General features: G+C 42.0%; 1 protein-coding gene and 2 long non-coding RNA genes across 5 annotated transcripts; 1 reads left to right on the top strand and 2 right to left on the bottom strand.

The window, feature by feature from the left end:
• Positions 1-73,031: 73,031 nt before the first annotated feature.
• Positions 73,032-74,848, bottom strand: LOC138105417 (uncharacterized). The gene is made up of 2 exons (XR_011148460.1): positions 74,528-74,848; positions 73,032-74,050 (listed from the first exon to the last, which is right to left on the bottom strand). It is a non-coding gene; the product is annotated as an uncharacterized lncRNA (long non-coding RNA).
• SAMD12 (sterile alpha motif domain containing 12) lies at positions 74,106-261,437 on the top strand. 2 transcript variants are annotated; one of them, XM_069005374.1, is made up of 5 exons: positions 74,106-74,458; positions 92,172-92,347; positions 120,116-120,245; positions 160,349-160,489; positions 252,303-261,437. In XM_069005374.1, exons 1-5 carry the CDS (start codon positions 74,446-74,448, stop codon positions 252,323-252,325), a joined length of 483 nt encoding a protein of 160 aa, XP_068861475.1. In that variant the 5' UTR covers positions 74,106-74,445; the 3' UTR covers positions 252,326-261,437. The 2 variants fall into 2 exon arrangements, with proteins under 2 accessions (XP_068861475.1, XP_068861474.1); XM_069005373.1 differs by lacking the exon at positions 74,106-74,458 and adding an exon at positions 77,995-78,036.
• LOC138106003 (uncharacterized) lies at positions 177,624-185,916 on the bottom strand. 2 transcript variants are annotated; one of them, XR_011148860.1, is made up of 3 exons: positions 185,749-185,916; positions 178,357-178,429; positions 177,624-178,118 (listed from the first exon to the last, which is right to left on the bottom strand). It is a non-coding gene; the product is annotated as an uncharacterized lncRNA (long non-coding RNA). The 2 variants fall into 2 exon arrangements; XR_011148859.1 differs by having other exon boundaries at positions 185,756-185,916.
• Positions 261,438-288,358: the final 26,921 nt, after the last annotated feature.

The raw sequence follows: 288,358 nt of genomic DNA, 5'->3' as shown, positions 1-288,358 counted from the left end.
ATAGGAATCAATGCAGTGGATACAGAGGCTGATCTAAAACCATATGATAAAGACATTTGAATTCCTGCTGTCAATACTTTAATGGAAAGTCGTACTTTAAGTTTTGCTAACCAGGAAACAGGCAGCGCTACATATCTCTTTAAATGCCATAGCTGCTAAATTTCTGCATGAAGTCCCCTTTCTATTTTTAGCTGTGAAAAGGTACTCTGGCCTTTATGCATACATGGATGCCTTGCATCGTTGTCCAGAGACTACAACAGTAAACATCACTTTCTGCTGAGAAGAAAAAAGCTAGAGCATCAGCAGTCTCTCACTTCAGGTTTTAAATTTAAAAATGACTGCATGGTATTATTAAAAAGGATATTAAAAGCACCTGAAAAATAGCAGTGGCTTCTTCAAGAGAAATGAACATCATGGTTTAACTGCTGCGCATTCTGTTAAGTATGGCTCTCAGCTGTTCCCCCGTAGTTTTCTGTCAGAACCTGGCCATAAATCCATCTCAAAAGGTCTGTCCTTCTGGTTACTATAAACACTGATGCAAGACTGGTCAGCTTGCTGTTTTGCTCCCTCTCTCACTGCAAAGGAATCTGAAATGTGCAGTAGATTTTGCACTTGAACAACTCCTCCCATCTAGACCACTGCTCTGAGTGGGACCTACTAGAGGCTGGGAGTCTTAGATCTCTCTGTTCCTGGCTCTGAGCTGGTTAAACACAAACAAAATTCATCAGAGTTCAACTTTTTCTAAATATTTTGGGGCAACATAATTTGGGCCATATTAACTGAATCATCTGCCATGGTATTTTCCCCTCCTACTGAACTACAATTCAGTTATTCTTATGTGTTAATTAATAATCCTTCAAGAGCCAAAGCATTAGTACATCATTTATTCCTTGCTGCCAGGAAAATTATACAAGGGACTTCGTATTCATTGCTCTGTTGCCAGTAGAACTGTACTCAGAAAACAAAAAATCAGGGAAAGACAGACTGCCCATTCTGTAAAAGCATTGAAGGCACACATCAGACTTTTCTTATTGTGTCCTTGAACAAAAACACACAGCCTTGAGGGTCAAATGGGAGACTTCAGCAAACAAATCTCATATAAACTGCCAATTCATTTGAAAAAAAGTCCTTCCTATGGCACTATTCTTTCTTATCTGATATTGGAGCTTTATAACTGCTGTGTTCCTTTAACCACAAGCCTCATTAATGAGGACTACTCAGCAATGCCTACATCTCAGCTTTGAGATAATGTCTCCAGCTGTGATTTAAGAAGGACCTCCTGCAAAGATAAACAAAGTGAAGCTTTCTCAGCAGTTTCTGTTCCAGTCTGGTGGAGAGGACATAACTCAGTGCCTATGACACTGCTCCTCTGCTGCAAGCACTTCTCTGATGCATCAGCTGAGCTGAGTGTGCAGCATCCAGGGTGGTCAGAAGGCTTGCCTTCATACACAGGCCATGGACCTAACATTTAAGTCACTTCCTTTAATTGTTCTTATCTAAACATTCTCCAATAGTGGTTGGCTGTTTTCTTATATCAGTCTAAAGGACCTGTTTGTTTTTTTGTACATCTCTTCTGTCCACGTGTCACTGCAAAATTAATCAAATGGAAAACTTGCGTAAACATTTATTAAAATGTTCATTCTCATTCAGCAAAGCTATCTATTTATCAAAGTAATCTGTTTTCTCATGTGGAGTGATCTTATCTGTCCACATGAGGAACGCTGAGAGATAATGAAACATAATTAATGTAGAGGTTTATGAATTCACTATATAAAATTCTTGCCTGTCAGTGAAGAATAGCTCATTTTCATCCTAAGATGTGTATTTCTCCCTATCTCCAGATAAGGCACAAAGATAGTATTTGTTTTGAGAAGGTTTTACATCTATGTCCAAGTGACAACTTGAATATATAAATATAAGGGTCATTCCTCAAGAAAACAGTTTCTCCTTCAAGACTATGTAGTATTTGGAAAGCACCCAAGTAAGATCTTCATAAAACTGTCTGATTTTCTGGTGGTTTTGTCCTCAAACAAAACAGATGTGCTCAGGTTTTGCTGCCCTCCTCCAGTGCAGGCACAAGTACTGTGGTAGAGAAAAAAAAAATCTGCTAACCAAGCCTTTGATATAGAAAAACCACATGGAGTTGAGTCATAAACTGTGGACACAAGACAACTAATTATGGGTTGTGTTAGGCATGGGGAACAGGTTAACTGCTACATAATTACAATTGAGATGGCTGTAGACACAGTCAAGGAAATCCAGTTAATAGAAAGAAGTAAATGAAAATGCATTAGTATCTACAAAGGAAAACAAGTCCTGTCTGTTTTCTTTAGCTTCTTCAGTGATTTTAGTGTTCGCAATGCTTTATTGCTGCTTAAACCTTATACTTATGAAGTCTAAACAGAGGTTTATATTTCGCATTCTGCTATTTTTCATGTGAATGGCAGGGAAGGAGTGAGTAAAGATTTCTTTAATAAGTGCCCTACACTGCCAGTTGAGTGAAAACTCCAGAGACGAGTGACACAATACAAACTGGGAATCTGTGAAATGGAAAATCCTTTGAAATAGATCATCATCTGGTGAAAAGGAGATGGGTGGTCATACCAAAAATGTTGGTAGTCAAAGGGCTGTGGGAAAAGGAGGGGCACTGGGAGTGGGATGCATTGGAGGATGCCGTGGGCAGCAGGGCCTGTGGCTGCCCTGGGGCCTGTGGCTGCCCTGGGCCCTGCTGTCCCAGCAGCCCTGCCAGAGCTAGGCCAGAGCTGTCTGCTCCAAGGCCACCACTTGTGGAGAAAAACCTTCTTCTGATTACACCAAAGGAGTGAGGAAAGAGGTGAGCATCCAGACAGGCTGCTTCTAGGAGGTTTCCCTGAAGGCCTGACTCAGACTAGTTTGAAGGCTTCCCCATTTCCTCCTAGTTTGGTGGAAACTTTTATCCTGATTCCTTGAACTCGCCCTCTGAAAGTACACACCATTTCTGAGTATACACCTATATATAGCCTCCTTCTGCAACGACACCTCACAGTAACAGTCTGTTTCCTGTTGACTTCAGCTAAATGTGGCATTGAAGTCTGAGGCTGAGGGGTCTCTACCTGAGTGAGTAGGCAGGCAGCCAAATGGACATCCAGTCTGCACTGGATGTCACAACTTGCGCAGCGGAGTTGCAGGCAAACACTGTGGCTCTCTGGGTTTCTCTGTTTGCCACGACGTTTACACTTTTGGTGCCACTGCGGGGATGCCGTGGGTAAGCCCAGGTGGTGCAGTGCATGACAGCAGCACAGGGTATCCCTCTGCCACACCAGGCATTTCCTTCCAGCTCTGTGGCTGGGAACACACTCTTGTGCAAGAGACCCAGGTGTGGTCCTGTGTCAGGGTCCCTCCCCCCCCTCGCCGTGTAGCCCTGGGAGAGGGGCCCCGGGGGGGAGGCACGGGGTTTCCCTGCCCCTGGTCAGCCTCGTTCCCCATTGGTTGGTTTGTGTTCCCCTGCGCGGGCAAGGACCCTCGGGTCCCGGGATTGAGCAGTTCCTTGGCAGAGCTCCGGCCATGTGGCTGGAGAAATAAACATCTCTGAAACATCTATCAAGAATCAGTCCCTGTATATTTCTTTTCCATGGGCCTCCTTGTTTGATACGTGTGTTACAGTATCCGCACTGTAACAGTCCTGGTCTTTCAGGCAGTTGTCCTGGTTTTTGATCTGCAGCTGTAAAGGCACAGGTCTCCTCTTCAGATAATCAAGGAGGATGTCACCATGTCCTTGAGCTTTTCCATAAAGATTTCTGGCAGTGTCTGGGTCCTATATGTACAGAAGAAGGTTTTTCTGTTTAAAGTACATTGACAACAATGTATTTACACAAGTAATCATGTGGGAAATTTCCAATGTGTACAAATCATTTAGCATCTCACAAGCCTCTGTAGTTTTTATTACTGAAAACAACTTAGTCATCTGCAGACTTTAATTAGCTGGCGGCCTGCTTCCTCCTGCAGGTCATCCATGCCTGAGATACCCCCAGTCCCAGAAACAATCCCTGGCTTTATACCTCGATTAATTTCTTTTCTGAGGCAAGGAACAGACTTCCACTGTGTCACCACTTCCAAGTTTCTTGCCAAGGGTTTCTTGCCCTATGGTTACTTAAAGTACAGCCATTTGTACTGTGGATATTTGGAGTGTCTATTGAAAAATTATGAGGGGTCTTTTTTGAACACTAAATTGTGTTTTCCAGATCAACTTTTCTGCAACTTGCCTTCAGGCTGTACTATTCCAGTCACTGACAAACTGCTGTTTCTCCCCTCACCAAACCTATGATTTAGAAAGACAGAAGCACTTCTGATTCCCCTCCACACAAAGAAACGTCATATTTCAAGAACTCAAGCATGAGTTATGAGCTTGTGGAGTTTTGCAGCCGCTGCATATTAGAAATAACAACTAATTACAAAACTGCAAAGCAAAACATAATTACTAAGGAAGAGTATTTAAATGTCACCATAGTTTATTTTGACAGATGAGCCTGTCTTGAAAATAAGGGATTTCCCAGAGGAGAAGTATAAATTCTCAGGTTATTTTTTGATCTAAAGGCAATTTCTACACTTTTCTTTTTATCACCTCCTTTAAAAGGAATCATGATGCAGAGAGGCACAGGGTTAAGGGTGGAATGAACATTAAAGCCTCTTTTCACTGCAACAAGACACTGAAACCTATGAATTTTTTTGCTGTTCCTCCTGGCAGTAGTGTGATAGGATTTAAAGCAAATTTGGACCCTGATGGATGACAACTGCAGCTCCAAGAGAAAAAATAGAGATTATTTCAGAAAGCCTTTATATATCACCAAGCAAGGACCACATACATCAGGGTTCAGGGGTCCATTTCCAGATATTCTGACTAAGAGGAAAAAAAAAAAAAAGGTAAAAAAAAAAGAAAACAGGAAAGCCAGCACTGTGGGGTACCTGGGAGATGTTAGATTACCCAGGCTACTTGCTGCACACGAAGGTGAAGGCATCAACTTAGCTTTGCGATGTCTGTAGTCATTTCTATAGCTGAAGTACATGCTTTTGTGTGTGTCTATCTGATGCTGGCTGGGTAAGTTGTTCAAGTTTTTGTGAAAGGCAGGTGATCACTCCCAGCTGTGTGCCATGCCCCTAACTTCAATGGTCTTCTAGGGAAAGATCTTGAATGACACCCAACCATAAACACACAGCTTTTATTTAATTGTTTTAGGGACCTGAGGTAGTTTACAGGCCGTTCAATGTCTTGATTGAACTACTACGTCATAGCACTAAAGTCAGATGATTTAGATATCCATCCTTAAACACCCACCAAAACTGAGCTAAGTATCTGTCACTCCTAGATTTATGCCACAGACTAGCTCTCCCAAGACAGTTCACAGAAGTTAAGCTGGTAGTTTCATGCATGCTTCACAAATCCTCTTATATGTGCTGCTCAAGTTTAGTAAGAATACTTCTGACACTGTCTAAGCATTGTCCTTCCCTCTCTCTCCCTTTCCTTTTTTTTTTAACTTTCAAGTTTGTCTCATTTTACAGTCTTATTTTGGTTGCCGGCACCCATTTCCTTCATGTTCAATTTAGGTATGGGCCACTTTCCCAGAACTAAAATGAAGGCATGAGTAAGGAAAATGGTATGCAGAGTATGAGCACTGGTGAGGAGTAGATGCTCTCCATTACTACAAGTGAAGCCTTTATTATCCCTATGACACACCAGTTCAGAGCTACCATTAAGGCAGCTTTATTTTGGCACAGGAGGAAATAATCAGTCAGTTCTTGAATTGAGTTTCAACTTTATAGACTAACACAGGGAGTAAAAAAATTGCCTCTCCATTTGGGCCAGACACATGGAAGGACCATTTACCTGGGTAGTATAGGTCTCTCACAGAGCATTATTTAACCTCTAGGCCTCCTCCAAAACATCTGGAAATTTGTGGGATTGTTTTCAGCTGGGTTTTTTGCCTTAATGCCAATGTGCCCATTTTACTTGTATGGAGCTACATCACATGATATTCACCTCTGTTGCCTCAAAGAGCTAATCACCTGGACTCCAAGGCCACAGAGGCAGAGAAGCAACCGCCCATATTTCACACGACTGGATGGAGAAGAGAGAACCTGGCATGTATAAAAAGTAGCATTGGTTCTGCATCCCACAAGCATCTTCCTCTGGTGATTTGTTTTCTCTGTGCGATATTTTTATTTTTCTTACCATTAACCACATCACTGGGTCCAACATGTGCCTGATGGCCATTTCTATAAAGTACAGTAGTGGCAAATGTTGGAATTATATCAATGAAACTAAACTGTGCAATTTCTAAGGAAGCTGAAAAGTATGTGCATGCAAGTGCTTAGGGGCTGAACTGCTTTGTCATCCCATCACACAGCAATATGTATCACATTGAAATTCAAAAACAAGGAGTGAGCATGCATTTTTAAAAAATTTAAATTAAACCTAATTCTTTTTCCAAGCCCATTTGCTTATTTACTAAAACAAATGGGTAAAACTATCATCAGGAAAACACTGTTATATGACAATTGCCTGAAGTGTATTCTTACCACTGGATCATAATTCCCTTTCTTTCCATTCCTTAAAAGTTCATTCAGTTCTAACTTCTACAGTAATGTTTATCTAGGGTACCTAATTATATAGTGCAACCTGCATCTGGAGTACTGGTTCAAGGTTATTATAGTTCTCCACAGACATAACAAAAATATTATTTTAAACTTATCCATTGAGGAAAAATGGCTGCATTTTACCACTGATAGAAGAATATGAATGTAAAATAAAATCATTGGTACTTTAGAAACATAACAGGGTTGTCTATTCAGATTAATTTTCTCCTTGAAACTTGCTGTCACAGAAGTATCTCCTTTTTGTTTCTGCTGCAGACATAAGATCTGTCACACTAAAGTTAAACTAAATAAATTAGATGTATAAAATGATGGATTATAGTGATAGGCAAATAAGAAAGGTGAATTTTTTGAATGCTTGTCAGTACATGTTCCTTGTTGGGTAGATTAGATAAGATTAATGAAATATGAATAGTGGAGTAGAATAATAATTTGATAGTTTCTCAGTACTCCATATCTGAAAAAGAAGCTTCCACTTCATCTATATCATACTGATTATATGCAGAGCACCATTACTTTTACTACAAAGAAGAAAACTTTCTTTGGCAGCAGTCGAAGGAAAGTGGGTAGATAAAACAAACTCTTTAATTCATATGTCTTTACTCATAGGTTTCCCGTCAAGCATGGTTTCTTCTTTATTTAGAATCAATACTAAGTAAGGAAAGGATAAATATATAAATCGCAAAACTCTTTCTGTGGGTGTTTTGGTAGCCAAAGTAAATTGCCTGAGGTTTGGAGAGACCATGGGCTTGTTCTGTATTTGCTCTAAAATTCAGAAGTGATCCTTAGAATGAGGGCCACAAGCCCTGCCGGGAGCACTGGCCATGTTTACAACATGCAGCATTCCTGACAGATCCCTTGCTCACTCCCATAGCATTCATGGCTCTGTGGAAAGGGTGAGCTCTCACACACAGCCAAAAATGGGAAGTCACGAGCCTTTAGCTGGAGCCCAGTTATGGTTTCTGCCATGCCAAGCATGTGTAAGGCAAGAACACTATAGGGCCTTCTCCTAAGGGATTTACAGTGTGGAAGTCTGATCTTGCTAACTCAAGTAGCTATTCAAGTGCAAAGGTAAAAATAGTGCTTTAAAGTCAGCAATGACTTTAGATAAAGAATGTGATTAAAATCCTTTTACTGAGAGTGGACTGAATTAATTGTAGTCATACCACCCCTACCCCCAAAAAATATTTCATTGTTACCAGGCACGTCACTTCTATTTTGTCCATGTCAGTGCCCTTATGGGAAATGGATGCAGTAAAATGCCCAGATGATGATGTGATAGAGTTGTGAAAGTTCACATTTTTGGCATATCCTAAGATCTCCAGAAAAAGTTAAGCAAGAACTACAGAAACTCTAATTTTTAAAATAATGCTTCTGGTTAGTTGCTCAGGTAAGGCAGTCTTCAGATAATGAAGTCAGTTGGGAGAAATCATAAGTTTATTAAAGGTATGATTTAATGCTACTTGTAAGCTTCTGGGACTTTATATGTGTGCCAATATTTTTTACTCCTCTTAATGATGAGAAAGAGCCTTCACTTTTATCTGGGTAAAAATAGTATCAATATTAGAATAAGTTTGGGACTGTGATAATTGATACTTCTAGGTATTTGAAGTGAAGTAAGTTAAAAAAAATAAGGAAGTATGAAATACCTGTGTATGGCATAGGAACTTCTCCCTTCCTTTAAAATCAGGCATGTTCACTCAACCATTCAGCTAGATAAGCCTAGACAAGTCACTGCAGAAAACTCCTTCATATTTCATAAAAGGTTTCAACACATGAGAGGTTAAATATCACTTCAAAACATCTGAGTGTAGCCACCTAACTGGGTCTGACTGTTGCTTAGTAAAAATTGTCAAAAATGGATCAATGTCCTAAAGAATGATTGCTTGCATTATGTTAATGTACAGTTTGGTCAACCGACCAACTTTCCTTCTTTCCTTCTTTCCTTCTTTCCTTCTTTCCTTCTTTCCTTCTTTCCTTCTTTCCTTCTTTCCTTCCTTCCTTCCTTCCTTCCTTCCTTCCTTCCTTCCTTCCTTCCTTCCTTCCTCTGCCCATTCTGAAAATGGCAAGAAAGTCACCTGAACACTCAGGATGACCATGAGGCTTTATTGGCTCAGCTCCAAAGGAAATTAAATTACTTTGAGGAATTTTCAAATTTTGCATAAAATGATCTGGATGACAACCTGTGTGTTTAGATGTGGAACACATGAAAATTACTGTCACAGTAGATGTGGAAGGTCAAATGATGAGACAATGCACTCCTTGTGCTTGTTTCTAACAATGGCAAAAACAGGAAGGAAGTGATGACATAAAGGGGACTATCTGGGATTACAGGCTGCCTGCACTGGTGCAGTGTTTTTGTTGCATGTCTATCCATAACTAAAAACATAGCTAAACTTTTCATAAGGCTGGTCCTTATGCATGTACAAAAGGTTCAAATAAACATACTTCTGGAATCATTGGGTTTCAGGGGGACTAACACTGAATTCACAAAATAATTTCTTCACGAGAAAAAATGCTGGTGTAAGAATGGAGATGACATGAAAGCAGTGTTGGGGTAGCTGGGACAGAGGTGTGAGTGGCACAGATCTTAGGTGACAAATATTCAAGAATTTGATTGCAAGATGTTGAAAGAAGGTTGCAAAAAATCTCAGCCAAGATTTCTTATGGAACAAATACAAGAAAAAAATTCATCATTACAGAGTGGAAATTCTGGAAGACAGTGGCAACACTTCCAATCTTGTTTTCATTGTTTATTTTAAGCTTTAGAAATATACTAAGAAAAGTATTTGCTCTCTACACTACAGCTCGCAGTATCCAGAATAGGGCAAACAAAAAGTATGATGATGTTTTAGGTCTAAAACAATACTAACAGTGGTCTCTTCTTTGACATTTAAGACCCCACCTGAACAGTATAGGACTTAAAAGCCCCACAGGCCATAGGAACAAAAAGAAAGAGAAAAGTAGAAAGCATTGCAGCAGCAAGACTGGCAGGCAAAGGGAAGGTGGGGCCGTGGGTCTCTTCAAGCCTGGGACAGAGTAAGTGGATTTCTTGGAGCTGAGGAGGCGCCTTATTAGAAATGCCAGGAAAGGAAGGAAGTTTTACAGCCCAGACACAGGGTACGGCTAGTGGACACAGGCCAGACTGGAGCAGGTAGGATGCGGGAGCTAGGGACAAATTTGTCAGTGCAAATGAATACATGAAAGAAAACACTTCAGGCTGTCAGTCAAAAAAAGGTGGGAGAATTTCACCCCTGCCAAATAAATAATTGGAGACTTTGCAGTGAGATCACTATTTATCTAGAGGCTGCAGAAGAACCTTATCCAAGCAGGGCTCTTTCAGCCTGGGACTCCATCCACAGAAAGATCACCACAGAGTTGAGTGGTGAAAGCAAACAGCAGCCAAACTGAGGCCAGACAGGTCCAAATTTGATAAAATTGCTCAAATCCAGATATACCCCACATTTTTCCAGACTTCCAACAAAGCTGTTACAGACACAATTGTGAGAACTGGCCAACTGCTGCTATGACATGAAACTCCTGCTGAGCCCAAGTTAAAGGAAAATAGCAATTAAAATTTTTTTAAATCCTTTCTCCTACTTACGGTACAGAAATAAGGGAAAGCTGAAGTAATCAATCCAATGCAGTACAGTATCAAGAATTCCTGTTATTCTAAGTGAAAGCTCAATTCATACACTGAATTAACCATCAGTATTTTCTAAATCATAAAGAAAATGGTTTTCGTATGAGATTTTCCTTTAAAAATAAATGTTCGCATGGCAGCAAAATACTCCTAAGTACACTAGGAAGTCTAAACAGAATCGCTTATTGTCTGAGATCCCAGAGCTCTTCCAGGCCTCCCCCCCCACGCCAGGAGAGTGCAATAGATGAGACTCTTCTCTGAGTGTTGCACTTCACTATCTATCTGGCTGATTTTAGAGTGCATTCCTTATTGTCTTTTTCACACCTACAGTCAGAAGCTCCTGAAGACCACCAATGAATTCCTCTGAAAACAAAGCTAAAAGAAAAAGAGGAAAGGGATGAAACACCTGCCTTTTGTTTTCAGGGTTTCTCTATTTCAAATAATATCAAAATATGTGAGAATCATTGGTTCCAAAGAAGAAGTAATGTAAATGATGAATTTTGTTCTACTTCAAGGTAGGAGACAATAGGATTACTGTGGAAAAATTGTCCCAGTTCCTTGTTTTCTTTTGAGTACCACTAGCAAAAAATAAAAACATATTGGAATTTGTTTTTCCAATTTCAGATGCTTGAGAAGCTTTCACTCAGCAAACTCAACACAAATGATAAAGCATGTGGATACACTGGCAACCTGTTTGGGTTTTAATGAGCATCATGTATATTTTTACTGGGGAGAAAGAAGTTCCTGTGTTTTTTTTCCAATATACCATTGCTTTAGTGGGAGTCAAATGTGAAATGAAACCATCATGTTAACCAAGAGGATACCAAGATGATAGTGTTCTTCGGTTGTTCCCAGCACTAATACCCACTTGAAAGCAGTAAGGAGACTTTATTTCCTTTCGGGGGGTTTATTTTAGCATTTGAAATATGGTAGATAGCATAATTGGATTTTAAATATCTGATCCAAATTTATTTCAGGGGACTGAGTCAAAACAAATACAAATTCAAGTTTGTCTAGTGCATCTAAAAATTGGCAGCACACACATTTCAGGACCTCACCAATTACAACACTTCACTTATTTCTGAAATAGTTGGCTGCATATTATTTCTATCTAAAACCTGGTCCCACACTTTCAGGCTTAGTTGTGGATTCATAAGTGTTTGTTCTATTATTCAATCATATTATAAAATGAACCACATTTTCCAATAGCTACTTCATGTTCCCTATTTCATTTTTAATTGCGGCGTTTCTTCAAACATCAGCTCTCCCACAGGATTTCGGTTTTGGACCACTTTTGCAAGCCACTAAAAATGATGAATTCTTGAAGTTTGCAATCTGAGCTCTCTTTAAGCCCACATACCAAATTCTTATCCAAAACTATGTCAAAGAAGCCAAAACCAACCATCCCACTTCCTAGGTCTAAGTTGCATAACAAAAAGGTCTGAACCCTTCCATAAAATAACATAGGTTCCCTGGCCTACTGCATTTTTAACAAATAGAGACTTATCTCAATGTCCATGGGGCATTGTCTTGCACCATGTAAACACGGGCCTTTTGTCCATTGCATCTGGTTTTTACTCTTGCATTTTAAATCACCTGATTTTCTGTGAACTGATGACATTATTTGTCTCACTCAATACTAGAAAAAAGATTTTTTGATGACTGACAGGGTAGTTTTCATCAGCTAAACCATCTTTTAATTTTTATTTTAATTTTTGAGTGTCCAAAACTGTCCAGATGCTGCTGGTTCTTCTCTCATAACCATATGCACTCTTGAGGACCCTTCTCTGCCCTGTGTCGCAACATCTAAGACATCCCACGCTCTCTCAGAGAAGTACATGGGTCTTTCAGTGTGGTCCAAAAGAATTAACAGAAAAATCTCAGGCCAGTAATTCAGCTTTCTGAGGAAAAAGAAAGATCATTATTACAAAGTCCACATGTGAAGAGAAGAATCAATCATCATTTTCTGGTGGAATGAAAAAACAAATGCTGGTGAGGATGAGGTTGCTGCCATATGACTTATGGTGGCTGGGATCCAAGCAATCACCACATCTCAAGCGGGTTAAAAAGGACAGGCACCTCAGCTACATATCCTATCACCACCGTTTGTAACTTCTTCTCTCACCATCAAAAATATAAAATTCTAATTTTTCTTCTCTTATATGTTGCAAAACACTTTGAGTGGAATTAGTTCTTTTACTTAAGTTCTCCTGAAAGGTTTTCATTCTGGGACCAAAGTAATGAGTTTGTCACTGGGTTGCATTTGAAAATTGACTCCAGGCTAAGATGCAAAGCCAGTCTCACGTGCTGCAGGAGACACAGCAGACAGAGATATGAGATAAGGAGCTGCAGCCTCTTCCAGTTGTCACCAACCACTGCTGGTCGAGAGTCCTGTAACTCATTGAGCAGCAAGTAGGGGCATGTAGGGAGCACTGACGTGGTGGCAGTGCCACCCACCTTCAGTGTCTTTGAGCCTACTGTGCGGCATTTTTCTGGCTCCAGGTTCCTGCCATTATTCCTCCTGTAACATGCATGGAACCCATGTTTTGGTGGCATCCCCTGCATCCAGGCTGGGGAGTCCTTGTGAACACTGGGGAGATTTGCTGAAGCTCTGATAGCCATCTACCCTGGTCCATATGGCAAAGCAAAAGCAAGCTCAGTTTTTGCTGAGCAAACTGAGTTTGCAGTTCATGTTTCCATACAGCACTTGAAACCCTTAGTCTGCATCCCCACCACTTCCCTACATTAGGGAAATCTAAATTTCCCTTCTGTCACACAAAGCTCACAAAGCTTATCTCCCTACAGCATGGATCACTCCTGCTTCTTTTAGGCCATGAATCCTCAGATCTTTCAGGAAGGTCAGTCAGAGCAAGATGAGACTGAGTTTTGCTTTCACATCCAGTAACAGGCCAGATGCATTTCTTCCTACACTGTAATGAAGAATGTTAATGGAAAAGCCTGGGCTAGATCTTTCTTTTTCCCGTTCAAAAATATCTCTTTTGGGATCCGTAGTCCACAAACAGCAGGTGAATAAATGTGTCTATAATGCATGAATTAATCATCTCAGAATATTGAAAAAAAATCTATGTCCATTAATCTCAGAAGCAAGCTGATCCATTTGCATGGCTCCCTCAGCCAGGAATCTGTAGAGTCCCTTGACTTGGAAGGGTCATGGGAAAAGTTTGTAAATGGAAGAAATACAAAGGAAAAGCCAGAAGACTTCTGAGTATAGAGAAACACAGTTAAGGGCGGACCTCACTCTAGTTCAGCAGTTAGTTCATAAGCCTTTCATATACAGCTCCTTTCAAGCCTCAGCAGCCTTCACAATCTTCAGTATATTTATGATTCTACATCAGAGGAGTATTATACCAACCCCCTTTTGGGTGGCCAAAATGTTGATGATTGTTACAGGTTTGCATCTGGCAGAAAAAGTCATGTGTACCTTGACATGGCCATAAAAATTGGTTCTGGACCGAGTTTCTCCTGGAGAGTCCAGGTATGCAGCTCCAATATGCTGAATGCTGTATTTCACCATGCTACAAGAGTCAGTTATGCTCTCTCAAGGAGGAGGGCTGGCATAAATTCTGCCAAGTCTTCTGGCTGCCTTCCCTACTCAGTTCCTCCTGTCTGGCATGAGTGGTGAGATCTCAGCCAGGGCTTACGTTCATCAAAGTGGTGTATCACTCATCATCCATGTCAGAAATGACAGTGATGTAGGAACTGAAAGTCATCAGAAAATTGGATGCACCAAAGCCAATATTCCTTCCTAACCTTTCATACAAATGTCTTCATACAAAAGCTAAGCCAGAAACAATGGGCTGTAAGTTAATTGGGGAATACAAATTATACAGGTCCCAGTTAATCTCTCCCAGAAGAAAGACTGGAGCTGCAGACCATTATCACAGGTACTTTCCTAAGATTTCCTTAAGTTTACAGACAGTCACAGTAATTCTATGTGAGCTTCCAAACACAGGTACAATGCCACACGCTATAATGCACAGTATGAACTAGTGCTCAGTAAGATTGTTCTACCATGGAGTGCATCAGGCACAGCATCTGGGCTGTGTCCAGCTGGGCAAGGGGTGCAATTGTCCTGCTCTGCTCTGCCCTGCCCTGCTCTGCTCTGCACTGGGGCAGCGAGTCCTGGGTGCAGTTTTGGGCACCACATTATTAAAAAGACTTTAAACTATTAGAGAGATCCTGAGAAGGGCCATGAGGATGGTGAAGCACTGCAAGGGGAAGCCTTATCAGCGGCAGCTGAGGTCACTTTGTTCAGCCTGGAGAACAGGAGACTGAGGGGAAACCTCACTGTGATCTTCAACATCCTCACCAGGTGAAGGTCAAGTACTGATGTCTTCACTCTTGTGACCAGTGACAGGACCCAAGGGAATGGCAGGAAGTTGTATCAGAGGGAGGTTTAAGTTAAATGTTAGGAGAACTTTTTTCATCCAGAGAGTGGTTGAGCACTGGAATGGGCTCCCCAGGCAAGTGGTCACAGCATCGAGCCTGCCAGACTTTAAGAAGTTAATTCTTGGGGCGTTCTGTGCAGGTCCAGGAGCTGAACTCAATGATCCTAATGGGTCCCTTCCAACTTAGCATATTCTATGATTCTTTGCTTATTCACCCTTTAATTATCTACAGTGCAAAGCTCCTTATGACTTCTAAGTATACATCTATATCTGGTTGAGTGTGTAGGAAGTGAAAGCAGGAAAGTGAATTCCAAATAGAGCCATTCTGCATGCAGCTACACAGAAGCACATTAAATCAAGATTACAGTTGATATCTGTAATTTTGATGCTTCTTAGCATCTAATAGGCTGTCATGTGGCAAGCTTTCTTTATATGAAGGTGGGGAGGAGTGTTGTTTGTAATTTTTAAGGTTCTTTGAAAAGCCAGAAAAATCCTCTCCTCAATTCCTCTATGCGGAATCATATTGACAGCATGGAGGGATCATTGGCAGGGCTGAAATTCCTACCCAGAGAAAGTAAGACCAGACAATCACCTTCTGGGTCCGTCAGCTTTCTAAGGGAGCATGAGATGCAGTCTGAAAGTGAACTGCACAGATACTTTTAACATGGCGACAGAGCAAGTCTCAGCAACTGGGTGTAATTTCAAGTCTTCATGGTCACAGATCATGTGCGCCAATTTACAAGGCTTTCCTTTCTCGTTTTTCTTTTCTCCCTTGACACATTCATGACCTTTTTTGCTTTATTACCTCTAATCCTTTCTTATCACAAAGCTTCTTTTTCCTGTCTGTCTGCATGGGAAGTCCCACACTCAAACATTATTCAGTGTAACAACCAAATTTACTGTTCCCATCCACAGTCTCTCCTGTTTCTTCTTTTTCTGCCAATTTCATTATTCTTTTCTTCCTTATACATGATCCTGGCTCTACACCCAGCCTCTCCAAATCAGTTCTGTATCTAGTGAGTCTGCTTTCCACCCACTTTTTTCATCACCTGGGGTCCTTGTTTCAATCTTTCCTTTCCTCCAACTAGTTCTCACAAACTACCGTTCCTAATCCTCTCCTTAGGCTGCTCAGTCATCTCTCCCTAAGTCTCTCTTCATTCAGACTGACTTCTCATCTGCTCTGCTTTCTTTTGTAACTGCCTCTTCATTCATAGTGTCTAAAGGTGACCTATGTCCTTGCACTCATCCTTGTTTATGGCTTTTCAGGTGGCCAGCAGAAGTTTCTTCATCCCTGTCTTTGTTCTGTTCTGATCTTGTCAGTCTTACCAGCTTTTCATATAGGCCATTCTTTCTTACTGATTTTAGGTTATGGTCTCCTTCCTTATCCAACAAGTTTATCCTTTTATTTTCTTTTTGAAAAAACCCACCAGCTCCCATGTTTTTCCAACTTAAGCTCTTGGTCCTCTCTGGACATATATCTGAGATCTTGGTCTTTTCTTGCCTGGATGGAAGAGAGACGGTTTCTTGCTCTCTGTGGACCTGGCAGCGTGTGGGCACAGAAGGCACCAGTCACAAGCCATCCTGCTGTAATTTTTAAAAGCATCTGCAAGGAAATCCTGGGTTGGTAAAAATGCAGAGGGCATAAATTACTCAGTGGAGATAATGCAATTGGCCTGCAAAAGGTAGCACATGCTCAGGACAGACAGAAATTTTGAGGAATTTATCTGCCAAACTCTACCATATTACTACAGAATAGGGTTTAAAACTCAGCCAAATACAGGCAAATGCTTATGTGTCTGGCACCAGGAGGTCTCCAGCCTGCCAACCTCCAAGTCAAAGCATGAAGTAGCTAGCATTTCCAAAAAAGAATTCTTACAACCAATTCATTAACATTGGCAAAACAATGTCTTTTTTTCATAATCTTTTTTTCTGGGAAATAGCATAACCATTTTTGCTGAAACTTTCCAAAAAAAATCTAAACATAGGCAGACACCCAGCATAAAAATTCACAAAGTTATAAATAACCAGAATAGGAATTTATAATTAAAAGCATTGAACAAATTTCCAGTACTGGGTAGCATAGTATTAATAACAACCATTTTTACTACTGTAGCCCCCAAAATGCTGCTCAGGGACCACAGCTCCACTGTGTAAAATGCATGCAAACATGGAACAGGGATATGTCTGCAATATTGTGTTTCCAAAGAGTTTATAACCCAAATTTTAGACAACAGAACTCATATAGATCCAGAGACATGGGGAGTGCAGGAAAACAACATGAAAATCCTATTCAGTGTGACTGGCAAATCATCCCAAGGTACCATCAATCTATATATTGTCCCACTTTTCACGGGTATTTTGAAAAATAAGAGCTTTTAAGGAAAGTGAAGCTTGATCAGAGGACAATGAGGTAGTTAAGCAGATACTTACAGAGGCGTGGGCTCAGGATAGGAAAAAGCATGGAGGAATTTAAATTAAAGTAATCGGTCATGCCGTGAACCTGTGGGCCAGTGACATCCAGCCGTGAGAAAGGGCCAGAAAGTAGAGGGACACTGGACTGGAAAACAAGTCAGTCAAGGATGGCACCCAAGGAGTCATCTTAATTATTGGGATTTCCACATGTGAGCATCCCTGTTAGTAGAGGGGACTGTACGACTAAAGGACCACTATTTCTCTTTCCTTCCACTTTCTTGTGAGGGAATGGTCTGCTTCACTCTTGTGTGCATTGGAAGGATCCTGAAGATCCTATTTCTTTGTCCCACAAGAGAGATTGGTTGGAGGTAAAACAAAGCCCATCTATAGCTCTAATTAAAGTGGGAGTTTGTGGGAGAGAAGTGACCTTATCAGCTTGACTCCGAAGCCTGAAACTCTCCACCATACTAAGCGATCCTGTTCAGCGAGGCTGTCGCGGAACGCGGGGACTCTGGGCTCTCAGCGCGGCCGTTCGCGGCGAGGGCCGGAGTCGGGGCGCCGGGTGCTTGCCCGGCAGAGACGCCGCGTCGGGTCCCGTTGCGAGCGGCCGCGGCCCTCGGGCCAGCGGGAGCAGCCCGGACACCGGCAGGCAGTGATGGGGGAGCCGAGGGGAGCGCGGTGAGGATCCTGCGGGACCGGACCGAGGGAGCGCGGTGAGGATCCTGAGGGACGGGACCGAGGGGAGGGCGGTGAGGATCCTGAGGGACAGGAGCGCGGCTGGGTGGGAACGCGCGGCGCGAACGCCATCTGCTGGGCGGGGGGCGGTGCGCGGGGGCTCTGCGCTGCCACCGCCCTGTAACATGTGCCAGACCCCTCCTGCCACCGCCCTGTAACATGTGCCAGATCCCTCCTGCCACCGCCCGACACCGCCCTGTAACTTGTGCCCAACACCGCCCGCCACAATCTGTAGCTGGCCTTCCACCAGCACCCACCACGCCTGCCATTGCCCCATGCCTGCCGCAGTGTGTGTGGGCAGTAGGTCTATCCCACCCAGTTGTGAGGCTGGCTGGCCGTGACTGGCATGGTCTGTGGGTGACAGGGCAGCGGGCATCGCTCTCGCTGTGCACAAAGAACGGGAATGGCACATCATCCAGAAGGGCAAGGGCCGCGGAGATCTCACCTTGAGCATGATGCCAGCACAGCCAGGATCCAAACATCCAGCTTCCCAACTCCAGTCCCTGAGAGGTTCTGAGACAAATGGATGCTGAAGAAGAGGGCCATGAGCCTTTCCTGCTGCAAGCCAGCCTGATCCCTCTGTCAGTGCCCTCAGGATGAGCTCAGTGTCACCTTCATACCTACTGGTGTGCCAGGGGTTTGTGCTACTCAGCTCCTGGCTCTTGTTACATCTTGCAGGTGACTTTAAATTGATTTCAGGGCTCTGCCTGCAAACCTTCAGCATCTTTAGCTCCAGTAATTTAGACTTGACCAAGACATCTATAGTGAATGCTGCAGTGAGCCTGTCCCTGTGGAAAGAATCCATTGCTCTCTGATGGGTCTATCAGCTTTGGCAAGAAAAGGAGTTCTTCCAAACACCTAAGTCTCCTTTCCAGAAGCAGTGAGAGGGCTCATCGTCCCAAAGCAGTCCTTCAGCAATCCTTGAACATATATCCTGCTGAGAACATGCATCCTGCTAGCCCCACCAAGCTGTTTCTGGGGGGCATAAATATTCCCTCCTGCAGTAATCAGCATCTGGGACCCGAGTGGCTGGCCAAGGTGAAAGTGCATCATTGGAGAGGATGGAGCAAAATGAGATGATCTCAGCTGTTTGTTCACATTGGAAAACTGTTGGAGAAATAATATTACCACTTCATTGCCAGTGGCCTGGTGTGACCTGCTTTGCTGCAAATGCTTGTCTTTGTTTCACACTTTCAGCTCGTTTCTACCACATATTTATAAAGTTTCAGTAGAAAAAGATTCCAATAACTTTCTGGTGGACTTTGCCATTATTTTCATGCTGAGTTCTCCCAGAAAAAGATGCCCTTCAAGATAGATCAAGAAGTGAAGAATCCATAACTTCCCTTGGCAATTTGAACCAAAGACTAATCACCCTCTCAGTTAAATTTTAATTACTAATTTCTGATTTGCATTTCTCTGGCTTTATCTGCAGTTCTGCCTTCCCCCCCTCACCCCTCTATTTTTACTAGTTGGAAAAAACTCAATCCTATATTTTCTCTGGTTTTGGGGGGGGGGGGGGGGGGGGGGGTTATTAGCTAAACTGGCTAAGCCTATTACAGCTACCATTGTAAGTAACATCTCTAGAGCTTTGGCAATTTTTATTCTTTCTCCTCCAATTCTTTAATATCCACTCTGAAATGTGAAGTGTTGATTTGTATAAATATTCTGCAGTTTCAGTCCAATCAGGAAGACCATGGACAGAGGAAAATCCCAAGACCCATGGCTCTTGTGTTGACATATCTAGACACATCTATGACCATATTGGCTCTTTTATTAAGGATTCACAGCGGAAGCTTATGCTTCTCTCTTCTGCTTTCCAGCATTCTTGCTGGTTTTTCTGCAACCACTGACTACTTTTTTATTTCTTGACACACTACTTTCACTTGATTTTAATAAAAGTCAATTGATTTGAAAAGGCATGGCTTAAGAAATTTTGGTGGTGTCATAGGTTGTTGTTGTTGTTCTATAAACATTACTTTTTACCATAAGACTGACCCCATTTGATGGTAATTTGCAGTGACAGCTACTTTATGAGCTTTGTAGTGGTAATACGTGGAGTCAATATGTGCGCATTCAGGTAGGCGTGAGCATATTTTCTGTCCTCATTGTCAGAGGCTGAGGCACAGAAGTGGTCTAACAATTTATGGCATTATGGTCTTTGATGAGTAGCTGTGTGCATGCCCTTAGACCATGACAAACATGAGATAAAGCCTCAGAAGACATGCACATCATTTTACATGTATACTTCTAAACCACTGGGAATTCATCTTGCGATTCCTTGATCTGTGAGAAGTCACCTATTTATCTGAGTCCTGGGTTCAGGATGGGGTCTCAGAAGTTCTTCTATTAGCACATCCCCAGGCCTATATTTTCTCTGGAAACACTAGTGTGAAATAACCAAATAGTACAGTAGTTATAAAAAAATACAGAGAAAATTTATTTAAAAAGAAGATTTGAAAAACATCCACATCTGCATTCCAAAATAAGTTAATTGCTTACATTTGTCTCTTCAGACATTTTTTTATCAGATCTGCCCATAATTTCTGTCATCTCAGCAGAGGCAGTATCTGTGTTGTGGCCAGGGATCTCCCTCTTCAGATCTATGAAGAAAGAAAAAAGCAAAAATCAATTCAGCATCACTATCCACAAAGGTTCCTTCTGCTTTTCCTGACAGTTTTCTCCAGCTATTTACACATAACATTTCTGAAAAAGTTTAACTATTTTCAAGAGGGATACCTAAAACTGCCTTATGCCAGCAGAGGAGATTGACTTTATTGGAATAATGGTGCAGACTCCTGGATTTGTGCTCTTTTAACTAGGTTGATTTCAGACTAAATTAAAGTTGCACCAAATAATAAAAATTAAAAAAAAAAAAAAAAGCTGGCAAGTGCTAAAATATCCCACTGAGATTTTAAAGACTCTTACCAATGATTAACTACTTTCTTAAAACCACTTAACTGCTCACTTCTGAAACCTTACCATTCAGATCCTTCTCCATACAGAAGACAAGTACTCAAACCTCCACCTGCAATCCTCTTTTATTAATGTTCCTTGAAGCACCTCTTGGAAAATACATGAATGGTGGTTTCAGACCATTTGTAATGATCTTGCTCTTCATCAGAGTTCCTGGATGCATCCTTCCACCATACTTTGAGATAAAAGTGTGTCGCAAATCACTTGTAAATAAAACAAGACAGCAGAGGTGAAACTGAGAGCTTAAGGCAAAAGACAGAAACTGGTGCTCACCTTGGTGGGACATTCCTCCCCAGTAACAGAAATTAAAGCTGGCACTTTTTCTGTTTTCCTCTGCTTTTTGTTTTGTTTTAAATAAAGTAGCCATTTTTGCTACAGCTAACACAGTAAGGGGTTAGGGTTGGCAGAGTATGAACACTATGACTAACTGCTTGCTCTCAGTCTGCCCATTTTCAACCTCAGTAATGCAGTTTAAACTGCCTATGCTCTGGGTCCTATCAGTAATACCTCTACCTTCAGTGGATCTGCACACCTGGAAATATGGAAGTGGGAAACTTTTCAAATGGATGTAAAAAGATTGAAACCAAAAGGTTATTCTTCTCTTTCAAAACACGTCGTTCTGAAATCTTACACGGAAGGCATTATCCAAATGGTAAACAGGGTGAATTAACCTAGACTTTGTCCTTGAAGAAAACCAGATCAATTATTTATTGTTAGGAATAGAATTTCTTTCATTTGTCCAGCTGCTTGGCGGTTTTGTCAACTTTGCTACATTCAGCCCAAGGCTATGGGCATAGGTAGAGTGTAAGGGCAGCAATGCACTGCTTGATTCTGTTGAGTGTACTCTGACCTCCTAACTAGGTACAAGGAGACTCTCTACAGCTACTTGTAAGGCCAGTTTTGAAGATAAAAACCCTACTCTACTTAGGAAAGTAAAAAACCAGCTGCTAATCTCTGTGTCTCCTCAACATTGGTGCAATCAACTAATTTCTTCATTGCTGAGAACATTTTAATATTGTCCTGTAGGGAGAAGGATATTTCCGCTTTACATCCTTGTTGCACTCTTCCTCAAGAAATAATTCATCTGTCTCTTCCTTCTCTTCCCCTTTCTTCCCTTTTGAGTGTGCTGAGGTGGTCCATCAAGTTTATAGTGACACTATATTTATAGTGATACTATAAATAGTAGTGTTCACGGAACCTTTCTAATTGCCTTAATCCTGGTGCCCAGGACTCTCTGTATGCACATAGCACTACATTGACCCAAAGAGTTTAGTCTAAACTGCATCTTTCAACATTTTTTGATAAAAAAGACCACAAGCTATTGTGGACCATGCCTGGAGCTGACAGGGGTGACTTTGGAGAGTAACTCCTACCAGGGCAAGGAGTGATCTGGGAGGAAGAAGCCATCTTGATCCTGAATACTCTGCATTTTTGACTACTTGGAAGCATTAAGCAATCTGACAGCTTGCCCATAATTAAAGGATTTACTAAGATAGCTCTGTGATAGAGTGACTGCAATGCTGAGATGCAGCAGCACTTTTTCTTTCTGCTGTCATTTATATTAACTCCCAGAGGAAAATCAGTTGTGCTAATTAGGACTTGTAAGTCTAAATGCCAATATGTAACTGCAAGGTACAGAGGGAAAAGCCCTTCAGGAACGATTTCTTTCCTGTACAGAAGAACACGCGGCAAAACATTTATGCAAAAGGTTAGTCCAAAGCCAGTGGAAAGGCAGGAAACAACCATTTAAAAAATGTATTTGGTAACATTTATCTGTTGCAGAATGAATTTTGGACATTGCCTCTTCTTGAATAAGCATTTGTTATTTGTTCACTTCAAAATATCCTGCAGTACATCTGAGTCTGTGTTGTTCATATCAATAGAGAAGGGAAAGCGAAAGAGGAAGGTAAAAGACATCTTGATTAATTCTAATGCTCAAGGTTAGACATTCAAGAACACAGATATTTGCTTTTTTTAATCTCCCTGAACTCTTACCTTTCCATGCAACTGAGATATAAACTAAATTACTTAAGAATAGTAAGATAAAAATAACTTCTAGTAAACTGCATTTTCATTAAGTGCTTGGTCAGATATTGATGTTTAAACAACTGTAGAAAGAAAATCAATAATGAATGCAGCAGTTTGGAGGAAAGTCTTTAAAAATAGCATTTCTTTTAATGTCCATAGAAAAGGAAAAAAAAGTCAGTGATATTATTACCTGTCCAAAATAGCCAACCTATAGCTAATTTCTTTTGTTTGATTAAATATGATCTTGCACAACTTATTTTTACTTTATTTGCTATGACATAGCTTTAAATCAGTATTTATAGAGTGTGACAGCCAAGAATTGGAGGTACTGATTAAAACCAGCAGCAACTAAGGCCCAGGAAACAGGGTGAACTATAAAGTGCACAGACCCCCCCGCACAATCTGTACAGCACAATATTATCCTACAGACCCGAAAAATAACTGAGACCTGCAGATTATTTGCAACAGTTTAATGCAAAGACTCATGCAACTAGAACAAATGTTTCTTTAGTGCGATGAAAATTGGGATATAGGTTTCTTGAAACACACCTGACATCCATGAGTCTGTTCCTCATGTCCACCCTTCATTGCCCACTTAATCCAGGCTCTCACCTGTGTTGGTCTTAGCCATTAATTTTCTCCAGTCAAGCATACAAAACCTACTGACCCCATCTGTTGGGGCCCTACCCCCTGCCGTGGGGTCCTGGGAGAGGGGCCCTGGAGGGAAGACGCAGGGTTTCCCTGCCCCTGCTCAGCCTCGTTCCCCATTGGTTGTTTTGTGTTCCCCTGTGTCTCGGTTTTGAAAGACAGGTGTCTGCTAAGGAAGGCAGAAGCCTCCCTTGAAGTGGCAGATATAACCCCTTTCCCTCTGAGTTATTATAAATTTGAAATCAAGGGTCTTTAGGCAAAGATGTGGGAAATAGGAATAACAGTTCTTTACTATATATATGTATAGATATATAACCAGTCAAACAAAACAACAACAACTATGGCAGTAACAGCAAACACAAACCCAGTCCCGGCCTTCTCGGCTGTCAGGCCCTTTCCCCTCGGGTGCAGTTCCGCTCGCAGCCGGCAGGGATCGCTGGCGGCTCCCGGTGAGCAGGGCAGGTGCGATGGTTCCCCCGCGGCTGCAGGGGGCGCTCCGGAGCGAGCTCGGGGAGCACGCGGCTCTGGTGCCCTGGGATCCCGGGGAAGGATAGAACAAAAGCTTCACAAACTGCTGGGCAGCCGATCCCGGACTCTCGGGAACAGCAGGCTGGAACGGCAGGCTGGAGCGGCAGGCACAAACACAAATCCTGGGTGGCAGATGCGATGTATCCAAAAGGGGAACCCCCCGGAGGTCCGGGCAGGCAGGGTGAGCACGGCTACAACGCAGCAAAGGCTCGAAGCAGCAGCAGGGCAGGGCAGCCACAGCCCAGCCTCCAGCAGGACAGGGAAAGCAGCTTTAGGATCCCGGTGTTGTTTCCAGCAGAAAGAAAAAACGGCCGAAAACAGGAACCAGCAGCTCCTTTCTCCGTGGCTTCTCTCTCAGGGCGCTGAGAGCAAACTGAACTCACATCCAGATGAAAACAAAAGCCTGTCCAGGCCCTTTTGTTTTCTCTTAAGTACGGCCATTTGTCCCCTAGCAACATGCATATGGGAAAAAATTCCTTTAACAGGAAAAAAAACTAGGACTAAACTAAAAACTCCAACACCCTGCACGGGCAAGTACCCTCGGGTCCCGTGATTGAGCAGTTCCTCGGCAGAGCCCCGGCCATGCGGCTGGAGAAATAAACATCTCTGAAACATCTATCAAAAATCAGTCCATATATATTTCTTTTCCATGGGCCGCCTTGTTTGATACGCGTGTTGCAGTATCTGCACTGTAACAAATGGTGGTAATGTGGGCAGAAAGATCCCTGATCCCTAAGCGACTGGTTTGTGAGTAAACTCTAGAAACTCTGGATTTCTCTTCTTGTTTTTGTTTTGCTATTCCATATCTAAACTATGGAGGAACCGTGGAAAGACTCTTGGCTCTCAGAGCTGCGTATGGACATTTATCTTAAACTTGAAAAGATTCTTGAACAACGATTTGTAAATTTTAGCTTAATTCAAGCTCAAAAGGAACTGAAACATTTCCTTGCATGGTTGTTTAAGAACTTTTTCTACGTTTCTTGGGATTTAATTCTTACCAAAGACTTTTGGAAGACCGTTTGGACCCAGTTAATTTCTGAGTCAAAATATATGCCGATGGAAGAATATTTTCGTGAATATTATTTAATTACCGAGACTGTTGAACAATGTCAGCTGTGTCTTGGCGAAGGGAAGCGTGCCTCAGAGTCCATGCGAACCAGGCCACGTGGACTGAGCCCTCTGTGAGCAGCAGCAAGGCAGTTCCCGCGCACGGGTGGAGCGGCACAATCTGCAGTGTCGGCACTGGAGCGAGGCGCGGAGGGAGCCCAGCTGGCCCTGCGCAGTGCGTGGTGGAGCGAGCCCCGTGAACGCCCAACCGAGAGGGGCGGCGGGCGGGCGGCGGCTGGCGGCAGTGGAGTGGAGCTGCGCCTAGCCGAAACGTGCGTTGGAGCAGCGCCGCTCGGAGGGCATGGAGCAGCCGCAATGCAGGTGCCCAGCCGAGACATTGGAGTTGGCGAGGCGGCAGCCACGACAAACACACAAGCACGTGATAGGAGAAGTTGTAGTAACGAAAATCACAGGAACTGTGAAATGGTACAATGTAAAAAACAACTATGGATTTATAACACGAGATGATATAGGGGAAGATTTATTCATCCATAGAACTGCCATTGAAAGGAATAATCCTAAAAATTACCTGCAGAGTGTAGGAGATGGGGAAGCTGTAGAATTTGATATAGTGCAAGGAAAGAAGGGTTTACAAGCAGCAAATGTTACTGGACCTGGAGGTATTCCAGTCAAATGCAGCCGTTATGCACAAAATTATAAACAATATCCATCCCAGCAGCTTCCCTACCCACAGCCTACTTTCCCCTTTTACCCTATACCCAGTATGAACCCTTTCCTAAGTTTACCCCATCCCCAGTTTATTCCTAATCCATTTTTCACCCCATGGCTTCCCTATACAATTCCCCTTCCCTACAACTTCTCTCCGATGCCGAGGGGGGGATGAAAAGGGGGAGGGATGAAATTAAACCCTCTCCTGCCTCAGTTTCCCCATAAAGCATGCTCGGAGAGTCCTGTCTCCCTTCTGTCAGCCTTAAGATGTTCCAGAAAATCTGTTTGGACATTTAAAGACTCAGGAGGGTGGGTGGCTTGTTTCGTTTTGAAGCTGTCCTCGTTATCTCATGTTTATCCAGTTGTTTTCAGTGTAAAGTTTAAATCTCTTTTTGTTAAAAATAAACAGGTGAAATGTTGGGGCCCTCCCTCCCCCCCCGCCATGTGGTGCTGGGAGAGGGGCCCCGGGGGGGAGGCACAGGGTTTCCCTGCCCCTGGTCAGCCTCGTTCCCCATTGGTTGGTTTGTGTTCCCCTGCGCAGGCAAGGACCCTCGGGTCCTAGGATTGAGCAGTTCCTCGGCAGAGCTCCGGCCATGCGGCTGGAGAAATAAACATCTCTGAAACATCTATCAATAATCGGTCCATATATATTTCTTTTCCACGGGCCTTCTTGTTTGATACGTGTGTTACAGTATCCACACTGTAACACCCATATCTTGGATATGCTTTAACTCAAGATGGATTTAACACAGGGAAGACCCCGGTAATATCGTTATAGAGACTGGGAAAGTCCTAGTGTGTCTCAACAGATAACACACTTGGACACGCAAGGAATGCAAAACCATGCAGGTTATAGTAACGCACATTGTACTTTGTTGTCCGTCCTAATCTGGGTTAACCTAGATTCTCAAAGCGAGGTATCTGTCATACAAGCAAGGGCTAATACTATTTCTCATCTTCTGCCTGAAAATCATGCATTGTGAAACACTGCAAGAAAGGACTGTTAGGGGATTTGATTCTCAAGAAAAATACATATTTGAAGTCTGTATATATTTGTAGCTGTGACTTAACAAACCTGTAACTTGCCAGATAAAAGTTTGTAATAACAATTTGGTCCCTAGCAGAGTGGTAACTTCCAGTTGAAACTATTTAGTAACAAATATTTTCTTGGCAAAATCAAAGCATTTTATGGTAAAAATAACAACTTCATGAAAAAATAGAATTTTTTTTCTACTGAGCAAAAATGAAAATGAAATATTTGGTTTCAGGTTTGCTTAGATAAAATTGTTTTGTTAACCAACAGCATGTTCCAGTGTCCATGCTCAGGACTCACAGCTGCCGATGTGCAGGCAGCAGTTCTGGTCATGGGTGCCAGAACTCTGTCCCAGAGCAGAAGGGAGGTGTTTAATTCCAGAGGAAGCACAGTGTTGGACTTGATGTTCTTATTGTTGTTCCTGTTGTCTAGCTTGTGGTCTCTCCACCTCCCTCCTCCTCTATCCCAAGCTGTCAATCCTGTTCTGGGATTTTGGGCTCTTCCCAACCCAAGTGCCCAAGCAACGCCCTTGGGTTTCTGAATTCCTCCCAGTGAATGGGTCTTGCCTTGCCAGTTTGCGTCCAAATCCCCTGATCTTTCCATCCTGTTTACTTACCCGAGGTTTTAATCTAACATTTTTTCTCTTGCTCAATTTCCTGCTTGCACTTCTCCTCTTTCTTTGGCTGGTGCTCCAGTCAGTGCCTTCTGGGCATAGTTATTTCCTCATTCTATTGACTAATCCTTCAGCCATCTTTGTGCCATTGGAGACCTTCATCCCTTGTATGCACATGCTTTCTTCCAGGTCATCACTATGCACTGGAGGCAGTCTAACTGGCTATACTGATCCTTGGTAACAGAAGCTGGGATTCAGTCTGTCAGAACTTACAGGACAGAGGACTCTTAAAGAGAGAGCTGACAACAGGAAAGACTGGAAAACAAAATATCTTTTGAAAATACAGAGGAGAAAAATGAAAAAAACAGTAGTTAAAGAATAATCAGCTTCAAACTGACTTTGAAACCATGGCACGAAAATCTAAAGCAAAAAATATAATATAGCTTTAGCCTTCCAACTTCCAAAATGACAAGATGCTTTCTACTGGGGGGCCAGTTGGTCTTTAGGATGTACACCCCTTTAATCAGCTTGAGAGACCCCATCTCAGGAAGACATTAGAGATTTCTGAAGGTCTTTCTGGGCTCACATAAAGTCACTGTTGCCAAAATAGTATCTCACATATACAACTACTGCCAGCACAAGAATTTTCAGCCTGCAGCAAATGTGTAAAATTTAATCTAGTTTAACCCTCTGCACTGAGGCTGACCTAATTCCAGTGGCTATGCATTTGTGGTGGGTTAAAATGCACACACAGCTGCTGTGATGAGGATTACATGGAGTGCATCACCCCATGATAAGCCATTTCCATGGATGTGTTTCAGGGAGTCTACAGGCACCTTGTCCAGGCCTTCTAGACTCAATGGGAATTTTTTCCTTCATGTGACTGGTCCTCAGGATCAATCCTACAATGACAAAAGAGGCCACTTCTTGTCTAATTATCCCCTTGCCAAAATACTTAATATCTTCTTATTACAAATGTGAAATCGCTGGGATGGGAGACTGCTTCCAGTGCTAAGGCGATTGATATCACTAAATGACTTCTGGACTCTGCAACTGCTCTGCAAGCACTGCGCTGTCGATACAGGTCAATAACAGACTTATCACAAAATAAATAAATTATATGTGCCTGTGGTAAGATGCAGCTCCACAGTAGAGTGGAGCAAGTAATTACAGAGGAAAACAATTTCTCCTTCAGATGGTTTTTAAGACCACGAAGGATAAGTCAAATCTGGCACTCCTGATTTAGCAGAAATCTGGTGGACCTCAGTAGAGGAGAAATATTATCCCTCCTGCCTCTGGGTTTGTGGTAGAATTTTAACAAGGAGTTCCTAAGAGACCCCTCAAAGCACATCACTGCATGTAATTCATTAGCTCAGTTGCACCTGAGGTCTTGGGTTTTCTGGACAGGTTGTGCTTCTGCAAAGTGACTATAAAAAATAGAGACCAGGCTCAAGCACAAATCTCCAGAGGAAGTCCAGATGGATATTGTAAAAACGCAATCAAAAAGAGCCTCTGGCCTTGATGATTTGTAGACTGATTTTAATAAGAATTATCAGAGCATTTTCTCTCCCAAATTGTGAGAGGATTTTTCAGTACTAAAATAACAATCTGTCACTCAACTAAAATTTGTTTATGACACAAACCACAGGGATCTTGGATGGTGAAGGATAGAAAGTGTCACTGACAACCCAATTTGTCAATTTTATTCTTTGGTTTGGTTTATCCTCTTATCTTTTCTCTAACATTTTTAAAATATCTGACTAAATATTACAACAGTTGTGGGAAGGTTAGAGGAAGAATAAATTTAACTAGATTTGAGGAAGTCAGGGTCTGAGAAATTAACACTTCAGTCGCGGTTGGCCAAAGATACAATTTCAAAAATCTTAGCAGGTGCAAAGTGTAGCTACTTGGGGAGGTGGTAAAATGTCTTTGTTGCAATATTACCGCATCTGAACACTTCCTAATTAACATACAGGTAACATTTGGAGGATGTCAAGCAACGAGTGTTGGCATATCTTCTGAGAAAAAGTTGCTCAAGAGACTATTTTCTAATGTTTGTGCACACTGTGGTCAGCAAGAAACACTCTTAACCAAAAGAAAAGGATTAAAAATTAATGTCTTATCTTTCACAATGTATAATTAAACTGTGACACTCATTTTTACAAAATATTGAGGTCAAGAGTTTAGCAGCATTGAAAGAAAGATTATATCTTACAAGGATAATACTAAATCAAATGGGGCGGAAAAAAATTCAGGTAATACACAACCTCCCTGCTGCAGGCACAGACATCTTCTAATTAATGATAAGACAAATACTCCTCTCGGTAGGTTATCCTGTAAGTGTTCACCACTGATACTCCTGATGCCCTCTCCCCCTGCCAAGAACAAACTCCCTGAGATAATGACCATGCCAGCAAACCACCACTGCATGCCCAGGTCCCCACATACTTGAAAGGACTTCACTTAAAGAAGGGCCCACCAAAATTATTGTGACTTTAAGAGAAGAACACTATCTCAAGCATGACCAGGAAATTATCTCCACTTCTTGTATGGCCTGTTTTGTCTGAAAAATTGACAATTTATTCTAAAAGGGAGCAAACTAGATGGGTAGCCGCTAGTAGGGGATGGGATAAACAGTGTAAGGGATCTTGCCTGTATAAGGAGGCTAGCACAGAATGAGAGACAGAGTACTCATGTCTCTGAAGTGTTAATTGATGCACACACAGAGACAAATTGTTCTTTAGCTTCTTCCATTGTCACTCGTAAGAAATTTGAGGTCATCAGAAAAGGTTTCTGCTCCAGACTGTCATAAAACATTCTTTCTATGGGAAGAAAAATTAAAGCAATTATCTGTGAAATTTTATATACAGAAAGTATTGTGTAAAGGTGGACTCCAGCAAAGAACGGCACAGGAAGGAGAGAATAGTAACAATACATAAAATTGTGCTTTTGTTAAAAGCATCTTCTTCTGAAAACCAAAATAGCTGACCAAAACATAATTTACTCAGGCATAAAAAAATGAAACAAAATTTAAAATGGAAAATTCCAGTGAAATATTTCCTTTAGCTCTGTGCACAGTTATGCTCCCAGGTAGGGAGACTAGTGATGAAAACTACAAACAAAAGAACATGCTGAGCAGGAGGCATCGAGTCAGCCTCTGAGATCTGGTCTCATTTGTTACTGTTGATCCATTGACTCCTCACTTGAATACAACTCCTCCCCGATGGCCAGGATCCTATTGTGCCTCTAATTTACTTGGACTCCAGTTTCATATTTCCCCTATGATAACAGCATTATAACAAATCCCAGGGATTGCAGTTTTAGCATGAGGCTCACTGTGGAGCTGCCTTGGAGATGAAATTGTGACAAGTACCACAGGAAGCTTCATTGAAAGATGAGACACTCCATGTGAGAATAAAAGCAAGACCAGCAGCTACAGCTCCAAGGAGGACATCCAGTGGGCCACAATGTATTATATTTGAGGATGTTAAATTGGTTGCTAAGTGGGTTAAGAGAGAAATTCCCCTCTCCCTTCAGCACGGCAGAGGTGGAAGAATGAAGCAGCTGCTTACCAAAGACTGCTTTTTTCTGAAGCTTTCAGCACTGCCCATGAGGAAGGTGGGGGGCAGGGAGTGTGGACTTGCTGCAGCATTCAGTGCCATCCAGTCCCAAGTTCAGAGGAAACATGTCTGTCTCTTCAGGATGTGCAGGTTTTAGGTCACATCCACCAGCTCCAGGCAGATACCTCAGATGCTTCACTGAAGACCCCTTAACCCTGATGTTCAGGCACCTAGACTAAGCCCTGAGCTCCACTGACTGAAATAGGAGCTCAGACACCTAAATTTAGATGAAAATGTCACTGTCTAGAGATGCAACTGGAACCTGTAATGTGTTATCTGTGGCTGAGTATTGACTGCTCTGTGATTAAAGGAACTATGATGGTAACATAGTAAGTCCTTGCAAACCAGAGTGCAGGATCTCAAATACCCTCACATTTTTGTGAAGAGGAACTGCAAATATTTGGTCTGTAAATGAGGTTCTGGAAAAAGAAATTACAGTGCTGCTAAATATATCCTTTGAATCTTATCCTGTGAATCTCAGAAGACCTGAGTTGGCATTGTTTTCGCAGTCAGAATTTGTAGGGTATGCCCAGCCTCTGCCCTGGAGGGACATCTGCTGAGATAAGAAGATTGAGCAATTTCCCAGCAGGACAGCCCCCCCCCCCCCCACCCAAAGGCAGCTACTTTGCAGTTACAGCGAGAAGACAAACCTAGAATCCTCTGGGAGACCCTATGCAGATCTTTTGTAGCCCATTGTCCCTTACCCTCTGATACCCACCCCCTGTACCCCTATAAAGCCCCCTGCCCATGCGAGGGCAGAGAGTTGCTCATCCCTAGCTCCCCTTCGCCAGAGTATGGATAATAAAGCTACCTCGTGTGGAACAGCTACATGAGCCTCTCGTCTCTCCCCCTGGTCTGGCCTGGAGGCTGCCCTGCAGAGCTGAGCTGAAATCACAAGCTGATAATCACTAAAGAGCTGACAGCTTCTGCACGGGCCCTCCTGCCAGCAGCTGAGGGAAGACACCGGACCTCGGGAAGATGATCCTCCACGGGACTATCTCTCCGGACTGGTCACAGCTTGCTCGGTCAGAGCTGATGTGACCCCACACCAGCTGTCATAAGAATTTCCTCTGCTGTTCATGGGATGATGGACTGTGGCTGCGAGCACCATTGTGGGCAGAGTGGGAAGGAGAGGTGAGCTCTTCCCATAGGCATGGAGCAAACCCAGTGAGCATGACATTCCATCCATGCAATGATCTAGGCCTCCATGCCCCCTTTGGTCAAGGAGAATCTGCTCTCACCTTGCCATGCTGCAGAGCCAAGTTTTTTCTGCATCCTCTTCACCATTTACTGGAGCACAAGGAATTGGATTACGTTAACCTCTGTTCTCATACAAGGGAGGAGGAAACACTCGCTTCCTTCTTCCTGGCTGCACAGGTCCAATGACATCCTCACCCTGGGGTGCTGTCCTGACTTGAGTAAAGCCTGAATAAGCCCAGACAGATCTGACTCAAACTACTACTACTTAAAACAACTTTTTTTTAAAGGGTTAATAAGCAGTTTGAAAATCCCATATCAAAGACATAAGGCTATACATGTGGAATAATGCAGAATATTTCATTTTCAGATGGATTTGCTCCATTCTATTTAAATTCTGTGACCTTCAGGGAATCAAGTTAGTTCTACCTTTTAGCTTATAAATTTTGTGTTTGGTATTCAAGGTTAACTTCTTGCTTGATTAGACACAGGCAAACGCTTGCAGCTGCAGTACCACAGTGGAAATCTAGCCCTATACTGTATTTAGTCAGAAATGTCAAGAACCTAGTAGTTATCTACAAAGAACTCATTTTGTCTTCCATTAGCGGCATTCAAGTAAATATGGTACTGTTTTGTTTTCATGTTGCACAACATAAAAATGTCATAAAGTGGAACATATGAGATGACTTGAAGATGACCATCCTTATTTACACAGGGAGTACCATTCCGTTGTTAATTCATTATCACTATCATCACAGAAACAGCAAATGAGAGTTCAAGCAATTTGGAAAAATATTTGCCTGCTAAAGGAGCCATGCAAACCGTCCTGGTAACACTGTAAATGGATGCTAAAAATTCCAGAATGTTGAACAAAGTAAAATTCATATTATGTGGCACACAAGAACAAAAGAATATGAACCAAATACACAGGAGAAAGGTTCAAAAAAACCATCAGTGTTGTGTTTGCCCCTGATTAGTTGCTTAAGATGAACTGGTGCTGGCAGAAGCTGGTCTGTTCAGACAGCTGCCTGTGCCAGTGTCTGCACAGTCTTGCAGGGACATGGTACATGCCCTTTGGCCACCTAATAACTGCCATGGTTTGTGAGACGTCTTTTTCAAATGGAGTGTCAGACACAAGTCTGCACCTCCCAAAATTATGAGGGGCTCCAGCTGCAACCTGCTGTACCTGAAGATGGCTGCTCCCAGGGGCTTCCAAAGCTGAAGGCAATCTCAAGTCCAGCTTAAGAAAGTATATACTCAAGACTGTTTTCAGGCTGCTTCAGATCTTGTTTGCCTTGGTAGCAGACTGTGACAGGGCTCTCCTCTTCAGGATGGGGCCATTGCTGTGTTTGCTGATGTGCAGTGACATGAAGCCAGGCCAGAAGATACAGGTGAAGGTGTCAGGCCAGGCACCGAGTGCCACCCATGGGCAGACAGGGCAGCCCTTGAAGGGGCTCTAGTATGGCCCTGGGAGGTATCATTAGCTTGCCCCAGAGACCCAAGGCCTTGCCTGTGAATTGGCCTCCATTGTACAGACATGTCCACATTTCCAGGGAAATATCGCTGTTATGCAGCTGTTTCATGCTCCCAGTTCCAGTGCAAGCATCAGCTTCAAGTCAGACCTTTGCCTTATAATGTTTGGTTTACAAATATTACTGACTTTATATTTGAGTGAAGAGAGACAAATTTAGTTTGCAGTCAAAGTAAACACCTTTGAAATGACCTTAGCTAGTACACGGCTGTTATGCATCAGTTTGAAATGAGCTTGACAAGAGAATACACATTGGCTGCTTCTTTTGATGCACAGTTCAAGTGCAGACTTGAGAGCTTGTTGACTGGAAACACTCAGATATGGATCAGGGAAAGAATGCTTTCACATGCAGCTTCCTCCTCCACCTTTTCTTTACTTCCTTTAATATGATTTCCAGATATTTCCCCAAGACATTGGCAATAGGAGCTGCTATGTGACAAAGAAACTCTATTTAGGGTGTTTACAGATTATTCTAGACATACATTCAAAAGATTTGTTGATGCTACAGGAACACTACTATTTTTTTCACTTACTAAGTCAGGATTCAACCAGCTTTTTCATTTTTAGGAGTTGCCAGTGCAAACTGGAATAAAGAAATATAATTTAATGCCTTGGTATTTGAAGAGATCTGATCTTTAGGCACTGCTACTAAGGTATACAGTGTGCTGAAATTTCAGCAAGATAGACAAAGAGTACTCTTTGTAGGGAAGGTCCTAAAATTGCCAGCAAAATTACAACAGCCCTCATAGCTATTTGTGTGGGAGTGCAAGGAATCTTCAGACTAACTTCTTTTCTTGAGGAAGATAAGGAAGGAAAGTGTCATCTAGAACTCCAGTGTGGTCTGGCTGTCCAGAAAATATCTGTAGCTCAAAATTGTCTGCAAGTGGCAGGGGACCAAATAATATGCTTTTGATACCAGATCTGAGACTGTCCTGTGCCCATTGGAGGTGATCATCAGTGGGGTTGGGTAGGCTGTGGGCTCTGAGATGTGAAGTACATGGCTCTCCTAAGACTTGTTCTGCCACTGTCTGTGGACATGCCTTGTGTAACCTTCTCTTTGTGCTACTTTGTACAACAATCTCTTCCCTTCCCATCTCTAAAGATATGAGTATCTCTCAACTGTGGTGATTGAGGGATTTCTCCCCATTCTGGGGACTGAAGGTCTGCTAGATCAGACCCACCCTTGCAAGAGCCCAAGGAGCACAGGCTGATCCAGAGCAGGTTGTAGTGCAAATGTAACCTGGATATGTTGTACCCTGGAAAAGGTTTAGCACAGGTGACTTAGTGTAGCTTCTGGGCTACTGTAACCAGCACTGGCCTCTTCACAATGCCCAGGAAAGGTAAACCTGCCTATATTATATCACTGTGCTGTTCTTGGTGGTGGGGTCAGCTTGTGCTCTTCTGACAGCTGACAGCATGAACAGGGCCCTGACTGGGAGGGAGTGTTTGGACAAACTCCTGTAGGGTTGGCTGGGCCTCATGGCACTACATTTGCTGAGAAAAACATACAGTCCTGCTGCTGAATTGCAACAGGAATTAGTCTTCTGGAGCACCGTGAAGATCCAGAGGAAGAAATACACCAAAACCCCATGTGATGTGGAGGCTCCTCCCACTGGGCCATACTTATCATTCCCTGTTGAAACACCGTCTCCCCATCATGGAGGGTTGGCTTCTCCTCTGGGCAGCTGTCATGTGCAAAGAACAGCCCCTTCCTCCTGCCTGCCCATGACTCCCCTCTGGAAGCAGTATCATACACAGTAGTTTGCAAAAAAATAAATAATTCTTTCATTGTAATCTATGACAACTGTGTTGAACATGACAGTATTGCAGGTAAAGCAAACCAGCAGCTTCCTTTCTTAGAGCTGTCTTAAATGATGGACAGGTGTTTTTAACCAGCATCAGCACAAGCTCATGCCACCATTCAAAACTGAAGGACACTGAAAATATGAACATGTGTGTTGGTGATCTTGAAGAAGAAATGTCTGAAGTAAAGTGAGGACTAGGATTAAAAAAACTCAAAGTGATACAGTACAGATAAGGAAATCCAGGCACAGAGTCAGGGTTAAATGCTTGGGTTCCTGAAAAGCCTAAAGAAGGACCAAGATTTGGGCCTAAAAGCAAGCAAAAAAGGAGAACAAGAGATGCTATGTCATTTAATCCTTTTGGGAAAAGAAGCAGGGTTCTAAGATCAACAGATAAAATTTGCCAATGAGAATATTTCATGGCTTTGCCTAATCCATGGACCACAAGTTTTTGGAGCATTGGCTTGCAGTTGGTGGCCTATCATGTACATTTCCTGGATGGCCCAATCTACTGATTTTGTGCCTGGGAGCTCAACTGCATCTTGTTTAAAACATGACACGCAGCTCTTAGATCCAAGTGATTACTGGCTGATTCATATAAATGTTAATATTAATACAGAGGCGAGGGCTTTCCTTTCCCCCACAGAAGACTGCAAAATAAATCATAGATGCTAATGTTGATGTCTTGGAAATGAAAGCTAAAGTAAACTGTCAATGAGACTTGCGTAAATGGCTCCAATAATTTTGTCTTGAAGAGAACTCAAACTCTTAGCATCAGCCAGCTGGCATGTTCAAAGTCTATAAATATTAAAAGTTTTCTTTGGCAAGAATACCAAAATATTACTGGTATCTCTGGCATGTAATTAAAATAAAAATTAAGTCAACTGTAAATGTTAACAAACCTTAAATAGTCCTGATACCAACTAAATGGAGAGCTTCATTATGCCAGGCTGACATGGCCTCAAGTAGTGCTTGAACAATAAGGACTGTGTTGGGTGATTCCTGCTGGGTGCATGAAGTGTTTAACGAGGGTTTTCTTAGACAACTGGGTACCTTTCCTTTGATGTGGCTGATTCTGCATCCCCCTCCCCTCTGGCTCCTTCTGCAGCAAGCCCCAGGATGGACTGCTGCATAGCCTAGTTAGGTTTTCCTCTGCCTGGTCCTTGATGTTTGAGACATCCTGAGCCTTTATCACAAGACTAAAAAGCATATATGCCCTTCAGAGAAGGTCAACCCAGCAGCACAGGTGCTGAATGCTGATGCTGTGGATGCACTGAAGATTTCTGGATGTGCAGTGGCCCTTGAGGGACATGTCCAGCCTGTTGTGTGAGCACTTTGTGCAACTGCTTCATGCACAGGAAGAGACCCAGACATTCAGGGAAGAATTTCTGCACAACTGGAAATCTGTACAAATAGAGCAGTTGCCAAATTATGTACGGAGAAGATTTGCGGAAGATGATTCTGGAGGAGGCTGACTATCCAGTAGCCTTATCTGTTCCTGATTCCCGGAAAACATGTCTCCAGCAGCCAAGTAAGGGTGTTCTGCCTGTTACCTTTGCTTGTATTAATGAAGCCTGGTACGTTTGCAAAGATGGCAGTTCGTCCATTAATGCACAGGTCATTCCTCTAGTCTGAGGCTAAGAACAAGCTGCAAAACACTGCTTGGTGGTTGCTTCCCAAAGACCCCTGGCAATGGGAAGGAAAAAGAAGAAAATCTGATGGCTGCTGGCAGTCTGGGCTGTGATGTGTATTTCTTTATCAGCCCCAAATCTGTCTGAACTGCATGAACAAGGATTTGAGTCCATGCTAAGGCACTGTGTGTTCCCAGGTTCCTCATCCTTCTCCTCCCCTCAACCCTCCAGAAGGGTAAAAGGGAGAAAACTTGTGGGTTGAGATAAAGACAGTTCAATTTGGTAAAGCCAAAGCCATGTGCAGAAGCAAAGAAATACTAGGAAGTGATTCACCACTTCCCATGGACACACAGGTGTTCAGCCATCCTTAGGAAAGCAGGTCTCCATCATGTGTAATGGTGACTTTGGAAGACAAACACCACTACTCCAAACATCTTTCCCTCCCTCCTTCTTCCCCCAGCTTTAAATGCTGAGTAGGATGCTATATGATTTGGAATGTCCCTTGGGTCAGTTGGGATCAGCTGTCTGGGCTGTGTCCCCTCCCAACTCCTTCTGCCCCCTCAGCCTCCTCACTGATGGGGTGGAATGAGAGGCAGAAAAGGCCTAATGCTGTGTAAGCCCTGCTCAGCAGTGACAAAAACATCCCTGAACTATCAACACTGTTTTCAGCACAAATCCAAAGCACAGCCTCATACCAGCTACTATGAAGAAAATCAACTCTATCCCTGCTAAAACCAGAACAGTCTGCAACTGAGAACCATCAAACTAATAAAAGCATGAAGATGCCCCTCTGCTAGTAAGCCCAGAGACTGTGGCACTGTGGCTCACTGCATATGCTCCAACACACGAGCAGCTATATCTGTGCAGTGACATGGCAAACCCAGCAGAGCTCTCCATGGCACAGCCCTTAGCCTGGGAAGACCAAGATGTGCAGGATTTGTAATTTAATTTTTACAGCTCTGTGGTATAGAATGATGAATCTAGCAGAAACTGCAATATTGTATTGTTGAAAAATCAAAAAAATAATGCCCATGAAGCAGAAAGAATACATTGTCAGGCACAATTATTTTTGGATAAAAAGCAATAGGAGTTGGTGTAAGAAGTAGACTTTCATTTTTCCTGTCTTTTCAAGTATCAACTTGGCAAAGGGTTAGGTATACATAGTGCAGTATTCCGTGGTTATGTAGAAGGACAACCTGAGCAGCATGGCATTCTATTTTTCAAGGCTATCTAATGAAAGAGGCCAAAAATGTGCCTAGATTATTTTTCTGCAAGTAAGTAATGTGGAAGATAATAAAATATTTATGTTATATAACTGGAACCCTCTGATCATGCTTTATTTTTGGAAATGTTAAATAAAAAAATAGCATTTACTAACTTAATGGGAAATGCAATGTGGGTTTAGCAGAAGCCATGAAAAGAGCAGCAGACTGAGGTATCAAGTGGAGTGCTCTGGGGTTCTATTGCATTGTACTTGCTGCAAGCCCCTGTCACATGGAGGATTATGTGCTTACCACATTTGTCAGGAGAGCAGTTTTTCTCTACTTCCCCACACAAATGTGTGTCTCATGTATGCTTCTAAGGCTTTTAACTGAAACAGGGTGTGTTTCCACCCTGAATTACCAGTAAGTAGTTAATACTCTGCCAGGGAGCAATACAAGAGAGGAGAACAGCTCCGAGCATATTGGTGATGCCCACACTTTCCAAATAGTGTTGGAGTCTGGTTTTGCTGAACTATTGCAAATGAGGAGGTTCAGGATCACCTGCTGGTGGTGATGTTGAAGTGCTTGTCTCTCCCACTGTTAACCCTCTGAGTGCAAAATAGGTTTTGAAATGTTCTCTGATAACACCACATCATCACAGGCATACTTGGCCTTTTCCAAAATGATGCAAAAATACCACAGAAAGATAAATACAATGTTCCTGACATACTGCCTGGATATTTCATTGCCTCATTGCTACACACCAATGTTATAGTACACCATGCCATTACCTACATCCTGACAGGGTATTATCCCAGGTAAGGGCTCAGGTATCCTGCTGATAAATTTGATAAGTGAACAGATGCAGAAAAAAAATTAAAAATAATAAAAAAAAAAAGGAAGAAAGGACCAGTGAGTGGAGAAAAGGTTGGCAGAGAGCCTGAGCCTCAAAATTGCAACTCTGTTGGTGATCAGGTGAGGGAGAATAAACTTACACACACAGGCCTGTGTCATGTTACTGACCTTATTTATTCAATTACCAGTACTGAAATCAGTCTAATTATTTATTACAAAAAGGCATGCAAGACTCAATGGTTTTTTAGCACTGGCAGGATTTTTTTCACCCCTACTTTAGCAGCTGTTTGTCTGAGGGCTGCTTGCACCGGCCTGTGACTGGCCACACTGGCACTGGTCAATGGGAAACCCAGATTTTGCATCTTCTCTGGCCAAATCTGTCATGCTGGGTACTGATAGCCAGGCTGTGCAGAGCTGCTTTTAGGAACAAAATTGGATAATGGTGAATAGACAGAGACTGATGGTGACTGCTAAAGATTTATATTAGGTTTTTTCCCCATTCATCTGTGGAAATGTGTTCCCTAAAGCTGGGGGAAACAATGTGGTTCCTTCCACAGCTCCTGTATTACAATTCAAAGTAGGGGGAAGATGAGTGGTTGGGACAGGAGGTTTTTATAGAGCCTTACATAGTTTGTGCTCACTGTCATCTGGAGAAGGTGCTGTTGATTTTCTGCTTATTCTCTGAGATCTCTGAGAAGGAAAAATGTCTGCTGTAACCCAGTGTTACATAAGCAACACAATACAGAGTAAACACCAGCTTGGATCAGGACAGTACTAGGTTTTGAGTCCATGAGGAGCAGTAAGCTTAGTTATCAGTATCTGCAAAATATTATAAGAGATGAAACGCAGAAAATTCTGCTCCTGGCTGTAGGCAGATGGAGGGTGTGTGGCAGTACAGAGACAGGATGAGGATAAGCCATCAACCACTCCACTGATGGGAGTCATCACCCCACAAACCCTCACTTCTGTGCAGTCACTTACTGCACTCTCTGAGGCAATGTCCCATGTAAATGTTTCACAGGCTGGTGGAGCCAAAACCCCCAAATATTTGACCAGCACAGGGGTACAGGGAGGAATGGAAAATTCTTACTAACATATCAGGATGCCACAAATCATGCAACTATTGAAAAGTTGGGGGGCAAGCTGCAAAAGTGATTAGTAGCATAGAGAGTAGGAGCATATTTAACTTCGATTCAGCTTTCCATATAGTACAAAGGCTTCTACGCATCTGTGTGGCCATGGATATGTTGTTTCCTAATAAAGATATGAGTATTCGAAGAAAGATTAAGGAAACGTATGATGACAAGATCCTACTTTACATCTGCTACTACAATTCTGGGCAGGTAAGGAGAGAAGAGAGAGCCCCACTCTATCCAAATACATAGTGCACCATGTGAAGGAAACACATACTTAAACGGCAGAAAAGAGACAGCTTGAAAAATTCCTAAACAGCCAAATTTACTTCTAAAATTTCCAAACAATGCAAAATCAGAAAAGCCTGATGTTCAGCAAAGGCATGCTCTGTCCTGTTGCAGTGCATGTGGCAGTGGCCACTGCAGCAGACCATTCAGAGGACTGGTGGACAGGCCTCCAGAACACAGAGATCGGATTCTCACCCCGTGGTTACAGCGAGTTCCCACATTCGTAGTGGTTCTTAGTTTACATGTTTTAAGTTTATTGGTTCAGGAGTTCTCCACCCAGTTTTATGTATAAGTTCATGTTTATGTATTTCCCCTAGTTACTTATGTATTAGTTCTGGAAAGTTCTCCCTTCTTTGATGCCCCATTGGTCTACTCATATAATTCCCTCCCTTAAGCTATCCCCATTGGTTATTCCCCTGTTATCTCCTCCTCCTCAGTCGATCTCCATTGGTTGTTTCCCTTTGTTCCACCTGCATATAAAATGCGCTCTCCCCTTTTTCCTGGTCTTTGTCCCTGGACCCTTCACGGATAATAAACCAGTGGAACCTACACAGAGACCCCTCTCTTGTCCTTTGCCTCTGCCGATGCTTTTACACCACTTTTGTTTGGGGCTCGCTCCTTGCTGCAGCTGACAGCTTTCCCTGCTTGCTGCAGCCAGCCCCTGCCTGTTGCAGCTGACAGCTTTCCCTCCTTGCTGAAGCTGACCCTTGCCTGCAGCAGCAGAAGCCAAGGATGTATGTAGCTGGACACTGTGCTGCCTCAGGCAGCCTCAACAGTGTCACTGTCCTTTCCCCAGCCTTCTGCCCATTCCCAGTATTTTCCATTTAAGACCATTCACATCCCAGTTGAGCCAGGGCTGTGTGCCTGTATCAGCAGTGTGCGAGTGTATGGCTTGAGCTTTACACAATTAAAAGTTTAAGAGGCTTGTGATACAGAAGGCAAGTTCCTAAATCAAATAAAAATACTCTCTATTTGCTTCAGATTCTACAATAATTTGTTCCAAATTTCCTGCTCTCCATTGGTCCAATTTACACAAACTCACAGTAATTAGCTGCAGAGCTTCTTTTAAATTCACAAAAGCAATCATTCTCTGTGATAGCTCGATGCTATGCCCAACTCCCTCTGAATAGACTTTAATGACACAGTAACCATGGTTACAATATATAAAATATGCAGCCATGAAATGGGGAAATGTAATGGTGTAATATAATTTTCTCTGGAAAATAAAGGGGTTTGGCATATTTGCATTAATTAGGACATCGCATTAAGTATTTCATGTTTGCATTCTTTATGAAAATAAAAGTTGTAACAGACAAAGTGATTTTTGAATTCTATTCAGTGGCATACAGTACCATTGGGAAAGCATTTTCCCTGATAAAATGGGACATTTTAATTGGACATCTCTAAGTGCCATTCTGGTAAATTGAAGTTATAGCATGTTGGAAACAAGCCGAGAGATCCACTGCAACTGGAGCAGCCATATGTCACAGAGCTCAGGCTTTTAATCTGAGTGGCCACTGGGAGGAAGCAGCTAAACCCCTTGCCTGCACAGCTCAGCAGGTAATAGGGGAAATCCATGGAGAAGCACAGCAAACCAACGCTGGCTGCATTGTTTTTCAGGCATTTTGCTTTCCTGATGCTATTTGTTATTACATCTTCTTAACTCGTATAAAACAATCTATAGCACACAAATTAAACCTGCTGCTAAATGATACCCTGAATATTTTGTGAAAGCTGCAGCCCCCTCCATCAGTTTCATATATCACACCACTCCCTTGCACGGGGTTGAGGATCCTGAGATCTCTCTTCTTCTGACAATATGTCTCTCTGTAGCAGACTTCATTGTACTGATGGGCTGGAATATGATCTACAGCATTTCATCCCTCCAACTTACACCTTCAACGTCTCTACTTTGGTGGTTTATTAGGAAGAGGGGGAAGGATGGCCATCTCAAGGCAAAGGGAAAGGCAAAACACAGCCCTGCTCTAACTTTTGCTCTAGCCATATTTAATGCCAACATATCCATGAAAAAAGCAACAGGCTGGGTTGGGTGCATCCTCCATCTCTAGTTTGGAATTGCAGAGATAATTTGAACCAATTTAGCTAGTTAGTAGTGACTGAAACGCAAAAACTTACTTCCAAAGTAGATGCTACCTGTTGCTCTGTCCTCTCCAGGGGACAACTTCAGAGTAGTCCTGACAAGCCCATCTACTTAATTGTATTTACAGCAGTGATGCCATAACGAGTGGCCAGTAGCCTTGAAGTGACAGCTTTTATGAATACAAAGGCAGTTACTTTATTTTCTCTTGAAGCATTCATCAAATGACGTTAGATGAGAAATGTATTTATATAATCTGGTCTCTTCATGACAAACTGATGTGCAAGAGAAAAGATTAAATTAATTGAAAATCATTGATTATGAACAGGTCATTTATCTCTAGCCTCAAGCAAACCACCTCCTTATGAGCTAGGCATGGAAAGATGCTCTGAGTTCAGCCTGTACCTCTTGTTCTCCCAGCTGGAGCCTAGTGAAGGAATCACAAAAGAAGAAAGATTAACCTTAGAAAATACAAAAGGATGAAAGGTTGGTGAAAATCCTTCAGTTCCATTTAGGTCAGGCTGGCATTCAGCAACTACTCCTGTCCAATTAGGCAACTGGAACAAATCTGCTTTTTGTCCCCATATCTTGTGCAACCTTGTTGCGGAAACAGAAGTGGATGATAACATTTTTATTTCAGTTTCAAAATACAGATATAATAAGATTCCATTTAGGGAAATGAGGCTAGGTTTCTTTATTTTTATGCTAGCATATTATGCTTTTTTGTTTGTCTTTGAATACGTTTTTTCCCCATCATCCAGATTGACATGTATATGTTCTTTATAATCTTGGACTCAATTTCTGAGATATATATTTTGTTGGTGCAAAAGGGACAAAAAGAGCAGGACTCCTTTCTGAATCTTCTGCATGTTAAAATATTTATGAAATAGTCATAGGATGGTTTGGGTTGGAAGGAACCTTAAATATTACCTACTTCCAGCATTCCTGGCATGGGCAGGTGTACCTTCCACTAGACCAGGTTACTCAGAGCCCCACACAGTCTGGCCTTGAACATTTCCAGGGATGGGGCATCCACCACTTCTCTGGAAAACTTGTTCCAGTGTCTCACCACCCTCACAGGAAAGAATTTCTTCTTTATTTCCAAACTAAATCTATCCTCTTTCAGTTTAAAGCTATTCCCCTTGTTTGATCACTACATGTGATCACTATATAAAAAGTCCCTCTCCAGGTTTCTTGTTGCCCCTTGCTGTACTGGAAGCACTGGAAGCACTGGAAGCTGCTGTAAGTTCTCCCAGAATCTTCTCTTCTAGAGGCTGAACAGCCCCAATTCTATGAGCCTGCCTTCACAGGAGGGGTGCTCCAGCCCTTTGATCATCCATGAAGCCTTCCTCTGGACTTAATCCAACAGGCACAAGTCCTCCTTATGTTGGGGGCCCTGTAATTGGATGAGTACTCCAGGTGAGGACTCACCAGAGTGGAGTGGAGGTGCAGAATCCCCTCCCTAGTCCTGCTGGTCACGCTGCTTTTGATGCAGCCCAGGACACAGTTGGCTTTCTAGGCTGCAAGTGCACATCATGATGAACTTCTCATTCACCAACATCCCCAAGTCCTTCTCTTCAGGGCTGCTCTCAATCCATTCTCTTCCCAGCCTGTATTTGTGATTGGGATTGCCCTGACCCAGGTGCAGGACCTTGCACTTGGTCTTGTTGAACTTCATGAGGTTCACACAGGCCCACCTCTCAAGCCTGTCCAGGTGCCTCTGGATTTCTCCTCACAGCACAGAGCATCTCCCTCAGGTATTTGCAAAGCACTTGTCACTATGGGAACAAAATTAAACATCAGAAAAGCAAAGGAAAACCTATTTTCTGCTCTATTTTATGCTTCCAAAGAAAAAGAAGGACCAAGTAGAGCACCAGCTCCAAACTTCAGTCTAGGTTTGAGCTCATTTCTAGCAGAAAGCACTAAGGACAACCACCTTCCTTTCTCCCTTTCTTTAATGAACATAACATCACCAAAGAAATCAAAGGGCATTATTTGAGAAAGTAATGACTATGTCCTGGTCCACCTAGTGTCATTCTGACAAAAAGCATGGTAAAATCCTAGTCTTTATTGAGTCAATGCAAAAATTAGCATTGATTTCAATATATTTATTTTCACGTGAAGCGCATTTACAACATTCTCTTCAACACTGAGACTTGACGTAAGTACTTCATGTCTACTGGCCATCCAGACAGAACTGTTAGTCAGAGGACCAGAACTCATGATGGTCAGGATTTCACAGCCCTTCTGAAGTCTCAGTGACATACTGATGTGTTACAGTGGGGATTCTGTAACACGATGTATCAGACAAGGAGTCCTGTGGAAAAGAAATATATATGGACTGGTTCTTGATAGATGTTTCAGAGATGTTTATTTCTCCAGCCGCGTGGCCGGGGCTCTGCTGAGGAGCTGAGGCAATCCCGGGACCCGAGGGTCCTTGCCCGCGCAGGGGAACGCAAAACAACCAATGGGGAACGAGGCTGACCAGGGGCCAGGGAAACCCCGTGCCCCTCTCCCAGGGCTCCATGGCAGGGGGGACGAACCCCAACACTGATGTTGGTTCCTGCTCTGTCAATATTGTGCCCACCTGTCCTGGTTCAGCTCTGCATCTCACAAAGAGCGGTGGCAAAAGCACCTCCCACCCCTCTCTTTCCCAGAAGCACAGCACTGACATGCCCTGCTCACTGTACAACTTGTCCTCAAACCATTCCAATGTTCTCAATAATTCAAACCTACTAAAAATAGGTGTTATTTGAAAGAGTAATTACACACTACTACTATTCTTCGAAACTGAGTAAGTATATCAAATTATAGAAAAAAAGGGCAGAGATATAGAACTGTGAGCCCCTTCTTAGTTTTTACTGCTATGTTTTTGAGCTATACATTTCCACACGCACTAGGTTCTGTACCCCATAGCAACTCACGGTATCATATGGTATTGTGGTTTCTTCTCCAGTCCCACTTCCATGCAAAAATGTCAGCCAGACACATCTCGGAAGCTGGCTGTTTAAAGACTAATACGCATTGTTTGATATTATTAATGTATGATACTTGTGTTTTATGGTAAAACCCAGTGCTGACCTCATCCAGGAACATTTCCTGATTAAGGGCTGCCCCCCAGGAATTGACCCATGGCATTACTGAAGAGACCCAGAGATGATCAGCTGATGGAGTATACATCACATCCAGACCTGCAGTGGTGTTTAAGTTCTCCCTCCTCCCCAGCCCATGCTGAACTGTATTTACGCTTTTTTTTTTTGTTTTTTTTTTTTTTTTTTTTTTAAATAACTCTGCTGGTAGATCTTTTTCAGTTGCTTGGAATGAAGAAAGTCCTTGCTTAAAATTGCTGCATTGCAACATTGCTACTCCCAGCTATTAAACATCCCACGGCACGAAACGCCGAGTCCACACAGGCTTACCTTAGCAAGTGTTCCAGTCAAGCACAACATGAGTCATCTTCTGAGCTTCAGCTGGATGACTTGTGAGGAATTTGCAGGTGTGTGTGTTTGTTTGGATTACAAGGAGACTATTTCAAGTGGAGACAGAATGTTTCATTCCTGCTCCTCAGTCTCATACACACATTATATTTGTCACTCCTGTCAACAAACATTTGTAAACTAAAAATAATGAGTTAAATATATGCACTTTATTACACTACTCTGGAAGCTATTTCTGCTTTCAACTTGAATTTCAGCTCTTGGCTGTCTCCTTTCTTTCAGAGACAGCCCTCTCACTGTTCCATTGGAAAGAAAGATCTGTTCCTCTCCCCATACCCATTCTCAGTTTACTCACCCTTACTTTCAAACTTTATATTCAGAGAAGAGCAACATCTTCTGAAAGTCCACGTATTTTGTAGTCAGCCTTGGGAATACTGGCTTGAATCACTTTTTGGGGCAAATTTGCGAGACCTCGTTTTCCACCAGTGGAAGTTACATGCAAGCAAATGACAGCCTAACCAGGACCCTGTCAGGTTAACCAAACATGGTCATCCTTTCCAGCACAGGCTTTCTGTTTGCTCTGAGTCAATTTTGCTGGATTGCTCAGACTCCTGAAATAATTGTCTCATTAGGTATACAGGATACAATTTGTAAACTGCATTCTGTCATCTCAAGAATAAATTATCCCCAAACAGCTACTGAACAGTGAGTGAGAACATAGTCTGGCATATCTATTTTGCATGATTCTTGGAACAAGCAATATCTATATGTAATCATTGCCATTCAGGTGGTAAGGTCAAGGTCAAATCCTTTGCATTGCCTAATCTCTTCCAAAGGCTGTGCAAAAGGGGTGGGATCATTATCCAGCATCACCTAACAATGCATCCAAATATTTTTATGAAAATCAGATGAGAACTGATTATTTACAAGATCTCCCCAGTGGTCTTTCACAGATGCATGTGAGACAGGTAAAAAGAGAGGTAAAATAGACAAAGTAGGAAAATTGTCTATAGAAAACAAGGCAAAATTAGGAAGAAAAAAAAGAGAACTATGTCAGTGTTAACTAAGGATTCAAAATGGGCTAAATATGTAAAAATTCAAGCAAAAAAAAAGAAGAGAACAAGCACAGGATACGAAGATCATAAATTAATCTCAGATCATCTGAGACTGTTATCAAGATAGCTGTCTTCTCTTCAGCAGATGTACCAAGAATTTCACTTCTGAAATTGACTGCAATTTAATTGTACTTCAAGCATACAACAGTGTCACAAGTGGAAATAGACTATACAATTATTTTCATTTTTCTTAATTAAAGCAAAATTGCATTCAATTTATACCCCGTTTTCTTTTCTGTAACACTTAAAGACAAAGATAGCCAAAATAATGGGACCTTTTGGTTTTTCATTGCATCTTCCCCCCTCAAAGAAGGTAATTTGCCCCTAGGTGGTTTAAGTGTTTCATTAATTAGGAATCCCAGATGTAAAAGAAAATCTTCATTAACAAAACAGAATGAGAATGAAGGAATTTAGTGATGATTCTCCTGAAATGGACAGTGTCAGCAAGTGGTTCATAGGCTGTAGCAGAGGTGCTGCATCTTTGATAAATGAGCAGCTGTGCAATCTCAGGCATCATACAGTAATGTACCATTTTGCTCTGAGGCACTGGTTCCACCTATCCAATTTTCTTAATGGTTCTGATAAGCCATTAAGACCTTCCCCCCAATGCCCACTCATCAAAAAATGTCACTGAGCTCCGATCAGACACTACAACACAGCATGGGAAGATGTGTGGGCATACTCTGCTCTTCTCTCGTGGTGCCTAAGGTAGCTGCACTCTGATTCTGTGACTTGTCACCAGCTCAGTGTATATGTCACTATTGGGAGGAAAGAGTTAAAACCAGAAGATTTGGCAAAGAGGATGGAATAGCTTCTCTCAAACTGACCTTGCAGCTAGGAATGCCAAGAATGTCAGTGTGGGAAAACTCTATGTATTATGGCCACTATTGTTCTTCCTGTACCGGTTTCGAGAGGTGGAACTCCTGTGTGGAGGTAACTCTCAGAGATATGCTTGAGCTTCCTGCTGGGAGAGAGAGAGGGAATGATCCTAAAGGCACAGCCTTGTGATGAACTGTGTGTGTGAGAAGCCCTTCGAAGCAGGCAGTGCTCCCCCCACAGCTCCACTGTGCACTAGGATGAACTCAGCCTAAAGGAGCCCATGTCCCCATGTGTCTCTGCTGTCCAAATTGTTAGCCAGGTAATGAAAAAACCAATCTTTGCATCTCAGCTGAGGTTTGGTGGTCACCCTGGTTACCTGTATGGTTACACTGGCACCGCATGCTCATTAAAATAGTGTCAAGATGTTTTCACTTGTTTACTCTCTCAAGGGAAAACAATTTTAATTTCTTGTTTCTTTTTGATTTAACTTGTTTTCTCAACAATTTTTTTTTTTTGTTAGGACAGGTCAATTTGGGACAGCACTAATGGGTTCTTGATTCTAGCTAGACCACTGCTATTGAAGAAAGTGTTTCTTTTTTTTTTTTTTTTTTTGGTAAGGCACATAAAATTAAGGCTAAAATCATACTTAGATGCTAATACAGTTTCCTGATCCTGTAACTGGATATGCAATGACAAACCAGAAGGCTAAGATGAAGCTCGCGCTACTTCGAGGGATGTACACATTGCAAAGCCATGGTCAAAGTGTTCTGAATCTTACAAGTGCTGCCAACAAGAGCAATGTGCAGCTCCAGAGATGCTTGTGTGATGCTCTTCACTACAGCTCACACCCCAAAAGCCAAACTGCTGTTCTTGAATCTCTGCCATGGAGCTACTAGGGGTAATGACAAGACAAATTTTCCCTTTGGCTAATATCTTTCCACCTTCCTGAGATATTTCTGATCAAGGAGGGTATGTAGGAGGAAGAGGAGAAAGCTCAGGAAATATTTTTGTACAAAGCAACACTACAAAAACACTTGCAGAAGATAATTTTTTTCAGCAGAAGACACATAATCTAGAAATAATAATTTGCAATGCAGACTGGGCACATAGTTATGCAGAAAGAAAGAAAATTTTGCAAGTGAAAGGAATGAAACTCTACTATGGGATTAATGGAAAACTCCAAGAAGATATCAACTCTGCAAGAGGTGGTAAACACTTAGCATGCTGAAAAGCATTCCTGTATTATTTTAAAGGAGCAGCAAAAAATACTGAAAAAAATATGCAAAGGGAATTGAAGATTAACTTTGACATGTAATATTCATAGCCAGAGAAAATAGCTATTATTATTTATGTAGGAAAGATAGACAATATAGGATTCTTGTGGACATCTAGCAATTTATATAATAACGAGAACTAATTTCAATCTTTTTCTAATCATAGACAAAATAATCTCAAATATTTCTAATACTCAGATGAAAAATAGTGAGCAAACAACAGAATAACCTAACTCACACATATACACCTCCTTCTGTATGCTAGTCTCCAAGGGCTGAAAAGGTTTTGGTTTGTGACCCAGCACTCCAGCTGTATTTGGAGTTGCCCCTGGAGACAGCCTGAGCAGCTTGGGGTCACCCTAGGCCACCCCAGGCTGAGCAGTTCATCCTGCCAGTCTCCTCTTAGGCACTGTGGAGCCAGCAGGTTGGAGATCAGTGCTGGAGGGGCAAGGTTCAGCCAAGGAGTCCAGCTCACAGAGAGGCAGCACAAAGATGTCTAGAATTTAGATCCCTGGGTCATTGTGTTTTAATGTCCACACTCTTTTTTTTCTTTTTTTTTCTTTTCTTAAGAGTTTGGAGTTGAAAATTGATACTTGGCTGAAGACATTTGCATTATTCTTTTTTTAATTTGTTTTTGGTTTTGTTTTTGTTTTTGTAACACCAGTATTTTCATTTGGAGAAAAATCTTTACCTGGTGAGCTCTAATTAAATATGAAAGTTGGTTTATTTGAATGAGTAACAGTTGCAGGAATTAAGGAGTGTTGCAGATGATCACCCCATGAGGCAGCTTCAGGAATCCCAACTGCTCAGGATGATGTCGTTTTAGGATAGTGCTAATCCTGTGATCAACAGTTCCAACCTTTTTACAATTTTCATGCTTCTAAAAATCAATATGTTCCTTGAGGGACATTGTTTCCTTGAGGGAGACATGCCAGGTATGTGGCTGAGATGCTGGAACGTGCCGGTGTTTTGCATCTGGGTGACAGGACATGATGCACAGTTCAGCACTCAGGTAGGCAAAGGGTGTCAAAGGTGAAAAATGGAGGGCTGGATGAACTGCTGTTGGAAAGCTGAGTTGTACTTGAAATTGTGCTTCCCACTCTTCCATGGAAATATTCAGTGACAAGCATGGTTTGGACAAGCAGAAGGAGTACAAAATGTGGAGAGATCCGAGAGCTATCAATATTAAATATGTCTTCTGTATATCAGGAATTGAAATGAACTGACACTGCTCACGGGGAGGAAATAAATCACCATTTCTATCTTTGGGGTTTTATTAAATGTAGTTTAAGCCCACAATGAAAACTACTGAACACCAGAAATGAAGGTTGGCAAAGGCACAGTTCATGGGTAAAGACCCTCCCATGCTGGCCTTTTGGTGAGCTGCTGAGAGTAAAGTCCTTCTGAAAATAAGTCACTTTTTTTGGTGCTTGAAATAAAGTTTTCCTTTCAAATCTTCATTTTACGCCTAAGTTTGTGAGAGATGAGAGTATGGTTAAACATCCTTCCCTCGTAAAGACACTCTGACAACATGTGAGAAGGGTTTAGGCAATTTTTTAATAGATTGGAATCTATATCACAAAAACCACAAAAAAAGTTGCTAATTTTATTTGCTTAGAGCTACATGACTATGAAATAAAATGGCTCCTCCGACTGAAACCATCTGTTACTAGAGAAGGCCATACATCCTGAAATGAAAAAACGAAAAAACAACTGTGTGCAAATGAATAAGGAATAGAGTTTATAAGACTTATAGAGAAATTCTGATAGAAAATGCATGGTATTTTATAATAAAAATCATAGATGATAGCATTTTATGCCAAATAAAAAACAACATTTATGTTAAAGCCTGAGAAAGCAATGACTTAGTAAGTCCTTTTGTCATATGTGCTACAAAGTTAAATTAAACACTGACTATGTACAACAAACTAAAACAGGCTTATAGCAGCATCAGGGCTAGAAAAGTTCTCTAAAAATAGTGACATTTTGATTGTAAAATGACAACAATGCAAGGCTATGTTTAATCCAGAATATCTTTGGGAAAATCTCTATGGTAAAGGAAGCACTACAAATATAGGATAAGGGATTTCTTATGAAAAGGGTTCTTTAAACAGCAGTATCAACTATATTATTTACAAAACAAAAAGTGAAATAACTAATAATGCAAATTGTATAAAATTCTTGAATTTGCCAATGTCAGTTGATTGGAAACTGCTAGCAGCAAAGGTCAGAACAGGTTAGAATAGTGATTTCTTTAATAAATGGTCGATGAAAGACCAGGAAGCAGTGGTTATTTGGACTCTATTTCAGTGGGTGTGAAGCTCTTGCAGAAAAAGTGTCTGTAAAAATAGCTATCAATAGGTTGAGTTCTTCATGTTAAATTGCAATATGAACACATGCAAATCCATAACTGAATCAGAGAATTAGGGCTTCCAATGGAAAAAAAAAAACCAAAACCACCTTAGACCATAAGATGTAATAAAATTCAGGATGCAGGAAATTCCTATTTCATACCATTCAAAGAACAGGGATGTGAAATGGAAAGTCCAGTAGAAGGCACTTGATGAAAACGTTGTCTGAAAGGTTGCAAATGCAGTATGTATCTTCAGAGAAGGAGGAAAATATGATTCCGAGCAACACCAGGCCTTTCAGTGTAACTTTTACTGTGCAAAATTCTAGAACAGATTTTGGAGGAATGAGTAAGTAAGAGCAGATAGGCAATACAAAGTAGACTAAATTGCAGCACGGTTTTGTTAAAGATAAGTCAAGACAGAATAATCTTTTTTTTCTTTTAATGTCAAATTGGTGAGTTGCTACACAGAGGTATGCAGCAGATACAATCTAAATAGGTTTAAGTTAGGTGTTTCTTACAACACTTTACAGGAAATTTTGAGGATACAAGGGATTAATGTGAAATGGATAAAGAGCTGTTTAAGGAAAAAAAATTGCCCTAAATCATATTTTGGAAAGAGTTATTAGGCTGATGGTGGTTACTACCTCAATGATCAGTATTGGGATCTATGCTCTTCATGTATTAGTGGCCAAGGAGACAGAATCAAATTATTTGCTAATGGAATTTACAGATGACAAAAAGTTGGGAGATACCATGAACAGCAAGAAAGTAGAGAGTCACACAAGAAAACCTTTCTGTAGAAGACACTGAAAAACTTCGGAATATAGTGTTCTATTCTCACCTATATTGAAGAAAAACAAAGCAAAACAAAACTAAATTGGAATAAGAACACAGAAGGCTTTGGAAGATGGAGTTTTCATTTTATAAGGAAAAATGAAAAGATTAGGGTTTATTTATCTTAGGCAAATAGAAGTTTGAAGGGGATTGACAATTCTTTATATTCGGGGGAAATTGTTAAAAGGGGAGAAGAACTGCATACGTGAATTAAAAAAGCTGCTCTAAGATCAAATGCTATAAAACAATCATGACTATTATTAGCCTAGAAATTTAGAAGATGACTTTTAAACATCCCAAGAATTAAATTCAGGAGGAGTTTTCAAAAAAAATAGGTGGTGAGAACCAGAGTCTGAATTTATTTTGAGATGGAACCTGGCAAAGTAATGGAACTGCTGTTTGGCAACCTAATATGCCTCACTGAAAACTGAAGTCTTTGAGATATATATATATATATATATATATATATATATATTTATTTATTTATACTAATATATATATTAGTCTTTGGTACTTTTATTTTATTTTAGGATCTTCAAGAAACTGAAAGATGTCTTGCTGCTTGTTTGCATCATATTTACACTGCATGTACATGACATACATGCTATTCTATATTTAAAGTTATTTAAATTTAGATTTAGATTTATTCATATTTAGATTTATTTATGAGGATCATTCTTAGAGGAAGAAAAGAAAATGTTGTTTTTCTTGATAAATATAATCCAATTTCTGCAGTGGAATGAATGAAGGAGATTATTTCATGTTTTCATGAAACTCTGGATGTTGAACAACCTAAGAGAATGTAAATGGAAAACTGTGGTAGTTCTAGTGCCGTTAAATTCTTAGGTGATTGATTGGTATATCCCGTTTCAATCCTCAAATCCATACTTCTGCAACTGGACAGATGTTCAGTCAGTAGTAAGGGAATGGGTAGGTGGGTTAATCACCTTTGTTGCCCTCTGCTGGACTTGCTCCAAGAGCTCCATTTGTTTCGAGTCCTGAGGAGACCAGAACTGGACACAGCTCTCCAGATGTGCCTCACCAGGGCTGAGCAGAGGGGCAGGACCACCTCCCCTGACTGGCTGGCAATGCTCATCCTGATGCATCCCAGGATATCACTGACTTTCTTGGCCACAAGGCTCATGGACAGCTGGTTGTCCACGAGGACCCCCAGGTCCTTCTCTGCAGAGCTGCTTTCCAGCAGATCAGCCTTTGGGCTCTACTGGTGCCTGGGGTTATTCCTCCCCAGGAGCAGCACCTTGCAGTTGTGTTTGTTGAATTTCAGACAGTTCTTCTCCTCAGCCTGTCAAGGTCCTTCTGAAGGGTTCACAGCACTCTGAGGTATTGGCCACTCCTCCCAGCTTTGTGTCATCAGTGAACTTGCTGAGGAAGCCTCTGCCCCTTCATCCAAGTCATTGATAAGTAAGTTAAATGATACTAGGCCCAGTACTGAACTTTGGGGGACACCACTAGCGAGAGGCCTCCAAGTAGACCCTGCGCCACTGATTACAACTGAAACAAAGTAAAATATTATAATAATGATAATGATAATAATAATACCAATAGTAACTATACTACTACTAATAGTAATTGTGATTAAAAGGAGATGGAGATAGGGAGAGAAACCCCAAGAAATATAAGTGATGCACAATATGGTTGCTCACTCCTCCCCCCACCTGATGCCCAGCCTGTTCCCCAGCAGCAACTGGCCCCTTCCAGGTAACTCCTCCAGTTTATATACTGGGCAAGATGTTCTGAGATATGGAATATCCCTTTGGCCAGTTTGGGTCAGCAGTTCTGGCCATGCTCCCTCCCAGCTTCTGGTGCAGCTCCTCACAGGCAGTGCATGTGACACTGAGAAGTCCTTGACTCAGGGTAAGCACCGCTTAGCAACAACCAAAACATCAGTGTGTTTTCAACATTATTCTCATATTGAATCCAAAACACAGCACTGTACCAGCTACTACAAAAAAATGGTATCTATCCAGCTGGGACCAGGACAGCCTGCCACACTGGGCATTTTCCACTCTGTATTTTCAGATAGACTCCAGTTGTTCTTTGTCCCCAAAACTGTAATCACCAATGCTCTTAGCATAAAACCCACAGCCATATGCCAGATGGGTGTGGTGAGATGGGTACCATTTAGGCTAGCTGCATGCCAAGTCTCTTCACAGCTTTAATTATTACTGTAGGCTATATCCATGCAGATATTTGCTGATATGATTAGTGAGACAAACAATAATAGAAAGGTTAACAAAACTGGTCATGATGCTCATGGAATTATTATTGAGGTGGACAATTGAGAGGACAGATGTCCCAGTCCTACTTATCTTAGAAATTGTTAACATGTGTTGGCAGTATTTCAGGACCAACCAGCTGGACAAAATTCAGTATCTTTGCCCTCCTATCATATTTTATTCTCCTAAATATTTGTTCCAGTAAATGAATGATGGGCTTTACAAACACCTATTTTATAGAATAGGTCATCTTCTGCCCACAGGAGACGGAGGTGAACTTTGTGTTTCCCTAGAAGCCCATGCAGATTTTTGCTGGAGAATTCAGGAGCATAGAGTTTCTCTGAATCTTACATTCCTTTTATCAGCAGGAGGTCATATGCTCTGCCAATCCCATATTCATGTAAATCCAAAAGCCTAAAGGGGGAGATTTACAGAGAACTCTGTGAAAGCAAGTTTGCAATACTTGCCTGGCTCTGTATGTTATTAGCTTCTGCAGGAAATGGGCCAATCCAGCTCATAGTTACAGCAGTATTAAACTAAATAATGGACTTAATAACATAGTAAAATATATTCAGAGCCCTATGATGCAAAATATATTAGATTATTTCAAAGCCAGGACAATCTGAGTCCCCGGAGAAAACCAAATGTAATTAAAATTATTTCTACTCCAAAAATTCACTCCTCATTACAAATGTCACCATGGAGTATTCCCAATGTAATTTTTATTCAGAGTTAGAGACAGACATATTAGCCTTCCTGAAAACTGTGTTATCTTAAATAAAATAGTGTATGCCTTGCCTTGAGTGAAAGATGAATGGGAAGTAGATGCTAGATAGTGTCAGATGACTTTCAGTCTTCACATTACATGATCTTGGCAGGAAAATATAGTATTTGCTGATGTGGAGATGAGAGACAATCTCATGTGTCTTCAGAGTGCAATTATATGGTATTTAAGGAAGGTATTAAACATATGTGGAAAACTGTGTGTAGGAAAAAAGGGAATCTAGTCATAAAAGTGATGTCTGCTAATTAAAATCCTCAGGTTACTTACCTAACTGAGAATACTTTATTATGTGGAATCAGGGCCAGAAGCAGCAGGTCATTTTATTTTCTTAATTTAAATGTTGAGAGAAAATGAGAATTAATTGAAGAGATTCATAGGGACTGGGAATATAAAACATATGCTTTTCATTATAATAACAAAAGAGAGTTTGCTGAAGAAGAAATGTGTGTGTACCTTTTACTTGGACAGGGTATTTACACAGCAGTAGGTAGAAGCACCATATGAAAATATAGCTTTACAAACACTTGCTCCTCAGCAAATAGTACGTTGAAAATTCTTCCTCTGGATGACAGGAACAAGATCATGATTTCTCTAAAAAGAGACTAGAAAAGGAGATGTTGATACAGCAGAGAAGAGCTACAAGGCAATAATTACAAAATAGTTGATACAACTATAATTGAAATAGTTTAAAATACTTTGCCTGTGGGAACTCTGAATAAGCTTGAGATAGACAGATGGTTGTCTCTAAAAAACAAAACAAAAAAGCCAATCCTGTCATTTCTAGATAAGGCCAGCAGGCTTAGATTTTTGATGCATAGCTGAAAAAGTGAACTATATCCAAATGTACTAAAAATACAGTATATTGATGCAGAGTGATGTCACAGAGTGATGGCAACTCACTGAAGAACTGGCAACAATCCAGCAGCAAATGTAAATATAGACATTAGCAAAAAGATTTGGCAGAGGTCAGATGGGATTTCTATTTTCCTGTTCCCCAGCCAATCTTGTCCTGTCAACCACCTCTTTCAAATTCTGCATTTCCTGACCATTGTCATTTCCCTGCTAAGTAATGAGTAAGCACTCTCTTCTCCCACCTGTACAATTTTTCAATGAAACCCACAGAATTGCTTCCCCTTTTCCACTTCTCCCTCATTCTTCAGGGAGCAAGATGAAAAGACACTCCCATCACCCCTACTGGCAAATGACTCTCACAGTTACTGCAGCCCAATAAGCACTTTGTGGTTCTACACTCCCAGTATTTCCATCCTCTTCTCCTTTTTGGAGGAAGAGTGTGAATGTGAAAGAACAGCAAATGAAAGCCCTCCAGTGTGGTTAGAATCAGCTACCTTCACTAACAAGCAGCATCCTTCAGATCAAAATGATGGAAATAAATGTTGTCTAGGCTCATTCAGCTTCTTACAGAGAGCCAGATATCCTCTTGCAGGAGGATCAAAGCCTATGTTATTTTGTGTTTTACTGTAGCCTTCTAATAGCTGCCACTGGACATATAAATTAGATAATCTAGGAAGAGAAGATGGCCCAGCAGTTCCAGTTCTATATGGTGGGAAATATTCATCTACCAAAAAAAGATGCAGATGGTGTTTCCCTGCTGTGAAGGGCGTTGATCAGGCACCCCTGGGCAGCAGGGGAAGGAAGGCTGCCCGGTCTCTGTGTGCTTATTGTTAGACTCTTTCTGTCATGCAATTGCTGTGACCATGTTGCATCAGTACTTTTATGCATTTAGAAGAAGCACTGTAAAACCTGGATTTACCTTCAGTTAAGATGCCCAATGATTCAGAAAAAAGAACATCAGTGCACCATTTCTCCAAAGTCTGAGAAATTATTGAATTCACAAACATTTGAAAAATAGATACTTACAATACATAACATTAATTGTTCAACAGAGAAAAAGACACATTCTCCTTATGCATTAAGCTGGAATGCAGCTGAGAGGTTTCAAGCCCTTTTGTTGGTGATAAATGTGATATGGTATTGGGGCTGTTAGAGAACCTGCTGCTTCATGCATTGCTGCTTTTATGGCAAGTGATCACAGGTGAGCTTGCAAATGTAGCACATGAAACACTGAAAGACCTGCTTGTAGAAGACCATCTAAACTTTGCTGCAGAGAGCTCATACTGCCTGCACAAGATGTGATATGAAAGAAGAGTATAGGCATTGCCATCCAGACCAAAGTGACAACAGCAGCACTGAGCAGGTGATTCATGGCTCACACTGTTCAAGCTGTAGGAGCAGCACCTTGACGGCTGACAGCATGGCCAAGGGAAAATCACAATACTGCAGACACAACCCCCAAGCTCTGGGAAAAACAGAGGCACAGCAGGAAGCAGAGTGCTGCCAGCATCTCAGAAAATCTTCTTTATATGACTTCACATTCTTGTGAAGAAAATTTGATGGGAAAATTTGATGCAAAAAACCGGTACTGACATGCTTGGGGAACACACATCAGTTAATGTCTGGCATAAGGACAGAAGCAACCTCAAATGCAATGAAGATGCAACACCATGTCAGTGTTTCTATTGTGTGATTAGGCAGTCTATTTAAGTCTATATCAAGAAGTCTATTTAACTAACACTGGATGTTGATTATTTACTTCCTGCAACATGAAACTGTTTACTTGGAGTATTTAAGACTAGCCCAGTTTATGTGTAGTTTGTTACCTGAAGATGAAATTCCTGAGCATGGTGGTTTGCATGCAGATGTGCCGGTAAGTGTGATTTGTGTAACTGCTGAATTCTCTACTAGAAAAGCACATAGGTCTAGGACTACCAAAATAAATATGCAAATATGTTATGAGGATTGCACTTCTTTACCATGAGATGTTAATCAGTGCAGAGTTCAGTTATTTATTATGAGAGTCACAGATGAAGGAAATTCTGCTGAAGGATTTGTTCACAGGGGTAAAATTTAGCATAATCAGATCCCATGGGACAGAAGTTACTTTAACAATCATTTACAGCAAGAGATGATCAATCAGAGAAACTTATGTTTTAGGAGAAATTGAGTCTTGTGAATGACAAATATCTTCAATGACAACAAAGTCATAGAGCACCAGATGAGGCTTCTGTGACCAACAGGGTTTGGGTCTGTAGAGCTAGCAGGGATGGGAGGAGTATTTGGGAAACTCTATGGTACAAAAATATATTTTGGATTGAATGAGTAACACCAAGACATAATGGTGTGAATGGCAAAGGACTCCAGATGCTGCTGGTTCACCATAACACTCCCACAAGCATCAGACAGAACCCAGGGATTTGAGACACAGTGGAAGGGTAACACCAGGAAAAGGAGTAGGAACTGGAAAATGTCTATATAACAATTTAAACTGTATATAACCATCATCATCATTACTATTATTACTATTATCACCATTATCACTATTGACAATTCCTTTCCTTTCATATTCATAAAATATGAATATTTTAATAGTTCTTTCTTTTTCAGTAATATTTAAATGTGGTCTGATAGTGATTGCTAAATGAATTATTAAGATTTCTATGGTAAAAACATAAATTCCTGACTTTACATAAAAGATGTGTTTCCTCTTTGTCCATAGACAAAGCTTTAAATTTAACTAATTGCACAGCCTTTTGGGACAATTGTTTGAATACTTCTCAGAAATGGTGTCCATGTTTTTCATTAAATTGTCCAAAATCCAGTGTTCCTTGGATCCAGTGTCCCTTCCCTTCCCTTCCCTTCCCTTCCCTTCCCTTCCCTTCCCTTCCCTTCCCTTCCCTTCCCTTCCCTTCCCTTCCCTTCCCTTCCCTTCCCTTCCCTTCCCTTCCCTTCCCTTCCCTTCCCTTCCCTTCCCTTCCCTTCCCTTCCCTTCCCTTCCCTTCCCTTCCCTTCCCTTCCCTTCCCTTCCCCTCCTCTTTCTCTCTTCTCCTTCTCCCCTTTTCCCCTTTTCCTTTTTTTAAATTTACTCAGAAGGAATACAGAAGAACAAGCAGTAGAGGAACCAATCATTTTATCCTGCACCAGCTCAGCATTACAGAGTTGAACTTTGCCAGATAACACTTCAGATGGAGAGAGTCACCTTTTCTAAGGAATGTAATTTTTCCAGCAGGACAAGAATCTAATCTTGGCATTACGAACAAATAGTTTGTAGGTATCAAAGTTTAAAACTGCCAGAAAAATGACAGGCAAACTGTTTTTCAGGCTTATTTCATGCATGTTGTTGAAGAAACTTTGTCCTTGCCTCTGCTTGAGGTGTAAATCAGAACCACTTCAGAGAATTTCAAGCCCGTTCTGGGCAGACCCACAGAAATAGTGAAATCCCGGATCATAGATAGCACAACACTTACCTTATTTCATTTTGTGCTACTGCAGCTCTGATACCTCAGACTACAAAGTCAGAGCTCTGCTTACTATAGTCCTACTATACTTGATGCAAGAACACTTAATAAAACCAATAGAGAGTATATTGCTCTTCAAAGACTCATGTACATAAAAATAGAGCCCTCAAGCCATAGATGCAAACAGCATACAGATTATTTCCTTCTGTGAACAACAGAGGGATTCAAATTAACAGAGATAAAAAATGCCTAATGATCAGTGAGATAACTTAAATTTACAGGCATAAATTCAGATCTTCACTGATGTAAAAAGCCCATCAGAAACTAAACACAGGACAGATGTTTCACCCATCTTTATTTTCACTAGGTGTCTGGACAATGAAAGCTAATTGTTGTCAGTACTGGAATTGTTAGTGCAACTATTTGAAAGAGAGTCCTTATCACATCTGATTCCACAGAAGTTAAGTGGCTTTCTGGCAATAAGATGGCCTAACAACCCCAAGCACTTTAATTTAAGATTGCAAATGGATTTGCCCCGAATGCAGTTGTGCAGTGTACATTACTCACTATCTTGTTATTTCATTAAATTGACACACAGAATATGTACAATTGGCTCATACTAAAAGCTCAACTCATTTTCAGAAGAAAAACCTGACAGTGGCGTGTGTATTGGATGTTCCAGTTTGAATTAATATTAAATATTTAATTACTTACAGAGTTCTTAAGATGCCAACAGTGACCAATATGCCCCTCTTATGAATGTTCATCAAGGCATGGTTGACATGGGCCTGTGAGCTGATGCACCACTTAACTGCTGCTCTCCTCTCCTCCCCTCCGGGTAGGAAGTGACTAGAAATGGCTTTAAGGTCACAAGACACACCTGCTACTATTGCTCACTTTTCTTCCTGCTATTTTCAGCCTGGAAGAAAATCTCAAAGAATCAACATCTGACCAAGGATCACAATTCACCATCTTAGGATGTGAATTTCTTCTTAAGGAAGAAAAGCACAATGCAGGGCCACCATTGGAAACTTACCTTCAGGAAACCAGAGAACCTGAAAATATCAGTAGAATTTTGAAAGAAATTATTTGCAGGAAAGCAGGAAGGTCTTCACTGGAGACTTTCTATAAAGCCTTTTATGGCATAATAGTAAGAGGCATGTTAAGATGTGGCTTGCCCATTTTTGAAAGACCCCAGTCAGTAAAAGATTCCTTGCTTCCGACATGGGTGAACTCACCATGGGGCTAAAGGTCACAAAAAGGCAGCACTGGTAGCTCTTTTGGCAGCCTTATTAAAGGCATGGCTTGTACAACAAAAGGGTAGTTTTAATTTTGTGGAAGATACCATTTATTTCCTCATTGGTGAGAGTTGCAGAACTTTTCTCACACCGTATTGCTGTGTACTGCATTGCCTTTCTGATACGGCATCATCGGATAAGAAGAGATGTGTAAAACAGGTGACCAGCAAGCATCACCCATGTTGTGGTAGGAATCTTGCATCTACATTTTGCAGCTAATAGGTATTTAACACTAAGGGCTTTTTAGTGTAGTTCTGGTATATGCAGAGGTAAAATATAGAATAAAGGCCTTAAAACTTAAATTATGAAGACTTAAAAATTCACTTGGAGTACTAACCACAGCAGCAACAGAGGAGCGGTTCAGAGCAAAAAGGAAAAATGAAGCAGTCTTATGAAAAAAACTGAAGGAGGCAGATGGCAATTAGGTGTCAGTAAGTTCTCATTAAAAGCAGATGGTTTCCAGACTCAGATAAAATAAAACTCTTTGAAAACATCTTTTGGAGTAGAAGAAAGAAAAAAGAAACATTAAACCCCTTACATGGCTGTTGTGTATTACAATATATTTTCTTTTCACTCTTACTTGGGAAAAAAGTGAAAAAGTTATATGTGGAATCTGTAGTCCTGTCACATAACTCAGATTTCTGCTGCTATAGGCTTGCAAAACAGATGTGTTCAAACTAGTAGAAAAAAGGGAATAAAGTGGAAAAATAAAAGCATAACTAAGAGGTTGTTCTTTGCTTTCTTCCTGTGTGTTAAAAATAAGGAAGTCATTACAACTGACATTTCTAAAAATAATCTGCAGTAGCAATCTTGGAGAGAATACACAGATTTCTCACCTGTAACACAAAGTTAAAGACTCCTTTTGTCTGTTATCCTGGACAAATAATGCTGTGAAAGCTATTAAACTCAGAGCATGGCTGCTTAGTGCCCTCAAAAATCACACAAGTAATCTAACACCAGCTCAGGCTACTATTCCTTCAGCTGCATGAGTTGAACCAAGAGCATCCACATGGCTGACTGCAGTTTCTTCCTGGTCTACACACGAAATGTGTTCATCAAGGCTGAGCATGGGTCCGAACTGTGTCCCTGTGCACTGTGACCTCCAGCAGGTCTGGCTGCAGCCCCACACACTCTGGGGATGCGGGTGGCCTCCAGCTCCTCTGTGGTATGTGCTGGGAGGAGCAGAGGGTGGCTGGCTGGAGGATACCAGCACCTTCTGAAGGCTACCAGCAGTTTCTAAAGGCTACCATCACCTTCCACACAGCATTGAGGAGGAGAGAACTGAGCAGTTCCCAGCTCTCTGTTATTCCTGGCAGGCATTTCTGTGCAGCTGGGACAACAGTAAGTACAGAACTTCTGGGCATAGCTTCCACCCCAGGGCCCAAGTCACACAGCTTCTGCTGCTCAGTAGGAAGCTGGACTGTGATGGAAAAGTCTACCACAAGGATTGTCATAGATGTCACAGAAAGAATCTCAAAGGACACCAAACACTTGTGTTTAGACAGCTGAATTGATGCTGGAACCTCTACACACCACAGTCTCAACCACCACTTGCATTTCTGGGCTTACTGCATATTTCAGAGCTTCTCCATTGCAATGTGTCAGAGAAAGGCACTTGGGGACACCTTCACTGATTTTGGTACAGCTGCATGATATCTGCAAGGGCACTGAAGTAACATACTCAGCCTGCAATGCTGCTTGGCACCGCTGCCTTCCATGATCTCCCCTCTCCTCCCTTTCCCTGTCCTCTCCCCCAAGGCTTTTCAGCAGCTCACACAAAGCCACTTGCCAAGATGGGCACAAAATAACTTACAACTTATTTTGTGCTTATCTTTAGGATGGCAAAATCCAACTTTACAGTAGAATGGAGTTTTGCAGTTACCATAAAATGCTGGGCCAAGGAAGCAAAATGTCAGGGGATTGCAGGAGGTTTCACAGTCATACAGATGGAAATGGAAGAACCTCATATTCTCTCACTAACAACACTGAAGGAACTTCCTCCCCTGTCCCCATACAGACCATGTTCACCGCCACATAACTCAGGGGACAGAGAGAGACAGCAGGTATCTTTAGCCATGGGGAATCTTGAAAAGAGGCCAGAGAGCTGGAGGGACAGCTCCAAAGGGCCTTGGTGAGCTGGACTTGTTGCTTCTGCTGTTGGGTGATAATGGGAAAGGTGCACTTCCTCCCCCAGAAACCAACATCTCTCACATCCCAATTCCTGCTCAGACAGCATCAGTGCCTAAAATGGTCACATGGCTATGCGCTGTTCCCCAAGCCAGTCTTTTAGCCTGCTAGAACAGGAAAGTAAGTATCACAGGGTGTTGCAAACGAAATCGATGACTTAGGTGAGACATTGCAGGCAACCGATACGATTGATATAAGCAAGATCCGTTTATTAGCAATACAAAGGCACTTATATAGAGTATTGAATACAAGCTTATCAGTTCTTTAATTAGTTGAAACTTATAAAAGCACATTCTGACCTCTACATAATTGGGTTAAATAAAAGACTACATTTGGCAAGCTTCTTATTATTTATGTTTTGTCTTGAGAGATCAAAGATCTTCCTCCCTTCTTAGGGATAGTCCATCTTATCAGCACAGCTGCACCTTCTCAAAAACTCCCTTCTGGTTCCCAGCCTGGTTTCTCACACAGGCCTTTTTACTTGTACAGTTGGATTATTGATCCAATAATTCTATCAATGAGCCATGTCCCTGCTCCTCTAGCCATTCTCCAAAAACAGGGCATTGTTTGGGTTATTTACATCACCCCAGCGGTCTGTGACCTATCCTTGGCACTGACAGCAAGACCCACGCACAGGCAATTCAGCCAGTGTGAACAGAGATTTTTTTCTCCTGAGGTGCGCTTAGATTCTCTAACCTGTGCTCGATATTGTGGGAAGAGATGGAATAAAGTTGAATTACAAGCTGTAAAACCTGCCTGCAGAGGCACATGGCAGCACAAAGGAGCACATGGTGGCACACAGAGGCTTGTCTCCACCGGGCCCGGGGGGGAGGAGGTGTCACACGGCAGAGCCCTGCAGAGAGGAGCCTGCCGGGGGCTGACGGACGGGTGAACAGCGAGTGACTACCCCAGAGAAGGAAGTGTGCTGCTGATGTGGCAACACGGGATAGGTCACGTAGTAAGAATTACCATATAAGCAAATACGGTGCCTTAGAAAAGTGTATAAAACCAGCTGATTGCTTTGAATAGGCGGTTCGGATTCCGTGCTGGTCTGGGTCTGTGCCTCAACCGTGGACAAGATACTGCAGCTGAATCCTCCTCTTGCTTCTATACCAACATAATCTACATCAACTTCATCTACTTTCCTCAGATGATGCTTTGTGGGTTTGAGAAAGTAGGAATTGAGGATTTGGCACTCCCAAAGCTTGTCTTCATTTGCAATCATTAGTTTAACTTAATACACCTGAATGATTTCATTTGTACTTAGCCCAGCTTTAGGGAGCACTGGCATTCAGGAAACACTGCTCCAGCTACTGGAGTGATTTGATTAGCAGTGCTGAGTGATTAGATTAGCAGAGTGGCTGGACAGACTGTTAATTACTTACTGTCATTCCAGCTGATGTATCCCCACTGCACCCGCAGCTCCAGCTATGCATTTGCATACACAAAACCTGTGCATGCTTGTACTTGGTGGTTTGTAATTCACAGCCTTGCCTGCAGCCAGTGCTTCTGGTCCCTCAGCTTACATGTCAGAGGTCCATACCAGCTGCAAACTCCATTGTTAGCCTGTACTGGGGTCATTGCATGGTGCTGAAAATGTCAGCGAGAGAAACTATTGGTTCTTTGTCATCACTCCAGCAGAGACCTATTTCAGATTCTCTGGGTAATGCTGTTTCTGGAGTGATGTTTCTTAGCATGCAAAAGCTTCCTAGGAAATAACCCTAGTTTTAAGTCTGGGGATCCAGAGAAGTATGTGCTCACATTGTATTTGTGACCATTTCTGTTCAAGGGGAAATGAAAATAAAGTGAGTAGGAAGTGAAAGTAAGATTTCTCTCTGTGAACCTAGTCCCCTGTGAGTTACATGTTTAAGGTCATTGATCACCTGGGCTGCTGAAGACAAGCAGCTTCAAAAAATGCTGCTTTTCCTCCCTTTGGTGACTTCTAGGAAATGCAGCTTTATTGAGTGCTTGATGCTTTGGTAGATAAAAGTTCAGTGAGACGAATCCTACCCTTCCTGCTCTCTGCCAAGAGGAAGCAGACCTATGCTGGTGCTCCTCTGCCAAAAAATAGCAGACATTATGTTTCCCCATATGGAGCAGCGCTCTGGATTATTGTGGAATTCCCTTTCTATTAAAAAGACAACCAAAATAGCCTGTTCAGAAAAAACTGAAAGATTTTTAGGAATGTGGAAGAGGTGTTTTTTCCAGGATGCCAGAGACAATTTAATGTTCTGCTAGATTGTTATCAATTCCCTTGTCCCTCCAGGTAGTAAAAGCATGTAATGTACAAAGGGAAAACATTAATGCTGTACAAATGATCTCAAAATATGAAACTGATAAGGAAAAGTAGCATAAGAGAGGATAGGGCTGTGATGTTTTGCATTGCTCCTAGGAGTTAATTTTTGCAAAGTAAAAGGATAAAATCCTGCAATACTGGACCTACACCTCCTCTGCACTGGGAATTTTACTATATGAGGTGTGAGGCAATAAAAAATCAGGGCCATAATATCCTACTGAGCTTCTGAGTCATCTTACTGCACTGAAGTAAAAGCACTTTAGAAAATACCAGCCATCTGTGATGTTAAATGCAATTATGTGATTTGCCTTAATAAATGCTCACAAATCACTGCCAGCCACTTCAATTTTTCAACACTGTTCTGAGTCATTCAGAAGCAGGTAAAGGTCATCATGCTAAGACCTTATCAACTCTCATCATTATCAAGTTGTTATTTTCTGCAACAACACAACTGCTTCCCTCCAAATCCAGCACATAAAAGAACTTTAAAGGGGATGTATTTTTTTTTTTAGCTCTGTCCTGGTTTCAGCTTAAACCACGACAGCTCTGACATTCAGAGGATCACACTAGGTGTATTACGTTGAAGTCAACACAGTATTGGTTATTACTTGTAGCTTCTTCCTAATGGCATCAAGGTAAGTGACAAACATTACTGTTGTTAAAGGTCAGATCCCAAGCTCTGTATATCAGATTCCTCGTGACTGGAGTTTCTGTACACCAGGAATTATCCAGATATGTCCCTTTTCCATTTGCACAGTAATTCTGCCCAAGTGTGAATGGGGCACTGTGATTGTACAAATTATGTGTTCTGGTTGTAAGTGCACTATGCTCAGGATGTGGCAGCCCCACTGGGCATACACAGATCATGTTCTAGGCAGGCTCTGTACAGATGCACAAGTCCCACAAGGCACAGGTTCATGTATTTCTTGCCAGGGAGCCCCAGAACAGCTATGATAGTACTACCTAAAGCTTTATTTCTCTTAAGTTATTTACACCTGTAACAAAAGCTACAAGTATGAATTTAAAATCTATGTTGCATAAGTGGAAACGTTTGCAGCTGCCTGCCCATCAGGAAAAGCTGCATGTATGTTACCCAAGTCTGAGCACACTGAGTACAAATATCAGTGCACACACTAGCCAGTGTCTAACATGTGAATGTAGCAGGAATGATTTAAATGCTCAGCCAGTAAAAAACAGTATAGTAGCTCCACTTCAAACCTGGTCCAGGTTCCTCCAAACAGCACAGAAGAAAATTGCTATAACCAGCAGGAGACACTGTCCAAGCATGCAGAGATGGTGTTAGGAATGCCAAAGCCCACCCGGGGATGTATCTGCATAAAGCACAACAAGAAGAGCTCTACATCTTTGTCAACAGGAAGACTGGGGAAAAATATGGGCCTGCTGCTGAATGGGAAACAGGCTGTAGTGACAAAGTACATCAAAAAAGCCAATGTACTCAATGCCTTCTTCACTTCATCTTTACTTGTAGGACCAGCCTTCAGGAATCGCAGGCCCCTGGGAGCAGTGACAAAGTCTGGCACAAGGAAGCCAAGCCCTTGGGTGGATGAGGACTAGGTCAGGGAACATTTAAACACACTGAATAGATATAAAGTCACAGGGCTTGATGGTTTGCACCTGAAAAGTGCTGAGGGATGACTCAATTATCTTTGAAAGCTCATTGCAATTGGGGAAGATTCCTGATGACTAGAACAGAGCAAATCTGGACAACTACAGGTCAGTCAGCCATGCCTTGATCCCTGTGAAGGTGACAGAGCAACTAATCTGGGAAACCATTTCCTGTATTCAGGATAGGAATGCCACTGTACTGGAATCCACGGTCAAAAATGGATTTGCACTGGGGAAATCAAGCTTGACTTGACATGCCTGACCCGACAGCCTCCCATGATGAAATGACTGGCTTTCAATTCTGTGTCCAATAACACTGTCTTAGAAAACTGATAAAGTACAGGCTAGGTAAGTGGTTGGGGAGCTGGATCAAAACTGGCTGATATGTTGAACTCAGAGAATTGTGATCAGCAGCATGAAGTCCATTTGGAAGCCAAACATTACTGGTCTACTGTGCAGGCCAGTGGGCCTGCTGAACAAGAAACAAAAGGAGTCCTATGGTGGGACAAGTCCTAGGTTCCTTTCAAGGTTAGGGTGAGAAAAGAAGCTTCTCCCAGGATGCCTTCTGTTGCTACATTAATGTACCCCAGTTCTGCTTCCCTGGTTGGCTCTGTTTGCTGTCCCACCCCTTGTTACCTTATGGGCCCTCAGAGTTTCCCTGCTGGTTCCCTTACCCTGGCCTTGCCTTTATACCACCCCTTGCCCTCAGATCATTGGTCCCTGATGCTCTCTCCACTCCACTATGTAACCCTGGACCCCCCATTGTTCTCGGGCTACTTCTCTGGAACCTTGCACGAGTGTGGTTGCAGTAAATCTCTCACATAGAACCCCATGTGAAGACCCTTCCTGCTCCTTCATCGTTGGACTGTTTTGCCAGCTATCCGGTGTGTGTGTGTGTGTGTGTGTGTGTACGTGTGTGTGTGAGTGTGGTGGCTGCACCGAGCAGCTCTCCTGGAGATGCCTTTTGGAAAGGTCAGGGCACTGTACCATCCAAAACCACAGCAACAGTCTACTCCAGGGGTTGGTACTGGGGCCAATACCCTTCCGTCATTAATGAACTGGGATGATGGAACAGTGTACACCTTCACCAAGTTTGTTGATAATCTCAAACTGGAAGGAGTGGCTGATGCACAGGATGGTTATGCTGCCATTCAGAGGAGCCTGGACATGCTGGAGTGTGTCCATTGAGGGCCATGAAGATGATTAAGCAGTACCATCTTCAGGAGTATCTCTTATTCAAGAAGAGGCTGAGAGAGATGGGCCTGTTCAGATCATAGAAGGGGGGCATCTCATCAATGTGTATAGATACCCGATGGTGGGGAATAAAGAACGTGGAGACAGATTCTTCTCAGCAGTGTCTCAGAAACAAGGTAGTGGCCACAAACTGAAATACAGAACATTCCATTTAAATGAAAAAAGAAACTAAGGAGAGATCAAAAACTGGAGCAAGTTGCCCAGAAGGGCTGTGCAGTATCCACCCTTGGCAATATTGAAACCAATAAACAGACATGACCCTGAGCAACTTGCTCTAGTTGCCCCTGCTCCAAGCACAGGTTTAGATAGGATGATCCCTAGAGCTGCCTTACACCCCCAATGGCTCTGTAATTCAGTGCTTGCAGGTTACTGACAGCACTGAATTGTTCCAGTCCACATCAAGTTGCCATTCAACAAACAACAGCATTAGTCAGGATTGTTTAAACAAGTTACTCAACTGTTTGCTAACTCGTCACATGGACCTGCTATAGTTTAAATACACATCCTCTATTAGGTATGGTTCTTCCATTTTTTATGAGGAATGCTTATGTGTTAGGGCTCAGTGAGTCACACTCTCCAACCATGAGCAAGGAGGGCACTCAATATGTAACTTTTCTCTGCAGGAAAGGGACATAAACAAATTTCAGGCAAGCACAAATACTATTCGCTGCTCTCAGATCTCCAGGACAAACTAACTCATCTGAGGCTATCACTGAAACAGCCAAATTCTGCATCAGTGACACTACCCTCACTTGTTCCCACCTCACACCACCCAACTCCTTGTGCTACCACACTGTTTGGACAGTCACCAGTGAATGAGAGTAGGTAACTGAGGGATGTAACACTCAATGGGCTTTGTGCCAGGTTTCAGAAGAAAGGAAGGCTGTTTGAGGTTAATGATAGCAGGAAGGTAATCCACCACTTTAGACAGAAGTGCTAGTCCAGGGCAGCTGAAGGCATTCATGAGATCACAAGATGATGCAGAGTAAAAGGAACCACAAGAGGTCTGTAGCCCAGTCTCCTGCTCCAAGCAGGATCAGGTGCAAGATCTGAGCAGGTTGCTCAGAGCTTCATGCCAGTGGGGGCTTGGGAATCACCAAGGATGATGGCTGCAAAACTTCTCTGAGCACCAACCTGCTCCTATAAATGGCTGCCCACTAGGTGAGAAAGGGTTTCCTTATAAACAGCCTGAACCTCTCTTTTTTTCAGTCTATGCCCAGTTTCTTCCAGCTTCCCCCCATACACGAGTGGAAAAGCCTGACTCAAAAAGCTCCATGCAAGGCAGTCAAAGCTGTGGTCTCTGCCTGCAGCCCTACTGCTGATTTTGGACTGTATTGCTGGGTGAGTTGTCACAAACTTGCTTTGGGAGGAAAATCTGTGGCATATTTCCACATTTGTATAAAAATTATCTATAGTTCACCACAAAGCAATGAATGGAATAACCCATCAAAACATTTGATGATGGCAAAAGTCAGTACCATTTTTTGTGCATAAAACATAGGTGTTACTGGAAAGTGGAATTGACCTCCCACTTAGAACAGGAGTGACATTTGTATGTAGTGCTATCTGCCTCAGACATGTACAGATCATGTTAACCCACCCACTTTCCTTCCCTGATCTTCTATCAAGTAAAGTAAAACACAAAAAATTCTATGAATCTTCTAGGTATTTTAACACTCACACGCCATCTCTTTCCTCAAAATTGAGAGCAGAGAACATGGTTCTTTAAGAATATTTTAATTTATTTAAAAAAATAAATAAATAACTAAAAAAACCCCAAAATTAGAGAAAACACCAGAAAATGCTACAGTAATGATAAAATACACCTGGCAGACATCTTGTGGTTGTTTCTGAGTCTCCTACAAATCCCTAAATGCACTTTCTGTAGTATTACGGATTATCACACAAAATATTTTTGACAATTAGGAAATGTAGGCATGTAAGATAAACAATACTCAAAGTGTATTTCAGCAACTGTATAAACAAAATAATATTAATTATGTAATTAGACTATTACACTAGAAAAACCTGAATTTCATTGCCTTAGTGACACTGTTAAAATCTTATTACATATATTTAAACATATTTATCTATATTTTCCTTGCCTAATAGCTCTTCTGAACTCATTCTCAGACCCCAGAAAACTCCTTCTGAACATTGGTGCTTACACTGCGACACACACCCTACCTTCGGTCATTTTGTGGTAGTAAGCCTGGATCCACACTAGCATAAGAATCTGTTTCCATGGATCAGAGCATGGGACTTATACTGAAACAAAAAAAGCAGCAATGCACCATGCATTTTCTCCCTGTGCCTTTCAGGTATTTGCATGAGTCTCAGGTTTCTTAGGAAATGCCACTTCCTGGAAAAAAAAAGAGAATGCAGAGAAACTCCACACCCTCCTCCTCTCACTCCAGATCTGGCACCCACTATTCCTCAGGCTGTTTTTCCAGCCATGTGGCTGACTCTAACAGAGGGAGGGAAATTGGAAGGGAATTCTCTACTCACTGCTTCCACACCTGAATTTTCACCTACCTCCTACACTGTAGCGTCCACAAAATTTCTGCCGAAACATCCTTGTTTTTCATTAGCAAACAAGTGCAGCTCCTGGCCCAGGCCATGTGCTAAGAGTGGGCCCAAACCATCATACAGCCCTTCCCTTTTCCAGCCCTCCATACTGGCAGAGGCACTGAAGTGGAAAACCCCACTTCTTCCCCATCAGTATCAAATCTGTATAGTCTTACATATGTTCCTCCCAAACCTTTTCCCAAACTAAATGTTACCTTTGAAATACATATTCTTTCCCAGGAATGTAGGAGTCCAGATAATGAAATTTTAGGCAGATGGTGTGGTCCTGTTTCTGTCATACTTGAGTTTGACGACAAACCATCACAGTTTAGGCCCACTCAGCAAAGCAAATCACAGACAAAAATGTTCAGACACAGCTGTGCCACTGTGCGATCACTGCCAGAGACACGTGGTGCCTGACTTGAGGTCAACGATTTTCAGATGTTTCCTCAGCTGTCCCTGAAAACTGCTCCTGTGCGTGTGTTTGGGCACCCAAAATAAAATAATCATGTTTGAAAACCTTGGGTCACAATGATATGGCAGAAGTACCTTGCTAACAAGATCATTAGATGAAGATAAGTGAGAATGTCACTGTTTTACAGAAAAGACTTAGGAACACAAGCGGTTGCTTAAAGCTTAATGACTGTTGAATTTCTATAAGGTGAAAGGGGAATAAAAAGAGAAACATGATGATGGATTACAGTGTAGTGAAGTATGCAAGTCTAACATCTTGTTTAGACTTCAGAACTCTTGCAATAGAGCAATACTGTTAATGGACATTCATCAACTGTACTTTCATCTGATGTTAGCTGGCAGAAGTTCTATTCAGAAATAATTCAAATGGTTAAGGAGCCTCTGGTCAGTATTGCCTTTTCATCTGGTGACCTAGGGCAAAGTACACAGCAAACTCACTGTGGCTGTGACAAACCAAGTCTGTTTAAAAGGAATTTGCTACACTTTTAAGAGAAAGTTTAGAAGAAATCTCTCCGAAGAAAGGCAAGGTAAAATGAGAAGCAAGAAAGCAAGGCAGAGAAAGCAAGAAATAGCTCTTTCTTAGCAGAGAAAGATGGTCTTTTTTCTACACTATAATTTAGCAGGGTGTTTTAAGAAAGTTAGCTCACTTTCACCTGATGCTTCTGAAAGCTCTTCTCAAAACAGATTGTACTTTACCATAGATTAATTGAATCAATTCACACAACCTCTTGAATCAATTCACAGCCTTTTTTCTCTAATCAGCAACATACATTAAATTACAATTTGTCTAGTTTTGACCAGAATTTGTTAAGTTTCTGATGGGTTTAGATACTGTTGAATATTAGGTTTCACTAGCTATTAGGTATCACACACTACACCTTTTAACATCTGTCACACCCTATTTGCTATCTAGTCACAGCCATAATTTTGCTGTTCTTCAGCAGGCATGAAGTTGTAATTAAAAACTACAGGGCTGTTTAAAGGGCTTAGTAAAATTGTACTCACTGGGGATGTCCTCAGGGTCCAGAGCTGAAATGTAGTTACCAGTCAGAAATTCAGCATACTAATGGGGATTAGCTCTCCATGTCCATGCCATTTCAACTCTGAGCCTTGATTTATTCCCTCTATGGCTCCCGCCTCATTTCAAAGAAAGCACTGCTTCACATATGCATTAGTCAGGTAATTACTCCAACATGTCTCCAAATGTTGTCACAGTCAAATAAATTATTAATATTTGAATACATAAGCTTAATACAAAATGTCATCAAAATCACAGAAGCTTATTATGTATTGAAGGCTGTATGTGTGTATTACATATATTTGAAAACTGTGATATCTAAGATCATCCTATCTGCTCGACAGAAAGCATGTGAAGATCAGTCCATTCTGCCAGCATGTGGGATCAGGTGTGTAAGTGTATTGCACTTGGGAGTACCAGCATATCCTCTCAATTTTTTTACTTATAATGCACTCTGCATATGCCTACCACTTTGCAAACACATGAACGATAAGGCTGCTGCTCCAGGAAACTTGTATCTTGACTCATGTACAACAAAAAGGCTAATAGTTCAAGTGCTTATGAGAGCAAACAAGTCAGCTCTTCAGGGCAAAGTTGTTTATTAGAAAGCTTAAGGAAAGAGTTGGGCTTCAAAACATTCCTTATTGGCTCTGAGTTTCCTTTCTAAAATAAATAATGACAACCCAATTTTTAATTACTTTAGACATTTCAAAGGTGTCACAAGTCCTGGGATTTATGAAGACTGTATTCACTTTGTATTCACATTGTATGTTCTTTGCACTCTAATTTAAAGGTTTTTTTGCAAAAATTTGTCACAAATAACACTTATTAGCCACAATGGCCACTGCTAACAAACAAAAAGAACATGTGGCAAAGTTTTCATGCCCTATCTGGGTTTGCCCTTGTATATTCAGTCCCTTTGCTGTTGTCCTCTTGATTTTAATAATGACATAACTTTGATTAGTGGAGTAATTCATAGACTCTTTCTGGGTAGTTAATATTTGCTGGTACACTCAAAATTAAAAAATGGCTACTTTTGAAGTGGAAAAAAAAATTCCAAACCTTTCTGATATCTCAAAATAAAACTGAAAAGTGTACAAGTCCACAGCTGTTTTCCAGGACAGATCTCGAGGGTGCCAATGGCTCCACTACTGTGTCCCTAATCTCCTTCGTTTTCTGGATTTGTTGTAGGACATGACAATGTGGGATAGGATGGAGAATGGACAAAAACTGAGGGCCTCACTCCGGGGTGAGGTGCTGAGTGTGCCTTTTTCTTTCGTTGCGGACAAACTCCTCCGGCCGGCCAGGGCGTGCAGCGGGGTGGGACGGGGACGGGCTTATCCTGGAGCCGTCAGCCTGGATGTCTGAGATGACTGAAATCCTGGAGAGAAACATCCCAGCGCTGTGAAATGAAGCTTCTTGGGGCAGGGTGCCCGCACAGTCCCTCTCCCACACAAACGCCTCGTGGGGGTCCCCAGCCCGGCCGCCTCTCACAGCCCACGGCCCGCCCCCGTGCTGCTGTCCCTGCCCTGAGGGGACACGCGGAGGCGCCCCGGGGCCCCGCCGGCGGCAGGCAACGCCGGTGCCTGGCCGGGCGCCCGTTTCCCGGGACTACGTTTCCCAGGGATCCGCGGCGCGGCCCCGCCCGCTGTCAGCGAGCGCTGCAGGTTGATCGCCGCGGCTGCAGATGAGCGGAGCCCGCGCGGGCGGGGGGGCGGCCGGGGCAGCGCCGCCGGGGCCGGGTCGGCGGCCGGCGCACTATGCGAGGCCGGGAGGATGGCGGTGGAAGGTAAGGGCGTCGCGTCCCCTGCCCGCCGCCCCCGGGGTCCCTCCCCTGTCTCCTCCCCCGGGCACTCACCTGCGCCGTGGCGGAGCTACCCGGCTCGGCCCGGTGGGAGAGCAGTGCCCGCCGGCGGGGCCACTCTGCCGCCCACTGCCCCGGCCTCGCCCGCGGAGTACCCGCCGACCCCGCGCCCCTCGGCCCCGCCGCCCGCAGCGCCGCGGCTGCCCCGGACCAGGTGCTGTGGGGCCGGGCCGCGGCTGCCGACCCCGCCCGCGGGGGGGTAGGCGGCAGGGGCTGCCCGGCGGCTTCTGTCGGCAACTTCCCGGCGGGCCCGGAGGTGCCGCCTCTCCCGGCAAGGGCGGCCGACCTGCGCCGCCTCCCTCCGGCGCGGCCCCGGCGGCCGCGCTCAGCCCCGGGCGCCTCCCCCGCCCCGCCGCCCGTCGGTTTCCCGCGGGCGCCGAGGCGCCGCCGTCCCTCGCTGCTGCCCAGATCCCTGAAGTGCCCCGAGGCCGCGATGCCCACGTAGCTCCAGCAGCCCCCGGCCGTCCCCCGCATGGGCGCAGAGCTGTGCTCGGCCCCTCCTTCCCTGAGAAGGATGGAGAAGCCGAAGGGCCGAGATGCTCAGCTCCTGGGCAGCTGGGAGCTGTGAGGTGTTCATAAGGTGCCCAGTTCCTGGGGAAGTACCCCGGTAACTGAGGCGATAGCTACCAAGACAGGTGGATGCTTTGCTAGGTCTTCCAGTTAGTGCTGGGCTCCTTTTAGCCGTCTGACATTGGCTGTGTTCCCTTTCCATTGGGTCTTTTGGGAAGTTGGAGGAGCGAGGTGTATGGGAAATGGCAAATCCGCTTTACTGTTCTCTGCTTTCAAAATTTACTTGGTTTTCTAGGGCTTTAGAGTGAGGCAGTGACAGTCCTGGGGTTTGTGCCTCATCTTGCTGGTTTTGGTGCCCTTGGGAAAATTAAAGAATCCTGTGTAAACCAGCCATCTGACCCCTTCTGCTGTGCTTAATTTAGTGTATGTTGGTATTTTTGTGTGTTCATTTTGAGACTACGATGAATTTTGTTTCTCAGTTATGTCGAAATCTACAGTTCTACCAGAGACGCTTTATTGCTGAAAATCATGCTGATGCTGTCTTTTGCTAAGTACCTAAAGAGAACAGCACAAATGATAGTCCAGCAAAAACTTAGGCTTCCTGGAGGCAGCGGGGAGCTAAACATCCCTGGAAAACAGATTCCTATGCAAATTCAAATAAAGGTAAACAAGACCACTATGTCTCAAAAGGTGTCTGTCAACATCCCAAGTTGTTCCTCCTAAGCGTAAGCCTCTCCATGAGGCAAACATTTCTTACGCACAGGCTGCTTTGCCAAATGGCAGTTTTGAAGACTGGAATGATACAAAGAAGGAAGGTCCTGAATAAAAGCATTACTTCTTTGGTGGCAAAAGCATAGTGACATGAACTGGGCATGCGTGCCCAGTAGTGGGTAAGTAAGTAAATGAAATGGACTGCCATGCACCAGATGGTTCATATGCCAGCAGCAACCCCTGTTTCAGTGTGCTCACTAATGTCATCCTCTTTTATTTACTTGAAGTCCTTCTCAGTCTGTTTGCTAGATCTTTTCAGGTCTGTAATAATTCCTGTCTTATCTGCAGTGCCCTCCATCTGAGAATCTCTAAAAGCTTTGTAAATATTAATGAAGGAAAGCTCTGCTAAAGCTTTGGGAAGCAGTGCCTTTCCCTTCTCCTGAGGTGCAATTTTTCTCTTTTAACTCCTTCTTCCCATTTCTTTCCCCCAGGATGCATCCTGCTGTGGTGTCTCAGAATAGGCATTCTTATCTCTGTGTTCTGCATTCCTCCCATTTTGTTTTTTTCTCCCTCAGCTTTCTTGCCTTTGCATAATTCTGTTACCCTCACACTAACACAGCAGTATGACTATTTCAGCACAAGTAGCCATGTGGCCATAACTACTTTGTGTGTATGTAGTGCATCCACATTTCAGGCCTTTTATTATCCATCATTTACTGTTGGAACCATGTTTCTTTGTGTGACTGTGCTTAAAAGTTTGCTTTTCCCTTGGCATCTTCTGCCATATTGGAGCCCTGAGTGTGAGCTGTGTTCTGTTCTTGAACTGTGACTTTTGGCAACGAACATGTGGCATTACAGCTTCTCTTTGGAAAGCTGAGAGGTTACTTGTTCCTCATGATTCCGATGACCACAGTGTACAGACCCTGCTTTAGTTGAAAGTAAGGTTGCCATTGAATTTTTTAAATAGATAGTTTTGTAGAAAAATGTCCTGGACTCAGGAAGAACAGTTGGGATTTTTTTGTTTTCTGTTTGTTTGATTTGTTAGTTTTCTTTGGAAAAATGCTTTCCTGGTTTGCAGCTTGGGATCTTGAGAGCATAAACCTGCTGTACATCAGTTCTGGAAGCTTGGTAATAAGGTTTAAGGTGAGGTTGTCTGGCCTTCCAGTCTCTGCAGTAGTCAGCTGGGAGCTTGGCTAGGATGGGCTTCCTGGGCTTTCTTTTACAGAGTGAAGTGAGGCTTTTGAATGGTTGGGCCAACTGGCTTCTTGCACAGACTTGCAAGTGGCTGGCTCTGGGATGCAACTGGCAGGGAGTGGAAAGGTCCCTGGGGCACAAGAGAGAGCACGGGGAGTTCCTGACTTGGGCCAACATCCGATGCCCCACCAGCTCCACCAGGGCTATTGTTTTATGGAAGCTGCCTGTTTGTCAGCTTCAGCCACAAACTCAGAGTCTTTCTTTTGTTTTTCCTTTCAGAAATGCTCCGTGTGGCTAAGGTGAAAATATTTTGTAGCTTATACTTTTTGGAGAATCTTTGAAAAGTTTGTTCATTTTATGTAACAAATTTCTGAAATCTTCCTCAAATCTGATTATTTTAAAGCTGTCTTAGCATGGTGTTTAGCTATGGCAACAAATGTCCATTGGTTTACTTAAGGAAAATATTCATACATTTTTACTGGGATAGCTGACAGTGGTAGACTTTCAAATATGAAGTGGGAATTTGGAGAATACTACAGTTCTTTGCCATTTATATATTATACATACTCTAGTCTCCCAAAAGAGATTCTGTGGTCAGGGAGGTCCTTTGGGCTGTATAGTACCAGTCCTTCCAGACTGATGAAAGGATTGGTATGTGTATTAGGAAAGTGAGTTTGCACTCCTTAATATGAGCCCATCGAGATGGGAGCACTGCCAAGGTAAGTCTATTTTTAGACTCAACAGTTTTGACAATGTTCCTTTAAGTGTTTTTTCTCCTTCTAGTAAGAATGAAAGAACTAGGTCAGAGCCAGTAGAAAAAGGCTTTTGATCTCTGCAACAGTGTTCTCAAATTTTTTTTTTTCAGCTTGCTCTTGTGCAGCAGAGGTAAAGGGGAAGAGAGAGAAATGGTGATTTCCTTACCTCCCAGTGTTTATTGCACAGGAGAGACTGACAGCACCCACCAGATGATGTCTGCATACAGGTGATCCCACACAGTTCTGTTGGATCCCCTGCAGCTCTGATCTGTGGTGTCTTTCAGATTCCTGTGCAAAGAAAAAGTGCTAATGATATCATGGATTTCTTTCATGGTAAGCGTTTAATGAAGTTTGGTCTAACACCTTTCTTGTATAGGGTTTGGAAAGTGCCACATACATTTGTTGCAGGTCTCCTCCTGGAAGTTTATGTAAATTTCCAGTCTCCTGTGGCTCTTCTGTGGTGGGCTCATGCTATTGAGACCCTGGGTCTTCCTATGGGATATTTTTTACTAAGAAGTGGAGCCTTGCTGGCATAAAATGACAACGACTGGCCTTACCCCTTGGTAATCCTTAAAGAGACTAAGACTCGAAGGAGGTTAGGGCATTCTGTGGAGTGGCATCCAGGTTAACTGCTGCAGGACTGAAGTTATTTGCAGCTTGTAACCAGCTTGTATCAGAGTGATCCTGTGAATTTCAGCTATGTGATGTACCTTGGTTGAACGCCTTCAGTGCCTAGCAACTCCATGGATATTGAATGCTGCCATGTGTTTTTTCAGGGACTCGAGATACGATGAGCTCATAGATGTGCTATGCTAACTCTGCCAAGAATGTTAAAGCGAGTTCAGGATCATCCAGAGGACAGCTTTGAAGCAGCTTTCAGTGTAGGTACCTATCATGCTGTTCCAGGGTGTGCCCAAAAGTACAACTCTTCTGACAGGTATTCAGTTATTCAACTTTGTCTTACTCCTACATGCACTTCAAGCTCAGACTGGATATGTCTTCATATCTAAGTCTCCATGGAACGTGATCCAATAGATGGTCTTTCAGCACACTTACTTTCCTATGGACCAGAGAAGTAACAAACCCTGTGATTCAAAAATAGGACATGCTTCCATCAGTGTTTTTGGTTTCTTCACTGATTTCTAACCACTTCTTAGCTTGAGGGATTCAGACATGTGGCTTGGAAATAGCTGCCAGTTGGAAGCAGGACTGAGACACACATCTCAATTCAGCTCTCCAGTTGAAACAATCACATTGGGCCATAGCAGAGGCGATTGGTAAGACCAATGCTGGAGGTGCATTGGACAGTGGGGCATAAGGTTTGAACATCAGCCTTTGGTCTTGTGTTCTGTATGTTACTTTCTGACCATTTATTGTAAAAATGCATCAGCATTTATGGAATTCCAGACCAGAACATAGATCTTTTCTTACCCACGTTCATGTGGCAGCCTTCTTGTTGGTCTGTAACATCTACACCCTTATTTCTTGCTCAGCAACAGCACAACCTCCTGCCCGCCCCCACAGTGTGCATACAGCCTGGTGGTTGTGTGTGCCTCTCTGCTTTGAGCTACTGCTTAGAGCTTTCCAATCTATGTTGCTACATTTGAAAGGGAGACTGTGAGCTGAAGTTCAGCAGTTACATTCAATTGTGGGAATTGGAGATCCCAAAATGAAGCTAAAACAAAGGTCACTGCAATGGAGTGTCTTTGGGTGTACTCAGATTGAGTGGAGGGTGGATATTATGGAAGTTATGTGATCATTTTACCCTTCTTGCTTTTACAAATGAACGTATACTAGGCAGGAATCAAGGTACCAAGTATAGACTTGGTGTGACACTGTGTTTCCCTTGGATGAAATTTGGTTGTAGGATAAGAGTGTTTCTGGAAACTCAGAAGTACTTTCAGGTCAACTAGTTTAGGTACAGTTCCTTGAGTGTTTGACCTTACCCTTTAAAATACTTGGAAGACTTAGAAGCTCAAGGAGGGCATTGATTAATATAAATTTACTCGTTCAGCACGATTGAATCCCATCATAAGGTTAAAACTTGTCAGGTGGTGGTAATATATGGGCAAAAGGAAGGAGTCATGCTTTGAAAGTTCATGTACTTTCTGCACCAAGAAGGGAATGTAAGTGAGCAAATGACAAGATTTAGACTTTGGATGCATTTCCTAATGTACTACTGGAAAGTACTGACAAAATCTGTAGTGACATTGTAAGATCTCATGTTTACTGCTTAAATGGAAATTATAAATTAGAACTGTTCTTGAGGGATTTTGGAGGGTTTTTTTGTTCTTCTGTTATGTCCAAGCATGGCAGGTGACATCCAAGGAGGTTGTGTAGCTTTGTTCCTCTTGTTTACAGCTGAGTGTATGAGGTTCAGGGCAAGCTGCGTAGAGCCAGTCTCTAGTGCTTCCCAGTATTGCTGTGTCACAAGGGCTATGGCAGGAGAACAGCAGTGACAGGCTCAGAGCAAGGCACTGTAGCTGGATGGTGTCAGAATTGCAGACTGGTACTGGTTGTTGAGCTGATAACCATGGAGAGGTTTCTGTCCAAAACATCTTCTGTGCAGGCTTGGTGGTGGATGCAGAACTAGGTGTCTGTGGAGCACTATAAGTTTTTGGTTTGCCCATTTGTCTCTGAAAGTAATACAGCTAGTTTGCAGAGGTAGTAGAGCTGTAAAAAGGCTACTTTTCAGTTCACTAAGTATTGAGTCTGTGGGTCTGTTAGGATACTGTGGCTGGTTCTGGAGCCAATTTTCTCTGTTGTCCTGGCTGAGACAGCTTTACTCTCTTGTGCCCTGTTTTGTCTCTTCACTGTCTCTCCTTTTGTCCAGACTGTGTGATCTCTAATGCAATGCCCCTTTCTGTGATCAAGAGATACTCAGTTTAAAACTGAGCAATCCTGTTGTGGGTTATTTCTCATGGAAGCTTTTGCCTTTGAATGGATACAGGTATTTATCCTTGCAGATTAACACTTGAACAGCTCAGCCCTCAATTATCTCTCAAAACATGCAGAGAATGCAGAGGGTGTAGTCCTGGAAGGTGCCAAAGGCAAAGGTGGAGAAAAGGGCTAAAAAATTGTGTAATTTTGAAGTCTTCTGAAACTATCTGGTTGGTGCTGGTCAAAATAGCAAACAAGATTTCAAGAACTATGAGGAGAACTCAGAAAAAGGCAAGGAAGATCTTTGTTTCCGTGTCATTGCATATTGCTCTTGTATTGTCAATGCTCCCTGCAGCTTTTGCTTGTCACACCCCAAAAGAAGGAGAGGACTAGAAGGAATACAGAAAAGAACAGTCAGTTGGTCAGAGATGTGGTCTCTGAAGGCAGGTTACAGATATTATCATTTTTTAGCTTGGAAAAGAGATGGGCAGGTTACAAAGATTCTGATTCTTCAGCTTGGAAGAGATGACCATGGAGAGAATCCTTAGGCCTTGATTAATAGTTTGGAGAAGGTGGAAAGAGGAACTAGGTCACAAGGCAGAAGGATGAAGCTGTAGGGTTTTGTGCTTTAAATTAAAAAAAGGAAATAGTTTTTCATATAACACAGAGTTCTCCAGGTGCACTTTTAACTTTGCAGGTCATTCCTAAGGTGCCAAGGAAGGATCAATTCATGTACGCCCTGCTCTCATGCTATTTTCTCAAGCAGTGGCATAAAGAGCTAGACTTCTAGTCTGACCCAGCCTGGTGACTTTTATGACAAAGTCTAGCTCATCTGTGTGTCCAGAACAATTCCACTCACCACAAGAACTTGATTTGCATCGAGTAGCTGAGAGGGAAATTTGGCCAGGACAACCCAGAAACAGAGAGGAGATGGGGAATTAGGCACTGAGCCTTAAAAATGTTAACAGGCAGGGTCGTGATGCATAAGATATGTAGCTTTCATTTTCCTAGTATATAAGAACTGATACTGCTCTGTAAGAGGAACTCTGCTTTGTCTGGTCAATGGGATTTGGGGGAAGGAGGGGTCCAGCATTAGGCTGCAGCTGTAGAAATGCCATCCTAGAAAGTACTGATTCTCCACAGCAGGTAGGGTTGGAAACACCTGTACTAACTTCTATAAATGAGGCAAAGTATGGTCTGAGAGAGACCTTCAGGAAAAGCTGAAGCAGATTAGATCTACAGATCTCAGCCATAGTAGCTTCTGCCTTGGGTAGGTTTTTTGTTCCCTCACCTTTGCATAGGGTCCTCCTTCTCTCTCCAGAAGTGTCCTGTTGCAAAAGGACTACAGAAAGAGTGAGGGAGTTGCTGTGAATAGCTGCATGTTCTCTGTGCAGTATCAGCTAAACTTGGCATTAAAGAGCAGGTTCATTACTTGAAACAATAAGAATTCACCCTAGTTTGTGCTCCTCCTGGATGAAGCAAGGAGGGGTGCAGGGGACTGAACTTGGGCTGAAGTGAACTCTGCATTCAATTACATGATCTAATATGCTTGCAGGGAGTATGTGATTGACAAAAAAAACGGTATGAGGAAGACACTCAGTGAGGATTTTAGCTGGTCTTTAGTGCAGCCCTATCCATCTCTGTATAATGTGGAACTTTGCTAGCTCCTATTCTTCAGCTGAACAATCAAGTTACTATTTTCCTCCATTCCCCACTCATATGCTCTCTGCCCTATCTTTGTGGCTTTTCTTTTTAAATTTTATTTTCTTCCCCCAGAGGGGATTTTGGTTGATTTGATTTGCTTCTCTGCAAATAACCTAGTAAAAGCAAGAAAGAGACTTTTAATAATGCTGTTTCATAAACATAAAGAAAGAGAATTGTAATGTGCGTCAATAGAAGCTTTCTCTCAGATTGTCCTCTGCGTGCTCTCAGCTGATGGTTCATTGCTACACAAATCATCTGGGGTACTAGAGCGAGTAGGATACAGTGGTATGAGTAAGCAGTAGGAGGTGAAGAATTTTACTGGGGGAAGGAAAGAAGGTGTTTCCAGGCTCTTCAGTTAAGTGTACCAGGGAAGGGATAGCCTTGAACAGTGATAAGGGAGGTAACTTTTAGGCAGTTGAGGGAAAGCCAGGACTGAAAACAGAAGTCAACTGCCAGATTGCAAACTAGTTATGCTAGTGAGAATGAATAAAGATATTTTCATTTGCATTTTGATTACTGTGCATCATTCATGGTACAAGAAATAAAGCCTGGATCTACAGCTGAATTGCAGCCATTTCTGTGCCACATGTTCAGCAGACACCAGCTTTCATGAGTAGGGCAAAGGCAGAGATCTGTGATGCATGTGTGGGTCAATGCACCTCTGATGCTATAAGACTTAACCTCTGTGTGTCTGAGCTGTTCTGTGTGTGCTGGATAGGTACTTCAGTGTTTAAAAAAAGTTTTTGATTTAATGTTGGCTGATTATAGAATTGAATAGTAGTACTGTTAGGACTTGAGAAAGAGTCATTCTCAAATAAAATTTGTGGTGAAGCATGACTAGCCAACTTTCTAAGCAGTGACTACAAGACAAGTTTCTTCCAAGATCAGTGGAACTAATGAAGACTTGTTGCATACCCAGGTGTTTTATTACTCTTTTTTATCTCTCCATATTCTCTCTGAAATTCTTAGGGCAACGGTGGTACCTAGTTTGGAGTTTGCCTAAGTAGGTTGGTAACTGACAATTGTAATTTAAGGTGAATACTTTTCCTTGTGAGGGAATTATTTTAGGTCTCTTCCTCTCTATCTACCAATTGGTTTTCTTTGCTTTTTGTACTTCTTATCTCTTGTAGCACCCTCTTTGCCTGCAACTTTGTGCATCTCACAATCTTGAAATCCAGAGTTCTTCACTATTCAAGAGAATCTCTGTAGATGCTTGCACAAGCAGGTGCTTATTGACTTAATAGTTTGCAAAACAAATGAGCAACTATTTTGTACTTTAATCCATTGCTTAAATTATTTTCTCGAGTGCATGTGATGCATGTTACTTACTGCCCTTTATTACTTTGTTCACTAAGATCCATTTTGCTCTAAGTTAATTGCATAGCTCACTTGGTCCCCTTATGTCTATTCTCCTCTTCATCTATACCTGTACAGGATTTGTGGTAGCCTGGCCTTATTTATTCACTGAATGGGTTCTTGTTTCAATGACCCTATGTTGCTAGTGTGAATTCAAGAGCTGCTTGTATCAAGTGTACCTTTATTGAAAAGGAATGAGAAAGTGCTTCAGAAATAATTTGGCTGTCCAGTCACTGTGTCTGCTTTTTACCATGAAATCCTGTTGCTGTTATAAAGGTTGAACTTGCATTGCTGAGACTCCAAGGTCTATCAGCATAGGGATGACATGCAGTCTGTCTCCTGAAGAGCAGGTGTAAAAGAAACTTTTTACAGAATTTGCTAAAGTCTGTGAAATAAGAGATGTCAAGTGGATATTGCCATACATAAAATAAATAGTTTCTAGTAGGAAAATTGTAAAAAATGCATAAGGAAATTTTTTAGCTGAAGAAACTTAATTACATACATATCCTGGTGTGATGAGGGTCTTCGAAGGCAAACTCAACCCATACAAGAAGAGAATTTCTTTTTCTGGGCATAGTGTTTCTGTTCTGTAGAGAACTAAGGGGTCTTTTCTCTCTACACTCAAGATTTGTTTGGCCTTCTAACCAAATTATGAGTTTAGTTTGATTCCAGATACTAAATTGCTAAGTGATTCATTCTGGTTTCTTGATATATTTCTGATGCTGTACAAGATTTTATACCATCTTATAGCTGAAGTTTGTTTGAGAGATGTATGTGAAGTGCAGTAGCTTGTCTCAGAAAACATACTTTTTCTGTGTTTTTCTTTGGCTTTAGTTTTGGTTATTTTTTCATTGTTTCTGGAGAGAGCGAATGGCTTATAGTAGTATTTGGCTTGATACCATGAGATGACTACCCCATTGCCTAGCTAGAGATGTTCAGGGATAGTTGCCTCAGGAATGCTGTTACCTTAAATTTTCTTGTTGATAATAGTTCTAAAGGGATAAAAAAGGCAAAAAGCCCCACAAGTCACAGTTAGAAACTAAAATGAAGGCTCCTCCTCTGAACCCTTTATCTCCTTCTGCCTCTATCCACTTCCTACACCTGTCTCTGCTTTGCTCTGTCCTTCCTGCTGTCTTGAACTGGTTCAATGTCCACTTCCTTGCTGCTGAGCTGTCACTTCTCTTGCCCTTCAAGATACCGCCCACGCTTGGGCATGTCCCACTGCATTAACAAAGACTTGACTGTAAAATTCTTGTAAGAAGCCTGGTTTTTTGTTAAACTGATTAATTAATGATTAGTAGTCATGATAACGAGAAGCTAGAAAGACAAGCAACTCTCTGGAGGGACCTGCAGGTACAGGTGTGTGTCTGTGTCTGCCAGGCCTTGCTGCCTGTGTCTATCTGAGCTTTGTACTCAAAGCTACAGGTACAGCTCATCAGTAGCAGCAGTTCACAGGGCACTCCTCAGCTCAGTACTGGCCTGCCTTTTGGCACAGCATGTTTGTAATTGCATAATGCAGCTTTTTGATGCTGACCAACAGAAGCAGATAGCTAGACACCAGTATTACTTCAGTTAAGTGCTTTGGGATTTCAGCCTTACAGGAACTTGTGATAAATTCATGTTATTTGTACTGAAGTAGAAAAGGTCCTGACTGATTTGCTGGGCGTCTTTGCTCTGTGTGAATGCTGCTGATTTGGTGGCCATTAGACAGACAAGTTTGAGGAACAGAGCGGGCAAAATCTTGGAAATTACTAGCTCAGCAGGTTGCCAGCAATATTTACTAGGTTGCAACATAAGCAGCAGATTGTATTCATGTGAAACTTGGGACTGCATTTTCAGCTGGTCCAACATGATGTGTTGGGGGAGCTGTGCAAATTTACATTGGGTGGAGAGAGGACTGTATGGAGAAGTAGGTCTTCTAGGCAAAAGCTAGACTGTTTCTCAAAACTAGAAGCTGATTGATGAGGCAGATAGACCATCCATAGGAGTTATAGAAACTCATTACTGTGGAAGACAGACAAAGTAGTCAAAATACTCCTAAGTTTTATAGTACAAATTAAAGCCATCCTTATTTGCTGTTTTAAATCTTGTTTTTTACTAGTGTAGAAGTGGTACTAACTGCTCAGGTCAGACATCTTTGAAATAATCCCATGTTTCCTAGGGATATGCAGAGCTACTAATGAAGTATAAGCTTCTTGAAATACAGGAAGGGCTTTGCAGTGCAGATCCGTCTTGCTCATTTGGTCAGTGTGAGGAGGCATCTCAATCTGAAAAAGACTTCAGTATTCTCAGTGTGACTGTCTCCTCTCTAAACAATGCAGGTAAAGCAGATTGTGAGTAAAGGCAAGCAAAAAGCCTCAGGGATGCTGTCTGACTATTCTGGATTGAAATGCAGCATCTGGAAGTGTATAGAACTCTCATTAAAAATGCTGACTGCAAAATTTATTGTTGTTGGAGGTTTGATTTGCTTTTGACAAAGAAATGGGCAGAGATGGAAGGAAGAAGTCCAGTGAGAGCTGCTGTCCAAAGGTCTTTCGCCCTGGAAATACCTGTTAAATCTTTGTGACTACTGAGATGACTGAAAAGAGATATTTAGACCCTTTTTGTAAGGTTCCTGCTATGTCCAACCTGAGTCTGTTAGTGTTCAAGCTCTATGGATGAACTTTTGTCTGTCCTTTTCAACAGTGTGGCATTTTATGGTGGGAGTAGCAGGTGGATTGTATGGATTTACCTCTTAGCATTGTGCAGCTAAATCTGTGGAATGAATATGTAAAATGGAGCTTGCAAGTTTGCCAGTATTTGATACATGAAAGTTTTGTAAGGATTGTTAGCAGTTGGGTGGGTATCTCCTGTGCCTGCTTTTTGTGTCTGAATAGCAAAAGCGAGCATATGACTATGATGCATGCAGAACAGGGCACATGAGTAAGAAGATGCTATTTTTACTCGATCACTTTTTAGAATAGAACAATTGTTATTGCATGTAACTCAAGTACTTGCCAAATATGCTTTAATATAGCCTTAATTGATCTGCTTAAAATATTAAGCAGCCAGCAGTATTCCCACTGAAGCACATAGTTATGAAATGTTTGACACAGTAGGCAGGGAGTGCACAGAGGTAGTGAGTGATCATAGATTTATCTGCTAAGCCTTGAGCCTACAGATGGAGAGACAAAGACTTCCCATCTGCCCATGCAAAAATTTGGATATATCAAGGCTGTGTTTTGAAGAGTGCCTTCAGGCTTTTTTCCAGACAGGATTCACAGAGTACCCTCTAGGAAAAGACAAGGCTTGCCCCAGATGCCAGGAACTTAGGATGGCTATTGGTAACTTCTGTGTACCATCAAGCATGCTCAGACAAGCTGTCTCTTGGCTGCTTGCCATCTGGGAGGCAGGCATGCATGGCAGGAAGGTGGTGCCGGGGAGGGGGGGCAGAGCATTCTTTTTGCCCTGCAAGCTCTCCTGTCCAACTGCATGTGCACTCTGTAAGGCTCTGTGTGGGCATGGAACTGGCTCACATGTATCAGCCAGCTTCTGCAGGGCAACAAATTATCTTGCTCCGTATACACGGAAAGGACTTGCATTTGTGTTCCACAGTATGTAAAAAGTACACTGTGCATTGCATTAATTTCCCTAGTTTTTAGGACAGATATGGGGTCATTTTTCCATTTTGGGTGCTCCACTTACTATTTTTCTCACAGAGCTTTTCACTCTTGTAACCTGGCAGATCTCAGCAGCCTTTTCTTTAAGTTCTGGAAAAGAGGATATTTTCCATTAGATTCCTCTCTACGATTAGGTTAGGAGTACAAGAGTACTCAAGTACCTTTGTTTTAAATAATAGTTTGTTTCATAAATGTAATCTGTGGATCTATGTTATTGTCAGCCAGCGCCATTCATTATGTGCTTGTTGTGCAGTCAGAGCTCTACAGAACACCCACCCTCCTTCCACAAAAGGAAACAAGTTCCCACCACAGAAAACTTTCAATACAAGTTGAACGACAATTGTTAGAGGACCATGAAGAGAGACATGACATTAATCAACTGAGGTGGGGTTTTCAGCAGGGAAGGTGAATACAGGTGATCTGAAACTGGATGAATAGTTGTATTACCAAGACATGGATGATACATGAATATTGAGATTGTATGGAAGACTGTTGGAAGAGGTTCTGTTTCAAAGTTTAATGATACTGCTGGTATTGGATACTATGAGCTGATTTGGAGGGTGTTTGTTGTCTTGATGTACTGTTAAAATTTGGGACTGATGAGGTGGATGTCGTTTGGTAGAATGAAGAGGTGCTGAGGGAGTAGGGATATTGTCAAAGGAGTAGTGTGGGAAAATGGTCTGAATGCAGAGGGCAGGATGAGCTAGCATTAGCCAATACCCGGGCAAGGAGGAGTAATGGTCTGGACAATATTTTAGCCAGAAACTACTTTGTCTGTAGGAAGATTTTTTTCCAGATGAATGCCATTAAGTCCTAAAAGAGATTTAAGATATGTCAGCTAAGAGAGTTCGGAGCACTTGGGCTGTGGTAAAGTTAGCGATTTGTCATTATTTTCTAAGAGCTGTTTAGGCACAGTTCTATGGGATGCTAGCCCTGGGTGCTGTCAGTCCCCCAAGCCCCATTAGGTTTGATAGTTGATCCGGAGTTTAGAGCTGACCTTATCTAGCTAAAATTATATAAGGTATGGATTTAAGATGAGAATAAATTATCGACCAAACATTGACCTCTTTCACTGCCTTTAACAAATCTTGAAAGGGAACAATTTTGGTTTGTATTGACATTTAAAAGAAGGCAGGAGCTCCACCTCTGTTCACCACGAAGATGGGTCTAGGTATTCTGTGAGTAACAGGAAGTAACAGTCCCATGCAAGCAAATATTCCTTACTCCTCTTCTCTGTGTAGCTGAGGGTTGGAGGTAGCACTAGAAGAAAATAATAGAGCTGGCTACCTGAAGACGTGTCATGACAAAGAAAGATAAGCTTTGCCAAATGACTGAGATTCTTATTCTCCTTAGGAAATAAATACCCCTAGAAAATAAAAAAGCTGTCTCTCCCCACTTCTCCCCCTCCCCCCCAACATTAACAACTCTCGAAGAGTCCCCTGAGGCAGCCTGTGTTTCTTTTAACCACTTACCTGTTTTCAATTAAAAGGTAGTGGGCATCTGTGCAATTGCTAGCAACCTCTTCCATTTTTTCCTCTTTTCTAACCTGAAGGAGCCCAGTAAAAAGCATTGCTGAAAAAGCACTAGCATTCATTACTCTTGAATGCATGATGGGCTAAGGGTCAAGCAGCATCTTGCCAAGTGACTTATTTCATTTTTAAGCCATCCAGGTGCTTATAAATTTATAAAACCATTGAAGTTGGAAAAGAGCTTTAAAATCAAGTCCTACCCTTAACCCAGCACTGTCAAGTCCACCACTGTGTCCCCAAGTTCCATGTCTACATGTTTTTTAAAGACTTTCAGGGATGGTGACTCCACCACTTCCCTGGGCAGCCTGTTTCAATGCCTCACAACCCTTTCCATAAAGAAATTTTTCCTAATATCCAATCTAAACTTCCCCTAGCACAACTTGATGACTTTTCCTCTTGCCCTATTGTTACCTGGAAGAAGACAGACCCCCACCTGGCTACAGCCTCCTTTCAGGGAGTTGTAGGGAGTGATAAGCCCTCCCCTGAGCTTCCTTTTCTCCAGGTTAAACACCCCCATCTCCCTCAGCTGCTCCACATCAGACTTGTGCTCCAGACCCTTCACCAGCTCTGTTGCCCTTCTCTGGACACGCTCAAGCACCTCAGTGTCCTTTTTGTAGTGAGGGGCCCAGAACTGGACAAAGTACTCAAGCTATGGCCTCAGCAGTGCCAAGTAGAGGGGGACAATCACTGGCCTTGTCCTGCTGACCACAATTTCTGATACAGGCCAGGATGCTGTTAGCCTTCTTGGCCACCTGGGCACATGCTGGCTCATGTTCAGTTGCTGTCAACCTCCAGGTCCTTTTCTAAGGGCAGCTTTCCAGCCACTGTTCCCCAGCCTGGAGCACTGCATGGAGTTGTTGTGACTCAAGTGCAGGACCCAGCACCTGGTGTTATTGAACCTCATGCCACTGGCCTTGGCCCATCACTCCAGACTGTCCAGATTCCTCTGTAGAGCCCTCCTACCTTCCAGCAGATCAATACTCCCAACTGACTTGGTGTCATCTGCAAACTTTCTGGGGGTACCCTTGATCCCCTCTCCCAGACTGTTGATACTAAATAGAATTCGCCCTGGGGAAAACCACTTGTGACCAGTCACCAGCTGGATATAACTCCATTTGCCACCACTCTCTGGGCCTGGCCACTCAGCCAGGTTTTTACCTGGCTGTACACCAATCCAAGCCACAAAAAGCCATTTCTCCAGGAGAATGTTGTGGGAGACAGGCTTTACTAAAGTCCAGGCAGATGACATACACAGCCTTTCCCTCATCCACCAGATGTGTCATGGGTTATACACAGAAGGAGATAAGGTTACTCATCATGCTGCCATGTTATCAAAACCTGTATCATTTCCTCCCTCTAATGCATGGTAAATTAGTGCCATAACCAACAAGGATCTCCTTGTTCATCCCATGCAACCCTTCTCCCTAATCTCTATTGCTTGGGGACACTGGGAGGGGAGGAGTTGCAATTCACAGGAAACTTGCTGCTGGCAGTGTTCTTCCAGGCAGTTTTAAGTCCCACTGTGCTATGTAATTTCTCTTTGGTGAGCACTGGAACTGGGCTGACAGCCAAAAACTGCCTCTTTCTGGATGTTGCTGTAGTGTGTTAAGGTTTCAAAGGTGTCTCCAGGAGTCTTCCTATTCAGCTAGGCAAGATCCTTGCAGAAGACAGTTGGAAGTATTTTTATGGATCACATTTAGTATCAAATGTCTTTTCACTGCTGATCAGCCCTTGCTGGAGCAGGGTGTGCTGGGAGTACTTTTACAGGCTGGTTAAGATACATATACATTTTTTGTAAAGGAGGGAATTAATTTGGTTACTAACAGAATGGTTTTCATTTTCCTTGGGCTGTGAAAATAGTCAGTCTTACTGGATAACGTCTGTCTTTTTTGTGGTCTGGAGGATAGGCAAAGAAGTTGTTAGTAGTTGTTTCTTTCAGGTAGGTAAATGTGATCTAGAGGAGCTAGATAACAGTAGGTGGATATAATCTCGGAGAGAGAATTTTTTGGTGTCTTGGGGCACACTGATGTAAATAGAAACCACAGAATCAAATTGGTTTTTAAGTTTCCATAGGAGGTATTCCTGTCCCTGGCTTGCACATGTAGGTATTGTAGTGGTTGCAGAGATCACTTATCTTTTACAGATCCCAAAGGAAAAAGGTCAACATTTTGGCCTCTGCTTTACTTCTGTACCAAGGAATTGCTGTAACTTAGGCTCAGAGTTTTCAATTAAGACTCTAGGATTTAAGGTGAACAGATTTTTGAAAGGTGCTATAGTTAAAGAACCCTTTGCTTTCACTGCAGCTTGAGCCAGTTTCCTGTGAGAGGCTTTCAAGGGCTGATCTGTAGCTGGTAGAAACTGGCAGTTCTGATTTCTTCCCCAGCTCCCCACCCTTTGCTTCTAAGCCAAGCAAGAGTAAAAGGGCAGCTTTTATTTTAGATGTACATTGTTTCTACTCAGATCTATCAAACATTGCATCACAGTATCTGAGTAAAGTTCTTTTGCACACAGGGCAAGTTGGGACCATTAAATTACCAGTAGTGCTAAAAGTAGCCCAGTTATGCAGGAACATAAGTGCAAAAGTCAGATAGTTGCATAAAGGGGAAGTTGCCTCAGGATTCACACATTTATAAAATCACTACTATCTATGTGAGTGCTGGAACTGTGAAAATTTGGGCAGAAAACAAGCTACTGCCATAGTTCTAAATGGGCATTTCTGTTGTATCGTTTGCATTTGGTTTTTTTTTTTCCTCTGGATGCTTTCCTTACTCTGCTGTCACTAGTCTGCACCTCATTATATACTCCCAGGGAGTACATTTCTCTTGCTTGTTAGGATGGTGTAGGTGGTAACTTGGAGTGGTACAAAGGACTGAAGGATAGATAATCAGCTGGATAAGTCATTACTCTGTGCAGAGACTGACTTGCTGATTTTTTGTGCACGGCTTATTTATCCCACATTCTTTAAGACCTAGAATGTTGTAGGAATTGAAAATGTAGTAGAAAACCCTTAACTAGTTTGCCTAGAAAGGAAAAAAGGTATGGTTGAATGATGAATACTTAGTAAAAGCTCTAAGTTGAGGGTCTTGGATGCTGCAGTGACTCCAGCAGAGCACAGTTCGACACGGTAGCCTGCACAAAATAAATTTATACAGTGCTGCGTTCCTCTCATTTTCTTTCTTAAATATCTCACCTTGAATCCGCATCAAGGTACAGATGGTTCATTTGCTTTGGTCTGACATAGCTCTGGTTACCACATGGCACTTCTCAGTAGTTCGTGCTAAATGTTTAAAACATTGGGTTCTTCTTTCCTAAAGCAGTGTTTCTCATATTTTTTTCCCAGCTATCCATTGCAATCTGAATCCAAATGGTATTGATCCCCCAGTCCCCACAGAAGGCATTAATCTGCAACTTGAAGGTGAAGGAGTTGAATCACCTGCGGTAAAGAACACTAGTACTCCAAAAGGGCCTGAGTCCAAAGAGTCACCCAAGAGACAAGTGGAGCCAGAAATATCTAAGGTAGGTGCAATTGCCTTCTTATTTATTTTGGTGAGCCTTTAAGAATCCAGGCTTCCTGAAGTCCTGGCTTCTCTTAAAAAGCATTTCTTATAAAGGTGTAAAAATATCAGTCTGAGGAGGTGGATGTTACAGAAGCAAGGTACTGCTATGGAGTTGTAGCACACACACATCTTGGATATTGCACTATTCTATTTTTCTCTAAATGAAGATAATTAAAATAATGGAATCTCTCTTTTTCAGGCACTATGGAAACTCTTTTTCCAAATGACTTGGGTAACAAGCAGAATGGGTATAAATGTTTTTCTTGAGGGTTTTTTTTGTTTGCTTGGGGCAGGTAAAGAAGGAGGAAAGTTCTATGGATATATGAATATGTGGATTTTTATATGGGTGACTGATTTTAATAAACTGTTGACTAATTTTAGGTAAAATAGCAGGCCAGTTCTTCTGTGTCTGATACAACAGTGAACAAACATAGTTCAGAGATGAGTTTCTGAAAACAAATGTAGTGTCTGTTCTTACTCATAAGCTTCTACTTCTTTTGTGAGTGCAACAGACATGACTACCAAGTGCAAGTGAATGTGTGTACTCCAGATACTTTGGTATAGGACAGTAATTTGTCATATTAGATACATTTTTCACTAGAATCACAGACTATTCTGAGTTGGAAGGGACCCCACAAGGATCAGCAAGTCCAACTCCTAAGTGAATGGCCCATATGGGGATTGAACCCACAACCTTGGCGTTCCTAGCATAAGGCTCTAACCAGGGAAGCTGGTCTCAGGGTCAAAGGAAAGATAAGGGAATGTTATAAAATAACTGGGAATTCTTTAAAATTCTTTAAAATTAAAATTATTTAAAAGCCTTCTCAGTCTTTTTGATTCTTAAAGGCCTAAAATGAGGAGTTTGGGGGTAAGTTGTGCAGGAGAATTGAGTTTTTACTGAATCTGACACTTGGGGAATTATTAAAGCAAATAAAATGAGTGTCTTTTTTTTTTTTTTCAGGTTCAAAAAGGCAATAGAAATTATTTCAATGACTGAACAAATAGGAGTATTTCCTACTGCCAGTAGTACAGTAAATCCAACAAATAACAGACATTTGGTTGTGATGTATTTCACTTTTAGAATAAAATAGCATTACATGTTTTGAGCAGTAGCCTTGACAATAAAGGCTTGGTATGAATTCTCCATTCTGATTTTTATCTAAAATACCTAGTTTAAAATTAATACAATTTAACTCATTCTGACTTAATGTATCAAAATAGATCCTCCATTACAGGCTTGCAGCAATTAAAAAACCCCTGCTACTTGCAATCTGGTGGTTTGGTGGTCAATTATCAAGCACCTTGCTGATTTCTCATGAACCCTTGGGGAACAGGTTTGTGCTTACTGCTTTGAAACATCCATTTGGTAACAAGACTACCAGATTTTGGATGCGTTTTGAGACAAAGCTCAGCCAATAAGGCGTTTGCCCAGCTTTTCACAAAGGCAAGCTAACCCTGCTCATGTTTCAACATCACCAAATGAAAATCTGCCCCATATTGAAAGCTGAGGAGGTGTGTTAAACTTGGAGCAGGTCTTACAAGCTTGGGAGTGAAGAAGCTAAATGGTGCAATAGGGCTCCCAACTGAGAATGGGCTCATGTGTAGTTGACATGGAATACAGTCAGATCAAACTTGTCTTTGCTTGCAGAAGACTTATCCTAATGAAAAATCAGAGTGAAATACATCAGTGATTTAATGTAAGGGAGCCTGTTTTCACTGTCTTGAGCTGTAATTTTTGGACTGATGAATATAAAACAGGCTGTCCTTGCTGGTGATAGCTGGGGAAGAGGGGAAGCTCTCAAAGTACTGAAATCAACTATTGGTTTTCCATATCTGATTGCAGTAACTTTATTTAGAAAACTGGGCACGCTTCAGGTTTACAAACAAACAAACAAACTGAATTTTTGCTTAATGGTATAAGCTTAGCATAATAGTAGCAAGCAAATGGAATGGAATATTTTTCTGAATGTATTGCTGCCTTGTTAGTAACTTTGTCTTTTATGTGTGTATTAATTTAGTGATGTTTTTCATCTGGATTTATATGTTACAGCCTGAGGTGGCCTGTCTTTTCTGGCTTGCTCTGCCTTAAATTTAAAAATTGCTTTGCTTTATCCTCTAAAATGTGAATATGGAGTTGGATTTTAACTTGTGTAGCTTTAAGAGTTGAATTAAGCTGTCACTAGGAAACTTCATCCATGCAGTCATGTATGTACAGTGGAAAGATGAGCAGGAATACAAGGAAGTATTGTAAATAAAACATCGTGAGCAGAGCCATTTGTTTTATATTTCCATTGCACAGTTGTTTTTAAAAGGATTTCTTTGTAATCCTATATATTCAAATAATATTAACACATACCTCCTATTCACACTAGTGAGACCTGTGTTGCACAAAGCAATGCAATGTATTGAGTATTATTTAAGATGCCTCCTAGGCTCTCGTTCCTGCTTTCAGCTTTCTAATTTTTCATTGAGACCACTTCCAGCACTTTAAACATCTGGTTTTGCTGTCCAAAGAAACAAACAAAATCTTCTTTCTAATGAAGTGTGTCCTTCTTTTTCTGTCCTCAGATATGGGATTAAGGAACAGTAGTAACTCATGGATTACAACCAGATTTAAAGTTCCTTTTTATGCAGCTACTGTAACATAAATATGGGAGTACAAGTATTTGTATATTTGGGATGCAGACAACAGAAGGTGTAGCTTCAGTGAAGGATCACTTATAAATAAGTTCCTGATGAATATGGAATCTAGTATTTGTAGGCTGACTGAGGTAGAATTATAATGGAAAATGGAACAATTATTTTAGTCTCCCTCAGCTGGTTCCCTAAGGAACCACCTTGTTACAAATATGTGCAAGTCCAAAAATGGCCAAGATTATTCATAGCTAAACTGATGTGCATAATCCAGTCAGACTCTGATAATGTACAGGATATAATACAAATTAAGGAAAATATATGAAGTGTAAAAATGCTTCATTTTTTATTTATGTATATCAATATACACATTTTCTTGATCAGTAATTGATTTTTCAGCATTCATAGTATATAAAAACAATTCAGGTGGTTGAGTGGTCACTTACAGAGCAGAAGAATTCACTGGAGAAAGCAAGGGTGGTTTTTAATATACATTTTAAAAATATAAATTATTTCTTTAACCACCTATATTTAACCACTATTATGTGTGTTTTCTGGAATTCTTGTCTTTTTCATTGAAATGCTACTTCTGCCTCTTATGTCTGATCTGTTTGGTTTTAATATCATAGTCACAGAGTAGAGTTCTGTTAAAAACAAACTAACAAAAGTTTTGCTATACTTTTGGAGTCCTTTACTTCTCAGTATAGACTTTAACAGAAGGCAGCTTTTCTAAGGAGGTTCAGAAAATGATCTCTTACAGCAGAATTGGCTTTTATGAAGGCCTCCCACATGTTGCACTCACAAAGCCTTGTTAATGGTGAGAGTGAGACCCAAATCTGGGCTGTCGCTCATTAGGAGGTTATTTATTCAGGGAGTTTTGATCCCTAAGTAAGGTGTGCATATCTGGTGACACATTTTGTCTCATTATGTGGCAGCAGCAATAGCAAATAATAAAGGCTTTTTTATGGCAACCACTGACTGCTGTTAGGCTTTTTATGCTGTGTTAGCGATTGCAGGGGTTTTTTTATCTGACTAGAGACAAATTAACAGTCCTTTAAAATGTTCATGAAAACTATGAAAAGAAACTGGTAAAAGAAGTGAGAAGCTTTTATGTTGTCTTCTGTTGATAAATGCTACATAGTCGCCAGTAGACTATGTTTTGTTGCTGTGTAGCTCCTTAGTTCTTTTGGTTGCTTTTGCTCTCTTAAAAAACTAGTTTTTTCAAAATTATATTGAACAACACTGAAGGGCTGACTGAACTCAGTACCAACAGGATAAAAAGTTATCTCAGCTTACTGGGCCCAGTTCAGGACTGACTGGGGTGGAAACAGCTCCTCTGGCTTCCCTGGAAGGGATCTGCTCAATCGGAATGTATTTGGGAGGGGTGGGGTGTGTCAAGTGTGTGGTGAAAAGTCCAAGCAGAAGAGTAAGGCTTTTGAGTAATAAGGGTGTTACAGGATTCTTAGAAATACTAAAATTTTGTCAGTTATTTAAGTAAAAAAATGTCCCAGTACTGTTCTCTAACAAGAGACTAGGAAAAGTAATTTTCTAGAAGAATTCTCCAGTTTTGTAATCAGTGGCTTCTGCTTCACAATGTTTATCCTGTCTGGTCAAGCTTATCAGATGGGTTGGATGAGAAAGACAGTATTAGACCAGACTGGGTGAGGTTCTAAGCAGTCTGATCCCATGGCAGGGGATTGGAACTAGATGATCATTATGGTCCCTTCCAGCCCAAACCATTCTATCTCCCCCCCGCCCCTTTTTTTTTTTTTTAACTTTTTGCATTTGAGAAACACCAATGCCCACTGAACCGGGACAATGAGGTTTTGCCATTTTGTGTTGTCTTCCTATTATCTTCCTCTTGTGAGACTTCTGGTGGCCACAGGACCTCAGGATATGGCAAAAGAAGCCCAGATTGGACTGACTGAAGTTAAGAAACATTTTTCTGTTGAAGTGAAGGTTCAACAAAACCCCGGCTGGTCTGTTCCACTCCTCCAGATATTGCTTTAAAATTTTTAAATTGTGTATCAGTATCAGGGTGTTTGAATTGCAGATCTCAGTGTGTTTCTGAGTGAGGTGCTGACCTTGGATGGGGAAATGTTACTTTACTGATAGATAGTTTGCTTTTCTTAGCTTACTTTTGTGGAGAAGTAGTTAACAGATTACCAGGGTCCACATCAGATCAACACAATGAAAGTCAATAGATACGGTGTGAATGTGATTTTTTTTTTCCCCTCTCCCTACTCTGACGGCAATAGTGACAAAACACCACTTACTGCATTGGGTCATCTTTATGACTAACAAAATTGGGCACAGAATCTCAGTGTACAGTACGTCTGAAGTGGGTTTAAAAATATTTGGTAAATGTTACTATCACATAGCTGAAATAATTACACTTCAGGGCAATCTGCCTTTCTAGTGTCTCATCCTGTGATTATTAGTAGTACAGAGTAATTAGTGTGCCTACTTCTATCTTCATTTTCAATAGACTTTTTCATGTGTTGCATAGTTAGAAGTATCCATGTAAATTGGGGGCTGGAATGTTTGATGCGTATGCATCCCTTCCTCTCTCAGCCTGTCATTCACGATTGTGACCTCTGGCTGAAGCTTGAAGTTTCAGAACCGTGCAGTGAACAAACCTCTTATCTGTGACACAGCAGTGCTGGGTGACTTTTTGCATTTCACTGAGAGTGATGTTTCTTTTATCATTCTGCGATTCCACTGGAGTGAATGTAGTGCTGAAGTAACCCTACCTGTAGGGCAAAATATAGCTGCTTAGTTCAGAATCCACACTCTCACAAGCAAGAAAAACAAGAAACATCTCTCTCTGTTGGGGTCCTGTAAGCCAGCTTACCACAGGAGGACAAATGTCTGATTCAAAATCCAAGTGTATTCTTGTTGTAGCATGATTTTTGCCATTGTTGTGTCATCCATTCTTGGTATAAATAGTTCAATATGGAGGCCCACATTTTTACAGCAAGGTTTCTCCATTCAGCATGAAAGATCTGGCTTGTCCTGTTCACTCTGTTCACAATGACTGCCTGCCTGGGGATTCTGAAAAATGTCATCTGCCCTGATGGCAGCCATTCGGAAGTGGGAGATCTTGACAAGTTAGTGTGTTGTGCTCTGTTCAGGACAGTGAGGGAATGGAAGGGCAGGTGGGAAGGACCATTATTTGTGTCCTTCTCCTTTGCCCCTCATCTCAAAGTTGGGATTATTTTCTCCCCACAGGAAATCAAAATAATGAGCTCAGACTAATTCTTAGCTCTTCAGGTGGTATAAGTAGAACAGGTGAAGTTTATTCACAAAGACACTATTGATTGACTTTCCAAACTAAGGGCCTTTATGAAGTTCACCTGTACAAGCATTCTCTATTTATGACTTCAGTCCATCAGGTGATATTAGGAAGAAGAATTTCTGTTGGGCTTTTTACAGCTGGACTTTTTAACAGTTGGACTGTGACTTTCAGAAAAAAATAAGGATGAAAACATTTTCAGTAGTTGCATGCACACAAGTGCTTGCATGTGGAGGACATTGAGGTGTTGGCCCCTGGGAAGTGGTGCAGTCTGTGACCCTGAGGTGTGCTCGGGGCTGCACAAATGCACAGCAATGAGGGGGCTTCTGTTGCAGGGAGCCAGTCCTTGTATAGGGCTGCCTTGAGCAGATGGTTACAAAGAGGCAGCTGAGGGAGCATAAGGAGGGAAGTGTAGTCTGGTCTGGCTTCTGTTGTCCTGTGAAAATTATCAATGGGAAATTTGTGTTCTTTCCCATTACACTAGTGTGAAAAGGAGCAGCAATTGCAGTACATATTAGCAAACATAAGCAGTAAAAAGCTGTGGTCGTACTCTAGTAATAAGTGGGATGGCTAATACTGTAGAAACAGACACCTTATTTAAAAGAACTTCACTTCGGGGAAAAAGAAATGTAGATAAAAGGATGGAGCAGCTTTTAGAGGAAAAAGCAATTCAGTACAGCATGTGGATGCATAATGTACTTACAGTGCCAGTTCTGCTGCTTGCCTCATTGTGAAGCTGTTTCACAAAGCTGTCTAAACCCTTTGCTTCCACTTTGAAGCTACTTTAAGGGCTTCAAAATTAAAGCAGTATTTTAATGACACAGCTGCCTTGTTGGGGACAGAAAAATACAGAATTCCCTGGTCAAGAAAATAATAGCATTATGATTAGAGGGATTACAAAATGTACTATGGAACAGATTTAGCCTTTAAAATGGAAAATGCTCCATTGTTGACAGCGCAGGTCTGGAAAAGGTGTATTTCACCTGAGTTATAACAGTTTATTAATCTGCCTCGTGTTTGCTGGACACTTCTGAACAAAACTGATTGGCAGTTGCTGTAGTCGTTATAAATCACAAAACAGTTTGTTTTAGAAGGGACCATAAAGATGCTCTCATTCCAGCCACCCTGCCATGGGCAGGGATACTTTTCACTAGACCAAGTTGCTCAGAGCTCCATCCAGCCTGGCCTTGAACACTTACGGGGGTGGGGCACCCACAGCTTCTCAGGGCAACCTGTTCCAGTGCCTCAATCCTTCCACAGTAAAGAATTTTTTTCTAATATCTAATCTAAATCTCTTGTCTTTCAGTTTGAAGCCATTCCCCCTTGTCCTGTCACTATATGTCCATGTAAAAAGTCTCCTCCATCTTCCTTGTAGGCTCCTTTCAGGTACTGGAAGGCTGCAATTAGGTCACCCAGAGCCTTCTCTAATTCAGGCTGTACAATCCCAAATCTCTCAGCCTTTCCTCACAGGAGAGGTATTCCATCCCTCTAATCATCTTGGTGACCTCCTCTGGACTCACTTCAACAGGTCCATGTCCTTCTGTGCTGGCGACCCCAGAGCTGGATGTAGCACTGCAGGTGGGCCTCACCAGAGTGGAGTGGCAGAATCACCTCCACCTTTCTCTACAAGTGGGAATTTTTGTCCTTTCCATTTTGAAAAATAACATAATTGTGGAGCACTGGGAGAAGTGTCACAGTCACAAAAAGAGTGTGGGACTGTAGTAGCCTTGATAATGTGTGAAAGGAGTTTCTTGCATTATCAGCATTAGGAAGAGAAGGAATTTTATTCAAAGAGTCGGGAAAAGGGTGGCCTGGGGCAGTGAGGTCTGTCTTTCCCTGAGTTCCGTGCGTAGAGTTCAGTTTGCTGATGAAGGCAACTTAAATTGCATGTCTTTGTCTAAGCTAGGTATGTAAACTCCTCTTACATTTGGTGGAGTCTAGTCAGCATGCACAGAGGAGCACAGAGAGGAATCAGGCTTGGTCTGAAGTGAGCACCCCTCACTTGAAGCTGTCTACATTTTGGGGATTGTTTTGACACTTTGAGTTTAGGGTTTGGATCTCAAACTTGATTCTTTCCTCTACCTTACTGGCTAACCAGCCTCTGCGTTTGGTATTGAAATGGTTATCCATGTCTGATGGAGTTGAAACCTTGCGTTAGGAGACTGTGTTTCAGAAGCTGCATTTACCTCAAAAATCATACTTGGAACAATTAGGATAGACTACTCTCATATATATATGGTTATGTTCAAAGTGATATTCTGACAAGCAAATACTGTGTGATCTGGAAAAAAAGTCTTATCTTTTGGATTAAAAGCAAATTATTGGAGTATGTGTGTTTTATTTTTAGCCATTCTGTTTAATTGGTCTTGGACTTTTAGAAGCCTGTTGCTCCTCTCTAGAAGTGAAGCTCTTGCTCTCTGGCTCAGTTTACCCAAATATAGATGAATGTTGATAACTAGGACCAGTTAAAACTATTGTTTCAGTAGAAATCTGAGATCTGGAATAAATTTGCTAACAAAATTTTGTCTTTTGCATGTGTATGTATGTGTAATTGATTGGCCAGGTCAGGCTGTCTGAGACTAATAAATGCAGCAATATGTTTACTGCCTGTTCCCATTCCTCTCCATGGAACAGATTCTTAATCTGTTTTCCATGGTGGGTAGTGGTAGAGGCTTGCATTGGTGCTTTGTCTTTTTCATGCTTCTGGTTTTGATTGGAACTATTTGGTGGATGGAGACTGATGTAAACTGCTGTTTTGCTCTGAGGGGCCTCTAGGCACTGCAGAAATGCCAACAATAATGACCTCTGATATCAGGGAGGATTTTCAGTATTCTTTCATTTCATACTTTGCAAATACCAGTTCTTTTTAGCTGTTTCTGAATGTGGACTTCAGTCAGAAGTGTTTTGGTTTTATCTCTATTCTACAGTCAACTGCAGATTATTGTGTTGCTGATGTGCCACTGCAGGGAGCAGGGAAACAACTCCCAAATGTTAAAGCATGCATTTTCTGTGATGCTGTGTATCATCCGTGGGGCAAGCAGAAGATAAGGCAAATGTTGTGTACAATGAGAGACAATTCTTCCCTTTCCCTCTTTAGTTTTTTGGACCAACTAATTTGTAAGTAGCATGGGGTTTCCTTGGCTGTGATGCCATTAAGTGAAACTTTGATATAGTGATTCAGCCTGGGGATGGCTTTAAGTGCCTGTATCCTACTTCTGGTACTTCTGTGCATCTAGTTATGTTGATGGTGTGCTTTTATATTGTCATTACCCGCTCTGGGAATTTGAAGAGTTAGTTCAAAACTGAGAATGATGTCCAAGTATGGCAGATTCTTTAACTGAAAAAAGCATTGCAAGTGTGCAGTGAGGGCAGATGGAGTGAGGAAGCAGTACAACAGCATGTTTCTTTGAGTTTGGGAGGTGCTAATGTGCAGCTGAGGCCTTTGGCACTTGTGTTGAGGCAACTTTCCTATCTGACCATCCGGGTGCCACTGGAGTGGGAATCACACTCACACCACTTGAGCTGGGACCACAGCCCCTTCACAGCCGCACCCCCCACACTGAGATGGTTAGACAAGGTTTCTTTACTGGCTCGACCCTGACTTTCCCATAGCAGAGTCTCAGACATCCGGATCCTTAAAATAATTTAATCGTGTTGCAATAACAAAATAATAATTTGAGCTGTTGCCTCTTAGGAAGGACCCCGAACAAAGCAAACCCTGGGTTTTTTATCCTTATGGTCTAAGTGCTGGAAAGTCTGGGGTCTTCCTGCTGAGTCACTGGCTCCTGCTGTGTCTCTGAGTCACCTGGCTGGTGCCACAGGTCCCTGGGCCCTTTGCTGTACAAAGGGTCAGTGCCAGTTCTCAGCCTCTTGCCTCAGGCTCCTGCCACCCAGAGCTCAATCTGCTCAGAGCTGCATCTGCTCACTGAGCTACCTGCACTGAATGTATTCCTGAACACTTGGAAAAAACAAATACTGTTGGTGATAGTGGCATGAAACATGACAAGTAAATTCCCTTTTAGAGATTAGGGAATGTGAATCCAATTCTATCAACAAATCAACAGTTTAAGAAGAGAAAAGAGATTACCTTTTAGGCTATTTACTTACTTTAGCTTTTGAACTGTCTCTCATTCTGTTTGTGCAAAGTTGTGATGTTTTCCTATTCTCTGAATATTCCAGCTGCCATCTTCAGTCTGCCGTCCCTGTCAGACCCTACAGACTGACACACAGCCATCTTCTTCCTGCCAGTTCAGTCTCCACTTTACCTGCCAAGGTAAAGCTGATTTTGTCACCCCTAGAGCCTAGATGAGGAGTGTCTTTTCTCCGCTACACTCCTGTGGAGAGCAAAGAGTTCACTTGAGTCAGGGTTAGCTACAACAGTTAAGACCAATGTATTATTCAATCTTGCTTTGCAAACTGTTGCCTGAAATGGGAGATGCTGATCCTCATCCCTGTGGTGCAGTGCTACTGAACCCCACCATCTATGCCTGATTCAGAATGAATAACCAGCAGAATCTGCTTAGGGCTTCCCACCAGTCTGACTGTGAGTGTGCAGTGGGAGAAGCTCAGCATGGGTTTCAGGAGGCAGCTGTGCCCATCTCAAGTCCCTCAGCAGCTCACAGACGTGACCCTTTTTGGAACCTCAAGAGCTGCAACAGTAGAAGCAGCGAGAGTGTACAGCCCTGGCTGCTGGGGAGAGGGGCAGCTCTTTGGGTTACAGGAAGCTGTTATATTGGCTGTTTTTGCTGATCTAAACATTGCATTTCCTGCTCACACAACTGCTAGCAGTCACTAAATGGTATGCATCAATTCTTCCATCTCCCTTACCTCCTAGTTCCTTACCCAGAGATCACAGTTATTACTGGTAGGGAATGTTGCCAGAAGATATACATGGTAGAATGACTATTTCTAATTCTGCCAATGTGTAGGAATTAATGTTGTGATGATGCATCAAGCTGCACTTTTGGGGTTAAATGTGTCTTTGACATGTATATCTAAAAATAGAAAACCTTCAGCACCGAACAAGGTAGAGTTACTGCATATCTTGAGGCCTTTTTCTATCTTTAACATAGAAAATCTCATAAGTGGGTATAATGTTCTGCCAGTTTTCCTTTTTTCTCTGATGTCTCTAAGTGCATCCATCAACTACTGATGACTTTACTGACCTAGACACTCTCTACTTTTTTTTCCCTTTCTTTCCTTGCTTTAAACAAAAGCATGACAATAGAGTCTGTACCTAATGGTTTTAGAACTGCTATTAATCCATCTTTCATTCAAGGCTGATTGCTTTCAATCTTAGCAGTATGCTTTAGATTGTGAAAGATGTTGTGAATGTATTTTCTTTATTAAAGGGTAGATGTGACTGAACTTCAGCACACCTATGCTGAAAATACACTCTTTTATCTAAATAAAGCTTTTGATAGGTTTGAAGATGTATTTTTAAATAATCAATATTCTTATTGAGTAAATAGAAAAGCTTTTTCTGGAGGTAAAGGCTATCACAATAGTATGTTCTCCTTCAGATGTAAGACTGTCTCAAACTTACTTCTCTTTTAGTAAGAATTTTTGCATTTTTTTTAGGTTTTGTCCTGAAGAGCGAATAGCTTAATTGTCAACATTTCAGCATTAGGTGGTAATGTGTGAAGTTGATGGGGAAAACTGAGATTGTTATTCAGTGTACTAAGCTTTCTTGAAGCCTTAATTGTTGACTGTAGAATAAGAATTTGAAGTGCTTGTTAAGGTTCATGCTTATTTAACTGTCACCATGGATTTCTTTTTCTGTAGGGAAGGCTACTTTGTGGCTTGCAAACTGTAGTTAATTGTCCATGGTGACTGGTAGCAGATTATTTTGGAAAAGTTTTTTTCCTGAATAATTACCAGCTTTGCTTTTCCTAGCCACTGTTTCATATTCCCTTACTCTCTGTTGAAGGTCTTAGTTTCTAAAGAGTATTTTTTAGGGGGAGAAAAAAATAAAGAACAGTGCCAAATAAAATGCTTACATCAGGTAAGTGTTCAGCATGTTGATTAAACTGGCAAATTCAGATGAAATTCAATTAGTTGCATGTGTCCATTTTATGTACTGTGCCTGCTGCCTTTTGCTGGGAAGAAAACAGTGTAAGATACTACCTTTCTGTTTGGCTTTGGTTTTTTTTTGTTTTGGTTTGGGTTTTTTCCTGTTGACCTTTTATTCCCTGCTCTGATTTCCAGATTCCAAAGGACACAAGAATGCTGATATAAGCCAAAAAGAAGTATAATTGGAAAGGAAGTTGTCTTAGCTTTTCATTCAAAAAAGAATACTGTACTGTGTAGTCATGTGAGCAGGGCTGACATTTGGGGGACAAAAGCCCACACCAGAGTGCATGCTAACATTGTGCTCTATGATATTTTGTGCAAAATGTAAGTGATTTCTAAAACCACAAAATAAACTGAACAGATGAAATTGAATTTGAAAATTAAGCTAGCTTCTCTATGCGAGGCACAGTGATGACAAATAAAACTGGGTCATTGTTGATGAAATTCTTATTTAACTCTTTTCTGCATGTTCATCGTCTTCTTCCTCTCAGACCCCTCTCCCATGGTTTGGTTTTTGTTCTGGATTTGTGGATTGTTGTGTTGTCTTGTTCATATCTTCCTGGGTTTTTTTTTTGTTTGTTTGTTTTTTTTTTTAACAAACCTGCTTCCCTTCAGGATCTTACAAAGAATTCTACAAGACTGGAGAGGAGACAGGATGCAATGGAAGTGGGTCCTAGCTGAACTAAGCTGATGATGGAGCACTGCATTTAGTGCTGTAGCACATTTCAGTCCCCAACCCCTACTTGCTCTCATTTTATTGAGTTGGTAGCTCAGCTCTAACTTCAGTGAGTTGATCAGTTTGTCATCCACCTGAATTACCTCACTTTGGCTTTTATTAGCAATAGAGTACTCTGTACTCGTGGATTGAGAGCAACCAGTGAGAACTGTCCCCTTTGGCAACATTTCCTTGTTAATTTGGCTTATTTTAATCACTTTGCCATGCTGGCAGTAGTTATGGAGAGTACTGCTTTGCTGCTTTTGCTGCTGAGAGGAAACTCTGTGGAAGTGCAATCTAAATAGGGCTAGTGGGTGACTGAATCAGATTGGGAGGAGGAACAGGGAATATCAATCTAAGAGTAGTAATGTTAATAATCAAATGTATTTTGATTTTACACCATATCACCATCTTTACCAAATGCTTCAGTTTTTCCTAATGCAGAAGAGATGAGAATTGGATGATCTTACAGTGAAACGTTGCAAGTATTTTTTATTCAGAGAAATGTAGCACCCCTGTGCATCCAGTGTTACAATATAATGGAAAACAGTGAAATTATCCATCTCATACACTTCAATATATGATTGAGCTCAAGGTATGAAAAGAAAAAGCCAAGGAAAGCATAGTCTGCCTGCAGGGATAGTGGGTGCTCAGTGGAGATCGGACAAGGTAGCAGGTTATGTGCAGCAAGAGGGAATTTGACTGCAGAGGATGAAATATAGTGTAAAGGAAGAATAATTTCTAGGACAAGTGTGACTATCCCACTGTATAAATCTTAGAATTGAGGAAGAGGTAAAAACAGGAAATTGTTGCTGCTGCATGCAAATACATAAGAAGAATAAAGCTGCCGTGCTGACATAAGCAAGTAGGACTATGAAACAAAGCAGAACTTGAAACTATCGTACCTATTAGAAAGTTCCTGTCATAGTTTTGTTAATTGTTATTAATCTGCCACATATATAAGCAGATTGACTGCAGCCTCTCCCTTAGCAAAGCTCCTATCAGTTGTTTTTCTTTTAATCTTGGTCCGAATAGATTGACGAGGATTATTGTGTAAGAACAGTAAATTGAGTTTCATTGACCTTTGGAATCAGCATGAAATATAAGAATGTAAGTGATGAGCTTGAGGTCTTTTATTGAATATTTCTTCTCTACTTTCACTTTTGAAATTAATTATCACAGGTGGCTTTTATGATTATTAGTGAAAGTCTTTAAGACCAGTGAATTTTGTTAGAAAAGTTATTCTGAATTTGTTAGAAAAGTTATTCTGATTTCCTGTTTTTATTCCCTTGAAGCATATATATATAAAGGATTTAGCTCTTACAGTGTTGTAACGCAAATCTTACATGGTAAGTAATTGTGATAGTGCTAACAAGTACTTTCAAATGTGTCAGAGTACTTCAGAGCATCTTTACTGTGTATTATGCCTATGTTTAGAAGTGATCAAGATGTTAGATAACATTCCTAGAGATTATTTCTGATAATACTAGCCAAGAGAATTTGTGGATATTGATAATATTTTCTTGTCTGTCAAGAAACAGCCTTTTTTTTTGTGCATCTGCTAACAATTTTGTGTAGAAAAGTAATAAAATGTTACAGTCCTGTGTTCAAATACATAAAACAGCAGCAGGATAAAAATGAGGAAGAAACCTCAATCTCCATGTCATCTTTTCCATGACAACATGGAAGGATATTTCGTTACATGAAGTAAGCCTTCAAAGGAGGTGATTGCTTCTCATCTAGGGACAGTTCAAAAGGTTTTCACTTAAGTGGAAAACCCTTGTTGACTAAGGAGGTTTTGGAGATGTCTTCATAAACAGCTGGTAATAACATGTTAATTTATAATTGTAAGGTGGTGGTATAGCAGCTGTGTACAAGATGTGATCATCTCCATGTGGGATGAGTCAGTCACAAAGTGAAATGGGAAAGAAATGGGAAGGTGGAAGGGTTGACTGTGCTACTGTATCTTGGAGCAGTTGGGCTCTGGTGATCCACAAGCAGGAGAACAGCCTAAATGTAATAGATGAGACAGGGCAGGTGAGAAAGCAAATGTGAAAAGTACTACACACTTCTTAGAGAAAGCTGCATTCCTTGAAAGCTGGGGCTGTCAAAGTGCTGCCTGTCAGTAGATGGTGCTCTTAATATCAGATACTTACTCATGCTGCCCGTGTTTGGTCGTGTTTTCATGTAAAAGGTCTGGTAACATTCTTTAACAGTACATTTCTCTGAATTCTGATGTCTGGGAGATTAGAAAATGGAGTCTTTTGAGGGACTGCCAAAACAAACAAAATGGTTCCTTTGAAACATCCTCCATCCTTGAATTTTTTCAATGACTTTTGCTTGTGTTTGTGTATTGTTTTGAATTCGGACAAATTCAGAAGCTTCCAGCATAAAACCCTTGAACAAACATTGTGGGTTGTAGAATATATAGCAGACTAATTTGATTTGGCAAATGACCTGTAAAAAACTGCAATAATGTCGTCTAAAATAAAATTGCAAAGCAGATTTGTCAAGTCATTTGCAATTTTTAAGTTTTCTTTTGCACATTAACTTTGTAGTTTTACCTGCTGTTTCTGGATAGACAGGATAAGTTTATTTCTAAATGTAATGCTTCTTAGAAAGGACTTAAATGGATCAGTGCAACTGTGAGTTTTACCTGGAGTCATTTATGCATCAGTAATTGGATGGATATAAAAACCTGCATAAAAATGAAGATTTCCTTATTAATGTGATTGGAGTATTATTGGACCTGTCTTCATATTTTATTATTCAAAAAATATGCCATCTGAAGGAGAAGATGTTAAATGTGTTAATTGTTTAAAAATATCATTTGCCAGAGGCTGCTGTTGAGACAAAAGCCCTGATCTGGGCAGCAGAACAGCATGGCAGACCTAATGGGGAATTTGAGATGTTTAAAGTTACGTGTGTCTTTATGTGGTGGTCTTACAGAATATCAGCTACTTAGCCAAGAGTTAAATTTTGGCTTGTGAGATGAATTTGCCCCTGGAGTGCATCTTGAGAACTGCCTGCTGTTCACTGTCTGAGCTACTGGTCTTTCTGCAAACAGAAACTGAAGGATGAGCATGAATTTTTCATGTAATCTTAAACTGCAATCAGATGGTCCAGGAAAGAGAAGGGAACTGAGCTTCTTTCAGAAATCTAATTAAAATACTTCCAGTTCTTATTCAGGGCCAGTTTGTTTTCACCAGCCCTTAATTTAGTTATCCCTTTACAGATTTCTCTCCAGAAAAGATATATATTGTATGCACTCAACACATTACAGCAGATGAATATTGTTCCTTGTTGGGTTCCCCCCCGCCCACTGCCATGTAGCCCTGGGAGAGGGGTCCTGTGGAGGAGACACGGGGTTTCCCTGCTCCTGGGCAGCCTCGTTCCCCATTGGTTGTTTCGTGTTCCCCTGCGCGGTCAAGGACCCTCGGGTCCCGTGATTGAGCAGTTCCTCGGCAGAGCTCCGGCCATGCGGCTGGAGAAATAAACATCTCTGAAACATCTATCAAGAATCGGTCCATGTATATTTCTTTTCCATGGTCCTCCTTGTCTGATACATCGTGTTGCAGTATCTGCACTGTAACAGTTCCTTACTATGCTTAATTTACCTTCTTTTAGCCCTTCTCTCACATTCATCTCCTTATGACATAAGTTCCTTATACTGAGGCCAGGTGGGCGTAATATTTTTATTGAAAACCTCACATTTCTGTGTTGTCACATCCCACAGCTGCCTTCTCCAGGAAGATGGTGCTGGGACATTCTGGGATTATTTGGGCTTTATTTTTTAATGATACCTGGAACTGAAGATGCAGCTCTTCACTGGAATTCCTGCCCTGCTTAGCCTCCCTGTAGTGCCTGCTGGATGTTCCTGGGAAACTCCCGTTTTCCCATGTGTGCTGGTTTTAATACAGCAAGAAATCAAACTCCAAGTGAGCCATTCCTTATCCAGTAAAAGAGGGGCAAAAAAGGAGAGGCTGTGGGTCTCTTATAACAATTTGCTAAAACCCCAAAGCAATGGAGTAAGACATGCACAAGAATAACAGTATTAATAGCAAAAGGGCCTGGCCTTAATGGATCTCAGTGTGGGGGATAAAAGGGCATTGTAATGCTTAAGTTCTTTTTATGGATATAGGACTTCATAAAGATAATAAGTGAATACAGGAGTTCGCTTATTAGGGAGAGAAGACTAGTTTCTCAAAAGTAATTAGCATTAAATTACATTGACATCAGAAGTGCTCTGCTTGTTTTGAAAAATAAGTGATTGATCTGTCTTCTAGATAATTTATGTGAGAAATCTATTATGACCTTCTATACACAGGCATTGCAATGCTCTTGCATGAATCAGATGGTTGTGCCAATCTGACTCTTCTATCAATATCTGCCTTTTTTTTCTCCTGCTTTTGCTGGAAGGCATGTCTTATTGGGGAAGCAAGAGATTGACCTGTCAGGTTAGGCTCAGACCTTTTCTTATTCATACTTATGTACTATAAAGTTGTTCTCCTCAAAATGTGTTTGGCTTAAGAAAACACAGTTAAGAGTCAACTGGCAAAGATAGCTAGAAAACTTTGATTGCTGCTGGGGGATAAAATGCCTTGGCTGCTGCACCTGCCTTCTGCATATGAATGAGCCTATCCATAAAGACTGAAAGTTGGCATGGAAAGGTTGTGCTACTCCTTACAGTGCAAGCACCTTACAATTGGCACATCTGCTGGAAACAAAGGTGCCAAAAATGTGACTCACTTGGAAGGAGTAACCCTTGTAAGAAAGCAGCTTGTCATTTAATAGGGATTAAGATCCTCTCTGGATGTTGGATGTACATTTGTACAAGGTTGTTCTTGTACAAATGTACTATTGTTGAGTCACTACTTGCTAAGTAACAGTTTTTATAACTCTTCTCATATAGAAATGCTTCACTGTTTGTGTGTTTAAGATGAAAAAATGAACCTTCCACCTGATACACTGCAGCTATTAAAAAATACACAGCAAGTACTCAAACCCCAGTGCTGAGTATCTTCTCAACAGAATACTGTAATTATAAATGGAAGAAGTGAGGTGTGGTCTGTGCTGCACAGATTTATTATACATGGGCAATTCCATTAGTAAATCCCCAAGATAAATAATAAAAATTGCCAGTATCATTAATGATGACTCCCCAGAGAAAGGTAATACCGCCTCGGCAAAAGCAGTATTATGACATTGATGTGTATTTCTTTAAAAAGCATGTCACCAAAAACCACCTAACCCCCACTGACACTCTAAAGTACATGTTTCTGAGGTAAGGCTTAGCCTGTACTTGAACAATCTTTTGATTAGAATACCCTGAACAATTAGAAGCACAGGAATACTTGTTCTGCTACCAGTATTACCTGAAATCTCTGGAAAGACTAGGGTACTTCTCTGTACAACCTCTTTTTTTTTCCCCATTAAAGACCTAGTTGTATTGTAGTTGAATCCCTAGTAAAGAAAATTAATTTTTATAAGCTTTAGAAAATTCTGCTATTAATCTACATATCATAATTTTTACTTGCCACATTTCAGTTCATAGCCATGTTAATATGGATAATGTGAATATGAAGCAAGTACATTTAAAACTGTCAGGCTCCTGTCTAGTTGTTCTCGTTTCAGGGCAGCTTATTTTGTGATTTGTACTGCTAACAATTGGTAATTGAGCTGTACTTGAAAGAATACAGTTAAGTGACTGAAGAACTGTAGATAAGGTATAATCAGATACATGTCCTTATGAGTCAGATGCAATCTCATGATTTGCAAAACAAATACAGGCTGACCAGCATCCTTTTACTCTTTTTTACTGAATTTGCAAGTGTAAATCCAAGACTTTGTTCTGTCCTTCAGATCTCTACATCTTTAGCTCTTGGTTTTAGCTGCTTATTTTTCTCTAAGTAAAGGGCAACAAGATTTTAATGTATTATTTCTAATTTTGTGCAAATTGAACATTTTTCCAGTTTAGTTTGGCGAGTGGATTTTGTTGCTCTACAGGCTGTATTTTTAGGTAATAAATTCTTCTGTGTGATCATTGTTAAATAAGTATGTGAGAAATTCCAAGAAAATCAGTGTACCTACTTATATACCTGTTTTGTATTTATTTTAATGGAATTCCTGATAAGCAGTCTTGGTTTAGTTCAACTGTAGATGTTGCTGCCTAAGCTGTAACTTGCAGAGATGCCGAAATTGGTTTAAAAAATAAGAAGTGGGGATGGAGACTCATTTGTAATTTTCAGTTTTGTAGTACAGGTAGGTTTGGGGTGTGGTTATTTCTTTTAATTTTTATTTTCATCTAGACATGGAGAAAATATTTTTTACAAATACTGAACTTCCTCAGAATTGGAATTTCAGCTGCTGTAACAGTATTTCTGAGTTCAGGAGAATCTGTTAAGAAACAGGGAGCTACATTTCATCACCATCTTAGTTATTACATATTCCTGTTTGCTTTCCTGTATGTACCTGAATGGATATGAACTAACAGCTTCACCAAGGTGGGGCACTCTCCTGTGGCTACTCTGTGTCTGAGCAGAATATTCTGTGATGAAAACTTATGCCATGAATCTTCTTCACAGTGGGTGCAGTACTTAGCCCTTGAGACAGGGTAAAAAACGAGCTAACCTGCAAGTTGGATGTGCCATGTTGAGGATGAATGTCTCAAATTTTTATTGTTGCTGAGGTGGATGGTTAAGTGCAGTAAACGTGTGCTAGTAGTAAAGCTTAGTTAATTACTTGTAAATTACTGTTAATCCAGCACCATTAATTAAAATTCATTCTGTTTCTTCTTTGGCTGAAGAGTGGTAGCAAGCAGGATAGAGAAGGGCAAGGAGGAACCTTTTCATAGCTGGACAAGGCAGGTTAGTAGGGCACGTGCTGTGTAAGCAGAAATTGTTCTCCAGATCTATGCAGGATACAGAGTAGGTTTCTCTTTGTAAAACAAGAAGGATTTGTATTTACTTGTGAAGACAGTAATCTGTGATATAAGACAGTGGTGGTCAGAGACAGATTTGGACAGGTTTGAATTGTCTCTGGTAGAGAAGGGGAATCTCAGCCAAATCAATAAAGAAATATCAAACACCTGACATACCTTGTGAGGTAGCCACTCTCACCTCAATAGAGCAGCTCTTCCTCTCTGTGTTTTCTCAGCAAATATCCAAAAGCAAATATTTAATTTTTGGACTGGAAGGAATCCATTGCGGTGAGTGAAATGGATCTTAAATTTGGCAAGATTAAAAATACAGTTTCTTTACATGAAGTGGATTTTAAAACATTAAATGTTTTGATTTGGATTTGGAGGTCAAAACCTAAAATTGATGGTGTTCCTGGTCCTACTTGTGATTTTATTGTTGGCCTGTGTGTCCCAGTTGTGGCTTTCAGGATTTTTGATAGCAATTAGAATGATGTTAGGCAAGGCTCTTGACAATTCTGAGGAGTGCTCTGTATTCTCCTTTTTCATTCTGACATTTCAGTTCTTCACAGTTTGCTGATAGTGCCACTGCCATTTATATCAACACCTGCATCTGCCAGTCATGATTCTTGCTTTCAGAGTGGGATATTTCATGGAACGAGAGAACTCTCATGGGAGACATGTCACCGTATTTATCTTTGCTTGTTGTTTGGTTCTGTCTTTATCCTGATCAGGATAAATTTCACATGAATCTCATCATATTTTATAATTTGTTTCTTCTCCCCTCCTACCCCCCCTTGCAGTCTGTTTGTAACACACCTGTTTGTGGCACTGGTACAGAAGGTGCTGGATTGGGTCAGTCCTGGTGTTGCTTGAAGGCCAGGTAAAGCCTCTATCTTTGTTGAGTCTTTGAACAAGTGGTGGTGCTACACTGATTTGGGACCCTGGGGTAGAAGTTTTTGCTTATGCAGATCTGCCTTTAAACACTGCCAGAACATTGCCTTGGCAGGGACAGCCCTTTATAGTCCACTGGAGGCAACGAAAAGCAACCGGTGACTGACTTGGACCTCGGTGGTGTGAAAAGATGAAGAGACTCAGGGAGAGACAGGAGGCAGTGAACGTCTGCTGCTAATGTAGGAGGGAGGCCCTGTAGCAGGAGCATTTGTTTCTCTCCTTTTCCTCCAGGAAGAGGAAGGATAGGAACAGAAAATCTACTTAACAGGAATTTTTTCACTTCTCTCATACCTCCCATGACTTCCCTGTCAGTCTCCAGTCTTTGCCCTACCTGGTCCTTTCTGAAGAGGGCTGTCTTAGTCCTGTTCACTGAGTGCTCAGAGCCCTGAGCTGGTGCTGCCTCAGTGTCCTCATCTTCTTCTCCAACTTCCTTCTTTCCCCTCCAATGCCCAAAGACTGTCCCCATCTGTTCAGTGGCTCGATTTCTGATCCAATTCAAGTTTTAAACATTCAATCTTTCATCAGCAATCTTTTTAACATTCAGTCTTACAAAAGATAAGCTGTCTTACAGTATTTTCCTTGTTTGTTTTGTAATAAATACATTTTCTTTGGTTTGTTGTTTCATCTTTTCTTAGTATTAAAATTCTCAACAGCACAGATGGGAACCCAATACAATGGAGGTTCCAATGTTTTTATGGCATGTCTCCTTATTACTGTAAATTTCTTCTGTCTTTGCTGGAAAAATCTATAAGTATAAACTATCTAACTACCTGAGAAAATTTATTTATAACCAAAAATGTGCCCTTTCCAGATTTTTCAATATCTTAAGATAACACATTCACAAGTCTGGTTATTTTTTTTTTTCCAGAACACGAAGCCACATTTTTGTTAGCCATTGATTCTGATTTCTGTATAAGCAGTTTAATGTTGGAGAAGTAATTTGGAATATATGAGAGATTCTTATTTTCTCAGCTTTAGAAATATAACTCAAGCATGTTTTTAAAAAATCATCTTTTGAAATTCTTACTTGGCTTTGCTGCTCCTCCTGCTTCTTGTCATAAAATGATGAAGATGATGCTGTTAGTCTTGTTTCCAGAGCAGCCTGAAAGATTTCATAACTTAGATGGTTCATTGGAGCTGTGTAGTTAAGTTCCCTGCTTTATGTATCTGTGTCAGATACACATAAAATTTTATTTTTCTAATTTTAAAATATATCATTGACCATTTATAGTTTGCTTGCAGAAGGCATTGTTTTGCTTTAAGAAATATTTCATTCTCAATTTGATGTATGAAACAATCCCATTTCTTTCTTTCCAGTCTCTTTCTCTGAGCACAGACATGTCAATGGTTTTCTGACCCATTTTAATGTTTCCTGCCCCAGCTGACTCTCTCTTATTCTTCGTGACAGCCACCCTGACTGCTCTCTCTCTGTCCCTGCTAGGTGGCAATGACCTTACTGCTTCTTTTCTTTGCTCTTCTCATATTGCCCCTTGCAACCATGAGCCCCCTTTTCCCTTAAACTGCCTATCTGGGTTAACATAATGGTTCCACATTGAGTAGTTGTACCCACCTCTACTCCATTAGAAGATTTCTTTGTGTCTGAAGCACAGCTGGAAGAAGCCACACTGCTGGTCTAATAAATGGTGTAGCTTCTCCCTGTAGCCCCTTGCCTTGCTTGTGTTCAGTCCTGTTTTCAGCTAGAATAGACTTGGTTTTCTTCTTAGTCACTGGCACAGTGCTATATTTTGGATTCAGTAAGAGGATAATATTGGTAACACATGGATGTTTTGGTTGTTGCTAAGCTGTGCTTGCCCTGCATCAAGGACTTTTCAGTGTCTCATGCTTCGCCTATGAGAAGCTGTACCAGAGCTGGGAGGGAGCATGGCCAGGACATGACCTGAACTGACCAAAGGGATATTCCATACTATAGGATGTCACTTTTAGTATGAAAACTCAGGTGGGTGTTGGCCAGTGTGCTGGTTTTGTTTGGGGTAGAATTAATTTTTGTCACAGTGGCTAGTACAGGGCTATGTTTTGGATTTGTGCTGAACACAAAGTTGGTAATACAGAGATGTTTTTGTTATTGCTGAGCAGGGCTTGCACAGAGCCAAGGCCTTTTCTGCTTTTCATACCACCACACTGGTGAGGAAATTGGGGCTGCCTGGGAGGCTGAGAGGAGACACAGCCAGGACAGGTGACCCAAACTGACCTAAGGGAAATTCCAGACCATATGACATCATGGTCAGGATATAAAGTGGGGGGAAGAAGGGACCAAGGAGGATGTTTGGAGTGATGGTGTTTGTCTTCCCAAGTCACTGTTACATGTGATGGGGCCCTGCTCTCCTGGAGATGACTGAACACCTGCCTGCCCATGGGAAGCAGTGAATTAATTCCTTGTTTTGTTTTGCTTGTGTGGCTTTTGCTTTCCCTATTAAACTGTCTTTATCTCAACCCATGAGTGTTCTGGCTTTTACCCTTCTATTCTCTCCCTGACCCCGCTAGCAGGAAAGGGAGGGAGCGGCTGCCTGGGGCTTGGCTGCTGGCTGGGGTTAAAGCACAACAGCCAGAAGGGACCAATGCTGGGGATGGGCTGGATATCGCTGAGCAAGTGGTGAGCAATTGTATTGGGCATCACTTGTTCTACTGGGGGTTTATTTCTTTCTCCTCTTCCTTTAAATTGCTATTATTATTATTATCATCATCATTATGATCATTGTTACTATTAACATTAGTATTACTATATTTTGCTTTGTTTCACTTACTAAACTCTTCTTATAATCAGCTCATGAGTTTAACTTTTTTATCTGATTCTTCTCCCCATCCCACTGGGGGAGCAAGTGAGTGAGCAGCTGTGTGGTATTTACTTGCTGGCAGAATCTAAACCGTAACAGTTCTTTGACCAGCGCAGCTGTAATAAAATTGGTTTTGCTTTGTCTTTTTCTAGTTAAACTGAAAACCCCAGAGCAGAGTCTCTGAAGATGTATATTGGAGCAGAATCTGCCTTAATGCTTTCAGCAGTGCCTTTTTTATCCATCTGTTTCATACAAGAAACTGTAGGGCCTGACTTTGGGTAAATTTGAATGTAAATATGCATTGACTATGCATGTATGTCAGGATCAGTATGTTGGCAAACCAGATGTTACAAATAGTATGAGACAGCCTTCTTCTGGGAAACCTGCAGCCCTGTTTGACTGAGCACCCTCATCTCCACAATCCCTGGATTTTGTAATCTGAGCAGGTTTGTAAATACACAAAATGTTAAGAGTTGAACAAGCACTTTTGAATAGCTTGTGTCAAAGTATGTAATGTAGTTTAAATGATGAGATTGAGTCCTTCATCACTCAAAAATACAGAAGCCCTTTCTTTCTGGAGTAAAATATGATAAATAAAACCAAAGAAATTCTGGTGAATAAATTGACGTTCAAAGTTGGCAGGCTTGGTAAATTGCACCTGGAAGGCTGAAGAGATAACTTGTCCATCATTGTATAGGAAGAGCAGGGCTTGGTTGCTAATGCTATTCTGAACACTGAAATACACTCTCTAGTAATGCACAGGCTGTAAGTTTGATTTGTTTATTTATTTATTCTTGAGTTGGTGATGTTGAGTACTATGTTCTCTGTACCATGGAACAAAGCATGAAATTTTGTCATGTAGTAAATATGTTTGTTTTTTCTTCTTCTTGGGAGTCATTTTATATTTTGAGATATACCTAGCAAAAACTGGAGTTGGGCAATTTAGAAGAAAAAGGTTCAGTTTTCACAAAATCCTGAAGAAACAGGTTTTCCTTCACTTTTATTCTCATTAGATCTGTATCTGGCACAAGAGTTGGCATAACATTTGGCAAGATTAAGACTATTAAAGAGTTGCCAGCAAAGGGTGATCTTAGGATGAGTTTATGTCAGGAGAATTAAAAGAAAGGCCAGAACAAAGGTATTTTTTAATGCATTCTTTTATTTTAATCAGTTGGGCTATTCTTTGACTAAGCTGATAAACAAATGAAGTAAAACATAGTTTTTTCACCTGTCTAGGTAGTTTATAGGTAGTTAATGGCAGGGGTGTCTTTTAGTAGGTATGTTTATGGTAAAGTTAATTTTTTTTTGTTTACTGGAAGGTTTTTTGTATGAGATCTTGCCTTCAGAGCAGGGAAGAAACTAAGAAATGAATTTTGTGGGAGGGAAGTATATTTTTAAGAGCCTTTCATTTGGAGCATCTGGTTAGAAAATATTTTGGGTATGATGTTCCAAAAATGAAAGCAAAGACATACTTTTATAGCCATTGCTTTAAACCCCCTTTATTCCTCTAACTCATGAAGTCCTCATGAATTAGAAAACTAAACCTAACATTTGAAGTTGACAATGTAAAAATGTCCTCTTTGGACTGCAATTATAAGTTTAAATGTTTCTATCAGAATTCCAAACATTGGACAGTAAGAAGTCAGCATGTATGTTTGCTATGCAGTGATCTTGTATATTGCATGGCATAAAAGCTCCATTTGAAACCGTCTTTCAATTCTGTAGGCACAGAGGGATGTGTTAAATTTGCACTGTAATTGTTAATAAACTTGTACTTCAGATACGTAACATGATGGTGCTTAAACCTTTTAAGAGGACAATAGTTGCTGAACTGAAAAGAGCAGCCTCTTGGTTTAAGCAAACATTGGCACTACTTGTGTACTTTCAGCTAGGAATAAATAGATTGTAAGTCTGTAGCTAGCTGTATATATCTGTATACAAATATTTTGTCATTTAAATATTTTTGTGATGTACAAGAAAAACCATTAACTGTTTTTCAAGGCCTGACAGACTTTTCTCTAGTCTTCAAAAATTCCAATGCAATAAAAAACCCCTTTAAATTTAATTAGTAACACATATAAAGATAGACAGTGAAGTCTTGAGCCTGTTGTTCAAGGGATTTCTGCAGAATCAGAGAGACTTCTTGTGTCGTGGATATTTTCACATGTTTATTTCTTTGATGTAATTTGAGAAGGACACGCATTTATATATGCATGTAACAAAAAATCATCTAGCTGATACCATAGTATTGGACTCTTCATTGAAATTCAGTTTTTTCTTTGACTCAAAATAGCAGTAACAAGAAGGGCAGAGAAGTTCAAAGAGGGCCCTTTGATCTTTTGAGTTGCATGAGGAACTGGGAGTTACAGGGCACTTGCTCTCCCTACAGAGGTTGCCCTTTCTCCAGACCTGTGCTGGATCCTGTGTGTGTAGAAGAGGGATGAGCTGCTGAGAAGGGGGGTAGTGGTAGGGCAAGTGCTGCACTGGGTTTTGTGCACCCTCAACACCTCTGCAAGTTCCTTTTTCTATGGAGACCAAGTCTGTCAGTCAAGCTTCTGTATCTTGATGGGAAGCAGCAAAGATTAGCCTGATTTTTTGTGGTGGTTTTGTGCATTATTGTGATACCTGTAAATATGGATGATGCCTATTAGTGTGTTTGAAACAGGATTCATGTTTCTGATGAGTGTATTTTTATTCAACTCAAAAAAGGCTGAGCTAGGGGATGTGCATTGTATTATATATTTGGCCATAATTTTCCTGTTTATTTAACTTCTGCAAGGCAATATAAAAGAGGTAGGGACAACTGGACATGAGAAATTTAAGACACATATGCCTGCTGGATTTTTAGGTCTGCCATATTCCCTGGCCCTAACTTACTATCTTTTCATGACATACTTTATGGACTTAATAGGACATGCAAAGCACGAGCTTAAAACTGCTTTGGTCTTTAGGGCTTCTAGTAATGACAAATTTCAAAGTAACTTTGTAAAGATCTGTCTGACAAAAGGCATCTGAGTAAGTACTGGGGTAAACCCTGGCTAGTGACATTGAGGGAGTCTGCCATGAGTCCTAATGGAGAAGAAGGGTTGAAACATTCCCCTTCACCTCAAATTTGTGCAGAGAAACTTCTTTTGAAACTTTTACACCACCAGGGAGCTGGAGGACAGTATTCTGCATGCATAGCATTGAAACAGACACTTGGATTTTATTCCTTAGATTAATTCTTTGGCAAAATATGAAGTAAGTGTATACACTGATGTTCACACCCACTTACATCAGCAGTGTCCAGTGTGAAACATTTACTGTTGGTAATAACCGCCCATATGTTTAAAGTTTCCTTAGTCTTCTGGGCAGACTGTGTTGCAAAAAAAAGATTAAATCACTTTCAATATTTTTTTTGTTTTGTTTTTTTGCCTACTTTTACAAGAGGTTTTAAATCCCTGCAGTTCAGGTAGCTTAGAACTCAGCATTCTTATACTATTTTAAAAAGTGTATATGCAAGGGTGAATGGTTTGATTAAATTAAATGTAACTATACATACAATAACACAATCAATTTATGAGTATTTATTTTTAAACTGCTAATCTACTATAAAACTGAATTCTAAGGAAAGTATTGAACAGTATTCTTTTTAAAAATGATTTTTCATTTATAAAGGATCAACTGTTTTAAGTGAGAGTCCTACTTATTTCATGTAAAGGTGATTGTAGGAAAGTTTAAAGGTGAAAAGGAAGCAGAAAAACTATAGCTGCTTGTAAACATCATTCAAATTAGGAATTTTGTCAGCTGAAATGGTTGGTATGAATCAATATCACCAGCTCTGCATCCATTGGTGTGTAGTCTCCTTTTCCTACGCAAAACCAGTCTTCAGGCTTGTTGGCACTAAAGGCCTTTGTTCCAAGATCTTTTGTAATTGTAGTTGAGGACCATGCCTGGCCTGGGAGTACTCCTGGTCTTCCGTGATTATATCCAAACTGGGACACAAATGTATTCTCTCTCTCATGAGTTTGAAGTCTTCCAAGCGTGCATCTGTTACCCTTTGTCTGTAGTCAGTTGGTCACTCTTAAAACGAATTACTCAAGTGCAGTATGGTTCTGTGATGCAGGGAATATGCATACCATTGAGGGAAAATAATGTTAAAGAACCTTTCACTGTGTGTGATTCCTGTGTGATATATTTGAACAGTGGGGTATGTGTATGTAATGTGCTGGCTATTACTGGACATCTGTCAGAGCAGCTCCTGTTTTGCATTTAGTATTTTAATATCATATCTAGATGTCACGGATTAGTATTTCTGAAATTTGTGTGCAGACTAAACATCATTTCTGTTCTTCATTCTGCGTTCCTAGTCTGGGACTGTGAAGCTGACCAAGCCTGTGGCATTATGGACCCAGCAGGATGTCTGCAAATGGCTGAAGAAACATTGCCCTAATCAGTATCAAATCTACAGTGAGTCATTCAAACAACATGACATAACTGGTAAAGTATGCACTATCAGAAATATTTTACTTACTTAAAATGTGGCGAATTGTTTTACTTTGCTGTTAATAGACTGTGACTGTGCACTGAGGGCTTTTTGTTGATTGTATGACTAGAGAGTTGCAAGGTTTAGAGCAGAGGGACTATTTCAGCTTTCATGGGATGTGGTAAGTGATCACCTCATTTCTTTACAAGACGATTTCAGATAGTTCAAGGTCAATATAAAAAGGAAAGAACCTAGTCTGTATGTACATAAAGGCCTCAGCCTGTTCATTCCAAATAAAAAAACCCAAAACCGAACCAATTAAGAAACAGCCTATGAGGAAAATGTAATTTATGTAAATTTTCTTTTTCATTGAGGTGTTTGACCTTGAATTCATATTCTTTTTTTGTGCCTCTCCCCACTCTTCTTTTTTTTTTTTTTTTTAAATATTAGTGTCCTTAACATGTAGGATGGGAAGTGATCCCAACTGAGCCCCTCCCTTAGCCTGAAGCGGGATCAGTACAGAGAGTTCATTTCTGATGGATGTTTGTCTAACTTTATTCTGGAAAACTTGCAATGTAGCAGATTTTTGCATCTCTCTATTCCAGTATTTTATGGTTCTTAAAGTTGGTATTTTCCTAGGATCAATCTAAACTATTATTTCCAGCCAACCAAACTGGTTTCTGTCCCAAATGTGGCTTGAGTACAACCAACCACTCTTTCTTACAGTCTTTCCTTAACTGTGTAGGGTGCTTCTCAGTTGCACATACTTTCCTTGCCTCGTCTAAAAAATATTTCTTTGTTCTATCATGGTTACTCCCCAAATACACACAGAACCTCCAAACCTTCAAATCTGGGTCTCTTTTCTTAAAAGAATATATTGAAAGCAAAATGGTATTGTTTTCTTATTTACTTTAGAAGTTGATATTGAGTCTGTTGATCTGTGTGACTTGTTAACTCCTACTCAGTTTGCTGTAGTTGTCTTTTGGCTGATCACTTTGAATTGACATGAGTTTAGCAAATATAACTTGGGAGTTAAATAGCATTTTTGCTCATATACCAAACAGTAATTAATCTGTAAAAAGTTTAATATGGAACACTGATTTGTTCTCTGCAGTGGTGGTTTACAAAACTGGAAATTGGCATTCAGCCATCTAAAGTTAAGCAGGGATTTGAGTTTCAGTCTTAACAATAATGTGTTGTTAACTAATGTGTGTTTCAGTCAGTATCTGATCATGTACACGAGTACTTGTGTTGCTTCCAATTTTACCTTCATTTCTCTTGCTATTTTCTTTCTGATAATACATGAATGATTCCAAACATGGCAAATTACCCATATTTGTTTACTATGTAGCCATGAGTACATGTACACACGTGAGAGGTGGTTTGTATTGGTTTGATAAGTGTTAAGGCTTAGTACATAACCATTGTGCCCATTTCCTCTCAGTCACCATCTGCTGAATGCAGTCTGTAGGAATGTAGCCTGTGTCTCCACCCATGTGTACAGTGCTGACTGCATCCAGAGCACTACCAGAAGAAAATGAAGCTATTTTAAAATATTTTCTAGTACTACTTTACTATATTCTCCTTTTAGAATTAAGGCACTGTGAGATGAAGTTGAAAGGAAGACATTTTCATTTCAACATAAACACAGATGGAAACCTTGTAGTTTCATTGCCGATGTGCAAAACGTTGAACTTTATAGACCTCTATGAAAAAGAAGAATCGAGATCAATCTTTCTTACTTTACACAAAAGAGGTATAGGGAAAATATTGGTATGAGTGTTAGAAAGTAAATCTGCAGGAAAGAAAAGAACTTCAGCAAATACCAAAGAAGAAAGACAATCAATGTCTGTACAGATTTTATAAAAGTATATTGTGATAATATTGCAAGTGGAATTATTAACTCAGGAAGATATTTTCCAGTGCTGTTGGTCCCCATGACGCTGGTTATTTGAAATCTAATACAGGGAGAGAACAGTGGATTTGTGGCTCAGAAAAAGTACAGCATGGAAGGAGAAGGGAAACTAGTGTGAAGATGAAGCCAGAGTAGTGTATCTATTCCCAGATATGGCTGTGGAAAACAGATGTGATTGTTGAAAATTTCTCAGGAATGAATGTGAATTTACAGGCTTTTTTGACATGGAAAAATATGATGGAAAACATCTTAAAGAAGCTTGTTCAGCTGGGAAGGCCAAGGCTCTTGCACCCCAGACAGACTGACTGGCTGGGAAGCAGCACCGGTGGAGAGGATCTTGATAGTCAGGAAGATGAAATGAGCCAGTGTTGTGCCTTTTAGCAAAGAATGCTGGCACTGTTAACAGGAACATAGTAACCTGATCAAGATCAGTCATTATTTCCTTTACTCTGTACCTCTTAGACTACAGTTGTTAGATCTGCAGTGCAAGTTAAGGTGAGGGCCACAAAGATGCTAAGGGCTGGAGCTCTTGTCCTGTGACCAGTGGATTGAAGGAGCTGGGCATGTTCAGTCTGGGGAAGAGCAGCTTGTTGGGGTGGGGTGAGGGCACTAGCAGCAGCCCCCACTATGCAGAAGGAGGTCATCAAAAAGATGGAACCTGACCCTTTGCAGTGGTGTATGAGAGACACGAGGCTGACGCCGAATATAAGGAGAAACTTTTTTCCCCAATGAGGACTTTTGAGCATTGGAATGGGTTGCTCAGTTTCTGTTCTGGGAAGGTTTCAAGCCCCAGATAGATAAAACCTTGAGAAACATGATCTGATTTCATAGCTGACCTTATTTTAAGCAAGAGGTTGGGCTGGAAGTCTTCTGGGGTCCCTTCCAATCAAATTCTTCTGTGGTCCTACGATTTGCTGAGTACTTACTGAATACCTCAGAACCAGCCAGTGAAATGCATTTTGCAGCCAGTAAAGGAAATTAAATATGGAAAAGTCTAATAAGAAACTGGGAGATTTTTTAATACGTAAAATTCTTGGATTTAGGGAGTGGAGCATGTGGTTGACTTATTCAGCAACAGGTGAGAAGTGTTTTTAAGGTGTTGGACTGTCGTGGTTTGACGCTGGTTAGGCACCAAGCTCCACTAAGTCTATTTATTTACTTCTCTCTGCTATAGTTAAGCAGAGAAGGGGAAATTAAAACTTCTTTTTCATATGGTGAAATAAGGATTATTGAGGAAACAGAGAAACTTCAAGGCAAAGCAGGTCCACACTTGAACAGCTACAGTATAAAGAAGATTTACTGCTAACAGAATTAAAAGTAAAAAGAAATAATAAGAAATTAAAGCAAACTCTGAAAACACTTTCCTCTTCCAGTACCTCCTTTTTTCTACCAACCTGCACAAGGGAAAACAAACATGGAGTTTGGTCAGTGTTTCATTTCTTAAGAATCTTTGTGTTTAAGGAAAAGAGTTTCTTCTGCTGTGCTGTGGGATTCTTCACAAAGCAACAGTCCACCCGAATCTGCTGCAGTGAAAAAAAAATATCCCTCCCGTGAATCTTACAGTCTTCCCACACTGTCATCATGGGTCATAATAGCCATAGGGTTTTTAGTCTTTTAAGGATGAGCTATTCCAACCTGAAAGCAAAGGCTCTCTTCTTCAATCTTTAAAAGCCTTTCACAACATTTATGGGCTCTGGCATTGAGCACTTTTTCACGAGCTGCGTGTGGATTTCTGCATCTCCCCATGTACCTCATCTTATAAATTATAGGGAAAACAAATTACTGCATTGTCCAAGTCCTCACCACAGCTTGCAAGGAGAATTTCAGCTCCAGGCACTGGAAGTGCCTACATTCTCCTTCCCTTCCCCCACACTGACCTTGGCGCCGCCATGTTGGCTTCATCTCACATTATCTCACTTTTCCTTTCTCTCTGACCTGGAAGAAAGTTAGTGCCTGTTAAGTTGTGGCTAAGAAGTTGATCTTGTCTCTTGTCTGGGCTCCGTGCTGAGGAAAACTCGCCATGTCTCTTGTTGTCGGCTGCATGATGTTTTTGCTCGGTTCGACGTGAGTCGTGCCAGCTGCGGGGAGGCCCCGCCAGCCCTGCCGCCCCTCAGATCTATCTTGGCCGGCTCAGTTGGAGGTTTTCGGCCGTAGGGCTGCTCCCGGCTCCAGGCTGTCTTTCCCGGCGGCTCGGCCCCATGCTGCTCTGCCCGGGGGGGACGGGGGGGGCCTCCCTCACCGCCCCTCAGCAGGAAGCGGGAACAAAAAGAAACTTCCTGAGCTTGCGCTTCCTTTAAATATGTAAACTGAAGAGGCGGTACCAGCTTTTTCCCTGGCCTAGCAACCTGTCCATCAAACTAAGTTTAAACTACCACATGGACCCAGAGACGGAACGGAAAGAACTGGAAGGAGTAATACTGAGCAAGATCTAAGGGCACCTGACAGGAATTAGCAGTGATGGGAAAAATAAGAAAATGAAGGAACAAAAATTACAGTGGCCTGTACCACAAAGAAGGAAATGCCATGGTAGGGTCATGTTACTGGGGGCTCTACAACGGGTGTTGGTGTTTACACCAGTAGGAGACATAAAAAGTTGTATTGACCTGCCAGTTTTTCCCACTCCATTTATACTGGTGTATTCCTGGAGATAAACCTGAGAAATAGACCTTGCTCTGTGTGCATTTATGGCTTTGAATTTACTGGGCAGCAATACTTTCAGATGACTGGGGAGTTCTAGAGAGATGAGTTCTTTGATGGCCTTATTCTGTACCATTAAAGCAAATGAAGATTTTTCCAATGTCTCAGCATTAGCAGGAACAAGACTGGGCAAAGAATGACTAAGGAATAACCATTTTGGGGCAAATGGTCCATTGACAAAGTAATACAGCAGATGTCTAAGTAATTATTTATGGATGTATGATTTAGAGGGAGGAAGAGAGGCAGGAAGGCAGGCAGAAAGGTGGGAAGGCGGGAAGGAAGGAAAGTGGGAAGGAGGGAAGGCAGGCAGGAAGAAAGGAAGGAAACCCTGGTTCATGTTTTGTTTTTACATCATGTTCCCCAGTGTGCTAGTGCATGTCTTCAGAGCAAGAGGTTTTAATGCTATGATCATTAAACAAACCTCATTCTGTCAAAGTAATACCCAAGAGGTACCTTGGTCCAATTGAAGGAATTTGATAGGAGGTACTTGAAAGGACTCAAGCTTTTTTAAATTAAACTTTTAAGAAGGAAAGGAACAGGACTCAAGAAAACCTCATTTTAGTTTTAGAAGGGACCAGAACTTCTGAATATTCATTAAATACCAAACGGCACCTTGGGAAATGAAATATGAACTGCTACTGAAAACCTGCTGCAAATAGTCTTAAAATCTGACTAATTCTATATATTCTAAAGATGCTTGCATTAAATAAGCTTTATTGACATATTTTTCTGAAATTCATACAAAGTCATGCTTTTAAAATCAGCATTGAATAATTTTTTTCACTTCAGTAATGTATTTGTAAATGTTAGGGTTTGTCATATCCGCTGAAATGCTCAAGTTATTTAGCATATTGGTGAAGGGATAGTCTCATGGTTTAAGATACTACACTGGAATTTCGAGATACCTTGTCTCTGTTTCAGTTTATTCTGGAAATACACTGGAAGTTTACTTTGGAAGCACAGTGAATCCTCAGGGTCTAAGTTTCTCTCTCTCTACACAGAGAAAGGTTTTTTTTTTTTTAAATCGAAGTGTTGCGAGATATCTTTCCAATTTTTAGAACATACATAATTTAATTCTGCCCTTTGTTTCATGGACCTCAGGTGAGTTTTGTGGTGGCTTGGGGATGAAAGGTATGTGGTGGAGTGCAGAGTCCTGTGTTTCATTCCTGGCTCCAGGGCAGGAAGGGTGACCAAAACCACAGGTGAGTTTATTCACTGTGGTGAGATCTCCTGAACATGTTCATCCTTTGCCATATATTTTGGTTGATGTACAACAGAGATAAAGATTCCAGTGTTGTTAAATGTGTTGTAATGTCATACATGAAATCCCTAATTGTGCTTGGTCTTTGCATATTAAGTGCCTAAATTAATTAATTCTGAGTTACATATTTTTAAATTGAATGTTAAAATTAACCCATCAGCCCAGGTACAAAAATCAAGTTCTATTATTAGTGTTTTCAATTGTTCAAAGTAGTTTATTTGCACCATTCCCAGTTAAAAATTCCCCAGTTAAAAATCCCCAACTTATGCTCCCTTTTCAAACTTTAAACCACCTGTACACCATAAGAGTTATCTTTCCTCTGTTCATTATCTACTTTTACAAGTGTTTTAAGAGGTATTAGATGTATTTTAATATTTTTTTAAGGGTTTTTACTTTGCACTTTAGTCCAAGGACTAATTCCAAAACCCCAGTTCTAACAGCCAGCAGCTATTTTTAGCCCCATAGCCGTTACCCTGCAGGCAAGCTCCATGGCAACCTGAATTTTAATGATGGCATGTTACCGCCCTTATTTCAACTGATACCACCCCTCTGACAACGATGAGCCATTGGTGGACGGAGATGATCTCTCAAAGGGAAAGCACCAATCACTTTAAACTGAAGGGGCGGGCTGTGGGCAGACTGGGGCGGAGCAAAGGCACTATAAAACAATGAGACAGGTCTCAGAGAGGAGGAGTCCTCTGCAGGCTAGCTGTGGTGGACATCAGTGCTGGACATTAAAAGCCTCACTCCTATTAAGGAGCCTTTAGTAATTTTTTTCCTGACTTTTGGACCAGCTAAAAGTCAGCCCAGCACTGCAAGTCCTTTTCTCTACCTGAGGTCCAGTGCTGTCTCAGCCAGAAGATCTCAGATCCCTGCACTCCTGGGGCATACCATCTACTGAGCCAAAGGATCCCAAATTTTTATATTTTTCTAATTTCTGTAATTTTTCAGTTTTTCTGTTTTCAATAAATTAATTTTTTTATTTAACTAAGAGTTGTCTCTTTTCTCACATGTAATATGTGTATAAAAGATACTGTTTGAGTGAGCCGAGCCTTCCTGTTAACAGGTCTGTTTCATTTGGAACAACTTTTGCCCGCTTCCTGCGCCTTCCCTTGGCAAGTGATTCCAACGTTATCTTTCATCCTTCCATTATTGATGAGTATTACACTGACTCAAAATATTTTTTTGTGCCAGTGACATAACACACCTAATGTGAGGCCTGATGCAAGAAGCAAAATGAGGTTTTCTGTAAAGTAGCTTTTGTAGCTGTTCCCCAACTGCTTCCTGACACCTGTCCCTCAAGAGTCTTCTCACAAATCGTACTGTAGTTACATTAGAGAAGACTACATAAACCGGCACCTTTTTTTAGATTATTTTATTGGACATTGTTTTATTGTCCCTTATAAACTGGTCACAGCCTACCCTCTAGGTTGTTACTGGTAGAGGCATGTTTGTGGTCAGGTGTAGGATTGAGATCAAGCAAAGAAGGTCCTGGGTCAGGGCAACGTGTTGTAGGAAAAGTATTTAAGCCTCCTTTAAAACATTGTTTAAGTTTTGATTACCACATTTTTCTTTGCTTGGTCCCAAACTGTAGCAGGTTTTGAGCATTCTTCAGCACTGTCATATATCTCAAGAAAGCACCTTCACTGTGTCGAAGTGGAGGGTATTTCCAATAAAGTATTAGTTACCTTCCTTGTTTTGCACATGACAGTGCTCTTCAGCACAATAGATGTCTTCTGCCAAGCAGTTTTAGTCTGATAGTGGAGAGCAACTTTCATCTCCAGCCATCTCTGCGAAGCCATTCTCTTCTCCATGGTGCAAAGCTTAAACCAGCCTTACCCTCAGTCCTTATTTATGCCATTTTTCCATGCTCTTTCTGTGAGATCTTAACAGCAGTGTTGGTTGGTGGGCTGTCAAATCAATCCTGACTACATCCATCTGCAGTTTAAAAAATAAAATCACTGCTTTGCCCTTTTATTCTGCTGTCTGGGTAAGGTCAGGCCTATTTGCAGCATTCTTTGTGGAGCTGTGATGCTTGTATTGGAAGATATGAGGGACTGAAGAGTTTTCTCTGTTTCATACTTGGCTCCTCTCAAATTTTTAACATGTGGAACACATCAAAGAGTGATGGGTGTCGGGATAGGGCTTCTGTTTGCATAATATGTGGCAACTGTTCTTTTTGCATGGAAAATAGTATCAGAAATATATTAATGTAGCCCTGTGTTTATATAGTGTAGAATTGAAAAAAGTTGGAAAAGTAGAAATCTTTTTTCAATATTCAGCCTCCTACTGACATAGAAAATCTTGTGTGAAAGTAATGTTCTCTCATGTCTCAGCAATGGTTTCTAGGTCTGTCTTTTCAGTCAGATGATAGCTCATAAAATACATGGCAAAATTCCACATCATGAGACAAAGCTGTAATGGCTGCTGAGAGATCTGGTGTGACCAGGAGGCTCATCTGCAGTCGAGAAGGAGACAGTGAGGCATTCGAACACTTCGTGGGAGTTGTGACTTCAGTATTAATATGGTTGATTCTTTTCACATAAATTGTCTTTTCTGTGATAAATAATCTGTGGAGTTCGTCAATTAGTAATGAAACAGATATTTTTTCTCCTCTGTGCGCAAACCAGTGGGGAGTGTTTGGTGCTCTTATTTGTTACATAAAATTCTGTGTGGAAGAAGTGCTAATATAATCCATTCTGTTTGGTAGAAAAGGGAACTTGATAAAGGGCAGTTGACGCATTTTTGGCCTTGCTTGTCAATGATGTTAAATTCCATGTCTACTAAATTCACAATGAAGTTTCCATGCTCCTAATCTATTATTAGCTGTGAGATCTGCTGTGCAAGTAGCTGATGAACATTTTGCACAGTTTCCTGTCTTAGTGGATATTTTTTGGGTCAGGCAGCTTTTCCTTGGTACGCTTCTCCACTTTACCTGGGAAGATCTCTCATGGTCTCAGTAAAAATTGCTCTACAGCATACTCAGAAGTGAATAGCACTCTAGCTGCCTCTTTTTCTTTCCTTCAGTATTCAGTAGAGCCGTGGTAGCCAGATTTGCTGTAGCTGTTACTCCTGCCTGATGTAGAACACAGAATCCAAATAATCTTTGAACTGAAAAGTGTAATTGCAGTCCTTTAGCTTCAGATCTGAAGTTCCTCGTCAACTTAGCATAGATGAGTTCTGTACTCTTAGAGTATGAGTATTTAGGGGAGACAAGAAAAAGGTACATTGCTCTTCATTTGAAGCAGTGTTTAATTGTTCCTTGGTACTTACTCTTCATATGCTGTCAGATGTTGGGGAATTAATGTTTCATAATTATACATGCAATGATAATTGGATTATTCCTTCCCTCTAACACAAGGGTTTTTTCATTTTTAATTTAATCTTGTTATATTTATTTAAGTAATTTTTTTCTTAACTAGAGATCATATCATGTTTTACTGTTCTCCTTGGAAAGAGCTTTGTTGTACAGTCCTTGTAAACCTGATCCACTGTATTCTCTACAGAACACTGATTCACATCAATATCGTGTACAATGCACTGGCAGAAACTCTCACCATGGCAGCCAGTTTCAAAATAAATTTCTGTTCCTTACTCAGAAGAGATCTAAAAATGTGAATTAGGGTAAGATATGGAAAACTGTATCAAATGTCTTAGCAAAGCCTTTTTCAGGAATTCTCAATCCATATTGTAAAGCTTTGATATTTCCTGTTTTGCTGATAAGGCTGCACAGTGTATCTACAAGAAGAACTGAGCACTGATTGTGACCCACTGACAGAGCCAAAAAGCTTAAGAACTACTGATGCAGCCTTTGGGTGCTTACCTGTCTATCTTAGGTAAATCAGGCATCCACCTTCAGCAGGATTTGTAAAACCAAGGGTAAGAGTGTGAATTACTGAAGTAGTAAGTGGAGAGGAAAGGTTTGCCTCCAAACAGATGAATTTAGTGGACTTCATATAGCCAAGAGAAGATGTTATGAAAACACCTCTTTTATGTTCACCCCATTTCCTTTATCCACCTTTTGTTTTGTGACCTTTCTCGTGTTCTTGATGAAGCCTGCTTTTATCAACTATTTTGTCTTTAGCTGCTTTACAGGAGTATTGATTATTAAATGTTCTAACATTTTGGTCAGTATCAAAGCTCTACCCTCTCATTGTATTTCTTAGGATGATCTTTTTCTACACATTTTTGGATCTATCGCTGTTAGTGATTACATGATTGCTTTACCATGTTCCTTGGTCAATAAAGGCTGTGAGAGAGCCCTTTATCCAGAAGCTGGGCAAGGTGAAACTCTGTTGTTATTTGCAAGACCTCCAAGGAATAGCCTGAAGCCATGGAATGCAGCATTCTTAACTCTGATGGCACTTCTTTATTTCCCTTTCTTTAATGTCCCCGCTTGATTTATACTGATGAACAACTTCAAGATGGCGCATAATGGTCTGGAGTCTTTCCACTCAAAGGATGGGTCCTTAGCTTAGAACTGGCCACTGAATATTTAGACCTTTGCACGAATTGTGTTGATTCCAAGTGTTGTGCCCTGACTGAAGTCTAATTATGCTGTTATTCTGTGTTTCTTTTTAAAAACTCCTGCTTGTGTTTGTGGAGTCTGGAAATCATTTTTCCAGCTTGGTTAAACTGATGGTTAGAGCTGCTGTGCTCTCATTTCCCATCAAGTCAGGCTTCTCTGCAACACTTCAGAAGTTTTGGATCCTATTCTGGTGTACCAGGAAAAGAAATGGGAGATATTGCAGAGTTTCATTTCAGGTAACTTTTGCTATTGTCTGGGAAGAAATATTTTTTGCCTTTGCTGTGCAACTATGATGTCAATTTTATGGCTCAGTTGTAGGTAAGGAAAACTTAGATGAGGAAAACTAGAGTGATTAAGTGGAGGAGTTGTTAGAGGACCATACAGTTCTTCATTTTGAAAAAGCGAATTAATTTGCTGCTTAGTGGGTGTGTGTTTGTGATATCAGTGAGCAGCTAGAGCTGATTATTTTTATTTCAGCTTGTTACTTACTAGCATGTGCTATTCATGATACAGGCATTTAGTTGTAGTGTAATCTTATAATTATTTGGCAGTGTTCCTCAGTCTAATAACACACATCCAACTTCATGGTGAAACGCAGAAGGAAGCTCCTGATATCTGAACCTGGATGAAGCCATGGCTGAGAGTTTGACTTGTATTTTGAACAACAGGAAGAATTTCTTCTCTGAAAGAGGGTGGTCGGGAGTCGGAACAAGGTGCCCAGGGAGGTGGCGGAGTCCCCATCCCCAGAAACGTTCAAGAAATGTCTGGACATGACATTTAGTGCTGTGGTTTAGTTGACATGGTGGTGTTTGGTCAAAGACTGGACTTGATCTTGGAAGTCTTTTCCAGCCTTAATGGTTCTATGAATTCTTTCTAAGTGTGTATTTAATCTCTCTCCAGCTGGTCTGCAGTATCCTGTGTTCCTTCTCTCACCTCTGACTTGCTGTTGCCTCCAGATGCCCTCCACCAATTATGCTGGGATTCCAGCTTCTTCATGGCCTCTGGTTTTTAATATATATGTGGACAACGACTCCACTCTTACACCAGGTCTCTGACAACTGGATTAATCACATCTGTCGCCGCCCTGTGTTCTCAGCTGTATTCTGGTTCCTCTGCCGGGACTCGAGGCACAGCCCACGGGAATTGGGCTGGCTTCTGCAGCCACCCCCTCCCGAATTCCCCCGCTGCGGCCGGGCAAACAGCCACCTGCAGCCTTCAGGACTTCTCTGCAATACTTCAGCACTTCAGCGGCTCCGGGCTGGTGTTTGGACAGACCTGGGGATGCCCTTGGGAAAGCTGCGGGTTTCGCTTCTTCCCTTGCGCAGCCCGCGAGCCGCCCGGCCCCGCGGGTGCAGCCCCGCGCGCCGCCTGCAGGGGGCGCCGCCGCACCGGGAACGTGCGGGAGCTGCGATCCCGGAGGAATCCCGGCGTTCGTGCAGCCCCGCGCAGTCGTGACCGCTGCGCTCGGGAGGGCCGTCCTCACCCGAAGCCTCCCCGCTCTGCTAATGAGCTTGTCAGCGCCTCGTCTGTCCTGTCACTCTTTGTTTCTGGTTTTGGAAATGCCAGCCCAGCTAGCTGAGCCTTTTGCAGAGAGCAAAGAGACCGGGGGAGAAAGGATTTCTCCCTTCTCTACCTCCCCCATATTACAATAAAAATAAAATCCAAAGCTGCCTTTTTTTTTTTTTGCTTTTTTTTTCGTTTTGGTTGCTGAAGTGCTAAAGCAGCTGCCCTCTACTAGTCAGGGTTTGCCAAAGGAATAGCTTACACTAAAAGGAAGAGCCTGTCGGTGCTTGTGGAAATTGTTTGATTTGATATAGTTAATTGAACAGGTTGAAAGTCTGACAGTGTCCAGGGCAGTGCACCTGACCCCGAGCTTCATCCTTGTTATAGCAGAATGCGCATTGCGGGGAGGCCACAAATACCTGGCTTTTCAGCAAACGTGTAAGGACCTAGCTCCAGAATTTTCCTGTAGATTCTGTGGAAGGAGCTTTCAAAATGAAAAAAAAAAAAAAAACAAAAATGGCTGGATTCTGTCCAAGCCCTTATTGCATTCAGGAATTGATTTTCATCCCTTCACCCAGCAAGGATCTGCACACCCTGAGAAGTTTTTTTCTGGTTGCTCAGATCCTAGTGGTGACCAGCACTGAACTAATGCAGAAGAAGGCTTCCTGTCCTTCTCTGTGCATCCAGACAAATGCTTTATTCTCAGAAAGAGGAATCAACTGCGAGAAACTTGTATCTTTTAATTGATTCTGTTATCTGTGAACCGAAACCCCACACTTACAGATGTGAGTCTACTGACACAAAACCTCAGGACTGGTCTGAAGCGTGTGCATATGGATTTATCCATAAACTTTTTAAACAAGGTGGACTGAAGACGTGACTCCTTAAAAGAAACCAGAACAGAATACAGTCTTCTCCTGAGGTTTCATGAATGTTACTGAGCCCCAAAGTACTTATTAGAGGCAATTTCTTGTTATATAGCAATCAACACTAAGTGTTTGGCTTCAGATAAAACTTGGGGGACTCCTATTCTTATGGTTTCTTGTTAACTACAGCTACTATGTACCTTAATGCGATATATGAGTGCTTATATTTGATAGCTATGTTGCTGCTGAAAATCAGGTGCTCTGTTCTTCAGTGGCTGCAGTCTGCTGTGGAACTCAGTCTTTCTTTAGTCTTGATTTTAGTCTTTTAACCCTGCAGAAAAGGATAGGGAAAAAAAAACACAAGCAAACCCAAATAAAAAACCAAAAAACACAAAGAAAACAAAAAATCATGTCAAAACATGAGCTGTCCCATAGTTGTTAGAATCTCAAGAGCCTGCAACCCATTGGGCTGTGCAGACCTTACCCTGTTCCCAGTATTTCTGCTTGAAGCATGAGGAATTCCTGCCTGCCAGGCTGGTAAGAGAAGCCTCCAAGTTCCACAGACAGAAGTGTTGCTTCTTAATCACTGAATAAAAAACCCAAATGCTCTCCCAAGGGGAATTTGAGGTTTTGTTCTGTTTTGTGAAATGCCGAACAATGATGCCCTTGAGGAAATGTGTATCTTTTGTCAGTGTGCCATGTGTTTGAGACAAGCTGTCAATGTAATCCCAGTCCTGTCAGCCATACTGACAGGGCACTTGCATTGCACAGGGCCTGGTGACATTGTGCTGTGATTACAGGGAGGTCTTTTACTGAAATGTTTGATCCCCTAAACAAGTTTATGTGTATAAATAAACCCAAGTCACTTTCTCTGCATATTCTTTTGGGTGCAGGGAATTGCTGACTTGAGATGATGTACCTGTTTGCAGGTCACAATCACCAGACTATGTAACTGTTTTGGTTAGAAATGTCCTTTTGAAACCATCTAGTCCACCCCCTTGCTTAAGCAGGTTCAACTAGAACAGGTTGTCCAGAAGTGTGTCTAGTTGGGTTTTGAATGTCGGCACAGTGGTTTTATTTAATCAAGGTTTTCCTCAACTATAACTTTGAAGGTATACTTTTTAATGTTTGTTTTGCATGGGTTATGTAGTTTTTATGTTACAGTACTTCTTGATCTAAATATAACATCTCAGAACCTGAAGATGGATTAATAATGTTATTCAAAAAACAGTGCCAAATGTGCAATGATCCCAAATGGCCTGTAAGGAAATGTTTGTTGAATGTTCCAATTTTTTGTTGCTGTTTTTAAGTATAAACACTGTCTGGAGAAATGCCAGGAATGTGACAATCTGTTACTAACATATCAAACCTATGAAGTACTGCAGTCCAATCCACTGTCAAGCTCTAGTTGAATTGCCATGCAAAATTGCTTGTGTCCATTGGTTTATGGATGCTCTGCGCATACAGATAAAGCTTGTCATATATTGGCTTATCAAATACAAACAAAAGACAGCTTGATTGTGATGAATGTCACCTGTAACCATTATCCTAGGCTAATCTACTGCTGAATTTGCCGTTCACAGATGTGTGCAGTCCTTTTTTATGTCACATTAAGCCATATGCAGACTCACATCATAGCGACTCATTCCAAGTCTATCTCACGGAGAACTCTTCTTTCTGTTAATAAATGATGGTCTGCGATTTTTTTATTACTCTCAACACAAGGAGCTACAGACCTGTTAGCCTCTCACCAATTCTGCTAAAAGAATGGAACAGTTAATTTGGGCTTCTGTCAACAAAGAATTGCATTGTATAGGTAATACCAGTTATCTTGATGCTCAGCCTGTCAAACTAACCTGGTACATTTTTCTTTCTTTCTTTTTTTTTTTACCATTGGCAAGGGTACAAGTTTAGTATTTAACAGCTAGCATGCAGAATACAGTACCTTTTTTAGCCCCGAAAGAGTACAGCTTAGGATCACATGATATCTTAATTAAACATGGCCTTTTAATTCCGTATGCTGCATGCTGGAATGAGGCTGGTTCATTGACAGATGCCTGCACGCAGTAGGGAGACACTAATGAAAAGGGCCTTTATTGGTGTCCCCTGGTTTAGCTGGTTGTGCAGTGTCGTTCAGCCTTTCTGTGTTGGTTGCCTAAGTGTAGCAGCTGATGTGGTAGCAAACAGTCAGCAGGGTGGGTTAATGGTACAGGTGTGGTATAAATAATCCAGCTAAATTGTTCTGAGAAAATTTGTTTTATTGAGCCAAATGTAGTGCAGTATATGAGAAACCCCTTCATCCCACAGGTACAGCCTCTTCTCCCTTGGAAAGCAGACTGTCAAGGAAGATGAGTTGGGAGTTAGTGTAGGTAGACACATTACATGTACTCTAAATGAAAAGCTAATGGGACTAATGTAATCTCTTGTTATAAAAGTTGAATTGAATAGCAGGGATTGTTGTAATGTACACAGGTCAGGCTGCTTAAATCTACAAGGATGCTGTGTCCAGTTGTGATGTTTTAATTCTAAGAGTAGAAGTAGATAGAAAGCAGAGCACAGCCTTTTCCCAAGCCTGGAAGATGAGCCTTGTGTTGTCATGTTACAGGAGATGAAGCTGCTGAAAGGAAGGTTGATAGGTGACTTGATAACTGGATATAGGGATTTAGCAGGACAACAGTGTGCGTTCAAAAGCTGAAATTGGAAGCTTGAGTGATTGCGTAATCGGAAAATGAATCCTGGCTTTGCAGGTCATTTAGCAGTGGAAGTACTTACTAGGAAAAAGGGTAGACTGACAAATTCGCGTTTTCAAAAGGTGAGAAAGGTGGGTGGAAAAACACATGGTAAGCATGTGTACGTGCAGTACCCAGGCTGCATGGTCACAGTGGTCCTTCAGCAGAAGTATCTGCAGTCTCTAGATTTCAGTACACGCTGCAACTTCATTGTGTGAATTTGTGTTTGCAGTTTTACTTTTCTGCTTCTTGAGGGTCTATGCCTTTAGAAGCAAACACCCCTCAGAAGCTCATGTGAGCCTTGAATTAGGCAAGTTAGCAAAACTACATGGAAAACAATCTACCAATTTTTCTTCCTGTGCTCACACAGGAAAAAACACATGTTTTTTCCTACTTGTTCAATCAGTAGGTCAGACTAGGTCTAGGGTAAAACTTCTGATACACAGGCATTCACACTTCAGGCTGAATGTGAGCAGTCCCGCATACTACTAGATATAGCCCTGTTGTAACCATCACATTTGGAGTAAGTACCTGAACTTAGGAAACTATGGGGTATTTTCCTGGCAGCTCTCTCCTATCGTTTGAATCTCTTATATTTTCCTGTGTTTGATCAGAGAGCAAGCTAGGCTAGATACACATAGTATGGAAAATCTAAATCTGAGATTTGAAGTTCTTGTCTGTCTTCTCTTTGAATTCTCCTGTGACGTGCATTTTGCAAATGTACCAAATGTGATGTGCAAAGTGATGTCTGTAAACAATCTATTACATATTTCTTACGAGCCCAGTTGAATGCTGATGCATGCTCACATATCTGCCATTCCTTTAATTCTGTTCTTAGTCATCATTTCTGTACAAGATTCCCCACATAGCCTGTTAATACCATCTGTTTTCCAGGTCTGTGTACCCATTCTTCTTAGAGCAGATAAACATTTGCTGCTGAAGCTGCATGTGATACTCTTTTGCTGGAACAGGTACCAGAACCTGCAGTCTAGTAGGAGACTCTGACTTCTTGAGCTGTTGCCTGGGAATTTCTTGACATGTATCACTTCAGAAGTGGCTCTTGCACTGTCCTAAAAATGATAATGAAAAATAACTATTGCAGACTGTTTCTTCTGAAAGCACAACCCTTCGAGTGTGTCTTCTGATCAGAAATGTGTGGCCATCAACTAATGTAGCCTGGATCAGATCAATAGGATTTTAGCCATGGAACTATCTTTGGCCTCCATATGCTACATACAGTATTGCCATAAGGTTTGCTGATCTAAGTGTGTTGCTGGGATGGGACTTAGAGCTGCAAAGTGCAGACATCAAATCAATCTGACAGAAAGCAAGGTTCACACTGGCTATGTTTGTTACAGTTTTAGGCAAGAGTATATTCTAGTTGGGCAAATGCCCTTGCTTTTTTTCTGGCTTTATGGCTTCTTTGGGTTTAAATAGACTACATAATCTCAGGGTTTGAGATTTTGCAAAAACTGTTGAGGGATTCAGATTGTGAAGTTCAGGTGTTCTCTGATGTCCATTCAGAAAAGTTGTTCAATGACTAGTCTTCCGGGAGATTTTACTTTCGGTGTGAATTTTCTTTGACAAAAGCAGAAACAGTTACCTACTCAGGTCAGAGAATATTGTCTGTAAAACTGTACAAGATTTCTTTCTTTTTTTTTTTTTCTGTTATAAAGCTAAATCTTGAACTACTGCATAAATGGTTGAAACTGAATCATCTGAGTCTTAATTTCCTGGGCCTTGTAATTTTTACATCTGCACTGCTGCAGCATAGCACAGCTTTGCCTGAGCACAGCTCTCAGGCTAGTGAAGGATCACATGGAGTATTCATGAGCAGTCTTCTCTCTGGGCTGTGAGCGAGGTGGAGCTTTGAGGCAATGGTCTGTGATACTGCAGTGGAGGAATACATTCTTCAATTCATGTGCACCTGCAGACTGCAACTTCAACTGAAAATGTTGAACTGCATTGATTCCCACATTGCTTATCATCAGAGCTAATTCAGTGGAGCTGTCCCTGACTGCTTACAGTGATTAGAGATGTAGGTGATGGTTTCTAATCTTCTACAGGGACCAGTCACTGGAGGACAATGTGGGCTTTATTTTGCCAGTGAATTTTGCAGCAACTGGCTGACAGTAGAGGAAGTATCTTCTGTTTCAGGTACTGATTAATGTCCATTCAAAGCACTGCAAATTCAGGACCTAACTGGGACCTTCCAGCATTTTTGTGTCCTAGACTTAGCCTCTTTTTTCTTCTGTTTTGAGACTTTTTGTCCTTCTGTTGAACAATCTTCCTTTCCAGTAGTGGAAACCTTTAGAAGTGCAGGAGTGACAGTTCTCTCATTGTATCCAGCTCCACAAAGGCTCTACCTGGCTTGGATGACTCTGTCCCTAACCTGGGGTTGGAGCATGCACAGTCTCTTGCAATGGCTCTTTGAGTGGGTCTGTTGAGTGGTTGCAGACTGAAATGCTTTGAAGGTTCTAACACGAACAAGTTTACATTGATCTTCATGAAGATAGTATGTTGGCACAAAGGCTTACTATCAAGTTGTGCTTTCCAGTTAGAAACTGTGCGATATTTTTCTTCTTCCCAACAGTTATTTAATTCTTTTAACTGAACTGCAAGTATTTTCCCTGACCTTGTATTGAAAATCACTGAAATTTTGGTAACAATAATTAGGCCTAAAAAATCAGTCTGGTTCAAAATAACTAACATGGAAATTTTCAGCCCCAGTGGTTGAGATCCAGCAACACTTGATGATTATGAAAGGTGTCAAGCAGCTATAATTATAGTCATTGACACTTGTGCTGTTTGTGTGTACCAAAACATGTATTTGGTCTCTTTTGTAAGGAATATATGTAATGGCTCATTGTTATGAGTCTCTGTATTTGGCTGCGTTGCGCGTTTCTGTCTGTAAAGGGAATGTGTGTTTAGAGGAACTGATGCTATTCCACTGTTGTGGATCAAGTATCTACTTTTATGGAAGCTTTAATTTTCTTCTCATATTGGTTTATTTAACAATGAATTTTTCAAACTAGAAATACACTATCATTCCTTACATAGAAAATAATTAGCAATAGGTTTTATTTCTTATGCAAAATATGTTGTATATGCAGTTTCTGTGTGTAATGATTTTCATGGATTCTCTCTCAAAGCTAAGTATAGATGGTTTTCAAATCTATTCTAGTTGCATCTTTAAAGCAGTGACCTAGCTGTAGTTATGAGTGTGCTATATCAGGCTGAAGATGCATCTAGCCTAGAATCCTGTCTTTGTCCAAAGGTAATGCTTAGGAAGGAGTGTGGATACAGGAAGAGCATAATTCCTCCTAATACCTTCCTGCCTTCCAACAGTTTGGTGTTCACAGTCTTATGCACGGTGTAGCATAACTCGTGTGTTTGAGCAGCCTCTGTTTGAACACATATCCCAAATCTCTGTGGTAATATGTATGAGTAAAGGACATGGAACCTGAAAGCTGACATTTTCTGATTTCTGAGATCTGAGAAGTGCAGCTTTAACATTGACTTTGCATGTGCTGGTGGTGGCGTGTTTTGTACTAGAAGAAAAGAATATTTAAAGATGCAGGGGAGTAATAAGATTATTAAAAAAACCTCAAAACACGAAAACAAACAAAAACCCACGAGGCTGATGAATTACAAAACTGTGTGTCCCTTGAGATTGTTATTTTTTTGCTATTTCGTTAGTATTTTAGTTAAAAAATTTATTTTCTGGATTAGTTGATGGCACAAATACTCTTTTGTCCAGAAAATGCCCTGAATGAGCAGAAAATGCAACCAGAATGCTCTTGAGAGTCTCTTTCACTTTTCATACACAATCCAAGTTGGTGGTGCTTGATTCATACAATAGTTTTGGTTATGTAAGAGTCCCTTAAAGGTCGTCCCATAAAGATCCCGAAAGTCCAGCCCCCCCTGACTTGGCCAGGGACACCTTCAAATAGATCAGGTTGCTCGAAGCCCTGTCCAGCCTTGACCTTGAATGTTTCCAGAAATGTGACATATTCAGTGTCTCTGGGCTACCTGTTCCACTCTTTCACCACCCTCACTGAAAAAATGTCTTCCTTATATCTAGTCTGAATCTATTCCAGGTTAAAAACCAGGCCTTACTAAAAAGTTTGACCCTGTCTTTCTTACAGGCCTCCTTTAAGTACTGAAAGGCAGCAATAAGGTCTCTCTGGAGCCTTCTCTTCTACAGGCTGAACAACCACAGATTGAGATATTTCTGTCAACATTGATGGAAGTTAGCTTTGAAGAACTTGCAGTATTTACTTACAAATCCCTACTGCTGCAATCCAGTTCTGACCTTCAGAGACACCACTTCTGAAGAGCTCACAGAGCCTTTTTATTTTGTTGAATTTGATGAATGATGCCTGGCTTTCATTTCCCTGACAGACTGTTTATTTTCACCAGGTGTGCTTCAGGGCTGACTCTCTGTTTGTTTGTTTTTCTCATTTATTAGAGAGATCGTTCGTTGTCAGTAAAATAACAATTACAGTATCTGAGCATTTATTGCTTGTTCTGGAATGCCAGATGTTAGAATACATCCTACAGAAAAAAGATGGAAACTTTATCTCTTTTTAGTCATAGTAGTCTTGAACACATAAGGCAAAGTAGAATATGGTTTTTTACATTCCATCTGAGTGAATCCTTCAGTAGTAAGCAACTATTTGCATACTCTTTATGTAAGCAACCTCTAGTTAAACAGCATCCACTAAATCTTGTGCAGTCTATTGCTGACTTGCAAGAATTGCTGGGAACTGTTACACCAATATGATCATCCATCTGGCAGAAAAACACTGTAAACTGCAGTGCCATTAACAATTTTGTATAGCAGAAGCTTTGATGTGCTGGATCCATTCTGTACCTCAGTGAATTACCCACAGTAGAAGAATAGTATAAACAATTGTAGTCTGAAACACTCTCTTGTACAAACCTGTAGTTATAATTGGTAGTAAGAGACTGTGGGAAGCAGTACCTTTTGATAGAATCTCTCAAAAATATATCAAAATGATTAAACAGATTTCCCAAAGAATTTGAGGACTTGCTAATTCTAGACTGATACGTGATTTTTAAAAAACAAGCATGCGGCTTGCTGGTTTTCAATACCTAATGGCTTTCTGGAGTGCAGAAAAGTGAAGTTGCCAAATTTGACCTTGGACCAAAATCATAGCTGGAATATGGAACTTGTTTCATTTTATGTAAACCACAGTGACGAGTCATGTAATTGTCCTCTGTAGGAGGTTATTGAGAAGTCCTTAAACTGATTACAACTGCAGTGGCCCAACATGGATAACAAATGAGTTTAACTCAACTTCAAATTGTTTTGCACTAACAAGCCCTGTGACTAAACTTTATGTGTCATCTGGTTGTCAAACCACATTGGAAGTGGATTAACTTAGATGTGGGTTGGATTTGCCCTCCACAAAGTAGGGGTGGATGCCCCTATGTCCTCTTTAAATTCTTGCAAGCATACTAAGTGTTCTAAGTAGTTCCCTGTAACTCATACAGCCAGTAATGCAGTAGCTCAGTACAGACTGATGTGTTCTCTCCTGTTCCAGGGGCATCCAGGCAGGATTTCAATCTCCAGTTTTAAATGTTAGTGTGCAACTGTGACCATCCCATGCAATTCAGGTTGGTGGGGAGATCATACCTTTGTCCTGATGGGTCCCCAGTCATGCCTCAGGCAACTGTATTGTGGTCATGTACTGGAAATGTTCGGTGTAATTGACCCCTGGAGAGGGGAGCTTTGTCTTTGCCAGGTGTCATGCAGAAGTTTAACAGAGCTGTAAAGTCAGGAGTCAGGCAGGTTCTGAGCAAGGAGGCAGCCAGGGCTCTCTGCCTTTGTATAATGGAGTAGCTGTGGTCACACTATATTTACTATTGCCTGTCAACAATACAATGAGGGGTGTGATGCTGTAACTTAAAAATCTTCTACATCTCTTGTTAGAGGTGCCATATTGCTTTCAAACCTTGTGGTGATGTGAATAATCTCTTATCCAAAACCATGTGCTGCTGAAGCTTGTGGAGTCACAGAAATCTTTAGTGAGCCCAAGTTAGAACAAGAAAAACCTGGACTGTAGCTCTCTACCTCAACCAATAATGTTTCCAATTCCTTTAAGTATTTAACACTATGTTAGAAAGAGAAGATAATGGAAGGAGAAATTATGTACTTACAGCCTTCCTGCCACACCACCGCTGGACTGAATGTAGCATTTAGAGGTGATGCAAATTCTTTATTCTTCTTTTAGGGTGACAAAAAAGCTCAGAAAAGTTATACTTGTCTTTCCACTGTTCGGGTTTTTACCACAATCCAAAAATAATAATAAAGGATAAAAAATAACATTATCACCTGATTGAAAGATTCTTAAGACAGGCACTGGAGACAGCTCATTTTTTTCATTGTAGAATCAGTGAGAGAAGATAGAAATGTAACTGACAGAGCCGTCTTAAGCAAACGCTGTTCTAGCTTTGGACAGCCTTAGGACTCTGCAATAAAAATGCTTTAATGTGAACACCTATTGTGGTTTTACTATTAAAAATAATAAAAAGTATCCTGACATGTCATTGTATTTGTCATTTGATGGTTTTATACTCCTCTCTTTCTGTTTTGAGGCACAACTGTCGTAATATCCAAGCAGGCCCCATAACAAATAGAGAACAAGAATTATGTGAAAATAACTTTGTACATAGCGGTTAAAACTGAAGCTGTACAGAATGAATGAGACTGTGAATGCCTCAGTTATGAGTAACACTTTGTATGAGTTCACACTCAGGTAGGTAAGTGTTGTCCTGGTTTTGGCTGGGATAAAGTTTGTTTTCTTTTTAGTCACTGGTACATTGCTGTGCTTTGGTTTCAGCATTAGGTTAATGTTGTAACACACTGGTATTTTGGTTGTTGCCTAGCAATGCTTGCCCCAGGTCAAGGACTTTCAAGTGTGTCAAGCTCTGTCCCTGAGGATCTGCACAAGAAGATGGGAGGGAGCATGGCCAGAGCAGCCATGAACTGGCTATAGGGATATTCCATACCATAAAACATCATGCCCAGTATACAAACATGGGAAATTGGCCAGGAGGGGTCAGTGGCTGCTAGGGAATGAGGTGGGTGTTGGTTTGTGCGTGGTGAGCAACTGTACTGAGCATCACCTGTTTTCCTGGGTTTTATTTTTTTCCCGTTACAATTATTATCAGTAGTAGTAGTATATTTTGCTATCATCATTATTATTATATTTTACTTTATTTCAAGTATTAAACTGTTCTTGTCTCAACCTGCAAGGCTTTTTCCTTCCCTCATTCTCGCCATCCCACGGCTGTGTGGTGCTGAGCTGCCAGCTGGGGTTAAACCACAACAGTGTATATGGAGCAACATTTTACTTTATCACACAAGAAAAATTTCTTATCTAAGAACATGGATTTCCCATTAACCCCTCCTGGATTTGAAATAGGAGTCCCTCTCTCTCTTTTTAAAATCACTTCATTTCATAGTGGTGGTTTCTTGTAACTGAGATGATCTGATACTGCATGTTGAAGTGCAGGTCTCTCTTGCTTTCAGAAAACTCTTGATTACATTGTAGAAGTCAGTCATAGCAAGAAACATTTCTATGTTAAGAGCCTGGTTATCTGCTCTCTAAAAAAGCCATTTTCCCTGATTGTTCTGGGACTTCTTAAGGCAGACTTGAATTCTCTTTTCTGGACAAGGGTTCAGTGAAGGGTTTTGCAAACTTGGGGAGTGCATTGAATGCCTGGCAGTCCCAAAATGCTGCAAGTTCAGACTCATCTCAGGAGATGCTCCTCTCTCTGTAGATGTAAATGTTCTTGTCAGCATGTCTGTGGGTGTAAGTCAGGACCTTTCTAAAGTCCCGGCATTGTGGTACTTTTTAACCTCTTTCATCACTTCTCCAGGTAAACTTTTTGCAGTGGTTAAGAGTGGTGCTTTAAAGCTTGATGAAAATATCTGTAGTGAATCTAAAAACTTAGAGTGGGAGGTGGCAGTGTTTCTTTTTAATAGCTTTGTACCATTCAGGAACACTGACAGAACAAACCATTAGGAGCTGTCTTTGTGTTGACCACTTTTGTGACAGCAGAGTAGTTTTCTTGTCTCTTACAGCAGTCCTGTAGCAACTTCTGCTGCTACCCAGCCACTCTGTAGCAGCAGGAGGCTCTTGGCTAGCGAAGAGGAGGTGCTTTCCAGTACTGGGGAAGTTACTCTGACAAAGGTGTTTGTCTGCGGAGTTGTGGGAATGTGATTTACTTCGATCACATAGTGTTTATCCCAAGTCTGGAACGATATCCCATTAGTTACTGTGCTTGGGTAGAGACCAAAACCTGGTGCCTATCTCTAGAAGTAACAGCTTTTTATCAGTCTTCCTTTCTCAGATCTTTTATTGCCCTTGCTGTAAAACTGTTCCTGTGGAGACTGTGCCAGTGGTCTAATTGTGCTTGCGGGTGGGAGGAGACCAATAGCATTTTTTCCATGTGTCCTGACAGTGCTTGAGAAACAGTAGTGGCTTAGAGGTCAGGATTGCAGAAGACATTAAAGGTGTTCCAAGAATTACAAGTGAACTGACACAGACATATCCTACAACTATAATTAATGGTCGCTGTGAATCAGGCAGAATATATGTGTAAAAATCCTTGACGGCTGTTCTGACTAGTGCAATGTGATATGCAGCATGTTGCCCTTCAGAAGTAATCCAAAATTGGACTTGACATTACTGCTTTTTGGGCTCTTTTTCACACATTGTCTCTTCCAGGACTTCGCAGAAGCACCATTTCTTGGAGAAATGTGTTGCTTTCCTCAAACACAGTATCCCAGTGATTTACACCTCTTCTCTTTCTCCTTCTCATTTCCTGTATTTGAAAATGTTGGAACAACTTTCTCACAAGTAAGACCTGAGACATGGCCTAAAGCCAGCAGAATCCTTAAAATGCCTAGAAGTGAAACTTAAATCTACATAGAATTGCCATGGTCATTAAAAACTTAACCAGACATCTCTTTCCCATTGCTTTTCATCATTTTCACTGTTGAGAGAACCAAGTCATTTTGAAGTGTAGAACAGGTAAGAAACAGCAGAGAAAATCCTTTCCAGCTTCTCTGGCTTGTGCCAATGGACACATAGAATTCATGAGGAAGGAAATAATTTTGTCTCTCCTCTGACTGATTTCTGAGAAACCAGCTTATGCTTTTACTTTTCAGAAAGAGTGAATGAATTCTGGAAGTCTTCTTGTCTCTTAAGATTGAACAAACCCTTATGCAGCAGATGTACTATGTTAGTAGAGCTGGTTGGGTTTTGCCAAGAGAACTTCTGGCTCCATAATGTTGCTGTGTTGATGTCAGTGATGTTTCCTCAAACATCATTTGACACTGAGGCTAGTTAGTAAGGAGTTATGACAACTTGTGCCCATGCTGCTAGGGGTTCTTACTCCAAAGGACAGGGTGACTGTGTTCATGCCATCTGTGGGAAATAGCCCCCAGTCTCTGCTCATTCCTGAAGTATACCTGGAAGTTTCAGAGGAACTCTTGAGTGGCCCAGGCCAGTATCATCTCATGAAATCTCAGGGGTGATTTGATAGTACAACTGAGTTACAGCAACTGGACCTTGGTGGCACTGGTTAATTTAATGGAATGGACAGCAGTAGAGAATGGATGTTCTTGGAACCAGATGCAGTCCTCTTTTCAGAATGTGTGACATCAGGTGAGCTTCAAAGGGCTGAAAAATCCCTCATTACAAGCCTAATAGCCACCATCCTTCTGCCTTTCTAACCTTGCTACTTACAGCATTTTCTTTAGAGAAATCAAATGTCTGGATGCTGCAGCTGCTGAGAGATACTGCAGGTGGTGTACACTTGTATCTAAACAATTTTGAGGGAGGTTCCATGTAGGTAGAACCTGCTCCTTGGTTTACGCATTTCAATTGAATACATCCATATACAAATTATGTAAGACTCTTGTATTCAGTACCTGCTAGTTGTGACCTTGCCTGAAGTTTAGGCAGCCTGATTTGTAGCTCTGTACCTTCATGGAATAGAATCATAGTCACTGTGGTTAGAAGGCACCTCTGGAGGTTATCTTGTCCAACTGCCTGCTCAAAGCAGGGGCCTCTAGAGCAGATTGTCCAGGGCTGTGTCCTGCCTCCTGTGTCCTTGGAGTTGTATCTCCAAGAATAGAAACTCAGCAGCTTTTCTGAACATTTGTTCCAGTGTTCGAGCACACTCAAAAAAAGTTCTCTACATTTAAATGGAATTTCCTGTGTTTCAGTTTGTGGCCATTGTCTCTTTATTCCTTATGTCAGGTGTTTACACATGTTGGAAAGCTCCCCTTGAGCCTTCTCTTCTCCTGGCTGAGCAATATCAATTCTCTCAGCCTTTCCTTAACTTACAGATGCCCCAATCTATTAATCATCTTTGTGGTCCTTTGTTGGACTTGCTCCAGTATGTCTGTGTCTCTCTTGTACTGGGGATTTCAGAACAGGACACAGTATTCTAGATGTGGCCTCACCCTCACCAGGGTCAAGTAGAAGCAAAGGATCACCTCCTCTGACCTGCTGGAAATGCTATGTCCTCCTGCAGCCCAGGAAGCTGCTGACGTTCTTTGCTGAAAGGGCGCATAGCTGACTTACATTCAGCTTGATATTCACCAGGATCCTAAGTCTTTTCTTGCTCACTGAATAACAAAAATGTTTCTTACACCGTTAGGAATAGATCTTATGTGATCTCATCCTTACTGTTTAAGTAGGACATGGCTGCTGAGAGCAGATACAAGGTCTTGAGGCCATGACTGGGAGTGCCCATGTCTTGCTGTGTGTTGCAGAAAGAATCTTGGCTTGCCCATCTTCAAAGACCATCAGAAAATTGCTTGGGAGCAGACTGGAAATAACTTGATTTAGATCAGCTTCTTATGCAACTGTGCTGCAGAATTTGTAATTGATACTTCAATCTATAGACAGCTGTGATCCTACTTACCATCCAGCTGATTTAATTCAGGGGTATTGACAGGAATTCATACTGTCAGTGCTCACATATGGCTTAACCAGGGAAGCTTTGCAGTGTGAGAAAACTGGAAAAAAGAATTTGTTCCAGTGGGAAGAAAACAGAAAAAAAATTGTGAGGAAAACCAAGCAAAATGTGTATGACAAAGATGACTCAAAGGAGAACATTACAAAAAAGTATAAGTGAATTGAGGGAAGAGTATTTACATATCTGGATATTTGATTTAGAATTTAAATCTGGAAGATGAAGTAAATAATTTTTGAGTATCTGTTGTCTCTTTTTTTTGGTTTGTACTGCTGCTATTCAGCTCTTGCTATGTGAACATTGTTACTTGCTGGAGTTTCATAGGACATGTGTCTACAACCCAGGAAAGAGAGTTAAGCCCAAATATTTATTTATCACATAGAAACAAGAAATTGTGTTTTGTGTATAACCAAAATCACATTTGAAACTAACCCTAAAATGATTTGGCCTTTGTGTTGAAGACTAAGTGCAAGGTAATGAATGGAGAGGAAGATAAACACTTTAGTACTTGACTGAGGATTCAATTTGTGGCTCAGTGCTAGTACTCAGAAAACATTCTCTAGACTCTTGTGGTTTAGAAAAGTTTTGCCAGGCTGAAAATGTTTTTCTTCTCTGTCTTCTTTGTATGTGTGTGTGTATAAACCAGTGGAAAAATGATTTTGCATATTTGTGTCTGAGCTCTGATATGAGTGAAAGCATCTTCATTCAACCTGTCAGAATAGTCCCTCTTTGCATCAGTGAAGTGTCTCACCTTGCACTTAACCACTGTGTCACTGGTTCCTAATGCATATTCTGTGGGTAAAAGCACTGTGCTTCAACAGTGACATCTGCCCTTTGGGTCTGCTTAGTGGGTTAGTCTGCAGTATTACTGCAGGAAATTTCCATGATGATAGTTTCCAGTCTTCTCCTCTATATAAATTACTACAGGCAAATTGTCGATAAGGGTTATAATACGTTCACTAGCCACAGTTGTTGCTTTTTCTCTAATCTGATTTTATTGGTTGATTAGTGTTTGTTCAACTCAGTGCCTCTTTAAAGAAAGACTTAAGGGTGGATCATGTCGTGCATTCAAATGTGTCCTCTCCATATACTCTTTCTTAAAAAGAAGGTGTAACTGAAGATTCATACATAATACAGTGATTTAATGTTTGCTGTTCTCTTTGAAAGGAAAAATTTAGTTTATAGTAGAAAGAAAACCCACTGAAGCTATCAGACAGACAATGTAATATAAAGCAAAAAATCACCCCGTATTACCTGAGGTTTGGGAGTTTACTGATACTTTTTTTGATTTATATAAATTTCCTTTTCTTCCTTTTACTCTGTCACACACTTTTTTCCCAAGGCCTCTTTGAATGTTAGATCTCATGCAGAGATAAAGAGCCCTCCAGTACTGCTGCCTCCCTCTTGTGCAGACCCCAATAACCTCAGCTCCTCTGAGCAGTCTCTTCCAAAACCTCCATTTCAAAACCATAAGGACCTGAGAATCACCCATTTCACTGCTAGGTGGCTCTGATTGTGAATTAGCCTCATCATTTAATGAGTGTCTCATTTTAATTAGTTTGATTTACCTTGCAGCACTTCTTTCTTGTTTTGCCCCTTCCTGCTAAATCAAATCACATTGGAAATGGCAGAATTATTCTGCCATTTTAAAATGTTGGTGAGATTCCTCTCACAAGCAGCTCCAAGTATTGCTGTAGTCACTGGAAGCCATCCACTGACCTTAGGCTCAGCTGTAGCTAAAATTAGCCAGCTCTGGTTTTGTCAATTAGTTGCTAAATTACAAGCTTTTTGAGAATGAGAGAGTATTTTGTCCCAAGCTCTTTTTTAGACATCTGCTGCTGAACAGCCAGAGTGAGTGACACACACAGATCCCATTATGCCTAACTCTGGACCTAGGTGTGATGCTCTGGATTGAAAAGTGGACTCCTAAATTATCATCCAGAATAGTCCCTTGTGTGGTTTCTGAAAAAGCCTGGAGGCACCTGAACATCCTATTTCCCTTTTTATTTTAGCCATGATTTACCTCAGTGCCTGCAGTCAATTCTTTATGCATGCCCAAAATGGTCCCAATGTGAGCAGAAAAGCAGAAAGGAAAATAAGTCTGGTTTCCCCTTCAGGCTGATGGCTTTCAAATCCTGCCTCCAAACTATCCACCTGGGCAGTTGGCCCTTTCCCTAGCATGTAGGAAAGGGAGGGCTGGAGTGGGTTCTCTGTGTCTGGTCTTGGAAAGAGGCTGGAAGTTGACAGAGGTTGGAGCCCTTGCACCCTGCATACAGATTCCCAAGTGTATCACAGCAAGGTCAGTGCAGCCTCAGCTTGGCAGAACTGGGGGCCAGCCCCCTGGCCTGGAGCAGGAACTGGGCCTCAGCACATTCCACTGGTAGTTTGAAGATGACCTGTCTCCCTCTTTTTGGAAGAGCTCTCTTGCTCCTAGCTATAGCAGTTATTTTTATAAAAAAGGTCACACAACATTTTCCTGCACTTTGTAGTGGAAAATGAGCTTTTATTTTTGCTTGGGAGAATGAGACCCAAAGCTAGAGCCAGGGGCTGGGCTGCATGTTCCATCTGGGCCACAGTGCTAGGCTGCTCCCTCTGGTAAAGTTCCTGCACATCAGTGTTGCATCATTATCATTAATATTATTGTTATTGTTGAGCAAAATATTTGTGGTACAGAGGACAGAATAAAAAAAATAAGGTCTGGATTATGTTATAGGGATGAGTTGCATACAATAAATTGTTGCTTAGGTATCTGTTTTTTTTCTGATCCAAAATGACTGTTGTCTCACAGTGTTCTACAGGTCAAGTGTAACTATTAAATAAGAGGAATAAACCAGCAGAATAAAATCCTTATGTCCTGATTCTCCTCACAGCTACTGTAATAAAGGCTGGAAGAAATGCAAAGGAGTTCTGCAAAGTTTGGTGTACTACTGAGCCAGCAATGCAGCAACAGATTAGTGCCTGTGTCTGCAAGACTGTGCATATAATTGAGTAGAGTTAACTTCTACAACAGGAAAATTATCTTTCTCTTGGTTATAAAATGGGCAGCATAGACAGTAAGTTCAAGGCCCATCAGAGGTGGTGTGTGCAGCTTGACAGGTGCCAGGCTTCTAATTAAAAGCCCACAAAGAGAAATGCTAGAGCAAAACGTGCATCTGGATAGATGTGGCTGGTTCCTTCTTCAGGTGAGGAGAGTCGAAGCAGTCTACAGTGCTTAACCTATGAGCACGTTGCTTTTAATTTTCCATTTTTATTAGTATGAATTATTAACCTCATGAATATTAACACAAAACCTTTCTCAATTTAATTTTTTATTAAAAAAATGAAGGATGAAGCTGGTATGGGTGTGGAAGAAAGCATCACTGAAAGCTGCTTGGAGATAATGTGGAACAGGAGGGAGTTAGCGATACAGACTGGGAAGTGGTTTAATACTGTATGTACCTCAGCATTGGGATATGAAAACTTATTTTAATATTTAATAAAATTTTTATTTTTCTCTTCTTCTTTTAAACAAAGCAGTGATTTGAAAATCTTATTAGAAAATGTAAGTTCTCAAATTCTGGTGTGCTGGAGCTTTGATGGCCCACAGACCTTCCGCAATGCAGTACAGTAAGCTATCTGTGCACATTATATCGGTCCTCCTTGCTTCCCACGGGTTTGGCATTAAAAGAAACTCAGAAAATGAATTAAACATGCTTCGAATACTTCTTCTTTGTGTAGGTTTTTGCCTAAATGCTGTATGGCAGTTAGAGTAATGAGGAGGAAGAGGGAATGGCTTTCCCCAGCAGATGAGTCAGATGGCCCCCAAGATCTCCTTCCAAGGCGTGACTGTGGTGGGTTGATCTTCACTTGACACCGGGTGTCCCCCAAGCCTCTCTATCACTCCTCTCCTCAGCAAGGCGGGGGAAGCAAGTAAGATGGAAAAAACCTCGTAGGCTGAGATACAGGCAGTTTACTAAAATGTGATGCTCAAGCAGAGGAAAAACTCCTAAGATTTTATTCTCTACTTCCCATTAGGAAGTGATGTCTGGCCACTTCCTGGGAAGCAGGACTTCAGCACATGTAGTGGTTTCTCTGGGAGGCTAACATTGTAAAATAATGAATGTCCTCCCTTCCTCTTCCTATTTGTTAGCTTTTATATCTGAGTATATTTCATGTGGTATGGAATATCACTTTGCTCAGTTTGTGTCAGCTGTCCTGGCTATGTCCTCTCCCAAGATTTTGCACATCCCGAGCCTGCTGGTGTGGGGGCAAATGTTGGAAAGGCAGCCTGGATGCTGTGGGGGCACTGCTCAGCAGTAGCCAAAACCTGTGTGTTCTCAGTGGCTTCCCAGCTACTGCTACAAAGCACAGGCTCTGAGGGCTGCTGAGGAGAAAATGAGCTCTGCCTCAGCCAGACCTAGTGCTTGAAAACAATGGAAGATTTTGCTTATAAATGGATTGTCTTCAGTGTGATTTCAGGGATTTCCCAGTTCCACTTGGGTTGGTCACTTCAAGAATGAGTCTTGGGGTCTTTTGGTATGCGTGTTTGCGTGGTTATTTTTCTTGTGGTAATAAATGATCCCTTTTTTCTGCAAGAAATACGATTTTTGTTAAGGTCCACCATTAGGAGTTACAGAAAAGGTTCTTGTTTTAGTTTGCTTTCAAGACTTCAGTCAATTCTAATGCTTTCTAAATTGTCTTTCCCTTTCCAAATCTGTTCTGTGTAGAAGCTGTGCATTATAATATATGAATGTATGTTTACTCTTCAATAAATTAACAAGACTCTTGCCAGTATGATCTAATGTGATTTTTTTTTTCAAATTAATAAAGAAATGGGATATATAATGCATAATGTGTTGCACAGGGAGCAACATTATATTAACTAGAAATTGAAGAACAGCATGTCCTGCTAATGGTGAACAAAATCAAGGGTGTTGACAGATTCACTCACTCCATCACGAGCAGGAAAGAACTTGAGGATGTTTATTTGAATACGGGGACCATAAATCTAGCACACAGGTACCAACAAACAATAGTCCTGGGGTTTTTTCTTAAAAAATATGATGTGCAATATAATAAAAGCTCATTATTACATGTCTGTATTATCTTTATATATAGCTGTAGATAATATATAATTTTGTATGTCCAGGAAGTAGGTTGGCAGATGTATGGACAACAAACAACGTGGATTTATAGACTGCCTGCTAAAGGATTACATTTATCCTTAATTTACTTTGTGGATCCTATTGTGTCCTTCCTGAGAGCACTAAAAATGGTTGTCTCACATTTTACAGTACGCTTGAAAAGTGCTGTAATATGATTTGTGCCTGAATTTATATTTCAGAAGGGAATTCAAGTTATCACTATTTCCTCCTATTAAAATCATCCGGTGCTGAACATGTTCATCTGAAAAACAGGACCATCTAACAGTCTTTTACTCAAGACTTGCAAGAAATCAATATAGTTCCCATCAGTACAGTAAATTACCAACTGAACCCCTTCCAGTAATCATGATACACAGTCTCTCATTAACCCCTTCCCTTCTCTGTATTGAGATTTGTATTCTAATATTGTCTTAGAATAAAACTATTTTTGAATGTATCTGTAAATCATTAGACACTAGAGTAATTAATTCAAAATTTTATAACTAGGGCTCTTATGTGTCTGTAGCGAGTCTGTTTCATACCTTTATTGATGATCTGGACAAAAGGATTGAGGACATTCTCACTAAGTTTGCAGTCAGCACCAAGCTGGGTGGGAGTGTTGATCTGCTGGAGGACAGGAAGGCTCTATAAAGAGATCTGGACGGGCTGGATTGATGGTCCAAGCCCAAGTGTATGGTTCAAGAAGGTGAAGTGCCAGGTCCTGCACGTGGGTCACAACAACCCTACCAGCGAAGGTTTATATTGGATATTAGGAAAAATTTCTTCCCAAAAAGGTTTCTCAAGCACTGGAATAGGCTGCCTAGGGAAGTAGTGGAGTCACCATCCCTGGAGGTATTTAAAAGACACGTGTCTTTGTCTTTTAGGGCATGGTTTAGTGCTGGGTTAACGGTTGATCTGAGAGGTCTTTTCCAGCCTAAACGATTCTATAAGGATGCGTGGTGCTCCCACACAAAGTATGCAGTTGAGTACTTCATTGGAAATGTGTGGGTAAGTCAAGGAGCAGGAATTGCTTGCTTTATTTGTGGGTGGAGTTGGGAGTCAGGAGAATTTCACTTCTGGAGAGGGATTTTTGTCTTCAGCATTAATCTTCAAGGTACCTGGACTCTTTTGAGTTACTTGGCTAGAAGTATCTACCAGGGACAAATAAGCATAATTTTAAATTGCAGTTCCTAAATGGAATATTCCAGATCCATGCTCTGTTAACTCACTATCTTTCAGTATTTTTACATGACTGCACCATTACTGCAGGTTTTTTGGTTTTGTTCAGTAGAATAAATCCAACGTGGTTGTGACTGAGCTGTTGGACATGCTTGAGCCTGTGTAAAGGGCATAGGAGCCTCAAAGATAGTGGCCTGGGGAGAAGCAGCTGGGAGTAGCTAGCTGGGAGGCATCCTTGCGAAGAGCCAAGGAAAACTGAGTGTCAGAAAGATATCTCCTAACTTGAAATTTCAGAGACCATTGTTGAACAGGAGAGAAACATAGCTCAAAGGACTGTATCAGAATTAAGAGAATAGAAAATGACAGTGGTATATGATGGAATATAGAGGAAGTTGCGCAAGGCAGCACTCAGGTGAGAGGAAGTTACACCAAACTAAATAATCTGAGTTAAATAGCTTCACAGATGCAACACTGACATCTTAATAAGTTTGTCAGAAATAAATTTAGAAACAAAGCTATGTTTTGTTTGTTACTAGTTTTATATTTGATAATGCAGCTAAGTTAAAGATTCTGTTGAGTTACTTTTCTTTCATATTCTGTTCATGCTTGTGGTTCAGAAGTGTGGAGGAAGAACAGGATGGTGCAAGAAAACTGTGACCTGAGAGGGGTTTTATGGAAATAAGCTTGTTTTACTGTAGATTTATTGGCAGAAGTAAAATTGGTCATGGCTTCCTCTTTTCAGAACTGTAAGCAGACATGATATTGAGACAAGGGATACAGATAGTATTCAGAAAGTGTCTTTGTTTACATAGCTGCTGTTTTGGGTTTGATCAGACATTTATTGACCAGTAGGACAGTGTTTTCTTTGAGCAACTGTATTATAGAGCAGGTCTCATCCAGATCCAGCAAATAATGAATGAGAAAGAGACAGAGAATTGTCTTTGATGGTGCTAACAAATAAAAGCCTATCCAAAGCTAATTTGATACAAGAGCAGATTGATACATGAGCCTTCCTATGCTTCCACTGGAGATATACTGGAGTACTGGAGTCATAGCCTTCTTCCATTCATGTTTTTTACCAGAAGGTAATTCCTGTGGCCTCATGGAGGTTTACTGCTTTTGTTATGTTGGGGTTTTAAGAGGTCTAGTTTTTTTTCTGTTAAAGGAATTTTCGCCCATTCTGTTACTAAGATACAAATCGCTGGGTGCTTAAGAGAAGACAAAAGACCTGGCTACTCTTCTGTTTAACCTGGTTGTGGGGTCAGTTTGCTCTCGGGGTTCTCGGAGAGAAAAGCTGCTGGTTGTTTTCGGCCGTTTTTCTTTCTGCGGAAAAAGATCCCAGGACCTCGGCCCACCTTCCCTGCCCTGCTGGAGGCTGGGCTGTGGCCGCCCTGCCCTGCTGTTGCTTTGAGACTTCGCTGCGTTGTAGCCGTGCTCGCCCTGCCTGCCCAGACCTCTGGGGGGTTCCCCGCTTGGATACATCGCGTCTGCCATCCGGGATTTGTGCTCGTCCCTGCCGCTCCAGCCTGCTGTTCCTGAGGGTCCGGCCGGACACCGGGATCGGCTGCCCAGGGGTTTGTGAAGCTCCTTTGTTCCATCCTTCCCCAGGATCCCAGGGCACCAAAGCAGCCGCGTGCTCCCCGAGCTCGCTCCGGAGCGCCCCCTGCAGCCGCGGGGGAACCATCGCACCTGCCCTGCTCACCGGGAGCCGCCAGCGCCCCTGCCGGCTGCGAGCGGAACTGCACCCGAGGGGAAAGGGCCCGGCAGCCGAGAAGGCTGGGACTGGGTTTGGGATTGTTTGCTGCTACTGCCATAGTTACTGTTGTTTGTTTGACTGGTTATATATATAATAATAAAGAACTGTTATTCCTATTTTCCACATCTTTGCCTAAAACCCTTGATTTCAAAATTATAATAACTTGGAGGGAAAGGGGTCACATCTGCCATTCCAAGGGAGGCTCCTTCCTTCCTTAGCAGACACCTGTCTTTCAAACCAAGACATGTTAACAGGATGAGAAAGCAAAAGAACGCTGGCTCAGATGTTGGAGAACTTCCTCTGTTGGAGATGTTTAATATCCTTAAAGGTTTTGCTCCTCCTGGTCCCTATCATTTGGGACTGTTGTTCCTTCTTCTTTATTTCTTTACCAGTATCCCTTGTGTTTCCTGTCTGTTTAAGCTGGTCCCCAGCTGAGATTTGTTCGTTGCATCAGAAGTACCAGGCACGTGCCAATAGCAATTTTGAGAGCTAATCTCCTTTGCCAAGGCTGGTAGCTGCCCTTATGCTAGCAGGTAGATCAATAAGGTGTTTGCTGCCATGGTGAGTGTGATAAAAAATGAATCCATTTTTACTTTTAAAGCAAGTAATTCTTACCTGATTAGTGACATATTAGATATCTGAAGGGGGACAAAGAGGATGGTAATGCAAGCTGCAGTTTACCAAGAGTCTGCATTAGTCTTAGGGCTAAAATGATTAGTAAGACAAATCAGATCTAAATGCTTTTGCAAGAAAAGCTGTAGATTTGCCACAAAGCATTGTTGACAAAGTGGCGGATGTGTCTGGTTGACTAGTGATGAGACAGGCATGAGAAGGAGAGACGGGCTCTTAAATTCTCATGGGAAAAGCAGAAAATGTAGGACTGTAGAAGATCTGATCGATTATCCAGAAAAGCATCATGAACTCATACCAAGTTTGCTCTGAAAACTGGATTGATTTCTGGTTTGTGCTGTTTCTTTTAAAAGATATCTGTGAACTCAGCATCCTCAATTTTATTCATATCCATTTGTTCTCTTTTCAAATCAGTTCCCTAGTTTAATAGTTCTTCTCTTTTCCCAGTGTTCATCTCCCTCCACTGCCATCATAGGGCCATTCTCATTCTGTAGGTGACTGTTCTTTTTCTCGCCTCCTCTCATAATTTTGCCATTCCTCACTATGAAATCATACCTTCCTTCTGCCTGTTCTTGTTTGCATTCTTTCTTGAGTATATGATGAGTGTTTTATACCTGTTTCTCACCAGCACCTGAACAATGATATTTATGTCTGTGTCTCTGTCATGGAAATTTCTTACGTGATGTGTCCAAGGAGGCTTGTTTTTAAGCACTGAAGTCAAGAGAAGTGAACAATCAGCCTGTATAAGCAAGAGGAAAGCTGTGACCAGACTATTTCAAGTAAACACAAAAGCACCACGTTTGAGAAACTAGATAAACACACTATAATCCATTAACTAAGAATAAAACGGCTTTTGCAGCATTTAAGTATAAACTTGATAAATTTTTCATCTTGCATAATCTAGGGGCTTAGTGAATCTCATTTTCATGTTTTTTCAGGTTTTGCTGGTAAGTAAACTGAACATCTTGTCTTGATAATCAGGTATACCTTTTATATTGTACTCAGAAGACAAGGTCACCTCTCTTGGCCATATTTCACACCATCATTTGTTCCCACTAGTGGTTTATCATTTTCATCAGCTTTAAATTACTCATATTTTTCTTCAGGGTTTTGTGTCATATCAGCCTCTTACTAGCTATCTGCTCATTTCCCTGGATTTCTTCAGTTCTTTGTACCCGTTTAATAAGCCCTTTCTCACCTGTCCATTTGCCTGTGTCACAAGTGTTCTTTCAAGGCTTCTTGCGAGGTATCCCTCCATGTCTCTGAACTTGCAGTGGGGGAAAGAGCAGTAGGATACACCAGTGCAGGGAGGTCTGAGCATTTCTGATTAGGTAGAGCAGTCTGTGCTGCTTTCCTTGCTCAAGGGCCAATGCCAGCCTCATTGGACCAATGCTTATACTCATGCTAATGTTCTGTGGCATGCAGTGTTTCTCCCTCCATTCAAATGTTCATCTAATCCCAGCTTGATCAAATGAGATCTGCAGCAGCTAAGTCATATTAAAAAGAATTAGGCCATCAATCTATTATTAAACTGGAAAGTGGTTTGTATTTTGTGTTTGCCCTCAGGGTGTCTCAGAACATTCCACTGCTGATCTGCCCTGAGTATGAGAGGGCTGGGGTTTAGGTGTTAAAAGATGTGTACACATACTGAGGGAGTTGTGGAGTTTTGTTTAAAACATTTGATTTCCAGCCTTGCAACTAGCTTGAGCCAAGGCCTAGGTGTTTGTCACTGGGACCTTTATGGTTCTGTTGGGTTAGGTGCTTTTGGAAAAAATGTCCTGTTCTCTTCTAGGCAGGTAGCTCCTACATCTAAGAGGTAGTGCCTGTTCTGTAGTGTTGGGAAATTTTCCTGCAGTGGTAGTTAAGTTCATTCTACTTGTGTCTTAGCAAAGATCAGTGTATGCTTTTAGAAAATGTTGCTTTTGTCACATTCTGCTTTTGATAATATATCTGCACTCTCTGAAAATTAAAAATCTACCCCCAATTTTTACTGTATAGCTGGTCTCTGTTTAAACCATGTTGCTTGATAAAATGACCACCTTTTGTGTATTCTTATTAATTTCCTTTGTTAAGCTTATCTTTTTTAAAGAAAATAGATCTTTAGATTGAGATCGTTCATGCAAGTTATTTCACAGAACAGAGAATGTTGGAAGGCACCTCTGGCAATTATCTACTCAAAGCAGGGACAGTACAGCTCAGGACCTTGTCAAGCAGGTTTTGAATGCTTCCAAAGAGAGAGACTCCACAAATTCTCTGGACAGTTGGTTTCGATGTTCAATAACACAGAGCTCTTAGCACGAAATGATTACTCTTTCAGATATGCATAATACAGGAAGCAAGACAGGGAAGTATCCAAAATCATTAGCTGATTGTCAGATCTTGGCCTTAGTGACTAATTGGCTTTAGTGACTGGTCCAGACACTAAAAATATAATTTCGAAGGCATGATTAGTATCAGAATGAAAATTATTCCAGTTCTGTCTTGGATGTTGTTGTTTTAAGTGTCGAAGGGGAAGAAGGTGTGGGGAGGATTGAATTTTCATATTCAGGTCACTTACTGCATTCTTGAAATGCTGCATTTGGATGTTTGCTTTCTCACCTCATCACTGCCTCAGCATGTCACTTTGGATTTGGTGCAAGAAAGAGTTAATTTAAGGCAACTTGTGCAAGCTGCTATAGATAGTATGAGTCAATAGCATCATGCTTGGAGCCTAAGCCACAAAGGAACTGACATGCCAAGAGCTGAAAAGAGACATCTCTGTTTTGTGCACACTCAACTTCCAAAAGCAGTGGCTGGGGTAGAAAAACTGAGTATGAGCTAAAGAGTTGCCCGGAGGAAGGAAAGAGTAATGACTATATCCATGGCCAAAAAGAGGTGGAGGCCACTGGATGAGATGCATGGCCTCTGTCTGTCTTTCAGATTACTGTTGCCGACTGCCTGCCCTAAGATGACACATGTGTTGGCACTCTTTAAACTGGTGTCTTGTATTTTTATTTGCTTTCAGTTGCTAATTTGACAGTACAGACCATACTCTTGAACTGTTGTACGTCCTTTATAAATTGCTTTAAGATGTTTTAGTGTGATAAGACAATATAAAAATTGAAGTCATTATTGCTGCCTTTATCACCAGGGGAATTGGACAGCTGGCATTGATCTGCAAGAGACTTAATTTCCATAGTTTGTTATTGCATTAACCCTTAGAATTCTTCTTGTTTGCGATTTCAAAGAAAGGTTTCCTAATCAAAGGTCATCGTCTGTATCATGTAGTGTTTGAGAGACACAGAAGGGCAGAAAATCTATTAATGCTGTCATTTTTGTCTGATCAATAACATTAGGCTTTATTAGTAGTAATATCCCAGTATTTTACATTGCATCATATCAAGATCCTATGGAACTTCTTGTGAGTGAAATCTAGCGGTTTGTGAAAGGCATGATGCTATCTCCTTGGTTTGGGGCAGATATTCTGTGCCCCTTTAAATTTTTGGCATTTATCTTAATTTTTTAAATTAAAATAATTTAAAAAATTCTGTACTCCTTGCTATTTTGTAAGGAAGAGATGAAATAAGGGCCTTACTTTGCTGTTTTGAGTAACACTTTCTGATGAGCTAAATTGTACCATTCATCCAAAAGCCACAGTAATGGTAGCACAGAGGTTGCTGTGTTGCAGAGGGAATGACTTGCTCTTTGCTATCTTCTTCTGGTTTCATAATAGGGCCTGAGAAGTCAAAGAAGGGATTTTTAACAATTAAAAACTAGAGGAGGTAAAAAGTTGAAGCTGTTTAAAAAAGTGAACCAAACATGCAATTTTCAAGGAAGTATCAATGCAGCTCCAGTTTGATTTGTTGGTATTGGCCAGGGCACCTTTAGATAGCAAATGTGTGTAGTAGGAATCAAGTCAGTAGAGGGCTGCAAGACATTCCGCCCTGTATTCCCTCACACCAGTGGTGAAGACCAAAGAAAGTAAGTTTTGGTTTTCTTCCTAGGGTAAAATTCTGCTTGATGCCTTGGTTCTCTGCTCAGTCCAAATACTTCCGTAGTGTTTGCTCAGCTAGTGTACAGCCTTGCTCCTGTTTATTTATAGCACAGCCATGCCCAAAAGATGGAGTCAGAGTTCCACTAGCAAAATTGGTAGAATGTAGATTGTTTGATTTTTTTAACATCTACAATCTGCCTGGGACTGCGTTTCAACATTAATGTAATACTAAAGATAAGTCACAAACTGGGAGTGAATGCCTGCAAAGACCGTAGGCTCCTTATACTTGGGCATATGTCTTTTTATAGTCGGACAAAATATTTTTCAGGAATGATTTAGATATAATTGATAGAAATCTCTGGGGATTTTTTTCCAATTTTGCTGTGATAGTTTGCTATTGAGAGGGATTTGGAAGGCTGAATCATGAAGTACAGCACCATCCTGGGAAATGATGCTGCTAAACTATAGACATGTCTGAATTGCAACAATATTCATCCTTGTTATATCTTAAATTGATTTTATTTGTAAAACCCATGGTCACTGGTTTTCACTCTTTCCTTGACATGATGTTTGCAAATAGGTGAGAGTCTATTTAGGTACCTATGTCAGCTATAGACTAGGTGTTATCCCACCCATGGGAGACCCACTGGAACTAAAGCATAGTAATTGGTTGTCTAAAATGGCACAAGATACCTATTTTACATGCCTGTATCTCTCACAAAGTACCAAAATAATACGGAAAAAGAATAGAAAAGGGAGGAGTGGCACATAAATCTCTAACAGTATGGGAGTATCTAACTGATGGAACAATATCCTTTCAGAATGAGGTATTTCAGGGCCGAGAATTTTTTCTGTAGCAAATTATCATGTCAGGCTGAGCCTATTGCACTAATGGAAATCCTTGGGTGATTTTTCTTTTTGGCTTTTGCACTCAGGCCGTGCTTTGCTGAGACTTACTGACAAAAAGCTTGAACGAATGGGCATTGCCCAGGAAAGCCTGCGACAGCACATTCTGCAGCAAGTCCTTCAGCTGAAGGTGAGAGAAGAAGTCCGAAACCTCCAGCTGCTTACACAAGGTATGAAAAATAATTTTGGTATGGACAGTTACTGAGATCAGATAGGAGAAGTTTGCCTGAGGGCATAAAAGGTGACTTGATGTTCTTCTACAAGAAATGGTGCGTGAAAATGTCTCATAGATTCCACATGCTCTCCAAGGGGGGGAGAAAAGGTAAAATAATGCATAAATAAATAGAGATGTTTAGCTGCCTGTTTTGTGTGATGAATAGGCTCCATCTACAATTTGATGGTAGTCTTTCTTAACTGTCTGCTTACTAAGATGAAAATAATTACGTATAAAAGGCACAGGTGGAGGACTTACTGTCTTTAAAAGCATTGTACGTTTTGCATTAATTGTTTACTTTCAGTGTTAGGTAAAAGTAATTTCTGTAACCTGTTTTATGGTAAGAGATGTCAGTGGAAAATTACCTGTTAGACTGTTTTTTTGCAGATGGCTGATTCCTTCTTCATGTTGCAATAATTTTATTGACTTGAATAGAGTTGTTTCTAATTTTTGCTGCTAAGAAAATACAAAACTGGACTCAATATGAAGTCTAGATTAGAAGACAGAGAAGAAAGAATAACAAGAAAGGTTATATATTTTTCCCAAATGAGGTTGGGATTTTTTATGATGACTTCTGTTGCTAGCTCTCTAGTAATGGCTGTGGTAACACAGAAGAAAAGCAGTCATTGTGGCAATACTGTAAAGGAACATTTAGACATCTTCTACTATGTATCTGCAATACTTTCTCAGTGTTAAATGTTGTTTGGTAGTCCAGTGGGATAGCATAAACCACATACTTCTGTGGTGTTTTTGTTCAGTGCTTGTTATGTATCACACTGTATGAAAAAGATAGAGTTCTTCAGTACATGCAGTGTATTTTTAACAAAATGTCCTTCACACATTACACTGTGTTCCTAATTAAGCCTTGCTCACTGCGTTTGGGGAAAAGCCCTGATTAGTTGAGTAAGGTACATTTTATCTGGAAGAGCTGATGTCTCAACTGAATTGTTTCTTCAGGTTTGGTGTCTTGTGGATTGTGCTGAGGAGTTGTAGGGTTTCTTTGTTTTGCCATGAGCTGTAAATACAAGCTCACCTCATCTTGTGTCATGTCAAAGGTAGTGCATGTGCTGAAGCATAAATATCTTCCCCAGATGTTTAGAACTCTTTCCCTTTGTCCATTCATCCATTATTCCTACATCCTTTTCTTCAGTGTTGGCCAGGTTCTCTCTTCCACTAGATCTGGAATGTTACTTGAGAGTTTGATGGACTGCTAAGTTCTGGTCATCCACCATCACTGTTTCAGGCCTGCTTATGAAAGTTGGCATTTGTTTGATATGGGACAATGAAGATCCATTAGCTATAAATTTGGATCACTTGATCAGTGCAGTCCAGATAGATTCCTGCATAAACTGTATTTGGCATTGAGAGCTCTGTATTTCCTGGCTTCTTTATTGTTTCTGTCTGGTTCCCCTCTGGACACATCAACTGGTGTATGACTTATGCTCAGTCAGGCAGCAGTGACTGCCATTTCAAGGAATTCAGGGCAGCATCCTTTGAGATCTATTCCTTGCCCATGCAGTTGAGGATACAAGTTTGGACTTTGGTATGAGAATGAATAAGCACATGCTGGACTGTGAAGGACAGATTAGCACTAGATGCATGGATGTGTGTTTAATGTAGTCTCTCCCTGCCATGTAGAGGGTTCTTATTTACTCTGATCCCTGTAGTGTGTCAGACCATGACAATCCTGTAAAGGCAAGACATCATGTGCTTCGTGAAAGGCAGCGCAAGCTTGACGAAAAGCTGGAGGTCTGCAGCTCTGGCTGTCTTCCCCCACAGTGGTGTTGGCCATTGTACTGCACTTCAGAGTCACTCCAATATATCCTTGGGGAAGTGGCTCAATCTGGGAATTCCTGTCAAAAGAATTTATTCCTCTCCTTGCTGGGGTCTGTTACAGTGTAAACACGTGAGCCAATACCCACAGCTGGTAGTAGAGTGGGTCAGTTCAGAGAAACAAAACACGCTGCATTCAAAGCTATGGTTTTCAGGGCTGGGTGGCCACTGGTGTGACCACCAGCCACAAGAACTTGTGGTTGCCCTGTGTTCCAGAGCTCAGCTGGGAATGGCTGTGTGGAGCAAGAAGCTCTGTCCTTGTGGGGAAGAAAACAGTGGCACTAATCCAAACTCATATCAGTAAAACAATACACATACCATTTTAATAAACAAATCCGTGAATGAACTTGATGGCCTGTAAAACCTCCTGTCTGAAAGCCGGCAATCTTCATGTGCTATTGGTCCACCAAGGATAGTATGAAAGCAGGCATTTCCCATGTGAATGAAAACAGAGTGCTTAAGCAGACTCTTTCTTTTAAAAAGCTAGAGGAACCAAAACTGTGTTTACTTTCATCTTCTTAAAGAGAGCTGAAGTTATGGGCAGAACAACAGTTTATAAGAACATTCCCTTGTGCAGCAAAGCTGTGTTAATTGTCCCAGGGTGAGGGGACAGTGAGTGACAGGAAGACAGCACTACTCCTGTCCCGTATAACCTCATTTACACCAAGCTTGAGTGTGTGTCTGTTGCAAGTCCTTGTTTGGAAATACTAAGGTTAGGATATTATTTCTCAACTACAGTACAACTTGTAAAGCTCTTTGTATGTCAATTGTTCTCCAAAACTGGTTCTGTCCTCTTTCCCAGTTTCTCCAAACTGTGTCCACTCATATTCTTATTATGATTCATATGTTCCTGATCCAGGTTGTTACTGGAATAGCTTTCTGTAACTGGTTTTTGTTTTGGAGAACATTTGGAGAACATTTTTTCTGTGAAAAACAGTTTCTGCCTTTTGGAAATTCCACTTGCAAAGTCCAGGTCAATAGCTATTGCTGTGCTGTGCCTTGCTGTCCTCCAAAAAGAGGAGGAAAAAAAGCCCTTTGTCTCTCAGTGCACTGCTCAAGAGATTGTTAGGTGAAAGAAGCTGTTAAAACCCATTTCTGAATTAATGTAGCACACAAGCTGGGTTGCAAGCAATGAGGTCCTAATTCAGAACCCATTGATGTCAGCAAAAAGACTTCCACTGACTTTAGTTCATACCCCAGTTGAAGCTGGATTGAACAGGGAAAGTTTTAAAAAAGCATTATATAATACTTACCAGATATTTTAAGTGGCTTTGTGTTCTGTTGTCTGCAGAGAAAGTTAACCTCATTTAAAAAACTCAATAGCATTCTTTTCTACTCCTGTCTCAGAAAATTACTTAAAACCATTTCGTTCTTCTTCATTCAAGACACACCATCCAGTCTCTTAAAGCCAGAATAGTATGTGACTGTATAATTGAAGTCTTGTCTTGAGTTTTAGGAAGACTTTTCTTTGGAGCAAGAACCGCCTAATTGAGGCTATTATTGGCAGACACGCTATTCCTGCCTCCACTAGGATAGAAGGGCACAGGCCCAGCTACTGATCTGTGCTTTTTCCCCAGATTTAGTGATGTTGAGGAACTAATTTGATAAAATATCTTCCAGTGTCTCTTGGGGAGAGCTGCACACTGTTGGAAACACCATTATTATACTGTTATCACTGTAAGCCTGAGTTGAAAGATCGTTTTTTTAAAAAAAGCCTTACATAACTACACAGAGAAGGAAGAAGTTATTCTGAGATTTTTCAATGTGAGTCCAGCTTTGAGCTAGCTTAGAAGAGACTGTTCTCAAAGTGGTAGAACAGTTCTGTGTGTGTTTCTGAGCAAAGTATCCACAGACAGCAATCTACTCATAGAGCTGAGCTTGAGAAGCATTTTTGGATTTGGATTAAATGACACTTGCATTTAAGATGATGTTAGGCACCCTTCTAAGTTCCTCTGTGAGTTTCATATAGGGCAAATTACTACTTGAATATACTGCCAGGACAGTATTTCTCCTCCTAGCAAAACATGTTAGAATAAAGCTTTGTGCTTTATTGAAAATCATCTCAGCAGTTGATAGCTGTTGAAATTTCTTCACTAAGTTTTCTGCTCATCCTGCACCGATGCTCAGTTGCTGAAATACATATATGTCCAATGACAGTCACAGCAAGACCGATTCCCTCCCATATCCAACATAATCCCATTCAAAACCTGTTACTGTACCCTAGCACTGTATTCTTTCAGGAGGGGAATTAGATGGCCTTCAAAGTTGCATCTCATCTTCATCTAAATGTAGGAGTGATACATCCTAACAATAAAGAAATCAGGCAAAAAATGCCATAAGGCCTGCATGGATGGATGAGGAGCTCCTGGGCAAACTCAAACACAAAAAGTAAGCCTTACAGAGAGTGGAAGCAAGGACAGGTAGCCTGGGAGAAATGCAGAGAAAGTGAGAAGCAGGAATTAGGTTAGGAAAGCTAAAGCTCTGATAAAATTAAAGCTGGCCAGAGACATCAACAGGAACAGGAAAATCTTCTACAGGTACGTCAATGATAAAAGGAAGACTGGGGAGAATGTGAGTCTTCTCAGGAAGAAAATGGGAGATATGGTTCCCAGGACATGGAGAAAGGTAGTCAACAAATTATTTGCCTCAGTTTTCACTGGCAAGTTCTCCAGCCACAGAAGGCAAAGGTAGGGACTGGGAGAATGAAGAACCAGCTTGAGAGCTCAGGATCAAGTACATCTAAGGAACCTGAAGGTGCACAAGTCTGTGGGACCTGGTGAGGTGTATCCGCAGGTCCCGAGGGACAGATGAAGTGGCTAAGCCACTCTCCATCATATTTGAGAAGCTGTGGTAGTCTGGTCAAGTTCCCAGTGATGGGAACCCTAATTATGTAAAAGGGAAAAAAGGAGGACTGCGGGAGCTACTGACTGGTAAGTCTCACCTCTGTGCCCAGCGAGATCATGGAACAGATGTTAAGGGAACTTTTCTGTCTGACCATTCTCAGGCAGTCACACTCTCACTGCCAGGGACTTTCAGTGCTGGGAGCAAAGCCCCTCCACAGCAGGTGGCTCCAGGCCAATGTGTACATAGCTTTCCTCCCTATATACACCACTCTCATGTGCATGCAAATTTCCTTACCAGCTCAGCCCAGGGTTTCCCATAGCAGAGTTTCCGACCTCTGGATTCTTTAAATAGCTTTTTCATGGTACAGCAACAAAATAACAGCTCAAGCTGCTGTCTCAAAACAAAGGAAACCCTGGGCTTCTGTATCCTTATGGTCTAAGTGCTGGAAAGTCTGGGGTCTTCCTGCTGAGTCACTGGCTCCTGCTGTGTCTCTGAGTCACCTGGCTGGTGCCACAGGTCCCTGGGCCCTTTGCTGTACAAAGGGTCAGTGCCAGTTCTCAGCCTCTTGCCTCAGGCTCCTGCCACCCAGAGCTCAATCTGCAGCTCTCACTGCATCTGCTCACTGAGCTACCTGCACTGAATGTATGCCTTAACTCACATCCTCCTGGAAACTATGCTAAGGCACATAGGAAATAAGGAGGTGATTTGTGTCAGCCAGCACGGCATCACTAAGAGCAAATTGTGCCTGACAAATTTGATGGCCTTCTAGGATGGGGTTACAGGGCTGATGGGTAAGGAAAAAGCAGCTGGTATGATCTAACTGGACTTGTGCAAAGCATTTGAGACTGTCCTACATGACATCCTTTTCTTTAAATTGGAGAGACATGGTTTTGATGGATGGATTAATCAGTGGGTAAGGAATTGGTGGATGGCCACACTGAAAGAGATGTGGTCAATGGCTCGATATCCCAAATGGAGACCAGTGATGAGTGTCATTCCTCAGGGGTTGGTATTGGGACTGGTGCTATTTGACATCTTTGTCAGTGACATGGACAGTGGGATCCAGTGCACCCGCAGCAAGTTTGCCATCGACACTGAGCTGTGTGATGCAGTTGACTCTCTGGAGGGAAAGGATGCCATCCAGAGGGGCCTGGGCAGGGTGGAAAGGTGGGCCCGTGCAATCCTCATGATGGTCAGCCAGGCCAAGTGCAAGGTCCTGCACCTGGGTTGGGACAAACCATAAATACAGGTTGGGTGGAGCATGGATTGAAAGCAACCCTGGGGAGAAGGGCTTGGAGTGTTGGTTGATGAGATGCCCAACATGAGGCAACGTGTACTTGTGGCCCAGAAAACCAAACATGTCCTGGGCTGCATCAAAAGCAGTGTGACCAGCAGGAAAAGGAAGGTGATCCTGTCCTTGGCTCTGCTCTTGTGAGACCCCAGCTGGAGTGTTGCATCCAGCTCTGAGGCTGAAAGAAGAAGGACATGGACGTGCTGGGGTGAGTACAGATGAGGGCCATGAAGATGATCAGAGAGATGGAGCACCTCTTCTGTGAAGACAGGGTTTGAGAGTTGGGATTGTTCAGCCTGGAAAAGGCTCTGGAGAGACAAGACCTTACAGCAGCCTTCTATAGTACCTAAAGTAGACCTACAAGGAGATGGAGAGGGATTTTTCAAGGGCAAGGATAGGACAAGGAGTAGTGGCTTCAAACTGAAAGATGGTAGGTTTCCATAGGACATAAAGAAGAAATTCTTTACTGACTAGGTGGTGAGATACTGGAGCAGGTTGCCCCAAGAAGCTGTGGCTGCCCCATCCCTGGAAGTGTTCAGCGCCGGGTTGGGTGGAACTTTGAGCAACCTAGTCTAGTGCAAGTTGTCCCTGCCTATGTCTGGGGTGCTGGAACTAGACAACTTTTAAGGTTGCTTCCAACCCAAAACATTCTATAATTCTCTAGCTGAGTGAAGAACAAATAAGAGCCTTGTGTTCTAGTGATGGATCATTCTCTGGGTTTTAGAGGAACTTTGTAACAGAAACATTGCCTTCAGGGTATGTGTGGTGAGTAAGTCAGGACCTCCTTAGCCAAAGTGTTCTACAAGGATTTTGGCAGCATTATCAGCCAATTGGTACTAAATGCAGGCTTGATGAAAATTTGTCATGGAACCCTCCCAGTCTGTCAGAAACATGATGCTACTTCCTGTTCGCCCTCTCTGCTGTTTCCATACAAATGTCAAAGTTGGGGGGAACCTGAGCACTGTCGTACCAGCTTTCATGACTACATGTGAGATTTGTTGTCATTTTCCATAATCAAAACTTTGAAGTACTAGATTCAGTCCCATCTTCTGATTTCCCACATAATAAGACCTTTCCTGCTGTGGTGGCTCCAGTACACAGCATGAATTATTAGGAGTTACATACCTGGCTGAAAAGGGACTTGAGTGGTCAGAAATTTTGAGAACATAGGACCTTGCCAAGCACAGGACTGGAAGGTCAATGAGTTAAGAGAAGGCAATTGCAGCTTGCTGTCACCCTGCTGTAGACTTTATGGATCCTGTGGTACCTGAACTGTTGTTGCCTACTGTCCTTCATGTTCCTTGAAGAAATGTTGCTTGAGATCAGCACGTTTCTTTGTCAACCCTGTAAAGAAGTCAGAACAACTGAGGTTTGTGAGAGAGTCATCTGTTACACTTCTAGGATGTACTTTTTTCTTCCCTGTGTACATTCTGGACTCAAGGTTTTGACCCAAGGAATCTTGTTTTCATATTCTTGTGGTATTCCAGGGCCTGCAGCATTTGAAATCTTGACTGTCTTCTTACCAGACATCCCTTCTTTTGTTTTCGTTGTTTTGACCTTACCTTTTTCTTTTGCCTAGCCCTGAAGCTTCCAGCTAGTCAGGAAGGGCCTTTCTTCCTAAAGCACAGAGTACTATGCAACTGTTTCTTGCATATGTTGCATACATGGCATCTATCCAGAAAAAAATACTTGATCTTTCAGAAGAGCTCCAGCAAGCTTAATTCCCAGCTGGTTTCCTTTGCTCTGTGCTCCTGTTATGCTCCAAAATATCTGAGACACCTTGTGAGTTGAACACAAAGTGTATCATGAAAACACTGTCAGAAATTACTCAATAATAGTAGTTTTTCCCTTATCATTGCATGAAAACTGTGTTCCAGAACTCAGCATGCTAAATTGCCTGACTACAGGTAAAGAAATCTTAACCTTCTTTTCAATATGGGTTTATTTTCACTAAATGTCTATATCCCTTTTACTCTTTTCTATTGTATGTCCTTTTTTCCTGTACAACTGCAGGAATCATTGCACTTGTTCTTAACACTGCTTTCCAGGACTGTAAAAAGACTTCACTAACACCCATTAGACTAAAAAAGAGCAGTCTTTGTTGTATTTTTCCCATTCCAGTCAAGGACAGTTTCAGCACTTAACAGAGGATGTAGACTCTGGAATCAGAAGCCGTGGTTGTTCGTGAGAGGATTTTCAGACTTTAGGCACTGTTAAGATGTCTGAAAATATATTTTTTTCAGGTTACAAGTATGCACTGAGGGGTTCTGTATGGTTTTCATTTGTTTTAGCTGAAACACAGTATTATATGTGGAGTGTGTATTTGAGCAAAGATAAAATATCTAATATACATGCATCAGTGATGATAAATATCAAATTCCATCTATGGCTTCAGTTATTTGAATTTCATGTGTCTGGTTTCTAACCTGAAGAATATACTTTGCAATGCAGTCAGTGGTCCCTGGCAGATCATTGCATTGCTGTGGGACTGTTAGTTACCTTATAGCTATTGCTGTGATGTTAATACATATTCATATCAAATAACCAAGTGAGTCAGCTGACAGGTAAAATAAGTTCCAATACACTGGACAATACATTGTAATGCACTCTGGATAGGTTTAGCACAGAATTGTCCTTCAATATGTGTAGTATATTAATTTGGAATATAAATAAGGAAACATAGCACCTATGAAATTTGTATTGATAAACTTCTGTGGCAAGATTTTAGCTGTATAATATTATGATGTGCTTGCATTTTTATGTGCTTCTATAAATAGTATTGCAACTCAGTCTACTGGTAATGTAGTATTAGCTGTTTTGTATGATTACAAGATCATTATGGCAGTTGACTGGTTTTCTTATTATTTTATTAATGTTGATTGTTTTTTTTCATTCCTGCTTTTCAAATTTCTCAGAAGTCAGCCTGCTGGTCAGTTTGGTCTGGAATCTTTAGTCCTTCTGAACTTTTGCATACCCAAAACTGTCTTACATGTTGGATAAATATGTATTACATATATATAAAAATGCACATATTTATGTATGTGTTTTTTCATTCATGTGTAAATTGGAAAGAGAAAAAACAGTTTTTCTCAAAGTTTAAGAAAGAAAGTAAAATATTGCTGTTTGTGCTGCAGCCAGTCATGGAAGACTTTTAGCTAAATAGGAGAGCTTTCAGCAGTCAGTCTGTTATTTAACAACAGCTGTTTGTGATCAGTGCCAGTGGAAATCACTTGTTTTCACCCATTCAAAAAGAACAGGCTGGTAAAAGGGATTCCAGGAATAGGTACAGTCTTTCACACAGAGTTTAAATGTATCATATAGTAAGATGGTGCCATTTACAATGTAACATAATTGTGATTTCTAATGAGATTTTTCCAGAATCAGACACAGAATAAAATTAGGATTGGTCATAGAATGGTTTTGGTGGGAAGGGACCTTAAGACCATCTAGGTCCACCCCTCCTGCCATGTAGGCACACCCAGCCACCTTTAACTAGACCAGGTTTCTCAAAGCCCCATCCAATCTGGCCTTGCGTAATTCCAGGGATGGGCCTTCACAGCTTCTCTGAGCAACCTGTTCCAATGCCTCACCACCCTCACCGTAAAGAATTTCTTCCTTATGTTCAATCTAAACCTACACTCTTTCAGTCTGAAGCCACTACCCCTTGTCCTGTTGCTACATGCCTTCGATAGTTGTTTTATAAAAGAACTGAAGAAATGAGAGCCCTAACTATACTTCTGACCCCTTAGAAAGAGCACAGACATTTTCACTGCTGTGCTTCTGTTTCAAACCTGACTGTCTTCATCAACTAACACCTTTTTTTTTGTCAAACTGAGTGTATAGCATTGGAAATAAGAAGGTAAGAAATGCCATTCTCAGTTGGATTGAGTATCCCTCTGTCCCACTACTCAGCCTCTAACAGTAGCAGATGATGTTTAGGCAGATCCCAGGATCCTGTTCCCTCTCTGTGGTCCCATTCCCTTAGGCTTCCCAGCATTCAGAATTTCTGCATTTGGAAGAGTATTGCCCTGTCTAATTCTTTAGTATCCATTGAGAATCTGTCTCACACTCTTAAGAAACAAGTTGTTCACAAGAAGTTTTTTTCAAACTAAAATACAGTCACTGGCAGCCTCAGTGGGGATGAAAGTGCCAAAGCCTAACTTGGCATGCCTTCAGTTGGGTACTTCTGCCTTCCACAGAGACTCTAAGCAATCCTACTGTCATGTGCATGCAGTAGTAGCTCACATCCTCTGTATCTGAGATCTAGCAGTCACACCTCAGAGGCATCAGATGAATTATACCTGTTGTTCTCCACTGATTATTACAAACACTTGGGATGGCTGGCAGATGTATTTGTCTATACAGTAGATGACTAAATGTGGATCAGATAAATTCCCACTTGGCTAAACCTAGATGTAAACTCCTACGCTAAAAAAAAATTGGTCTGAAAGCTGGATGAATTGCCCTCTTCACTCAGATGAGTTTTGGTAGCATCATCTTGCTGACTTTATGGAACTGGTATTGCTGCGCCTACATGAATGTGTCCTGTTTGTAAAGTGTTTCACTATATTGGCAGTTCTAACAAACATGAAAGTCACTAAAAGCTTTTTTGAAAATGTAGAATAAAGTTTTGCTGTTTTGAATCCCTGAAGGTGAATGTTGCCAAAGAGTTCAAAAGCATTTTTCTTCCTGTTGTTACTAGCATTTATGGCCTGTGCAATAAAAATTTCTAATTACTGGAAAGATTCAAGGCAGCCAGGAAAAAACCCTCTTCTTTTTATGCCTTTGTGAAGTTGCTTTTCTGTGTTGTGTAAAAAGAACCTGTTTTATTTAAAAGCTCCTCTTTTTCTTAAGTCACATTCTTTAAAAGCTTTTCTGTATTGTAGTTTTAAAAATGAATGTGGTTCTATTCAAATAAAAGTTTACTCTTCATGGCATTTATGCTTCATATGATAGAGCACCTTCATTTACTTAGTTATACATAGGCAGTCAGCAGTGTTATGAACTTTCTTTATTACTAAGCAGTATGCAGATCTCTGGCATATTCCACAAAGAAAAGGGTGGGTTATTTTAAAGCCTTTATTTGACTTGATCACAAAGCATGGATACTAGCCTAGTGTTTTATGACATGCTCAAGTATGATTAATAATTTTAACTATGCTGGTTCCCCCATAAGATCAATATTATAGAATTTTTCCAGTCACTATTTCAATGTATTTTAATTGAAATTGATTCCCTATAAAATAATAAATTGAAGTGTATTAACAATGATCTTGGGGTCCTTGACATTCAAGTTCTGAATTCTAACAAAATTCTGAACAGTTTTAAAAAAATATGTGATTTACCTCTATACAGCATAAGTACTCATGAAGCACCTGTAATTTTTTAAGTGTTGATTCCAGTAGATGACAGCATAAATACAGCAGCCTTAATTTGCAGCAGGAATGTGAATGAAAATGTGGCAGAGAATTGTTGTTTTTAAAATAACTTATTACTCTGTTGGCAGTTCAGCTACAGCTGTATTGTATGGTCCTAAAATTGAAAAATATTTTTATCAGTAAAAATACCTGCCGGTCACATGAATTATTAGAAGTTACCTGTACAAAGAAAAGATACATTGAGAAAATCTGCAGTGAGCAGCTCTGTAAGAACTTCAGTGTTTTTCCAAAGGTATCACCTGGAAGGTAGGCAGTGAGTCAGTCTTGGACAATTTTTCTCAGTGTCAGAGTGATAAGTGGAGTTGTAGGTGGTTTGTACTTGGCAATGCCACAGTTCTGAAGCTCCTCAATCCCAGTTAAGTTTTCATCCACATCTTAGAGCTTATTCTTGGTTAAGTTTATCCACATTGTTGGAATAGTTTGTTTACGTACATTTGGCTTATACAATGGCTTCCACCTGAAGACAACCTGATTAGAAAACAGCCAGACTCGGGAAGGGCACACTGTCTTGTATCCAGCCAGCCTGGTATAATATGTCAGGACTCTGACTTGGTATACTTTTTCAGCTACACAAGAGGGTTGGATCTCTTTCCTCAGGAGCTGTAGGGGTAAGCAAGTTAGAGACTTTTGTATGTGAGCAAAAAGGCCTGTTGAGGTTCCCCTGCAAGCTTGAGCACAGTCTGAAGGCATGTACATTGACATGGTCTTGGAGTTTTGAATCCTCTCCCCTAGAAACAGGATTCACGTCTTTGCGGTCCATTTATCTAGCACACATCAGATGGCATTTCATGAAATGAGAGGGAATTGAAGCAGCTCCAACACCTGGACCTTGAAACAAGTAATTTTGTCATATTCTTTCTTTAGTGAGACCAGTAAAGAGGCTTACTGCTGGTAGCATCAGTCAGCAGACTCTCATTTGTCTGCATTCAAAGAGCACTGTTGTGTAGGACTTTCAGGAGCTGGATTTTGAGAGAAGGATCTGCAAGGAAAGAAAGTCTTGCACAGCAAAAAGAGGAGATTCTTACTGACCAATTTTGCCTTCTTCAGTGATGCAAAGCTTCTGTTCTTAAAGTTTACTCTCCAAAGTCCTCTAAGTCCTCCAAAGTCCTATGGTTTTTGTTTTCTTTCCACTTTGGCATGTGTCAGAGGTAGAGGTGGAGAAGGAATGATAATCATATTTCCTTCATTCTTTAAAGTCTTAGGTCATTCCAGTCTTCTTTAGGAATAAAGAGGAAAACCTTCTTTCTTACTCTTCTTTCTTTTGGTTTTCATTCCTTTAAGAACTCCTGAGGAACTGAGTATTGTTGTTAAAGTTGGGCTGAGAGATTAATATCTCCTGCTCTAGTTTTATTTTATTGCCTTGTAGTCTAAATATTTAGAGGGCTGATTAGACTACAGTTGTCTGCTGAGGAATTTCTTTAGCTTGTTCCAGAGAGTGTAGCTATGTGAAACACTTTTCAGCAGTTCCTTGTAATTTTCTGTCATAAAGTGCCAAGATGATCCAGCTGTATTTAATGAGTATTTTAAAAATGTTGGATGGTGGAAGGAGCAATCATCTTAGACAATGGACCAGTTTTAAAAGTGTCAGGCAGTTAAGGATGCAGATAAACCTTTGAAAATTCCCTACACTGATCATTCCCAGTTATATCACAACAGTTATAATTCTCAGTCTAAACTTGAAAGACTTTGAAGCAAACAAACTGTATTTCAGATGAAAGAGATAGGAAAGAGGAGGGGAAGGGTAGATAGTTCTACCTCCAAAGCTCCAGTGAGAAATCAGTTGTCACCTGGGTAGGTTCTGAACAGATCTTTCTCTAGATTCCAGAGTTGCTTTAATGTCCATCTGCGTGGTACCATCCATTCCCTTACAGTAGTTGGCTGTGACACTAACCACTGATACAGTTGACTTTTGTATGTCTCTGCTTAAATGTGGAAGGTTCTGAGGGTCATAGAAAGGCATCCAGCCCTTACAGCCCATCAAGGTAATGAATGTCTTTTTGCTGGGATGTCTCTTCATACACTGAGACACCTATGAGGCGTTTTTTTCTTTTTCTAGAAATGTTTCCTTTTAGGTGTGGAGGTTTATCTCAGATAGCATAATGAAAATTGTGGTTTATTTTCTTCAAATCCTAATAAGCTTTTTCCCAGTGAATTATTATTTTTTACTGATATTTGCTTGCTAGATTTGTTTGTTGGTAAGTTTTCTTTCTCCCTTCTTAAATATCAGCTGCTTTGATAAGCACGGAAATGTGTGACCATTGCTTTGTCAGCAACTCATGTTTTCCTTATTATACTATTACTGCTGTTCTTGACATCTTTTTGGTTCTCTCTAGTAATGGAAATGTCACTGTGGGAATTTTACTTTACTTCTACATGGCTTAGCTGATCACAGGATAATTCTGGTATGAGAATATACGTTTTACTGATTTCTTCACTGTTTTCTTTTGATCCAGATGATTGGAACCCAGGCTGTTTAAGTGAGGAATGCAAACAGATGCTGGGAACAGAGGAAAAACCCTTTTATCAGGAATTAGAAGCACCTAGAGATAGCATCCTCCTGAAGTTTCTGCTGCTTATAATTAATTTGGCTAGAGTCTTTGGGAAAGTCTATAGCTAACTTAAAACTGATCCTTACTCTTTGTCCACAGATTCTGTATCAGTTCTAGCACAGTAAACAAATAGCAAGAGTAGCTACTCTTCTTAGAAGAATGTAAATCTACGTCTACCACCAGCTATGAATTGGTTTTATCCAAATTATCTGCCTTTGAAAATTGGAGACCTCAACTTTGCTCTTGGTTCTGTGAGGGCAAATGAAAGAGCAATGCTCCATTGGTTGCAGAGAAATTGAAACTAGTAAAAATGAGAACAGGATCAACTCAATTTTTCCTCTAAAGCATGAGACTATAAAGCCCATTCAAATCAGTGAAGGGTACCAATGACTTTTTTGACCTCTGGATCAAATCCATAAACCTTTTTATAACTTAAAACCACAAATACAGAAACATAAGGGTTCTGTACTCTAACCCAGCACAGGTCATTGTGAAATTGAAAAATATGATCCCTTGCCAGTTTTATTGAATAAAAAATGCAATTTTGATATTTTATTGTATTTAGAACCTTTTTCTTGATTATATAAGACTTATTTTTCACTTGGTCTCAGAATCTCCCTTGATGACGTGCACTGCCTGTGTTATTTGCAATCCTAATTTCATAATCACTGCTGGAAATGAAAGTAAAAGCTGCACTTTTATCTTACTCTTTTTAGTCATGCTCTATACTAAAATGGCAGAATCAAAGATAAAAACAATTATACAGTCTTTTAGCTTAAGCAGTTTGAGTAGTTGTTGTTGCATCTTACATTATCCAGCTAAAACTTTGGTGTCCAATTGAACTCATTGTTCACATTCATCAAATAATCAACGAAGAACAGAACCCACCCCCAGAGATAATCTGTGCCCTTCTAAAAGAGGTGCCCATGATAGGTGCAATATATTGCCCTCTGGAACTTCCTGCCTCTGTCAGATGGAGGACTTGCCATCTAATTTGGAACTCCTAAATTTAACAGAGGAAAAGTAGGCAGTAGCTTTTCCTACTTTTTGCTTTTCAGCATCAAGCATATATAACAAGTGATGTTACCCACTGCTAATTTGACAGCAAACTTGCTCTGCCTTAGTATAGTAATTTAATTTCTTTATCTGTACCTGTTAGCAAAATCTGGTTATGCTATGCCTTTAAATTACACCTTTTTTTTCTGCAATTGATAACATCATCTTTCATATTCTATTACTTTTTATTCACTTTTTTTTTAATTGAGCATTGTTACTACTCACTGGTAATAGAGTTAAAGCATCATTTATGTGTTCATAGGTGAACATTTAAGGAGTTGCATGTTCTGGGTTAAGGGTTTTGGGGTTGTTTTCTTAGCTGTAATTTAAATGATCCTTTAGTCTGAAGCAGAGAAGGATGCATTTTATATATTGCCTTGGGATAGGTTTATAACTTACCTTAACTTCTCCAATTTTTCTCAGACATGAGTGCTTTAATAACTGCAGTTAGATCTTAATCCTCTGAGTTCTTCTTTCATCTAAATGGGGTTGCGCCTGATTCAAATATTTAATCATATTTATTATTTTTTTTATGATTGTGGATTTGTTGCCTCTGTGGAGCTGGATCCAGTCTTAGACAGGAAGGCAAGGACCAGGCAGAGAGCCCCAGATGGAATGCCCCCTAGGAGCTGAAGTCTTACCTTATAATTCAGAAAATTTACTGAAAATTTCTCCTGTTTCATATAATTAATTAGTGCATAGTTTCAATTAAACAGAAAAGCCAGTAAAACCTATCAAAGATTGAATAATGACACAGAAGAGTGACTGGAAAAAACCAAGCTCCTTCATGTGTCTTTTGTTTGGGCTTCCTGTGTCTCCCTTAAAGCTCTCTTGCATTCTCATGCAGCTCATTCTTTTTGTTGAATACTAAAGCCTTTACCATCTGCCAAAAGGTTTTATTTTGGGGTTTCCTCTTATGTGGGAGGGTGATTTCCTCCTTCCCTTCATGCTAGTTTCATTGCTATCTTTAGGACTCAGAGCCTACTGGAGACCTTCCTGTCTCCTTTTTATTACACAGTCTCCTCCTTCCGTGCTGCAAGTTCCTGCTCCCAGGGGCAAAGAAGAAAACAAGAGCTGAAGCTGCCTTTTTGAGCTGCCTGGATGATGCCAACAGGTTTTGTTTAAACACTGGAGTCCAGTTCCTGGAGTGCAGGGCTGCACAGACTCCTCACCAACGTTCCCAGGGTGGGTGTTTTTAGGAACAGTTCCTGTGCAAAGGCCGTGTGCAACTGCTCTGTGCTTTGGCTGCAGAGTGCAATGGCTTCTCAAAAAGGGTGTTGTAATCTGTAGCACTTAACTCTAAAAGCAGTTTATTCCTCTCTATTTGTTAGTCTTTTACCTCAGCACATTAATCCAACCTGTTCTGCTACTGTTAAGACATCTATAGCCATAGCCCTGTAGTTTCTTCCTCTTACGGGAACTTTGAATGTTTATTTTTTTCTATGAATGTATTGATTTCCCATCTTTACCTTCCTTGTGCTGCAGAGAAAAAGAAGTGAAATTGAAGGTATTATATTTGCATAGGGATAGAATTGCATCTCCTTTTTTTTTTGTAATTCCCGAGAGCAAAATAAAGCAGATGGCAATCTGGGTTTTTCAGCATAGCTCTCAAGGATTCAGGGGATACAGCTGTAGTGGGATAAGAGTATCCAGGTGTTGAGCCATGAACACAGCAAGAGAAGGCTGTGAGCTCTGGTCATGTACCTCCATTTAAACCTTTGCTGTGGAGCTGTTCAGGAGCCTGCCATCATCTCTCCTTGAAGTAGATGCTACATGGGAGAAACAAAGATTCCTGCCTTTTCCTTTCAGTGTCTGCCTGCTGGGAGTGAGAGCAGCCTCTGTCTGAGAATCATGCAGTCCTGTTGCTGCCTGTCCTAATTTGCTGTACAGCTGAGCCTGTGACCAGAGGCAGTGTGAATGTGAAAGGCACAGGGAATTGGGCTGGGTGTCAGATCACCTCCTGAGGGCTCTGCCAGGATCCATATCAACCACATTATGCCTCTGTTGAGTGCATTTCTGGCACTCCTTTTTTGATATTTTATTTAATTACTGGCATTACACCAAACACCATGTCAGGTAGTAATAGGAATGTAATATTATTTTATTTGTGATTAGCTCATCTCTTGGGCTCTGAGATGTTCTAATCTCTGTCCTTCCATCATCACCCAGTTTTCTTTGGAGCTCTATCCTTTGGTTTATTTAACCTCCCTCTGTAATTGAAAACTTTACTGTTGATCACCATGAAAAATTTGCAGTGCTTAAAAATAAACGATCCATTTTCCATCCCCTCAGTGTATCTAGTTTTTATGACTGTAGGAATCTAATGTAAGGTTGAAATGTGGATGAGGAGGATGAGGGTGACCCAGGGTGTTACCTAAATGCCTGATCTACAGATAAAAAGCAATGCTGGGATTTCTGTTCAGGAAAGTGCCAGAAAAACTGCCTAGTTCTTAGCACTGCCTATTTTAATGACATTCAGTTCCAAACTCCTGGTACAGGATTGCACAGAGAGGTCAGTGGTGCCCATTTCTAACAGCAGAATGATGCAACATAACAGCCTGAGATGACATTCTCCTGGAAAATAAGAGGGCTATGTGAAAAAATTTTAAGCAGGAGACACATGTATCTCCTCAGTTAGAGAGCAAGGTTTTGTGCTTCTGATTAAACACAGGTTTCCATGTTCTCCATGTCACAGATGCACACACATGCACAAACTCTAATTGGATAAAACTGTAAACAGTAAATTAAGGATATGATTAAAAATTAAACAGCCACTGCAGAAACCATCAGTAGTAAATGCTTATTAACTTACATATAACAGTATGCTGGTGTGATAGCTTCAAATTGCCTGCTGAAGCTGATTTGCAGCAAATAAGGCCAGCTTTCTAAAAGGGAAGTTTCAGTAATCAGATCCTCAGCTCTGATTGCTTGGCTTTTTCCTTCACAATTTTTGCCAGCCTTATTTAAGTAACTGGTAAGGTGCATGACCTTCTTTAACTACAGTGGGTGATGTACTTAATCCTTTGCTTCTGCTGCTTAGCAGAATGTCAGTATGGGTCTGCCCCAGCTTTGTCCTCTCTTGTGCATTGCAAGACTTCTGTGGTTTGCCTGTGTTTTCGCAGGACTTCGCCAGAGCCCCTACCCATTCTGGGACCCACCTTGCTGGCTGTTTATGTACACACTGCATGATAAGCTAAAGGCCAAAGCTGATATATACAAATTCACCTGCCCATCTGAGTGCCACATCCACACGTGCACCTGAGATCTCCAGAGCAGCTCCACCTGGCAATGTGTGGCAGAGGCTGCAGTTTCTGGAAAGGGCACCCCTCCAACTCCATGGGCCCTTTCCATCCCATCTCATAACATCTGTGCCCTACTCTTGTGTGTTCTGCACGTGGAGTCCAGTGTATTGGACGACAGGTTGTTTGGCCATCCTGCTTTGTGAGAATTAGCATGTTTCCAGCCAGAGCAAGGGATTCTCAGGAGAACTGTTACAGCCTGGGGCTTTAAGTATTTAGGGGGAAGTTGAAACAAGGTTTAAAAACCTCTCAAAACTGGGACTAATCTGGACAGGCAGAGCAAAGCAGGATCTTTTCTAGTAAGCTCTGATTTCTTGGATATTTGCTTTTCAGTTGGGTTGCATGTGCTAGTTTGAAAACAAACCAGTGAGAGGCACCAAGTCAGAATAACAATTTAATGGAAATTAAAGTAAAGGAAAAGAAAGTAAAAGAAAATACTGACAGAGTCAAGATACAACCTGAGTCCCTATTAGGCAGGGTAGTGGTAGCAGTCTGGTGGAATGGTGGCTGCAATCCTCTGAAGTGGTGATCCTGTAGTAGAAGGGGTCTGCTCTTCCTCAGAAAATCCAGCGGTGGCTGTGTAGCTCCTGTCCTCTGGAAATCCAGTGGAGTCCCTTTGATGCTCAGAGTCCCAGTTATATCCATGATGGGATGCTTGGTTCCTCCCTCTGGGTGGAGCATCTCACAATGGGGTAATGAGTCATGAGGCCAGGTGTTGATTAGGCTCGTTAACAGAAGATAGTCCGGAGGGAGTTATCTCTGAGTCATGCAGCAGGACAATGATGGGCCATTAACAGAAAGATAGTCTGGGGGGAGGAGGCAAGGAAGACACTGCCCCACCTGATTTCAACAGCTCATGAGGATGGTAATAGAATACACCTCAACCCAGGACATTATCCACCCCTTATTCTATTACCATCTACATCATCCCAAATCAATACCTTCTTAAACTCTAGACACACATACATATATATATATATACAATGAAACCCTACACACCGTTCTCACCTAAGATTAGGTCTCCCTGTGGTACACAACGGGTTTCCCCATCTTTTTGCATTACCCACCAAGTGCAACCAGGTCCTTGAGCAAAGACAATCCCACGGATGGGTTTGCCTTTGCCTGAGGTGGGATTAATCCAAACAGTCTTTCCTAAAATACCTCTCAGGTGTACCACAGGGACTCCATCTCCATCCACTGTGTGCAGGGGTTCAGACTCGGCAGGACCAGCTCGATTGATGGACCCTCGGGTATTGACCATCCAGGTAGCCTTCGCTAAGTTCACTTCCCAATTTTTGAAGGTCCCCCCACCAAGTGCCTTTAGGGTGGTTTTAAGTAGTCCATTGCAGCGTTCAACTTTTCCGGCAGCTGCTGCATGATAAGGAATATGATATATCCATTCGATACCGTGTTCTCTGGCCCAGGTGTTGATGAGGCTGTTCTTAAAATGAGTCCCGTTGTCTGACTCGATCCTGTCCGGGGTGCCATGTCTCCACAGGACTTGCTTTTCCAGGCCCAAGATGGTGTTCCGGGCTGTAGCATGAGGCACAGGGTAGGTCTCCAGCCATCCAGTGGTTGCTTCAACCATGGTCAACACGTAGCGCTTGCCTTGGCGAGTTTGGGGAAGGGTGATGTAATCAACTTGCCAGGCTTCCCCATACCTGTACTTTGACCATCGTCCACCATACCACAGAGGCTTCACCCGCTTGGCCTGTTTGATTGCAGCACAGGTCTCACAACTGTGGATGACCTGTGAAATGCTGTCCATGGTAAGGTCCACCCCTCGGTCACGGGCCCATTGGTATGTTGCATCTCTCCCCTGATGACCAGAGGCATCATGGGCCCAACGAGCTAGGAATAATTCTCCCTTGTGCTGCCAGTCCAGATCCACCTGTGATACTTTCACCTTGGCAGCTCGGTCCACCTGCTCGTTGTTGCGATGTTCTTCATTAGCCCGACTCTTGGGTACGTGCGCATCCACGTGTCGAACCTTCACGGCCAGCTTCTCTACTCGGGCAGCGATGTCCTGCCAAATCTCAGCGGCCCAGATGGGTTTCCCTCTGCGCTGCCAGTTGGCTTTTCTCCAGCGAACCAGCCATCCCCACAGAGCATTAGCTACCATCCACGAGTCGGTGTAGAGATAGAGCCTCGGCCACTTCTCTCGTTCAGCAATATCCAAAGCCAGCTGGACGGCTTTAAGCTCTGCAACCTGACTCGATCCACCTTGTCCCTCGGTAGCTTGTGCAACTTGCCGTGTGGGGCTCCATACTGCAGCTTTCCACTTCCTGTTAGTGCCTACAATTCGGCAGGAACCATCAGTGAAGAGGGCATAACGTCTTTCAGTCTCCGGTAGCTCATTATATGGTGGGGCTTCCTCAGCACGAGTCACTTGCTCTTCCTCTTCTTCAGAAGATAATCCAAACGTCTCACCTTCAGGCCAGTTTGTTATAATTTCCAGAATCCCAGGGCGATTCGGGTTTCCAATACGGGCACGCTGTGTGATGAGAGCAATCCATTTGCTCCATGTGGTGTCAGTGGCGTGATGCGTGGAAGGAACCTTTCCCTTGAACATCCACCCCAGCACTGGTAGTCGGGGTGCCAGGAGGAGTTGTGCCTCTGTGCCGATTACCTCCGAGGCAGCTTGGACTCCTTCATAGGCGGCCAAGATTTCCTTCTCTGTGGGAGTGTAGTTAGCTTCAGATCCTCTGTAGCTTCGGCTCCAGAATCCCAGTGGTCGGCCACGAGTCTCACCAGGCACCTTCTGCCAGAGGCTCCAGGACAGACCATGGCTCCCGGCTGCAGAGTAGAGCACGTTCTTCACCTCTGGTCCTGTCCTGACTGGGCCAAGGGCTACCGCATGAGCGATTTCCTGTTTGATCTGGGCGAAGGCTTGCTGCTGTTCAGGGCCCCAGTGGAAATCGTTCTTCTTGCGGGTAACCAGGTAGAGAGGGCTCACGATCTGGCTGTACTCAGGAATGTGCATTCTCCAAAAACCTATGGCGCCTAGGAAAGCTTGTGTTTCCTTCTTGCTGGTCGGTGGAGACATCGCAGTGATCTTGTTGACGACCTCGGTGGGAATCTGACGTCGTCCATCTTGCCACTTTACTCCCAGGAACTGGATCTCTTGGGCAGGTCCCTTGACTTTGCTCCTTTTGATGGCAAAGCCAGCTTCCAGGAGAATCTGGATGATTTTCTCTCCTTTCTCAAATACTTCCTTTGCTGTGTTTCCCCACACGATGATGTCGTCGATGTATTGCAGATGTTCTGGGGCCTCACCCTTTTCCAGTGCAGTCTGGATCAGTCCATGGCAAATGGTGGGACTGTGCTTCCACCCCTGGGGCAGTCGGTTCCAGGTGTATTGCACACCCCTCCAAGTGAAAGCAAACTGGGGCCTGCATTCTGCTGCCAAAGGAATGGAGAAGAAGGCATTGGCAATGTCAATAGTGGAGTACCACTTCGCTGCTTTGGACTCCAGCTCGTACTGAAGTTCCAACATATCCGGCACAGCAGCACTCAACGGTGGTGTGACTTCATTCAGGCCACGGTAATCCACCGTCAGTCTCCATTCTCCGTTGGACTTACGCACTGGCCATATAGGGCTGTTGAAAGGTGAATGGGCCTTGCTGACCACCCCTTGGCTCTCCAGTTTACGAATCATCTCATGGACGGGAACCACAGAGTCTCTGTCTGTGCGGTATTGCCGACGGTGTACTGTTGCTGTGGCAATTGGTACCTGTTGTTCTTCAACTCTTAGCAGTCCCACGGCAGATGGGTCATCTGAGAGGCCAGGCAATGTACTCAGTTGTCTGATATCTTCTGTCTCCACAGCAGCTATCCCAAAAGCCCAACGATGTCCTTTTGGGTCCTTGAAATATCCATTTCTGAGATAGTCTATGCCGAGAATGCACGGGGCCTCCGGGCCAGTCACGATGGGGTGTTTCTGCCACTCGTTCCCAGTTAAACTCACTTCAGCTTCCAGTACAGTCAGCTGCTGGGATCCTCCTGTCACCCCACAAATGGAAATGGGTTCTGCCCCCACATACCTTGATGGCATCAGAGTACATTGAGCACCTGTGTCAACCAAAGCCGTGTATTTTTGTGGGTCAGCTGTGCCAGGCCATCGGACCCACACAGTCCAAAAGACCCGATTATCCCTTTCCTCTACCTGGCTAGAGGCAGGGCCCCTCTATTCCTGGTTCTGGTGCATGTTGCTCCCTTCCGGTGAATATGTTCCTGAGGTCCCTTCAAGAGGATCAGTCATACTATCATTCTGGTATCGTCTGGAGTTCTGTGTGTGAGAGACCGGAGCAATGTTGACTCTAGATGCGCTTCTTGTGGTAGTTGTCCCTCTTTTTAGTTCACGTACCCTGGCTGCTAAGGAGGAGGTGGGTTTTCCATGCCACTTACTCATGTCTTCTCCATGTTCCTGAAGGAAAAACCAGAGATTACCTCGTGGGGTGTATCCTCTCTCCCTGGTTGGGGGACGCCGGCTCCTAATGGCAGAGACTCTTGTTGGTTCTGGCGAGATCTGGTAAATCTCTTCCTTAAGTTCCTTTTTCAATTTCTGATGGCCTTCTTCAATCAAACTCCGGACTTGCTCAGCTGAAAGACTTGTTTCCACGGATGAGACATGGGTGCGAAACGGGGCTGTGACGGTGTCCTCGTAAATCCTCAGTTTGTTCACCAAGACGCCCACCCTGTCCTCGCCTTCCCTCCATTGCAGCGTTGCCAGGTAACGGGAGTATATCTCTGGTCCAAGGCGTGCGAACCTCAACCACATCTGTGACGTGCACTGGACACCATCTGGGCTCTTAGGAAATCTCTCGTCTTCTGAGAAAATGATCTCCAGCACAGCCAATTCCCTCAGGCACCGGATACCTTGTTCCATTGTGCTCCATTTCCCTTGGTGCACCTGGAGGTCTTCTTTACAAAGGTACCTGTCCCTGACACTTGTAAGCAGTCGCCGCCAGAGGCTGAGAGTTTCTTGGGTTCTCCCGATCCCCTGGTCAATGACCACATCCCGGGACAGAGATCCCAGCTGCCTGGCCTCACTTCCGTCCAGAATGGTGTCATTGGCTGCAGCATCCCAAATGCGGAGCAGCCAGGTCAGGATGGACTCGTTTGTCTGGCGTGTGAATTCCCTCCGCAGGTCACGCAGCTCACCCAGGGATAGTGACCGAGTGATGATCTCTGGCTCTGCCTCTTCTGCTGGATGTGAAGGTCCTGCTGCATCCTCATCAGTCACTATGCGGACTGACTTGCTTTTTGATTTCTTCTTCTGCACGGGGGCAACTGCAATCGGTTTGGGCTGTTCTGGTTCAGTGGTGGCTTGCATGGGGACGCTGACAGTGCTTTTGGTTCCTTTCTCCTCTGAGTCAGTCTGCGTAGTCATGGACGCTGTTGTTTTGTATTTGGTCCCTTCCTCCTCTGTGATAGTCTGTGTAGAGATGGACGCTGTTGCTTTGCATTTGGTTTCTTTCTCCTCTGTGTCAGTCTGCGTAGAGATGGACGCTGTTGCTTTGCATTTGGTTTCTTTCTCCTCTGTGTCAGTCTGCGTAGAGATGGATGCGGTTGCTTTGCGTTTGGTTTCTTTCTCCTCTGTGTCAGTCTGCGTAGAGATGGATGCGGTTGCTTTGCTTTTGCTTCCTTTCTCCTTTGTGACAGTCTGCGTAGAGATGGGTGCGGTTGCTTTGCTTTTGGTTCCTTTCTGTGTGGCAGTCTGTGTAGACATGGTATTTGCTCCTTTGCTCCTTTTTACCTCCTCCTCAAGCAGACGTTGCACCACACTAAGTAGCGTTCTGTTTCTAAGCATGGTGTACACAATGCAGGCCATGGAGAAAAAAGAGAATAGAACTGACAAGAAGATTATACCATCCTTAACATCCAGAGGGAACTCAATATTTTCAAAAACTGCTGTGCCTGGCCTGAAAGGCTGGAAGAAACCACTCTCTACTCCTCCCACCAGGGGCTGGGTGCGATTGTTGAAGAGATCCCAGACAGAGGAGCCCAGACTAGGAAAGCCAAACAAAACTGAGTGTATATTCCGAATGGTATTCATTGCCTCGCAGGTTATTATGCTATAGACATAATAAACCAATAAAGCAATTCTCATACCAGTCCCTGGTTTTAACAGGAGTAACACAACAGGCAGATAGTTCCCCATGTGAGGAAAAATATAGAGAGCAAGATACAGAACCCATGCAGACAAGCTGAGCACCATGGTGAATAGGTTTCTGTTAATACAAGATTGTAATTCTGACTTTCTCTCAGAGCAGGCCCCACGTTGGGCGCCAAATTATGTGCTAGTTTGAAAACAAACCAGTGAGAGGCACCAAGTCAGAATAACAATTTAATGGAAATTAAAGTAAAGGAAAAGAAAGTAAAAGAAAATACTGACAGAGTCAAGATACAACCTGAGTCCCTATTAGGCAGGGTAGTGGTAGCAGTCTGGTGGAATGGTGGCTGCAATCCTCTGAAGTGGTGATCCTGTAGTAGAAGGGGTCTGCTCTTCCTCAGAAAATCCAGCGGTGGCTGTGTAGCTCCTGTCCTCTGGAAATCCAGTGGAGTCCCTTTGATGCTCAGAGTCCCAGTTATATCCATGATGGGATGCTTGGTTCCTCCCTCTGGGTGGAGCATCTCACAATGGGGTAATGAGTCATGAGGCCAGGTGTTGATTAGGCTCGTTAACAGAAGATAGTCCGGAGGGAGTTATCTCTGAGTCATGCAGCAGGACAATGATGGGCCATTAACAGAAAGATAGTCTGGGGGGAGGAGGCAAGGAAGACACTGCCCCACCTGATTTCAACAGCTCATGAGGATGGTAATAGAATACACCTCAACCCAGGACATTGCATAATATGGATATTTGACCAGTATATGGTATAAAGGAGCTTTTGCATACTTACTTCTTACCTTCATATGGCCAAAACTGAGGGCTTCTCTCTCCAGAGAGCAGCTGAACTTTTTGCATGTTATCTGGGGCTGCTGTGTTCATTTAGGCTGGAGACCTCCTTCCCTCTTTCCTCCGGCCAGTCAAAATCAGGAAATGAATGGGTGTTTCTTGAGTTAAAGATAATTATAGTCTGCCCAGTATCAGAGGGTTGTATATATCCTGTAAAAAAAAAATTTTATTCTACCTTCCTGTGAGAAAGTAGCACATCCCCTGAATGGCTGCCAAACCCCATGAATGTGGCTGCAGGTGGCTGAAACGTGGCTTTTGTTAAAGCACTGCTGGAAGATGATTTCTGTCATTAACACCTCAGCCCTCTCAGCTGTTTTTGTGCTTGTTCTGCTCCAGCTGGTGTGGTCCGTATTGGAGCCATACAGTGGGTGGCTCTTTGGTAGCTGCCAGTGTTGTAGCTCAGCACTGGCTGCAGCCACTCTGGCAAGCTGGGCAAATGGTGGCACGCATGGGAGCAGCTGTTGTCTGCTCAGGGTCGCCTTCAGTTTTTGGACCACTGACTATGTTTTGAGGGATATACAGGCTGCTCTGACTGGTGTATTTACAGTGTGAGTTTCTGCAAGTAGCAGGAAAATAGTGTGAGAAGGGATGCTATGGCTCTGAGAAAGTGGAGGACACAATGGGTGCAAACCAGGTCTAAGATGCAGAGTGAGGTGCCTGCAGCTGCCAAGTGCCACAGCAGGAGCCAGGATCCTGGGCTAGGTAGATTCAGTATTGGCTTCACTCTCTTTTTCTGGGTTTTGTTTCTTGACTTTGCCAAGGCCTTTACAATACAGTTACATTTCTGTCCCAGCTACCAATTCTCAGGCTGTAGGATTAGAGAGAGGACGCCACAGATACACAATGTGCCTGGTGGAAGACAGGGAGCAAGGTTGGAAACCCACTGGCTTAGGCTGGTAGAGCTGAATTGCTGTCAGCAGCAGAGGGAAGTGTCTCCAGAGTGGTCTCAAGTGTATAGAATACCACAAGGGAGCCATTCTTTTTCTTCTCAGTGTCCTGAAGAACAGATGGATCTGACATGTTTATTGCCGTAAGCTGTCTTGTTTTATCAGCACATCAGATTTAGGTACTTGACAGATGTGCCAAACAGAAAATAACATGCATCCATGCCCAGAGTTATGTATTTTAGCATCTGTGTTTTCTATTTTGAACTGTTCTCTTTATTGTCCAACTTAGCCTGTGCAAAAATTAGGAGGAATATTCATTTATAATTAAGGGAAGATAGAGACAAACTATTACAAGTGCACACCAATTTGTGAGCTTTAAAAGCATTGTTTGACACATTCAGCTTTTTGGTTCAGAGCTGTCTGAGGTAGCAAAAATGTCCGATTTGATGCAAAGAGGCCAGGTTGAACCATAGCTTGATATTTTAAAACCTGTGTAACAATTGCAAAAACATGGAATAAAATATTTCTGAAGACAGCAACATGTTTGCTCAAAAGTTAGTTTCAACACAGTTCTGAATATTGCAAGATGATTTTATTCACAACTACCCCGTTACTGTTTCTTCCCCTCAGCATGCACTTGGATTCTATGGGGGATGAGGCAGCAAGTGCTTCTCTGCCTTTTTTCACAGCAAGGTCTCTGTCATGGGTTGGTTTTTTCTTCCTCTTCACAAAAAAATAAAAGGACTAAAAATTGTATTAACATACTGAAGTATTTCCAACAGTTGCAAACTGTGCAGTGCAAAGTGGGTATGAAATATTTAATGTGATTTTAAATTAAAACTGTGCTACGTATTTACTTTTTTAAAGAAAAGTACATTGGATTTATTTGAACTTCAGACAGCAAAATTAGATCATACAGGTTCTTGTAATTACTTAAATTTCTATTTTTCCATGTATAGCAGTGGCTGCTGCTGAAACACAGCGGAAGTCAGACAACAGGCTTGGTGAAACTTACTGGTTAAACACCTGTTGTTGAAGAACTAAACTTTTTTTACTTCTGCAGGTGCAGAGATAATATCTTTTTCATGTTTGTTCTGCTATTTCAGTTCAGTGACTAGTTCATTCAAAAATAAGAAACCACTTGCGAGGAGAAAAAAAAGCCGAAAAGCTTGTTTTCCTCTTTGAATCTATAAACAAAGTCTGTTGGTCGAGGATGAGATCTACCAGTTCTATGCTCTTGAGAAATATGGCACCCAGAACTGACATGCAGTTCAGCAGGGTAATGCTTCCTTGCTTAATGAGATTGGTTGCTTAAAGTATAATGATAAGCTTATTTTTGTCTTGATTTTGTAGCTTATTTGGAAAATACTGTTCTTCAGCATTTTTCTTGCATTTCACTTTTACACTAACATCTATTTTATAACTAGAGCTTAACATGAATCCCAAATAATAAAAAACTTACCTAAGATAATCTGTCATTACCCATGTCCAAATATAATGAAACTGTAAGGAATGGAAATCAATCAAGAGTTGTGTAAATAAATATGTGTAGGTTGTATTAACTGAATAAGAAATGCCATACTTATTTATATATGTTGTCTTTAAGTTTATATCAACAAGCTGAAACATTCACTAACATTTGTTTTCTACTGCCGACAAGCTTAGGACAAGTCAGTCACAGCCTTCATGAGAGGGAAGTCCTGCTTATCAAACCTGATTTTCTTCTATGACAGGGTAACCCACCTAGTTGACCTAGTAAAACCTAGTAAAACATAATTTAAAAAAAAAGAAATAACAAAGGTTTTGGATACTGTCTCTTACAGGATCCTTCTGGACAAAATGTTGAGCAGACATCAGAATAATCGTGTTATATGATGGGTGGGCAACTGGCTCATGGGTCAGGCACAAAGGGTTACAGTGAATGGGGCACATCAGGCTGGTGACTTGTCACTAGGGGGGTTCCATGGGGCTCCATCCTTGGCCCTGTGCTCTTCAATACCTTCATTAATGACCTGGATGCAGAACTGGAAGGAATACTAAGTTTATTGAGAACATTGAATTGAGAGGAGCTGTCGACTCTCTCAAGGGCAGAGAGGCTCTGCAGAGAGACCTCGACAAACTAAAGGACGAGGAGTCACCAGCTGTGTAAAGTGTAACGAGGGCAAGGGCCAGATTCAGCACCTGAGATGAGTCAGCCCTGGATGTTCTCTGGGGAATGAGAGGCTGGAGCAGAGCTGTGGAAAGGGACCTGGGGGTCCTGGTCAGTGGAAAGTTGAACATGAGTCAGCAGTGCCCTGGCAGTCAGGAGGGCCAACGGTGTCCTGGGGGGCATCAGGCACAGCATCACCAGCTGGACAAGGAAGAGGATTGTCCCGCTCTGCACTGCACTGGGGTAGCCTCACCTCAAGTCCTGGGTGCAGTTTTGGTCACCACAGTATAAAAGACATTAAGCTGCTGGATAGTGCTTTGCTTAAAAATACCTTGGAGTCTTGATAAACAATGATTTAAATACAAGCAAGCAGTGTGTCACTGCAAAGGGGGACAAGAACATCCTGGGCTGTACAACCAGCAATGTAGTCAGCAGGTCAAGGGAACTGATCATTTCCTTCTGTTTGACACTAGTGCCATGACATCTTGAGCAGTCTGTGCAGTTCTGTGCTCGGCACAGGAAAAACAATGGCAAACTGTAGTGGGTTCATGGAATAGGTCCCCAAGGTAGTCAGGGTCTGGGGCACATGATGCAGGAAAAGAGGGTGAGGACTGGATTTGTTCAGTCTGAAGACAAGGTTCTGGGAGGTCTTACATCTGCAGCACCCTGTTGGGAGAGAGTGGAGAAAAGGCAGAACCAGACTTTTCCCTGATGTGCACAAGACTACAACAAGACACAATAGACATGAGTTGTAATGCAGAAAATTCTAACTAAATATAAGACTGGGAGAAAGAGTGATGAAACAATGGAAAAGGGGTCCAGGGAAGATGTTGATCTCCATCCTTGAAGATATTCCAACTCAACTGGACACAGCCCAGGATGACCTGCTCTAGCACTACTTCTGCTCTTAGCCGGAAGTTGGACTGGAGACCTCCACAGGTTCCTTCCATCCAGCACAGTTCTGTGTTTGATAGGTGCCAGTGTATGAGCTAATTGCCAGAGCTTCCCATTGTGGGTCACTCTAGGAAAAATAGGAACCATTCAAGATGTTTCATGTGATTTTCTTTAGGCATTTACTACAGTGTAAGTTGAATCTCAGTCTGGGAGAGCCTGGTCTCTTCTTTGGAGTGACAGGCTGAACAGATGCCTACCCTTGGTCAAGTGAATCTTGTCCAGGCTGTCTAATAAGAGTTAAAATCTAAAGAGGATTACTTTTGCTTCTGGGGGCAAAGGAAATTAGTGAAAGAATTTACTTTATGCTTTATTCTGAGTCATCAGAAGAAAGTGGTTGAGAATTTGAAGACAGAAGACAATGTGAGTGAAAATGATCATAAAAGAGTTTCTGATCTGGAGGAAAGGAAGGAAAGAGTTAAAGCAGCTGAATAATGTCAAAGGACTTTAAAAGAGCTTGTTTCTTTGAACTTTAGAATTGATAGGTAGGGGCTAGGAAGGGAGGGAGAAGAAAGTTCAAGGGAGATGACAGGGTTTTGGAAGACAAGATACTACAGACATGACAGCAGACTGTTCCAGTGAAGAAGGAAAACACAAAATATCATAAGTACTTCCGGCCCTCTGAAATTACTTGAAAATCAGGAATTCTATAACTAATGACAACAGGATAATGCTCTGCTAAAGGAAGAATTTAAAAAGTTACACTAATACCTAGTTCAATGAGTGACAACTACAATGGGTGTTAAAATTAAGGTTTTTCAATACTATAGAAATAAGGGAAATATGTAGGAAATAAGAGTTCTCTTACTTTGTGCACAACGAGGGGAAGGCTGGTCACAAAGAGGAGGATGAACACCAGCCTATCTTGGATTCAGTTTTCCCAAACAGGCTAAGTGTGACGGGGTGCTTGGAATAGTTTAACTTACACAGAGGGAAAACAACACAAGCTAGAATGGGGGACGGAGATGAAATAATGGAGGGAAGCTGGACACAGTCAAATCATCAGGGTGTCTTGAAAATGACCCTTGTGTGCCTCAGATGAGACCATCCCTAATTTTTAGCTTTTATCTTTAAGAACTTGGGAAGGATGAGGAAGGGCAAATTTAAACATGAAAATGAGGAAGCCTGTCAGCTTAACTTTGATACATGGTGAAATGCTCCTGAAAATTATTAATCAATTTCTAAACAGCTAGAGGACAATAAGCTGATAGAAAAACAGCCAGTGTGGATTTATTAGGAAAAAACATGTGTCAAACCTTTCTAATTTTCTTTTTGATTAGAATAAGAGGTGTAGGAGATAGAAGTGGTAGGTATGTCTTTAGTACAGTTTTTGGCAGTGTTGTGGAAAGCCATGTAGCCTTTTTACAAGTAAAGAGGTTAAAAAATCACCTAGGTGAGATTACTGTGAGGCAGGCAGGTGCAGGACTCCTTGAAGTACTGTGTTCAAGGAACAGTTATTGTTTGCTTGGCAGAGGAGGAGGCAGCCTGAAGTGCAGTGCTGTTGTTACATTCTGCCCCAGGTCGGTGCTGCTCATGGTTTCCATTAGTGTCTTGGAACAATGGGCTGGAGAGAGCAGTGTGCAAGGGACTAAAAGCTCCAGTAGGCTTTGGATATTGTGGAGGTCAGGTTTAGAGCCCCGAGTGGTCTTCATAAAACGCAGAAATGGTTAAAATTAGTAAGATGGGAATTCAGCAAATATAAGTAAGGCCTTCAGTGCAGTGTTTTCCCCAGGAAGGGAAAACAAATGTGTGTGTGCAGACAAGGGATATCTGAGTAAGTAACAGTGAGAGAGCATGTGATGTTGGGATATCACAAGCTGAATATGAGTCACGCTATGATATGGCTGGCAGAGAAGATGGGGAAGAAACCAGACTTTAATTTAAGTCAGAGTCTTGTGTGTAAGCCATAGGACATCCTTCACTCTTTTCTGTTGGCTGTCTGTCGCTCTGCTGGGAGAGTGTCCAGAGCTGGCTTCACACCATGGAACAGTATAGACAAACTGGAGAATGCCAGAAAAAGAGCAGTAGGAGTGAGCCAAGATTTAGGAAAGACCAGTGAAAAAATATTGAAAGTTGGGTCCAGGATGCAAGGACAAAGATGGAAAGAGAGACAATCTTTGATGTATATTAAAAGTTTTTTAATATAAAATCGTAGGGTGTTTTACCATACCATCTCCACCTAACCAAAGTTAAGAGGAAAAGGAATTAGTTAGTTTGCACCTAAGGAGGTTTAGTTTGGGTATTAGAAATGCAGCATAAGCATATTATAATAGAGTATTTGGGAGAACTGGAGTAGAGTGGTAGGTGTGAGGAATAAGTAAGAGTCACCTGTCATATTTGTCTTTGCCTCGAGTGAAGGGGTAGACTAGATGATTTTTTTAAAGTCCATTTCAGTTCTCTCTTGTCGTTCGGTCCACTAAAGGAAAATACAGATTAAAAATGTAAAACAATAGTAAAACTGATTTAAACCTTTAAATCAGAGTTAAACTGATTTAAAGGGCTCCTTCTTGTTAATTTGAACTGTGATTATATTCAGCATTTCAAATATTCCTGGTTTAAATTAATCCCTTATGTTGCAGTATTAGTATCATCTGTTTATGGAGGTCTTTTACAATGCCTTTTTATTTATTAAAAAATACTCCTTGCTGTAAAGTGACTGAATCCATACTGTAAAAACTAGACATCTTGTGAAACAATATGTCCAAATAAATGCCAATTTCTTAAACACGTAATACTTGCATAAAGAAGTATCTGCCCTTTAAAAATTAGCTGCTCTCCAAACACGCAGCTCATCCAGACAGTAGCCTTGTATTTCTTGCTTTATCCAGTGTTGTACTGGTGACATTAATTCAATGAGGGGACCAAAAATGGAAGCGTAATAGTTATTTTTCATGTTTGATTTTCTTCTCTGTGAATTTAATATAAAGATGTTCATGGCTTTTTGTTTTCTGCTGCTGAGTGAAATCATGTAGAAGGATTATTTTTTTCTCTTTTCCCTGAAGAATGGAACATTTGACCACAGATGCCATTTTTTACATTAGATAGAGAACCTTACATTAGATAGAGAACCTTTTACATTAGATAGAGAACCTATTACTGCAAGTGATTTATTAGTACATAGGTCACACTGAGGAGCAGTGATCAGCCAACAGGAGACAAAAATCACACCACACAATGCCTGCAGAATCAAATTATGTTTGATGTTTAACATTAACCCAAACTATTAAATCAGACTTAAACAAAAATCCTCAAAAAAGGAAAGCCCAAAAGAAAACAGAAACCAGGGAATTTCTGGGATAAATGTTCTTCTCACAGGAAATCTGTGCTGAGCAGAGTGTCCAAGGCAAGGGAAGAGTTGCTTTTTGCCCTTCTGTGTTCTGCTGTGCCCAGCTGTCCTGCTTCCTCTGTCTCCCTCTCTGCACATATGTGCCACCCACCTAAGGAAAGAAATAGAAACGACTTGTCCCAGTGTGGCACTTCAGTCCTTCAAGTTGATTCTGGCCAGGAAGATTTCTTGTGTATAATAATAGTTTATTCACACCTCCAAATCTTGTGCTTCTCTCAGCGTGGGGGGCACATGCTCACCTGCTGGCACAGGAGCCCTGTCGTCCACTGAGCTCCATTTAGCCAGATGTGAGCACCTTTCATCTGGGAAAAAAGGATCCTTAACAGCCACTGCTAAGGATGTTTCTGACTGGGATAATGTATCAACAGCAGGAATGAAAGAGTTAATTCATTTTTCCATCCATAATTTTTTTCTTTGTAGAACTGATTTGACACAGTCTAGCAGGGTGCTGTTACTGAAAAATTGAAGCACCAGGTGTGATTAAATAAGATCACACGTTTCATTCCCTCTTTAATTTCACATCATCTTTCAGCAGCTGTACCCTTTGCTTTCTGATAGTTGGAGAGCACATTGCTTTTACAGCAGGCAGCTTGCTGCATTGGGCATGCACTGTTGGGCTGTTGTGAATCAAATGTATTTGTGCACACAAATTATTTATTGTTTGATGGACCAAACTTATTAATCTGTTTATTTCTCAAGTAGAAAATACAGAGTGCATTTAGGTAATGGAGACAGACCTAGGCTGGCTCCTCAGTATTTCCAGAGGTTCATCCATACATTAGAACATGTTTCATTCCGCTGCAAAGAAAGTAAAAAGGTAAAGTGTAAAGACAGTGGTGGACTTGAGATCTTTCTTCTGTTCCTGTGAATCACAGCTCTATAGGATCTGATAAAGTCACCTGCTTTGCTGAGATTCTGTGGCCTGCCACTGACCCAAGGAGACTGAACCACTGCTGTCCTGGCTACTGCAGGGCAGTAGTACTGGCACAGTGCAGAGATTGTACCCTTGTCCCTTTGCTGCTTTGTCAGAAAGGTGGCACTGAGGCCACAATGGCTATTTGCAGTTAGAACATGATGCCACAAAAAGAAAAGAATCATGGTTTTAACTGTCCTTTGCTTTAGAATAGTGTTACTATGTAAAACTGAATTGGAACCTTAGAATATTGCTGGTAGTTATTCCAGGCAATGTTTCCACTTACAAACTTTGTCTGGCCTCACTTGTCAGCCAAGAGCAGCTCAAAACAAAAACATGCATTTTTTAATTTTTTTCAGTCCTCAGAGGAATAGGGATTTTTCTATAATACTCTGACACTGTTACCTGCAGTACAAAAAGGTTGTGCCTATTTATAAATGTGAGTATGCAGCAGTCTTGCCTGTCCTCCAGCACCCTTAGCCCCCCATGTAAACCAGCCAGTTTTGCTTACCGAGGACTTGTCAAAAATGCATCCATCAAAATTAAACGAATGAATTAAACAAGTAAAAGGGTACCTGAATACTATAGCTCTTTTATTCCCAAGTAAACAGGGTTTTGTATGCCGTAGCATTATTCCAACATGAAAGAAAAACGATGGAAGGGGATGGTGACAGAAGAAATTTGGAGTTTCTAGGGATACATTTGGGTCTGTGTTTCAGTGTAAATAATGCCTATGAACACCTGTCCCTTCTTAAGTTTGATCTTGGAAGCGTCACTGGGACCAGCTCATTTGATGTCTCCTTTTTTTAAACTGAGCTCTGCAGATAAAACTGGCTGCCTGTAAATGCAAGGGTGTCCTTAAAAAGTTGGCATTTATGCAAACTTGACTTCATGCAGGAGAAGATACTCTTTAATCTGTGAGAGAACAAAAATTAACCTCCATTAAACTCCAAAGAATTTTTTTTTTTCTTCCCATTAGTAGACCAGTCTTCATGGAGATGTAGAAAGCTGCTCTGACCTTTTTTCCCCCATGTATTAGAGACTGAGCATCACTGTTTCATCCTCAGTCTGAGTTGTCTAAGATTTACTGGTGTTAACACAAACATTATTATTTCTTCACTGTGTATTCACATATATACAAAGGAAGTGTTTCAAAAGGTGAAATTATATTTAAATAATTGTTTCTTGTTATGCTGGGGAATGTTTAAAATTATTTTTTGAGGTCACAGTGAAGGGCTTAGGGGATCTTTCAGATTGTGAAAGTTATCCAGTAATGTCGAAGTATTTAAAAATACAGTGTTGACCCCCTTCAGAAATAATGAGGTTTAAAAGGAACCCACATTTTGCTCTGGATGTTTTGGGAGGTGGAGTCTATAGCCTATTCTTGGTTTGAAGCTGAAGCATTAAACTTTTATATACCCAAATGACATTTTTGTGCCATTCCCTGTTTTGCAGAGCTGTTGCTTTAAGGCGAATGCTAGATTAATACTGGGAAAGTTGGCAGTAGCCCTTGTTCCTCCTGCCAATGCAAAGTAAGGTGTTATTTTCCCTACTGCTTTCCCCATATCCCTTCTTTTCTTTAGGGGAATGAACTTCTTTCTCTAACTCAAAAAACCAAATCCTTTTGCCTTCCTGGTCCTGTAATGCAGCTCTTTTCCTCTTCACACACAAAGCAGCCTTCACTCACACCTGCTCTGTGATAGGATCCTTCTCCCTGAGGAGAGCACAACATCTGTTTTGTTTCCTCAGTGGAGAGAGACGCTCTCAAGAAATTCTTCTCCTTTCCTGCTTGCTAACAACAGAAGAGATTTTTAAAGCATTTGGTGTTTCTGAAGAGAGGAAAAGCCAGTAGTGTACTAGACAGGAAAAAACAGCCATGGAAAAATAATTTGAACATAATTTGAGCTATAATTGAAGGTCTTAAAAAGAAGTCAAACTGCCAAGCTGGAAAGAAAAATGTGCATCTTGAAATAAAGTACCTTTATTGGAAGGATGTGCTTGGGATTATAGTGTAGGACTGCTCTTTGGGACATCTTGGCTCTAAATCTGCTCTGAGCTTCCTGGGTGATACCGGACCAGAAACTTAACCCTTATTTGCTTTGATGGTCCGTATGTAAAATGTGGTGGTATTGTGAGTTTTGGTGTTTCATACTGCTTGAAAGCACAGGGAAATGATAGCAGTTACCTAAATAGAAGCAGCTGTGGCATTGCAGTGATGGCAGTTTTTTGTGCATGATACTAAAAAGAGTTTATATCCTTTAAAGTATGGGAAGCATTGTGAAACACTGTATAACTGCACCCCTGGGGAATCAGTTTGTTGTTAGTGTAGTGGAACCTGCAGCTTCAGTAAGGGGCCTACTTGAGAATGAGTTAAAAGGTGTAAAGTGACAGAGTGCTTCAGAGTGACCTTGTGCTCTGCCTGCTGACACTGTCTGTGCACGTTGCACAGATTTTGAAAGCAGCAGATTTTGTCGCATACAATCCACTTGCTAGTTAGAAACCAAACTGAAACCAAAGGCTCTGAGCTGAGCTGTCTGTGGTCTGGATGGGGGAAGATTTCACATCTCTGTGGGTGCTTCTGCTGTGGCACATAATAAGAAGCTGTGATCGGTGGGAGATAGGGCACTCCTGGCTGCTGCCTGGAAAATCCGTATATGCAGCTTTAAGCTACTAAATAAGCATTGTAACCTACCAAAGCTCCCATCTGTGTTATGGTTAGAGCTGGTGTCATACAGATGGCTAGTTCATAAATTCTTAAACCCATATGAATAAATTAAAATATTTTTATCTTTTAAAGGTGACCCACAAGTCCTTAAACTCTCTTTTATGTTTACAGTTTAATACTTCAGCCACTAACAACATTACCAATTTGAACCCAGCACATCTGGATTTTTTAAGACTAATGAAAAGTCTGTAATGTGCTGCAACTTCCTTCTGCAGTTCCAATCAAAATAAACCAAAGATATTCTGGTTTTACTACTGGTATCAAAACTGTCTCCAAATTAGTACGGAAACGTGCTAAGAGGAAAAGCAAGATGTGGCATCTTGGTTTAATCTTCTTATAGCTATATTAGCAAAAATGTACATTCCTTGGTGCTTATTGTGAGTTTGAGGGGCCAGTACAAATAACATTTTCAGAGGTGTCAAAGTAGGAGATAGTTGTTAGTAGTGTTTCAGGACTCTCTTAATTCACCAAGCTTATTTTGTACATGTTTCTGCAGATCAGTTAGAATAATCTTCTGTGTTTAAAAATTCCTCTACCAATTTCACAACCTAGAAGCAATCTTGCCACATGGTATTTGTCCTAATCTGATGAATTTAGGACACATGCTGTGGTTTAAAATAGTCAGGCTTTTGGGTCCATTTGCTGTAACATTTCCATGGTAATCTGAACTTCGAGCCACTGGTGGCAGTTCTGTCCTCTCTCCAGTGCTCATTGTGGTGGCCATATACATTTCCTAAACCTGCCATTCACTTCCATTGTTAGTTCTGTTTGTTACTAGAGGAAGGCACCAGATTTCCACCATCGCCATCTACACGTCCATCTCTGAGGACAGTATAGCTTGTGGATAAGCAACAAAGAACTGGGGAGCAAAAACGCTTGAAAAAAAAGAAATTAACAAGCAGAGAAACTCTGACTTGCTAGAAAGAGAAGATTGGTTGAGTTGTAGCAGAGGTAATGAAGTGTGAAATGTGCTATTCCCAACCAGTACGCCATGCTGCTTTAATTTACAGAATATATAATTATATAACATTAACATTCTGGTACATCAGTCTTTGACAAAAATTGAAATGAAAACAGCAAAATGCATGAGTCTATTTTTAAGACAATGATTGTAATAATGGTGGATAAAACTACAAACTTAAATACTTTTCCTGATTTTAAGATTATGTCTTTAAGATTCTTTAATTTTGTGCCATGGCAAATCTTTCCATACTGTTGCAAAACCACTTTGTTTAGTAAACCTTTACTGAACACTTGTGGAAGTCCTTCCAGCATACATTGAATCCCCCTAAAGAAGATGTGTTTTAAAAATCAGATTAATTTTTATCATTCTAGTACTTGGTAATGATTTATACTAAGCCCATAGAAAACCTAGAGGATACAAAGTGCGTATGCACAGACCTGGTTGGGTCAAGAGATGAGCTTTCTGAATTCCTGTCTCCAGAGGAAGAAGCATTGTTTAGTCACTGAGATGCTAACAAAAAGGCGGTGCTGAGAGACAAACTAATTTTGGTAGCTTCATGCAGAAAAAAAAGCCCCTCTGAAACTTAATGACCTTCTGTAGGAGAAAAAGGCTTTAGGCATGAAGATACAGGCAGAAATCAACAAGGCTGTCATCTGGGAGAGAATATACAAAAAGAAACAACTGGAATACACTGTATGTTCTAGTTAACTAAAAGTTATTATTTTGACATAGAAACACAGTTGACAGAGTAGGTAAAGTACAAAAACATTACTGTATTTAAAACACAGCTCTTGATCCTTCACAAAGAATAAAGCAGGATTTTAATTAATGGATGCCCAATGTCTAGATGTGTTGCATGCACATCATCAAAGGCATTGCATCAATGCAGCACTAAATTCTCAGAATCATGAAATAGTATATACAGGAGGAACCTGGGGAGCATAGTTAGAGGTTGTACTGAATTTGGGGAAGAGGGATACATTTCTGACAAGAACAACAAGAAACTCCTGGTTTTGAGATTATTTTGAGGCAGATAGCCAGACTTCTATGTTCTTGGGAGTATAATACTCAAAGAGGTGGATGGTTTAGAACAGCTGTTCTAAAACTCTTAATAATATTTTTATGAAGAAACAGCGTTCTTATATGTTCAGATTATGCCAGTGCTCATACAAGCATGTGGATGGCAGCATGGCATGGGGGTGTTTCTTAGGAAAAAACATCTAGAAAACAAGATACCAGGTTTCATGGACCATATAGTCCATCCCTTTACAGTGAAACAAAATCAGTGCATAGAATTTGTAATTCTGTCTGGAAAATGGATAGAATTACTTTCAGTTGGAAATATTAATGGTTTGATAGCGTATCACAGATGTCAATTATACCATTACAATACTAAGTGGACATATCATGTAGCAACCATACAGTTGTTGAAGGACATGATAATGGGATGGTAACTTACTCAAGTTAATTTTTATGTCACCAACCCCTGGCCATGCACTTTGGTGGTGACCAATAGAAATAAGCTTATTCTTCTAGCTATGACAGTGCTACAGAGCTTCAAGAATACAAGCCTTTGTACTGATCCTGAGTGTGCAACTCAATGACATTTTTGCTATGCCACTGTGATGCCTGAGATGGCCACCTATGAACAGAGACTAGACAAGAATAAGGGAATAAAGGTAGGTATTTATTTGAAGGCCTTCAAAGATACACCCTGGGCAGGCCAAAGGTTGCACCCAAGATGGATCCCAGATCATCCATCTCCACACTTTTATAAGTTTGGTTCATTTGCATATCAGGCTTAATTGTCCAATTATAATTTCAGTTCATGATGTAATTACCCCAAGTTTGCCCCTCTCTCAGAGGCTTTTAGTTTACACATTTTGGGCCTGGTGTCCTTGAGGTGGAAACCTAGAGAGGTTTGTTATATCTAACCAGCATGAGAGAACAGCAGCGAACAGGCCACAAGAAACTTCAGAGTTACACACTAATCAGTACAGGATTTGAAAAACATAAATGTTAAAACCTAAGGCATCACTGGAGGGACTCTGATATTGGAAGCTGTCTTAATGCAGAGATTGGGATATCATGCCAAAGCCATGACACAGAGAATGAGTTGCTGTGGGACTTCCTTAGCTGGTATTCCACATTAGACAGGTTGTGCTGGTCTTCCTGAAAGTCCCCACTGACAAATGCTTTGGACTGACACAATAATAATACCAACTTTTTATGGTACGTGTACTGGAGGAATTCAGCACATCCCTGAAGTAGCTCAAGTCTTTGTTTGTTCTATTTAAGGAAAATTGACAAAACGGGCTGCATTATCACTCAAGTGATTAATATGTAAGCTATAAAAGGACCTGGACAAAAAGAATAAATAAAGGAAAAACTCTAAACCAAACCCATTTTCTGCTCCTATGCTCCTACTGCTGGTTATGCAGAAGCAGTAAACAAGTCCTATTCCCAAAGCTGTGCTGACAGCACTGATGATGGTGGTGCACAAATTAGGAGGTAAACAAAAAGCCGTGTTAATTTCAAGCTCCATTAGAAACACAGGCGGTAAAAAAAAAATCAATGTCTCTCAAACAGAAAAGGTCAAAATTGGTAGGGAAAGAAAGTTGTTTTCTGGTAGGTGTAAGACTTTTAAATTATTGTTATTATTTCTTTTAAATTGTATGTAAGCAAGAAGAAACTACTGCTCAGTGTCACATTAGTGACTAAAACGCTGAAAATACGCAACTAGAAACATTTTTTTTCTTTTTTTTAGAAAAATATACTCATCTTTGGCTCAGGTTGAAATTCTTGTATATAAAGGCTGGTTTCTATTTTAAATTTTGCCTGTAGGTTCTGTGGATATTCAGTTACATTTATAATCCTGGCATGACACACTTGAGGGATCATTCTTTTGAAAAGTGTAATCATCAGATTTCACTGTTTTCTCTTGGCATAGTATATTCTTGGATCCAGATCCTTGGGTGCTGTTAATTTAAATTTTAGGTTTTGTTGTGCATCCAGATTAAGTCAGGAAATACATGTGTGTCATTTTGTTATCAAGTTGTCTAGCAGAGGATGACAGGAAGAACAAATACTGCTCTGTATGTTTTTGTTTTATGGTAGTGTGTCACCTTCAACTCCACTACATTAAATGTTTATCACTTCATGTGATCTTTGCTTTGCATAATAAACTAAGTTTCATATGGCCATGTTAAATTATGGATGGAGACGCAGTTCTGCGGCATGGTGTTGAGAACCGTTTCATCAAACATAAATGCATATGTAAAGACCTTAGAATATAAACATGACAGAGGTTGACCTTACAGAGCCAAGTTACTCACTAAGTGTTTGAGGAACTGGTGGCCTTACTATGGCCACAGATTTTCTGAAAATTATTATTCTTACACATATTACTTACAGAACTGCTATATTTATACATATTTAGTGTAATCTTCGATCAAGAGCAATGTTGTGAACAAGGCTCCTAATGCTTCATCGTTCTGCAGCACCAGCTAGTCACAGCATTTTACTAACACAAGTGTTTGTCCCTGTGTAGTGGGCAATATTCCACCTATTGAATAGGATCAAGATGCAGGGAGTTCAAAGACCATGGTTTATGTACAAAAATGTATTCTTGTGATATTTAGGTTGGTTTTAAACCATCTTCCACAAAAGTACCGTTTCTGTAGCAGAGTCAGGATCTCTGTGGTAGAGAACACAGATAAGATCCCAAATCAACACATTTCCTTCCAAACAGCTGCATCTTCTCATTGTCTTTTCAGCTCATCCTTAAGACACAGCTTGCTCTTCTAATTGTCATTCCCTTCAGTGAACATTAGCATACTTGTTAAATTGGCCATTTATGTTCCAGAAATCTCCTGCCTGTCCGGTGACTCACTCAGACCTGCATTTTGCACACCCCGGGGAAGCATGGAACAAGTTATCTTAGGGCTTTCCGCTCGGGTCCTAAAACTATTGAGCATCAAATTCAGTCCTCCCTTATTGCTTCATTAACTGTCATGTTTGTTAGAAAAAAAGAGGCTTTTAAAGAGGAAGAAGTCTTGAAGAATGTGTTCTCTCCTGTGGATTGTTTCAACATCTTCTTTGGGGTTTTTTATTTTTACAAGTCGCCAAGTGCCTTCTTCCTCTCTGGCTGTGCTGTCCTGCCAACCTTACCTGCCTGCCCCATGTTTCTTAACATAATCACCACCAGAAGAGAGTTACTCTATCTGGTAGTGTTGCAATTAAGGCATGAGGGTAGCATATAAAAGTCACTTTGCCCATCCATAGCTGTACTGGGAGCATTTGCTAACAGCAGTCAAATCTTGTTTGGCCAGGAAAGGAAGCAGTAGTGATTGAGGCTGTGTAGAAAGCCAGTATGTTCAGTGCCAGCTTTTAAAAGTTCCCCTGATCTGTTTACTTTCATCTTCATTTTAGCTCCTCAAGTTAATGATCACTCATTTTGAGAATGCAATATTTGTATTTGTTTCAGAAAATGATGCATTTGTTTTTCTAGAGACAGTGTTGTCTTCCATCAAAACTTTATTTATACACAGCCTCCCATCCACTTGTCTGAGGCCAAATACTGCCCCTTGAAATCATCAGAAGCTAATGTTAGTGAGTCTTGGGGTTGGCAGCCTGGTTTTTGTGTGTATCTGAAAATAAATTAACATTGTGTTGAAGACTTTGTGAAACTATCTTCATGACATCTAAGTAGTAATGACTTCAGTGAAGCTTGAGGGCAAAGTGCTCACCGTTTACTACTACGGTAATTCTTCCACAAGGCTTTCCTCTCTTGCAGCACAATTAATTTTACATTTCATTTACTGACATCGGCATGCACTTAACTTTACAATATTAGTTAAAATTGGTTTATGATGTCAGTTTTATTTGTAGCACACTGAAAGCAGGGGAATAATTGAAGCGTGCTATTGTACAATTTAGGGCTTGTGGTGGACTTGGAGAGATGAGGATGTGCTATTGCTGCTTCAACTGACCTAGAGGGAATAACTCCTCTCTTTAACATTTCATTGTAATCTTTCTGATGATACCTCAAAATGTCAGCTTGTGCCTCATAGCTTAACGTCCCAGAATAACTTCTGATGTACCTCAGAAGTTTAAAAATTAAGTCTCAGCAATATACACCAATAACATTTTAATATGAAAGGCAGTTGAAGTTCAGTATATAATTTATTTTGGTTTAGTTCTTTTTTTCAGTTAAAAGTTGTCCCTTAGAACTTAAGTTAGAAGTTGTCTCCTCTATGTTAACACCAACAAGTTGGCTTTATGGTCTGTCACAGGGTACTCTACTGGTCAAGCTAAAAAACTTTACCAGATTGTATTCTAATAAAGTCTTAGTAACTTTCTGGGATGAAAGGGAATTAAAACATACTTGGTCTGGAGTTTTCTCGCTTGCTTTACAGAATAGTGCTTTGCTTCTAAATTGCCAGTTTTTAAATTCAAGTAATTTTAAGCTTTTCTATGAAGAAATTAGTTTTCTATGAAGAAATTAGGAGGTCAGTCAAGTACTGATTAAAATCTGGTTTGGGGCTCACACTGACTTCTTCAACCTTCCTTAATTCTTGACCTGGAAAAAGGGACATTCATAAATGTTTCCTATCAGGAGTGATGTTTCATCAGGAGTTTGAAGGAGGAAGAATACTCTGAGACATCTCCACGTGAGTGGCATCCTATTTGAGTTGCCTTCAGGGAAAATTATGTGTATAGATCATAAGGTTGGCCCTGTCGTTGGAGTTTATGGAACATTTGCCTCTGTGTTTGCTTTTCCCTGTGAGATAAAGCAACCACGGAAAGCATTGAAACTCAGTGAATAAGAATGCACAACACAGAGAGCTCAAAGAACAGCAAGACCTTCATCAGCTGGGCAAGGCAGTCCATGTGCTGGCCTGACCTTACTCCCACTTTTTCTGTTTAGAAGAGCAGGTTATTTGCCAGTCATTCTGAACTCTCACTATGAAACACAGTTTTTCTGCTGTGCTTGTATGTAAAAGCTATCTGCTTTTATTGCTGTCCCCATCTGAAATATGTCAGGCTAATGAAACAATATGATTGTTTTTATCTCCAAATTACTTAATTTCTACTGACGAATGTCATACACAAGAACTCAAACCTAAATCTGAGTGGTTTTCTCTGCTGAGCTGCTTTTAAAAAAGGAATTAGCTTAGTAAAGAGCGGGCAAATACCTGCCAAACATTTTGTGAGGATTGCTGATGGTGAAGTTTTGTTAAACTGCACTTTTTCCAAGCATGTACAAAAATAGCAACTTTGGAAAACATGAAGCTGAGTCTTTTTCACAGCTGATGCTATTATGAGACTGCAGGTAGCATTCTTTTTCCCTCTTTTCCCCTGTGAAAGCTGAACATCATCTCAAAATGTGAGAGAGAAGTAAGCTTGATGCTTAATGTGACTGACTGCTCAAGAAATAGGTACTATTTGCTATTTTAAGCATTAGCTAGTAATTAGGATTTGCAGCACTGAGTCTCATTCTCTTGTCATTAATGAGGTTGTTAACAAAGATATGATAGAGTCTTTTCCTCCCATTACACATGTAACTGAAATAAGTGAAAACTTCAAATATTTTGAGGCCAGTGTTACACTCTTTATGAACCTGCTTCTGTGGTGCCTGTCAGCACAAGCAAAGTGAACTTCTGCAGTCTTTGGGAAACTGCCCCCCAGAGCCATCGGGAATCCTTTACATGCCTGACTCTTGTGTACATATTAAACACAGGATGCTTCTCTTTTATTCCAGTCCTTCTTGGGCTCCCTCCCTCCCTAGCAGCTTTATGGATTTGTGAGGTCATTCCCCATTGCTACAATGCCACCTCCCACCACCCATGATATCACCTGTGCTCTTCTCGTCCATGGGAAGAACTCTCTACCACAGAGTCACTCCACGCTCTCCTCAAACCTCACCTGAAGACTGCATCTTGCTGGCTGAAAGTTTGCCAGCATTTGAGCTACTGAAGCGTGCTGCTACTTGCTGCCTTGCTTGACCTGTGGCTCACTGTTTTCTTGTGTCTCTGCATCTGCTGTTTGTCTTGTCTTTGGGTACGTCTGTACTGCCTTCTGCAGTATGTCATGGAGAAAGATTACCCAGCCAGGCAGCTCAGAGGAGTCAACCTATAGGAGGAAAAGCTTTTTGCTCTGCCATTGTAGCTCCTTTTCTTGAGCCAGCTCATTTAGATTTGCATCATTATACTGTACATGAAACTCTAGTGCATAGACTCTCTGTTTTGCATTGGGAATGCACTTGCCATAAGGAGTAGGGGAATGTTTCCATTATTAATAGATAGATATGTTTTCACATTAATTGGACAAGCAATATATTTCTATAAATTAGAGACATGCCCTATACTGACAGGAAAAAACATAGAATTATAGAATAACAGGTTGGAAGAGACCTCAAGGGATCATCTGGTCTAACCTTTCTTGGCAAAAGCATGGTCTAGACAAAATGATCCAGCACCCTGCTCAGCTGAATCTTAAATGTGTCTGATGTTGCAGAATTCACCACTTCCCTGGGGGGATTATTCCAATGGCTGATTGTTCTCATTGGGAAATATTTCCTCTAGTGTCCAGTTGGAATGTCCCCAGGAATAATGTGTATCCATTGCCTCTCCCCTTTTCCCTGTGACTCCCTGTAAAAAGGCAGTCTCCATCTTCATTATAGCCATCCTTTAAATACTGAGACACAGTGGTAAGGTCTTCCCTAAACCTTCTTATCTCAAGGCTGAACAAACACTTATCTCAGCATTTCCTTTTTTGTGGGCCTTCTCTGGACCCTCTACAGTCTGTCCACATGTTTTTTGTATAGCAGGGACCGAAAGTGAAAGCAGTATTCCAGGTGTGGCCTGAAAAGCACTGAGTAGGGCAGGATAGTGACTTCTTCATCCCTGCTGGGGATGTATGTGTTGATGCAGGCCAGCATTCTGTGGGCATTCTTTGCCACAGCAGCACACCGTTCACTCATAATTGAGGTTGTTGTCCACAAGGACCCTTTCCACAGAGCTGCTCCTCAGACAGACCTGTCCTTGTGTAACTTCATAAGGTTCTTGTTAGCCCACTATTCCAGCCTATCCAGTCTTCTTGCAGGGTCTCTCTCTCCTTCAAAGTGTCCACCTCCCACTCAGTTTGTTATCATCAGCAAACTTCATTGGGGCACACTTTGTCCCATCATCCAGATCTCTTACGAAGATACTAAACATTGAAATGCCTTTTTTTTCCCCACTGGTGTGCTTTTTGTACCTCATCTGATTGCCTTACCAATCTTCAGGACACACATGTAAGTGTAGCTCCCTGTCACCCTTGCATATCTTACAATAATAGTTTTATTAAGAGTATGATGTAAGAATTTTAATTTCTGATGTTGCTGCCCAAAGACCATTATGGGATGATTTCATAAGGAAACTGCTGGTTTGGTGTCTCCCTGTGTCTTGAGTATTTTGATAAATGTGTTATTTTAGAGAACATTTCCACTTTTTTCCTCCTTGATGCTGTTCACACTGGACCTAAGAAATTCCAAATTGCTCTGCAACGTTGGTTTTTCTTATTAGCTGGCTAGAAAAGCGACGGGGAGGGACAGAATACAAAAACTTGACATTTGAAGATATTTTCTAGCTCTTTTAGCTATTATTTTGTATTGCTGTTGTACTTGCCACCCCCTGGTGAGAATGGCTGCAGTATGCATGGTAGAAGGCAGTGTCTATCCTGCAGAGCTTGCCTACTAACCAAGGCAGATGGTAGGAATTGTCACCTGAGCGTTGCTCCATGGAGGATGAGGCATAGAGGCACCAAACCAAAAGGCTTTAGGTGCTGGGACAAGAACAAAATGGTAGTTCAAGGTTCCTCCAACCTCCATTCCTGAGGAAAAATCCTCCTCTTGATGGTTTTCAAAACCCCATCAGCAAAGCCCATTCTCTGAGAGCCCATATGGGCGAAAGCAAAAGCAGTGCCAAGCCCAGTGGCTCCTTCTTACCTCTGCACTGCTTGCAGGAGCCCTAATGAGACCGATCAGCCTTTTTCATCCAACCTATCTGCTGAGGACTGGAGGGAGATGTGATTTATTAGCTAGGACCAGGATGGATAGCATCATAAATCTCCTTTAGACAGCAACAATTAAAGTTGCCAGGGCTCTCTGCATTGCCACATGGAGTCCAGGCAACTCTGACCAGATTTGACTGGCTTATTTTGCTAAATGAGGGTTTTGAAATGACCGTCTGGATTTTATTAATAAGTGTGTAAATCTGAACTATAAGGGGAAAGAAGATGAACTGATGCTAGTATATCTGTGACATATACTTAATAATAAAACTTAAACTCTTATACAGCCTGATACAAATTACTTCCTCTACTGCACCAGTTCTGCCACAGCTACACATTTCATTTTTGTGATATGCTCTGCGACTGCTCCACTAGTAAGTGCTGAGAAGGGAGAGAAATAGATGGATGCATCTGGTATTTATAGAGGACTGTTTTAATGGTGCTAAAAAACTGATGTGCTCAGCATTCCTTGCAGCTGCAGTTGCATTCGTGTCAGTAATCCTATCAGGAGGGTTGCTGGTTTCCAGAGTAATTAGAACCCTGAAACAAATAAACAGCAAATGAATTCTCTTCTTTTGAAGTTATCTTCTTTTTTCCCCTCTTTTAAATAGCCGTTCTCTGGTATAATTATGTACCAGTCATTATAACATTAAAAATAATTTTAAGTGAATGAATGCTATTTTTATTGTTGTTATTCATTGCTAATTATTATGAACTAATTGTAATTTCAGATAGTCTTCTAAAAATCTCATTTCATTAGAGAATGGCTACTGACTTAATTGTTTCCCTCCTTGATCCCAGGGAGAGGCAGGAGCTCTGCGCGGGGTTCATCTAAGCTGTGCTGGTGGCTTACAGCACGTGTGGGTAGAACACAAGTGGTTTCTCCAAGCCTTTTTGATAAACTTCTGCCCTTCTAGTGCTTAAGCCATAGGTTAAATATAAATTCAGAATACTATATGCTTGTGACCAGGGAAATGATGACAGAGATACTTACTACATGATAATACAGGGAGGTAATAGCCTTCCTATCTGGCTTCTTGTGATTTTGTCTGGGACAATACATTGCACCCCAAACTCTCATTCCTGAAAAGATACTGGCAGGAGTTCAGAGGACACTAACAACCTAACAAGTTGTCTAGGGAGAGTTTGACTCTAAGCAGTGGACTCTTCACCATTTACCTGAGTTACTAATTTTGCAACATTTGTGGCTTTAGTCAGATGTTTTCGATTTGTGCTCACGTATGCTGAGTTACAGCATATGGGCACTGGGTCATCGTTGTGTAAACTCTGTAGTCTAGTTTGCATTTTTTGGCTCTTGATTTCGAACCAGTTTCAGGATTAAAAACCAGAATAATAAGGATCGCTTACAGCTGCATAAGCAAGTATATGTTAATTGATGTTTCCTGGTAATGAGGTATGAGAATGAAAAGCCCACCCCACCTCTCAGATCCCAGCTTGAGTTTTTAAGATTGGTTGTTAGAAGAAAAATGTCTTTGTACTCAAAAATTGCACACATTCAGCCCAGAGTTACTAGCACATAATAAACATGGAAACATCTAATGACGCTTTCTTTAATGGACTCATTCTTTAGACTAGATCCACAGCTTTTATAACCCAGATTCTTAAAATGCCTTTTATAATGTCGTTTCTTAAACAGCCTTAGCTTCCGTTGTCCTGTAATGGCAAGTCTCTCCTACCAAGACAACCAAGACAGCGCAGTGCTCTGGCTGTAACCTGCCATGTTCACAGAAATACCTGAGAAAGATGATGTGGAGATAACTAAAACTTCAGGGGGTTTAAATATTTCTAAAATTCAGTTCAAAGTGGAATTCAGGAGATATTTTTATAGCACTGGCTGTGCTCAGGACTTCCCTCCTTTCCTCACCCTTCCTGCAGTTATTTTTGGGTGAGAGATTTATAGCAACAGAGCAAATTGCCATGTTAAATCTGAGCTCAACTTTCAAATCAGTTGTCACTGAGCAGGACCATATATACCCAAATACATAGGAGAAAGATATGCCAAATAGTCTAATGCTTTAAGTCAATGCATCTGTGATAAGGCTCATAAAATTCTCTAAGGAGAATTACGATGTTGAGAGTTATGACTACTTTATGCTTGAATGAAAGCATCCCCTTGTCGGTTTGAGGGACACAACCTCCTACACAGTGACTTCATTCTTTAGGACGATTTATCTTAATTTTCCTCAGTGTTCCCATGTTTTGAATTGGAGTTCATGTAGGCTGAATTATAGTTTATAGACCTTGGGTCATCTTTTTCTGAACCTGTATTTTATCATGCCTTTTTTACCTCTTGGCTTTGAAAGGCATTGCTCAATGAAAGAATGTAGTTTGTGCTTGTGATACATCTCAGACGCTATTTAGATAATGGTTTCTTGACAAGGAGGTGCTTACGGGGTTTTTTGCTAAGTCTTTTTATTCCAATGGTGATAAATTTGTGATGTATAACAGTGAAAATGAAACACCCATAGTTTCTTTTGAAATGATCTTAGGAGTGTGCCATCCAAATGCCTCATGCTGTCAGAGAAACTCTTAACACCTACTATTGAAGACACTTCTGCTGATCCAGGAGTTTCTAAGCAAGGAAAGCAAGATGCTTCATAGATGTGTATCAGCCTCAAAAGGAAGAGGGGATACCTTTAGAGGAGAAAATTTTCTTTCAAGGAAAAAATGAAATTACTGCAGAAAGTCTTAAAATCTTGTGGTGGTCTGCCAGGCAGAAAGATATCTGATCACAAACGGCACTATATGTCTGGTGCAGCCTCCTGACTGATATTTCAGTTAGATAGAAGTGAAGATAGAAGTGAAGCAGAGATAAGGAATCTAATCATTCAAAAAACACATGCTCACGCCACATTATCTCTCTTCTGAGAGAAAATGGACATAGCAGTTCACTTAGACCCATGGCAGGGATGAGTAACTAGTTTCCTAGTTCAGAGAAAATTAACAATATAGAAAAATATGCTCTTAATTAATTTTTACTCTTAACAACACATTAAAATTTGAACAATTTAGATGCAATTAATGGGACAAGAAAATAATTGTTAAAAAAATAAAAGCAAGACTGTGATACTGTGCTCCTTGCAATTATTTTTAATGCTAAATAAACACACTAGTGAGAAAATTGTAATATGCAATCATTGCACAGTACTAAAAAGAGCAGTGTGGTAACCTGTGCCAGGTAAGCCCTCAATGAATAAAACAGTTTTTTATTGCATTGTGCAATGCTACAGTCTGACAGTGTATAAAAGGAGTGAATTTCAGTGGTGATATAGGTTCAGTAAAAGACAATAACGCCAACCTGTTCTGTATTGGTTTTTGGGAGATAGAGAAAGGAGAGGGGAGGGATAGCAATGTCTATCACAGAGAAAAAAGGCAATGAAATGTGACCCTCTTTTAATTAAGGGGTCCCACAAAGTAATTTCCCCCTTTAACTTGTGATAATATGGTTTTGGCAGGAAGAGTAATGTGAACAAAACACTCTTCTTTATAAGCAAAATCAAGGAGGGCAGGCAAATTGTATTCAGTAGCAATTTGTTGGGGAATTTGTCATTTGTTTTTGAAGAGTGCTTGGAAGTGGACAGCAGGAGTGGGGTGTTTTGCTTGTGCCTTGTGAATGGCAGCAGCACTGGGGTTTGAAAAGCTTTTAGAGGAGTCAGGGGATATTTTCCCATGGGAAATTATAGAAAGTACCTGTCAGTTTTAATGGCAGCTCATCATTCCAAAAGGAGACTAATGTGCTCTTTGGAAGTATATTTTATCAGCTCTAAGTCCTCTTTGTGGTAACATAAAATAGGGTAAATACAGTCAAAGTAGTGAAATCTTATAACCATCTCTTCAGCTTGGGGAATTTAAAGAAAGAGCTACACAGGTTCCCTCTGGATTTTTGAACAGGGTGTAAATAAGTACAAAAATTGTCTTTTTTCCCCCCTATTTTGATAATGTCTGATATATCTATTCCTTATTTTCTGCCCATTTATGACCAGACTGAATCAATATGCTTTATTTCCCATTTCCCAGCCTAACAGTACTTTCCTTGTGAAAGGACCTATTAAGGACATATGACCAGAAGAGGTGGGGGCCCTCGCTTTTCTCCCTCTGGTTACACTATGGTCTGTATCCTTAGAGCGTTTAGAGAAGTGCACCATTCTTTTATATAAAATGTAAGAAAATATATAGCTGATGTAACTTAATCAGTATATCATGTTTCTCATTGTAGGGTCTGGCCTAGGAAGGTTTTTTTATTAAGGTGAAATGCAGCATCTTGTTGAGCAGAGAGGCTGAACGACCCTGAAGTGGGTCTGCAATTAGTGAGCCATAGACAGGAGAAATTATGCTGCATCTGACACACAAGGCAGTGTTTTCCAGCCAGAACAGACACGTGCACGGTGCTAGGAACAGCTGACAGCAAGCCTTTCTGGGAGAACAAGCTGTAACACAGCAAAACTTAATCAGTGCTGTCCTCCCTCTTTCCTGCTCTTTGTGTCTTTATTTCTGCCTTGTGCTTCTGCTGCTTCTATTTGAAGACATTATTTTAGACATTAATATCTAAACCAGGCATCCTACAGAGGAGTCTCGCAGGGTGATGGGTTTAGGTGGAGGCAGTAGGCTTTAGGAAATGCCCAGAGGTTAGAGATGCAATAGTTGTTGTTGCTGACAAATCTGTTAAAACCAGAGAGAAGTGGAAATGTGAAGACATGAAGAAAGGCTCAAGTGCTCATACGAGATTTTACCATCAGTTAGACTACCTTGAAATAAGTGGCAGCAGAGTCCTTTCCTTTGATCTGCACATCCGTTTTGACCCATTTTCTTGAATAATCTCACCATTAAACCAAAAATAAAATAAAAACATCCTGCTCTTAATCTAGCCATTCCAAAGCAGATGAATCACTGTTGTTGGGCTTGTCCTGCAGCCAGGTCAGAGAAGCAGCACACACTCACAGTGAAAAGAGGGGCGGAGGAAGGCTGGTTCTGACAGCAACTGTGATTAAACCCCACCATCTTCCTCAGCCATAGCTCCAACAATAACTAACCAGTGGGTGTGTCCCACAGTAATACCAGCTGGGGTTTTCTTTAACGCTCTGGACAGATTTTCACGGCAGAGATGCTCTTCTCTAGCATAGCTCAAGTGAAACTGGCCCCTGTGCAGACAAATCCTGAGCTGTTTGTGTCCATGTTCTAACTGGGGTCACACAAAAGCATTTTTCATGCTACTTACTGAGTAAATACTCAGATAACCCTGATGGAAAATGTACAGCAGTGTCTAGTTGTTTGCATGTGTCACAAGATGATAGTAGGGATTGTGTTAAGTTTTTAGGGACTGCTGCAGTTCCAGAAGTCTCCAGTGGCTGCCCTTTGGTTTCCAGAGGACACTCAGTCGCTCTGCCAGACTGAACTGTGGAAGGGGCACTAAGGCAGAGGTTGATGTATTTTTTTAGAGATTCTCCTGGCCCTCCAAATGTGCTTAGTCTGGCAATGGGGTGGCTGCATATTTGGTGGAGTGTGAATCAACCCTGAAGAACCTCCTCAGGCAACAGCTGCTGCTGCTTTCAGTACTGCCCTGAGCCTGATGATGCCTTTGTGAATCTATAATACTGATATGCAGTACTCAGGGTTGTTTGAGGTTTTTTTCTGTTGCATCAAGACATATTCTGACCCTCCTCCACTTTCAAGGGAAGAGACGACAGGCAGCAACTATCCCATCTGAAGCTTCTTCCCATTTGTTGCCTGTAGCTCTTTCACCCTACTACAACAGCTGGACTTCTGGCCCGGTGCCTTTGACTAACTAGTCACCTGACCATCTGAAGCTGTTACCTGATTCTAAGTCAGTATTACCATGTCCATCAGCTGGCATCTCCCACAGTTTTACTACTTGAAAAGATGTTTGGCTTGTATCTGTTTTGTGAAAGGTGTTTCTGTTCTGCCATTTATTTGTATTTGAAATGTTCCTGGGACTGCTTCTCTCCACAAGTCCACTGGTTCCTTTGACAAGGGCAGAGGCATTTCTGCCCATCTACCAGAAATACCAGAGGAGAAAGGTACACGGTACCTTCTCTACCAGAACATCATCTTGCAAATTCTAAAATTTAATAGCAGGTCTTCCTTTTGTTATTCTTATTATTATTCTGTTTAGTTAGTTAGTTAGTTAGTTATTTTATTTTATGAGCCTCATTGCACCTCATCTGTTCAGTTTTTTGTGAGCCACCATATGGCATCAGTGGAAACCTGGTGAAAATGTATTTATCATCTCACAAAACATATATAAAGATGTCAAACACATAATTAAATTAGAAGAAGTCATTCTCTTTAAGATATAGTCTTACCAATTAGTCATTGGGATATTCTGGACCAAGTCTTATCAGCTGTCTGGCAGGGGATATCATGAACGTATGTGTCACGACTCAGGATGAGGTATAAAGGAACTGTAAAAGTAGTGCTATTTCAGGTATCACAAACCAGTTCTGAGTTCCTGAAGATCTTGAGTGAAGTATTTCATTCTTATCATTTAGGAAAATCTCTCTTGGCACAGAGGAGCAAATGAGGCACAATGGAGAACTGTTTACTTGGTGCACAGCCATAGTACTGCCTGGGGTTTTCCCACCGGACTTGCATTTTACATCTGGAGTTGGGGGTCAAGAAACCCCTTTTAATCTACCGATTCAGATAGGCTTCCAGAGGGAAGATCACATTTGAGGCAGTATTGTTCCTCCAGTAAATATAAAGTAATCAGGTTTTAAATTTATGAATTAATTTATTTAAATGCTTTCAGTTTAGTGGGATGAAGCCAGCCTGTGAGATCTATCTCTGCAGCCTGGCTGAACTTGCTTGGACCATTTGGCTTCTAGGCAGTGAAGAGTTACGTGGAGAAGCTAGCAGAGCTCTCTTTAGAAGAAAAGAGCTTGCTCCACAGCTCTCACTTTATGAAAGTGTTTTTTGGTACCACTACTCCTTTGCCCAATCCTTAGGTCAGTCATTTCTCTGGTTAAACACTCTTCCAAAAAATCAATTGCATCATTCATTTTCCATTCATTAAATAAGGAAAATAATATATTTATTTTTTGTTTCCTTTGCTGTGAATGTTACATAAATTCATCTGTGAGGCCAGGTCAGGTCAGCATCTTGAAGCAGGTCTAGTCAGCATCTGCTTTCAAGTGCTGTGCCCCTGCTGCTGCTGTAGACATGTCTATGGTGGAAGCAAAATTCCCATCACTACTTTCCATGTAAAACAACAATGGGAATATTTGGTAGATTAGTTCAGTTTTTGAGATGTTTCTGTAGCAGTTTAATGTCATCTGGTGGATGCTGCTGCAGCTTGTCCATCCCAGCTTCTTTCAAGTTTCTAACTCTTCTTTTGGGACTCATACAGCAGTGTGGAGAACTGATTTAATGAGCTGATCTGGGCAGAAAATAGTCACTGTAAAAACTAATGGCTACCAAAGCATTAGAGGGGTTGTGTACTGAAACATTCATCGTTACCACGTTTTGCATCATGCAAGTATGTTCTCACCTCCTGCATGCACACAGGCTTGTTCATGTTCTGTTTGGAGTGTGGTACTGTAGGGTTTCTGGTGCATGTTCCCACTTTCCTCTGAGACAGTACTGCCAAAGGCAGAAGGACCTGTACTTTTTGAAAGGTGGCACCTTTTGTATTTGAGCTTTCAGAAATAGCTGCAAAAATTCCTCTGTTTCCAGACCACCCTGCTGCATGTGCAGCGTATTGGTGTAGGAATGGAGCATGCTGGAGTTGGCCTTCTTTGAAAATCTGTGCCAAAATACTTGCTGTTGAACTGAACTCATTTTGGGTCTGGTGGATGCAGACTCCAGTGGTGGAGTGTCTTATCCCTGTAACACCAGCACCACTGTCAATTCAGTTTGCTTCCCGAGGGTCCTCTGTATCCTGTTGTTCTGGAGGCAGGGTAGATCAGCTGCAGGCTCTGTCTGTGGTGAAACAGGTGTTGGCCTCTTCCCAGAGAAGGACGAGCAGGTCAGTGGTTCCCTCCATCCACGGAGGGCTCCGTCAGGTGATGTGGATGAGAAATGGGCCAGTGGGCAGAAGGAATGATGGGATAACCCTGGGGCACGTCACCAGACATCACAGACCTCACCTTTATGTGGGCCTCTTTTTGTGCTTGGAAGACAAATAGGCAAAAGTTCTTTAGCAATTGTTTGGTGGTGGTAACAGCACAGTTTAGGGAGGGGACTGCTTTCCTGTACCCATCCCCCTCACACCAAATCTCTCCCGTGACTTTGGTAATGGCTATTCACCATTAGAAAGTGCCTTTCCTCTTTTGTGATGTTATTTAGCACAGGCTCCAATTAAAAGCAAGCCTGGGGAAAATAGGGCGTGGTTGCCTAGTAACCAACTGCCTTGGGATCTGAGAAGATAGAGCAGAATTAAGGGTTAATATTTGCAGGTGAAAGTAGGAATGTCCAGGGATGTGGGTGGTGGAGGTTTTAAGTTAAAAAGATCTAGGACATGGTTCAGAGAAGCAGAGTTCCCACTGGGTTCTCTCTCCAAATAACAACACAAGATGAACAGTGTTTAGTTAGAATCCAGCTGATGGAAATTTAGAGAGAACACAAGATCACTGTTTGAGGGTGCTTCCTTGTGTATGTTATTTACATAATTTGCCACAGTGTTGCAAGATTTTCTATCTCTGCATTTCATTCACAGTTCAAAGCTTGCCTTAAATAAGCAGCTGCACATGGCCACATAGCCTACAAAAATTAGTGACTGCTTTTGTACACATGTTTCCTGGGGTATCCTGGTTTCCTCAAGGTGTCAAAAGATCAGTGTTAAATACGTAAAGGTTTATTTTGAGAGAGTCAAGGCCTGCAAAGATCTTCTGGGGGCTTCATACCTCTGAAAATCAAGCAGCAACCATGCTTCTTCAAAACTTCCTAGTCTGCCTTATCAAGTGCATATCTTCCCTTCTTCACTATATTTTAGGTAGTTTTAGAATAGGATAAATAGAGGAGAGAGATGGCTTGTGTGACAGTGCATGCCACTTGTGAAAATATCCTTGACCTACGCTTCTAAACAATCTTGAACCAAAGAGCACAAATCCAGATGTGGAGCTGAGTGACCTTTTGGGATACCTGTGTCCCCACCCCCAGTGGAGAGACCTGCAGTGAAGGAACCAAGAATGCGGCAAATCAGATGTGACGGTACTTAAGTGTGCTTCAGCTTGGACTCTCTTTTACGGTGTCATCATGAAGTGTGAAACTCTTCTGCAGATATGCAGCTGATTCCCTGTGAAGGTAATCAGGCATTCTGTGAAATCCTTTGCACATTGACTGGTACATGTAGTCTGTGTGCAATATGCACTGGTTATTCTGTCTGGATATTAGAGTCCTCTTTTTCTCACTGATGAAAGCAGAGGGTAAAATAAATCCTTTTCACATGCTGTTGTTATTTCTTTGTGCTTATTTATATTATGACAGCATTTCAGAAGCCCTCCTTGTGGGCCCTTCCCGCTGCAGTCAGTGCTTTACGGGTATGTACTGCAAAGACTGCAAAAGATTGCATATGCTAACTATGTCAGAAAGCAGCAGGTAAATGCAACATATAGATATGGGAGAAAAATAAGACAGTAGCTCTCTCTTAAAGTAAGCCATGATCTCAACAAATCTTGTAAATTTCTTTGTAGACATCATGCTGACGGGAAATCTTTCTAGATTTCTTCCAAGATTTTTTTAAGAAGACAGTAAGTTGTGGCCTCACAGGTGTTATGAACAAATTCTGCCCAGAAGTGGGAGCCTCTTGGGAGAAAATCTGATTGTCTGATTGAGATTTCTTTGACTGGGTAGCAGAGGCAGGTATCTCTGTCAGAGTTAGGATCAACAGCTCAGTAAAAAATAAGAAATGGTGGGTAAAGATAGGTTCCGCTCAGAGGGACCTTGAGAGTCTTCAGACATTTGTGAGTCTGCTGTTGCAAATATGAATCCATTATCATCAAAGCGAGGAAACAGAAAATAGTCTCCATGGCAGCATTTTGAGTGGAGGAAAAGCAGGACCAGGAGAATATGTGAAGTGTTACAACCCACAGTTGATGGACCCTGTTTCTCAAGATAGCCATAAGCTTGGACAAATTTCCATTTGGAAATGAAAAATATTGTAAGGCTAAGAGGGAAATACTGCCAAGACTTAAATATGTTTTTAATCTGCTCAAGATTGCCCAGATCCTTGGCGGAACACTGTTTGAACTCTTAAACTGATGACTGGATTGTTGTTCATCAAATTTTACATCCTTTGGGTCAGGTACAGATATCTAAAGCTATCCTAATGCTATCCAAGCTTCATGTTAGGTGCACCCTGGAGAAGAGGAATGTATGTGTTTGGGATTTTTTCAGTGTTTAGTAGTAAAATCTTTGGAGCATAATTTAAAATACTGTATCCTTTCACTCCTTCTCAGAGAAGGATATGTGTGCTGGGCTTTCGTGTGGTATCCCACTTACACCACAACAGCCACTCTGTAGAGAAGAGCTATCCTGTGGTACAGCTGTATTTTGCATTGGGATTTACCAATGGCAAAGCATTTCCCTGTTTCCCCATTTCCAGTAATTGAGGTTTATAAGTAATCAGCTTGTTCCTGAGCAAGGAAGCAACTTTGTTGATGATCATATGGGCTTCCGAGCACAAGGTGTGCTCAACACTGTTTATGTAGGACCTACAGGCAATAAGTTTTTTTAATTAAATTACTTTGACCTAGAATGAGATTTAATTAAATACTATATTAAACAGACTTAAACAAAAAGGCATTTAGTAAACCACTATGCAAATTTAAAGGTAATTAAAATTTGAAATCTGTTGACTTTATGTTATCTCTATAATTGATGCTAAATGTGAACAGATCAAATACACTTTTTTATTATTGTGTTTCCTTTTTTATTTTTTGTGCAAGCTAAGATTGCTAATGATTCCTTTGAATTATTTCTATATCTATCTGATCTGTTGGAGTCATCATTAGAGTGGGTGTCTTTGGGGTTGGTAGTTACTGGTTGGTTTGGGTGTACCAAAGAAGTCTTGCATAACACAGAGGTGACAGGGCACTCATTAGAGAAAATAAGCAAATGTATTAACTGAAGACAATAATGAAGAAAGTACTTCTAACTAGAAATTTTGACTACTTACTTTCCTAGTTAGGCTGAAAAGAGAGGCTCAAATGTAAAAAGTATGTAAAACCAATAAAATAGAAAAACATCCTCCAAGAGTTTCTAGAGTTGGAACTGGACCAACTCCACTAGAGCAGGACCATATTCAGTTGACCAAGACAGCTGACTCACTTAATTCTTGAGACTAAGGTCAAGAAAGCATTGAGCAATATTCATAATTTTCTAGCCAAGAATGACCGACCCTTGCTCTGAGTGATAAATAAGCAGTATGCATACATCAAAACCCTGTAATAAATGCCTGCAGTTAGGCAATATGGTCCCAAATATTGAGAAACCAGGTTCTGCTGTTATCTGTAGATAAAATGAGTAGTGAAGGGAGTCCCTCTGCACTCAAACCTCACAGGGAGTCAAAAATGAGCATGACGTGTGGGACCAGTCTGTGTCTGCCTCTGCAAAAGATGAGGCGTAACAAAGCCAACATATTTTTGTACTGGTGACATCTGTTACTACTGCTTCTGCTCTGCAGCAGCTGATGTGACCCAGCTGTGGATCAGCATTTATGAAGGAGCTGAGGATTATGTGCTCAATATCTTTCCAATACATCCTGCTGCAAACTCCGCTGATTTCCAGGGCAACCTCCAGAGAGCAATCCAAATGTTCAGAAAACTGCCAGCTCTCCCTCTTGTTGTCCTCTGCATTGTCCTACTCTCCTGCTCCCCCGCCTGGCCCTCCTTACCTTGGGAATTCATCCATCCCCAACCACATCAAGAAATGATTGTGGTTTTTGCTTTCAGAATTGCAATCCGTGTCTCAGAAAATCATAAAATAGCCACAGCCAGTTGAACAGGCAGGATTTAAGATGACTTGCAAAAATCTGGAGAGAACAGAATATAACCATAGATAAAAATTACAATTAAACTTCTATTTTCTGAAAGAGAAAAACCACGTGAAAACAGTGGGCTCTCCCAGTTATCCTCCAGATTACAAAGTAACAGAAATCAGTTCTTATTGTATTGAGTACTTAAAAAAGATCTCCCTTTCTCAGCATATTTATAAATTAGTCTGACTTTGAAATTGTGGCATGTGGATGGTTTCAGAGGTGAAAAGATGAGCATTATTTGCATAATAAAATCACAAAAGGGGTGAGTATGCAAAATGTAATTTATTTAAAATTCACCCATCCAACATGCTGGGCACAGGTGCAGAAGATTAGAAACAAAAATAGTCACCTACTGCATATAAATTAATGGCAATGTCCGCAGCTAAGAGCTTCCTTCCCCACACTCAGAAAAACCTTTGAAGAAGGGATATTCAGCATGATCTGACTGTGATAGATCCTGTTAGAACAGGGAGGGTGAGGGCAGGTGTGATAGCTGGTGTGCCTCTGGTACAAGGGACAAAGAGAGTCCACTGGTGGGACAGTCCCTAGTACCAAAAGATCCTCCCCAGGTTAGGGTGAACAGAAGAGGCTTCCCCCAAGATGCATTTTTCTGGTATGCTAATGTACCCCAGTTCTGCTTCTCTGGTTGGCCCGTTGGCCTCCCTGCCCCTTGTTACCTCATATGTCCCATGCCCTAGAAGGTTCTCCACTCCCTGTTCCCGCATTAGCCCTGCCCCATTGCCACTCCCTCAGAGTTTTCCCATTGTCTCCTTTACCCTGGTCCCACCTGTGTACCGCCCCCGTGCCCTCAGGTCATTGGTCCCTGATGCTCGATCCACTTCCATATATAAACCTGGACCCTCCCATGTTCTTTGTCTTTGTCCCTGGAACTCTTCACACGTGTGGCTGCAGTAAACCTCTCCCATGGAACACTATACGAAGACCCTTCCTGCCTCTTTGCTGTTGACCCATTTTAAGGAGCTGTCCATGTGTGTGTGTGCACGTGTGTGTGTGGTGGTCCTGCCGAGCGGCTTCGCCTTGGAGACGTTTTTAGGAAGGCTGTGACACCTCCTTATCCGGCACTGACAAGCTGCCGGGGATGGCGACAGGCAGGCAGCCCGTGCTCCCCTGTGCCAGCAGCAGATTTTCTGCAATACTCCATGGGGCTTTGGGTACGAGCTGCCATGGGCCAGGGTGGCTGAACAAGCAGGTCTGAGTGGCAGCAGTACCTCTGTCAAATGAAGTACATTATAAGTATTTTAAAGGATCTGCTCTTGTGTTCCAGACACATAACTTTGTTACTTTTTTCCTTAATCAATGTCTGTGCAGTTGGTTGATGCAAAATGGATGACTGGAGGGTATTTGGTAATTCCAGGACCTTGTAAAAATAACTTCTTTTTTATAATACAAGCAAAGGTGGCTGCAGTGGTTGCAACAATGCCACTACATTTCTGACAAAAACTTGATGAAGAGATTGGATTTTATTACAGTTTTATGTTACATGGTTAGTGATGTGTTATACTTGAAAAGCCCAGACAGAGACAGCCTAAATTCTTCCTGCAAGCCCTGTATATCCTAGTAAATGGTTTCTGAAGCTCTTACCCATAGGAACTACTTGGCACAGGGAAGGACGTTTGAGCTTGGATCTGATAAAGAGGAAGTTTGGGCTCTTCTCTCCTAGCTGTAGACTTAATGACGTGACCTACATCTTGCCTAGTTTAAATGTCTACCTCCAGATGGAATGAGATGAGCTACACACCAGAAATATCTGTTGCTCTCTATTGTGGAAGAAAGGAAGGTAGCCACTGACCTCTTGGCTGTTCTGCTTTGTGGAGAGCTGCTGTTGGCTAAATGAAACCTTTCCTAAGGGTATTGAATGGTGGCCTGGAAATGGTCAGTAAATAACTGTGTTCATGGTATTGAAAGTAAATCTGTAAGGGCATGTCCTAGGAGGCTTCATAGCAGAGATTAAAGCATCTGAATATCAAAGCTTATGGGAAGAACAAAGTCTACTGTTAGATTTTAAATGGGTTTATGGTTTGAATATATGATTTGCATATATTACTGGGTTTATTTCGGCTGAGTTTTTTAAATCAAGCCCATGCCAAAAAGCACTTTTGAAAACTCCACAAGCAGCTTGAAATAAACAGGGGTTGTATGTTAATTACTGTTTTGCTTACTTTCCTGCTATGTGATCCATTGATATGAACCTCTCTGCCCACTAATAACATTGGTGGTATCCATACTGCATCTATATTGGGGGATCTGCTACTGCTTTCCAGCACTTGGGTCTAGGTACTTCTCAGCTCCACAGTGGTGGAAGGCTCTTATTTCCTTCTTTCAGTAGACCCAAAACCTTCAGTTTACATATAGAGAAAGCCCAAGTAGCAGAGCATCACAGAATGCTCCAGTGGGCCCCTCAGGTTGGCCATCAGAGGGGAATAATTGTAGAATCATAGGATTGTTTAGGTTGGAAAAAAATTTAAGATTGTCGAGTCCTACCCTTAACCCAGCACTGCCAAATCCACCACTAAACCATGTCCCTAAGTGCCACCACTACATATCTTAAACACCTCTAGGGACAGTTACTCCACCACTGCCCTGAGAAGCCTGTTTCAATGCTTGAGAGCCCTTCTGTAGATAAACTTTTCCTAATATCCAATCTGAACTTCCCATGGTGCAACTTGAGACTGTTTCCTCTTGCCCCAGCACTTGTTGCTTGGAGGACTGACCCCCACCTGGCTACAACCTCCATTCAGGTGGTTGTAGAGAGAGATTAGGTCACCCCTGAGCCTTCTTTCTCTAGGCTAAACAATCCCAGCTCACTCAGCTGCTCCTTGTAAAACTTGTGCTCCAGCCCCGTCACCAGCTCCGTTTTTCTCCTTTGGACAAGTTCCAACCCATCAATGTCTTTCTGGTGGTGAGGGGCCCAAAACTGAACACAGGATAATTGTGTGCCAGGTGCATTTTATAACATGTTTCTGCCCTATATTATAAACTGAGCCATGGTGATACAGTTCACCTCAAGCATAGATCAACACAAAGGATAGTACTAATTTAATGCTTGGCTTTGCTCCCAAAGTCCATTGTTCAAAGGTTTATAGAACAAATCAGCAAAAGTTTTGTTATGATAGATAACATGATAGATTTTCTTCCTGCTTTGCTTTCTTCACCTTTCCATTTCTTGTGTCTCTTCTGAACTGGTCCATATTGCCTCTTTCTGCTCTGCTGCCAGTTCTCCCCACAGCACACAAGTGCCAGGTAGGTGTCAGCTGTCCTTTCCTTCTTCACTAGGGTTAACTGCTACACAGGTGTTTGTAGCACCAGTCCAGGGGCAGTCAGCTTCAGTGACTGACAAATCAGTAGATGGCACCTGAAGAGAGTCTGCAGCCTGAAGGCAATCAGGTGAGTGAGAACTGGGGGAAGAAGAGTTGTACCCTGGGCATGGAGTTGCTCCACCCAGGGATCTACTCAGAAGCAGCAGGCAGAGGAATGGCAGTGACCACCTGCCTGGCTGTTATTAAATGGTATTGATCAACGGGAGTTATGGCTAATGCTAAAAAGAGCCCTGGCGTTGGGCAGTTGTTGGTGCTCTCTCCATTTAGACCATGAGTTTCTCACTGGGGGAAAAGCAAGCCAGGATAAAATGAGTGTGTTTAAGTTGAAGGATCTCTTCAAGGCACATTTTGCAGGTCACAAGGGCATCTCCACTTGGGAAAGTCAGTGATAGGATGAGATACTGAGTGTACAAGGGTGGAGCTGTCAGAGGTATATAAAGATGATGGCCCCCACAGCAACATTTTTGAGTGCACAAGGAAATTGCTGGGCAGTAGGAGTGGAAGAGGAGCAGGTGGTGAGCAGAAAAGGCATCATGTGGTCAGAGAGTGAAGGATAAATTTCAGTGTTGACAGTATATGGATTAATAGATCAGCAGGATCTGCACTGATAAAGCTGACACCAAATGCTGTCACTAAGAGAGCTGCACAACTAAACAGGAATTTAAGAAGGGAGGCAGCAGTAGGAAGAACTGACAGAGCAGCACACAGGTAAAATGAGGCAGGGAGAGATCATTGAGCTTAATTCCTCTGCCTTTGCTGCATTCCCTCTACACCCAGAAAAAAAACCTTGAGGAATGAGACAGGAACAAAAACAATTACCATAATTTGCCATGAATGTCCTTTTGGCCCTGCTTTCTCTTTCCTATGCCTGTGGCATAATGGGAGGTAATCTCCTGAGAGCACTTCCTCTACCAGCTTTTTAGAAGGTGCAGAACAAATATGTTCCCTGTGAAGTATGAAATGTGGCTGATGCCATTTATAGAGGAAGATTGTTAAGGGTAGATTTGAGCTTTAGTAGTGCTGGTAATACATAGCATGTGATGCTGTCCAGATGTGGAGAATGGCTTCTTATTTATTCTTGATCTGGAAAAAGTATGAATGATAGTAAACACTGTCTGCTTCTGAAGAGATTTATGGCATGAGCTTAATGTGGGCTTCTCAATAAGGTATGAGAGGAGAATATAAAATGAAGCATGGCTGTTTATAATTGAAGAACATTCTCCCCAGGGGATCATATCACAATTTTTTTTAAAATGAAAATTCAGTCAACTAGATATTTAGTTAGCCCAAGGAAATGTTTTCAGTTATCAATTAAAGGAAGTATGGGTGTTCTGTTGCTTGAAGATGCCATATCTTAAAATGAATCAGGATACTAGATAATTATCCTTTTACTCCTTATTAAATTGCTTTTTTTCCTCCAGCAGTGGCTCTAGCAGCTGTTTAGCCACATTCATTATACTTGCAGAGTAGAAGTTTTTATTTTAACCACAAATATCAGGACTAACATTACTTTTTTAAAGTCAGTCTTTCAGCTGATAGTTGAATATTGAATTAGTAGGAATTGAATCAATTTATTGTTTTAAGTACGATTTAACATAAAGATAAATTTCTAAATGTGAGTTAAGTTTGGAACAGACTTAATTATAAAGTTGATTTTAGTGCTGTTGTAAAGATCTGCATTTTTGAGAGTTTACATTAAACATGCAAAATGATTTGCTTGTTTTTTAAAGCAAGTGAATTAGAAAAAAGGATTTGTACATGAAAAATGCTTTTTCCTGAATATTATAGTCATGGCTCAAAAAAAATTATTTATTGAGCATTCACTCAGAATTTAAGCCAAAGCACAGTTCTGCTGTAGATGAAAAGATGTTTCAATGCACTGGTCAAGGGATTTCATTGATATTCACAATTGCAGGATGTTTCATAACTCAGTGGTCATGGAATAATGCACAGAAACAATGCTGCAGAAAAGTGAGGAGCTGCATAACATGCACAAAAAAAAGCACTTAACTGTAACATTTGTGAGTATCTCTGTGTGATAAGGACTAAAATTTGTGTGCATAGCTTTTGCAGGGGCTAGGGCTGGTTGTAGTTCTGGTCACTGTCTTCCACATTCACGCTCTGACTCCTGGCCTTCTTTGTCTCTGGTCTCGTCCTAAGCCTCCTATGGGTCTCATAGGGTTTGTAAGTTCTCTTTCTGAATTTTTCGGAAGACATTTCTAAGCAATTTCAGATCTGTAGATAGAGGACAAGATGTTGAATTGCATGACTAAATGCCCTAGATTATGAAGTTGGAGGATGATACCGAAAGAATAAGGACTTGAGGAAACTGTGCAACCATAAGCGCACAATAGGGTACCTGATAAGTTGAATCAGCATTAAATGTATTTCTGCTTTATTCCTAAAATATCACACTGTTACGCTTAGAAAATAAGAGGCTTTTAAGTAAAGTACAGCTACAAATCCTAAATTAATTTGCATTGTTAGAAAAACGAATTGCAAAACAGAACAGCTGAGGTGGGAAGGGGTCTCTTGAGATTGTCTAGTCCAAGCCCTCTGCACAAAATACGGTCCTCTAGAGCAGGGTACTCAGGACTATGCCCTTTCAGGTATTAAATCTTTCTAAGCATACAGACTCCATAACCACTTCAGGCAATCTGTTCCAGTGTTGGATTACCAACACAGTGAAAAGGTCTCTTCTCACATTTAAATAGAATTTCCCCCATGTCAGATTCATGCCCATTGCCTTTTGATCTGTCACTGGATTCTGCCTAAAGGAGCCTGGCTCCATCTTCTTTCCTTCTTCTATCAGATGTTTGGACATAGGCATGTGTTCCCCCAAGCCTTCTTTTCACCAGAGCTGAACAGGCACAGCTCTCAGTCTCTCCTTTGTATGACGGTAGCTCCAGTCCCTTAATCATCTTCATAGCCTTTTGCTGGACTTGCTTCATGAAGTCCTTGTCTCTCTTGTACTGGGGAGCTCAACACTGGACACAGCATTCCCGACCTTGGTGTGTCACTGGTGCTGAGCAAAGGGAAGGATGACCTCCCTTGCCCTGCTGGCAGTGTAGCCTGATGTAGCTTGGGAGGCTGCTGGCCACCTTTGCTGCAAGGGCCCAGTGCTGTCTCATGGTCAGCTAGATGTCCACCAACACTCCCAGGGCCATATCTGCAAAGCTGCTTTGCTGATGTTTGCCTGAGTTGTGTCTTGGTGCCTGGGGTTAGTTATTCCTCCCTGGAGGCCGGATTTTGTGCTTTCCTTTGCTGAAGGTCATGGGACTGACATTAAAACAACAGGTTGTGACACTCACTGGAACTGGTTTGTTTCCTAAGGAGAGGTGGACAGAATACATTGAATGTTAGATAAAATGAAAGGATCAACTTGTTTCCCATGATGTTGTTAAACCTTGTAATTCTCTAGACAGGCAGACCAGGAACTCGTTTGCTAAACCGCCAGCATTTGGCTCTCACAGTCAGATGGAAGTTTCTGATTAAGAAGCCTAAGCCTCCAAGTGCTGGAAGTCTGTGGGTGCCATTCCATGAGGTGGAATGTGGGAGTGATCCATCCTTGTTAATGCTGGGTCATTTTTAGATCCAAAAATAGTGTGGTTGGGTACCTAACTTTCACCTCCTCTTTCTGCAAGCTTTTTCTTTAAAAAACTTAAAGAACACTTTTTGGCTGATACATTTTCATATCCAGATAAGCCCAAATGTACTGCAGCTCTCCCAAAAACTGCAATCACCACGTTACAGCTTTCCTGGCATTCACAGCCAGTGCTCGAAGGCAGTCTGACATGTTCAGTCCAAGTGAAGGTGTTGTTCATACAATGAAAGACCTCTCATTGTTTTTACCTTAACTGCAAAATAGTCTCGAGCAAGCGCAGGCAGGTTTTTCTTTGTGTGTTTTCAGCTTAACTGAAGTTTGAAAACAGATGAACCGAATTGCAGTGTAGAGGAGAAGACTAAAAAACAAAGATAAAAGGAGTCAAAAGGGTTATGAATAAGCATCTGCTCAATATTTAAGATCATTATTGTCAGAAATATTTAGATGCATAGGCATTGTATGCTATTAAAGACTCAAATATGTTAGATTATAGTTGGGCCACATATTTTTCTGAGAATATCAGCTCTCCAAGAAAACTGTTTAGCAGGGCTTAAAGGTGTCCCTTCTTTAGACTTGCCCAAACACACTCAGTAGTTTGCCTTCTGAAAGCGTGATGAAGGAATGCCTCCTACCTAAGGAAGCTCTCATGATGAAATGGCTTAAAATCACTCACAGTCCCAGTAAGCCTTCATTTTAGCTGAAAGTTAATCTAGGATGATGGCATGATGCATCATGAAGAGCTTACTTTTGCCTACCCTGAGTAATTTCAGTTAAAATCAGGTTTCTATCTTATGTCACCTTCTGTTTACAACCCTGCCAAAAATTGCACAGCAAGTCCATCGCTGTGTTGACAAGCCTTGTCTTTTCTGTTGGGTCTCCTTGAAACAAAATCTATGATAAATCTTTATGTATCAAGTCTGTTATAAAAAGAGTATATGCACTGCTCACTGTCCCAGGACCAGTGTTGCTGTATATTGTTTTGAAATGTAACACAAAACCCAAAGAATCAAGATGTCTTGGCATGATAATATATATTCAGAAAAATGTTGTCTGGTGTCAGGACTTGTTTTTAACTGTTTGGAAGGGGCTCAGGGAAGGAGACGGGGAGCATACGGGGGATGGCTATCTTTTCCAGACAGTTGACTGATGCTGTGAAAAACCCAGTTCACGCACAGGAGGCACAACTTCACAGCTCTGCTTTTCACATGTTGCTGTCAGCAAGTCTTTCAGAAGGGATCAGTACAGAAATAGGCAGGTTTGGTGCTCGCCACCGATCCCACCCTAACACCATCTGGTGAAAACAAGAAACCCTGGGAGCAGTTTGTGCAAGTGGGTTTGGCAAATGGCATATAACCTCACCTGCAGTGCCTGTGAAATGCTGCCTGGTGTCATTTTGTCAAAGGATAATGATGAAAGGGAAAATATCTTGATACTACAAAAAGTAAATTCTTGTGCAAATGTGCAACCTCATATTTAGATTAAGCTCTTCTTATCCTGTGAGTTTCTGATTAAATGAGTTATGCAATCCCTAGGCAAAAGCAACTGAGTATTTTCTTTTAAGTTTTGAAACTTTTTGTGGTTTAGCATTTATTTTCTGTAACTTCATTTCTGTTCACTGAAATACAGGGAACAATTTCAATTCTATTAGGCAGAAATTCTTGACTGTGAGGGTGGTGAGACACTGGAACAGGTTGTCCAGAGAGGTTGTGGATGCTCATATCTTGGAAGTGTCCCATGGCAGGAGGTTGAAACAAGATGATCTTTTAAGGTCCTTTCCAACTCAAACCATTCAATGATTCTATGATTCTCATAGGTTGAGATCAATATGTTTCAGACATCTCTTGCCCTTTTTGTCCAGACCTGGCACAGGCTATGGAGAATTGAATGGGTCTGAAATTCTTTATTGAATGCTTTTCAACCTTTTGCTGTCCCTGAAATTACAGTCTGCAGAACACGTGTTTGAATGCATTATTTCTTGTGTAAAATAATGTAAAGCAGTTGGTGCATTTCAGGAAACAGGGCCTTTATATCATAAAACAAGTTCTAGCAAAAACTTTTTAATAATTAGGTATGTTTTCTAAAATTTCATCATCTTCATAATTCATTTTTCTTAACAGAGCAAACACTGGAAGATATATAGTGAAATCCTTTTACTTTTTCTCTGAGAAGTGAATCTTTGGACAGTAGTTGTGGTTTTATTTTTCTCCTTTCAGATCCACTGCTCAATCCAAGCTTAGCTGTAAATGAACATATGACTCATTCTCTAGATAGCAGTTTGAAAGAGGAGTCTTTACATGTCTAGCTTGTTATTGTTTTACTTCCTTTTTAATATTTTAAAATTTGCCTTCAATATTAAAGTAGTCTGTAAGAGAAACATGGTACTTCTCCAGAACCAGTCTTGACCCTAAAAGTCATTTTTGTAAACAGAAGCGTCCGCTGATCTTTTAGAAGTATTGACATTTTTTGTAAATTTTGCATTGTATATTCGTGGGAATGGCTCTTTTTGTTTCCATATTGCAAATCTTTTGTCCAAATTGTCACTTTATGAGAGGAAATTTTTTAAAGTTTGAGGAAATCAGGAGGCTGGAGAATAGTAGAAAAAGCTCTAGAGGGCAAATAGAAGGGGTTTAATTTTTTTTTAGTTCTAATAAATACCTGGTATTGCTGTGTTACTTCTGTAAATCAGTTGTGTATTACAATGGAAGAAAAATAAAGCCAAGTGCTTTTGAAAGTAACCCCCCTACCCTCCACATATTTTAAACTCTCTAATCAGAACAGTAGTTTAAATATTGTAAAGTTTACTGACTTAATCATAAAATGTTGCAATACAGTAGCAATGCAATCAAGAACCAGGAACTACATCTGATTCCATGAAAGAGCATGGGATATCATATGCATTACTTCCTCCAAGAAAAATCTCCTACCTGAAAATATTTCTACATGTACTGGGTTAAAGCAGGTGAATTTAAAAATAAATTGTGGTTGCTGCATTCCCTGCAGAAAAGTTTATAAAATATCCATGCAGTATTGAATTTCTTTATAGAATAGCAATATTCTCTCTTTTCTCTTACGAAAAAATTATTTTCCAGATTTTTTTTACATCTCTTGCCTTGTTTAAAAGTCTGTCTGCATGACTTGCTGCTGAAGGTAGCATTTCAACCCTCAGAATCTTAAAACTGTGACCAATTGTATGGTTTTATCATGACTGTGACAATATTTGTTACTTCTCTTTGAGCCACTGCTTCTGAAGTCATGTGAAATTATAAGTTTTCAGCTTTCATTAAGCAATAAAAAAGAAGTTTCTGGCCCTTCATGGTTTGGAGAGAACAGCTTGGAAATGTGACTCGTAACCACTGAAAAATCAGAAAGCGGGTCAATCTCTCAGATTGATTTTTCACCCAGCCTTGTGGTTTTGTGGAGGGGAGTCTGACTCATCTTCTGCTGAGACTGACAATATTGTCAATATTCTGTGATCTCTGGCAGTGTATTTTATCATGTGTATCATCAAGATCAGAGTTCCAAATTTTATACAAAAATAAAACTGTTTATAGACAAAGCGATGGTAGAAATATGGAAAAAAAGTGACTACTTTGAAAAGTAATTTTGTGTGTCTGCAAGAGCTTCTATTTTTTAATGTGCCCTGAAAGTTCCTTTTCTGCTGGATTATTTATCTCTACATATGTAACTGTGGGTGCACATACAAGTGTATATATATATGTATATATACACACATATATATACGTATGTGTGTGGTTGTACACACAACTGGTCTTGCAGAAGAAGAGACAAACCTGCACAGTCCTGAATAAGGCTGTATGGAGTTTCTTTCAAGACCTTTGATTTCTCAGGCACTTTAAGATTCCTGTCTTTTTGCTTGGTTTCACATCATACATCCAAACTTGTCTCCTCCAGCCAGGAGAGAATAGTACAGGGCAAAGTTTTGCTATAATTATAGATGTAATAAACCATTTTTATATTTCTTCAGGAGTAGTTAACTGAGAACACCCAAAAGCTTAGATCCAGCAATCTACTATTTTAAGATTGCCCAGAACAAGTTAATGTTAGGTTTAGTGCTTTGTAATTTGACTAGAGAAATGCACCTAAAATTTTAAGATTGAGTCTTGCAGAACTTAAGAATATTTGCTTCTCTATTCATATTTATAGTTGAAGTGTGTTTAATAATTTTCTGTTAGGTGCATAAAACTACTGCTACAATCCTAGGTTAGCTAATAGTAGTTGACAGTCTCTTTGTTTTTTCTCTGGGTTATTTTAGAGATTCTGTACTGCAATCTTAGCCTGATCTTAATGAGATCCAGCCAGGAGTTAAAAGAGCAATATCCCCTCCATGCACACACACACATGCTCCAGCAATGTTGATGTGGTTATTTTATTGTTCAAAGCAGGGATTTGGGAAGTGGCTGCAGCCTCTGGGAGCTGGGGTTTGTTACGGGGGCTGGTGAGAGGTAACCAAGACAAGACTGACTGTAGCCACCAGGCTTCAGGCTACAAACTGATGCGGGCTGAAAAGCTGAGCTCTCAGCTAAATCTGGAGGAAAACATCTGTCCATGGTGCAAGACTAATCTGATAGTCCCCACTAGTAACAGACCTGCCTTCAGCCCTGGTTTAAGAGGACTCAGTGCTGCTCCTACAGGAAGGGTCCCACCTGGGAAGGCAAACAGCTCTGATACATCCACAGCTGTCTCACCCTATACAACAGAAGTGTAAGTTATCCAGTAAATAGTCACTGAATTGCATTTATTTGTACATGGGAAGAGAGCAGAGGAAGAGACCAAGGAACATTAACTGTTATGTTTTTTGTTGTAAATGGCACAGAAATGTGACTCATGGCTGAGCAGCTCATTCATGAGGCTGCTCTCAGCTTGACGTGGAAATCCGACTGCTTTGAACCTCTGGCTTTCCTGCAGCCACCCTTCTGTTCAATTTAACTCTCCTGCTTGGAAACCTGTTTATCTGAAAGTGTCTTTCTACACAGAAGGATCAGGTTGAATGTAGTGCATGGCATAAACTTGCTTCATCTGCCTGTGGATGCCCTTCAGACAGGCTCCATTGAAGAGGAAACTGGTTAAATTTCCACAGATCGAGGGAGGCAGAAAAAAATTGAAAGAATAAATGAACTCAGGATAAAGGCCTGAGTGTCTTTGACTGCATCTTACTATATTAAGTAAATAAAAGTTTATACCACTAAAAAAAACCCTAAAATCAATACTAAAAAAAAAAAAAAAAAAAACAACAAACAAACAAAACCAAAAAAACCCCAAAGAAAAAGTAGAAGGAAACATGTTTAAACAGCTAAGGGTGAGTCAGCATACTGGAAGCTGATGCACATGACTGATGAGATTATCTGTAAATCTCTTTTTCCACTTTCCCCCTCTTCCCCTAAATTACAGTTTAATGACACTGCTTTTTAAAGCTTGTTGCTTTCCTGAAGCCCAAAATCTCCCTGTCCTGCGGAGAGGTCAGCTCTCTTCTCCTGCGAGGCACAGAGCTACATGCCCATAGGCTGGAGGCAGATTTTAAAGCCCCAAACACATGTTAAAGCTCATTTGCTAATTATTAGCTTCAGGAGAGAATAACTTTCATTTCGCAGTAAGCATTTTCAAGGTTACTTTTTTAACCTTGCACAGAAAGGATATTCAGTACCTTCGGTTATGAGTGTGTGTACTCAAAATAATACTGTAGGACCTGGATTTGTAGCATCTGCTGAGGCACCAAATGCCAAGGATAACTGCATTTCTAATTGAGAAGCACCATCATTAATTCAGGTATCTCATGTAATTAAGAGTAATTAATAATCATCATTAGTTAAGGTATAAATTAGGTGGGGTGAATGCAACTGTAAGGTTAGACTCTGGTGGATCTGATTTCTGTGTGTAACGGAGGAAAAGAGTCTCAAGAAGTTCTCCAGCTCCCGTCCAAAGATCTCCTGTAATGTCCCTTGCTCAGCTGCCAATGCCTAAACCCCTCACAAACCCCACACATCCCTAATTCAGGTGTCAGTCCACCATCCCTCATGTTAATCTTTTACTGGGGGATGGGAAGCTGGGTTTTGGGGGGGGGGGGGGGTGGTTTCCCTTCCTTGTTCAGAATAGCAGTACTTGCTAGAATGGCTGGAAGCACATGCACTGGCAAGCCTGCTGCGCTAATCCTCATGGGATGCCCAGCTCCCTCGTTTCCTGAGTACATGCTGTTCATAAGCGTAGGTTGACTGTGATGCAACCCCTGCCAACACCCTGAGTGTTTCACAGTCTTGACATAACTTGATTCCAGGAATGACTAGAGCCAAATCTGCTTTTACTTTTCTCCTTCCTCATGTGCACTTACTTCGATTTTGTGCCTGTGATCCAAGTTTGTAAATTCAAACCACAGCTCAGGAGAGGAAGGTGTGGCTTTCTGCTTTGTTCCTCCAGATAGCCTTGAAACAGGAACAGGGAGAAGGCAAAATTTCTATTCCTTTAAAGAAATGCACTAACTCAAAGCTAGATACTCACTAATGTTCATCAGTCCATTCAAGCAAAGCTCCTATGACTGCTTTCAGGTTTAGAACCTTGTTCCTGGACACCAGTGAAAATTTCCAGTGAGGGAAAGCTAGTACCACATTATAAGCCTTTAAATAAGATGCTTAAATAAGTGGTCCCACTTCTGTGAACATTCAGGTTTCCATACAAATGTTTGAAACAGTGGTAGCTGCTGTAGGGTTAGCACTGTGTTAAAAAAACCCAAAACCCAAGAACCACCATGACCGCCCCTTTTCTGAAACCCTGTTTGTGCCTGCAAGGCACAAAATGCTGGTTTCTATTCACCTCCAAGCAAAGGGTAATAGCGGATGTTGTGTTACTCTAATCTCACTGATGACTATTTTTACAAAACAGGCTACAGTACATTTACTAGTACATGACGGAAGGGCATAAATAATTTAAATAACAGTTGTCAAAATAAATGAGCAAAGTGCATTTTGTGATAAATTACACTTGCTTTTTTAATGTGTTTCTCACTTAGTTGGAAAATTCAGTAATTTGCAGTGGATCTCCCAATCCTTAAAATGAATTAGCAAGCCTCTACTCTCTTAGCTATAATTCTAACCTTAACTAGAAAGGAATTATTTAGTATTACTTTGGCACAGGTTCCTCCTTAATATTCTTTTACAACCATAGCCTAAGAGTGTAATGTAAGTTATGTATGTATCCTGGAGACTTGGATTTTAGAGCTGAAAGCTGATGATGGACAGTAAAGAATTTCAGCTAGCATAAATATATAATTGTTTTAAATAGAATTTTAACAACAATTCATATCACTGTCTGCTTCATTCCTTCCACTGGCATGCAGATGCCAACCAAATTCATAGTTGCTTAAGGAGTGTGTAATGGGGAGTTACTTTGTAGATGTGCAATACCAACATTAATGTATACACAGAGCATACATCTGCCTAATTTTTCTACTTACTTGGTTTTAGGTAAACTTAAATGATGGAACTCTGTTGTCACCAGTCTATTTATATATATATATATATATATATATATATATATATATATACAACTATGCTTGGTCTCTTTTATATTTGGGGTTGTTTTTTCACTTCCTTTCTCCTGAAACTAAAGGAGGCTGCCACAGTTGAGCATCTCTGCAAATCAGAAATTAGGTCCTTTTTCTCTACCATTCTGTGGGAGCCTATGATGGTTTTTGTTTTGTTTTGAGACTGGCATACTTAAAGAGAAAAAACATGGCAGAAAATCTAAAAAAATGGCAGTAGGTTTCAGGTGCACTAATAATAGCCAAAGTATTCTTTTAAAAACATTTAGCTTGCATGGGCTAGTTATGGAGATGACAGTATGTTTTTAAATAAATCATCCCTGGTTAAGTATCACTGTGAGTCCATTTTAGTCTTACCTTGAAATCAAAGAGCAAATTCCCATGTATTACTCAGGCAAAACAGAAGGACTTAAATAGAGACTTTCAGAGGTAAGTCTGGCATGTATCGTGACACACCAAGGATAAGCTGGAAGAGTGAAAAATATGTTTGTTTGGAGCTGCTGACAAGGTGGGTGTATACAGTAATCAGTGCCAACACAGAGAGACAAGATGAAAATCTGATATCCAGATAGATACATACATAGACAGGTGTCAATAAGAAGCAGATTTGATTGTCTGTACAAAGTACAGTGTTCATGCCATAGGCCCAGATGTCATGTTCAGAGGTATTTTTGTCCTTCTTCTGGCCCTTTCATCTTGGCCACCAATGACTCAAATTGGGGCAAACCATCAGCATTAAAAGGCCTTTGTTTTGGGGAATAAACCTCTAGAAGTACAAATGGAATCTTCCCCAGTCTAGATATCCTACCTTGAAATTGAATTTAATGTTGCTACTGGAATGAGACTGGCTGTTTACATAATTTGATTTCCCATTCAATATTAAGTTTGCAGATAGTTCCAAATGTGTAATGTGGGGAAAGGGTGTTGGATGACATTAGAAACCAGCTTCTGGCTATTCTCTGATGCAGCAGGGTTGCAGGGGATGCTTTTAGATCCCCCAGAGTTGCTGGAAAAGTTGCTATTTCCTCATTCATAGTGTCTGCATATATACAAACACAGTTCTATGTGTTAGTCTTGTCCCTTTCTTATATTAAGCAAGTGCTATGGCATGGGGAGATTATAAAGTCCAAGATTATAAAGTCCAAAAAACTAAGAGGATTGGGAGCTACTCTCTATTTAGGATGGATGTGCTTCTAGGTGAAGAGAGCTCCATCAGTGCCAGTCAGACTAGAATGAGGTAATTTGCTGTGCAGTCACAGCAGCACATTTAACTGCTGGCAGATAGCTGGTATCAGACCCTCACAGATTCTTATTTAGAGAAAGGAGAGGTTCAACAATCAAGGAACCTGTATGGAATTAACAGGTAAACTGGTCAACAGGGCACAACTTCTATTCCAGTCTTCTAAATCCTTTGTATGGTCGTTAAAATCTCAAATAAAATGTTACCACAATTTATATCCAGCACTAGATTTAACAGTGATTTATCACAACTTGGTATTTAATCAAGGAATCTTGGCCCTCCCCAAGAAAGTCAGTAATTCTGCTGCCATGCAAGCTACTATCAGAAACCTCCATTTCAGGGAGACTGTTTTTCACCTTTCTAGTGGTTGTCATGGTCTTCAAAAGGCAAAATTTCCAAACTAATTCTGTCTCTCACAATAACTCATATAAAACATTTTTAGAGTGTGCTGTTACACATCAGTATGTAAAAATGGCTCTGCGTTACTCAACCTGTTCCCTGTGTGTATTCAGATCCATGCATTCAGCCTTGGCTAACTAAAATAGTTTTGTTACTTTTTTCCCCCTCAGCTATGCAGATGCACCACAGCTCACAGTTCATTTTTTCACGTGGTAACTGGGATTATGGTTGGACATGTCAGGCCTTTGGATTAGATGATCACTGTAGGTCCCCTCCAACTGAAGTATGCTTTCAGTGAAAACCTTGCTCTTCTGCATCACTAAGTCAAATTTTGAGGTCCCATCTACCTGCAGGTATGTCCCAGATTTCTTGGTGTTACCCAGCAGTAAGGATCTCCTGAGAGTAGTCAGGTTTGGTGCTGGGAACCAGAGGCAGGGCCTGGCTCTGCACTCTGTAGACAGTCTGGAGATATAAATAGTTAACAGCAGTAGGTGTCTAAAAATAGTTGAATAAATCTGGGCCACACTTTCATTTGCAAGACCTTTGCTGGTACAGAAGCCCAAAAATACCAAGTGTGGTAGGTAGACTTTGGGTTGGATGTGTTACATAATATAAGTAGCTAATGTTATGTAATGGGGAACAGGTAATTCAAACAATCAGCTGCTGTCACCTTTAGTGGTGCTTCTGTCCTGGGCTTTGGTTTCAGAATTGATCCAGATCCCTACCACAGATTTTAAAGACCATTTCAAGAGCTCAAATTAAAATTTTGGCTGTCGGAATGCCTTAGTTTTAGTGGAAAAGGTTATCAAGCTTTCCAAAAACCTCTTAAAGGCAGCTGCAAATGTTTTGGAAGCCGAATATCTGAATAGGGGGCAAAAACATGGTCTGAAAACTGTTTTTCATGTTGGATCAGGTGAACTGGAATTGTGTAAAGATATTAGCCACTCAGTCCTGAGCTAATATCCTAGTCACTTGTCCTGCGGGCAGTCTGCTCTCTGGGAATAGGGGTCATCTTCTTTAAAGGTCGTTGCAAATGATATCTCGGCATGGTGATATGGATGAGTTGCTGGGTTTGTAGAATGCAGGTATTTAGTCATAATCACTTGTGGTTATTTTATATATATATAGTCATGATCAATAGATTTTGTGTGATATATATGTGTATATATATGTTTCTTGTGACATTTAGCTAGAGTTACTGTAGACACATAGCCTGTCCAGATTCTAGACACAGAACCTCTCTATATTTTGCATTTATTGTGCAAAAGTGTTTTTAAAGTGCTGTGCATGCTTCTGAGCATCTCATGCTGTCACAGCAGAGATGATGGCTGTCTAGTGGTAGACACGGTGAACTCCTTTGTTCATGGGCAAATGAGTATGTGATTGTGCAGTTGGTTTGTAAAGCACACCTAGATGAACAGCACTCGATAGAAGCAAAATAATCACTGTTCATTAAAATTTGTTTTAAGATCATGTACATATATAGACTTTCATTTCTGTGTGCTCTACTCCAAATCAGTATCATTAATGAAACTGAGTAATTTGCTGTTAGCTGGCGATGTGTTTTTAGAGTAGCTAATTTTAAATATCTGGACTGTAACTGCAGTGCATATTTTCCCCATGTAGTTTCTTTACAAATGGCATATGCCCCATTTGTCTAATCTCTACTTCTGTGATTACAAAATAGCCAGGTTACATAAAAACAACTAAATTACATATTTGCATACAATACTGCTGTGGCTCTGCAGAAGCCATTTTGGGCTGTTCAATGCTTACAGTTTCTTTCAGTGAAAGGGCTTGTTATTTCACCAGCAGCACTGCAGAGTTGTTCCAGTATTTTGCTTGGAAACATTTTTTTCATCATTCTACTCCAACTGCTGCAAACGAAATAAATAATATTTAGTAAAATAAGTAATAAAAGACAATAAACCAAATTACTGCTAATGTAGTTCTTTCTGCCATTTAAACCTATGGGATTTTTTTAAGTTGGATTTCAGAGTCTTTGGGCAGAAACCAGCCTTTAAGTGTTTGAATAGCACAGTGGGACCCCAATTCATGGCTGGGCACTGACAAAGTAACACTACTAAAAATAGTTTGCAGAGTTGGGCCCTCCAGTAGCAAAAGAAAAGTCAGAGACTGCATAATTTGAAGAAATGCTCTGGCTGTTGCCAGTGGGTCTGCTGTCCGTATTGTTATTTAAAACCAGAATTAGCTGTGCCTGTTATCTAGAGTACAGTCCATCCATTTGCAGCCTGCTGGCTTCATTCTGTATTACCTTTCTAAATCTAGTTAAACATCTGTGTTCTTTGAGAGACCGTAGTCAGCATTTGGGGAGACACAAGCCAGGACTCCATGTTACAAACACTCAAATTTCGGAACTGGCTGAAGGGGCTTCTGCTGCTGCCTGCCGCCATTCCTTGTGCTCCCTGCCAGGACCGCTGCAGCCGTGGTGGAGCTCTGAGGCAGATCTGGGAAATGAATTGCTTTAAAGCTTTGCTCTAGCTTTTCTGATGGGCTTATTTCACAGGTCCCTTGTACTGTGCAGCAGCGTTGGGCCAGCAGCAGGGCAGTGGAGGAAGGGGAGGAAAGACTGAAGAACCGTCTCCACCACTGAGTGATTCATCACACGGAACTGTGCTCCCAGTATTGTGTACATGCTGGAAGCACAGCCATGGTCTTCAGCCCACAGGCAGAAGGCAAATCTCTTTCTGTTGCTTGAAGGTGCAAGAAGAAAGCTGGTTTAGCAGTGAACAGAATGACTCCCTGTAATGGTTTGGTTCAAAATATCCATTACTTACTTAATTTCTTCTGTGAAATAAGAATTAGGAGAATAAAAACAGGCACAAAACTTAAAAGAATATAAAGAAGTTTATTAACAGAACTAAAAGAAAGAAAAAAAGTGAGAGTCAGACTAAACGTTCAGAACACTTCTCTTCCCCCCACCTTTCTCCCTTCTCCCACTGACAACATAAAAAGACAACCCTTGAGATTTTCAGTCAGTTTACTACCTCTATAATAATCTTTTTCAGTTCACTTAGGGAGAGGAGTCTCTCTTGCTTATGCTATGGAGACATCTCCACAAGAAACAGTTCTCTCATGGCTTTAATGTCACAGCAAGACAGCTGCCCAGGTTGGTTTTCTGCTCACATGTGAAAGTCCCTTCCCTTGACTCACAGCTTTCCCCACAACTGTTTTCAAGGGTCGTCCAATCTTTGCTAATGGGGTACCATTTTAAGGATGAGCTGTTCAGAAGCAAAGGTTCTCTTCACCCATCTCTGGGAGCATCTTCATCTCTAGGAACAGAGGTCTTCTTCTTCCCTGGGAGTAAGGGTCTTCCTCACTTTTATCTCTCTCTGTTCAAGCTTCTCATCAAATCACACCTACTTCAACATTGTCTTATTTCAGCACAGGTACTTTTGCAACTTTTACAATTGCAATTTGAATGCTCCACCCCCCCATGCTTTCATGAAATTACAATGTGTACTCTGATGTATCATAGTCCATCACCATAGCTTTACAACAGAATTTCAGCCTCTAAGTTTGAAGCACCTCCTCTTTCTCCTCCCTCACGGTTTCAGCTCTTCCTTCTTCACTGACTTTGGTGTCTTTATGGTGTTTTCTTCACGTGCCCTTACCTTCCCTCTTTCTCTGACTTGTGAGAGGATTGATGTCTGCAGGCTTCATTTGCTCTGGAGGAATTTTATAGCACTAAAAGGGTTCATCTCACCCGGGCCCTGCAGCTGGAATTCGCCTCTCACTGTTGGTCACATGATCTCTGCCGGGCAGCGGCCTCAGATGAGTTTCGGCCGCACTGGGTGGGGGGCTGGCCTGGCCTGGCCTGGCCGCGGGGCTGCCCGCACGGGGCGGGGCCGCCCGCACGGGGCAGGCCCGCGGATGGAGCAGGGCCGCCCGCACGGGGCAGGCCCGCGGATGGAGCAGGGCCGCCCGCACGGGGCAGGCCCGCGGATGGAGCAGGGCCGCCCGCACGGGGCAAGCCCGCGGATGGAGCAGGGCCGCACGGCTGCAGGGCCGCCCGCACGGCTGCAGGGCCGCCCGGCTGCAGGGCCGCCCGGCTGCAGGGCCGCACGGCTCCGGGGTGGCTGTCTCCCGCCCGGCCCGGCCCGGCCCGGCCCGGCCCGGCCCGCACTGAGGGGGCTGCGCCGGGTGTCCAGCGAGCAGAAGAGGTTGAGATCTGAGCCGCGCGGAGCAGGGCCCGGCCTGGCCCTGCGGGGTCGCACCGCGGCCCCAAGTTACCTGTCCGAAAGCAAGAGAGCTTTCCCGGGCTTTATTCGTTCTTAAATGTGGATCACAGAGGCGTGTCAAGCTTAAGTGGCTTTAGAAAGTTGCCACTATTCAAACTAGCTGGTTGATTGGTTCTGTCGGGTCTAGAGGAAGCTGTAAGAACCTCTTTGCAGAAGAATCACTTCCGTGGCTGATGGAGCCCTCTTAAACTAAAAACCCAAACTATGCTAAACCATGACACTCCCATTAGGTGCCTTCAAGGAGCACTGAATGTGCACAGTCTTAACAGCAGAGACCCCAAAATGCCATGAGGAATTTGCATAGGTAGGGATATTCCCAGTCTTGGTATTGTATAAAACATGTTGTTTAGCATAAGAAGCTAGAACAGACATAAAAACCTGTTTTCTAGGTGAGAAGGGTAGCTATTGGATCACCTTTTTTATATACCAGATTCAGAAGTCTTACCTTTTTACTGGTGATTTCACAGGTTATCTCCTGGTGAAATTCTTGCAACTGAATCAGAAGCAAAAAGGCTTTTTTAGAAGTTTTTTTCTTTCTTTCTTTCTTTCTTTTCTTTCTATGTAAAGGCATTAGTATCTGCCAGATTGAAATCTGGGGTGGATTTGTAGCAGTGGATTTAGAAGTGCTTATTGGCGTGGCCTGGTCTGTATAATTGCAATGAACAATAGTTGTATGCAATGAAGAAATACCTTTCATCTATGTCAGAAGATGTAATTTCCTGAGACATTAGAATGAATTTTTCATCTGGAATCTGGGCCCAGAGGTTAGGCAAAAGTTCTTGTTGGCAGGCGGTTCCCAATGATCACAGAGACGTCTCCAGGATGCTCCATTAAGGCCACAGATACAGTAATCTCGTGAGATTCTCTAACCAGAAAAAACTGGAAAGTACAGGGAGACCTGAGCTGCAGCAGCATGTTGTAGTTATGCCCTAGTGAGGTGAGATCATTTCTCTTTGTAATCTCAGAATGGAAAGTAGAAGCTGAATGATAGTGTCATTAAGAAGTTTATATTTAACACATTTACAGCTCTCCCAGTTCCCATACCCTTCAGGGCCAAACTCCAGAATCCTGAAATCTGAGACTTTTCCAGAAAAAAACCCTTCATTAGTAGGGCAAACCAACTGGCTATTCCTGAGCATCTCACACTGCTTTTCTGATAAGGTTGCTGTTCAGTTTTGCAGTCTCTGCAATCATAGCTTCCTTTTTATATCCATTTAGCCATTTTATGTGTGCAATGTTTAAATACTGTCTCTTCAGGAATCTAGGGCATGGATCCTCCCAGCTAACCTCTTAGCCAACCTGTGCCAGCATCTACTTCTTCATGATGCACCCAGCCTGGTGCAGCCTAAGTGGGGATGAGCACCAAATACAAAATCCTTGAAGGGTGTGTTGGAGGTGATGGAGAACAAGTTAAAAAATGGCTTAGCAAAAGATGATCTGGCTGTGTTTATTCTTGGGCAGTGTGTGACAGTGGCCGGGCTTGTGAGACAAATCTGACAGCATAGCTACCTGAGCCAGGTGACAGGGAGGCCACTGGAAGATGGAGTGTGAATGCTGAGCATGTGTAACTTGCTCCTCTTCCCTGGCAGTACACAGCGCTGCCCTGTGTTTACCACAGAGCAAGGGCACATGGGCGGTTACAGCAGAGCATCTGTTCTGCTGCAAATCCAGACGCCCGTTCCCTTGCAGTACTGTGTTCACAGAGGCATGCCCTTAATTACCCTAAACAGACAAATGCATGATGCAGACTAAAAATTCCAGACATATGGACATGCCAGAAGTTTTGTGTCTCTTGTGGGTGAGGCATTAGAAATGTCTTGAGGGGTTACCAAAACTTGTTGCTACCCCAGATGTGCTTTTGAATGATATGTCAGCACTTGTTTGAGATAAATGTTGAAAGACTTGTAGGTATCATCAGAGAAAATTTTCACAAGTAACTTTGAAATCAAAGTCTTGTTGACTTTAATGAGACTTTGGTGTGCAAATTACTTGGGGGTTTTTGAATATCTTGTCCATCTTCTTTCTAGCCCAAATCTGTTTTATGCTCCAGTGGCAGAAATCCTTCCTTCCTTTCTTCCTTCCTTGAAGCAAAAATTTAATTGGGATGCTTACTGTTCTGGCACTGAGAGAGAGCTACCACATCCCATTACATATTTTTCCCTGACTTTGGAGGCACAAAAGTTTGTCTGCACATGAATTGTGATAAACTGTTTGGCTTGAGATAAAATGGTAGAAGTTTTCCAGTTACAAGTTCTTACCAACCTAATTTCCTACCACAGCTAAAATATGAAAGGTGTTTAATAACGAACAAGCCATTTTTTTTTGTTTACTCAAATTTTACTTACCTATGTGAATTTCTTTCCATTTGTTCATATATTGCAAGTGGAAATGAAAAGAAATAAGTGGCAAATAGAAACAATTTGGCAGCATAGGCACAATAAATTATCCAGCTACAAAATTATACCAATAGTGCTGAGTAAATAATTCCTCTACAAAACTTTGTGGGTTTTTTGCAGGAAACATCTCATTATCTCAGTTATGTGTATGAATTTTTAAGAAGATTATTTGGTGTGTAATTTCCTTGTCAAATTCCAGTATCCAAGGCCTCAAAGGAATTTAGGGCTGTTATCCCTCACTGGAATCTGTATCATTCTTGATATCAGTAGAAATGTAAGCATTAAACATGCTAATCCTGAACATTGTGGTACCTACATTTCACATGCTAATTGGAAATTGTAACAATCAAATTAAGCATGAAGTTGCAATTCCTGTCACCTCTTGTTTGCCATTTAATTGGTGGATAACTACTCTGAGCTCATCATTCAGCTTTCTTGGTAATCAGAGAAGAGAGGAGCTGCCAAGGAATCATTTATCTAATATGACAAGTAGGTAGGTGGGTCACTCTTCGAAGGGCCCTGTCTTTCTCCACTGCTTCTGGAAGAAGCCCAGATAACAGTGTAGGCTGGTTGCCTGTCTAGGATGGGTGGAATGAGTTTGTCTGTTCAGCCACCTCACAAACTTCAGAGCCAAGTGAGCTCGTGCTCTGCACAGCAAATTACTTCTCATAGCTCAGCACAGGCAGGGATGGATTCTCCCATCCCACTTCTGTCTGTGATTTGTATTTATCTGGGGTTCCAGTCTGCAATTATGTGTGGAAATACCCAGCTGGATTTAATCAGGCTATCTGCAGAAGTTAAAGTGAATAATCTCAGAAATCCATACAAGGTTTATTTATTTATATCTCTAACCTTAAAGACAAGCTTCCGGGTGGGAAAGAGATATGCTGTATGTCTTTTTTTTAATGCTGTTCCAGTTTGTGCAGAACAATTATGTATTTATTTAACTAGACAGTGAAGGGAAGTCTAGTGATCTGTGATATGGCAGATGAGACCTTTGCCTTAACCACTGAGATGCTGCTCTGATGCATATTTCACTTTCTTGCATCCATCAGTCCATACTGGTATGTTCTGCAAGGAAAGAATCTGAATGATGAATCAAAGTCTTTCTCCCAAATATGACATTTAGCCCCAAACCCTTCTCCTTAAAGCGTAGCAGTGCCCCTCCATCTAACTTTTAAAGGTCAATTTCTACCTGGTATTGAATTATTTTCTACCACCAAATACGTTGGTCCTGTCCTGGATTTACACTGGGTATGTCTCTGCTACAGCACCTGAGAGCGTGTCCCAGCCCTGGGTGCTGGATGCCCAGCCTGGCCAGTGACAATGGCATGTGAGGGTGAGGATGGGGAGTGCATCATCCTCCTGGGCCTGGGCTTCCTTGGGAAGAAAAACTGGATTTGGAGGCAGACAGGGCAATGTGGAGAATTCTGGCAGGTCCTGTAAACTGTCTCGCAGGACGTGGTTGATACCACTTGGTTTGGGCAGAGGGAGAGATTACACGGCATTTTGCTTGGGATGGCAGCAACCGCACACAGCATCACCTCCACAGCATAGTGTGGTCTGTCACCATTTGTATACATTTCTGTGCAATCGTCTTTTCAGGAACATGTGCAGGATTCAAAAAGAGACAGAAAAATATGCAGATGCTTTGGATAGCTTCCAAATTAAAATGATACGAAACAGGCAAATCAGAGTAAAGCACAATTTGCAACCAATCAAAGAATCTCTGTGCTGAGCAGGAACTCCCCACAACCCTGAATGACTGAATAGTTCATGCATTCTGAATACTGGTTTTCTTTGTTTCATACATGTCAGGTTTTCATGACTGACTTCTTTGCTTGGCTCTGTGGTCAAATTATGTGGCCCACATAATTTCAGTGCTTAGAATTCATGCATGACTTAAGAACTTCTTTGATGCAAACTGCCCATCCTTTGTTTATCAAGGACTTCTGCCAAAGCAGCATTACTGGTATTTAGGGTCTCTCCTTTGGGCATACAGGCAGATACAGTCTTAGTAATCACCTAGGGGACTCTTCAAATGTGGTAACTCATTTTGATCACTGTGGTTCACTTTCCAGCTGTTTAGACAGAGACATGAAGCGCGATGTGCAGAGGGCGAGCCCTCCCTGCTGCCTCGACACAGCGTCTGTTGTGGGGTGCAGGAGGATCCCTGCCTCAGATGGGACCTGGCCTCACTGCAGCTCTCTCCCTGAACTTGGTCTTGCAGCTGGGAGAATGAGAGCAGGGGCCTTCTATCTGATTTTATTTTTAAAACAGTAGTGGTGTATGCAACATGCTAATTGTTCTGTAGACCTTTCTGACGCTGCCTGGGAAGACTTGGTCACAAACAGATTGATGAAGCTAAAATAGTGGCTGCTTTTTTCCTGTACAACCCAGTGGCTGTGGAGGGCCATGCTGGCTTGTAACATTGATGGTCCAGCAATTTCACTTTCAGATGACAATCAGTAAAGTACAATTCTGAGAAAAAATCAGACTTTGGGCCGGATTAGGAGAAGGCATCATTGGCATTCTGGAGTATATATTCCAGAAGCTTCCTCAAATCCCCTTTCCTCAGGAGCCCCACATGGCTCTGACAGCTGGAAGCACTTCTTGCTGGAGACAGGAGCTGGACAGGCAGCACCAGTGCAGCCTTGTAACTCTGTCCTTAACTAGGAACTGTAAAACAAGGCCATGTATTCTCACTAAGGTATTTTGAAATTAAGGCCTTTTTTGGTGACATGTTTAGACACTGTGTCCATGAGAATAGCAATAATTTTTTCCAGATAGAGGTTGGACATTGTGCATTAAATGAGGTGGTGGGGCACATGCTGAACTGCAAGAATAAAGCAAGTAGCAAATGGTACCAAAATGCTCTTTGTCTGCATTCTGTCTGGTTGGTTCTCAGAGCAGTGCAAGAGTCCTGGAGAAAACAGTGATAACACAACGTGTCATACAGATAAAGGGTATATATTGATTCATTCCTGCAAAAAACTAAAGAGAGTTGCTTTTTCAGCTAACTAAGGGGTGGGGACTGGTTTTGTAGGCTTCATGATGCATTTTTGTTTTGTTGTGTGGTAAATGTGTGTGTGCATGTGTGCAGTCTTTTAGGTGGTGTTAGTAGGTATAATTTCCCTTTTCGCTTGGTTCATCACAGAATGGAAATTTTCATTTCAGGGAATCTCACAGTGAATATCTCCCTAAAGGTGGATAGTTTGTTCCACCTATTAATCCTGCATAAGCTCTGCATAACCAGTGAGGGAGTTGTAGCTCCAGAGAGTTTCCTAACCCTTTTGCCATAATACTTTGATTTTTCCAGTGAAGTCTTTAGTTTCATTTGACTATGTTTCTTAATTTAATGCATATTTCATTGTGGATCCTAAAGCAAGTAATAGGATGATATAATGTGGGGTGCAGGAGAACTGATAATGCACAGAATAATTCCCAAATGCTGCTGTGCACGCTTCTGAGTGGGGTAGGCTTGAAAGTGTCCTGCAGAATCTGCAGAAGAAATGCCGATACAAGTTCCAGGTTGTGATCAGAGCAGCCACCAAACCACCAGGGACTCTGTGGTTAAGCACCTTCTGTGCATGCTGAAGATACCACTAAAGGCTATGTCTTCTTTGAGTTCACTCAGTTTGTGCAGTTCCTGGAGCTTCATTTTAAAATCCTGTCTCTCGAGGTGAAAGCAATAGATATGCAAAGGCTCACAATGCAGTGCAAATGGCTGTACAGAGCCACAGTGTGGGGAATGCCATTCGTCTGTGACAACCTTTTTCATTTCCTGCAGAGCACCCCACAAGAGCTTGGGAGACCAAGAACTGATTACAAGCAGGCAGTGAGAGAGACGCATGATAAAGCATAAAGTCAGCAATCTCATATGCATTTTCAGTTTCAGACAGCACCAGATGAGACTATCAGACACCTTAGCATCACATTCCTTTAAACCTTTGCTTGCTACAATTTGCATTTCTTGAGCAGAATGCTGCAGGACAGCCAGTTCACTGTTCACAGTGATAGGTAGGTGTGCAGTAGATCAAGAGAATTCTTTTAAAGAACCCATAAGCATTAAGGAAGTAGTTGCATGTGCTTTTTTCAAAATATTTTAACTGTTTGTTAGTTCAAGAATAGCATCATAATCTGTTGAATGCAAGTGTTTTTCTGTTTTCTTTGAATGTTTGCAGCAGCAGGTGGGTGGTGGGATGTATGAAGCATCTTGAGTTGAGATTAATGAACCACTTTGCAAGAAGAAAGAGTGTCTCCTAGGATTTTTCCTGATTTTTGAACCAAACTTCTAGCTTGGGAAATTTCACAAGTTAGTTAGGCATGAGCATAAAAAGGACATAATCTCTTGGGACAGATTTTTGTCCCGAGGTTTTCAGATTACACTGTAAAATCAAGTTCAGAAGATGTAAAGGGCTTTTAAGATATTTTTCAGAACAAGGCTAGAGTGTGAGCTCAAGCCCGTTAGAGGGTTGTCCACCAAGAACTCTGATTTTTGATGGAAAGGGCAAAGAACCAAAATTCCTGCATAAATCATCTGTACACAGAATCAATACGTGTCCTCATTTTGTTTAATAGTAAAGTTGCTGAGAGATTATATTTGGTAAGGAAGCTGGGGCTGTGTGTGACTCCTGAAGACACTCTTGGCTAATCTGATTATTTGAGGGCTTTGAATAGCTTAGCAAAACACATTTTGGACAACTACATTTTCAACCCATTCTGTGTGAACCAACTGTGTTCCACACAGCAGCTGCAATAACCTCTGACTAATTGTCTTTTCGGAAGGTTACCTGCTGAGAGCATCTGCCACAACATCCATTCTCCCAGAAATGTTTCATCTCAAAATTGCCTGATGCAGGCTGGAGAGCCCAGCATTGCAGGCAAGAAGGGAGGTATCTCTTGAGGCAGAACATAGAGGATGGGATTTGCCTGACCTTGTTGAATGTTCATCATCTGTCTTGAAGCTCTGAGCATCCTGTCTAAACTGCCTTTGGATGCCACCCTGAAGCCTTCCTTGAGGTGAGATGTGCCATTGATCCGGACAGCACATCTGGGATGAGCCAGGATCCCACATACCCCCGTACCTGCTGGGGCTGATCGTGTCCTCCACACAGCGCCTGCCCAGCGCTGTGCCCGAGCAGGCTGTGCCACGCTGTGTTCCAGCTGCCCCTCAAAGCTCTTGTCTGGGCCTGGGACACTTAGAGAGCAGCACAGCAATACATAAATAACACCAAGGAGTTTATTGCGTGTAACGTCATCCTCTTCCCTAGATCTCATGCGGGAATATTTATTCAGGAGCGTATTTATGGTGATGGTATCAACAGATATTAAAACTCTATCCAGGAGGATTAAGAGTACCTGCTTATGGGAGCAAGTTGTCCAGAAGTAGAAAAAGAAACCTTGAATTTATCCTTGCAGAAAGAGCAATTAATGTGTCAGCTGCTTGTTGTTTTAAAGACTCTGCTCTTGGAATCTTGTGATGGTACATCAATGTCCCTGACCATTTCAACAAAAAATGTCTTGTTTCATGGTTGGGTTTTATAGTTCATGACAAATATGTCCTACCTGTCCCCTAAAAAAGTAGGTGTGAAGGGAAAACAACATTTAATTCTACATATTTTTGGCTTTTATAGTTATTTTTCATGGACTCATTAAAGAATATTAAGTACTTGGGATTAGGATTACTGTGTTAGATGCTCTAGGTGTTGTGCTCATAGACCTACCTTTTCTGTCAAGCTACTCCAAAACCAAAATCTTGGTTTCCTCCTTGGCAACAAAATAAAAAAATCGAAGTAAGAAGAGACTTCCTTCATTTCCCCCTTGGTATTTTTCCACCATATTGACAACTGCATTTGACAAACACCATTAAATTACCTTCAATACTGTATCAGGTACCAGTTCTTAGTAATGAGGGGAAAATCAGACAAGTCAGACCAAGACATGATTGGTTGGGAATCAAAACGAAATTGGCAGCTTTATCAAAAAGCATCCACATCTCTGTGTTCTCTCGGCTGCTGGGTGTTGCATTCAGCCCATAGATTTATGTGTCACTGTTTAACACAGGCTGCTGGGCTGTGGCAATGTCTCTGTGCAGCCCTGAGGCTTGACTTGCAGCCTGTGCTGTGCTCCGATGAGAGGAGGGGTCAATGGGTGGATGGGGCTGACTGCGGGGGCGGTGCTTTGCCACCTCCTCCGTGCTGGCTCCAGCTGGCTCCACACATGCAATTGTTTGCGGTAACCTCACATCTCTGGCATTGTTGACTCTGGTTATCAGTGACCTGTTACGTAGTGAAGATATGCAGCAATAGCTGCATCTATGTACAGGTTAAAAGAACCAGTGCTGTTTTCCACCCAGAGCAGGAGTGGGATGGCTTTGTGATAGAGTGAAACCAAATGCTGGTACAACTTCATTTGAAAAGTACTGAGGTGAATGGTTCCTGTCCCTGCCAAGACTGCCCCATGGCAGCACTTCCCAGCCCCTGCCAATCCTCCTTCCACCACAGTGACTGACTGGGATCAGCAGCTCCCCAAGAAGGTACTTTGTTTTTACATGAACTTCATGAGCCTTACAGAGACACCTCATTCTCTCACACCTCAGTGTTAATAATAATTCAATGAACAATAAAGAAAAGGGTAAATCTATGAATGGGCTGCCAGGCATTTTCTTTTATCAGTGTCCAAAATTCTTCAAAGGTAGTGGTATCTGTTGGGGACCCCAGAGCTGGATACACACACCATCTGGAGTACAGTGTCCAGTTGTGGAGTCCCCAGTACAAGAAAGAATGGACCTGTTGGAATGAGTCCAGAGGAGAACCACTAAGTTGATGATGGGGCTGAAACACCTTCCCATGAAGACAGGCTGAGCTGGGTCTGCTCAGCCTGGAAAAGAGGAGGCTCCAGGGAGACCTTATAACACCTTCCAGTACCTTAAAGGGGGCTACAATGAGGCTAGAGAGAGACTTTTCACAATGGTGTGACAGGACAAGGAGCCTTAAACTGAAAAGAGCAGGTTTAGATCAGATATTCGGGAGATGTTCTGTACTGTGAGGGTGGTGAGGCACTGGCACAGGTTGCCCGGAGAAGCTGTGGATGCCCCATCCCTGGCAGTGGCCAAGGCCACGGTGGATGGGGCTCTGAGTAACCTGGTCTAGTGGAAAGTTCCCTGCCCACGCAGGAGAGTTGGAACCAGATGATATTTAAGGTTTTTCCCAACCCCAATCATTCAACAGTTACATGAACTCTAATTAGTTAATAGCAAGATGCAACAAGTTTGCAATAATGTACAGCATATTATAATGTCTCAAGTGACATGAGATGTGTGAAGTGAGATACCTGTGGCCTTTCTAACACAGGAAAAATATTACTGAATATAGCTGAATGCAGTTTTTCACAGACTCCAAGGAACAGATGGTACATGGATAGTTGGAAGTAGGCATTTTTCATTATAATTCTGTTTGAAATGTGCTGATTTTAGAAATACAGTATAAAATTAGTTCCAGGAGAGTAAACCTAGTAAAGATAATAGATGCTTGTTTTCTTTATCAGAATCCCTCAATTACAGAATTGTGACAAATAGGTAATACCTCTAGGTTGAGTTAACATGTGTTTAAAATGAAGGTAAAATATGTCCCTTTCTCAGTTAGACAAAAATCACACAGCACAGATACTCAACAACTGAAATACATCTCCAGCTTTGAAATTATAGTTGTCTTTCTACATCAGCTTCTTGAAAATGGCATGTGAGATTAGATCTGTTCATTGTTGTTTTGGTTAGCATACACACCCCCTGCAAAAGGCTGTCTTTGTTTCAAGAGCTTACTGTCTCAGGAAAGGTTTTCAAAGACAACTGCTCATTTGTGATACCTTTTACAAAGATCTTTACTTTCAGAAAACACTGGATATGTACTGTTACAAAACCAGGGTCCTTAGAGGAGCCTCTAGCTGGGCATGAAAAATTATGCAGGTAATGAGGAAGAATAGGTGCTTCTAAAACCCTGTCCTCAAAGGACAAAGTGAGAACAGAACAGGCTAGATGACCACTAAATCCTCAGTTTGCTTGCTCTAAATGCAGAGCTTGACAGAACTACTGCTGTCCCCTTGCTCAGTGTTGCTAGTTGTATCCAGACACCTCTGCAATGTGCCCTGTATGGCTCAAAGTGGTTGTGCTCCCTCTGCAGTGTGGATGGAGCTCAGGTTGGGATCAGTTCCATTTCTCCTCATTCATGGGTTTCTGTCTGAAGGGCCAGCTGGCTCATTTCAAACTTAAATACAAGTACAAGCTAATGACTGAGACAATGGGGATGATTGGGGAATTTCAGCATAAGTGCAGTCCTGAGGCCTGAGCTGATATAATTAGCCAGTGTACCCATTTTATTTTAGCCCCCCAACTCTGTGGCTAGGCAAGGTATTTTCCATTGCTTGAGAGAGCTTTTCAAATTTTCCCTTCTTTGCAGCAGATGAGCTCAAAGAAAGTCCTGTTTCTCCTTTGTGGGACAGGCCTGCTCTGTTGATGCTACACAGATGGGAGACATCCTCTAGTTCACCTGAAATCAAACACTTTTGAGATTAAGTACATGTTTACTGCTCTCCAAGTTTAAAATCTCCCCATATATTTGCCCTTTGTCTTCAAAATTGCTTGATGTCACCACTGCTTTCTTTTGTGTCTTGGGGGATGCAGTCAGTTATCTGTCTAGACCAGCTGTCTGTCTAGACCAAAGCCTTTCCTGTATGTTCTTCCATGGAGTGAAACCGGTTGCTGGGTCCCAAATGTGCATCTTTCTCAGGCCACTACTGATGTGGGTATCTCGTGTAGTAGATGACAGTAGGTGGTGTTTGGAACATTGCCCTAGAGAACCTGGAGGATAAAAGCAAAGCAGCTATAAAAACAGAAATCAAGAGTAGCACCATAATCTGGTATATATGCCCACATAGGAGGGAAATAATTAAGGAAAATGGTTTTTACTGTTCCTCTGTTTCGTAAGGCATATTTGTACTCGGGGTCAAGTGGTCATGGCAGGGAGTGGGTGGTTTTTTAGTCTTGTGCAATACTTACTGATTTATCATCCCATCCTTTCTCTGCTCAGTCAGACCTTCATGTCCATTGCTACAAAAGTTTGCGGTTGGGAGAGGCAAATACGGGCAAAGTGACAGCTTGGCAGAGGCAGTCAGCCCACACCCCACAGAAATCCACTGTCAGCCTGAGTTTCAGCTGATGTGAATGCTGGCTTGGCAGCAGAATCAGTATCCTGTTAACTTCACAATTAGGAATCTGGCCCCAAAACCCCAACAATCCAGCTCTTCCCGCACATACAGATACATGCATTCATGAAAGAAGCAGGATATCAGCTGGAAAGGGTGCAAAGTCCATTCTGATGAGTCCCATCCCAGTACTGCCCTGGTCAGAGATCTGGTCTGTAAAACTGGTGACGGGTGAAGGCTGTGTGATAAACAAAGCTGCATCCCAAAACCTTTTAGTGGTGGCCTTGGCAGTGCTGGGTTAACGCTTGGACTCAATGATCATAAAGGTCTTTTCCAACCTAAATGATTCTATCATTCCATGAAATAACATGGTGAACTTGTCTCTGCATGGCTCCTCAGCCCCAGAAGCCTGAGCCTCTGATGGGTTTACAAGCATTTGTGTGCTACACACTGAATTAACAACTGAATGTGCTTCAGCACGAGCAGTTCTGCACAGGCACTTGTCTCCTGTTCAGAAAGGCAGAACAAGGAGCACAAATCCCCATCAGAAAATGTACAAGCTAAAAAATATTTAGGTTGGAAGAGGCTTCAGGAGATGGTTCCAGTAAACTATTCTCAAAGCAAGGCCTAATCAGGCTGTCCGGAGACTCATCTGGTTGAGTTGCAGATATTGCTGTAGGTGCCTGACCAGGCAACTTGGTCCAAGATGTGACCACCCTCACTCAGATGACTTTTTTCCTTGCATCTGACTGGAATATCTCTTGTTGCTTCTTGTGTCCATTGCCTCTTGTCCTTTTGCTGTGCTTCTCAAAGAAACGTTTGGCTGAAGTGGAGGAGAAGTTACAAGTAACCTCCACATTCTCTTTCTTCATGTTGTGATGACTGTACACCTCTGCAAGGGCTTTCAGGCACAGAATAGCAGCCACCAACACTGAGTGTGCTGTACTGCTTAGCAGGGAAAAGAGAAACTCTGCAGCCTCCTCATTATTTTATGGGGTCTGAAGGGGGGAAGGATATGGGTGAGCTGTTTTCATATTTTCTGTGCACCAGTAGCCAGTTCTTACGATCTTCACCAGCAGAAAGGGTGCAGGAACATCAAATACTACTTGGGCATTTGGCAGAGCCTTTCCAGCCTTTGGCTATCAAGCCTTCAGTAGTTAATGCAAATCCAACCAAACAGAAGAGCCCTGCTCTCTGGGACTCAGACTACAGGAAGAATAAGCAGTGCTTTCACATGAGGCAATAAAATTCAAGTAGGATTTGTTAAATCATGCAAATGATTGCTGGTCTGCACTTTATATTTATCTAAGGAATTGATTAAGCGCTGAGTTTTTTGGTTGGTGAGTAAAGTTGATTAAAAAAAGTACGAGGGTCCCACTATATATTCTAGGAGTACATTTACTAAGCTCAAACCTGACTTTTTAAATTTTAGTTAAATGCATGATAATTCCTTTGCTGTGTGCTATACTCACAGTCTGGTTTTGGATTTCTGTTTTGTTTCTTACAGCCCCAGCGGAGAGCTCTCCATAAACATTTCCAGCCTCTAAAGCTGCTGTCCTGCCACTTGATATGAAAGTGAACTTTCCTTCATGAAAAAAACCACAATAAATGGCACTGCCAGAAGATGGCTGTGGAGGATTGAAGACAAACTTGAAGTAAAATCAGCCGACTCAGCTGATACAGGGGAGACCTGGTTTGCTGTGGAGTAAATATGTGGTGCAAAACATCCAGTGCTAATTTGTTGAAAATGGTCATTGACAGACCTTTAGCTGGAAAATTTCTTCCAGTCTTCATCACTGTGCATAACTTCTGAGTTCCCTTTAGGGGACTGTCTATGCCCTTCACTAGAAGTCCTGTTTTAGCATGGCAACTACTGGATTCTTTTATTATGTATGCAGATGGCATGATGTTTTAGGAAAAACTTATAACAATTGTCCAATCTCAGTGGATATGTTCACAATATTACACCCTGATAGGAATGTAAACGTCTTGTATGTGTTAGTTTTGCAGTCTAATGGCATTCTGTTAAACAATATCAGCACTTCATATGTGCTTTTCTCACAGAACTAGCACAGTCCATATATATATAATGGTCTTTTTTTAAAATACTGAGGATATGTTTCAGTGTTTGTGCTGAGACTGCATCCAAACTGAAGCCCAGTACTAGCATCCCTTCACTGATTCACAGTAGGTTGTGTAGATAGATTTGCACGTGGCAGAGATGTGACTTCTTTTATGTGACTTCAAGAACAGCTGTCACAGAGGTAGCCAAGAACAGGGTAGGTTGAATGAGCTGTAGGACACTGTGTCTGCTCTCCCTCTCACCCACCAAATATCAACGGTTCTCGTTTCTGGTGTGCCAGTGTGTTTTCTAACTCAGCGAGGGAGAGGCAAGGGAGAGAGCCTTTCTCAGATGTGTGTGTGACCCTGGGTTTGGTCTGCAATAAAACCACAATAAACTGGAAGAATTCAGGTTCTTTATGCTGGCCACCACTTATGTTTTGGGCAGGGCTGGGAAATTGTAGTCCAAACCAAACTCTCTAAAAAGGTAAAGTGTAAGACTGTACTTCTGAGGAGCGAGACACTCCCTTTGGAGACAGCAGATTTCTTCATTAACTTTTTCCGCTTTCTACTCAAAACAGTATTTTGGTAGGAACTGGAAATAAGCAAATGGTTCCAATAAGCCTTTCAATATACTGTAGCAGGCTCAAGACTGTTGCATTCAATCTGAACGTTGTTTTTTGTTCAGTCTCTGAATGGCTGACCTCATCACTGGTTGTATCACAGCTGGCTGTGGTACTGTTTCTTCGATGGGGACTCAGTGGAATTAGTGTCTGTCCCTTACATCAGGACCTTCTGGCACACTCTTTATAATGAACTGATGTCATCAACATACTGAGGGGGCTTACCTCTGTTGTTCCTTCTTTCTTCAAAATCAAAGGTAGCTTTTTGTGTACTTAAAGACTGTCACTCTCTCCAACCTGATAAACAGGTACTGTAGAGTTGCTGTTAGCATTTATTCCAAACTCTGGGTGAGACAATGCTGTGTGAAGATGCAGCAGTGGAGAGAACGTGCAGCTAAAGTAAGTCAAAGGCACCTTTCTGGAGGAAGCTCCTGTGTTATAATTCTTAAAAACTATTGTACAGTTCATTGCTAGAGAATGGAAGGTCAACCACTGAGGGTGCCTGTACAACAAACAGATAATTATCTTCAGGGTTTAATTTTTTTCAGATGGTTATGGGCTTAGGTTTCAGATTTCCACCCATCTCAGATTCAGCATAGTGGATACTTCTGTAGTATTCAGTCCAAAAGCAAATTATTTTTACTGGTGACCAAGATTTTCAGAAGTTGCTAGTGATTTTTAATGGTTTGGGTCTTTCAATGGATTCTCAAATGGAGCTCCCAAGAATTACAGAGCAGTAAGCTCCTACATTCTCTTTCTGAAAATCCTGCTCCCTAATCTCAAATTAATTGGTGTAAAAATTCTCCTTAAAACATAAGGATTTTTGCCAATTGCAACATTTGCACTTTTTAGAGCTTTTCGTAGGGCTGCAGGTTGGAATCTGATACCAATAGAGCTGGCCATGTGCATGGCACAGGTCCACTGTAAGCTTCAGCAAATTTTACAGCTCTTTCTGCTACAGGTTTTAAAAGTGCATTCTGACAATTGACATCAATTTCATGTTGGTAAAGCAATGAAAAACAAAATACTTTGATTGATATGTTAAATTAAAAGGAGAATGCTATACTTCTACAATATGAGTTCTCTTATTTTACTACCCGGTGAAAAAATCCAGAATAATTTGAATTATAAAAGAAGAGTTTATCAGAGAGTGTTATCTTAAAAGGGTGTGTGAGAAGAAGTTGCATTAGGCAGAGAGCCACTAGAAGCTTTTTTTGTATCAATGTTAGTTTTGAACATCTTCCAGTATATGGGCATGAATTTAGATGTGTGCACTTCTCCTGTTAAAACAGTTTGTTTTAAAAGCTTCCCAGGATTTTAGCTATGGTGACCTAGAAAAGCAGTGTTATAGGCCCTGAGAAATGTGAAAATCAAGTCCAGACCCTTGAGTAGCCAGACTCCAAGAGAAGTCTGCTGTAGGTGCCTACCGGACAAACCTCCCTTGAAGCTGGTGTAGGTCTCCATCCTGCAGCCAGCCTATGCATGTGGATCACTGCAAGCATAGCTCCCCCGAGCCCCGTGACACTTCTCACGTGTGTAACTGTCTGCCAGAGCCATAAGGAAATAACTGTACTTTTTGGCTTGTATTTAACTATTCATTGTGTTTGGGTTTTTTTAATCACTGTTATTCTCCCAAAGTAGGCCATGCTTCCTCAGGGATATTTATGAAATTGTTCTACATCTCCTGAACAACTATCTGGATCCCAGCGTATTCTCCTGAAAATTTTTTAATATAAATAAACATGTGGGAGGGATTTTTGTTGTTATGAATGGGGGCAGGTACTGTGTTCTCGGAAAGGCTGTTGAGTGCAGACAATCAAGTCTATTGCATTTTTTATGCCGAACACCTTATTAATAGCAGACATATCCGCTTTTGCCTGGGTCGCAGGAACAGTTCAGGGGAAAGAATGCTTTATCTCTAGTCAATAAATCATTTATGTCGAGAGTGCCAAAGACCAAGTCAACATGAAAGGGAGCAAATAAGTTATTCCGGCAAAGGAAGTGAATTGAAATATGCTCAGAGCCATTAGTTCAGTGTAAAAGAGTGGAAGACTAATGCTATTTTCATAAAGCAGCCATTATCAGCCTGTGGAGATAGATAAATTCATAAAGGCCATGCTGCTGTTACACTGATCACCAGTTACTATCTCTGAGACGAGGCAGGGTTGTGACCAGGACCCTGTTCCCTGTGCAGACCTGCAGCCTTCCTCCCACCCTGGAGCCTCCCCCTGCCGCCACGCTCACCTGGTTTCTCTGTGTCCACGTTGCAGCATTAAACTCCACTCAGAATCCCTGTCAGAAACTCAGCCATTCCAAGTGCTTCACACCATGAGAAGTCCTTCACTAGAAACCTGAAGGAATTGCTCACCCCACAGAGCACTCTGCAGCTGAGAGCATCCTTTGCACTGTTTCGTTCCTCATTTTTTTTCCATCTGTGTAGCTTTCTGTGCCTGAACACCCACTGTTTATTCTATTGAGGGAAAGGCAGCCTTCCAGGAGGGGAGTTTGAAAAAGCTCTTTGACCTCTTTGGTTTTGCTTTTATGGGCAGCACAAATGTCATTGAGGAAATGAAACCATTAAGAATTACAAAATTCTGGGTTTGCCATGAATTTTCAGAAGACCTCATGCCAGATCCCAGCAGACTTACATTGGCACTACTCTATTGCAGTCTCCAGAGATGTGTTGATTAGTGCCAGCCAGGGAGCCAGCATCGAGGTGGGGTTTTGTGTCATGACTAAAATGAACGTCCCTCCACCTGCCATGAAGCCAAAAGATCTGCATTATTCAAAATAAAGCAAAGTAAAACCCTGTATCTTTCACACTGGTCCCCTTCAAGAGTTACCATCTCTGCCATCAGAATCTCCTTGAACAGCTCTGCTGCAGGACTGCAATTGACCCTGGTATATATAGGCTGTCAATAAGATTTTAATTTAAAAAGAGAAGGTCCTTTGGTATAATTAAAATTGATGGGTGAGGGGAAAATATTACCAGCATTACCTGCAACCTCCTATAGTAAAATTCAGAAAAGTAATCTGGAGTGCAAAAAAACCTACCAACATAATGTATGGGTGATTAGGCAGGCTCATGAGGATAAATCAGCAAGTAAGAAAAGTAGATGCTTAATGAAGGAAGCCAAAAATGCATGGGAAGTCAGTAGCAAATAGGTTAGGTTACACCAAAGACTTTACATATATCCTAATAAATACTGTCATGGCAAAGCTAAGTGTGATGTTAGACAGGCCCAGCACAGAGATTGCTCACACTGCATTGGAAACCCAACAAATAGTCTTGTTTTGTATTTGATAGCAGTGCAAGGAGAGAGTCAGATTACACATTAAAATGTAAGTCCTCCTACTCCATCAGTAATTACAAGTAATATTAAGCAGTAACTATCCAAACATAATTTTAAATTTGTAGAACCATTAACTGAATCCAAAAGTGAAGGAAAAACTTGCCTAGGACTCCTCAGAACCAGAAAGCATAAAGGAAGCTCCAAATTACACCAAACCCACAATAATTCCAAAGAAGGAGTTGTTTGATCCAGAAAACTATAGGCTCATTAGCTTCCTATCAGTCTTAGGCAAAATCATGGAAAAGTTTATATGGTATAATCATTAGAGCTATTAAAAATTGATAAATCCCTCCAAATGATTTTTATAAAACTGTATCATGACAAATAAACTTGCTATTATTTTTGTGATATCAAAGGATTGTTGAGAAAAGAAGCTCTGCTAGCATACTATACTTAGCCTCCTATAGAGCATTTGAATCTGATAAAGAACAAAATAGCACAATGCAAAATCGGTATTGCCTATATTAAGTGGATTAAAACTGATTACAGGCTAGATCACAAAAAATAGCTGTAAATATGAATTATTCTCAGTGAGACTATTTCTGATTAGCTCCTCACAAGGCATGCTCTATTTTCAATATACCCCCCCCCAGAGAAAGAGAAAATTACTGTTGGCAACAGCCAGAGATGACAAAAACGGGGGGAATAAATAATGATCTGAGTAGGTCAGTGGTGAAGAATAACCTGGAGGACAGAAAAGTTAAAAATCCAGGAGAGATGGCAGCAAATCCAAATTAGAAGCATGGGGAATATGTCTGCAATAATACAGAGTCATAAATTATCCGTTCAGCATCAGCCCCAGAGATGCTCTTGCCAGCTGGGATGTAGGACCTGGCAGTACTGATGCCATTCCAGTTTGTTTGGTCACTGTCAGTCTTTCAAAAAGGGTATCGACAACTTGGAAAGATTATTTTCAATAGTTCCCAGTGTCATTCAAGGGCAGGAAAACAGGTCTAATTATAATGTCAGACTAATGAAGCTTAAGCTATTAATCTATCAGAGGCAATTTGAAGAGGTGACTTGATCTCCATCTGCAATCACACTCTTCTATCTGGGCAGGGAAGTGCTGTTTGAAGGCAGGTAGCTCTTCTGTTTAGAAGAAAAGGGAATGATGTGCTCTACTGGTTGGAAACCGATTTCAGGCTAAGAATTAAGTGCAAATACTCAACAGGGAGGATGATTACCCATGGAGACAACTTACTTAGTTACTTGGCATGTTCTCCTTCACATTAAGTCTTTAAATGTATGCAGAGTATTTTTCTAAGTCAATAAGCTCTACCTCAAACTGAAATCCAGGCCCGGGGCAGCAGTCACTGGATGAAGTTACTAGGCATGTGTTATGCAAGGATTAGACTAGATCATCAGATGTAAACTTCTGAATTAAAAATATCCTGAAGTTTCCGATATTACAGGAAGGCAGGGCAATCTATATCCTTTTTTTCCCCCACAAAATGGTATTAATTTGAACAGCTTCTGTGGAAAGCTGTGCATTTGGTATGAGCATCAGTAGGTCTGCTCACAGTTGTAAGGTTCTGCTGCACATAATTAAGGGAAGAGAAATGGACAAGAAAGGACAACAAAACCCTTGGACGTACCAAGAGTCTGTAGCCTTTCACTGATAGCAGCATGGGACAAAATGCTGTATGCAAATGATGGGGCCATGTGGATGTGTAGTCAAAGCAAGGAATAACAGCTGTGTGTTTGCCTCTTAAGGAGGTAGCATCTTGCTGGCAAGAAGCAGATTTTCCTGCCTGCAACAACTGGCAGAGAAGCTGCAGTGCTGATGGAGAGGGCGATTGTATCGCTGTGCAGCTGAGCACGGTACACAAGTTCCTTGCTTCAAAGACAGCAAACTTCTGCTCTCATGACGAGCCCCATTGGAGCTGGTTAATAAAGCCCTGGAAGTGAAATGACATCAGTGGGATTACCCAGAGAAATGACAGCTGCTCCCAGCAGTGGGTTTTTGCCAGATTGGGTCCTGTTACCATTGGCTGGTTTGAATGTTGTACTTTGGAAATAAGCAGAGGAGTACTCGGTATCTGATTCAGATTTCACAAAACCACTGTCAAAGGGTGCAAGGCAAGTGTGAACCATTGGAGTCATCTTCCATGTGCTTCATCAAGTGGTGGGAAAAGCACAAACTGGGATGTACGGTCTAAAGAGTAAACAGTTCACACAAACAAGGGAAACTATAAAAGCAATACTTACTGCAGATTGGTATTGAATCAACATCAAGGAGCTGAAACAAGAAGGAACTAGCTGTGGTCATAGCTATGAAGATAGAGATCTTTGGGGATTCTTGCTCTAATCCAGTGTGAAATCCTAGCAAAATTAGTTTGGACTAGATTTGTGGTTTAAAGCACATTGGTATATGCTGCCTGCCAAATTCTGAGGGGTCCCTGGCTTTGGAGTGTGATACTTACGGGTATCCTCATGCTGCTGGGGCACCTTGCAGCTCTGGAGGAGTGTTCTGTGACAGGCATGGCTGAGGCCAGCTGAACTTGGCTGGGGCAGGGACGAAGCTGAACTTGCACGTGACCGTAACATCTGCTTCTGCCGTAAGAGTAGGACTGACAGCTTTATCACAGCACAGCTCAGGCTCAGACCAGGCTCAGTCTAAGAATGAAACAAAAAGCTCCTTTCTGATACTAATTCCAAATATGTCTAAATAGTTTCTCAGAAAAAACCATCCTCTACAGTTGTTACACCTCTAATCACATTCCTTCTATTAAGCATTTGCCTTGAATTTATCTATTTAATACCATAAGTCACCAAATTAAATAGCAAAACACAGGGATATTTTTTTAAAGCAGGGAGATTGGTATTGCAGCAAAACTGCATGTAAGCAATAAGAAGCTGTGCAGGGAAGGAAAAAAACCCATAAATTGTCCCATCAGATGCTTAGGGGACTCGATCAGTTGATTGGGTTTTTTTCAATATTGAGAGGGCAGCTTTACATCTAGGCAGAAGTTTTCCTTACTGAGCCAGGCTTTGGTCTCAAGACCAAATAGATAAAGTAATGTTTGGAGTCCTTTTAGCACTTTGTCTGCTTCCTTTGTTTGTAAGAGGCTCCTTCTCTGCATTTCTGAGGAAGGTAGAAAAGAGATTAGGTGACAGTAGAAAAAGCACAGAGGGACAGGAGCTTCCAGCCTATGCAAAGCATCTCCGCATGAGACCCACATCTCATCCTTCTCCCCTGAATCCAACACCACTGACCAAGGGGAGGAATGGAGCCATGCTGGGCTAACCCACAAGCAGAGCCCAGTGTTCTGTCTGTGCTGAGCAGCTCTTGCAGCCGCAGCAGGAGACATGACCTGGCAGGACTGGACAATACTCTGGCAATGGGAATGACCAGCATTTCCCCAAAAAGGCTGCGTGCTCTGAGGAGAGGACTCCTTTGCTTTGCACTAAGCTGAAGGGATAATTGGCAAGGCTAAGAGGTGTATTTTTAAATTTCTCACAGTTACTGCAGAATCTGAAAGTGGCAGGGCAGTGCTTTGGGATGTGCTGGGCTTTGCTTTCAGCTTCTTGTACGGACTTCAGCTACCTGGACCTGCCTTGACATTATTGTTTCTTTTTCACTGCCTGGGTAAGATGGGAGGAATGCTTGCCTGGCTCTGCACACCATAAACCAGCAAAGGGGGCTCTAAATTTGGGCTCCTCTATTTTGGGGAGTTGAATTTAAAGTTGTTTGAACATGACCCTGAGGAAAGCAGGCAGCTGACAGCTGGAATTGCAGTTGCACCTGAGTTGTCTCCAAAGGTGGCCTCCCAGAAAGGAGCCCATGCACAGAACCAGATGGCAGGCTGTGCCAGGCTGTGCCAGGCTGTGCCAGGTGCATTGGCCACTGATGAGGGACATGAGCTGCAGGGAGTGAGAGGGAGACTGGGATCAAGGTCCTGGGAGATCTGGTCACCTGATGGAGAACAGCTGGATGCAGAAAGGCTGACTGCAAGCCCATGGTCATGGTCAAAACAATCACCTGAAGCCAGCAAGTCATGTCTGGTCCTGCTGCCTTTGGACTCAGTTCTGGTTGATGTTCACTAAGGAAATACTCTAAGCCAGTGATCTCCTTTTAATGTTAACTTGGTTGATAATCTAGGAATATGCCAGCACTCTAATGCTTATAAACTGACACACTGTTACTCCCAGTACATCTGTGTCTGAACTTTTTAATGATGGAGCCAAATGAGGTGGCATGAGACAAAAGTGTGCCTTTTTGTTTGATGTACACTGCATTCCCCCAGGCATCTAAGGTGTTCAGCTGCAGAGCAGTGCTTTTTTCCCAAAACAGAAATTATCATGCAATCTAATTTTTAGTATACAAAGTGGCCATCACTGTTAATTCCACCTTACAGTTTTATATTCAGTCTTTACTTCCTTCTGTTTTCAAAAAGCAACAAAAAATAAAGCCTGGGTGGGAGGGAGGAGTTCTTTTAAACAATAAAATTAAAATCAATATCAAGTTTTTGGTATCTTTGGGCATGATCTCTGGAAGCTTTGGGTATCTGCTTTATCATTTTGTATATTTGACAATTTTGTACTCTGCATTGTTTGACTTCATTTGTGCATGGCAATGTATTAAAACATGGAATTTTTATTATACACTAAAAGTATTTTGTTTGATTTTAACAAGGTCAAGCTTGATCCAGGTCATGAACAGGAGGAGAAAAAAACCCAGAGGTTTTTGCTAGCAACAACTCTCACCTGACAGTCTGGACCATTCTCGTTGGGGTGGTTTCCAGCACCTGAAGGTGGGCAGAGCTTTTTGCCCACCCACAGGTCTCCTTCCCCAGCTGCAGTCCCTGGGTCTGTGCAGTGTTTTGCTGCACGGGGTGCAGGGGTTGCCTAAATGCAGCAAAGAAGGGTGTACCTGAGCAAAGGGCTCTGCTCTGTTGGGCTGGGTTTGCATGTGAATCTAGACCAACTCTTCCCATTTTTCTTCAGTGCAACAGGGAGCAGACACAGCACACGGTGAGGAAGAATTCTCCTTTCACTGCCCTTATTTCTCAAGACTTGGGGGATGCCCTTGTCAGCAGTGAAGCATCCTCTAAGGGAACCAAACCGCAGCAGGTGTTAAACTGTTTATGCTGTGAGGCATTTCACTCCCATCCCACCCACCCCATTTATTCTCAGTATTTATGGCACATGAGCAATTTCAAAGTCAATGGATTAGGTAGTTTTCAGAAAAATGCTGAAATTCCAGCATGGTACTATGTTCTTCCATATATGTGTTTTTTTTCTTTTCAGCCATAATTCTGAATATTCTCTTATTTGTAAGATAGAGACTGATGACATGTTTTGGTCAAACACAAACACTAGATTAATACAAAATAATAGAAAAAAATTGTACAGTGTAAGCTATAACTGACAATGTCAAGATAAATTGTCATCTAAAAAAAATCATAAATCATGTTTTTTATTGTAACATCTCATGACGGGACTGCAATTTACTAAATTCTGTTTATATCTTTAAAAAGCTTTCTATTCCATAAACTTTGTCAGCGAGAAGAATATGTTAGCAGGAAAAGTTCTGGTTTTGAACAGATCTGTGCATGTTACTTCTTGGGTTGAGGGAAATTAGAACAATAATACAAGTAAAGAAAAAGTTGCTATGTCACATACCCTTTTCACAATCAGGGTCTCCCTCGGGGTCACAGTGGTGCCATATTATTACAACTCTTTGTGCTGCACACTAGGGTTATTTCCATTATAAACAATATGCCACCTAAGCCAGATCTGCTTTATAATGAAACAGCAGCTGTCGTGATCATGAAATATTTCTCCCTGGTGACAGAGAAAATAGTTACTTGAAGCTGTGGACAAGGTGTGTTTCCATTTGTGCCCATATGGGTTTTGCGTTACAAATCTCTGGGATGGGGTTGCAGTTTCTTTACACACAGTTTGTTACTCAGAAGCCATCAGTGGAGCAACCAGTTGTACAGTTTGTTTTTCCTGGTCATTTTCCTGCCAGTGACAATTAGTCCTTGATGAAGATGAAACTTGCATGACCTTGTGTTATACCCAAGTACATCCCTTACCCTGAGTGTCTGTCAGGGGTTGCAGGCCCAAGTTGTGCTGCTTGGACCCTTGGGCTCAATGCCATGTCCCTGTCCAAAAACTGGATTCCTGAACTAAGATCATGTTAGCTGAGCAGATCTGTGCTGATTTGAGCAAAGCCTTCTGATCTGAGCGCATGTGCTTAGTCCACAGTGAAGTCCAGTGAATGAAGTGCAACCCTAGAAACACATGTAATGTTCCCAATCCCACTGCTGACCTGTTGTTTGTGAAAGGACACGTTCCTCACACCATCTTTTCATGTCCCATCTCCTTATCTGTAGAACTGGAACTGCATTTATCTGTCACTGTTAAACCTTGAAAGTCAACAGAGGAACTACAAGCCTTCCAAGGAGATTGTGTTACAAGTCAGATTGATTTGAACAGGCTGGGCAGTGTGGTACAAAAGAGACACCTTATTTGGGAGAAAAGGAGTTGCCATCCACAGCTCCTGCTGCTCCGATGCGTCCCTCTCCCTGTCCCCAGGTGCCGATCTGTGCATGCAGAGACACTTTCACGGGTGAGGTGTTGCATCATCCCCCTCTTGACGTGTCTGAGGTCTGTTTCTCCTTTGTGCATTCCTTTGTCTCATTCATGTCGCTGCCATGTCACTGCCTTCTTGCTTTTCTGCACCTGATGGGATTTCTTGCCTTCTACTGTTATTAGCATCACATGGGAAATACAGTGAATTATTGCATGTGAGAAACACACTGTCAAAAAGAAGAGTTTTCCTTTTAATAAATGGCGCCAAGGCACTGGCCTTGGGAGGAGATAAAGCAGAGAATGAATTGCTACAGGTTTGTTTTAGGGAAACACGGGGATTAACCTTATCTCCATGTCAGTGATGGAACAGCAGGCTAAAATGGCAGCAAGGATGCACACTGGACACTTTCTAGGAACAATAAAAAAAATCCTTTTTAGGAACAGGGATGCTGAAGCAGTAGCAACTGCTTAAAAGAGATGGAGAATAGCTTTGACGAGCATGCCTCAGCAATCCTGACCCTCTGGTACTACAGGACTGAGTTGTCTACCAAAATCTCTTTCTCAGTTCAATTTTCCTGCATGTAAGACTTGAATGAGAAACAAACACTGTTAATTATCATTATTTTACATTTCATATGGGACTGCATCTTCATTTTCTACCTCTTCCAGGTGAAAACCTGCTACTATGTAGCTATGACTAATTCCAGACTCATTTAAGTCAGTACCTCAGGCTGTCAGCTGAGAAACTGGGACACGTCCCCTGTTGTGGCCAGTTCAGATGCAGAGCCAGGGCCTGGGGTGACAGCAGGGACCAGGCCCACCTTCCCATCCAAAGTCACCAGGCTGAGCAAGAGCCCAGTTCCTGTGCTGTGTGGTGACAAACGCAGCACTCAGTGAGATCTGAGAACACCAAACGGGTGGCACCCTGCAGGACCAGGGTCAGCCCAGCTCCTGCATCCAGGCTTTCATCTGGTCTTTACTAGGCACCATCAGAAAATTAGGGATAGGTAGAGAAAAGCCTTGGAATTAGGGGTTAAAGCAAACCAAAAAAATTATATTGAGCCCAGTTTGAGCTGAAGAAAGGCACCACTTTATAGCCAGCTGGCTGAAGCCTCGAGAGCTTCAGCCATCCATTACAGAGGGCAGGCTGAGGGGGTGTGCGTGGCCACCTCCAGCCTCCACCAGCAGCTCTAGGCAGATTAGGAAAACTGCTTTTCCTTCACTGGGGAGTTTTACTGCAGAGAAATGAAGCACTTTAGGGCACATCGTAAGTTTCAGCTTGAACACTCTGCTCTGGCACTTTCCAGGCGAGACGGGAGAGCCTGATTGGTGCTGAGCGCCGGATGCTCAGCCTGAGGGGTGCTTTGGCTCTCCTCCGTGCTGTGAAATGGGACAGAGCAGACTATGTGGGAGGCAAATTGTTTTATGGAAAATATTGGAAACCATTGTACTAAGCTGATTAACTCATTTTAACAATTTTACTTAGCTGCAACAGTTGCCCCACATGAAAAGTGCAGCTGCGAGCATTTGCACAAGAGAAACGCTCCCACATGCAGGAAAGCCAGATAAAAGCCCCTGCCTGTTGTCATTACAGCAAGAAATTTTAGTACTCTGGGGACATTGCAGGGTTATTTCTGCCTCTTTTTAAGGTTTAATCCACAGCATGGAGGGTAGTGTTATGCTAACAGGTTTTGTCCATGTCCCTCAGGTCCCAGACTCAGCCTGGCTTTGGCAATTCTTGGCAGGTAAAACTTTTGTCAGGAACGTGAGAAATTGCAGGATTCAAGGCTCCCACTGTCTAACTCCACCTGGGGACAACAGCTGCTTGTTTTACCCCCAGGCAGTATCTCTCCTGCCCTCCTCCATTTCCATGAGTCGTATTATGAAGGGGAAACTAGGCTTTCTTCATGCTTCCCCTCTTTCTCCATGTTATTAGTCCCATAACAATCTGCCTCTTAATCTCAAAATATTAACCTTTTGGACAGTGTTCTGCTAATCCCATGAGGGACTTGGCAACCAGCAGGAAAACCAAGATTGTCTGGAATATTATCCAAACATGTCAGACCAAGGACCACCCTCAGCCTTCAGCATTTCTCTTGGGTCACCAGTTACACACCCCTCCCTTTTAAATTAAAACCACTCTAAAAACAGTGTGGTTTTAAGCACTAGCAGCAGGGCATTTGTATGGGATTTTCAGACTGATACTTCTCCACAGGCCAGTTTGGGACCTCCTGAGAGTAGGATATTGTCTCAAAATATTCCCTGAAAACCACCAAGAAGCATTGGTATCTAAACATGTCAGTAACTGTTCTGCCATCTCTGCAAGATGCAAATCAGTTTTACCCTCTCTGGATGTGTCAGAGCTCATGGTTGGTGCTTTTGCTCCAATTTCCTATGCTTCCAGTTATAGATTTGAAGCAGCAGCAGACTTCCACCAGAAACAGGAGCTGGAGTGGCCGCATGCTGCCTCACTGCCTGCCAAGGCACAGAGCTGCTCTAGGGAGCCAGAAGCCGTGGGCATGCGTCTCCATGGAAATAGGTCCTTGGGAAGATCAGAGCGATGCTGGGGGTTGCATTCTGCCATTCAGTTTGTTCTGAATGGTAGCACTGTAAAAATCAATATGGCACTTTTAAAATGGATTATGAGGCAGTTAAATGACAAGTCTCCAAAGAGGAGTTGCAAATGAAGAGTGATCCTGTGGGAGTTTTTATAGAGGGAATATTCGGGAAGCTGTTCTTGGCTGTTTACCTAAGAGGTCACAACAGATAAGCAATTGAATATGAGTTCCATGTGTGATGCTCTTGTTAAAGGGGTTAATATGACCCTACGATGTATAAATGGGAATATTGAGTGGTAGGGGAATATATTAGCTCTATACATGACATTAATGAGACAAAATGAGTCCAGTTCAACTGTCAACACTTAAAAATCATGTTGTAACACTGAGGAAGGTTGGGTGAAGAGCTGTAAGGCTGATTGAAAGCATATCTTACAATGACCCAAAGGAGCACAATCCATTTTTATCATCCAAGAGGAATATAAGAGATGAATTGATCTATAAGTATCTCTATATGGAGGAGGAATATGGTACCAGAGACTACTTAACCTAGCAGACAAAGGCACATAAACCAGGAAGAGTGGAGCTAAAAAAAATCAAGTTGAAAGAGAGACACATTTTTCTCTTTAATGGTCTTGTAATTAACCACTGGAGGAGCCGACATGGGACATGGTAGCTTCTCCATCACCCCAAAAGATACTTAAATTAAGCGTGGATGTCTTTCTACATGATGTAGCTCATGTATCGGTGTGGGAATTGCTGGGAAAAACTCCATGGTCTGCGTTATGCAGGAGGGCAGAGGAAACCACCATGGTGGTGCCTTCTGCTTGTGAAATCTATGAAACTATCAAAGTGATGACGTCTGTATATCACATACCAGCAGCATCCTGCCTATTTATGCAACACATGTTATGAAAAGACTCTTTTAGGGATATTTAGAGGGCTTTAAATATTTTATTAGAGGTTTTTTAATATACTCTGCCTGTAAAACTAGGTAGATGAAATAAACCATAAAAAAAAAAAAAAAAAATCCTGAAATAGATTTCCTATACCCCCAAATCCCAGTTTTAAAGCCAATATCTCAGGATACTCTGGGCTTTCAAAATGATGCTCCAAGGGCTCAGGCCTTTATCATGGTTTAAAGCTTCTATTTCACAGATTTATAGATGCTAAACTCAGGAGGGACTACCGTGAATATCTATCTGACCTTGTACATAAGAGAGGCCACAAGGCATCCCTCAATTGCTTCCAGGCCATGTTGAAGTCTTTCAGATTCTTCCTTCAGACCATAGCTAAGACCCAGCCTTCCCCTCCATCCTCACAGATAAACTTCAGATCATCTCACATCTCACCGCAGCATCCTTCCCTCTGCCCCTGACAAATGAAATCTTTTCTGGCACATGTCCATTCAAATCGCTGCTGCAAAGATCATTTGCCATTCCTGTGTCTCCTTGCTGGCTCTCACTTTTGCCTTTCCACCAACACATCTCCTGTTCCTCCTAGTCCCTACCTTTGACTGTTCATCCCATTTGGTATAAGCTCACTCCAGCCTCCATGGCCTGCTTTGCTACCTTTCTTTTTGTATCCCCTTCTTTTTTCCTGAAAAAGCCTCATGTGGTGTAGCACCAATTCACATGGAGAGACCCTAAGTCACATCAGTGCTGCTAAATGAAAAGATTCTCAGAGCACTCACACCCATTGGGGGACAGGGAATGGGGGTTGTGGTCAGTTCATCACACCTTGTTTCTGCCACTCCTTCCTCCTCAGGAGGACTCATCACACTCCTCCCCTTCTCCCGTGTGGGATAGTTCCCATGGGAGACAGTTCTCCACAAACTTCTCGAACATGAGTCCTTCCCATGGGCTTCAGTTTTCCACAAACTGCTCCAGCACGGGTCCCTTCCATGGGGTGCAGTACCTTAGGATCAAACTGCTCCAATGTGGATCCCTCACAGAGTCACAAGTCCTGCCACCAAACCTGCTCCAGCCTGGACTTCTCTCTCCATGGTCTGCAGGTCCTGCCAGGAGCCTGCTCCAGCACAGCCTTCCATGGAGTCACAGCCTCTTTGGGCACCCACCTGCTCCAGTGAGGGGCCCTCCAGGGGCTGCAGGTCAATCTATGCTCTAGTGCCTCAAGCACCCCCTCCCCCTCCTTCCTCACTGACCCTGTGTCTGCAGGGCTGCTTTGCTCACATATTCTCACTCCTCTCTCCACTGCTGTTACTCTGAAGAGGTTTTTTCCCCCCTTCTTAAATACGTTATCACAGAGGCATTACTGACATTGCTGACGGGCTCAGCCTTGGCCATCCTGGAGCTGGCTGGCATTGCCTCTGTCAGACATGGGGGAAGCTTCTGGCAGCTTCTCACAGAAGCCACCCCCCTGTAGTGCCCCCACTACCAAAACCCTGCCACTCAAACCCAACACAGTGTATCAGTAGCAGATTCTTGTCACTGGATTCTTGTGCAGGGAATTAATAACTCGTTCATGTGAGATATTAAATGTCTGTATATCATTTCAAGGCAAACAACAGTGTGGTACAGTTTGCATCTAGACAAAGCCTGTATTTTAATGCCCTTTGTCCTTCTTGAAAAACTTCAGTGCAGGAGACTCGCATCATGGGACTGTGAACAGGGGAGAGCTGGGGCAAAGAACACGAGGTGCCACAGCAGTGGAGCAGGCTGGAAAAGTCAGACCATGAGGTAGCTCAGCCCAGACTCTGCTTTCTAGAGAAGAGCTCCTTGCCCTCTGTGTGTGTGTGTGCTCTGTCTGGGGTAACAGGTAAGCGAGGGGAAGTGATGCACAGGAGAATCTACTGCCTTCACTGCTCCTGCTCCATGAAAACTGACAAACATCCTCTTTACAAGGCCTCAATGCACAGAATTTTTTTAACCTAATACTTCTCTACACAACTGCACAAGGTTACCTTACTTTATGTTACAGCAGAGTTTAATCCTTCTGGAGCCAAACTCCATAAAATTGCCAAAAACTGACACACCTCTCTGCTCAGCGCTGCCTATTGACACGCAGGCACCTCTGGCCAAACTGAGAGGAAAACATGTTAGTAGGTGTTAATGAGACCATCACATGTAGCAGGCAAGACCCCACCAGCTCAGCAAGATCTGATAAAATTCATGTTCTCATCAGGTGATCACAGCTATCTACAGTTCCACTCAGCTGTCGGGAAATCACTAGAACATATCCTTCCTCACACGGATATTTCACTAATTTAAGAGTTAGCAGGATGCAAATCTGCCCTTTGAGGCTCGTCTGTCAAAGCAGAGCTTTGGCCAGTACCTTTCAGGGGCTTCTGCAGGAAAACAAAGCGTTATTAAAGAGTGTCCTAAGTACCCATCTCTCTGAGCCAGCACAGCTGAAGCCTGGGGGCAAAAAGTACTTTTTTTAGCAGAGATGTGAAGTTAAATGGCCCATTGTTTGTAACTAGTCCTGATGCCATGTTGTTTTTGCAGAAAGTCATGGGCAGCTTCAGTCTTTGTACCCGCCAGCAGTCCTGAAGGAAACACTGCTGCTGGAGAAGGTGTATGGCATGTTTTCAGGTTGTCAGGCAATGGCATTGTGGCTTTAAACACTGGTGAGTTAAAGCAGAAGGGAGGGGGGTCGGGGGAGAGGGAGAGAGGGGAAGCAGTAGTTCACAGAGAAAATTTTCATTTAATTAACTGGTAATTTACATCTCACTGTACAAATCAGAGCTAAGCATATCTGTCCAAGCCAATGTATATGACTCATAGTTCGTCAAATAAATATTCAGGAAGTGAGAAGTTACAGAAATAAAAGTCATGAATTATCAGTTGTTCCTCTATGCTCGTGGACAGCATCTTTTGTTACATGTAAATTCCTTTTATAGCCATTGCAAACAGGAAAAATAGCTAAAGTCAAGTTTGCATGGATAGAAAAGTGACAACAAGAAACTGAATCTAAGGATGGGTTTCACCCTGTTGTGTTCGAGGGATCCACCTGACCAGTACTAACCATCTGCAAAGTCTGTTTCTGGGCTCTGCCTGGGGATTCCCATCCCAGCCTGCAGCAGGCAGCTGCAGCACTGACACACACCCTAAAAGTTGCTGTGTTACAGTGGGGATACTGTAACACGCCTATATCAAACCAGGAGTCCCGTGGAAAAGAAGTATATATGGACAGATTCTTGCTAGATGTTTCAGAGATGTTTATTTCCCCAGCCGCATGGCCGGGCTCTGCTGAGGGACTCTGCTACAGTCACAGGACCCGAGCTGCTTTGCCCGCGCAGGGAAACACAAACCAACCCATGGGGAACGAGGCTGAGCAGGGGCAGGGAAACCCCGTGCCTCCCTCAGGGCTCCCGGGGCGGGGGGAGGAGACCTCAACATCTCACCCGTTTTATTTTAATAAAAGGAGAATGAAGACAATTGGACAAACATAACAAGAACAGTTTCAAAACAAAACAAGCCACCCTCCTGAGTCTTTAAATGTCCAAACAGATTCTCTGGAACATCTTACGGCTGACAGAAGGGAGACAGAACTCTCTGGACATGCCTGTGGGGAAACTGAGGCAGGAGAGGGTTCAATCTCTTCCCTCCCCCTTTTCATCCCCCCATCGGCATTGGAGAGGAATTGCAGGGAAATGGAATTGTATAAGGAAGCCATGGGGTGAAAAACGGATTAGGAATAAACTGGGGATAGGGTAAACTTAGGAAAGGGTTCATATTGGGTATAGGGTAAAAGGGGAAATTAGGCTGCGGGTAGGGAAATTGCTGGAATGGATATTGTTTATAATTTTGTGCATAACGGCTGCCTTTGACAGGAATACCTCCAGGCCCAGTAACATTTGCTGCTTGTAAACCCTTCTTTCCTTGCACTATATCAAATTAAACAACTTCCCCATCTCCTACACTTTGCAGGTAATTTTTAGGGTTATTCCTTTTAATGGCAGTTCTATGGATGAATAAATCTTCCCCTGTATCATCTCGTGTTATAAATCCATAGTTGTTTTTCACATTGTACCATTTCACAGTTCCTGTGACTTTCGTTGCTAGAACGTCTCCTATCACGTGCTTGCGTGTCTGTCGTGGGTGCCGGTCCCGCATGGCCGCTGCCTCGCTGACTCCGACGTCTCGGTCAGGCCCCCGCGCCGCGGCCGCTCTGCGCTCTCTGCACGACGCTGCTCCGGCGCGTGTCTGGGCTCTGCGCGGCCCCGCGCTGCCATCGCCGCTGGCTCCGTGGCCTGTGAGCGGTTCCGCTCCACAAACTCCACGCTGCTTTGAGAGCGGCCCCGTTTCGGCTCGGCGCTGCGCGGCTTCTCGTGTCGCTGTGGAAACCGCCGCTTCTCCCTGCATAGGGCTCTCTGAGCCGTATGCTCAGAGTGGGCTTCCACGCCGACCCCCGGTTCCTGGCTGCTCGTGGGGGCCGCCTCTCTGCTGCTCGTGGCCCACGACACCGGCGGTGCCTGCGGCATCGCTCCCTCACTCGTGGTCGCGTGGCCGGGGACCCCGAGACAGGGATGGGGTCTGCGATAAGGCGCGCACTCCCGAGGGGGCTGGGCGCATCCAGCGCAGGCACCTCCGCTGGCACGGCTGCAGTCATACACTCCTGGGGTGGCCGCCACGCGGTCTCGGCCACGGGAGAAGTATGATCTTCTGCTTTAGGGGTAATGGGACCATACAAATGCTCCTGAAGAGCGTCACTGATTATAAAGGATCCACGGACAGCTTCTATCGCTAGTCCATCCCTTAGCTTATCGCAGATCTCGTTCCAGAAACACTCCTGACAAGATCCAGAAGGTTCGATATCAAAAAGTAAGTCTCGAGAAATATAGGAGAACCTTTTGAAAAGCCAGATAAAAAAGTGTTCAAGATCTCCCGGTTGCATTACTTTTTTGTTTTGTTGTTCAAGGATTCCTTTTACTTCTAGATACATTTTTTCTGTGGCTCAGAGAGCCCCATTTCCCACAATTCTTCCATAGTTTAGATATGGAATAGCAAAACAAAACCAAGAAGAGGAATCCAAAGTTTCTAGGGTTTACTCACACAAATCAGTCGCTTAGGGATCAGGGAACGTTCTGCCCGCATTCTCTACCATTTTGCTACAGTGGGGATACTGTAACACGCCTATATCAAACCAGGAGTCCCGTGGAAAAGAAATATATATGGACGGATTCTTGCTAGATGTTTCAGAGATGTTTATTTCCCCAGCCGCATGGCCGGGCTCTCCCGAGAGACTCCTACAGTCAGCACCCGAGCTGCTTTGCCCGCGCAGGAAACACAAACCAACCCATGGGGAACGAGGCTGACCAGGGACAGGGAAACCCCGTGTGTCTGTGCCCTCAGGGCTACAGGGCGGGGGGAGGAGACCCCGACATTGCTGTTTCCCTCTCTTGACCACCTGAGGAAGTCCAGATAGAGACTGTGGTTTACTAAAATTAATAAACCACGGAGGATCCCTACTTGCTAATGCTTCTTGAAGACAAGATTCATAGACAAGTCCCTAAAAATTTTAAGAATTTCCAAAGAGACACCTAGTTTGATGCATGAGCCCGTCTCTGCAGTATGCTGAGATCCTGCCATGCTACCTATGAAGATAAAAGCAGCAAATGCCTTTTCACACACCTTTAAAAGCCACATCGCAGAATCTGAGCTGAACAGCCAAAAGAGAAATGGCTTATTTTTAATGTGAGGTCCATGTAAGGTTCACTGTGAGCATAGCCCAGTCCTGTCCTGCTCTTGAGAGCCAACATGGGCTTCTGCCACGGCTTGCTGGGAGGCCACACGTGGTTTGTCTGCAGAGGGTGGAAAGCTCATTTCTCAATGTTTCTTTAGCATGCCAAGAGAAGTCAAGGGTTTGCACAGTGCGAAAAAGAGCCCCATACCAAAACATCTCAGGTGAGACACCCCTTTCAAGGCAGCTCCTGCCCCATATCTCTCTTCTAAAGATGCACCAAGCGGGAGGACTACACTGTGTACTTTTTTTCCCTCTGGAGCACATCCATGGAGTCAACAAACAGGTGGATATAAATTTATCTGTTTAACTGACTCAATCGTTTAGAAATTTAACAAACAAATGTACATACCAGTAAGTATCTGGAAACCAGTGTTTTCTCTCTGAGACAGAAAAATGAATGAAGAGCAATATTCAAACACTAAAAGTTAGCAGACTAGGTACAAAAATATACCAGTTGCTAGGAGATGGCATTTAATCTGGAATTTTAGGCAGTAAGTAAAAATTAAGTTATAAGAAATATTGTTTAGGGCAGAAATCAATCCGAAACAAGAGGCTATTTATGAGAGGGAGCACAGCAAGGATGCTGCTCGACCACACGCCGTGGGGCTGGAGGTGAACGGGAAGGTTATTGACTTGACCATGGGAACAAAACCCCTGCCAGTGAAAGACAGCGAGGACAAAACTCTTTCCTGGTAGAAGCTGCTGGAGATGTGCTACTAAGGTAAATAAGGGCTGTACTTCAACCTGCAAATATCACCTTTGCCTGTGATGGAAGTCCAACCAGAAGCTAAAATGTTGTGAAACTCAGCTCGTTCCCTCCAGTTGTGAAAATTACAGGAAAAGCACAGCAAAAGTTCATTGCTTGTGAAGTTGGGTCCCCAAACCAGATTCTGCTGGTTTCTTTCACCACTGAAACCCCTACTTGCTTAATAGCATTAGAATTGATAAATGCTGGGTTTGAAGACTATGCTATCTTGTGAAACCATATGGGTTCAACAGCAAGGCCAGCAAGGGGTGAGTGGGGCTGGCTGCTCCTTACAGCAGCCCAGTCCCTGGTGGGAATTGTCCAAGTGGGATTTAAGTCCTATTGAAATCAAGGGCAAAATTGCTATAGACTTCAATAGGTCATTTTCTCCCCAACACACACAGGTAAAGGGTTCTGTGTAATCTAGTCCAGCACATGGCAATCACCTACACATACAGAGGACAAACCCCACTTCTGGTTCCTATAAGTACATGCAGGTATTAGAAGCAGTGTGGGCCTTCAGCACCACCCTTGGGTAATTTTCACCTCAGATATCCCCTTGACCAAGGCTGGTAAGCATTTCTACAATACTTGGTGACAGTGATTACATTCATTAGTTGGATCAAACTATTGGGAGGCCAAGACCAAATTCCGACCTTTTACAGCTTTGATATTACCTGTAATCCTGATGCTGGAGCACTATTTGCTTAGACTTCCTTAGGCCAGTGATTGTCAAAATGATTAATAATTTTTTCTGGGCAGCAACCAAAGATCAGAGCCCATGCTGATATCTGCAATCTGCCAGAAGGCTTTGATATTGTCAACAGGGCTATGGTGAAGCCTGAATAACCACTGGTCAAGAGGATATGTTCTTGCTCAGAAATCCAAACGATTGTCCTCTCTGCTGACCCAGATTGTCTTTCAAAGGATAACTACTGATTGCAGACATTGCTGGCTGCTTCACTGCAGAACAAAGTTTCTGGCAGAAAGGGAGTAATGTGTGTGCTGTTCCATCAATGCTGCTGGTGGCACTGGCATCTCTCTTCATGCAACCTGGACGGCAGAGTTGGTACCATCTGGATCTGCACACTTGCCAGGGTTCTCTGCAGTGAGGAGGGGCTGGACAAGGACTGATTGGTTGTTGTTCAATCCCTCTGATTGATCCCACTGGTTTGGTGGCAGAATATCAGCCAATGAGGGTTGGCTGGATTTTTGTCATTACCCATGGTTAAGAGCCCAACCACCACAGTCACTGACTGCATCGCTCATATTTTATCATCTCTAGATGACCCTGCTTAAGTGGGAGGGTTGGACCAGATGCCCTCTGAGGTCCTTTTCAACCTCAGTCATTCTGTGATTCTCTGATTTTTATGCAAGCAATGATTGCTGAACTTACAGAGCTCACTGTAAGGCTCAGCAAGAGACCTCACCTTTGGGAGCCTGCTCTTCCACCCCTGTGAGAGGCCCAGCCTGTGCTGTAAGGCTTTCCAGTTGCACTGGGGGGACCTCCAGGAGGTACCTGGAGGATGCTTTGAGGAAGGATGATAATGGTGATGTACACCACACCTAGTGCAGGAAAGCAGGAGCCCTTGCAGAAGCGCAGTGATGCACCTGGGTCACAACAACCCCATGCAACACTCCAGACTTAGGGCAGAGTGCCTGGAAAGCTGCACGGTGGAAAAGGACCTGGAAGTGTTGGCCAACAGTGACTGAACATGAGCCAGTGTGTGCCTAGATGGCCAAGAAGGCCAATGGCATCCTGGCCTGTATCAGAAATTGTGGCCAGCAGGACCAGGGCAGGGATTGTCCCCTTGTACTCAGCACTGCTGAGGCCACACCTCAAATCCTGTGTCCAGTTCTGGGCCCCTCACTACAAGAAAGACATTGAGGGGCTGGAGTGAGTCCAGAGAAGGGCAATGGACCTGGTGAAGGGACAGGAACACAAGTCTGATGAGGGGCAGCTGAGGCAGCTGGGGGTATTTAGCCTGGGGAAAAGGAGGCTCAAGCGAGACCTTATCGCTCTGTACAGCTCCCTGAAAGGAGACTGTAGCCAGGTGGAGGTTGGTCTCTTGTCCTAGGTAATAAATGACAGGACAAGGGGAAATGGGTTCAGGTTGCACCAAGGGAGGTTTAGACTGGATATTGGGAAAAATGCCTTCACAGAAAGAGTGGCCAGGCATTGGAACAGGCTGCCCAGGGAAGTGATGGACTCCCCATCTGGGGAGGTATTTAAAAGATTTGTAGGTGTGGCACTTAGGCACATGGTTTAGTGGTGAACTCGGCAGTGCTGGGTTAGCAGCTGGACTTGATCTAAGAGGTCTTTTCCAACCTAAATGATTCTTTAATTCCATAATGGCATGGCCACTCTGGGCTGCAGCCAGCTTTTCTCCCAGAATGACTGGAACTGCCTTTGCTTCTGCTGGCAGCAAGCACAGATTAATCAGTGGGTGATGGAGGCAGTAACCTCCTTCCCTGCCGTGTCAGGTGCAAGGGGCCAACTGCCCACACTGTCCATCTGTCCACACTGTGGCCTAGCCTGGGGCTCCCTTCAACCCAACGTGGGGTTTGAACGAAAATGAGAAAGAAAGAGAAATGTAAAAGAAGCATGTGGGAAACATTATGATTTTTTCAGCTTATTTTTAAAAGAGTGTGTTCATGGGCTTTCAAGGGACAGCAGGAGGGTTTTGTCCATATGAAATGAGTCACAAAGTGAAAGAAAACCCCAGAGTATCCTTACTCTTCAGTTTGTAATTGTTGCAGTGATTTCAACCTGGAATATTTTGCCAAAGCAAATCATATCCTGGGCTGCATTAGAAGCATGGCCAGCAGGTGATGCAGGAGCTGATACTCCCCTTTTATTCTGCTCTTACAAGACCTCACTTGGAGTACTGCATCCAGCTCTGAGACCTCAAGTAATGGAAAGGCATGGACCTGTTGGAGTAGGTCCAGAGGAGGGCCATGAAAATGAACAGAGGGATGGAGCATCTCTCCTATGAAGGCAGGCTGAGAGAGTTGGTGCTATTCAGCCTGGAGAAGAAGGCTCCACGGAGACCTTTAGCAGCCTTCCAATACTTAAAGGGGTTTCACAAGAAAGACAGAGAGAAACTTTTTACCAGGGCCTGTAGTGACAGAATAAGGCATAATGGTTTTAAACTGAATATTTGATAGATTTAGATTAGATATGAGGTGATTTGACCTGGGCTGGATACCCAAAGCCAATCTATCACTCTCCTCCTTGGGAAGAGAGAAAATATAAAGAAAGTCTTGTGGGTTGGAATAAGAACAAGGAGAGATTACTCAGCAATTACCCTCACAGTCAAAACAGACTCAGCTTGGGGGAATTTGTTGAATTTATTACAAATCAAAATCAGAGCAGGATAATGAAAAGCAAACCAAATCTTAAAAACACTTTCACCCACCCCTTCCTCCTTCCCGGGCTTAACTTCATTCATTATTCTCAATCTGCTCCCCCACGGCAGCGCAGGGTTATGGTCAGTTCATCTCAGGCTGTTTCTGCCCCTTGATCCCCCTCAGGAAGAGTCCTTCCCACGGGAGACAGTCCATGAACTTCTTCAATGTGAGTCTTTCCCACGGGCTACAGTTCTCCACAAACTGCTCCAGTATGGGTCCCTTCCATGGGATGCAGTCCTTTAGGAACAGGCTGCTCCAATGTGGGTCCCTCGCAGGGTCACAAGTCCTGCCAGCAAACCTGCTCCAGCTTGAGTTCCTCTCCATGGATCCACAGTCCTGTCAGGGATCTGCTCCATGCAGGCTTCCCAGGGTATCACAGACCCCTTTGGGCATCCACCTGCTCCAGCATGGGATTCTCCAGGGGCTGCAGGTGGATCTCTGCATCCCTGTGATCCTCCATGGGCTGCAGGGGCACAGCTGCCTCACCATGGTCTGCACCATGGGCACCTGGAGCACCTCCTGCCCCTCCTTCCTCACTGACCTTGGGGGCTTCAGGGCTGTTTGTTCCACATATTTTCACTCCAATCTTCTCTAGCTGCATTTACTTCCATGCAATAACTCTTTCATTTCCCTTCTAAAATACGTTATCACAGAGGCATAACTACCACTGCTGATGGGCTCAGCCTTGGCCAGCAGCAGGTCCATCCTGGAGCTGGCTGGAATTAGCTCTGCTGGACATGGGAGAGCTTACAGCAGCTTCTCACAGAAGCCACCTCTATAGCCCCCTTTGTACCAGAGTCTTCCCATGCAAACCCAATACAGATATTGAAAGAAATTCTTTACTGTGAGGGTGGTCACAGCGTAACTGGTTTCCCATAGAAGTTGTGGGTGCCCCACCCCTGGAAACATATAAGGTCAGTCTGGATGGGGTTTTGAGCTTTTGAGCAACAGATCTATTGCAAGATGACCCTGACCGGGGCAGGGGGGCGGACTAGCTATTTGTTGAAGGTCCCTTCCAACCATTCTGTCGTTCCATGATTTGGCCATGTTTTGATTTGGGGGCACTTTGCAAACCTTTAACTCAGCAATGCAACACCTAAGAGGTCTGGGAAGATACTTCTGTTTCTCTTCTGGTATCTAGAGCTGAAAACAAGCAACTGCTTGGTGAGGTAAGTACCCTCCAAATCCAGGGACTGGTACACAGACCAGCCAGCGAAACCAGCACCCAAAGGGCTTCTTGCTCCCTGGTGAACAGGAACTTCCAAACATTAGCAGGATGTCTGTTCTTCACTTCTTCAGCGAAGCTCGCCCCCCACATGCAGGGGCTGTGGGCTGGCTGGGCCTGCTGGTCTCTGCTACCATTGGTACACAAAGCCTGATACAGTCTGGTGCCCTGGGCAAGCTTAGCAAAGCCAGAGTAAGCACTGCTGTTCCAACATAAGCTGAAGAAAGAAGTAAAAGCACAAGGCACTGCCAGGGTCCAATGGCAGAACCATGTGAATTGTAAGAAATACGAAAGGGGGGATAGAATTTGTTACCACTTTCCCTTGAGTTTCCTATTTCTCTTCTTTTAAAACTGAATGTTGAGGAGATATGTGAATTTTGAGGGTCCTGCTGTAACCTCAACTGTAGCTTGATGTGCAGGGGGGAGAGAGTGGAGAGAGGGAGAGGTTGGTGTGCTTTTCATGTGGGGAAAAGAAGAGAACCCAGGACAAAGTATTTCTGAGGTTTACTCAAGGCTCAGTGAGGATCCCAAACATCACCTTTCTAACTGGTTTAAAGCCATAGAAGCCAGCTGTGCACACCCTGAAGGGACCAAGGTCATGCCAGTGAATAGAAGTGACTGCTAAAGATTCCCTTTCTGCAGTAGCATGGCTTTCTGAACCTGGGGAGCCTAGAGAGCTGGGCTGAGCTGGGCTCAGCCCAGCCAAGCCAAGCCCAGCCCAACCCAAGGATTCTCCATTTCCCTGGCTGAGCTTGAGGAGCCTTCTTATTTTCTCAGCAGCCTCTTTGGGTTTACACTCACCACCTGTCTATGGAAATGGGGCTGGGGGCTCACACCCACTTACTCTGTGCAGCAGAGCAGGCTGTGTGGAGAAGATGGATTACTTTCATCTTGGTGATTGTGTTCTACCTTTTGATGCCCTGGATGTTTATTCCTTTATCATGTATCAATTATTGGCATTCTCTAGGCTTCCTTCTGTCTTAATCTGATTTAAAACAGACATTTGCATTTGAAAAGTAGCTAGCATGTATAGCAAATCCTTTCTCTTGGTTTGCTATTAACACAGCCAGCTTTGATGTATTATATTAATGCTGTTTGCCAGGGGTGAAATCAGCACACCACCTATGGAGAGGCACTTCTTTGGTGAACCTACTGCTTTTACCCACAAGCAAAGCATCTGCCTACCCTGGTGAAAAACCTGGGGCTGATTGCAGCAGCATGGTCACACACCTGCTCCTCTCCCTGCTGCCTTCCACCTGGTTTTGAGAGGCTCAGAGGCTCTGCACTGTGCTCACGATGACCCAACCTGAGGACCTGCCACCAGTGAAGGGTGGATTTACAGAAGGATTAGACATCCATTGCAATGGAGGAAGTGAGAGCTAAACACACTACAGGGCACCAAACAATCAGATGAGGGTTGTGCAGACAATGAAGCAGGCAAGTGCAGAGGAACTCATGGCCAGAAGAGGACTGGGTGAGATGAGGATTTGCCTGATGGTCTTCCTGAGGGTTGTAAGCACCGAGGCTGAAATGCATGTGTGCTTCAGAATTATCCAACCTTTACGTAGCAGTATCTCGGCCAGCTGAGGAATAGACTAAATCAATCCTCTGGTGAGTTCAGTACCACTACTTCCTTCTTTCTTTTCCTTCTTTTTTTTTTTTGATTGCACTGTATTGCTTACATAATTTAAGGCTTTTGGGAAGTTGTCCTGAGCCTGATTGATCTGTCTGAGCTGGTGCAAAGGGCACATGGAGCCACTGCTCTATCCCCCTTGGGCTGGGTTGACCGCAGTGGTGAGTGATGGGCACGGGACAGGTGACCAAAGGAGCAGTGCCTGGCCTGCTCCTGTGACAGTAGCAGAGGTGGCTCAAGTCACCAGCTTCAATCCACCATGGCTGCTTGTGCAGGTTTTCCCTCTGCTCTGCTGGGGTCTGACAATCAAACTGCCTGGAGCAGCCTCTCCTCACCCTGCTCTGGCACAGTATTCCAGATCAGCTGTGACTCCTTGAATGGGAGGGTTTGCTAATCTGGCTCCTGGTAGCAGGGCTGGGTGAGAAGCTGTATTTCTGCATGGCAGAGCTGGGGAGGGCAATGGGTGTTGGCAAGAAGTGGTGCCAAGCACCAGGGTCTGGAAATCAGGCTCTCCCAGAACAGCATATCTGATCATGGCATTAGTTGAATAGAAACAGCTCAAAGTGAGCTTGTTTCTTCCTAAATGCTCACATAGAATTTTGCACCAGGTTGAATTGGTTTGAAAAGCATTTAAGTTAAATTATTATGACTTCTGCCTCTGGACAAAACTTAAAGAGTTTCCAGAGCTCATTTACCAAAGGGGTTGGGAAGTTATTTCAAGTTAACAGCCTACATTACAGTAGTAGTTATTTGAACAGGTGGGGACTGGGGGAAGTAGGGACATTAGCCAAATCATGAATCATAAGCTAATCAGATTGCCACCCATGTTTGCACCAAAAGAAAAGCCATGCACGAAAATACACACATCACCAGCTACAGAACTGATTCAGCAAGGACCTGAACTTTTGTTGCAGTTTGTTGGCGTAAATGGCTACACTTCAACTTGGTAGGGGCAGGAGCTCTCTCTGGAAGCCACCAGGGAGCCTGGCTCCCATCTGGCAACTCTGAAGGCCTGGGACTTCTTTGGACTCCTTGCTCCCCACTGCATTTCTGCTCCACCCAAGCAGGGAGAAGTTTGGGGCCTTGCACTCTTTATCCTTCATAAGGCCTGTTCTGGCCACCTTTGGATCTGAGGCTCTTTCCATAGGTGAGCAGGAAATGCAAAAGGCCAAATAGATATTCCTGGAGGGCACCTCAGAACATCCATAGCCTCCACCTCCAGGGAAGCTCCTCTCTTTGGTGGAGCAGGATGTATTTGGCTGTCCAGGAAGAAGTGGGTCACAGAGCTGTTCCTTGAACCATCCAAAACCCAGGCAAAGGGCTGTGCAGAGCCATGCCATAGCCCCGCTATGCTGGGAAGCAAGGGCTGCAGCAGCTCTGCACTGGCTCTGCACCTGGGTGGGGGTTCATTTCCTCCTGGAGCACAGTCACTGAAAAGTCTCTGGGCTGAAAACAATATGGAAATTTAACTGGATTTAGAATAAAATAAAATAAAACTGCACTATTGAAACTCTGTTAATGTTAGTGGAATTCCTTGGGTCTTACACCAGCGGGCAGAAAAATCAGATCTTAAGTGCTAAGGCTGCTGGCAGATACTTTCCTGTTTGTGTGTGCAGTGGAGAAAAGTGCTTGTTTGGTGCTGATTGCAGACTATGGAATAAGAGCAATTTCTCATCCCACCTCCACAGAAGCTATTTAAATAGTTCTACACCCACTTTGAAAGATGCTCAGTTAGAAAGGAGTAAATCTGGAAGTTATTACTCCTCAACGAAAGAAGCGCCAATAAATAGGCTCTGCTAAGGCTGCCGGTGCTCTTGGGGATAGCACCCGCCCAGGAGCTTTCCCTTCACCAGCCTGCCTTTGCAGCGACACAGTTATTATTAGGCAGCCTGCAGAGCAAACACACGCTGTGGGAAGAGCCCTGTGGCTCGTGTCTGAGGAGCCCTTGGAGCTGACCCTTTGTCCCAGTGAGGCTCGGAGCCAAAGCCCAGCTGGCTACATGCAGGCTCCTTGCAGGCTGCACAAGCCCCCACGTGCTCCCCATCCAGCACAGGAACAGAGGGAAGAACCAGCAAAACCAGGGACATGCCAGGAGAAGCAATAAGCAGAGCGCTAATTTAAAAAGCCCTTATGAAATACTGGGGACAGAGTGGTGTCATGTGCAGTCATTCAATGCCTCCCTTTCCCCTCCTTGGGGATCGCTGGCCACAAACTCACCAAGTGAAAATGTTTGCCAGGTCTTTCCCAAAACTGGAGGTGGAGATTTAACCCATAGCACAGCACCTCTGCAGGGCTTCTGGCAGGATGCTGCCCACCACCTGGCTGCTCTCCTGCTGCCTATGTCCCCCTTTGCTAGACCTCCTGCCCCACAGGACAGTGTAGGGGGAGGCCCTTCCCCAGAGAAGTTGCTGGCCAAGTCTCTTCCTGTGGGATATGGAGGGAAAAGTTAAACTCAGGTGGAGAACTGGGCCACCAGCTCTGTGCAGGGAGAGCCAGGTGGGACCCAGGAACGTTGCCGCTGGTTGCCCCAAGGTCACCTCCAATCCTGGCCACACCTGGGAGTGGGCATTCAGGCAGCCCGGGAGCTTTCCCACCCCAACACATTAGATGTTTGTGGATTTAAGTTGTTTCCAAATTAGGTTGGACCCAATGTCATACATGAAATCCCTATTTGTGCTTGGTCTTTGCATATTAAGTGCTTTAATTAATTTTGAGCTTAACATTTTTAAATTGAATGTTAAAATTAACCCATCAGCCCAGGTACACTAATCAAGTTTTTATGGTCTTCCTGTGTTTACTGTATACTTTTACAAGTGTTTTAAGATGTGTTGGATGTATTTTTTTTTATGTTTTACTTGTATCTTGGTTTCAAGGCAGATTTTAAAAAAACCCCAGTTGCAACGGACAGCCCAGCCCCCGTGGCCGTACCCTGTAGGCACCTGACCCTTGTCTCAACTAATATCACCCCTCTGACCAGGAGGAGCCATTGGTGGACGGAGATGGTCTGTCAAAGGGAGAGCACCAATCACCTTGAACCAAAGGGGTGGGCTGTGGGCAGACTGTGGGCGGAGCAAAAGCTATAAAAGGGAGCAAAACAGACACGCCTTCATCATTCTCCCTTCCTCTCCAGCTTGCTAAGTTCAGTGCTGGAGAAACCTACCCCTTTCTAGGGGCCTTTTAGAAATAGATTTCTTTTTGACCAGCCTAGACTGCAAGTTTTTTTCCTCTACCTGAGGTTCAGAGCTGCCTTAAGCCTAAAGTTCCTGAATCGCTGCGCTCCTGGGGCATACCTCTTGAGCCACTAGGATCCCAAATTTTTATATTTTGTTAGTTTTTGCAATTTTTCAATTTTTCTGTTTTAATAAATTGTTTTAATTTCTACAAAGAGTTGTCTCATTCCTCACACCCAAAGAGAGACTTTTATGGATTGATGCACTCAAAATAGCTGGAGTGGTGAGCCCTCACATGAATCTCATACAATGCTACTGTCAGAGCCAGCTGCTTGTATTCAGACCCTCAGCAAAGCCATTCTGCTCCGTACCCAGCACACCAAGGCCCTGACCCTACAGCAAGTTTCAGGCAACACCTTGTTTGTCTCTGGCTTTTCCCCAGCAGAGCTCTGCTGTGAGATTAAGATCTTAATATTTAGAAGCCTCTGGTTTTACTATCCATTTAATATCATGGTAAATCAGATGCCTACACCACTATCCCTCCAACCCACCTGAAAATCTCACCTTCTTAACAAAGGGCAGTTCCATTTTTCCTTTAAAATAAACTAATTATAAAACCACTGTGATTTTCTCACATTTAAACAGCCAATTATTTCTGAGGACATGAGAAACAGCTGTTGCAATGTTGAAGCTCAAACAGTTACATCTCTGCTATTTTAATGGATAAGAGACGATATTTTCATTCCCATGTGATATTACCAAGACATGATAAGCAACCATAGCATTAGTATTAATTTGTGGAGCAAAAATCACTTTAATTTGCTCCAATGAGGAATAATTTTAACAGAAAATTAGCATTCCACAGACAACTATTTGAAAGCCTGTTGCATTTTCCCCCCCTTTTTTTCCCCTCTTCCTTTGTTTTTTGATAAAGCAACAAAACCCCAGGCAAAGGCAATTCGAAGGCAGAGACAGTTTTTAAGGCAGCTTTTATCTTTCCAGACTGGGGAGTAGACTTCAAAAAATGCTTTCCAAAGTTTAACCTGGCACTGTTGACCACTGAATAAAGGGAGAGCACTGACTTTTCCTCCCACCAGAAGGCGAACAAATATCAAATAGGAGTCACTTCTTCTCCCGTAACTTTCAGGTGAAGACTTCTGCTAAAAGCTTCGCTCTTCAATCTGCATATGATCACCCAAACCAAAGTGGCATCTGCAGGTACTTGGCATCTGTGGAAACCAGGCTTATAAATGCAGAGCCAAGCCTGGTGCTCCAGGCTGCCAGTTCTGCAAGGCTTTGCTTTATTCTTTGGAAATCCTTGTTGCACTTAGCCAGGGAAAAGCATGTGTGTGGCACAAAGGATGGTGGTTCAAGTTAATCAAGGAACAGAGTAACAATTTTTAACTGCACATGTGCCTGTCAACAAGCTCTTTCAAACATCTTAGCTCCATTGTATTTTTATCCTTTTTCCCCTAGGATCATGACACACTTGACAGTGGTGATAAATCAGCTCTTATGCTGTCCTATTAGCCAAGAAAACATTATCAATCCCATTTAGCTGGAAATGTAAGACCCACAGGTAGTCTAATAGAGTGATTACCCCAGGTAGTTAACTATAACAAGCCAGTCTCAGGAGGGGAGTCATTCTACCCCCTCGGAGAGGATGCTCTCCTGGAAAGTGTGGGGGTGATTTTAGGTCTTTTACTTGGACAAACACTTTAAGCACAGAGTTACCAGATCTAAAAAAAACAGGGATAAGGGCAGGTAAGCAAGTAAGAGCATTTTTCTCTTATGTTTTGAGTGGATTTCAGTGCAAGAATCAAGTTTCTGTGTTCACGTTTGAACCCCATAGATGGAGAAACGTCTAATGCCCAGTGGATCAGTCAAGGACATTACTCAACAGCACCAAAACTAACATGCATCCAAGTGTGTGAAGCAGTAGGAAATTTTTCACATTAAAAAAGTGGAAGGTACCTGTTGGGGCCCTCCCCCCCTGCTGTGGGGTCCTGGGAGAGGGGCCCCGAGGGGGAGGCACGGGGTTTCCTGGCTCCTGGTCAGCCTCGTTCCCCATTGGTTGGTTTGTGTTCCCCTGCGCGGGCAAGGACCCTTGGGTCCCGGGATTGAGCAGTTCCTCAGCAGAGCTCCGGCCATGTGGCTGAGAAATAAACATCTCTGAAACATCTATCAAGAATCAGTCCATCTATGTTTCTTTTCCGCGGACCTCGTTGTTTGGTATGCGTGTTGCAGTATCTGCACTGTAACAGGTACCTCAAGATTTAAGTGACAACTGAGCTGGGAACTCTGAGGAATTAAATTTTGAAGGCATCTAAAGCTACAGCTGGACACCAAGAGAGACCCAAAAATGAGGGGTCCACACTAAACTACCTCTAAAAATTTGGCCCCAAGTGACTTGCCACAGATTGGGCAGGTGTTAAGTTGCAAAGTCAGAAATAGAAAACCAATTCCCTCTCCTGGCCTTTCATTTGAAGGCTTGGACAGATTCCCAGACAACTGCCAGCCACATGAAGATATAAATTATTTGGAAGAGTGCAATAGGTAATGAACCAGAGTCAAAAGCCACCTGCAAACTTGCAGACCCTTAGCAGGCAGCAGCGGCCAGAGCAAACCTGGGGGTGTGACTTGTGTTCTTGCCATGTTGGTACACTGAAATACCCTTTCACCACTGATTCTTCCCCGTCTTCAGGCAGAATTTCTATCATACACTGGTTTCTGCTCCACCATCTACCTGCCTGATAGCAGATGCAGGCAGAGAAAGGTATGCTTCCAATTCTTGAGTGCTCTGCCTCCCGTGCCCACCTAGGCTGCGGATCACTCTCCAGCTGGAGAGCTGAAGGCTGGCTGGGTGATTCCTGCCATGCTGCCCACAGGGCCGTAGCAGCAGCAATAAAGTGGGATGGACACAGGCTGATTTCAGTCCATGACACAGAAAAGTTATAAACAGTGGGTGATGGCTGGTTTGGAAACATCTTCAAAAAGGCAACTGATCACCATAGCCACTCTCTCCCCAGTTACAGGCACGCGCACATCTCCTGAAGTTGGTTCTGCCTGGCACAATGGGATCCAGATCTCTCTGGAGCAATCATACTGTAACTCAGGAATCCTACAGACAAAACCTGCTAGCAGTGATCCGTAGAGGTTTATTTCTCGGTGGTCTAAAATGACAACCTCATTGCCTTTTTCCAGATCCAAACATTTCAAACCTGAAGTATTCACTGGTGCTGTGAAGTCAGCAACAGTGTGGGTACCTCAAGCGCAAGGCAGTTCAGCTGGAAACTCAACAGCTTTCACTTCCCTCCTACACTTCCCTGTTGCAGGGAGTGATGCCTTAGGTTTTAACTTTTATATTTTTCAAATCCTATACTACCTAGAGTGTAACTCTGAAGTTTCTTGTAGCCTGTTAATTTCTGCTTTCTCATGCCAGGTAGACATAACAACGCCTCTCCAGGCCTGCTCTCCAAGGACACCCAGACCCTCCTAGGCCCAAAAAGTATAAACCAAAAAGCTGCTAAAGGGGGGCAAGCTGAGGGGAACTACATCATTAACTGAACCTTTAATTGGAGAATTAACCCTCATATGCAAACCAAACCTATAAACCAAATGAACCTATGAACCAAACCTATAAAAGTGTGAAGAACTCATGACCTGTCATCCATCTTGGGGTCCATCTTGGCAAAAGACTCTGGCTCCCCAGGGGGTACCCTTGAAGGCCTTTCAAATAAATAGCTACTTTTATTCCCATACTCCTGTCTGGTCTCTGTTTCTAGGAGGCCTCTTAAGGCATCAGGAGAAGCACCATAGTACCACAGGCTCACCAGCACCCCATCCTCAAAATCTATTTGCAACAGCTACCATCCTTGGCACAGGCAGCAAAGCTCACAGCCTTCCTTTTCTGTTTGAAACTGGTCCCCAGAGGCTTAATTTGCAGAGCAAATTTGCAGTAATGGGATTCCACCTTCCTATGCCTGACAGAAGGTGCCTCTGCGAGCTGCCTTGGTTCACCTTTCAAGAAGCTGACCTCTTTTTTCCTGAACAGCATCCCGGTTTGGGTATGTGGACTGCGGCAAATGTTTCAGAGAAAGACTACAGGGTTAATGAATAAATTATCACATTTCCCCACTATTGGGTCATTGTCCAAAATTTCTGCCCCCTGTACCTAAATCTACACCAGCTACAGATACAACTTTGTTCTCAGAATCTGACTTCTTCTTACTATTCCCAACTTCTTCCTGCAACAGTCTTCCCCACAGCCAAATTATTTCTGAAGATAATTGTCTTCTCTTGGCTCCAACTACAGGATTGACTCTCATTTTCTATCCATAATGCACTCTTCTACAGTAGGCTCTCACCACATTTTCTGAAGAGACACTATCTTCACACACATTACAGTCCGTTTCTTCTCCTCAACTCAGCATCAGTGCAGGCAGAAGAGGAAAGGACATAACAACAGCACCTTCAGCTCATTCCTGGGATATGCATGGAAGAGCACAGGGATGGGGAAGTTTTTGGCCAGCGTGGGGTTTCTGTCCCTCAGGTGGTGTAAGACCCCTCTATATCTGGCAGCTCTGTATCTGAAGAGAGGGATTGCAACCCAGGAAAGGCAAATCCGTTACAGTTTTAATGCTGGATACGTGCGACAAGGAAGGCACGTTGGGACAGGATTTAGCATTGGATAGTTACTTGACATCCAGGGTCTTGTGCAAGCACCTTGAAACCCATCCCAGGTAATTTCCCCACTATTATTTGCTGAGCTAGCAGGACTGAAACAGATACATTCATCGGCACTGCCATCATCCCTTCCAGCACTGTGGGTGCCAAGGCAAGCTGGGGCCCCCAGCTGTGCTCCTGCCATCCCCCCGGCCTGTGTTCACGGTACAGACCACCCTGCCTGAGTGATGAGGGCTCTCCCGGAGCACAGGCTGCTGGCGATGGAACCGAATGCCAAGGGCTGGATGAGGTTAAGCTCAAACACGTAGCTGCAGGGATGGCTGGGCGCTTAAGCAGCTCCCTACAGACCACTCGTTAATCAGCATCGTTTTGCTGTCTGCCAGCCCCGAAGAGTCGCCTCAGCGGTGCAGAGGGCCTGCTCCCGAGGGATGGCGACCACACCGCATCCCGGCCAGCGACAGCGGGAGCGCCGGGTGCCCCGGGGTGCGAGGGCAGCCCCAGCGCTGGCAGCGGAGCCACGTCCCCGCCTCTTCCAGCCTTCCCTGCCGAGGAGAGGGGCCGCGACCACGGGCCCCGGCCCTATCCGCACCACACAGAACGCTTGTTACCAGGCGCCTCATAACAGGGTTTTTGGGTCTCAGCCCCGGTTTGGGGTCTTTTCACTCGGGGCGGCTCCAGCATAGCGGCGCCACACTCGGCAGGGGGCGGCAGCGGTGGCGCCGGCACTGCCGGAGGAGAGCGGGGTCGGGGCACCCCCGGCCGGGGGCTGAGCGCTGCACTGGCAGGGGGCCGGAGCGGGCCGGGCACGGAGCGAAGCAGCCGCCACCCCGCGGGGGCAGCACCGGCCAGG

Source organism: Aphelocoma coerulescens, chromosome 2, assembly GCF_041296385.1.
Source record: "Aphelocoma coerulescens isolate FSJ_1873_10779 chromosome 2, UR_Acoe_1.0, whole genome shotgun sequence".
NCBI classification, from domain to species: domain Eukaryota; kingdom Metazoa; phylum Chordata; class Aves; order Passeriformes; family Corvidae; genus Aphelocoma; species Aphelocoma coerulescens.
The sequence above is the reverse complement of the archived record's forward strand: the minus strand, read 5'-3'. Positions and strand labels throughout refer to the sequence as shown.

Excerpts from the sequence above, each read along its gene's own strand:
- SAMD12 (XM_069005373.1), top strand. Across the intron at positions 92,348-120,115 it reads TGGAGCCAGAAATATCTAAG|TCTGGGACTGTGAAGCTGAC; the intron begins GTAGGTGCAATT and ends CTGCGTTCCTAG. Across the intron at positions 160,490-252,302 it reads CCTCCAGCTGCTTACACAAG|CCCCAGCGGAGAGCTCTCCA; the intron begins GTATGAAAAATA and ends TGTTTCTTACAG.